We start from the raw sequence: 230,237 nt of genomic DNA, 5'->3' as shown, positions 1-230,237 counted from the left end.
TTCGTGGCACATCTGTGGCCCAAGTGTTTCTCGGAATTTGTACCTGCGCCTAATTGCAAGGCATTGCCGCCCGGGAACTGTGCAGAGGTTCTATTCACTCTAATTCTATTATATTTATTCTATTAACTAAAATTTCTAAAATTCCTAAAATCGCTTCGGCCAATTTAGTGTTACCGAAGCAGGGGCCTCGCCGCAAGGCGAGCGCGTGTTTAAGTCCCGGGGCAGCCCCCCCTGGGCAGTCCGAAGATATGGAGTTCTCTCCAACCAACACACTGCTCGCGGAATTCTTAAGCGAGAAATACGCGGCCCTCGAAGCAGAATTTTTAGCTTACAAAGCTAAACACGCCGTGAACTGTTCTGCCGTGCCCACCGCGCCCGCCGTTTCCGCCACGCCTGCCATTCCCGCGTCCCCTGCAAGCGCGCGCAAAACTCCCGCGCCGTACACCGCAGCCTCCGTCGCGCCCAGCACACCCGTGTCCCCCATACTCCCGCGAAAAACTCCCGCGTCTACCGCGGCAGCTTCCGTTCTACCTCAGCGATCGTCTGCGGCCTCCGTCGCATCCGCCGCTCCCGCGCCTTCCTCCTCGTCCTCCGACTCTGACTCGGATATGGAGGTTGACCTCGTTCCCGCCTCATTGACAGATGGATTCACTCTCGTGCAAAAGGGTAAGAAGCGCGTAGCGGAGTCCCGAGCTTCCGCGGCCGCTAAAATAAGCAAAGCCGCGAACGCGTCGCGCCCCCGCCCTCCGACCCCCGTCGCTCCCTGTCCCCGTGCCACGCCGTCGCCGCGCCCGGTGGCACAAACGAGAAATCAGGCCCCTCCTCCGTTGATTCTTCAAGAGAAGGCTGCTTGGGACCGTGTCTCCCTGGCCCTTAAGGCCAAGAACATAAATTTTGTCAGTGCCCGTAACCTCGCGAACGGGATACAGATAAAAGTAGCAACACCCGACGACCATAGAGCCCTCTCAAGCTACCTCCGAAAGGAGCGTATAAGTTATCATACGTATACGCTCCAGGAGGAGCGTGAGCTCCGTGCAGTCATACGTGGCATCCCCAAGAAGTTAGATGCCGAGCTCGTAAAGGCTAACCTACTCGAACAAGGCCTACCCGTAAACTTCGTGCACCGCATGCATACAGGACGCGGGAGGGAGCCATACAATATGGTTCTCGTCGCCCTCCAGTCTACCCCCGAGGGTAAGCAAATCTTTAACGTCCGAACGGTCTGTAGGCTTTCCGGAATCACCGTGGAAACCCCTCTTATAAAAGGCACTCCGAGCCAGTGCCACAATTGTCAGTTGTACGGGCATTCTTCCCGTAATTGTCACGCGCGCCCTCGATGCGTCAAGTGTTTGGACGATCACTCCACGACTCTTTGCACTCGCGATCAAAAAACCGCGACTGAACCACCTAGCTGCGTCCTGTGCCGAACACAGGGTCACCCCGCGAATTACCGTGGATGCCCCCGAGCCCCTAAAATAAATCGCAGCGTCGCGCGCCAAAACCGCCTCCGAGCTTCCGGCCCTGACATCAAAGCCACGGCACCCTCTGTGCCGAAGGCTAAGCCTACCTTCGTGCCGGCGCCGGTGCCCAGCGGCTCGGCCTGGGCTAAACCGTTGCCGTACACGAACACGGCTGTAGCTCCCTCCCCCGCGACTCGTCCCGCCCCCGCGATACGTCCCTCCCCCGTGATTCGTTCCTCCCCCGCGACCAGCACTCCGAACGCGTCCGACAATCTCGCTATAGCGATCGACTTTTTTCAGTCGATCAACTTTGAGAGTGTTAATGCTTTGGGTGACGCCATTCGCGCCGCCTCCACTGCACAACACTTCATCGCCGCTGTGCAAGAATACGCTGACGTATACGCGTCGTTAAATACGTACGTCCTTCCCTCACTCCGCCGGTAATCAATGGCGTACATAAGTAGAATAAAGCCCCTATCCGTAACGATATAATTTTTTAACGCTTACGGTCTCGCAAATCAACGTGATCAGGTTTGGGATTTTTTTGCGTGACCATCAAATTGACATCTTTTTGGTGCAGGAGACCCTGCTTAAGCCCGCGCGCCGCGACCCTAAAATCGCGAACTATAACATGGTTAGGAACGACAGGCACACTGCTCGTGGTGGTGGTACCGTCATTTACTATAGACGAGCCCTGCACTGCGTCCCACTAAACCCCCCCGCGCTTTCTAACATCGAAGCATCAGTATGCCGAATCTCACTGACTGGACACGCGCCGATCGTTATCGCGTCCGTTTATCTTCCACCGGATAAGATCGTTCTAAGCAGTGATATCGAGGCGCTGCTCGGCATGGGAAGCTCTGTTATTCTGGCGGGCGACCTAAATTGTAAACACGTCAGGTGGAACTCACACACCACAACCCCGAATGGCAGGCGGCTTGACGCGTTAGTCGATGATCTCGCCTTCAATATCGTCGCTCCGCTAACCCCGACTCACTACCCGCTAAATATCGCGCATCGCCCGGATATACTCGACATAGCGTTATTAAAAAACGTAACTCTGCGCTTACACTCGATCGAAGTAGTTTCAGAGTTAGATTCAGACCACCGTCCCGTCGTTATGAAGCTCGGTCGCGCTCCCGATTCCGTTCCCGTCACGAGGACTGTGGTGGATTGGCACACGCTGGGCATCAGCCTGGCTGAATCTGATCCACCATCGCTCCCGTTTAGCCCGGACTCTACCCCGTCTCCTCAGGATACCGCTGAAGCCATAGACATCTTAACGTCACACATCACCTCGACATTAGATAGGTCATCGAAGCAAGTTGTAGCGGAGGACTTCCTTCACCGCTTCAAATTGCCCGACGATATTAGGGAACTCCTTAGAGCTAAGAACGCGTCGATCCGCGCCTACCTCCTCATGTCTCTAGGCAAACTGTATGAGCATCTGCTCTATAAACGCCTCAGAGACTTCGCCTCATCCAAGGGCATTCTCATCGATGAACAATTCGGATTCCGTACAAATCACTCATGCGTTCAACAGGTGCACCGCCTCACGGAGCACATTCTTGTGGGGCTTAATCGACCAAAACCGTTATACACGGGAGCTCTCTTCTTGGACGTCGCAAAAGCGTTCGACAAAGTCTGGCACAATGGTTTGATTTTCAAACTATTCAACATGGGCGTGCCGGATAGTCTCGTGCTCATCATACGGGATTTCTTGTCGAACTGCTCTTTTCGATGTCGAGTCGAGGGAACCCGCTCCTCCCCACGACCTCTCACAGCTGGAGTCCCGCAAGGCTCTGTCCTCTCACCCCTCCTATTTAGCTTATTCGTCAACGATATTCCCCGGTCGCCGCCGACCCATTTAGCTTTATTCGCCGACGACACGACTGTTTACTATTCTAGTAGAAATAAGTCCCTAATCGCGAAGAAGCTTCAGAGCGCAGCCCTAGCCCTAGCTAGAACAGTGGTTCCGAAAATGGCGCATAGACATCAACCCAGCGAAAAGTACTGCGGTGCTATTTCAGAGGGGAAGCTCCTCACGGATTTCCTCCCGGATTAGGAGGAGGAATCTCACACCCCCGATTACTCTCTTTAGACAACCCATACCCTGGGCCAGGAAGGTCAAGTACCTGGGCGTTACCCTGGATGCATCGATGACATTCCGCCCGCATATAAAATCAGTCCGTCACCGTGCCGCGTTTATTTTCGGTAGACTCTACCCTATGATCTGTAAGCGGAGTACAATGTCCCTTCGAAACAGGGTGACACTTTACAAAACTTGCATAAGGCCCGTCATGACTTACGCGAGTGTGGTGTTCACTCACGCGGCCCGCACACACATAGACACCCTCCAATCCCTACAATCCCGCTTTTGCAGGTTAGCTGTCGGGGCTCCGTGGTTCGTGAGGAACGTTGACCTACACGACGACCTGGGCCTCGAATCAATTCGGAAATACATGAAGTCAGCGTCGGAACGATACTTCGATAAGGCTATGCGTCATGATAATCGCCTTATTGTTGCCGCCGCTGACTACTCCCCGAATCCTGATCATGCAGGAGCCAGTCACCGTCGACGCCCTAGACACGTCCTTACGGATCCATCAGATCCAATAACCTTTGCATTAGATGCCTTCAGCTCTAATACTAGGAGCAGGCTTAGGGACCCCGGTAACCGTACTCGTCGAACTCGACAAAGAGGTCAACGTGCAACCTAACCCATGCATCAGCCCGCTGAGTTTCTCACCGGATCTTCTCAGTGGGTCGCGATTCCGATCCGGTAGTAGAGAAGCAGCTACTCTTGAGCTGTTAGGTCTCCTTCGGAGGCGCTCGGGCAGTTGTTAGCAAATCCCGCCCCTCTTGGCTGAGCCTTTGCTCGCCCACCTGTCCTGGTGAAACTGGAAAGGCCTCCGGGCCACCAGTAAACCTTCAATCATAAAAAAGAATACCTGTTTTTATTGCTTAGACAGTGGAACACACTCACCACCCATCTAGTGTTAAGTGGTTACAGGGGTTTTAGATATCAACAACGTTAATGCACCCGCCAACCTCAAGACACGAGTTCTAAGTCTCATTTGTATAGTACGACGGCTGCTCCATACTTCAAACGGGATCACTTTACTGCTTCAGGGCATAAATAAGCAGGGTGGTGCTACCTTCCCGTGCGGGCTCACAAGACACCCTATCATTAGTAATTAAAGCCGGATAGGACGATACGAGTGTACCGGATATCTTATCCTTTAGGTCACGATGACTTCTGTTATATCCGGGTACTGGCATCGTCAAGTCATATATTGGTGGTATAGTGCATTGTGAACCCATATAGTTGAAGAAGGTCCGTCTGTTTGCAATTGTAGATTCCAATTATGCGTCCAAGTATTATAGATTCGCTGTGAGCCCCTTCGTCCATATTAGCCAATAAAAAAAGCATCAGTTATGAAGTGGAGCACAAATTTTTTTTTTTTTATTACTATCAGAGAACAGGATGCGGTCATTGTCTCTAAAACTAAAAAGGAAATCGACTACAAATCACTTCTACAGATCAAGACCGCAGATCAAGTTGTAGTTGGCCTGGAGAAAACAGTGTGTCTCGATACTAGTAAAATTGTTTATTTTTACAGACACCGTTCGCGAATTTCAAGATACATGGGCCGATGTTCAGAGACCTTTAGAGAATGCAATAGTATCTGTGCGTAAAATTTTGCAGAGTATTTATTCGTAACTAGCTGACCCGGCAGACTTCGTAGTGCCTCAATTGATAAATAAAAGACCTAAGCTTTTGTATAAAATAAACTTAAAACAAACAAAAGGAATCCGTCCGACGGGGGACACATCAAAGGGAAAACAAAATTGTTTGTTTTTATTTAATTCCGAGTATTTACATATTTATCTACCTTTTAACCCTTTTTTGGACTTCCACAAATAATTTAACACCAAATTAGCCAAATCGGTCCAGCTGTTCTCTAGTTTTAGCGAGACTAACGAACAGAAATTCATTTTTATATATAGATAAATATTTTCGCATTATAGTATGTATGAACTTGTAATAAAATCTCTTTGGCTATACAATTTGTATCTGGCTGGTTTTGGTATCATTAAAAATTAAAATTTTAAAGAAGATAATTCCAAATTCATTTAATTAAGAAAATGTGTGATTTTTATTTAATTTTCGTACTGTCAAGATGAGTGATAGATTATGATGCCACAAAACTTGGTCAATACTAAATAGTTTATGCTTTTGTTTTCTTTTTCAAGGCCCTGAAAGATAGCTACGGATACCGGGGCATGAACGTTTTCGTTCGCAAGACCAGGGATCCTCATTCGATCGCCACTGGCTACTACCACAATGATATTCAGGTTCGGTTGTAAGTATTTCTGTTGCGCCGTCATCAGTGTGGAGTATCTTTTAATGTTTAACAAAAACAATCATCTAACATTTTGTGTGTTAGTTACATTCCTTTTTAAGAGACTTTAAATGAAGGAGGAGATCTTTATACGCCGACTGACTACGTTGATTGACTCTGGTGCTGTAGTTATCGCCCCTGACTGTTGAGCCGAGGATCGTGGGTTCGATTCCCACATCAAGAAAACATTCGTGTGATGAACAGATTTGTTTGCTCTCTGTCTGATTGCTTATTATCTATATATGTATATATTTAAACGTTTATCTTTTCTATAGTGTAGTCTTGGTGAATTATGTGATTATAAAATTTAATATTCTTTGACAATAGAACCATAATAATGTTCAAACTTATAATTTCAATTAATTATAGTCGAATTTCGACTACTGCGGGACGACTAGTTTAAATAATAATTCGCAATTAATGCTTATAAATTAACATTTTTATTACATTAAGGACTAGATTTTGCCCGCGACTTTGTCCGCGTGGAATAGTTCACAAATAATGCTTGATTTTAGAACAAATTTGGTTAGCATAAAAAACGTTATAGTGAGCCAACCTTAACATATAGACATATGCTGTCGCGGACTTTTTTAGATCTTTTAAAGGGGAAAAATTCTGTGATACATTATTTTAGCGAAACTTTAACCGTTTCTGCAGCGCACGCAGCGGAAGCTCTTAAAAGGGGAAAAAACCCGATTTTGAAACATTCTTTATTGGTGCTCCGCTTGTATTGGTCTTAGCGTGATTTTATATAGCCTTCCTCAATAAATGGGCTATCTAACACTGAAAGAATTTTTCAAATCGGACCAGTAGTTCCTGAGATTAGTGCGTTCAAACAAACAAACTCTTCAGCTTTATAATATTAGTATAGATTTTGAAATTCAACATTTCTAATATTTAATTAATATTATAATCTTAGTTGAGAAGGTCTACTTGTTTATTATTATTCTTTGTTTTCTGTATGCACTGTGGTAATTTAATTTTGATTTAAATGTGTATGTGAACTGATGAATTGTTGTTATCTTTATTGCTTAAAGTCGTCGTTGCCTAAAGGATATGACGTCCGATGCATTTGTATCTTGCAATGCAAGTACCAATTTTTCTAATGAAATACGTACTAAACAAATGCTCACGATTTACTTCCACGGTGAAGGAATAACAGCGTGTAATAAAAATCAAGCCCTTGTGAGTCGCACGGGTAGGTAAATAAATAATAAATAAATAATTATAAATAATAAATAAATATTTACGAACAGTCACGCCACATTAACTGGTCCCGTGATAAGTTCGTAAAGAACTTGTGTTACAGGTACCAGATAACGGAAATAAATATAAGATTTTTATTATACACATACACATATTTAATATACATCCATAACCCTGGAAAATACATTTATATTTATCATACAAATATCTTCCCTTGGCGGGATTCGAACCCGCGACCCCCTTGTGTAGTGACCATGTCACTTACCACTACACCAGACGGCCGTTAGTACCACCAACCTGCCTATTTCTGCTTTTTATTTTCGTTTATAGAGCTAATGTCTCAAAGTAGGTGGTGGCATTTACCTAGTAGATTGCTATGGGCTCTGGTAATCATTTAAAATCTGGGCCGTGAGCTCTTCCACCAAGCTAAGTTATAAAAAAAAATATTGATAGATAAATGAATTGAATTGAATTGCAGATTGCTCTCTAACTTAGATTTGGAAAACCTTCCGTACCTATGGATGCCCCAAGTGACCTTTCTTCTGCCGGACAACGTTCTCAAAATAAACGCATCGTTGAGCAAAATGATCGTGCGTTGTAAATATACAGTGTTTAGGAATACAACAGATATGATTTACGACGCGAACGAGCAAGACTCTAATCTGAACTCCCCGTTTAGATTCCAGCAGGTACAGAACACGGGGGATCTGGCGTAAGTTTCCATTGAAATGTTCACACGTTAAAATCTTCGTATTCCAATTGCGAAATTTGGGAGCCTTTTTTTTTTTTTTCATTTATAGTTATCGATTTTTTTAATTTTGAGTGAAAACTACATGGTTATACTGGGTGTTGTGTTTTTCTTCTTATTTTGATACAAATCTTGTAATATTTTGATATACTTTGTATTAAAATAAGATAAGGACATACCAAATTGACTTGCAATATCTTTTTTAATTGTATAATTTGGTACTGAACTATCCATATGATTTTTTTAACACGAATCAGTCGCAACTGGTTAACATGCAATCCTAGTATCAATTAACAGCGAAATTTAGAGATAAGCGGGCTTCGAGAATGCAAGAAGGACAACCATTTTGGATCTCAATAAAATATATCTAAAGCTAGGAATTTAGATTATCTTCACTTATTGGTCTTGGTTTCAGAATATCAATAGAAGCATGTGTGTTATCCGGTTTCGTTATGACACTGTTGGACGGTCCATCCGTGAACCTCGGGATATCTTCTCTAGAATTATCGAAGTGCCGTTTTTCTTTTGAGGTACTCATAACAATTAAGTTATAATTTTATGGAGTACTTCAAACATGCCTCTGGATTATAGGGTATCTGATTGGAGAATTACGTTTTAATCATATTATTATTATTTTGATGATCTACGCCTATACCAAATAAATGGAATATTTATTGTTTATAGTATTGGAGTTTTAGTAATATTTAATTTAATTCAAATATAGATTCAATCCGTAAATGATATGGGGCTTATAAGAATACATATTATGCTTTTAGAATGTTAAGATTAATTTGCACAGATATTTTTTTTTAGATTTATAAACAAGGCTTAGGAACGCCTCCGGTTCTCGCTAATTATGACCTAACAAACGATGGTAAGTGTCGTTTATTGAAGTGTCTTTTGCTATAATATTGTCAGATGTAATAGAAGAAGATAATATCCCAAATTAACATTCTGTATGTAAGCCCATGTATGTATCTCTATTATCCATGTTCCATATTTGAAACGATAGTTTTTTTTTTATCTAAGGGTACGTGTACACATAATACATGTTCCAGGCTTAAACATTCTGAATTTGCTGACGGTTCCACTACGAGAAGAATTGATGCCAAAGCTACAGGCCGCCATGTTCAGTTATGTTAATACTACGGCGATATTCGGCGATCATTTAGTGAATATTCGGTAAATATGACGACTGACCATCATTTTAACATTTAAGGAATTAAATCAATACCTTAATACCGATAAGAATTTTATAACTTAAATAAGCATTCCATTAATTTCAACAAAGTTACATATAGAAAATCATAATAACTCTTTGGTGCTCATTTCATTTGCCGTCTCGAATAAGAATGGTCGATGGTGTGTGAGTCAAAATGTTGGCTTAAAGGTCTCATTACCGGGCCTAAATAGGCATAAAAAATTCATATATATAGTGAAATATAATAGAATGAATGGTGCGTGTATAACCATAGATGATACACTTAATTTTTAAAATGTTAAACGTAAAATTACAGATATATTGTTGTTTTTTTGCGCTTGTATTAAAAATAGCATCCGATGATTAGCTATTTTTACAAACCCATGTTAGATCTAATATACATTTCAATATGCACGGATTAACAAGTTTAAGTCAATATAATATGATCGATTTCAAACTAGTGTTGAGAGTATAAATAATTTAGTATACATTTATGAGTCTAGACAATAATTAAATAGAACAAATGATCAATTATTAATTACTTATAGTTAGTTTTATTTTTGTATTTAAAATTTAGATCTATTTGAGTGGTTGAACATAAAATGTTTAATTTATTTTTTATAATAAATAAATCGGACAAGTTAAGAACTGTCATACCCGCTGTAGCTATGAATAAAATAAATATTTATTGTTATTTTTACTACATTTGTGTACTATTAAAAATATTCTATTCTGCTCTAGTCGGCTACGTAATTAAATTACGTCGAATTAGGTGAAACGTGTTTATTTCTACTTTGTTGACTGCGTCAGGCACACCGCATATTATACTTTAATGACTGAATGTTAGAAACTTTCACTTTAGTGCTAACAACAATAAACAAAGTTTCATTCGATCAAAATGAACGATACAAGAGTTTTGAGTACGAAAACACAACGATCTATTTATTTATTGCGTAAAATGATCGATGGTCTCCTGGTGTTATCGAAGCCTATAGACATCGGTATGCAGCGGCTTGGCTCTGCCCCTGGCATTGCTGAAGTCCATGGGCGACGGTAACCACTCACCATCAGGTGGCCCGTATGTTCCATTCCTCTTCCTACAATGGCTATAAAACAACAACGTAAATGCTGCTATCCACCTTGAAACGCATTACTGCTTCACGGCAGACATATTTATTGTAAAAAATAATTTATTCTATGTTTAGTCGTAAGCAAGAGGGTTTGTTACGCACAAGCTGGTTATACATGGCTGATGTCGTCAGAAACCTTAATAAGGTCACGCTTCAAGAGAACCTTGGTAATATCGAGATGAACGATTTTGACATAACATGGAAGGAAACTGTAAGTGGTCTTTTTAGTTCAAACTTTTAGAAAACTACAGAGTTCCTAGGAAAATAAATTATTTTACTATTCATTATTGTTACATGAAATAGGAATGCTTTAGTTGATCATTTGCGTTTACGTATTATTTATAAAAATCTATATATTAATACGTGAAGCAAAAACTTTGTATCCCTTTTTACGAAAATTGCGTGAACGGAGGAGTATGAAATTTTCCACACTTATAGAAAATATAGAGAAGAAGTGCACAATGCTAATATTTTTTTTAAATAATGCACTAAAGATACATTAATTCAATAAAGAAAACATTACACACACTACATACCACACGTATTTGACGCACACACGCATGCATACTATTTATCGCCAAACTTTTGTTCTTGACGTCTGTTGTCAGATTGAGAATACATTAAATATTGTTTGTCTTTGTTAATAATTTTTATAGTGTAGTCTTGACAAAATTTGTGATTATAGAAGTATAAAATACAATCATAATAGTGTACAAACTTACAATTCCAATTAATTATAGTCGAATTTCGACTACTGCGGGACCTCTAGTATATATAGAGAGTTGTTAGTAAATATAAATCTCTGTCCTTGTCATGCTGAAAAGTGACAAAGGCATTTATTTTATTACAAAAACCAAACGCGAAGAAAATACGTATCGAACTTGTATTTTTGAACGATTGCAAAGGCGAAGAACTCTCTTCGTAGCTATTCATCCCACATGGTGATGGGTACAGCTTACTTTTCTCATCCATTCCTACCAGTCCCTGTAGTCCTTGAGCACTATATCTTCACACTTTTACTTGGGTCTTCCTCTAGGTCTCCGACCGGGGAGGTCGGGCTGTAACGCCAAATTTCCGATGTAGTCTGGTGGCCTCCTTTTAACGTGACCATACCATCAATTTCATGACGAAGAACGCGTAATAAAAGTCGAACCCGCAAAATTTATTTGCGTATTTAGCAGTTGGCCTTTCTGGGGGCAGGGAGGTACTAATGGTACTAAGTAATCGTAAGCCCGCACTGGTAGGTACTACCCTGCCTATTTCCGGCGCGCAGCATGTCGTATCAAATCGTCTTTGTTTTATTTAGAACACGTACGGGGCTCGCAAAAGCTTTCGTTGTAAAATGTAAACGAAGCTTTTTCGAGTGGAATGATCTGTTCGTTTCCAACTCGACAAAACGCGGGAACAACGTAACAGATGGGATTTCATTTAATTTCTTTAATTCCTCTTCAGTAAATGAGAAATGAGTTAACATTTCATTTTCATTGTATGATTGTGCTTTATGAAATGTAATCTGACTTCACGAAATGTAAGTAACAATACAGTGTGTTCAACATTAATGTTTGATTTTAGCTTAACCAATGTGAATGAATTAAGGTTAGGTTGCCATTATGAATTATGTAAGAAGCCAGTATATTCTAATCTCTAATCCAACGAAAGAACCATAAGATGGAATAGCACCCTAAAAAATATATTGGTGTACTTAATGGTGCCTATTTTTTTTGTTGTAATGTTGTGAAGTAATTATGATGATTTTAAGTTTGTAATGATGTGATTTTAAGTTTGTAATGATGTAAGAAATTTCGTTTGCTTTGTAGAAAACATATCTTCCGCGGTTCTTTCTATGTCTGACAGTGTGTGAGCGCGTCAGGATTTATATATGTCGGCGCGTGTTTTTATAAACCATTAGTTCATGACTAATAAAGATGGGACGACACGTGCAAGCATTCATCGAAAACAACACGTGCAAGATAAGAATCGTAAACAACATCGTCCCACCACGATACTTTGCTATAAAAACGCTCCGTTGTTGTCTCTCGAGCTCAGCCACTTCGATAAAGCGGCACGACACGAGAACCCTCTCATCGTGGCCGCCGGTAACTACATTCCCGATCCTGCGGACAGAATGGAAAGCAGTCGACGTCGCCCAAAACACGTCATCTCGGATCCTCCCGATCCACTAAAGTGCTTTTAGGTACTTCAAGCACCGGTCACCGTTCTCGTCGAACCCGTCGCTTGCGACGAAGGGCTCGACGAGTAAATTAACTCTCAGACACAGCCCACTGAGTTTCTCGCCGGATCTTCTCAGTGGGTCGCGTTTCCGATCCGGTGGTAGATTCTGCGAAGCACGGCTCTTGCTAGGGTTCGTGTTAGCAACATCGTCAGGTTGAGCCCCGTGAGCTCACCTACTAAAGTTAGGGTTACGCTGATATAGCCTCTCAAGGCTATCAGCTTAGGTAGGAAAAAAAAAAAAAAAAAACTCTCGAGCTCAGAAGCGAGCGAGTCGCAGTGTCGGACGGAACGCTCCTGCGTGATATACGCTCTGAGTTCATTTCTGGTTTTATTGACTTACGAAGACCGCCCGCTTACCATGTCGCTACCCGAAAGTGGAAATACTCCAACATCAGCCGTGCGATTCTCTAAAATTCAAACAAGAACTCGCATCTCACTACGAAATTCTCCATCACTTCGCATTCGCAATGGAATGACCTTGATTTGGCATTCTGTAAACACTAATCTTAATTACCCTGCCTCGAGCGAAGTGAAGTGACAACGAAGTTTGTTTACAATACTACTAGGGATAGCCGTATACACGCAAATGTAAATCGAAGCTTACCGGTTTCAGTTTTTCTTTGTATTTAGAAGCATTCTGTAAGAAAATACTATGAATTTAAGCTTTGGTGTCTAAACCACATCTAATATATCTAAAAAGAAAATTAAAAGTCATATATTTATGAAATTAATTGTAATTTCTGGCTGTACGCTAAGTTCCTTTGCGTGCACTGGCGAATACCAGAATTAAAAAACAAAATTTTAATTGTTTTCAAAACAATTTCGAGCGGTCGGAAGTTTTTATTTTGCTTTTTCTAGATTTGTTGTTATTTTGTGAGTGAATTTAACGTTAAATAAAAATTATGAGGTAAGTAAAAGTTAATTTGAGGCTATCAATGTTTCATCCATTCGTTTTTAATGTAAAATTTAAATATATTACCAACAGATTTAAAGAGCGTTCTTCTCATCCGACATTGGCGCAAATAGAGGCATTGATAAACGTTTTGGGTTAAAAGCTAGCGAAACAAAAGGATTAATCGAATCTCAACATGTTCAATAAGAGAACAAGGATATTAAAAAAATATAGGAACTAAATTCTCTTGTCAGTTAAGATCCATTCCCGGTGAGATATTTAGGACATGTTAACATATATTTATGTATGATATATCTATCTACAACGTTTTTATTGATGTTCTATTTTAACAGGGCATGAAGGTAATTTATTTGTATCTCAAATTCACCAACAAAAAAATTATTTTGAATTAAATAAATCAAATCATTAACAATTTAGGTATTGCAAGTTAGATTGATGTTGTTGGAATGTATTTATTGATGCAGAGGTGACTGTATCTATGGTAAAGGGTGTGCATACTGGTACAGGGGTGGCAGGCAGTGCCAGAGTATTGACTAAACTGACATTATGTTGGCTAAAGGCTGCATAGTCAGTTTAAAATAAATGAACAAAATTTAGGCATAACCTATTTTATTATATTTAAGGAACTACAACAGATTGAAAATACCACATCATCAGAATATTGTAAGGAGAATTTATAGCCCACTCAGAAAATGTATCAGTATTGGAACAATCGCAAACATACAGGTATGTATGTTATGCCTAATTATCTGAAATAAATACCTAAACAAAACTTGCATTTTAAAAATTAATATTTATTGCCTTTTTAGCATTGCATCAAGAATCACCTATTTTGCAGTCATCATCCTCTAACTAAATGCAAGTGACTTCTACTTATTGTGATGCTACTACTAGTAGCTCCAGCCACAGTAGGTCTCACATGTTAGTCAAGAGATTGGGTTGATATGTGTTTATTCAGGTCAAAGTACCTATTCATTGAACCACCATATTAGGGACATTGATTTGTGTATAATGCTGTTACTTGTAAATAAAAACATTTTGTTGCATGTATTGTAAACATTGTATTTTACCTAACCTTGTTTTTAAATAAATTTATTATTTTTTTCAGCACCTCAACACCTGACCTGCTATTTCACCACTTTTACAATGAAAAGCAGAGTGTACTCAAATTACTGAGAGAATTTTGTGGATAGAGGAACTGCAGGTGAAGATTCAGGGTGTTCATATGTGTGTCGTCCAAAGCATTTTTGAACACAGTACCATATATAACTTAATGAAACTTACAACCATGGGGGAATGAATAGTCGACAATCTGCAAGAAGGATGAACTGTTGGTGGAATTAGCACATGCAGCTAGCAATTTTAAACCTGTATTTCCACTTAAGTTACTGATGCAAACAAATTTCAAAATTATTGTATATAACTATTGAATAAAACTATAATAAAACTATTTTTATAAATCATTAATTTATATTTGAAGTTACTTCACACTATAAGTTAGCTAATTAGTAAAATTTAACAAAGTAATTCAACATGACCACCATAATGTACATGTAATCTCATCATCTGAAATCATGGGAACTGGCAGCTCTGCACAATTGCAAATGTTGTGCAAAACACAACACGCAACAACTATTTTTGCTATCTTATCAGGGTGGTAAATTGGCACCCTATAGATCAGCAAACACCTGAATCTACTCTTTAACATACCTATTGTTCTTTACACTGAGTTACGGGCAGTGGAATGAAGGCGGTGCTACAAAGCTTCAGGAGTATCTTCCTCCATATTAGCAATAGCTAGCTATTATTAGCAGGTATTAGTTAGCATAGCATAGCGTTATCGCCTATTTCTGCCGTGAAGCAGTAATGCGTTTCGGTTTGAAGGGTGGGGCAGCTGTTGTAACTATACTGAGACCTTAGAATTTATATCTCAAGGTGGGTGGCGCATTTACGTTGTAGATGTCTATGGGCTCCAGTAACCATTTAACACCAGGTGGGCTGGGAGCTCGTCCACCGATCTAAGCAATGAAAAAAAAATTAGCAAAAGGTGTCATAAGGTTGGAACGTTGACAATATACAGAAAGCCCGAAAAGATGTTAAATAATTATAATGGTCATTACTTGCTGTCATTGACTAATCTAGTAGATTTTATTTTGTTTTGATTATAACTGAATAAAGTTTATTTAAGATAAATACTATATTTCACAATAACTTATAGCAATATACCTAGTCAGGTCATAAGTATTGTCACACAGTAAAAACTTTTCTTTTAGAATGCTGGCCACAAAAAAGTTCATTGAACCCGAATTTCGAATTGTTCATGAAAATAAAAATAGTATACATTTAGAATTTTACTCATTTTTAAATATGGAGTGGACGCTTAAAGAAGACCGTGTTGCAGTTATTGCGTTGCATCGTTGCGGCTACGCGCCAATTCAAATTTTTAACATACTGAAAAATTTCAATATAACCAAAAGATTCGTTTATCGTACCATCAAACGATACAATGAAGACTCTAGTGTAGATGACAGGTCAAGAAGTGGTCGCCCTCGGTCTGTTAGGACTCCAGCAGTGATAAAAGCTGTGAAGGCGCGAATTCAAAGAAATCCCAAACGTAAGCAGAAACTGTTGGCCCTTCAGATGGGGTTAAGCAGAACCACGGTGAAAAGGGTGTTAAATGAAGACTTAGGGCTTCGGGCATATCGAAGAAAAACAGGACATCGTTTGAATGCTCGTCTAATGGACCTGAGACGGAAGAGATGCCGCGCTTTGTTGAAGCGGTACGCGGGAAAAAAATATCGGGAAATTCTTTTTTCGGATGAAAAAATTTTTACCGTAGAAGAGAGCTACAACAAACAAAATGATAAGGTGTACGCACACAGTAGTGAAGAAGCGAGCAACTGTATTCCGCGTGTCCAACGAGGTCATTTTCCATCCTCGCTCATGGTATGGTTGGGAGTTTCTTATTGGGGCTTAACTGAGGTACATTTTTGTGAGAAAGGTGTAAAAACGAATGCAGTTGTGTATCAAAATACAGTCCTGACGAACCTTGTGGTACCTGTTTCTCATACCATGTTCAATAACAGGCACTGGGTATTCCAACAAGATTCGGCGCCAGCTCATAGAGCGAAGAGCACACAAGACTGGCTGGCGGCGCGTGAAATCGACTTCATCCGGCACGAAGACTGGCCCTCCTCCAGTCCAGATTTGAATCCGTTAGATTACAAGATATGGCAACACTTGGAGGAAAAGGCGTGCTCAAAGCCTCATCCCAATTTGGAGTCACTCAAGACATCCTTGATTAAGGCAGCCGCCGATATTGACATGGACCTCGTTCGTGCTGCGATAGACGACTGGCCGCGCAGATTGAAGGCCTGTATTCAAAATCACGGAGGTCATTTTGAATAAACTTTAGTGTCATAAGAATCTATGTTTTATTAAGTTCATTTTGGTATATGAATGGTTACATAATGAATAAACTTGTTTCAATTATTTTACATTAAACATGTGACAGAATTTATGACCTGACTATGTACACAATTACAATTTAACTGAAATGAATACAATCTGAATACATAGGTTCTTAATACACATTTCGTTTATGGATTACATATCAGAATTTCGAAAAATATTAATAGCTTTACAAATTGTACATTTCTTGCATGATATTCTTTGCGACAGTAAATCCATTTTTATTGGTAGCAGATCTTTTTAAGGCCACCAACTTCCCATCAATACACCCAATAACCCAAAGGATTCTAAATTTTTCATAAAAACTGCAATATTTAGCATTACATTAATATTGGTAATTTTTTATGAAGAAAACATTTTTTTATTTAGCTTAAACCTCTCCTCCTCCTCCTTGCATCGGTTTCCTCATTACTGAGGGTCGTGGTCATGGCCTTGAAACAGTTTGTTTTTTATAGTGCACCGCCATCTGTTCCTATTTAGCTTAAACCACCTTCTTCTTTTTTCTTTGCTTTTCCTTCAACTTTTGCCATTCTTGAGCATTCTGTGGGAATCTTAAATATTTATATATAGTTGCTGGGTTGTTCAGAGCCTCCACAACCTCAGATATACACTGGGATGTCTGGGACAAATGTGTTCTTATATTTTCTTTTATGATTTTTTTGGTAACTTCAATTGGCCAAAAATAACAAGGTGCACAATAACTGAAACTAAGAAATAATCATTAAACAATACACATAGTTATTAGAGAATCTAATTTGTATTCTTTCAAGATATTTTTGGTAGATTAGTTTAGTGGTATTGTTTTACAATAATGGGAGAGTTGGATATAAACAAATGGGCAAACTTTAATATTATGTTATAAAGTACCTATTTTGTACATAAAGACACAATCTTACCACGTGGAATACCTACCTTTAGAAGAGTTGAAAGTCCTTTTCAATGGCTTTTAGTGGTCTTCATCAAAGGGTGTAATTCACACCCTAACTGGTTCATATGATCCTTCGACAATCTATACACTTTCTTTATACTTTTACATGGTCGTCATCTCAAGTTAAAAGTGATAAATTGTGAATTTCGTAGGCTTGTCGACGCATTTCACGCTGATCCGTAGCGTCAGCCTCTTTCAACAATGTTTTCAATAAAAACATACGCTCCACAAAATATCGATGAAGAATAAAGTTATTTTAAAGTGCAATTTTGTTAATTAATAGTACTTTTTTAATAATTAACAGCGGTTTATAACGTTTTCGTATATTCTCACTCACAACAAACACATAAAACACTAACTTTTGATTTGACAAATAAAATGATTTTGCGATGCGAAGTTCTTGCCGAAATTCGACGTGATTTACACTACAGAATGCCGTTTCAAACGTCAACTCATACATTTTAGTAAAAAAACTCACGCTTGCTAGTTCAATTCACCCGCGAGGGGCGCTAGTGTAGATTCGGCACTACAATGAAATTTACAGAATGCCAATTTGAAAACTCACACCAAATTCACGTGCGAGTTTGTTAAACAACGCTTACAGAATCGCACGGCTGAAGTGGGATCACCACGTGACGAACAACGGCTTAATGACGTAATCCAAGCTATGGCAGACGCATTTAAAACCACGATGAACGATATGATGACTCAACTGTCTTACGATCATCGCGTAACCTTGACTGAAATGATCGGCACCATGAAATCAGAAGAAAATACGCGAGTGCGTATTGCCGACGTTTATTTTCCTACATAATAATATGACCCCGATTCTAGTACCGATGTACACGATTGGGTAGATCTTATTACACGTACTCAAGCAGAATATGGACTTCGAGATCATGAGGTACGATTAAAAGCAGCAAGTGTATTAAAAGGTCGTGTAAAAACATGGGCAGATAGTAGCCTCCTAAGGACAACAACCTGGACGGAAATGCGGGATGACATGTTGCAAACTTTCGAACCCGAATCCAGGAAAACCCGGAAGCGTGCCACCCGAGCTAATTTCAATTATTGATGAAGAAAATGAGAGTTAATCCTAAATTTTCCGTAAAATAGTGTCTGAAAGGATGACCGAACGGGCAGAGAAAACTAAAGCTAAATTTGATAGCACTAAAGCAAAAATGAAAGGAATTGACTAGGGTCAATACGTTTTAACCCTTTCGGTTGGGAACCAAAGGAAGTCAAAAAGTTTGGGGGTTACGAGATAAAGAAGGTCCTTCCTAATGACCGATATGAGGTCAAGAAAATCACAGAACATCGACTCAAAAGTAGCCCATGAAAATTACGAGCAGCTCCAAACTATGGAAAACAGAATTTCCATTCGAAGAGATCAATGAGATACAATTTTTGGAATGAGGCTTCTCTTTGTGTGCCTAACTTTGAACACCAGCGTGGAGGCTTGGTTGTTGCAAAATTATCAATTGTGTTGAGGCCATACTTTGAACCCCAGCGTGCAGGCTTGGTTGTTACAATGTATGGTGTCGATACCCAAGTTAAGTATATCCCAATTTATCTCAATTTAGGTAATATGCAATGCTCGCTTAGACCTGAAATTTGAGTGCCAGCGTCGAGACTTGGTAGCTCTTCTGACATCTTAGGGCCTTGGAGCCTGGAATATAACTGCCAGCGTCGAGGCTTGGTAGCTCTAGATTATTAAGGCTTCCAGGCTTGAAATCTGAACATCAGCGTCGAGGCTTGGTTGTTCTGGTATTCTAGGGTTTTGAGACCTGAAATTTGAGTGCCAGCGTCGAAGCTTGGTATCTCTTCTGACATCTTAGGGCCTTGGAGCCTGGAATCTAACTGCCAGCGTAGAGGCTTGGTAGCTCTAGATTATTAAGGCTTCCAGGCCTGAAATCTGAACACCAGCGTCGAGGCTTGGTTGTTCTGGTATTCTAGGGTTTTGAGACCTGAAATTTGAGTGCCAGCGTCGAGGCTTGGTATCTCAAATAAAGGAGTCGAGACCTGGACACTAAAAGTCGAACTCGATAGTAATTTAGTGTAATAGTTAAGTGAGATGATTTATGTGAAGTATAATCATTTTGACGCAGGGACGCGTCATGAGCAGAATGGCCGTGTCGGCGCGTGTTTTTTTTATAAAACATTAATTCATGACTAATAAAGATGGAACGACAAACAACACGTGCAAGCAGCACGTTTTTTTTTTTTTTTTTTTATTTCTGGTTTTATTGACTTACGAAGACCGCCCGCTTACCATGTCGCTACCCGAAAGTGGAAATACTCCAACATATAGGTATAACTAGCGGACCCGACAGACGTTGTCCTGCATACACAAAATTATGTAATTAATGAATGCATACACAAAAATTCATTCAAATCGGTCCAGCCGTTTAGGAGAAGATCAGCGATATACACACGTACAGGCAAAGACTAATTTGACATCTACGATGCGTGTAGGTAATTGAGAAAAACTTTAGTATTATAAAAAAATTGGAACGTCATTTCTTAGGTAATGAACACCAACCAACCTTGCAATCAGTATGTAGGCACACTCTGTATATATAATTTTTTTACATTTCAGTCTTCAAACTCGCAACAGAATCGGACATTCAATCAAATACGTTTGTCGAAAATGGTTTTAAGCGGACTCGAAACGGCATACTTATCGCAGACAGGAGGACCGTACAGATTTCCGAATTTCGAATTACGAGAACAAATCAGATTAAGCAGTTTACTAGTAAGAGCTACGATGCATTTCTATTCATTTGATTAATCGTCAGAGTCATACATTTCCAAATTTGCACGGAAGGATGGTGGCAATCTCGAGAGGATCATCGTGACTGGTAAGGTAGATGGGAAAAGACATCGGGGGCGCAGCTCAATACGTTGGTCAGACCAGATCCGCACCGCTCTTGATTCCACGTTTCACAACGCCCTCCACACCGCCAGAGACAAGAATAAATGGAGAAAGATCGTGCGTGCGAAGGTGATTCAAAAGGGTGGTCACGACCCTCAGCAATGAGGAATACGACGCAAGGAGGGAGGAGCCCATAGACATCTACGACGTAAATGCGCCACCCACCTTAAGATATAAGTTCTAAGGTCTCAGTATAGTTACAACGCCTGCCCCACCCTTCAAACCGAACGCATTACTGCTTCACGGCAGAAATAAGCAGGGTGGTGGTACCTATCCGCGCGGACTCACAAGAGGTCCTACCACCAGTAATTACGCAAATTATAATTTTGCGGGTTTAATTTTTATTACACGATGTTATTCCTTCACCGTCGAAGTCAATCGTGAACATTTGTTGAGTACGTATTTCATTAGAGAAATTGGTACCCGCCTGAGGGATTCGAACACCGGTGCATCGCTCAACACAATGCACCAATTATTCCGCTTATTACCGTTACAATTTAAATGGTGATGTGAATGCGCCATTTACGTTGTAGATGTCTATGGGCTCCAGTAGCCACTCAAAACCAGGTGGGCTGTGAGTTCGTCCACCCAACAAAGCAATAAAAAATAAAAAATGAATAAACTGGTTTATCCGGATAAACGACATAACCGAAATGTTATAATTGAATTAAACTGAAACCACTTTTCGATCGAGGTCAATGACAGATGTGAATGACGAATTAAAAAAATAGGTTTCCCAGTCTCGACAGCCATTTTGCGTTGATACATCTCGCTTATTTTTTTTTACTGAAGCAATTGTTTTGTACCTGTACTATTGTTTCAATTGATACATCGAACTATTTAATAGAGAGTCGCTATCAGTTTCCTTGACTTTAGTTTTTGCACAACACGAAATTATCTAGTAACTTCTTCTTCTATGACAAAAAAAATAACAAATTTGAATTTAAAGCTATTAAAAAATATGTATAGGTAAATGGCCATATCAGATATACTGGAAGCGACGAAGCTGATTACGATTTTTCCGTCGAGATAACAGATCTATGTGTAGACGTAACTATAGACGTGTCACACACGAAAAAACGAAAGTCTTCCACCAAAGGTGTTCAAAACGTGGTCGTAACAGGATGGAGGTAATTGTCACGTAAAAATTAACACATACCTAATATATGTATCTGGTATCGGTACGTATTGCCGAATCATACATACTCGTAGTAGTATTACGTATTATTATTAGTATTTTTTCATATGTATCTAGATTAATTCGCTGTTATTTTTGAATTTTGTCTTGAAACGGTCAAAGTTTGGACTTTCTTTGACCAATCTTATTCTACAAAGTTTTGTTTGTCCTTATTTGACTTTGTTTGCCTTTTTTACTAGCTCACGTGGTACTAAGTTATTAACAGAATCCACTTATTTTTATCAAAAATAAGCTGTTGTCACCATACTGAGACCTTAGAACTTATATCTCAAGGTGGGTGGCGCATTTACGTTGTAGATGTCTATGGGCTCCAGTAACCACTTAACACCAGGTGGACTGTGAGCTCGTCTACCCATCTAAGCAATAAAAAATAAAAAAAAGGTCAAAGTCACAAAATAGTTATATTGTAAAGGGACTGGTCGACCCTTCATCAGAAACAGGAACTAACGAAAACATATTGTCACCGTAACTGCTATAAATCTATATATTAATACGTGAAGCAAAAACTTTGTATCCCTTTTTACGAAAATTGCGCGGACGGAGGTGTATGAAATTTTCCACACTTATAGAGAATATAGAGAAGAAGTGCACAATGCTATATTTTTTTAAAATAATGCATAAACGATACATTAAATTAATAAAGAAAACATTACACACACTACATACCATGTATTTGACGCACACACGCATGCATACTATTTATTGTCAAACTTTTGTTCTTGACGTCTGTTGTCAGATTGAGATTAAATATTGTTTGCCTTTGTTAATATTTTTTCTAGTTTAGTCTTGGCGAAATTTGTGATTATAGAAGTATAAAATACAATCATAATAGTGTACAAACTTACAAGTCCAATTAATTATAGTCGAATTTCGACTACTGCGGGACCTCTAGTATATTCCTATTCTATCTATATACTGCTGTCGTAATGCTGTCAAAATAAGATTCGAAATATTTGATTGTAAACATTTTATTTGCGCTTTCAGGTCGGCCGTTTTTTCGATTCCCACTATTGTACCTTTCCCTCACACCGAGGCTCTTGTAATTGGATATATGTACAATACGATACCGAAGTACGTGGTCAATGTTTTGGTCAATGGACTAGACAGAGCTTTATATTATACGGAAACAAACAAAGTCCTCAATTTTAGTTTATATGAAAACAAGGAAAACGGCGAACACGATAATGGTGAGAACTCAGGTTTGAGCCTCGTGAGCTCACCTACTAGTTAAGGTTACGCTGAAATAGCCTCTCGGGCCTATCAGCTTAGGTAAGAAAAAAAAAGGTGAGAATTATTTTAATGTTTTTTTTTTACGTAAGTCCGTTTCCTCAGGACTAAGCATGGTTATGTTAATTATATTTACATTGACTATTATCGTAAAATATATATTTTTTTTGTATCGCGTATTTGGATGAGCTCACAGCCCAACTGGTGTTGGCAGGACCTTTTGTGAGTCCGCACGGGTAGGTACCACCGCCATACCTATTTCTGCCGTGAGGCAGTAATGCGTTTCGGTTTGAAAGGCGGGGCAGCCGTTGTAACTATAGTGAGACCTTAAAACTTATATCTCAAGGTTGATAGCGTATTTACGTTGTAGATGTCTATGGGCTCCGGTAACCACTTAACACCAGGTGGGCTGTGAGCTCGTCCACCCAACTAAGCAATAAAAAAAACCTTCGATTTATTGGATATCGTTACTGTTACTAATATTAACTGAAGTACACTGTTAATGATAGACGCATGGTAATTGAAGATATTGCGTGCCTTATGAACAGTTAGAACAAAAAAAAAAACGAAGTAATATATTTTAGTTGTAAAAACGCTGAACAATTAGACAAACACTCATTTCAGAGCATGTTCACACGACGGAGAAAGTTTTATCTGGGGGATTGAATTTCTGGCATGAATACGCTAGTTACTACCAGTGACTTTTCCACCAAATGGCGGCGGGATAACAGAACGTGTTTAAGTAATTTAAAGTCTGAAAGTTAAGATTAAATTGTCAGAGAAAAAAAAAATCTAGTTATGACCACAGACTAGCAATAAAATCATGGAAAATAGAATTTCGGTTTTTTTTTGCTACAATAAATCGACTACTTTTTAGGTATGGAATTCAAGTTCGATGAGATATATAACACTAATTCAAGTTATATGGCCGATGTAAAAAAACCACACCGAAAACAAAGGCAAGGAAAAATTAATGCTTAATAATTCACTAAGTGGACTCTTCGCAAATATTAATTTTGATAATGAAGGTGGCTCTATCATATACCAAGGCCCAATCATGGGTCGAAGTTCTCCAAGCTCTAATCCAAATCGCGCTCCTAGTTTTCCTCCGAATCTCACTCAAAGATCTACCTTTAGTTCCAAGTCTACGTCCAACTTTAGCTTCGAAACTATTTCCAACCTTCGTCCAAAAGGCTGTCCAACCTTAGGTCCATGTTTATGTACGGAAAATACTAATAAGAAAACTAAAAACGAACCACACTGGTAGACATTTTAGAAGCAAACAATGAAAATAGATCGCTAAATGTACAATAAAATTAAATAATAAAAGCACCTTTCATTTTGGAGTATAATTTTTCCATTTATTGTTTTATTGCTAAGATGGGTGGACGAGCTGGCCCGCCTGGTGTGAAGTGGTTATCGGAGCCCATAGACATCTACAACGTAAATGCCGCCACCATATCTTGAGATATAGTTCTAAGGTCTCAATTTTACAGTATAACGGCTGCCTCCCCTTCAAACCGTAATGCATTCATGCTTCACGGCAGAAATAGGCAGGTTGGTGGTGACTACCCGTGCGGACTCGCAAGAGGTCCTACCACCAGTAATTACGCAAATTATAATTGTGCGGGTTTGATTTTTTATTACACGATGTTATTCCTTCACTGCGAAATTCAATCGTGAACATTTTTTAAGTACGTATGATATATCACTAGAAAAATTGGTACCCGCCTGCGGGATTCGAACATCGATGCATCGCTGTGCATCACTAGATACGAATGCACCGGACGTCTTATCCTTTAGGCCACGACGAATTTCTCTTAACTTGATAGGGAGTGACATCGAGTGCGTTGCTCATGGTAGCCAGCATTGTCCTTACTGCCGTCGATTCGCTATGGTGGTAAATCAGAATTTGGTCGATCTCTATTACGCGGCCATAAAAAAAGTGTTACAAACTCAATGGCAATCTTGTTTTTTACGTAACTCCAATTAACGAACGGCTTTTACTTCGAAGGCTTCGCTAAATTATTTTCCATAGTTGTTGGAAGGTATTGTAATTAAACAAAATTGGTAGGAAAGTTTTGTAGTCGATTGTGTAAGCGCCAACTAGGTTTGTCATTGAGATGATCGGTAACTTCGACTTTTTTTGTTTGTTGATAGGCAGACGAAATTCTACGTCCACCTAATGCTAAGGTTGGGGTAGCAGTGGTTGCATAGTGTTTTTTCTTTCTAAGAACGGTGGACGAGCTCATGACACACTTGGGCACCGAAGTCCATAGGTATCAAAAACGTAAATGTCGCCACCCACCTTGAGACATGAGGTCTTATTCTCAGTTTTTACAGAACAGTGGCTGCCCATCCCTTCAAACCGAAACGCATTACTGCTTTACGTTATAAATAGGTATGGTTGCGGTACTTACCCGTGCAGAGTCACAGGACGTCCTACCACCAGTTGTCAAATTACAATTTTCGATTTGTTTACTTAGATAAGAATTTATCAAAAGAAAAACCTCAAGAATCAAGTTTTAATTTAAAAAAATCTGTAGTAAATATTTTGAAATATAAATAAAATGAACACGTGCATCAAAGTATAATTGTCTTAATTATTTTTCGTGTACAAAATTGGCTCATTGGATACGTTTAGATGGCTCGTCTCACAATAAAATGCACGAAGGATCTCGTGGTCTAGACGTAGAGCAGTGATATCGAAAAACAATATTTTTATTGAATATAGTAAAACTTGAAATAGAAAATCATTTGGAACACAATCACACTGGCTTGTATATTATCTTATCTTCTTCGACGTCTTCAGATGGATAGTCCAGAACCGGCGGAGCTTTGTATGTTGAGAAACTCAATGAGTTTAGCGTTGTTAAGTTTTCACTAAAATAATTAAAAAAATATGATAAATTATAATCTAAATCATAATTATTAGTATTTGGTATTTAATTTGTCTTAGGGTCATATGTCAGAGGAAGAGGTGGACCTAAGAAAAAATTGATGATTTGCGTTAAAGACGATATGTGTAGGAGGGAAGTGAGCGAAGAAATGGTATATGATAGAGAAGTGTGGAAGGAGAAAACATGTTGTGCCGACCCCAGGTGACTGGGAGAAGGGTAGGAGAATGATGATAATGATTTAATTTGTCATATTTGAATGCTCTTGGGATGGGTCTTTAAGAGTTCCAGATTACTATTCTATTCCTTTCGTCACTTGTGTCTTTACGACTGTGTTACCAGGTTAACCGACTTCTGAAGTATTCTTGGTCCAATACCTAAGATACCGGGTTGGACCAATACCCTTAATATTGTGACCGAAAATGAAGGGTATCAAGCTAGAAAAACGGTATCTATCATAAATGTGAGAGTTTTAATAACACAGCAATAAAAAAATAACAAATTGAAAATTCTGATGGAGGATAAGTTTTGCAAGAAAGAGGTATCATGTTTCTTTTAGTTTAAGCGGTAAATCTCTCATGTCTTCCGGCTTTTATGTAGCATTTATTCTAATGCAATTGAGTCATCGAGCTCGTGCTTCCAAGTCTGATAGCAGCATCTGATTGTAGTGTGTGGTTTGTACGATTCCATAGCTTCTGAAGACTAGAGGTACATGAGTCTATTGTCTACGTTTTTTGAATTTGAGTGTAGTGCTTTTTGCAGCTTCATTCTGACATAGGCCCATGTTGGTAAAAATCTCTTTACTTTAACATTGAATGCAACACTGCGATTTTTTTTTATTACTTTGATGGGTGGACGAGCTCACAGCCCACCTGGTGTTAAGTGGTTACTGGAGCCCATAGACATCCACAACGTAAATGCGCCACCCACCTTGAGATATGAGTTCTAAGGTCTCAAGTATAGTTACAACGGCTGCCCTACCCTTGAAACCGAAACGCATTACTGCTTCACGGCAGGAATAGGCAGGGTGGTGGTACCCACCCGCGCGGACTCACAATAGGTCCTATCACCAGTAAAAATCACCTTACACCATCTTCATTTTTCTCTTTTGATATATTTGATTCGGAACTGTTATTTGTTCTTTCATTCGAATTAGTATTATTATTTTTATGAAAATTCTCGTCATCATAATCCTTGAGCGATTTGATAGCTGAAGTTATTTCTTCGACGGGAGGAAAATTCCTCATGATTATTTTCGATGAGCCGCTTTTCCATACGGCGGTTGGAATTCCAAAGATCGAAATTTCCGTTAGAACCGGAGACAAGCTTATTTTGGAATAAATATTATTGGGTGCATCGATCTGTAAGATAAGAGAAAGCAAGATTAAAAATTCGATTAAACGAAAATGTAAGAGCAGTGCTACCGTTAACTATTCTGTGTAGTGAGCTTGTAAATATGGATTCTTTGGGTGCTAATAAGTATATAAATAGTGGACGGATACAATTCAAAAGATTAAATGGGCCCAAACGCATATGTGTACAAACACACATACGATGACAAAAACTAAATCAGACATTTCTTATCGTATCAAATGTGATAGTGCGATCGTAATATTTATAATTAACCAAAATGTCGATTGAGATAATTGAGACTAAATAAAAATAAAACGACGCCCTCTAAAATAGAAGTCACTTCGGTAGTAAAAGCATTGTACTTCTGTATCGTAAGACTTCTCAGCAGCGTATTTTGTCAGTTTTTCAGCGTATCTTCTGGTCTCTTCGGCTGCGTTCCACGAGTCAGAAAGTGATCTACTGTCACTCCTACGGCTTTCGTCTTGATAATCGTTTGTTATATTTGTAGAGAATGCTGAAAAATTAAGTTGCTATTAAATATATTGATTACACTTTCCATTGAGAAGTTTCCACGTTCCCATTTGCTCGACTTCTATATATCTGTATATTGTTTGTTCCAAATATTATTTCAAGTATGCTATTCTAAAATATAATTACCATCATCGTGATTTCCCATTCTTCTATTTTTGCCAAAAAGATCAGGTGTATCCAGGAATTGTCCTCGACGCATGAATACTGAGACGTTAGTTCCTAAAAAAACAAAGTTTGAAAACAAAAAGAGATGTAATAAGACTAATTAAGAAACGTCTCCAATTTCGGCATTAAATCTCCCTTCTTATTGCATAAGCATAGTTTTTTTTTTAAATCAGAGTAATCTATTGAATTATGAATAGCGCTAAATTGGAGAATGCGTGCTACTTTATGTGCCCAAATTTTTTGTATAATACCAATATTAAATGTACGGTTTCAACTCGATCGGATAAGCTATGCCTAGACGCATAGAATACAGATAAACTGGAAAAACAAATAAGGCAATGCTCTGAAGAAGTTGAGTTCATTCGTAATCTGTTTTGTTCCATTGCACCAGCTTTTAGTGCATCTGCAGAAATCGGTCTTGTTCGGCCGATTCTGGATCGAAATCCGCTTCCCATCGTTTCAAAGATCGTTTAAATTTTCATATTAATTTAAGTGTATGTTTTTCTTTATTAAAAATGAACTTACTAGTGAATGTTAAGAACTCAGCCATAGAGTAATTGTAGCCATACGCTATACCAGCCACTATCGCAATGGTGAGCCCAAAGCACACGGCGAAAGCCATCAGACATGCTAATGCAAAAGTGATAGCTCTGTGAACGAAAAAAGTGCATCTATTGTAATTAAATGGTATAGCACGCATCGAGTAACAGGGTTGGGATTATACAAGTTGCGATTTGCCAGCTTGTCATGTGAAATAAAATTAAAAAGTGTATTTTCTAATTGTAAATGTAAATCTCATCTCCGATATCCATGGTCGAAGATCATTACGATGACTCAAACCGAGACACCTCAAGTTCGGGTGTTTTCTTCTTCTTTCATACTATAGTCCTCTGTCTTTGAACCTCATTTGTAATTGAATTAAAATACTTAACAAGTTAAAATGCTTAACTGGTTAACAATCTAAGGCAGAGATTTTTAAACTAGCACACACGATAGCTTAATCAAACGCAGAGTTTTTAAATTGGTAAGAATTGTGTACCAATAATTAAAAAAAACTAGAGAGAGGGTTTTAACAAATGTCTTTGTTAAATAAAATATACTTACTCGCTCTTTCTCGTGCTACTTACTTCTCTTCTTGCGCTACTTACTTGGCTTTGCCCCTGGCATTGCTGAAGTCCATGGGGTCCATGGTAACCACTCACCATCAGGTGGGCCGTATGCTCGTTTGCCTACACGGGCAATAAAAACTATTTATAAAATGTGGTTTTTTTTTTGCATTTCCATTCAAAGTGTTAACGTGAATTCCATGAAAAGTATTCATGATATGACCGTTTTTATTGATTCTTCCTCTCGATTATGCTTTTTCTTCTGGAATAATATTATTTTGATCCACTCATCTATGCATCCATCTTTAACATCCATTAACATACCAATTTACTACAACTCACAAAGTCATCCTCGTCTCATCTATTCTAGGAAAAGTTTCGGTATTAACAACCATAGCCACGAAATTTTTCTTCAACAAAAAATATGTATTGAATACACGACAGTAATCCGTAAACATATAGTCTGTTCTACGCCGAAAGAGTCTATTGTTAAATCAGTCGACCGAATACGCTGGCTTTTGATGAAATCTGTCCCGAATTACTATTACGAAAATTTATGGATATAGGGAATGCACAGTGATCAGAAGGATTGGGTGTTCTTTAAATAGCTTTAGTCAAGCAGTAAGAGTTAAGGAATTTTGCTTATCTTATTTAATTTAAAAAAGTTAATATACTGAACCGACCCGAACGTAATTAAAAAAGGTTGTAGATAAAATGTAGTCCATCATCATTATACAAAGATATTGAAATGTTTTGTATTTTTATAAATGTCAGGATGGTTTGTTATACCGAAATGTTAAACGAGTAACATTATCTAGACTTTTGTGAAAACATGATTGTGTGTATATATAATACTAGCTTTTGCACGCGACTCCGTCCGCTTGGAATAGTTACTTTGGCATAACGCTAAATTTTACCTTCCACTTCATTTACGTAGAAAGTGAAGATATTTTTGAATTATAGAATGTTAAGGAGCTATTTTAACCCCTATTTTGAAACATTCTTTATTGGTGCTCCACTTGTATTGGTCTCACCGTGATGTTATATAGCCTTCCTCAATAAATTGTCTATCTAATGCTGAAAGAATTTTTCAAATCGGACTATTAGTTCCTGAGATTAGCGCGTTCAAATAAACAAACTCTTCAGCTTTATAATATTAGCATAAATATTCTTCTTCTTCTTGGCGTTCTCCTTATAATATGTAGGATCAGCGCAGCAGCAGCTCAGCCCACTCAGTTTCTCGCCGGATCTTCTCAGTGGATCGCGTTTCTGATCCGGTGGTAGATTCTGCTAAGCACGGCTCTTGCTAGGGTTCGTGTTAGCAGCATCGTCAGGTTTGAGCCCCGTGAGCTCACCTACTTATTAGGCTACGCTGGCATAGCCTCTTAAGGCTACAAGATTAGATAGGGGGGAAAAATGGAGAATACCGTGATGCCTGATCCCGGCATTAAAGCTAGAAGATTCACACTATAGTTAAAGGAATTGGGTGGATCTGGAAGGAAGTGTCTAGGCTAGGGCTAGCCATTACCTAATTTAGTGTGGGTAAACAAGAAACACACAAAAAGAATAGATAACGATTATGTTACTACTAATAGAAATCAGAGCCCCGTGAGCTGACCTAGCCTAGTGACGCTGACATGGTCTCTCTAGACCATCAGCTTAGGTAGAAAAAAAAAGCAGCAGCGGTCTTCTTATCATACGGCATAGGGATTTGGCATGGATTTTACGACCAGCCTGCCTTACGTCAACCCTACTTGGGTTATATCTCCATAATAATATATCCTTTGCAACGTGTCACAGAGAGGTAAGTTCCGTTTCTTATTTTTGGGTGTTTCTTTTACTTCATCCGTTTTTGGCACTATGATTTGCATCTTATTATTACAAACATTTGCCCTAAGATTTAGATTTTCAACAATATATTATATTATTTATATGTAAGCATACATAATATACATAGCATGTATTTATGTTTACACATTAAAACTAATTTAAACGGGATTCCGATCGAGAGATTTTCTGTATGCTGGGTTTTGTTGTAATCCCGTAATTCTACAATATAAATTCTTTATTTTAATTAATTTTATAATTAAGGCTATTTATTTCATGGCGAATGATCATTAAAAACATAGTTTGCGTAGTGTTTTACAGCGTTTCTGTTAGCATTATAGTATACGATTTTTATAATATGCTCATAATACAGAAAAAAAAAAAATCTTTAAACTGAAATTAAATAGATTTCAATGTAAAATTCAAATCGTATTCGTTTCAAACTCAAAACAATTCATATCGATTGCCCACCAAATAAACCAGACTATCCCACGAAATAATGTTATCAAGGTTAATTGGGACGATATCGTCGAATATAATAAAGTATTTATAAATCGTCGTAAGTCATGCGATGCTGAAACCAAGGCCTCTCGTAATCTATATATGTGTTCGTAAAATTACGATCAATCCGTCACAGTTTATGCTCTTCCTGTCCTATGACGTATTATTGTGATAATATCTCTGAATATTTTGGTAGGTAGCGGCCTGGTTCTGCCTCTGGCATTGCTGAAGTCCATGGGCAATGATAGCCACTCACCATCAGGCGGACCGTATGGAGATCCATACAAGGACAATAAAATATATGTATACACATATATCAATTCATAGAGACGGCGCGGCGGGCGCCGCCCACGTGCATCGATAGCATTATGAATGAAACCACTGTCTATAATAATAGACGATAAAGACACACTGTGGGTCATAAAATAAAATAAAAGACATATTTTAGCAACGTTATCACCCTTAAAGTGTAAAAGGTGCGCGAGAGAGATAGCATTAAATTCAAATAACTCTTCCATTTTTTATATTTTTCACAGAGGCCTATCAAAATAGGCATAAAGCGAAATAAGAAATACATTTCCATATCCCTATTGAGTGGGTAGATTTTTTAAGGCGTACTATTACATCGTCGGACTTCCACATCTCAAAAGCAACAGTATTTTAGTAGTTAAGGAAATATGTAGGCGGGATGCCTAAATATTTTTAGTAATGTCTGTTTGTAGAATAAGATTACGACGACTTCCTTTTTTAGGTTTATTGAATTATGATATCATAAGTAAACATCGCTTTAAATAATACTGTCACAAAGTCGTTCTAACTTTAGTAGTAAATTAAAGGAATTGTAACCTAACCAATTGGCTCAGTCTCAAAACTTTGACCTCTATCTGATTACAGCGTGTCTAAACGAGGCTTATTGATTTCTATTGGTAATAACATAATCGTTATCTATTCTTTTTGTGTGTTTCTTGTTTACCCACATTAAATTAGGTAATTTAGCCCCAGCCTAGATACTTCTTTCCGGATCCACCCGATTCCTTACACTATATTGTGAATCTTCTAGATTTAACGCCGGGATCAGGCATCACGGTACTCTCCATATTTTTTTCCTACCTAATCTTGTAGCCTTGAGAGGCTATGCCAGCGTAGCCTATTGAGTAGGTCAGCTCACGGGGTTCAAACTTGACGACGTTGCTAACAAAAAGAGCAGTGCTTCGTCGAATCTACCACTGGATCGGAAACGCGACCCACTGAGAAAATCGGGCGAGAAATTCAGTGGGCTGTGTCTGTGAGTTAATTTGCTCGCCGGATGTTCTCAGCGGGTCGCGATTCCGATCCGGTGGTAAATGCATTCATGAAGCAGCTGCCCGTGACGGTCAGGTCTCCTTTTTAGGTGCTTGGCAAATCTTAGCAAATCTTAGCAAATCTTCCTCTCTGGCTAAGCTTTTGAGTTCGCCTACCCGTCCCGGCGAAGCTAGAGAGGTCCTCGAGTCAGCTATATTTCCAAACCAAAAAAAGGGTGATGCAGTAGTAGTTAGATGATTTTCTTTCGATTTTCGATTTTTTTTTGTTTTTCAGTTATCCGTGACTATAGAAGTTCTAAAGTATTTGAAACGTCGGAAATAATAAGATGAAAATAATATATGCAAGATTAAACAGTAAAAGTAGATATAATTTTGTGTCTTTTTAGTAATCCGTAAGTACGATAGGCGTATACGTTAGTAAGGTATGATAAGCTTTACTTTAAAAAAATTTGAGTGATAAATGTTTTGATGAATAACTTACATTTAGTGTATAACTGATCTTTTCCCGGTACTTTCTTGACAGAGTACTACTTTGATATGTTTAGTTGGTTATACGATTCTCTGTAACTCATATACACACTCTCATCACTCTAAAATTACATATAATACTTCTCTCACGGGTCAGCTCGAAAAGTTTTGCGTTAAGAAATAAACATTAATGTATTCTTAAGCTATTGCATACTTTTATCGCGGGCTTTGAGCGCTTCGACCGAATCAAAAAATTCCGTAACTAAAATAAAACCTTACACCCCCCCCCCCCACTCCGCCTACCATGTAGCTCGCGTTCAACACATTCACACGTTGCGCTTGTGTAGTGTTTGTGAATAAGTGCGCGGCGTGACGTCACACTGCATGCGCATCATGAAAAGTCTGCCCATCTCTCTCTCGCGCTGTCTAGTTTATGAGTGTGAAGGGGACAGTTAATGTTTTGATTTTGCTAATGTTTAATATTAAATTATTATTGTCTAATTATAATTGCATAAGTTGATTAAAAATGCTATGCATTGCATAAGTTGATTAAAAATGCTATGCAATTGCTTGACCGCGGCAGTCCCCGAGTGCCACACGTGTTTTATATTATCTTTTTGGTTTTCTGTGCTTACATAAATGAAAAATTTTACTCTTTTACACGAACCTTTGTATAAGGTCTAGAGTCCAAGCGAAGCAGTTGCAAATGTAGCACATTGTTTAATATTAGTACTTATTTGAAAGTTATGCCGACAATACACGTAGAACAATCCATCAAGAGACTTCTGTAAGACACAAAAAAATAAATGTTAGTTATATACGGCGCTATTATTCTAGAAAAGACGGGCGATGCAGGAAAAGTTCTTTGTGGCAGTCACATCCAGTAAAGCGTAGCATGGGATGGTTTCCTTATTATGGTCGCGTGATGGACGAACAAACACAGTCTCAATTGTATAGTATAAACGCTGCGTTTAATCTTCGTAGTGATATGTACGTTTACTTGGCTGCAGAAATAGGCTGGACGGTAGTATCTACCCGAACGCATTCACACCACGACTTACTATCGGCTTAATGCACATCCCTAAGTTGCAGGTTTATCTTTTGTTATGTGTGCGACATTTGATTGTGGAATTTTCCGTGAACATGTTTTGCGTAATTATCTTTTCTTCTTCTAATAATTATTTTTTCTTCCTCCTAACTTTTTCCCGGCTTAGTACCAGGGTCCGCTTTCCTATTAAGGTCCTCCACTTTTCCCGGTTTTTGGCACGCTTCTGGATAAGGTTATTCTCTTCCATATCCGCCTTTGGCAATGCCAACCAGCGTTTCTTGGGCCTGCCGCGAGATCTTGGTGTATTTATGTAGAAACAATGGTATCTGCCTCTGGGACTAATTCCGAAGCATATTCGCATTAATTCGAATGCTTCGAACGGACGTTCAACTAGACCAATTGTCAAATGGTGATAAATATTATGCCTAATTATGTTCTGGCTGATTATGGTCCTCTATGTATTGTGTTTTGATTGGACATAATATTGTTCCTCTCGCACGTTTTAGCTGTTTTCCTCCATTTTCATCGATGGTCGGTATTTTGGAAAGACAAGGATATTGGATATTACGTGACAGATTTATTGAGATCAAAGCCATCTTGTTAGCGATCGACCACGTGACCTGCTTTCGATTGCACTTCCGCTTATTAGATTTCTCTCGAAATTGATGCTTACGACCCATATACTTAAGGTTCTTGAGGACTGGATGATGAATGAGCATTTTTATTTATTATTACATTAGATTGAGCGTAATTACAGGCTTTTTCCTGCGATTGTCTTGAAAGCATTTCTGTCTTTATTTTAAGCGAATGTTAGAAGAGGATGAACGATTTCGTGAGTTTTGTGCACTCTTTGTTGGTTTGAAATTTATACCCGGGTTGTTTTTCACGAGTGACAGAAACTAGCCGGACTGGCGTTGATGACGCATGCGGCTCGAGCTTGGTCAGAATCGAAATTGTCAATGCAATTACTAACAGGCCGAAAATCACGAGGTTCTGTGAAACTTCCTATTTTGTAAAGGACGACTTAAGGAAAAACACACAACCCGCTGTCTCACTTAACTGAGAGGAAATTTATGATACAGTCGCCGTAATGGCAGGTTTTATTGGTTTCATTTTTATTCATCATTTTTACTTTTTATGATGTGCAGCTCATCCGAAAAAGGTATGGATACTACTAAATATATCTTGAATGTCGATAGCATTGACGGCTATGAAATAATTGTTTTGTTTTTACGTAAACATAAACTGCGTTTTCACTATGATTAGAACACACAATCAGCTTTATTCTCGTAAATATATAAAATGAAAGACAACATTTTGGCTTAAAAATTTGGTTTACGAGCCTTATATTTATAAGATCTTAAACTTTTTTAAGATCATTGTTTTGAACCGCAGTGGAATTTTTTCGCAATAAATAATCACACATCGGTTTTTTTTTTAAAGGCCGGGTGTCATTCCTCCTACGAAGTCTCCGCGCCTAGGGGGCGCGTGTGGTATGTGGAACCAGTCCGTGACTGCGAACCGCGGGCCCAAGGATGTTTTTAGGACTCTACCCACTAAACGACTCCCCTGCATCCGATCCCCTCCGAGGTCAGAACCCGGATGAGGTAAGGGGATTACCGCGGTCAAACAACAAGACGGCGCAGCTCGCTCCAAGGACGCCCGGCCGACGGAGTCTTCGAAGCGAATGGAAGGCTCCAAAATGTTTCTCGGAACGGCAGCCCGTCAGACCGCCCAGACGGTGCCGCTGGTGTCCTGGAATACCCCGAAGGACCAGGACCAGCCTGCCGGGTCGGGACGCGATACACCGTCAACCGGTTGCTCTTTTTATCTTGAAGATATTTCTTTGCAGCGGAATCCGTTAGCATTATTTTTGTTATTGCTAATGAAATGGACCCAAATGATTTCATACTGTACTTTAACCAAAACAGTGTAAATGTTGTCTTATTCTTAGAATTTCCTTTTAAATATCATGTAAAGGATGTCCGTAGACTTATGATAATGGGGTCAATGTACTTTCGTTAGCCGCTGAGCATAAGCATCATCTGTCCAATAACCATAAATAAATATAAAACCTACAACAATAATACAATTATTGTAGTTCGCAGTGCTCTGAGGAATTGTTCGAGATGATACTGGCATCTCGTTTTTACCATCGCACCGCCCGTCACCGGAGTAGAGTTCATCCATACTACCTGGAGCCACTGCGGTCTTACACAGTGCGTTTCCAGAGATCTTTTTTGCCACGTACCATCCGGCTATGGAATGAGCTCCCCTCCACGGTGTTTCCCGAGCGCTATGACATGTCCTTCTTCAAACGAGGCTTGTGGAGAGTATTAAGCGGTAGGCAGCGGCTTGGCTCTGCCCCTGGCATTGCTGAAGTAAATGGGCGACGGTAACCACTCACTATGGTGGGCCATAGGCTCGTCTGCCTACAAGGGCAATATAAAAAAAAAAAAATATTGAAAATTCGGAGTCGTAGTGAAATCGCGGCTTAATTGCGGCTCATTTTGTATTCGTCCCGCTCTGGGTGGTGATGGAAGGTCCAAATGTGAAATAGTGTTTCGTTTTTATTCGCGCTGAAAACTTCGAATCTATGTGGATATTTTTTATATTGCTTTTACTTAAATACCAAGATTGTTGTTGTTATTTATTTTGTGTTGTTTATTGAAGAGCAGCAAGCACTTTTTTCTAGTTATCACCCAATCTGATTAAGTGATCGATCTTAATTCGATCATAATGACTGTAATCTCCAGATTTTCTTCTCCTTGTTCCGGTTTCTTCAATGCTGAGGTGGGGAGAGGGGAGGGGGGGGTGGCTGCCTACAGGGTTTATAATAAGCATACTCAAAGGCCAAAAGAAAAAATCCGTCATGCCTATATTAGGCTTAATTTTGCCAACCACATCAAATTAACTGAAACTATCTTAGAGTGGGACTCCCACACGTGAAAACAGAACAAATGATGGTCCAGCATTTGTAAAATTGCACAAATGTGGGCAGGAGAAACAAAGGTCCTGGACATAGCTTTTCGGGTTCTTTGAAAGACGCACACCGAAAAAGTCTCATTAAATAACTACTATCTCACTGAGAATTTATTTCTTACAATTTCATCTAGTTTCATTTCATCCCATTTGATTAAAGTCTCAAAATAATCAATTTCATCTCATTTCGCTGTATATCATTTTTCATAAAACAGAATATAAGACTTGGCTTAGAGACCTCGATACCCAACTATATATATTATATTGGTGGGGATGTAGATAGAGGTAAGATTGCTAATGCTATTTTGATTGGCTAACTAATCTCATACGATACTTTCTTGCCTGTTGTTTTCATTAGCTTTGAATTAAATGAATGCACACTTTTTCTCTTGTTTTTTCTTGGTACATAGGTATGCCGCGACAGACGACCCTTGCACACATTACATTATTCTGTTAATTATATACTTAAGTTATATTAAAGAGCAGAATATATTTCTTGTAACAAAGAAAAAATCGCATGAATAATTTTTTTGGTTTATGCCGTTAAATTCTCCTCCTCCTCGCGTCGTTTTCCTCATTACTGAGGGTCGTGACTCCCCCACTGCATCAGTTTCTCTCGTACGATTTCCCTCCATCTTCTACGATCCTTAGCTTTGTGAAGGGCATTGTGGAAGTTGATGTCCAGAGAAGATCGTATTTGGTCCGACCATCTCCTAGGACTGCGTCCTCTGGGGAGTTTGCCATTCCGTTAAATACAATATTCAAAATAGGTAACTTACCAGTAGGTTTGCCGTTGGAATGAAGGGCATTAAACAATAAGATTCAACAATTCTATTACAGTTTAAAACAATTTGTTGTGCCATAAATTGTTGTAGTCGAAAATTATGTCATACAACTGAAGGTTGATCAATGTTTTGACAAAAAAGACATATTCATGGAATGCGTTCAGAAATGACGATTTTTAAAGATTAAAATATACATACTTTGCTACTATTGCTTATTCTTATTTATGTTTTACAAATAAGCAAAATTATTATTACATTGTTCATATTTGTATATTTGCCAATATAATATATGTTCTGTGTGTATGTATTTGTTCATGTAAGTATGCATGTGTTGCATCATGCAAAGGTAGATAAATATGAAAATGCTCGGAATTAAATAAAGTTTAGATCTTTTATTTATCGAATGAGGCACTACGAAGTTTGCCGGGTCAGCTAGTAACAAATAAATTAGGCAGTGGTATCAATTCGTGTGGACTTCTAGTCACTTGTATTATAGGTATGAGTTAGGGGGGAAAATGGGGAGGACTTTTTCTTGCAGAAGTTTTAATCACCCGAGTAGTTTGTACCACATTTAAGCATCTTTTCAAACTATTAGCCAAATATATAATTTGAAACATAATTAGTTATTACCAGCTCTCTGCCTTATGTTTACTTTTTTTTATTGCTAGATGGGTGGACGAGCTCACAGCCCACCTGGTGTTAAGTGGTTACTGGAGCCCATAGACATCTACGACGTAAATGCGCCACCCAACTTGAGATATAAGTTCTAAGGTCTCAAGTATAGTTACAACGGCTGCCCCACCCTTCAAACCGAAACGCATTACTGCTTTACGGCAGAAATAGGCAGGGCGGTGGTACCTACCCGCGCGGACTCACAAGAGGTCCTACCACCAGTAATTACGCAAATTATAATTTTGCGGGTTTCATTTTTATTACACGATGTTATTCCTTCACCGTGGAAGTCAATCGTGAACATTTGTTGAGTACGTATTTCATTAGAAAAAATGGTATCCGCCAGAGATTCGAACATCGGTGCATCGCTCAACACGAATGCACCAGACGTCTTATCCCTTAGGCCACGATGACTTCGCTTAGGCCACGACGACTTCAAACTTACTTGCACTAATACAAAAATATCTAACCGAAAAATGACTAACTTTAGTAAAATTAACAGCTTTTAAACATTAAATTATGTTAGGAATACACGAAACATGTAATAATAACATTCCAGAAAAAAATTGTCAACATTACGACGACTCATTAAGAACTACCGCGAAATTTTAGTCGATGACGTTTCCAAAGCTAAAAATATTAACTAGTTTAACTGCCTTGAACTCATCCGGATAAGCACACGATATTTATTGTTACATATTACGACAAATAATTGAGTTCGAAATGCTAGTACGATGAGGGCATATTGCTGCCTAGTCGCTCAGTCTTTGATAGTTTTTCTTGGTGGGCGGACGTCCCGCCCGCCTTCACGACCGAGCCGCGAATACGCGAGTGAATTCAAACTATACTTTTGTACTACTATTGTGAATAAATTGCGGTGCGCATTTTGTGTTTCGAAGTTCAACTGAAATTCGATTAAAGGTAATTTCTTTAACATTAATAATTCAATTATATTAAAAGAAGTTTAAGAATTATTTATATTAATGTTAAAATATATCCATTTTAATTTTGGTACACGTTTCATATTAATAGCCGTAATGAATGAAATAAAAAAAAACCACACATATTGTTATGTCATGGAATTTGAATATCAGTGTATTATGAGTAATACAACTTTACCGTAGCTTTTTCGAACTACGGTACCTCGAACCTATGTAGATTAAGTTATGGGTTGTATACTAGTAACTACAGCAAGAGAACTATATTTATAACTTAATTTTGAAGATAATTTGAAGTTTCAAGTGCTATATTTATTTTGTTATTCCATTGTTTTATATACATGGTTTTGTTTATATGTATATGTATATTAATTTATGTATATCTATGTGATTTTGTTTACAATTAAATCTGAAAAATGGAACTGGTTAAAATCAGAGAAACTTACACTGCTCAGATATTATTTGATTAGAAGATACGGGTATGTAACCCTTGTAACCCTTGTCACTAACATCATTTTAGCATCGTCCGTACGTGGGTAAAGTATCTGTTTTGTACTGTTTAGTAGAGAGTAGGAACTAATGTTAATAGGAGATATTGTGAGTCCGCATGGATGAGTACTTCATTTTTACTGGTGGTAGGACCTCTTGTGAGTCCGCGCGGGTGGGTACCACCACCCTGCCTATTTCTGCCGTGAAGCAGTAATGCGTTTCGGTTTGAAGGGTGGGGCAGCCGTCGTTACTATACTTGAGACCTTAGAACTTGTATCTCAAGGTGGGTGGCGCATTTACGTTGTGGATGTCTATGGGCTCCAGTAACCACTTAACATCAGATGGGCTGTGAGCTCGTCCACCCATCTAAGCAATAAAAAATAAAAAATAAATCTATAACTGACGGAAATGAACCGCTCGTTTCGTATTGGATAGGCATTACTCTAATTGAGAGTTTGACGGAGGCTGTATGGTGAGCGAGTTCGTGCATCTAGACTGCACTAAATTCATTTAAAGTATAGTTATCTCAAATACTGATTTAATTTGTAAAATTTACTGGTGGTAGGACCACTTGTGAGGCCGCACGGGTAGGTACCACCACCCTGCTGCACACTATTTCAGTCGTGAAGCAGTAATGCATTTCGGTTTGAAAGGGTGGGGTAACCGTTGTAACTATATTTAGTCCTTAGAACTCATATCTCAAGGTGGGTTTGAAGTCGTCGTGGCCTAAAGGATAAGACGTCCGGTGCATTCGTATGTAGCGATGCACCGGTGTTCGAATCCCGCAGGCGGGTACCAATTTTTCTAATGAAATACGTACCTACTCAACAAATGTTCACGATTGACTTCCACGGTGAAGGAATAACATCGTGTAATAAAAACCAAACCCGCAAAATTATAATTTGCGTAATCACTGGTGGTAGGACTTCTTGGGAGTCCGCACGGGTAGGTACCACCACCCCGCCTGTTTCCGCCATGAAGCAGTAATGCGTTTCGGTTCGAAGGGTGGGGTAGCCGTTGTAACTATACTGAGACCTTAGAACTTATATCTTGAGGTGGGTGGCGCATTTACGTTGTAGATGTCTATGGGCTCCAGTAACCACTTAACACCAGGTGGGCTGTGAGCTCGTCGACACATCAATGCAATAAAAAACAAACAAAAATTAATGTCAAAAGATCTTTATGACAATATTCCGGCTGATGCATTTAAGATACGGTTATGAGAAATAGACTTTCTCTAGTTTAATACTTTGTGTTATTTGTATGTAGTATGCTGTTATCTGTTTTTCTGCGTAATTCCCTAATTCGTATTAAAGCTACTGTTAGAAGAATACATTGAGAGGCAAGTACGTGCTGTGAAGCATTTTCACGTGATTACGGATCCTCCCGATCCATTAACGGTGCTTTTAGGTACAACAAACACCGGCCAGCGTCCTCGTCGAACCCGTCGCTTGCGACGAAGAGCTCGACGAGCGAATTAACCCATAGACACGGCTCACTGAGTTTCTCGCTGGATCTTCTCAGTGGGTCGCGTTTCCGATTCGGTGGTAGATTCTGCGAAGCACTGCTCTTGCTAGGTCTAGGGTCAGTGTTAACAACATTCCGGTTTGAGCCCCGTGAGCTCACCTACACGTTAGGGCGAAGCTGAAATAGCCTTTCAAGGCTATCAGCATAGGTAGGGAAAAAAGAAGCATTTTAGCCCAAAGGGAAATAATGACTTTCTTTCAACGCACTTACACTTTAATATTGTCTATAAATACCAATTTGATTTGATCAGAGATGTCATTGGTAGTTCAAATATACGAGTACCTATATTTGCAACGGAAACCAATTCTATTGGAATCTATTTCGAACGATAATTACGAAAAATGAGGGATATAAATATTTGAGATAGTTTTTTAACTTCTTCTTTTTCTTCTCCACCTTATCCCACTAGGTAGGGTTGGCACAGCTAATTTTTCTGTTCCATTCTCTTCTATTCACTCTTTTCTCTCTCATATCATCATTCACACACCCCATGTCTTCTTTGATCGACCTCTTCCCCCTCTACCTTGCACTACCATTTCCATACATATTCTAGTCACATGCATCTTCTCTCTACGCATCACATGTCCATACCACGCTAGTGAGATAGTTTTTTAAGAACGTCGCAAAAATAGACTTTCACTGTTAACGACTCGTTGAAAGTAAACTGCAACAGTTTAGTTATGTTTGCGCCGGTCATTGACCACGCAATGTTTTCTCTAGGCAAACTCGAAAACAATGGTCGCTCCGAATTGTGGAAATTCTTGAATTCTTTATGATCGGCCCTTGTTCGTGTTTGTAGTTGTACTGCCGAAATTTCACTGAATATTTTTGAATCATTGTTCTTGTAATTATTCTAAGAGGCAAAGTGGGTAAGTGACGAAAGCTACATTGGCGGTTGAGGTTGGGTGGCGTCATTTAAGTCACCAATAAGTCGCCAAATGTGAGATTTCCCCCATCTAAGCAATGAAAATAAAATAAAAAACTAGTAAATAAAAACAAATTTGTGTCGCGCATATTTGTATTGTAATGACGCCATATTAATTCTTTGTGCACTGTAACTGTCTTTGTAACTGACAAAGGATTTGACTCTTGGCATTGTCACTTCAATCAGTCCTGAATACTCCGTTAGTAATACCCATTAAAATACAGACACTTCTGTATAATTAGCATTAATCATATTCACCAGTCTTCGTTCAAATATTGTAAGAAGTCAGAGATCTAGTGAAATACTCAACGATAAACCTACGCAAAGACGCATGTACATATGTACGTACGTTTTCCAACGAAAAAAGGTAATCATACGAATGTTACTTTATATTACAGGGTAATTGGTTACACGATTCCCACAATTCCATCCTAATCTTCACCACCAGTAATAAATGTACGCGTAACAATGGTAATTACGACAATTACTTGATTTTAATTGAAACCAACTATCCTTAAGACGTCTTACGTTACATTGATGACAGTAATTTGTTGACAAACTCTCCTGTTATTAATTTAAGTGACAGTGATGATTTTAATAATATTACTGTCTTAAAAGAAACGGACGAAGTAAGCTTTACGTAATGTGAGACAAGATTCTCATTGCGTTTTTTGATTAGCGTCAGAAGTAAATTCAGAGATATAAAAGAAAAATGAGTTTTATTTCAATATACATAGTACATAGCTTACGTGCAACATTGTCTGAGATTTGTAAATTTATTTATCTAGTTTTCTCGAGGCCAGTAAGAGGAGAGAGAGAGAGAGAGAGAGAGAGACCAGAGGCTTGAGGGCGTGGATGTACATCAGTAATATAGGGTTGACATCTCTGAGATACTGCTACTCTGAAATAAGCCGGTCTGTCTACTTTTATAGGTTTATTTTATTAATATAATGCTACTATTATTGATGGTAGGGTCCTTTATAAGTCTGCATGGTTTGGTACCAAAATTTTCTTTTTCCGGCTTACTGGCCGTGCATTCTGCTCCGAAGGGTGGGGCAGCCGTTACATAATACAATTGTCTCCAACCTCATGACTCAAGGTAAATGAAAGAAAGCGGCATGCCCTTTGTGATATCTAAGTGATCAGATACCCACTTAACCTTAACTCAACAAGGCTTAGTCCTATCACCAGTAAGTAACCAAATTATAGCTTCTGCGGGTGAGATATTTACTGCACAATATTATTCCTTCACCGTGGAGGTCATTCGTGAGTGTTAAATACGTATTCCACTGGAAGCTTTCGAGTTTTCGTTTATTAGGAAAGCTACTTTGTGTAACTTTAACACTGAGGCACTACTTATCGTTCCTTGACATCAATATCTAATAGCTTTCCGATGCTGGAAAAATATCTTAGTTGAAACATTGGCTGGGAAACTTCAGACATTTTTCCTTTTTATATAACAAAAAAAAGTCTAGGCTGTCAAGAACACAATATTCGTGGGCGTCTTGCCGTGACACGTAATTAATCGACACTCAATTTACTTTAAGTTTTGTAATTTTATAGCCTTCTTAGAATAAAAAATATCGAACGCTGCCATTGGAAGTGCTCCTGATATTTTCAAGTTCTACAATTTTATTAACTTGAAAGGTTTAAAGGGTACAATCATTTTATCTTATACGTTTTGTAGAAATTTGTAACAATAAGTTTTTTTGTATTTTGATATTGCATTTCTTATCAAACGTGATATAAAGTAAGTGATTTTTTAGCTTCAGACACCTCTTTGCTTAGAGCATCAAAATAGTCCAAATTGTTGTTATTTTCTAAGAAGGGCAAACAAGTTCATCTGAAGCTAAGCGGTTCTTGAAGTTTTTTTTATTTATTGATTTTTCCCTACCCTTTCGTTAGTCTAACAGGCTAGTATTCCAACTACGAATGGACTGACAGGTGTGCTCACGGGGCTCAACCTAGGAGGACTTGCTAATACTAAATAATATTAGTGATTCGCTAAATTTAGCACTGAATTGGAATAGCGTGTAACTCTCTCGGATTCGACGAGAACGATGGCTGGTGCTTGGAGTATTTCTTATTGTCTCTGTAAGCAGACGAGCATATAGCTTAGCTGTAGCTGTAGCTTAGTGTGTTGCTGTAAATGGTTACTGTCTTTCATGAACGTCAACAATGGTGTGGGCACAATCAAGTCGCTACCTGCCCTTCTCTTCATCTCGGGAGGCTAAATTAGTTTTGATTTGTAAATTGTCATTACTCATCTCTATTTCGTCTCACTATTTACTTTTTTACTTATTTTTAATTTATTTATAGATATACCTATCTTATATAGAAATATCTTATAGATTAATAAACGGGTAGATTATATTAATCTAATATATGATTCCATAGACTTACTTAAAACTCAAAGCGTCCCTGAAATTTGCTGAATTTGGAAGTAATAAAATCTGCAAAAATTTACGTCACAAAGCTTGTGGTCTTAAGCTATCTGTCTCTCTGCTGTTTTTAGGTTTTTACTCTATGCTTTCAGTCTCTTTAAACGTCTCAAAATTTAACTGAAGGTGATTCATATTTATTTACAGTTTCGTTCAGATATTATTAACGTTAACGCATTGATTGTTTTATTACTTCCCGCCAAAATATTATGCACTAGCGGCCCGCTCCGGCTTCGCTCGGGTCATTAACAAAAATTTCAAAATTAAAAATTATAATACACCCACATTAACCCTTATGTTTGCGCCAGGTTTCTAAAAATAGAAAATTATAAAGGTAGTTGAATAATAATAATGATTTTAATGAACTTTTATTTTCATTTAAATAATATTTGTTTTTATCCTTTTTTTTATATTATTCTTATTCTAATTTTCGTAACATTATTGGAGTTTTAATAAGGATCCCTAATTTAAAAAAATAATAATAATATAGCCTATGTCACTCGGGGATAGTGTAGCTTCCAAGCAGTGAAAGATTTTTTCAAATCGGTTCAATAGTTTCGGAGCCTATTCAATACAAACAATAAAAAAATCTTCTTTATAATATTAGTATAGATGATACAAGGCTTGAAAAAATAAATGTCGTATTTTTAATGTTTGAAGTAAAACCTTAGATAGTACATAGTATGTGTAAATACAAAATAATAAATAAACTATTGTATTAATACACTTTGTTTATCCACCAGGCTTATATTAAGACAGTAAATCAACTCGATAATTGTGTATATTTTTGTAAAATTTTAATCACGTTTTAACCTTGCGAATTTTAGGAACACTCGTTAATGTAGCGTTGGTCGTAAAGTTCGGCTCGGTGAAATATGTTGCTAATTTTTTCTATCTATAATAACAGCAGCCGAAAAATATTCGCGCTAAATTAAATTGTGTTTTAAGTGTGTGCTGTTTGAAGTGTAATTGGTATATTTAGTAAAACTAGTGGCCCCGCAGTAGTCGAAATTCGGCTATAATTAATTGAAATATAAGTTTAAACATTATTATGGTTCTATTGTCAAACAGTATTATAATTCATTCCGATAGAGGCACCCGTCACGTGCGGACGTGCTCATCGTCCACTCGATCGCCCGGTCTTTGTTCGCCCGGCTTTTGTTAGCCCGGCCATTGTTCGCGCGGCCTGTGTTCGTGATACATCTGCCGACCAAGTGTGTTTCCTGGAAGCTTTTATTTGTTTTGTTTTAGTTATTTTTGTGTTCGTGGAACATTTGCCGACAAAGTGTTTTCCTGCAAGTATTTATTTGTTTTGTTTCTTTTTGTAATTTCTGTTTTGTTGTGCTTTTTCTTTGTCCTGTAGTAATCGCGCCGCATTGCCACCTGTGTTCAATAGAACCGCTCAGGTCCGAGAAGTTGGGGCCTCGCCGCAAGGCGAGTGTTTTCAAGACCCGGGGCCGCCCCACCTGGGTACTCAGCGATCATGGACGCTGTATTCGCGGAATTCCTCCGACTTCGCCACCCACAGCTCGCCTCAGAGTTTCTGGCCTTCAAGGCCAATCACACTGCGAGCCCTCTCGAGGACTCCGCCGCGCTCGCTGCTCCTGCGTCGCCTGTACCTGCGTGCAGAGCTTCTGCATTGAGCACCGCAGCCTCTGTCGTGCCTGCCGCTCCCGTGTCGCCTATACTGGCGAGAAAAGCTGCTGCGTCGTCCGCCGTGACCATCGTTTCAGCTGAGCGATCATCCGCGGCCTCCGTCGCGCCCTCTAAAGCACCTACACTTGCTCGTAGGTCGCCTGCACCCGCCTCCTCGTGCTCCGACTCTGACTCGGACATGGAGGTCGACCTCGCCCCCGCCTCATCGACGGATGGATTCACCCTGGTACAGAAGGGTAAGAAGCGTGCCGCGGAGTCTCGAGCTCCCGCGGCCGCTAAAATTAGCAAAGCCGTGAACGCGTCGCGCCCCCGCCCTCAGACTCCCGTTGCGCCCCCAGCCCGTGCCACTCCGTCGCCGCGTCCGGTGGCTCAAAATAAAACCCAGACCCCTCCCCCGGTTATCCTTCAGGAGAAGGCAGCTTGGGATCGAGTTTGCCTGGCCCTTAAGGCCAAAAATATAAATTTCACGAATGCCCGTAACCTCGCGAACGGCATTCAAATTAAAGTTCAAACACCCGACGACCATAGGGCCCTCTCTTCTTACCTCCGTAAGGAGCGTATAAGTTTCCATACGTATACGCTCCAGGAGGAACGCGAACTCCGTGCCGTCATACGTGGCATCCCTAAAGAGTTGGATGCCGAACTCGTCAAGGCCGACCTTCTGGAACAAGGCCTACCAGTAAATTCAGTGCACCGCATGCACACCGGCCGCGGTAGGGAACCATATAATATGGTTCTAGTCGCCCTCCAGCCTACCCCCGAGGGTAAGCAAATTTTTAACATACGGACCGTCTGTAGGCTCTCCGGTATCGCCGTCGAAGCCCCCCATAAAAAAGGCACTCCTAGCCAGTGCCATAACTGTCAACTGTACGGGCATTCTTCCCGTAACTGTCACGCGCGCCCCCGATGCGTCAAGTGTTTAGGCGATCACGCTACGGCCCTATGCACTCGCGATCAAAAAACCGCGACGGAACCGCCTAGCTGCGTCCTGTGTCGAACACAGGGTCACCCCGCAAATTACCGCGGATGCCCCCGAGCCCCGAAAATAAATCGCCGCGTCGCCCGCCAAAACCGCCTCCGAGCTTCCCATCCAGACATCAAAGCCTCGGCACCCTCTGTGTCGCAGGCTAAGCCAGCGTTCGTTCCGGCGCCGGTGCCCAGTGGCTCGGCCTGGGCGAGACCGCTGCCGTACACGAACACGGCTACAACTCCCTCCTCCGCGATTCGTCCCGCCCCCGCGACTCGTCCCACCCACGCGATACGCCCCTCCCCCGCGAATTTCCCTCCGACAGCGTCCGACAATCTTGCTCTAGCGATCGACTTCTTTCAATCGATTAACTTTGAGCGCGTTAACGCTTTAGGTGACGCCATTCGCGCTGCCTCCACTGCACAACACTTCATCGCCGTTGTGCAAGAATACGCTGACGTATACGCGTCGTTAAATACGTACGTCCTCCCCTCGCTCCGCCGGTAATCAATGGCGTACATAAGTAGAATAAAGCCCCTATCCGTAACGATAGGATTTTTTAACGCTTACGGTCTCGCAAATCAACGTGATCAGGTTTGTGATTTTTTGCGTGACCATCAAATTGACATCTTTTTGGTGCAGGAGACCCTGCTTAAGCCCGCGCGCCGCGACCCTAAAATCGCGAACTATAACATGGTTAGGAACGACAGGCTCACTGCTCGTGGTGGTGGTACCGTCATTTACTATAGACGAGCCCTGCACTGCGTCCCACTCGACCCCCCCGCGCTTTCTAACATCGAAGCATCAGTATGCCGAATCTCACTGACTGGACACGCGCCGATCGTTATCGCGTCCGTTTATCTTCCACCGGATAAGATCGTTCTAAGCAGCGATATCGAGGCGCTGCTCGGCATGGGAAGCTCTGTCATTCTGGCGGGCGACCTTAATTGTAAACACGTCAGGTGGAACTCGCACACCACAACCCCGAATGGCAGGCGGCTTGACGCGTTAGTCGATGATCTCGCCTTCGATATCGTCGCTCCGCTAACCCCGACTCACTACCCGCTAAATATCGCGCATCGCCCGGATATACTCGACATAGCGTTATTAAAAAACGTAACTCTGCGCTTACACTCGATCGAAGTAGTTTCAGAGTTAGATTCAGACCATCGTCCCGTCGTTATGAAGCTCGGTCGCGCTCCCGATTCCGTTCCTGTCACGAGGACTGTGGTGGATTGGCACACGCTGGGCATCAGCCTGGCTGAATCTGATCCACCATCGCTCCCGTTTAGCCCGGACTCTACCCCGTCTCCTCAGGATACCGCTGAAGCCATAGACATCTTAACGTCACACATCACCTCGACATTAAATAGGTCATCGAAGCAAGTTGTAGCGGAGGACTTCCTTCACCGCTTCAAATTGCCGGACGATATTAGGGAACTCCTTAGAGCTAAGAACGCCTCGATCCGCGCCTACGATAGGTATCCTACCGTGGATAATCGTACTCGAATGCGTGCCCTACAACGCGACGTAAAGTCTCGCATCGCCGAAGTCCGAGATGCCAGATGGTCTGATTTCTTAGAAAGACTCGCGCCCTCCCAAAGGTCTTACTACCGCTTAGCTCGTACTCTCAAATCGGATACGGTAGTAACTATGCCCCCCCTCGTAGGCCCCTCAGGCCAACTCGCGGCGTTCGATGATGATGAAAAAGCAGAGCTGCTGGCCGATACACTGCAAACCCAGTGCTCGCCCAGCACTCAATCCATGGACCCTGTTCATGTAGAATTAGTAGACAGTGAGGTAGAACGCAGAGCCTCCTTGCCACCCTCGGATGCGTTACCACCCGTCACCCCGATGGAAGTTAAAGACTTGATCAAATACCTACGTCCTCGCAAGGCTCCCGGTTCCGACGGTATATCTAACCGCGTTATTAAACTTCTACCCGTCCAACTCATCGTGATGTTGGCATCTATTTTCAATGCCGCTATGGCGAACTGTATCTTTCCCGCGGTGTGGAAAGAAGCGGACGTTATCGGCATACATAAACCCGGTAAACCAAAAAATCATCCGACGAGCTACCGCCCGATTAGCCTCCTCATGTCTCTAGGCAAACTGTATGAGCGTCTGCTCTACAAACGCCTCAGAGACTTCGTCTCATCCAAGGGCATTCTCATCGATGAACAATTCGGATTCCGTACAAATCACTCATGCGTTCAACAGGTGCACCGCCTCACGGAGCACATTCTTGTGGGGCTTAATCGACCAAAACCGTTATACACGGGAGCTCTCTTCTTCGACGTCGCAAAAGCGTTCGACAAAGTCTGGCACAATGGTTTGATTTTCAAACTATTCAACATGGGCGTGCCGGATAGTCTCGTGCTCATCATACGGGACTTCTTGTCGAACCGCTCTTTTCGATATCGAGTCGAGGGAACCCGCTCCTCCCCACGACCTCTCACAGCTGGAGTCCCGCAAGGCTCTGTCCTCTCACCCCTCCTATTTAGCTTATTCGTCAACGATATTCCCCGGTCGCCGCCGACCCATTTAGCTTTATTCGCCGACGACACGACTGTTTACTATTCTAGTAGAAATAAGTCCCTAATCGCGAAGAAGCTTCAGAGCGCAGCCCTAGCCCTAGGACAGTGGTTCCGAAAATGGCGCATAGACATCAACCCATCGAAAAGTACTGCGGTGCTATTTCAGAGGGGAAGCTCCACACGGATTTCCTCCCGGATTAGGAGGAGGAATCTCACACCCCCGATTACTCTCTTTAGACAACCCATACCCTGGGCTAGGAAGGTCAAGTACCTGGGCGTTACCCTGGATGCATCGATGACATTCCGCCCGCATATAAAATCAGTCCGTGACCGTGCCGCGTTTATTCTCGGTAGACTCTACCCCATGATCTGTAAGCGGAGTAAAATGTCCCTTCGGAACAAGGTGACACTTTACAAAACTTGCATAAGGCCCGTCATGACTTACGCGAGTGTGGTGTTCGCTCACGCGGCCCGCACACACATAGACACCCTTCAATCCCTACAATCCCGCTTTTGTAGGTTAGCTGTCGGGGCTCCGTGGTTCGTGAGGAACGTTGACCTACACGACGACCTGGGCCTCGAATCAATTCGGAAATACATGAAGTCAGCGTCGGAACGATACTTCGATAAGGCTATGCGTCATGATAATCGCCTTATCGTTGCCGCCGCTGACTACTCCCCGAATCCTGATCATGCAGGAGCCAGTCACCGTCGACGCCCTAGACACGTCCTTACGGATCCATCAGATCCAATAACCGTTGCATTAGATGCCTTCAGCTCTAATACTAGGGGCAGGCTTAGGGACCCCGGTAACCGTACTCGTCGAACTCGACAAAGAGGTCGACGTGCAACCTAACCCATGCATCAGCCCGCTGAGTTTCTCGCCGGATCTTCTCAGCGGGTCGCGATTCCGATCCGGTAGTAGATTCATTCGCGAAACAATTGCTCTTGAGTTGTTAGGTCTCCTTCGGAGGCGCTCGGGCGGTTGTTAGCAAATCCCGCCCCTCTTGGCTGAGCCTTTGCTCGCCCACCTGTCCTGGTGAAACTGGAAAGGCCTTCGGGCCACCAGTAAATTTTCAATCATAAAAAGAAAAAAAAAAAAAAAAAAAAAAAAAAAAAAAAAAAAAAAAAAAAAAAAAAAAAAAAAAAAAAAAAAAAAAAAAAAAGTATTATAATTCGATAATATAATCACAGTATTCGCCAAAACTGCACTATAGATCAATAATATTAAAGACAAATAATATTAATCTGTTTTCATTTCGACCATAGACTAAACAATAACAAAAGTTTCCCAATTGACAGTAAGCAAAGAGTATATTTTAATGTATGCGTTGTGTCAAATACATGGTAGTGTGTGTAATGTTTTCTTTATTGATTTAAAGTATCTTTTATGCATTATTTAAAAAAAATATTAGCATTGTACACTCCTTCTCTATATTCTGTATAAGTGTGATAAATATCATACTCCTCCGTCCGCGCAATTTTCGTAAAAAGGGGTACCTACAAAGTTTTTGCTTCACGTATTAATATATAGATTTTAGGGTTTTTTTTATGATTATATGTATCGTAAATATATATTTTTTTGTAATTTGGTATTTTTATATCACTTTTGTTAAATGAAGTTTTTGTCAATAATTTGCGCAACACTCACACGTTTCTCTACTTCTACACTTAACACTAGATGAGACATGATATCATTAACCTACGTAAAATCATTGACCTAAAATCATGTGGGTGTGGTGGGATTTCACATCATGTCTTAGCTATCATTGACCTACGCATAAAAATCATTAAAAAATTCTGTAATTAAAGCTATAGACAGAGTTGTGCTATAGCTTATCATTATCCACAGTTGGAATTGGTCTGCGTGGGACGTCGCACGATGATCTTTTACATATCTTAACGCCAGCATGTTCGTATGATTTGTGTATATTTGGCTTCCAATACACAATGCGGTAGACGTTAATTTTTTTATGGTAATTATCGATACTGGTTGATTGTTTCTGTCCGTAACTTTTGGTAATTGATGCCTTTTATGTAGTTGTTCTTCTTATATATTGATGCTTCCATTAAGGAACAATTATGGAAAAAATTTCCTCGAAGTAGTAAAAATAAGAGATGAGGGATGAGACTTATTAGAATTAAATGTATAAGTAAATATATTACATCAGTGATATTAAAATCTTAACTCTTAAGAGGGTGAATTACGGGTTGAAAGTTTAATTAAATGAGAGTTCTACATATTTATGTTTTTTTATAATTGAAGACTTACTAGTGGCCCGAAGGCCTTTCCAGTTTCACCAGGTCAGGTGGGCGAGCAATGGCTCAGCCAGAAGGGGTGGGATGTGCTAACAGCTGCTCGAGCGCCTCCGAAGGAGACCTAACAACACAAGAGCAACTGCTTCGCGATTGAATCCACTACCGGATCGGAATCGCGACCCGCTGAGAAGATCCGGCGAGAAACTCAGCGAGCTGATGCACGGGTTAGGTTGCACGTCGACCTCTTTGTCGAGTTCGACGAGTACGGTTACCGGGGCTCCTCAGCCTGCTCCTAGTGTTAGAGCTGAAGGTATCCAATGCAAGAGTTATTGGATCTGATGGATCCGTAAGGACGTGACGGACGTGATATTTCTTTGTATGTTGGTCCTCTATGTATTGCTAATCCATTCATTTGATTGTGATGAAACTTGGTATAATTATGATTGACATTTTAGGAATATCTGCCATAATACCATTAATAGAAGATAATTGGTGTGCTAGTAATTAAAAGATATCTATATTTTTCATACAATTAGTGATAGTTACAGTGGAGTCTAGCCGGATTCCAAAAGTATCTTATAATATGAACTTAACTTTTTATTCGTATGTGAAGTATCGAATGATTTAAGTGTCGCAAGAATTCGCAAACCTAACATTTCCTATACCTAACCGAAGCTTAATAAAAATAAAAACTCTTATTCTGTTCTGAAATAAAACTGTAATTGCTATACATCTATCCACCGGCACACCAAGTAAGGTACGTAATGAAAAATGTACAACGAGACGACCTCGACACTGGCCTGTAACTGTGACCTATTGTTAGGCGATTATTGATTGCTGACGAAGCGGAATAAAAGAGGATCGGTACTAATAACCTTCTAGGGATGTACGAGTAAAATTGTAACTATGATTCAGATATGCGAACATAGAATCAAGGACGTGCGTTTATAGACGATTTCTGTCGCAAAACGAACATACATGTACTGTGAAATATTTTTATTTTTTATTGCTACATGAGTGCACGAGCTCACAGCCCACCTGGTGTTAAGTGGTTACTGGAGCCCATAGACATTTACGACGTAAATGCGCCACCCACCTTGAGATATAAGTTCTAAGGTCTCAAGTATAGTTACAACGACTGCCCCACCCTTCAAACCGAAACGCATTACTGCTTCACGGCAGAAATAGGCAGGGCGGCGGTACCCACCCGCGCGGACTCACAAGAGGTCCTACTACCGGTAATATAAAAATATATCAATGTAAGTACTTTCTTAGTTACGTTATTGAACCAAACAGAATCGAATTAACCTCGGACGAGGTTTGTGTTAAATCATTATTGTATCGGTGTAGCTCGATTCGTTTTGACTGTTCGTAAATACAAAAGTGTTGATTAAATGCGGCTCTCGCCGACAGAGTATGAGAAGTGTTTGTTGAAAATTCAACATCGATTTTCAATCGAATCGAATCAGCGCTTATTATTTATTTAAGGAATCTTTTTCATCCAGGTTTAGTGTGTCTGTTTTCAGACAACATTCTTTTAACATTCTTCTTCTTTTTCCTAGCGTTTCCCTGGTCTAGTTATAGGGACGCTTTCCTACTAAACTCCTCCACTTTGCCCGGTCTTCGACATCCTTCTGAGTGAGGTTATTCTCCTCCATATCCATCTTAACTACATTCAACTAGTGTTTCTTAGGTCTACCGCAGGATCTTGGATCAGATTGCTTAGATGGATGGACGAGCTCACATCCCACCTGGTGTTAAGTGGTTACTAGAGCCCATAGACATCTACAACGTAAATTCGCCATCCACCTTGATATATAAGTTCTAGGGTCTCAGTATAGTTACAACGGCTGCCCCACCCTTCAAACCGAAACGCATTACTGCTTCACGGCAGAAATAGGCGAGGTGGTGGTACCTACCCGTGCGGACTCACAAGAGATCCTACTACCGGTAATATAAAAATATATCAATGTAAGTACTTTGTTAGTTACGTTATTGAACCAAACAGAATCGAATTAACCTCGGACGAGGTTTGTGTTAAATCATTATTGTATCGGTGTAGCTCGATTCGTTTTGACTGTTCGTAAATACAAAAGTGTTGATTAAATGCGGCTCTCGCCGACAGAGTATGAGAAGTGTTTGTTGAAAATTTAGTACACCAGTAAATTTGACTTTAATATTATTAAAAAAAAATTAGCAACAACAATTTTATTAGCTCCAAAATGCGTGATTTTATTAACATAGAGTCTTATGTAACAACAACATTAGCAATGTTGACTTGAAGTTGAACACCAAACAGTTTTGGTTAATTTAGGTTGTTGTGGCTTCAGGATATTGAAAACTAATCTACAATATTAGTTACGTCCTTCTACGTAATTAAATGAGACCTAATGTGAGTGAGTTGATTTTTTACTTATTATCGTAATATAACCCTGGATGAAAGCTTAAAGGTCCTTAAGTCTAGTCTTTCCAGATGATGGTACTGAAGTCGTCGTGGCTTAAATGATAAGACGTCCGGTGCATTCGTATGTAGCGATGCACCGGTGTTCGAATCCCGCCGGCGGGTACCAATTTTTTTAATGAAATACGTACTCAACAAATGTTCACGATTGACTTCCACGGTGAAAGAAATTAACATCGTGTAATAAAAATCAAACCCGCAAAAATATAATTTGCGTAATTACTGGTGGTAGGAGCTCTTGTGAGTCCACACGGGTACCACCACACTGCCTATTTCAGCCCTAAAATAGTTTCATAGCATTTCAGTTTGAAGGGTGGGGCAGCCGTTGTAACTCTACTGAGACCTTAGAACCGACATCCCAAGGTGGGTTGCGCATTTACGTTATAGATGTCTATGGGCTTCAGTAACCACTTAACCAGGTGGGCTCTGAGCTCGTCCATCCATCTAAGCAACAAAAAAAGTACATAAGCTTGGTATCTGAAGGTAGTATGGTATTCTCCAGCGCCTTTCGACACAGTACAATTGAGACTCCAAGGGCATGCCTCAAAGTGGGTGACGGAAAATCCCCATCTTCCAGCAACAGTAGTAGTAGTATTGTATTGGTGCAAACGAACTAGTTGGACACCTGTTGTTAATAGTTACTGTTTAGCCCATAGATTATCACAACGTGCCTTATCTTCTGTTGTGTTTAGTGTTGAGGCTTATTTTATTTCATATTATCCTAATTCATATACTCCCTGTCTAATAATACAAAGGCTAGTAAATTTGGTTGACGTCAGTTGACGATCGACCGTAAAACTATAAGCCAAATCAAATCACGGAATGGTAATAAATGGGGTGCCAGCTTAACGTAGATAGATAAGGATAGCATTATTTTCTTTAAAAGGTTTTCTTTAATCAAATGTTTTGATCAATAGACGAGTTTGGCATCTGTTAAGTGCTCATCGGATATCATAAATTGTACAATATGCTGTCATAAAAGGTGTTTGCATTACTGTTTTACAGCAGAAGTAGGTAGATCAGCAGTGGTTACTTCTGTAGACGCACAATACGCCCTGCGACCACCATTTACTACGAGCTCAAAAAGCCCGAATATATTTGCTTTGGATTGGATTACCTTAGTCTACACTACTAAAATTACCTCACTAACTGCCTATTTAACTATAGAGCTATTGCGCGGTTATACTGGTTGTAGCAAGAAAAATGTTTAATTCGAATATTGGGTTTTCTCCGGTAAATCTTATGTTTTATCATGCCTTTACTAATAATATATTATACAACTGACTGATTGAGTGATAATTCTGGAATATCCTATAGACTTTAGCGGTTGTGTTTCTTGTAAACTTTCTATCGGTTCATGTAATTAATTATTGAAGTACTGTTCGAATGTTTTCACTACGCAATTTTGCGTTTTAGTTTGAAGAGTATTTTTGTGTTGTGTTGTGTGTGGAGTGTTGACATGAGTTTATGTGAAGTTGAGATTCGACTTTTATCTCTCCAAGTGCGCTCCGCGACTCAAGCTGTGCTGTTAATTGGCTAGGGTGAGACCGTTTAACGTCAGATGCTAACTGGTGGTAGGACCTATTGTGAGTCCGCGCGGGTAGGTACCACCGCCCTGCCTATTTCTGCCGTGGAACAGTAATGCGTTTCGGGTTGAAGGGTGGGGCAGCCGTTGTAACTATACTGAGACCTTAGAACTTATATCTCAAGGTGGGTGGCGCATTTACGTTGTAGATGTCCATGGGCTGCAGTAACCACGTAACACCAGGTAGGCTGTGAGCTCGTCCACCCACTTAACAAAAAAAAAAAAAAAAATGTGCCTTTGCTTGTTAATAAAAACGAAACTTTTTACTGCAAATTATGAAAGGAACATCACACTTACAAATTAATTCATAAGCTTTATGAAAAAGTGCGCTTTAAGGTCAAGTTTGACTTGACAAGGAAAACATGGTAGCGTTTGACCTCGGTCACGCACAGCAAGTCTTAACGAATCAGAATCCAATTCGTAATGCTTGTACGGAATCCAAATTAAAAAGTATCTTAGAAACCTCCAAAAACTTTTTTTCGTTTAAATAAGGATATTTTTCAAATCTGATCGAGTAGATTTGATATTTAAGAACGGGGTGTGGAAACATTTGGCTATCTCTCTTACATCGACGGGATGGATGTAATATGCTTTGCGGTCAACCCTGTCCTGCCGTCTCAATAGCCCCGACTGGGCTCCGGCCCGGTTTGGGGTAGGGCGCCGGCTGTGGACAGCGGTTGAGGTAGTGAGGTTCAACTCTCACATACCTGCCGCGCGGGTGGGGATCCGGAGATTTTCTCCTGTGGCAAAAAACCTCTCTTACATGCTTTTTTTATTGTTTATGGTAGTAGAAGATAGTAGATTGTAGAAGACGATAACGTTATGAATGATTTTATACCTTGATCGTTTTTTTTTTCTTCTTAGACTATACACAGTATCGGAGTTATTGACAAACTGATGATGACGAGCTAATAGTGTACTTGTTACGAGAAACCACATATATTTTTGATTTAAGAAAATAAATCTATTTCTACGACAGAACTTGCTGACTTAACAACCATCTAATTTTATAAATTCTACTATCAATACGATAAGATTCGTTCTATCTGAATTTTCTGTTTTTCTTGTATTTTAGTTTGATGTGTTCTAGCAGTAAATTCTAATTTCGGAAAGTTACCGAAAATTCAAGAAAACAATCACTTTACATAATGCTACATATTCAATTAAAACTATAAATCAGATCACAATGAATTTGAGACAAAAAATACCTATGAAACTTTTCACCTCCTACGATCGAAACGCTACGTAGGCTGAATATATTTTCATTCAGGGAAAAGGAACAACTTTTCGAACTTTCATTTTCACTAGCTCGTTTCAAGTCAACATTTTTGTAGGAAATATCTTAAGTGACTGGTTAAGTTATTCTATTAATTGGGATCGTAGGCAGCGATCACGTTATTAATTTATTAATTTATATAATAAGCATTAAAATATTCATTGATCTTTTATTGTTAGAAACACAAAGAAATAGTTATGTATGTAAGATGTTTATAAAAATTAAAGATATCAGATTAGATTCATATGATGTGTGACATCATAATTATGAAATGAAATGGTAAAAATCAACGATAAGACTAACCCAAGGTGAAGAGAATAAATACATCGGTATTTCTTTCTTTCTGAATCTTTATTTTTATAGGAAAGAATTCATAATATTCATATTAAAAAATACGAAAGATATGTTTAGTTTTTAAGTGGGGTTAGGCTAAAAATACATTAGTAGTCTTAAACGGTTTATGTAAACGAGAGTTATTTGCAAGGGCTACAATTATAAAAATCAAAACTCTATTCCTCAATCAACTTCCTTATTTCGTGTAGTGTTTGTTGACAAATTTTAGTGATATCGATTAAAAAAAAATATTAGAACGAGAAAACGTAATTCATAGAATGAATTTACATCTTAAAGCGTTGTAAGCAGTTTCATTTTGTTTGTTATGTGAATGAATACTTATACTTTACTGGTGGTAGGACCTATTGTGAGTCCGCACGGGTAGGTACCACCGCCCCGCCTATTTCTGCCGTGGAGCAGTAATGCGTTTCGGTTTGAAGGGTGGGGCAGCCGTTGTAACTATACTGAGACCTTAGAACTTATATCTCAAGGTGTGTGGCGCATTTACGTTGTAGATGTCTATGGGTTCCAGTAACCACTTCACACCAGGTGGGCTGTGAGCTCGTCCACACATCTAAGCAATAAAAATAAAAAAAGAATGTGGATAAATAATATGAATCAACAAGTGTTTCTGAATTTCAATAATGTAGTGTACATAATCTGTAGCTAATAGAAATTTCTATACTTGTACAACGTGTCTAATGTTTAATTACACTCAGGCGTACAGTATGGAACGGCCTTATTCTAACTTGTATTAGTAATTCATAAAATATAAGCAGATTTTGTTACATAAAATATGCACGAGCGTAGTCCAGAATATTTTGTCGGTAATTAAGCCCGAAGCCAAACCCAGGCCCACGCGTGATAGTCAACTTGTTGAATTAAAAACCTAATCCTACGGTTTCTTTGATCCAACCAAAAGGGCAGGCAAAGGTTTCGACGTTACTAATATAATATACATTTATTCAGAAACAACATTTATACTACGCGCTTTTTTGCTTTTTGACGGGCACACATTTTCCACAATTTGAACAATCTGTATGATTATTTTATCTATATATTAATTAATACGTGAAGCAAAAACTTTGTATCCCTTTTTACGAAAATTGTGCGGACGGAGGAGTATGAAATTTTCCACACTTATAGAGGATATAGAGAAGAAGTGCACAATGGTTATATATTCTTAAAATAATGCAAAAAAGATACATTAAATCAATAAAGAAAACATTACACACACTACATATCATGTACTTGGCGTACACACCCATGCATACCATTTATTGTTCTTGACGTCTGTTGTCAAATTGAGAATAGATTAAATATTGTTTGTCTTTGTTAATATTTTTTATAGTGTAGTCTTGGCGAAATTTGTGATTATAGAAGTATAAAATAGAATCAAAATAGTGTATAAACTTACAATTCCAATTAATTATAGTCGAATTTCGACTACTGCGGGACCTCTAGTAATGTTAGCTAAACAACTAGGCTCAAAACTTTTAGTTACATAATTTTCATTTCTTTTTATATTCCATAAGAATTGACATCGACTATAGTAATAGGACCTCAATAGATTGTGTATCTCCGAATTTATATGTTCTAATAGCTTTTTATACGGGTGAAATGAATTCATGTGTATTTTTCATTAATTTTCTGTGCGATTTTGGAAACACAATGTATTTGTTATTTGGGCAGAAATAAAAAATCTTCGAATCTATATTTTTAGCGTCTATATTTTTTTCTATACGTCACAGAAGGACCGATATATTCATTATCTTTTGACATAGTTTGACGTACGGTGGGTAGTCGTGCAATGATATTGTGCAGCACGAAACTGTGAGACAGTTCCGAGATGTCTTCACTCTTTCTAAGTTTTTTTTTCTTTTTCTTTGATGAATGGACGAGCTCACAGCCCACCTGGTGTTAAGTGGTTACTGGAGGCCATAGACATCTACGACGTAAATGCGCCACCCATCTTGCGAACGCATTAGTGCTTCACGGCAGAAATAGGAAGGGTAGTGGTACTTACCCGCGCGGACTCACAAGACGTCCCTACACTTCGACACTGCCCAAGCACACCGTCCGAAGTCAGCCGAAGTTTGAGGAGTAATTAATGAGAACTTTGAAATAAAAAGACGATCTCTATGTTTTTGTTTTACGATAACTGAGTTGAATTGTATAATGCTTAGGTATGAACTCTGATCAAAATAGGACGGTAGTTTAAATATAATACGAACTGTAAACTGTTAATATCCATTAAACATAGAGTCGATTATCACTAAGATATTAAAGAGCCGCTGTTTACAAAGATATTCTACTGTGTTTAATATGTGAACTATGCCTTACATTAACGTGATCTATTTATTTTCAAGTCTGCTGTATCTATTGTGACTAGAGGTCCCGCAGTAGTCGAAATTCGACTATAATTAATTGGGATTGTAAGTTTGTACACTATTATGATTGTATTTTATACTTCTATAATCACAAATTTTGCCAAGACTACGCTATAAAAAATATTAACAAAGACAAAAAATATTCTCAATTTGACAACAGACGCCAAGAACAAAAGTTTGACAATAAATAGTATGCATGCGTGTGTGCGTCAAATACATGGTATGTAGTGTGTGTAATGTTTTCTTTATTGACTTAAAGTATCTTTTTTGCATTATTTTAAAAAAATATTAGCATTGTGCACTCCTTCTCTATATTCTCTATAAATGTGAGAAATTTCATATTCCTCTGTCCGCGCAATTTTCGTAAAAAGGGGTAAAAAGTTTTTGCTTCACGTATTAATATATAGATAAACTTCGGCGATGACACGGATCATGATGTAAATTGAACGTCTAATAATTTTAGTCTTAGGCATATGTCAGAATTTTATACGAAATGTCCAACGAAATATCACAGTGGGAAAAGTAGGAGATTCTTGTGTAAAGCGTCGATCGTTCTTGCTCATAAATAGTCTATTTTAGCGTTCCCTGACCCGGTTTGTCAATTGTCAACATAACAATCTTCGTATAGATCTGAATTGTGAACGTGTAGTACGTTATTTACCGGTCTATTTGGTGCCCCAAATATTAAATTTAGAATGAAAAAAGTAAACGATCCTTTGTCGAAGTTCACAGTTCGGTTTATAAGACTTTTAAAAACTTCAAGAAAGTTCGACAGATGGTTATAAACGAGATTCAATACGAAGTTACGTAATTAATCGAAATTATGAAAAGGCGAATTTGATAAATGGTTTTATTCTAATTTTAACCGAGTTTTTTTTCTAATGGGTGAAGTATCAATTTTAAAATTTTGGTTTTTGAAAATATTAATTCCCATTATTTTTGTTATTGTTGTTATGATTGAAGGATTACTGGTGGCCCGGAGGCCTTTCCAGTTTCACCAGGACAGGTGGGCGAGCAAAGGCTCAGCCAGGAGCCAGCTACCCGAGCGCCTCCGAAGGAGACCTAACAGCTCAAGAGCAGCTGCTTCGCGAATGAATCTACTACCGGATCGGAATCGCGACCCGCTGAGAAGATCCAGCGAGAAACTCAGCGAGCTGATTCATGGGTTAGGTTGCACGGCGAACTCTTTGTCGAGTTCGACGAGTACGGTTACCGAGGTCCCTAAGCCTGCTCCTAGAGCTGAAGGCGTCTAGTGCAAAGGTTATTGGATCTGAGGGATCCGTAAGGACGTGTCTAGGGCGTCGACGGTGACTGGCTCCTGCATGATCAGGGTTCGGGGAGTAGTCAGCGGCGGCTACGATAAGGCGATTATCATGACGCATAGCCTTATCGAAGTACCGTTCCGACGCTGACTTCATGTATTTCTGGATAGATTCGAGGCCCAGGTCGTCGTGTAGGTCAACGTTCCTCACGAACCACGGAGCTCCGACGGCTAACCTGCAAAAGCGGGATTGTAGAGATTGAAGGGTGTGTATGTGTGTGCGGGCCGCGTGAGCGAACACCACACTCGCGTAAGTCATGACGGGCCTTATGCAAGTTTTGTAAAGTGTCACCTTGTTCCGAAGGGACATTTTACTCCGCTTACAGATCATGGGGTAGAGTCTACCGAGAATAAACGCGGCACGGTCACGGACTGATTTTATATGCGGGCGGAATGTCATCGATGCATCCAGGGTAACGCCCAGGTACTTGACCTTCCTGGCCCAGGGTATGGATTGACTAAAGAGAGTAATCGGTGGTGTGAGATTCCTCCTCCTAATACGGGAGGAAATCCGTGTGGAGCTTCCCCTCTGAAATAGCACCGCAGTACTTTTCGCTGGGTTGATGTCTATGCGCCATTTTCGGAACCACTGTCCTAGGGCTAGGGCTGCGCTCTGAAGCTTCTTCGCGATTAGGGACTTGTTTCTACTGGAATAGTAAACAGTCGTGTCGTCGGCGAATAAAGCTAAATGGGTTGGCGGCGACCGGGGAATATCGTTAACGAATAAGCTAAATAGGAGGGGTGAGAGGACAGAGCCTTGCGGGACTCCAGCTGTGAGAGGTCGTGGGGAGGAGCGGGTTCCCTCGACTCGATATCGAAAAGAGCGGTTCGACAAGAAGTCCCATATGATGAGCACGAGACTATCCGGCACGCCCATGTTGAATAGTTTGAAAATCAAACCGTTGTGCCAGACTTTGTCGAACGCTTTTGCGACGTCGAAGAAGAGCTCCCGTGTATAACGGTTTTGGTCGATTAAGCCCCACAAGAATGTGCTCCGTGAGGCGGTGCACCTGTTGAACGCATGAGTGATTTGTACGGAATCCGAATTGTTCATCGATGAGAATGCCCTTGGATGAGACGAAGTCTCTGAGGCATTTGTAGAGCAGACGCTCATACAGTTTGCCTAGAGACATGAGGAGGCTAATCGGGCGGTAGCTCGTCGGATGATTATTTGGTTTACTGGGTTTATGTATGCCGATAACGTCCGCTTCTTTCCACACCGCGGGAAAGATACAGTTCGCCATAGCGGCATTGAAAATAGATGCCAACATCACGATGAGTTGGACGGGTAGAAGTTTAATAACGCGGTTGGATATACCGTCGGAACCGGGAGCCTTGCGAGGACGTAGGTCTTTGATCAAGTCTTTAACTTCCATCGGGGTGACGGGTGGTAACGCGTCCGAGGGTGGCAAGGAGACTCTGCGTTCTACCTCACTGTCTACAAATTCTACATGAACAGGGTCCACGGATTGAGTGCTGGGCGTGCACTGGGTTTCCAATGTATCGGCCAGCAGCTCTGCTTTTTCATCATCATCGAACGCCGCGAGTCGGCCTGAGGGGCCTACGAGGGGGGGCATAGTTACTACCATATCCGATTTGAGAGTACGAGCTAAGCGGTAGTAAGACCTTTGAGAGGGCGCGAGTCTTTCTAAGAAATCAAACCATCTGGCATCTCGGACTTCGGCGATGCGAGACTTTACGTCGCGTTGTAGGGCACGCATTCGAATACGATTTTCCGCGGTAGGATACCTGTCGTAGGCGCGTATCGAGGCGTTCTTAGCTCTAAGGAGTTCCCTAATATCGTCGGACAATTTGAAGCGGTGAAGGAAGTCCTCCGCTACAACTTGTTTCGATGACCTATCTAATGTCGAGGTGATGTGTGACGTTAAGATGTCTATGGCTTCAGCGGTATCCTGAGGGGACGGGGTAGAGTCTGGGTTAAACGGGAGCGATGGTGGATCAGATTCAGCCAGGCTGATGCCCAGCGTGTGCCAATCCACCACAGTCCTCGTGACGGGAACGGAATCGGGAGCGCGACCGAGCTTCATAACGACGGGACGGTGGTCTGAATCTAACTCTGAAACTACTTCGATCGAGTGTAAGCGTAGAGTTACGTTTTTTAATAACGCTATGTCGAGTATATCCGGGCGATGCGCGATATTTAGCGGGTAGTGAGTCGGGGTTAGCGGAGCGACGATATCGAAGGCGAGATCATCGACTAACGCGTCAAGCCGCCTGCCATTCGGGGTTGTAGTGTGTGAGTTCCACCTGATGTGTTTACAATTTAGGTCGCCCGCCAGAATGACAGAGCTCCCCATGCCGAGCAGCGCCTCGATATCACTGCTTAGAACGATCTTATCCGGTGGAAGATAAACGGACGCGATAACGATCGGCGCGTGTCCCGTCAGTGAGATTCGGCACACTGATGCTTCGATATTAGCGAGCGCGGGAGGATCGAGCGGGACGCAATGCAGGGCTCTTCTATAGTAAATGACGGTACCACCACCACGAGCAGAGAGCCTGTCGTTCCTGACCATGTTATAGTTCGCGATTTTAGGGTCACGGCGCGCGGGCTTAAGTAGGGTCTCCTGCACTAAAAAGATATCAATTTGATGGTCACGCAAAAAGTCAGAAACCTGATCACGTTGATTTGCGAGACCGTAAGCGTTAAAAAATCCTATCGTTACGGATAGGGGCTTTATTCTACTTATATACGCCATTGATTACCGGCGGAGTGAGGGGAGGACGTACGTATTTAATGACGCGTATACGTCGGCGTATTCTTGCACAACGGCGATAAAGTGTTGTGCAGTGGAGGCAGCGCGAATGGCGTCGCCCAAAGCGTTAACGCGCTCAAAGTTGATCGACTGAAAGAAGTCGATTGCTAAAGCGAGATTATCGGACGCGGTCTGAGGGCAAGTCGCGGGAGAGGGACGAGTCGCGGGGGCGGGACGAATCGCGGAGGAGGGAGTTGTAGCCGTGTTTGTGTACGGCAGCGGTTTCGCCCAGGCCGAGACACTGGGCACCGGCGCCGAAACGAACGCTGGCTTAGCCTGCGACACAGAGGGTGCCGAGGCTTTGATGTCTGGGCCGGAAGCTCGGAGGCGGTTTTGGCGGGCGACGCGTCGATTTATTTTAGGGGCTCGGGGGCATCCGCGGTAATTTGCGGGGTGACCCTGTGTTCGACACAGGACGCAGCTAGGCGGTTCCGTCGCGGTTTTTTGATCGCGAGTGCATAGGGCCGTGGCGTGATCGCCTAAGCACTTGACGCATCGGGGGCGCGCGTGACAGTTACGGGAAGAATGCCCGTATAATTGGCAGTTATGGCACTGGCTAGGTGTGCCTTTCTTGTGTGGGGTTTCGACGGCGATTCCGGAAAGGCTACAGACCGTTCGGATGTTGAATATTTGCTTACCCTCGGGGGTAGGCTGGAGGGCGACGAGAACCATATTATATGGCTCCCTTCCGCGGCCTGTATGCATGCGGTGTACGGAGTTAACCGGTAGGCCTTGTTCGAGAAGGTCGGCCTTAACGAGCTCGGCATCCAACTCTTTAGGGATGCCACGTATAACGGCACGGAGTTCGCGCTCCTCCTGGAGCGTATACGTGTGGAAACTTATACGCTCCTTACGGAGGTAAGAAGAGAGGGCCCTATGGTCGTCGGGTGTTCGAACCTTAATTTGAATGCCGTTCGCGAGGTTACGGGCATTCGTGAAATTGATATTTTTGGCCTTAAGGGCCAGGGAAACTCGTTCCCAAGCTGCCTTCTCTTGAAGGATTACCGAGGGAGGGGTCTGGGTTTTATTTTGTGTCACCGGACGCGGCGACGGAGTGGCACGGGCTGGAGGCGCAACGGGAGTCTGAGGGCGGGGGCGCGACGCGTTCGCGGCTTTGCTAATTTTAGCGGCCGCGGGAGCTCGAGACTCCGCGGCACGCTTCTTACCCTTTTGCACCAGGGTGAATCCATCCGTCGATGAGGCGGGGGCGAGGTCGACCTCCATCTCCGAGTCAGAGTCGGAGGACGAGGAGGCGGGCGCAGGTGACCTACGAGTAGGTGTTTTGGAGGGTGCGACGGAGGCCGCGGATGATCGCGCTGCTGGAACGGTGACCACGGCGGACGACGCAGCAGTTTTACTCGCCAGTATAGGCGACGCGGGAACAGCAGGCACGACGGAGGCTGCGGTGCTCGATGCAGAAGCTTTGCACGCAGGTACAGGCGACGCAGGAGCAGCGAGCTCGGCGGAGTCCACGAGAGGGCTCGCGGTGTGATCGGCCTTAAAGGCCTGAAACTCGGAAGTGAGCTTTGGGTAGCGAAGCCGGAGAAATTCCGCAAATACAGCGTCCATGATGGCTACGTGCCCAGGTGGGGCTACCCTGGGTCTTAGAAAACACTCGCCTTGCGGCGAGGCCCCAAATTCTCGGACCTGAGCGGTTCTATTGAACACAGGTGGCGATGCGGCACGATTACTACAGGACAAAGAAAAAAACACAACAAAACGGAAATAACAAAAAGAAACAAAACAATTAAACACTTCCAGGAAGACAGTTTGTCGGCAGATGTACCACGAACACAGAAATAACAAAAGGAAACAAAACAATTAAAAACTTCCAGAAAAAAACACTTGGTCGGCAGATGTACCACGAACACAGGCCGCGCGAACAATGGCCGGGCTAACAAAAGCCGGGCGAACAAAGGCCGGGCAATCGAGTGGTCGATGAGCACGTCCGCACGTGACGGGTGCCTCTATCGGAATGGCCATTATTTTTCCAAAAGACCGTTTGAAACAGTTTTCGCATTTTGATTTGATATGTTCTCTAAAATCTAGTATTCATTTATTTTAAATTAGTTTTATGGTTTGAGCTCGTGGTTTGTAAAGTTATTAAATCGAGGGGCGAGAGGTTATTTAGTTTAAACGACACTTTTGCCACTTTACAGGAGAGCCATTTAATTTTTAAAAATTTGCAAAGATATCGTAACAAAAAAAGCTTCGTCGGCTATTTGAATGGGTTACCCCATTACCACTTAAGTGAAGTTCAATTAAAGAAATCAAATTGTTGATACTAATACCAAATAAAACGGACCTTTAATAACAAAAATAAATGTCGCGTATTAAGCGAAATGTCGCTTAATCCGAATAGCCTTTTAACCCTCGACGTTATATCCGACGTTGCGAATACTTTACAGATTTCGTATCCTTCGCGATTCCGTTGACTTCAAACGTAAGAGGAAACCATAAAAGTAGTTTTAATTATGTACACGTCTCGCGAACACCGAAGCAAATAGAAGGCCTTTAATTAGTCACGACCGTGGTGACATTTGTTGTTTCATATTGATTAGCTGTATGTAGGTTATTTCGGTGCAATGAAAATCCTAATGCAATTAGCTTACGTGATTATTAATTTTGTATTATGTAGGTTTCCCCAATCGGATTTCCTAAACTACATTTTTAAACTATATAACTCAACCAAGAAAGTTAGAAGTATTACAATTGTTTGTTAGAAAATGATTATTTTATAAAAGCAGTGCAAAAAGTTAGTCTCTTAATCTTCAAACCAATGCCTCTTCAAATTTTCATGTCACCACCCTGCCTATTTCTGCCGTGCCGTAATGCGTTTCGGTTTGGAGGATGAGGCAGCCGTTGTACCTATACTTGAGCCTTTAGAACTTATATCTCAAGGTGGGTGGCGCCTTTACGTCGTAGACGTCTATGGGCTCCAGTAACCACATAACACCAGGTGGGCTGTGAGCTCGTCCAACCATTTAAGCAATAATAAATAAATAAATCACACGGAATGTATTGCAAAACATTATTCAAGGCTCTGACTGCTACAGACAAGTTAATGAGATTTCTTACGAATTTTTTAACCATTGAGTCTGGAGTAGTCCGCACTACATGGGACATGAAATTTTTCGCTCTCGTATAGCTCTCTCATTTGTAAAGAGCAACAAATCTTAGGGATCACGCAACATATTACGTACAATCTCCTTCACTATTCAAGAGGCGCACGCAGAAGATATAATACATTGAAATATAATGTCGAGGCGGACGGACGGCAAATGTCATGAAGCGAAAACATCTAGTCCTTACATAAGAAAAGTATGTATTTTGAAATTTGTGGATATACTAATTAGCTTGTTATTTGAGAAAAAAAGTTTTATCAAATTAAATATTTTAACTTTGGTCTTTTTTTATTAACTACGCTATTATTATTAGCTTCAGACGTATGTATGTATGTTTGTAACGGAATATTTGAACATGATTTTGACCCCCTTCAAAACGTCGGATTAACTTGAATTTGGTATACTTATTAAGGAACGATGACAATTCGACATAAAAAAATATTGAAAAAATTGAAATTCAACTAAAAAATGAAAAATAAATAATAGTTTTAAATAACTAACAAAATACGCTTTTATATAAAATCCAACTAAAAAATAGAAAATAAATTTAATAAATTTGAATTAAAAATAGATTAAGAAAAAATGATTTTATTGTAAAAAAAAGCGTGGGGTGCTTTTCAGGATACAGATATGAGTAGAAGGGTTTTGATATTATCCTGAAAAGGGTATTTTGTTAGTTTTTTTAAACTATTATTTATTGGTTGTGTGATCATCAATCAGAATTGAACTATATGCGATTTTAAATTTGTAATCAAAAAGCAATAACATGATGATTAAACGGGGAAATGGCTTTAATTAGGGCATCGATCCGATGCTATAGTGAGCGTGTGCTAATTTTAATAAGTTTCTGAATAAGGCGCATGGAAAGATAAGAAAAAACGTCTAGTGCAGATCGAATCCGTAATGGATTTTATTTCGTGAAACACTGAACGAATGAATGAAGTGGTAGTTTTTTGTTGTCACCTGAAACCACGAAAAGAACAAAGCGAAACAAAATGACAGTGTCGACTAGCACAAGGGCACCTAATGGGTTGGAATCTTGAGCAATTTACCTGAATAGGTAGGGGTCGAGAACGCCTACTTAATGTACACGAAAGTGGACTCGTCGATTTCTAACTTTGTTCTGGTGTTGAATGACGGTATTATTATCATGTCCATAATATTTTTTTTTATTAATAATGGTCACCAATCGCAGCGGTGTTAGTTCTTAGGTTTTATCTATATGTGTTCCCTCCAGGATGAATAAGATGGTATACCTACGACAGTAAGCTCATTGCAGCCGCACAAGTGGTCATTGGAAGTAAGCTCAATGCAACCGTACAAGTGGTCAAAGCATTTATTGGAACAAGTGATTCGGTTACGGCTGGAATAGAACCTTAAGCTAAAGCAGGCAGCGAAAAAAGTAACGTATAGTTTTATAGATATTATAGAGACAGCTATTTTTCGGTTGTCCGTGGGACCACGAAAACCGTAATGTCAAAAAACAAAATGGCGGTAAAAACGCAATATTAAATATACAGTTTATAGTAATTCTGATTATGTCTAGCGAAAACCGGAGACGAATACTTAGACGGTAGTTATAGCAATGTTAGAATGTGGTAAGGGGTCTTGTGAGCCTGAACGGGTAGGTACCACCATCCTGTCTATTTCTGCCGTGAAGCCGCAATTCGTTTCGGTTTGAAGGATCGAGTAGCCGATGTCCTGTAAAAACTGAGACTCATGTATTAAGGTGGGTGGCAGCATTTACGTTGTTGATATCTACGGGTTCTGGTAACTACATAACACCAAGTGAACCGTTACCTCGTTTAGTCATGTAAGCAATACGAAAAGAAATGTGGACGAGTAAAACTTTATTCAGCAGTGACAACGCGAACTTTAAAGCATTCGAAAAATTTAGTTCGAATACTAAAGCGTAAAAAATGACATTAAGTAAAACGTAAAAGTGGTTAAAATTAATACCGCCGATGGTGGGTGAAGAGAGTCTTCGTACTGCAAAAATGTGTTAATACGTTCGCTGCTTACTTAGTGTGCTAATTAACGCTACCACCCATCTTAAGACATAGAGTCATAGTTTTAAGTGTATTTTTTAACGGTTGTTGTACGGTTCATGTGGAACGCGTGACAGAATAGTGCGAGCTTACGGAAAGCGCTACCATCAAAAAATTCCGGTTGGCAACCGCAGTACAGCCAGAATTTTACTATTGCCTTACTATTAGATGTGAGCTTGAGCTAAGCCCTTTTAGATTATTAAACATTTACTCATTGTCATGTGAGTTTTCATACAAGACGTCATCCCAGATTGTCATTAAATGTTTGTGACAGCAAAGTGAAGTAACTGTTTCTGAGCGACACGAGAACCCTCTCATCGTGGCCGCCGGTAACTACATTCCCGATCCTGCGGACAGAAGTCGCTGGAAAGCAGTCGACGTCGCCCAAAACACGTCATCTCGGATCCTCCCGATCCACTAACGGTGCTTTTAGGTACTTCAAGCACCGGTCACCGTTCTCGTCGAACCCGTCGTCACCAATCAATGTTTTTTTTTCTATTGTGTAAAACGAAAGGTTTTAGAACATACCGCCACAGTCTCTGAAGACGTTTGTAAAATAAGATGACTTCAAAATATACCTACGGACTTTATGTAAATCAGTGTCTTGAAACATAACGAATTAAATTCTCTTAATAAACCGTTCGAAGGGAGAAAAGCTTCGTAAGGCGGGTTTATGCGCATCGTCGCGTGAGTAACGGCCGTGCATAATGTAAGGACATTAAACCGAAGCATTACTGTATTAAATTGTAAATTAACTGAATTTACAGCGCTTTTCCATTGACTAAATGGATTTTTCTTTCGATCGTGAACTTGAAAATTTTATTTATTACGAATTCATAAGGAGTGGTTTCTTAAAAATGAAAATCAATTGCATTTGAATTGTTTGTTCGTTGAAAAATTTGAATTCCATTCATTGTTCCATTCAAATAATTGAGTGTTTGCAAACTGATCTAATTTTTTTTTATTTTTTTTTTATTGCTTAGATAGTTGGACGAGCTCACAGCCCACCTGGTGTTAAGTGGTTACTGGAGCCCATAGACATCCATAACGTAAATGCGCCACCCACCTTGAGATATAAGTTCTAAGGTCTCAAGTAGTATAGTTACAGATACAGTAATGAAATAATTATGATCGTTTTGCATTTTTTTACTATGCTATTGTCTATTTTGGAACGAAGTTCCTTATCGCGCGTTGTGAAAGGGGGCTAGACGGAAAAAATTCTTACGAAAAGTTGTCACGACACTTTTTAGATCCGTCATTCTGACCAATCAACGTGTAGGCGCTTATCGCGTGACATTGCTCGTATCCGATTGGTCCGCGTAATGAGTACAGTTTCTCGAGATAGCGTTTCAACAATAGTAATTTAGTTCATAGTATTGTTTTTTTTTTCTTCATAATGCCGTAATTTGTTATTATAACTTAAAAAAAAAATTACAATTCCTTCACTAATTAATCGAAAGGAACTTCGTTCCATCCGGGTGTCCCTTGACACCTCTGAAGTTTTTTTTTTGTATATTTTCCTGCCGGGAACGTGTTATGAGCTTCTTCGGACACATCATGCGGTCTCCCAGACATGAATTAGAGAAGCTCATAATTACGGGTCGCATAGAGGGCGAGCGCGCCGTGGGCAGAACACCAGCCAGATGGTCAGATCTAGCAAGAGAAGCACTCGGTGGTAGTCTGTACCATGCAGTCCATGCCACCCCTGATCGAGCACATTGGAAGTACGTCGCATGTGGTCGTAATCCTCAGTAGTGAGGGAACGATATAGAAGAGAAGAGAAACCTCAATATTGTACTTTGGCAATCTTAGGTAAATTTCCGGGCTTAGCGTTATCATCTATTCATTACATAGATAGATTATTATCATGTATTGCATTAGTATACATACATACATTGCATTAGTATATCCGATATTAGGGATTTTCACTTATCGAATGTAAAGTTTTTGCGGACTGTCAATACAATATTGTTCCAGCAGTGGTGTGAGACCTTCGTAACTGTCGCTATGGGGGCACCGGAGGAGGTGAAGGATAGTGACTAGGTTTCTGAGATGCTTCACATAATGGGGCAACTTCACGTGGCCACAGCCAAAAATTACGCATAGTACATAGCCCCTAGCTCCAATGGAGTGTCGGGATTCCTTCGCCTCTAGTGGCTTGGGGCCGGGCTCTTGAGGCTTTTTCAATTCTTGTCTTTAGTAGGACAGTTTCCGTATTCTATTCGTTCGAAGAACACGAAGTACCTTTCTACCTCCACTGATACATTGGCTCCGACCTGGAAACAGTAGTTGAACCAGCCAGAACCCCGCCGGTTTGGTGTCCAATATAGCGCAGAGACATGCGTTCCGCGCGAATCGTTTCGCCTTTGCTCCAGCTTTCTTCGGGCGAGTTCTGTTTCTGACAAGGGATTTTGTTCGGATCAACTCCAACATGATCGCCTACCGCACCCAAAGCGTAGGCGGAAGTCCAACGATTTCTTCCAACGATAAAAAATATCTGCAAACGTGCAAATTTTGTAGGTCATTCAGAAAATAGCTCTCTTGGCTCGGAAAGTTCCAGAGAGATGTTTTATTATTACTCTAGATGTGCAACCGTCGATAAGCGATGGCTCAATCTGCGAAATACCACGCCAAAAGAACAGATAATTTACCGGTCATATATTACGCTAATTAGCTCCAGCTTGGCTTGGAATCAAAGTCGTCCGACAAAATGCATTATGAATTCATAGCATTAGTTTCATTAAATATCTTCAATAATAAACTTCACGTTTCTCGAATATTCATTCGAGTCGTCGCGTCCGCTGACCTTGCAGTAAAGCTGGTAGCATAGTTTTGACATGTGATCGTTGGAAATTATAGTATTATACTCCTGGAATATCAATAACTATTCCAAACTTGTTGTGGTAATTAACATGAAAAATATAAAAGTTTTAATATATTAGGTAACGGAATTTTTATTTTTAAGATTCTATAGCGACAAGACAAAGGATTCTTTGATATCATCTGGTCTGCTTGTCTGCCTGTCTCTATTTTAGAAGCATTTTTCTCAACCAGACCTATTTAAACTTATATAAAAAGCTATATAAATTTATATAAAAAATAACTTTTGTACCCGATTATCTCGTTCTTTAAATATGAGTCCGCACGGGTAGGTACCACCACATTGCCTATTTCTGCCGTGAAGCAGTAATGCGTTTCGATTTGAAGGGTAGGGCGGACAGCCGTTGTAACTATACTGAGGCCTTAGCACTCATATCTCAAGGTGGGTGATGGTATATACGTTGTAGATGTCTATGGGCTCTAGCAACCACTTAACACCAGGTGGGCTGTGAGCTCCTCCACCCATCTATATAATAAAAAAGAAAGACCGTCAGAAACCACACACCCCGTTTGCCTACTAAGTGCGTAAGCCTCGTATGAGGATGTTTGAAACAGAGAAACAAAATAGTTTCTGCGAATGAGAATAGGCGTAATTGCTTTATAAACAAAACAAAATTGAGGATTGGTTTAACTGTAATTAAATCAATGTTATTGTTTTTAATGTAAAAAATATTATTGTTATCACGCTCCGAACATTCTCATCGCGTTAATTTTGCCATTCAGCGTATAATGGGATTCTGAGTTGATTATAAAAATTATAGGCCTCTTGTGTGAAATACAAACCAATGACAAACATTAATAAAAAAAACCTAGTTTGGAGGTTTATGACGAAGAGAAGAATTTGACTTTGACACCGAGCTGGTGACTTTGGTTTGGACTTTGAGGGTTCGAATGTTGTTGTTGGGAACTTGTATTTATGCTATCTTGAAAGGGTCATTAGTGAGATTCGGACATCTGTCAATATGATGGCTATCACCACAGTAGTGTAGATAAAAACGGCTGTTGCTCGCACAAAATACAAAACTGTCAGGAAAAAAAACGGAGGGGTATTAAAGATAGGAGCGACGATCGTGTTTTCGAATTATTGTACTTTACAAGACCTTTTTTTTTCCCTACCTTAGCTGGTAGCCTTGAGAGGCTATTCCAGCGTAACCTTAACTAGTAGGTGAGCTCACGGGGCTCAAACCTGACGACGTTGCTAACACGAACCCTAGCAAGAGCCGTGCTTCGCAGAATCTACCACCGGATCGGAAATGCGACCCACTGAGAAGATCCGGCGAGAAACTCAGTGGGCTGTATCTGAGGGTTAATTTACTCGTCGAGCCCTTCGTCGCAAGCGACGGGTTCGACGAGAACGGTGACCGGTGCTTGAGGTACCTAAAAGCACCGTTAGTGGATCGGGAGGATCCGAGATGACGTGTTTTGGGCGACGTCGACTGCTTTCCATTCTTTCCGCAGGATCGGGAATGTAGTTACCGGCGGCCACGATGAGAGGGTTCTCGGGTCGTGCCGCTTTATCGAAGTGGTCGAATTATGTACTTTACAAGACCTAAACGTGATGATATATTTAGAAATGTTTTTATTCATCTATCAGATATAAGGTGATCGTTTTCAATTTCAATTATTAACGCCCTATCGCAGTTAATAAAACGATACTCATCGCCTCATATGAAAATCGATTCCTTTTATATATATATATATATTTGCTTAAGTGGGATTCTACAACGTAAATGCGCCACCTTGAGATATAAGTTCTAAGGTCTCAAGTATAGTTAAAACGGCTGCCCCACCCTTCAAACCGAAACGCGTTACTGATTCACCTGGTGGTACCTACCTGCGCGGACTTACAAGAGGTCCTACCACAACTCACAAGCGGTCCTAGCTATTGGAAGTCTTTTAATAATAAGACCTAATAAGACTCATAATGACGTTAAATTAAAGTAAATATTCCTTCAAACAATGGTTACTATCACAAATTAGTTAATAAAACCACACTATTGTAAATGCACATTTTTTTAAAGGGCTTGTGTGTATGTAGAAAAGACCTGTGTTTTATTCATATTTTAGAAAAACTTAACCTTAACATAACCTTAAATTCAAATCGCACGAAACACAATAAATCATATAATGCCGAGCTTAACGGTATCCATCACTACATTGTAATAAAAAGATTACGTAACGCGAGCTTCGTTCAGGCGAAAATAGAAAGACGTATTGACAACAAGCAGCTCCAAAATTGTTATTGAAAACACCAAATAAACGTGACATACAATTCAGTAGAAATGTCTTAGATACGGGGCTCCGTTAAAAATTTGCAATGTATTTTTGTTTTCCCTTACCTTTTCGTTGGTAGCCTAAGGGGTTATTCCAGCTACGCGCGGACGTGTAAGTGAGCTCACGGGTTCAACTAACCCTCGTAAGAAAAATGCAGAATCTACTACGGGATTGGAATCGCGACCCACTGAGAAGACACGACGAGAAACTCAGTGGGTTAATGCATGCTTTGTAGTAATCGCTTCGAGAAAAACTGCCTTGTGTTCTGATATTATACGGAAAAAGAAAAACAAGCTTCTTGAATCGTGTTAAATATGACAGTGGATAGTTTAATAAACTTACGTGCACGAAATTAAATTCTTAAAAATATCCTTAATGAAATAAAATTATTTTAGTTACTACTTATTATATCTGTAGTATATTAGTCTAAGAACACATAATGGTTTAGTAGTTAATACACTGCGGTGTATTTTTTATAAAATTGTTTTTATTTTACTTTTATGCATAAAGATAGACGGAGTTTTTGTAATTATAGTAATCTAACTGAAGTGTAATGTATTTTAAAAAAAATGACTATTTGTTTGTTTAAACGTTTTCCTGTCTAATTAATTTCTGATTTTTTACATCTATTGTTGGGTATTTAAAATTAACATTATTTATTGTCATTATTATTAAGGAGTCCAACACTCATATAAATGTTAGCCTATCCATTAAGTACATGTATTTTCTATATGGATACCAAGTTTAAAGTCAAACTAAGGTAGAACATGTGACGCGTGAGTCGTGTCAAAAAAAACCAAGCGATCGGTTATCTTTCAAATTATTAGGGATAATTGTAGAGAACCGTGCTCCTGATTTAACAAAACATAATATGTTTTACAAAAGGTTTAATTGTATTATTATTTATACATTTTATTTATACCAATTGCATCTAGAGTTTATAAAACGACACATTAAAAAAAAGTTTAAATTTATTTCGCGAAAACCAATTCCGCTCGCATCAAAATCAAGTTTTTAAGTTATGTCCAGACAAGCCTCTGAATGATATAAATTTCGGAATTTCGATAAAAAATCAAGCTATCTTTTTCTTTTTCTACAATTAAAATAAAAACTTGTTAAAACATGCTTTTTTACTAAGTTTTTTTTAATGGTTTTTGATTTTCAAGCCATTATTTTTGCTCATTACATTCTATGCATCATTTCTGCATGATTGTTTGTTAGATATATGTACAGCTTCATTCTTGAATTAGGAGATCTTCTAGCGATTTAACTCAACTGAAGGCTACGTATGATTGGCCGGCAGTGAGGATCTTTTAGCCTCAATAGAGAACGGCATAGTAGAACACGGAGCATATTATGTATCGCGTAGGCCCAGCCTAAAACAAGATCCTTCGTTCAGCTGTATCTCGACCTTATGACAAACTACACAGATAAAAATATCGATCTTTACACATTCGCTTAGAAACGTAAGGGCTAATATGCAACAGCACTTGCCCAGGTGCTTCGAAGACCACCTCAGACGTGCCAACGTCCACGATATTCATCTCCGATACACTCTAATACTACTCAGTCATCGGTCGGCCTAACCTTGACACGGGTTTGGAGGTATGCACCTCTTAAATCAGTTCGAATACTACTTGTGGCTAAAGAAACACAGGTCGGGGTCGATTTTGGAGATTTATTTTGCTTTAGAACAATACTAGTGATGTCCATCTCGGCAAAGTCGTGAATGAGTATGAAGTCAACGAAGGCATACCATTAGTCATGTCAGCCATCAGAACCGACTATCATTATTTAAAATCTAAAAAAGTAGTGGAGTTATTGATCGTTGAACAATCTCTTCGTCACTAGTAGTTAATAAACCACCGTTATTACACATTTAAACCTGAAGAAACACTTAACTTTTTAATAGACAAAATAAAAAAATTAACACTGTTTAACATCTATGCACTTAATTGTGGGAAAATAAAACAAAGCCGCTGCACGTAACTCCTCTGGATCCTGCAAAAGGTCCACTGAAAAAGTCTCAGTAAATAGGATAATAGAAGTAATGGTGGGACTTCTTGTGAGTCCGCACGGGTAGGTACCACCAGCCTGCCTATTTCTGCCGTGAAGCAGTAATGCGTTTCGGTTTGATGGATGAGGCAGCCGTTGTAACTATATTGAGACCTTAGAACTCATATATCAAGGTGGGTGGCGGCATTTACGTTGTAGATGTCTATGGGCTCCAGTAACCACTTCCCATCTAAGCAATAAATAAAAATGAAAAAAAAAACATTTTACTGAGATTATATCTCATCCGATATCATCTCACCTCATTACACTTAATTTCATGCCAATTGATTAATGCTTCAAATTAATCAACTTCATTTCATTTCACTTCATATTACCATTTTTCATTTTATTTTTTTTATAAAATATTAGACTGCATGGTATGATACCTTTGCCTCTCCAGTTGAAAAAATAGAACTACTACTTACTACTCATAAATTTGACAACAAAAGAGCATGCATGTGTGTATGTCAAATACATGGTAGTGTGTGTAATGTTTTCTTTATTGATTTAATGTATCTTTAAGCATTATTTAAGAAAAATATTAGCATTATGCACTTCTGCTCTATATTTTCTATAAGTTTGGAAAAATTCATACTCTTCCGTCCGCGCAATTTTCTTAAAAAGGGATACAAAGTTTTCGCTTCACGTATTAATATATAGATTAATACATAAAAATATATAATACATACATGCAATCATTAAAAGTTAAATAAGAGCTAAATAAAGACAAAACTCACTACAGCACGTACAAAATAGGAGTTAAAAGTACCAAAATTTAGTCAGTTAAATAATTCAATAGATTCTTTTATTGAACATGTTGCTCTTTTAATACCAATTTGCAGAAGAAAACATCACTAAATGTCCAATTAAACTACAGAACCTATCTCACGCACTACCCAATAATCCTTTAGCAAATTACAGTTACAACCCAGCATTTGGCCGAATAGTTATTAACTTATAATGTACATTGGTCAATTAACAAAAAGCAACGCCCTATTTATATTACGCTCACGTACACTCGAGCTAGACCATAGTAATTATATCGAGAAAGAAAAAGTTAATGCTAAAGTGTTCTTGCTCACCAAATTGGATAATTTGTAAGGACGTGCGTTATTTTTAAGAAAAACAAACAGAATCCACTATTTTTGATATCGATTCTTAATTTTAAATTCACTTCGTTGTAAATACAGTAAAATTGTTTAAAGTACAAAGAGGTGTACAAATCAGCGATTAATTAACCACCGGCTTTCTCAATATAATTCGAAAACATCCCTGATGTAATTGCATTTTTATGTACAACTTAACAATGATTGTACGTGTCACCAACATTTCCTGCAGACACGAACAAAAATAATCCGCATACGCAGAACCTATGGAATTCACATTGGATCGTCCTTAGGGAATTTTATTAGCTCCTCGTCAGTCGTAAAGGGGGTGGAACGTTTATTGGGCAGTTACTGTGATTCAATAAGGAATATTGGCTCTCCTTTATTAACACCACTCGCTTTGAGATGTTCTTTTGCTAATTCAAAAACCATCCGATTACAAGGCCCCTTAAAAATTCATTCCTGCCCTTTCGTTTGGCAGCTATTGCCGAATCGGAAACTTCTTAATTGAGCTCCTAATAATTCATTGTTTCCATAATTAAGGGTGCCCGGGGAATGATTTATTTGAAGATTTATTAGAAACGTCCGAAGATTCGCCGTCGTTAGTACAAGGTTTTGTATTTATTAAGTACATGCTAATGTGCATAGCTTTACTACGTTATCTGTTACTAAAATTTTGTTTTATACTTTTGAAAATTATCTCATTTTTATTAACATTAAAAATGTATTTAATATACGGTTCATGTTATTAAATAACAATTAATAACAAATTAATAAAACTAAAACATAGTAAAAGTAACGAGAAAATGATTTTCACCTGAACATTTTCCAACAATTACAATTAAATTTTAAGCTATCAGACATTTTTCGCTTCGTGTTCGCGTTTTAAAATTTAAATTGTGTTTAAAACTTCGACGCTGTGAAACAATAAGTTGTTTGTATTTTTGGTATACATTAAAAGTTTCCGAAGAAGATATTGAAAGTTAACAACGCAGAAGACGCTCTGAGTGAAACTTCGATACTGACCTAGAAAATTCCAATAGTTGCTTTAAACAGCACATGACTCTCGAAGTTAAAGTGAAGCAATATGGTCTACCCGACTTTTATTCGTAAGGGTATTCGATCTTGATTGATCTTGGCACTCTCTTAACTGGACGGACGGCTGCTATGTCCATTTTCAGCCGCTCATAGAAGCAGTATCCTCATCTAACTCCTTAATTGCTAAATTTCTATTTATATTTATTGCCTTTGGGTAGGGCATATTGTAAGCCTGCACGGGAAGATGTCATATTATTATGCATGTATCGTGCCCCTTTCGGCCGCCAAACAATCACCCGTTCCGGTTTTAAGTGTAAGAAAGCCGTGGAACAATGAAATTGTTGTTGAAATTCACGTTGTGATGTCTATAGTTCTCGGCAGCAGCTTAGCACCCATTAGACGGTGAGCTCATTCAGCCATATACGGCTTAAAAAGCTGTCTTTAGGCCCTGGTTATAAATTGAATAAATAAAAGAGTTTTGTTATATTTTTTTACACGTATCTATCTATATTAATTACTTAACTATGAGAGTTTTTTTTTGTAAATAAATAGGCTACAAATCCTTTTTTTGGAATGCTACGATTATTGGTTCCTCGAAGGAGTTTCCAGTTTCGCCAGGACCGCTGGGCGAGCTCGGGCTGAGCCAGGAATGGTGGGATTTTCTAACAGCTGCCCGAGTGCCTTCGAAGGAGACCTGTCAACTCGAGGGTAGCTGCTTCACGAATTCGTCTACTACCGGGTCAGGCTTTCGTGATACTCATTAGGTCACGAGCGCCTAGACCTAGTGTGAAATTCACAAATGCTTTTCTTCGGAATCTGTTAAGAATACATTAACGCTGTTGCTGGAAATAGCGACGGTGGTGCTAAAGTGATTCCCTGAAATACAGGGTGTTAAAAAAGAAATGAACATCATTCAATTATTTTCCGATCACGTCTAGACATTCGAAAATACGAAAAAAATATTCAATTCTTATCTAACAGCGCGCTGAATATTTCTCCGTAAATATTTTCCGTCTTCCGGCATCCTCGCATACACTGAGACTTTGAAAATGAGGTCAGCATATAAGAGGCCCACAGAGCGTTCAGTAATCCAGAAATTTCCGTCTCCATAAGGGTTTTCACTAAATTAAACCGCCAGACAAGACACTCCGTGGCAAGCATAATGTTACTTGTTTTATTGTAACATTGATTTAAATCCGTAACACTATCAAATTTACAGAAATAAAAATGGATATTTTTTGTTTGTCCTGTATAAGTTTCTAAGCCCAACTGTGATGAAATTTGGTACAATTAATACTGGCACAATAGGAAAAGTTTTATCTTAGTGTTGTAAACTTATGACAAGTGGCGCGTGAGCAGTTTCAAGAAATGTGTGTTTTTTATAAAATTATAAATACTATTCACAGCCGAACATAACCAGATTTAACTAGTTAAAAATAAAAACAATCCCGTCAAAGGTCCGTGTTCCTAACATAGCATTGCGAGATTAAAATCCAAAATAATCACACAATGAATGTGAACAACTTTTGTCATACAATTTTAATTGCGTGCGAGTTATATTAATGAATTTCAAACCATTTAGCGATATTTTTGTTTCACTACTATTTCGTACAATCGACCTGACTTTTGAGCTCAGACTGTGTTAAATAATTTAATATATATTGCATTTTACAATTGTAATTGAATTTAAAGTCACAGTGCTATAGTCATTTATATGGAAACTATGTTTATTACTGAGTGGCATTTTTGAAGTGTCATAGTCAAGTGCCCGTTAACCGCAGTTAATTTTTTATGTGCTTTAATTACAATAGAAAGCCGACTTAACCTAATAGGTGTGTGGATCTAATAAAGAAAAAAAAAAAAAATTACAATAGAAGAAATATTTAGCCAAACTTATTATCTAATATACACCTTTAGCTTAGAAATCCTTAGCCATATACAAAATTGTAGTTATAATCAAACTGTATACTTCACGTACACCTTATGTTTACTGCACAAACATTGGACCGCAGCCGCGAGGTCACTGGGGCAATAATGAAAAAGTATTATACTAAAGTGGTTAAAGGGGTGGTTGTACAGAGAAATATTTTTTTTTCAATCAATCACTAAAGGGGATTGCCCACTCTCCATAGTGTGCTAGGCCCAAGTTGGACATCAAATATTACTATAAAAATGTACTGATTCAAATTCTTAAATGTATTGGATATCTAAAAAATATATTGAAATTGACGCCACTATTATAAAAAATATAATAAAAATAAAATCTCGTTTTGAGGTTAATTTTCTATATAAATAAGTGTCGGATTGTGAGATACTTCAAGAACCTTTTCTTTTCTTAATGTTTAAGATGTTCCTAATGTATTTTTATCCAATAGGGTATAAAAACACACTTAATTCTTTAAATATCTATATTTTCTTCATCTTCATACACAATTAGTATCATCTAAAAATAGCAAAGGAGAGCATATACACGGTTTTAAATCTCGGTCAGGGTAAAACCACAATTCACACAATGTTTTTTAGTCGTAGTATGAAACGTTATTGATAAAAGTAAAATAAATCGAAGAAAAATCAAAACACATCCATTTTGTACGCAAGCACAACACCACAAGCAGCAAGCGAAGTGTCAGTCAGTCAGATTAAATTCAGTGTTGTCAGTATAAAGAAAAATAATTACATGAAATTCATATATCGATTATTTTTTTAAATAACCGATTATTGATTTATATCTTAATCTTTTTTTTACGAGTACACATTATTTTTTATGTTTTTGTTTTAGTTGTACATATTTAAATAACAATACTAGTAAAGTTTTTTTTATTGCTTAGATGGGTGGACGCGCTCACAGCCATCCTGGTGTTGCTAAGTGGTTACTCGAGCCCACATATATCTACAACGTAAATGCGCCACCCACCTTGAGATATAAGTTCTAAGGTCTCAAGTATAGTTACAAGTTAAAGTCCAATGGGTATGTCTTCGATGTTATTTTATGTGCATAAAATCCATTAAAATCGTTTGATTAATGATAATACTTAAAATGATTTATTTATATGTTTTATTTATATACTCAAAATATTTACTTCATACGTAAAAGGATTTGAAGCTGGCAATATTTTTCCCGCAAAAATAAAAATCCTTGTTTTTTCAATAGAGTTACTTTTTTTAAACTACTTATTGTAAACTATAGTGGCGCTTATTTGCAAGAAAGTAAATGCATATTTATTTATGACAAAATTAATGCACTAAGTATTTTTTCTATAATCTATTGTCCGCTTTGGGCCGAAAATGGGCCATCCCCTTTCCGATGCATATTTTGTTAAGATCCCAGCATAATTTAGGTTTCAACACATAACACAACATACATATAATACACAACATATTATTCATTAAATTTTAAAATCAGAAAGCCAATATCTTACAAACACTGGTATTCGAGAAAGATAATTAAGATTTTTTTTAAGTTATCGTAAGCACTATGATCACGTGTAGACTGAAAACTTCTGAGGAAATATCGGATAAATATCGGAAATATATATGTATTACGCAACCCTGATATTTAGTTAACTAAGATGTTTAGAGTTAACTGTTTCCTCAATGTTAATATTGTTGGATAACTGTTATAAGTTCTACGCATGTCAACAATTGTTTAAGATGGTATTCAGGAAATTTAATAAACAACACATAACACATTCCGGCTCAAACATCCGAACGAGGCGGAGCTCTCTGTTGTTATCGTTGTACACTTGAAATTTAATAAAAGGAGTTGATTGTAAAAAGTAAGTTTTAATTACTGTCTCTAGGGAAGTCAATAATAATGATGAAGAGAATGGCGGCCACGACGCTGACGTCATCATTTTAAAAACACCATGGAACCAGCCACTCGTCATATAAAACTAAAAATTGTACTAAGAATTAGGTTGTTATCATTGAAATTTAATAAAAGGAATTCTTTGAGAAAGTAAGTTTTAATTACTGTCACTATGGAAGGCAATAATAATGAGGAAGAGAGTGGCGGCAACGACGCTGACGTCATCATTTTAAAAACACCATGGAACCAGCCACTCCGTCATATAAAACTAAAAATTGTACTAAGAATTAGGTTGTTATCATTGAAATTTAATAAAAGGAATTCTTTGAGAAAGTAAGTTTTAATTACTGTCACTATGGAAGGCAATAATAATGATGAAGAGAATGGCGGCCACGACGCTGACGTCATCATTTTAAAAACACCATGGAACCAGCCACTCGTCATATAAAACTAAAAATTGTACTAAGAATTAGGTTGTTATCATTGAAATTTAATAAAAGGAATTCTTTGAGAAAGTAAGTTTTAATTACTGTCACTATGGAAGGCAATAATAATGAGGAAGAGAGTGGCGGCAACGACGCTGACGTCATCATTTTAAAAACACCATGGAACCAGCCACTCCGTCATATAAAACTAAAAATTGTACTAAGAATTAGGTTGTTATCATTGAAATTTAATAAAAGGAATTCTTTGAGAAAGTAAGTTTTAATTACTGTCACTATGGAAGGCAATAATAATGAGGAAGAGAGTGGCGGCAACGACGCTGACGTCATCATTTTAAAAACACCATGGAACCAGCCACTCCGTCATATAAAACTAAAAATTGTACTAAGAATTAGGTTGTTATCATTGAAATTTAATAAAAGGAATTCTTTGAGAAAGTAAGTTTTAATTACTGTCACTATGGAAGGCAATAATAATGATGAAGAGAATGGCGGCCACGACGCTGACGTCATCATTTTAAAAACACCATGGAACCAGCCACTCGTCATATAAAACTAAAAATTGTACTAAGAATTAGGTTGTTATCATTGAAATTTAATAAAAGGAATTCTTTGAGAAAGTAAGTTTTAATTACTGTCACTATGGAAGGCAATAATAATGAGGAAGAGAGTGGCGGCAACGACGCTGACGTCATCATTTTAAAAACACCATGGAACCAGCCACTCCGTCATATAAAACTAAAAATTGTACTAAGAATTAGGTTGTTATCATTGAAATTTAATAAAAGGAATTCTTTGAGAAAGTAAGTTTTAATTACTGTCACTATGGAAGGCAATAATAATGAGGAAGAGAGTGGCGGCAACGACGCTGACGTCATCATTTTAAAAACACCATGGAACCAGCCACTCCGTCATATAAAACTAAAAATTGTACTAAGAATTAGGTTGTTATCATTGAAATTTAATAAAAGGAATTCTTTGAGAAAGTAAGTTTTAATTACTGTCACTATGGAAGGCAATAATAATGATGAAGAGAATGGCGGCCACGACGCTGACGTCATCATTTTAAAAACACCATGGAACCAGCCACTCGTCATATAAAACTAAAAATTGTACTAAGAATTAGGTTGTTATCATTGAAATTTAATAAAAGGAATTCTTTGAGAAAGTAAGTTTTAATTACTGTCACTATGGAAGGCAATAATAATGAGGAAGAGAGTGGCGGCAACGACACTGACGTCATCATTTTAAAAACACCATGGAACCAGCCACTCGTCATATAAAACTAAAAATTGTACTAAGAATTAGGTTGTTATCATTGAAATTTAATAAAAGGAATTCTTTGAGAAAGTAAGTTTTAATTACTGTCACTATGGAAGGCAATAATAATGATGAAGAGAATGGCGGCCACGACGCTGACGTCATCATTTTAAAAACACCATGGAACCAGCCACTCGTCATATAAAACTAAAAATTGTACTAAGAATTAGGTTGTTATCATTGAAATTTAATAAAAGGAATTCTTTGAGAAAGTAAGTTTTAATTACTGTCACTATGGAAGGCAATAATAATGAGGAAGAGAGTGGCGGCAACGACGCTGACGTCATCATTTTAAAAACACCATGGAACCAGCCACTCCGTCATATAAAACTAAAAATTGTACTAAGAATTAGGTTGTTATCATTGAAATTTAATAAAAGGAATTCTTTGAGAAAGTAAGTTTTAATTACTGTCACTATGGAAGGCAATAATAATGATGAAGAGAATGGCGGCCACGACGCTGACGTCATCATTTTAAAAACACCATGGAACCAGCCACTCGTCATATAAAACTAAAAATTGTACTAAGAATTAGGTTGTTATCATTGAAATTTAATAAAAGGAATTCTTTGAGAAAGTAAGTTTTAATTACTGTCACTATGGAAGGCAATAATAATGAGGAAGAGAGTGGCGGCAACGACGCTGACGTCATCATTTTAAAAACACCATGGAACCAGCCACTCCGTCATATAAAACTAAAAATTGTACTAAGAATTAGGTTGTTATCATTGAAATTTAATAAAAGGAATTCTTTGAGAAAGTAAGTTTTAATTACTGTCACTATGGAAGGCAATAATAATGAGGAAGAGAGTGGCGGCAACGACGCTGACGTCATCATTTTAAAAACACCATGGAACCAGCCACTCGTCATATAAAACTAAAAATTGTACTAAGAATTAGGTTGTTATCATTGAAATTTAATAAAAGGAATTCTTTGAGAAAGTAAGTTTTAATTACTGTCACTATGGAAGGCAATAATAATGAGGAAGAGAGTGGCGGCAACGACGCTGACGTCATCATTTTAAAAACACCATGGAACCAGCCACTCCGTCATATAAAACTAAAAATTGTACTAAGAATTAGGTTGTTATCATTGAAATTTAATAAAAGGAATTCTTTGAGAAAGTAAGTTTTAATTACTGTCACTATGGAAGGCAATAATAATGAGGAAGAGAGTGGCGGCAACGACGCTGACGTCATCATTTTAAAAACACCATGGAACCAGCCACTCCGTCATATAAAACTAAAAATTGTACTAAGAATTAGGTTGTTATCATTGAAATTTAATAAAAGGAATTCTTTGAGAAAGTAAGTTTTAATTACTGTCACTATGGAAGGCAATAATAATGAGGAAGAGAGTGGCGGCAACGACGCTGACGTCATCATTTTAAAAACACCATGGAACCAGCCACTCCGTCATATAAAACTAAAAATTGTACTAAGAATTAGGTTGTTATCATTGAAATTTAATAAAAGGAATTCTTTGAGAAAGTAAGTTTTAATTACTGTCACTATGGAAGGCAATAATAATGATGAAGAGAATGGCGGCCACGACGCTGACGTCATCATTTTAAAAACACCATGGAACCAGCCACTCGTCATATAAAACTAAAAATTGTACTAAGAATTAGGTTGTTATCATTGAAATTTAATAAAAGGAATTCTTTGAGAAAGTAAGTTTTAATTACTGTCACTATGGAAGGCAATAATAATGAGGAAGAGAGTGGCGGCAACGACGCTGACGTCATCATTTTAAAAACACCATGGAACCAGCCACTCCGTCATATAAAACTAAAAATTGTACTAAGAATTAGGTTGTTATCATTGAAATTTAATAAAAGGAATTCTTTGAGAAAGTAAGTTTTAATTACTGTCACTATGGAAGGCAATAATAATGAGGAAGAGAGTGGCGGCAACGACGCTGACGTCATCATTTTAAAAACACCATGGAACCAGCCACTCCGTCATATAAAACTAAAAATTGTACTAAGAATTAGGTTGTTATCATTGAAATTTAATAAAAGGAATTCTTTGAGAAAGTAAGTTTTAATTACTGTCACTATGGAAGGCAATAATAATGATGAAGAGAATGGCGGCCACGACGCTGACGTCATCATTTTAAAAACACCATGGAACCAGCCACTCGTCATATAAAACTAAAAATTGTACTAAGAATTAGGTTGTTATCATTGAAATTTAATAAAAGGAATTCTTTGAGAAAGTAAGTTTTAATTACTGTCACTATGGAAGGCAATAATAATGAGGAAGAGAGTGGCGGCAACGACACTGACGTCATCATTTTAAAAACACCATGGAACCAGCCACTCGTCATATAAAACTAAAAATTGTACTAAGAATTAGGTTGTTATCATTGAAATTTAATAAAAGGAATTCTTTGAGAAAGTAAGTTTTAATTACTGTCACTATGGAAGGCAATAATAATGATGAAGAGAATGGCGGCCACGACGCTGACGTCATCATTTTAAAAACACCATGGAACCAGCCACTCGTCATATAAAACTAAAAATTGTACTAAGAATTAGGTTGTTATCATTGAAATTTAATAAAAGGAATTCTTTGAGAAAGTAAGTTTTAATTACTGTCACTATGGAAGGCAATAATAATGAGGAAGAGAGTGGCGGCAACGACGCTGACGTCATCATTTTAAAAACACCATGGAACCAGCCACTCCGTCATATAAAACTAAAAATTGTACTAAGAATTAGGTTGTTATCATTGAAATTTAATAAAAGGAATTCTTTGAGAAAGTAAGTTTTAATTACTGTCACTATGGAAGGCAATAATAATGATGAAGAGAATGGCGGCCACGACGCTGACGTCATCATTTTAAAAACACCATGGAACCAGCCACTCGTCATATAAAACTAAAAATTGTACTAAGAATTAGGTTGTTATCATTGAAATTTAATAAAAGGAATTCTTTGAGAAAGTAAGTTTTAATTACTGTCACTATGGAAGGCAATAATAATGAGGAAGAGAGTGGCGGCAACGACACTGACGTCATCATTTTAAAAACACCATGGAACCAGCCACTCGTCATATAAAACTAAAAATTGTACTAAGAATTAGGTTGTTATCATTGAAATTTAATAAAAGGAATTCTTTGAGAAAGTAAGTTTTAATTACTGTCACTATGGAAGGCAATAATAATGATGAAGAGAATGGCGGCCACGACGCTGACGTCATCATTTTAAAAACACCATGGAACCAGCCACTCGTCATATAAAACTAAAAATTGTACTAAGAATTAGGTTGTTATCATTGAAATTTAATAAAAGGAATTCTTTGAGAAAGTAAGTTTTAATTACTGTCACTATGGAAGGCAATAATAATGATGAAGAGAATGGCGGCCACGACGCTGACGTCATCATTTTAAAAACACCATGGAACCAGCCACTCGTCATATAAAACTAAAAATTGTACTAAGAATTAGGTTGTTATCATTGAAATTTAATAAAAGGAATTCTTTGAGAAAGTAAGTTTTAATTACTGTCACTATGGAAGGCAATAATAATGATGAAGAGAATGGCGGCAACGACGCTGACGTCATCATTTTAAAAACACCATGGAACCAGCCACTCGTCATATAAAACTAAAAATTGTACTAAGAATTAGGTTGTTATCATTGAAATTTAATAAAAGGAATTCTTTGAGAAAGTAAGTTTTAATTACTGTCACTATGGAAGGCAATAATAATGATGAAGAGAATGGCGGCCACGACGCTGACGTCATCATTTTAAAAACACCATGGAACCAGCCACTCGTCATATAAAACTAAAAATTGTACTAAGAATTAGGTTGTTATCATTGAAATTTAATAAAAGGAATTCTTTGAGAAAGTAAGTTTTAATTACTGTCACTATGGAAGGCAATAATAATGATGAAGAGAATGGCGGCCACGACGCTGACGTCATCATTTTAAAAACACCATGGAACCAGCCACTCGTCATATAAAACTAAAAATTGTACTAAGAATTAGGTTGTTATCATTGAAATTTAATAAAAGGAATTCTTTGAGAAAGTAAGTTTTAATTACTGTCACTATGGAAGGCAATAATAATGATGAAGAGAATGGCGGCAACGACGCTGACGTCATCATTTTAAAAACACCATGGAACCAGCCACTCCGTCATATAAAACTAAAAATTGTACTGAGAATTAGGTAAGAAAAATTTTTGGATTGAAAAGGTGTAGGTAACGGCGAAAGCTTAAAACCAAATTGTATCTAATTGCTTATACATTACTCCTAGCATATTTAGCGTTTGGTTTCAATATAATACAAGAGAAAAATTCAAAGTTGAGGTTTTTAAGTGTGGAACGGTAAACTATTTAAAAAAGATAAAAAGTAAAACCCTTGCATGACACGATCTTACTGCTACACGTGTCCCGCGATTTCTTCCTCATTAAATAAATATTGATATTGACGCTTGAAAGGCAAACGTGACTAAGCGACAATAACTGCTTTATACATAAATGATAGGCAATAACCATATTCGATGCGCAAAAAAAATATATTTCTAGGTCTATTAAAATAATTTCAATCCTGCAGCTAGATTCGTTAAAATAGAATTTTTTTTCAGGTATTTCAACTTTAAATTAGTCTACTGTAAATTTCACGCATTGTCGCGTTGCTTGTGTCGTTCAGTGTCAGTTCCATTATTGACAAGACGATTTGTAAATAGATCTGTTGGTACATAAAATTGTGGATCAATAAACATATCTATATATTAATACGTGAAGCAAAAATTTTGTATCCCTTTTTACGAAAATCGCGCGGACGGAGGTGTATGAAATTTTTTACACTTATAGTGAACATAGATAAGAAGTGCACAATGCAATTTTTTTTTTTAAATAATGCACAAAAGATACAATAAATCAATAAAGAAAACATTACACACACTACATACCATGTATTTGACGCACACACGCATGCATACTATTATTGTCAAACTTTTGTTCTTGACGTCTGTTGTCAAATTAAGAATAGAATATTGTTTGTCTTTGTTAATATTTTTTATAGTGTAGTCTTGGCGAAATTTGTGATTATAGAAATATAAAATACAATCATAATAGTGTACAAACTTATAATTCCAATTAATTATAGTCGAATTTCGACTACTGCGGGGCCACTAGTTTATGTTTATTATAGCTGATATACTCGGTATTGCCATGATAAAATGATCTTATTAATTCAAGTAATTTTTGTGCTAAGCCCCAGAAAACCTAAAAATGACATTAGTACAAAGCTTGCATAATACAAAGCCACTGTTAGCCGTGTCCCAAGGTTTCTTTCACGTTAAATAAACATTTATCTATGTATATAAAAATGAATTGCTGTTCGTTTGTCTCGCTAAAATTAGATAACGGCTGGACCGATTTCGCTAATTTCGATCTTGAATTATTAGTAGAAATCCAGATAAGGTTTAAAAGGTAGATAAATATGAAAATGCTCGTAATTAAATAAAAAGATCAATTATCCGGCCGGATTCCTTTTGTTTGTTTTAAGTTTATTTTATACAAAAGCTTAGGTCTTTTATTTATCGATTGAGGCGCTACGAAGTTGGCCGGGTCAGCTAGTATAAAATAAAAAAATAGCTTATCAGGGGCAGATTCATAAAAGACAATTGTCATAAAAGACAATTGTGAATCAAAGAACATATTTATTTTTATTGGAGCTGATATAATCGGTTTGCTATGACAAAATGAATTCAATGACAATTTCATCCAAATCCGCTTAGAATATGAGTATAGATGAATGATTGTGTATAATTAAACCCACAAGGGACATGTAATATTGCGGAAACCACATTTTATTTGTTAACTAAGGATATAGTTTAAGGATATAGTTTAACTAAGGATATATATAGTTACCTTGAAGTAAAACCCATAGGATTGGTAGACAACATCTATGAATTATCGTCTGGGGTACAATTTATATCAATCTCTTTAAAGTAGATTTAATTCGGCGAAGTGCTTTTGACCTGAATTAAAAAATGTACCGGCTACATTGGCTCAGGAAACACATTTAAAACATGTGAACAATGGGTTAGGTGTATTTGTTATTTTAGACTAGCTGACCCGGCAGACTTCATAGTGCCTCAATTGATAAATAAAAGATCTAAACTTTTTTATACAATAAACTTTAAACAAACCAAAGGAATCCGTCCGACGGGGGACGCGTCAAAGAAAAAACAAAATTGTTATTTTAATTTAATTCCGAGCGTTTTCATATTTATCTACCTTTTAAACCTTCTCTGGATTTCCACAAATAGTTCAAGACCCAAAATTAGCGAGACTAACGAACAGCAATTCATTTTTATATATATAGATAAGGTAGTTAATGTTTTAAATATTTTAAATATTAAGATAGTAATATATTTATCCTACCTATCGCGGGTAGCCTAGGGGCTATTCCAGTTACGCCTTGACGGGTAGGTGTGCTTTCCCACATAATCTCACCTTTTTTTCCTACCTAATTTGATGGTCTAGCATCACCGGGATAGTACGTGAGCTCACGGGGCTCAAGCCTGACGATGTTGCTAACACGAACCCTAGCAAGAGCCGTGATTCGCAGAATCTACCACCGGATCGGAAACGCGATCCACTGAGCAGATCCGGCGATAAACTCAGTGGGAAATCCCACCAATAACATTGTCTGGTTGCCGTAAATATGTAAGTGATCGTTAATACGAAAATATCTTTGACACCATTGTGATTAGATGAATAGGATATGAAACAATTCGATAAAACCGAAGTGAAACTCAAACAGCGACACTAAAAAAAAGACATGTCTAGAATTGGCCCTGTGAGAGAATGAGATAGAACATTGAAAGCTTCATTTCAATGACGTGTGAAATGTACGTGCTATTTTTATTGAATACGAGATCAGAACATTGTTATGTTTTCGTTATATTTGCAATGAATAATGCGAAGAGCACTTGCTAAAAGTCATTTAATGAAAAATTCAAAACAAAAACTGCCTGTGTGTTCCGAGGTTAAAGAGCTTTCATTTTAAAATCATTGTCCGCTGAGTTCTCAGCAGTAGGCAGGGGCTTGGCTGGCCTTTGGATAGCGGATGTCCATGAGTTATAATGAACATAACAAAATGAACGATAACATATAGGTATTGCGTACTCATTGTTTTCGCGACTTAATTATATATGTATGTACACACACCTATGTCCTTTATTGAGTATGCAAAAATAAAGACGCGTAAAAAGTACGTAATAATAGAATTTGCGTAATTAGTATATCGTTGAGACATAGGCCTCAAGTCACAAGCTGGGTAGCGGAACTCACGTTGTCTATAAGCACTTATATGCAATTAACAAACCATGACATCATTTAGCTGTTTAAACAAAAAAAAAACATCAGTTTCTTGTTGCTATAATGGCCGCAGCTTGCATCGATCCAGCTGAAAACGAAGACTCATAAATAATGGAACGTTTCATGCAAAATGTATCGGGGGGTTGCAGCAGCGAAGAGAATTGAATACTTTGATATATATTTTATTTGGGTCTTACGTGGATGTGCCTGTTTTGCAAAGACATATCTAAAAATATTCATAAGAAAATCGTGTTCTATGCCGAAGGATGTTATTCAAATAAACTACCGACCGGTGATGGCTTATGGATTCTGACTGCAGCTAAATTACTTGAACGGATAAGTAAACAAGCATTGTTACAGACCCAAGCTCCAAGTTGTGATTTTCTGATGCATTATGGAAGGTGAAACACATATGCAACAATTTCATGAGTAGTCTTTTTTTTTATTGCTTAGATGGGTGGATGAGCTCACAGCCCACCTGGTGTTAAGTGGTTACTGGAGCCCATAGACATCTACAACGTAAATGCGCCACCCACCTTGAGATATAAGTTCTAAGGTCTCAGTATAGTTACAGCGGCTGCCCCACCCTTCAAGCCGAAACGCATTACTGCTTCACGGCAGAAATAGGCCGGGTGGTGGTACCTACCCGTGCGGACTCACAAGAGGTCCTACCACCAGTAATAAGTAGTCAGTATGACTATGAATGAAAATCGAACCCGTTGCGCAGAAGCCAGAGTTACTCACCAACAAACGAGATCAAATTTAAGTTGTTGGATTACGTGACTTATGGATTACATATCTAGGTGTCTTTTTGATTATTTCAGTTTTTTAAAAAAAACCATGCGAAAACAAAGGTCATCTATAAATCTATACTAATATTATAAAGAGGAAAGATTTGTTTGTTTGTTTGTATTAAATAGGCTCCGAAACTACTGAACCGATTTGAAAAATTCTTTCACTGTTTGGAAGCCACACTATTCCCGAGTGACATGGGCTATAATATTTTTTGAAAAAAAAATTAGGGATCCTTACTAAAACCAAATTGTAACCCAAGGTGTAAAAAAATTACCTAAAATATTCTTTACATCGCGTGCCCTGCGAAAACTATTGATGATAGAATAAAATAATGTAATACGACTTTGTAGAAAACATTATTATTTACAGAAAGTGTCGCGACAGCATATGTCTACTATTATAGTTATGTCGCAATAAGTGTTCTTTTATTTCAAAAAATAAAACGTCAAATATCGTTGAAATTTTGTTAAAGATCCTAGCGGAGCCGGAGCGCGCCGCTAGTCATCTATAAAATCATAATCATCTATAAAATCATAAAAAAAAGATATAATATAATCATCAATAAAGTATACATACATATATACTTCATAATAAAATACAATAAACACAATAAAATACATACATACTGAAGTTTTGTTGACTGTCTTACAGTCCGTTTAGTATTAATTATTTACACCATGACGTGCCACAACATGCTTTTCCACTTGTATCGTATTAATGTGCTGATCTTCTAGCTTTATGAATAAAATATGTACAAATCGTGTTAAAAATATTGGAAAGTAAAACTTGCGTTTGTAAGTAAATTGAATTACTCGTAAAAGTATTATCGTTTTTTCGTGTCTTCAATTTTCTAGTCAAAATCGATATTTAAATTAGGCACAGAAACATTAGCTATTTTGTTTGAGCAAGAGTTTTGTTCGTGAAATATTAATCTGTTTTTTTTTTCAAATCTTTTATTATTTATCTGTCTGTGAATACTGGTTTATATTTATTTGTTGATAGAAAAAGTAAATAGCTGAAGGCATTATTCGATTACAAAAGTGAACAAACAACTTATTGGATTACAATTAGTGTTAATCCAATTACCGATAGAAAATACAATATAAGTCTTTCTATATTACATTATATATTTTTTAATGAAATCAAGGAGCGATTGTATAACAGATTATAGTAAAATAAAAATAGTTGAAAACGAATATCCTATGAAGGTGCCGTGTTACAATACTAGCCAATTGAAGCGTAATTTATGTATGGCACTGGCAATAAGTTCTAAATTAAATTGTATTTTATCTTAAAATAATGAAATTTTATTTTCAAATTTAGTTATTTATTTATTGATTCGTCTTTTGTATTTCCTACATTTGTAACTACTTATTAAATATGCAATGCAATGCCTTACGAGAATTAGGCGGGAAGTTTTGCTTCATCCACCATACTCACCAGTTGTTGGGCCGATAGACTTTTTCGTTTTTTTACTTTAAAAAGTTTCCAAATCTTCTTGGCAGGGTAAAAATGTAGTACACGAGAGGCAGTACAAAATGCTTTTAAAGAGATAGTTTGTTCCCTTACATTTGATATGTGTATGTGCATTACTACAATTCTCATGTTGTATTTGTTATTTTAGTTATATGTTATTTGTTCTACACACACTCATCACTTTTAATTATTATTCTCATAATCCTCTCGCAGGTCTGCTGAAAGAGATTTCTTAAAGAAATAAGCAGCGCCTTTGTACATAATTTTCCTATTACTCTGTACTATGTCTTCTTTTCTGTGTGTACATATATAAATAAATGTTTATTGCTGTTAGAAAGCTTTTTGTTTTTTTGTTGTTTTTGTTTTGTTATAAACAAAAGTTAATAAAGGAACTACTTAGCGATCAAGCGATGTGTATATCAACTGCCGTATAATAAGTTAAGTAAGTAGTGTAGTCGTATTTCCTGTTGTATGTACCTTATACGTGTTTCTTATTAGCTTCCATGAGAATGGATTACCATCATGTAATGAAAATAGCGCGTGCTTCCTAATGTACCTCAAAGCAAATATGAGTTTCGTCTTGAAATGATGATGTCTATAGGTATAATCATAAAGATTTTATATCAATACTAGCTTTTGCCCGCGACTTGGTCCGCGTGGAATAGTTCACAAATAATGCTTTATTTTAGAACAAATTTGGTCAGCATAAAAAACGTTATAGTGAGCCAACCTTAACATATAGACATAATATGCTGTCACGGACTTTTTTTTAGATCTTCAAAGGGGAACAATTCTGTCATTCATTATTTTAGCGAAACTTTAATCGTTTCTGCAGCTCACGCAGCGGAAGCTCTCAAAAGGGAAAAAAAGACCCGATTTTGAAACATTATTTATTGGTGCTCCGCTTGTATTGGTATTTGCCTGATGTTGTATAGCCTATAATCTTTCTTAATAAATGGGCTATCTAACAATGAAAGTTTTTTTCTAATCGGACCAGTAGTTCCTGAGATTAGCGCGTTCAAACAAACAAACTCTTCAGCTTTATAATATTAGTATAGATCTCAATTATATCATTTGGGCTGTGTTTTAGTCTGCTCGCCCACAAGAATAATTAGAAAAAAGTTGTTTAATCGAATATACGAATGAGATCATAATAAGTTCCACAACTATACAGACCTGTTTTTGCGGAAATGTCATGAAATTGTTGGCCTGAATCCAATAGTTGTAGTTTTGTTTCTGTGTGATCTTCGACTGTTATGTATAGAATATTTTGCTCTACCTGTTATTCGAAGCTATTGGATTAGTTTTATTTTGAAAACAATTAATTTCAATACAAATTACTCGTACTTTTGTATTTTTAATAATTTGAGATAATTCAAAGAAAAAAATTGTATTTATTGAAAGAAATAAACCAGGGAATAGAATTTAACGCGTATAGATGAACTGTAGAGAAATATTTATATTAAACATTTGTATTATCTATACTAATGCTATAAAGCTAAAAAGTTTGTTTGTTTGAACGCGCTAATCTCAGGAACTACTGGTCTGATTTGAAAAATTCTTTCAGTATCAGATAGCTCATTTATTGAGGAAGGCTATATAATGCTAAGACCAATAGGACCAAGTGGAGCACCAATAAACAATGTTTCAAAATCGGGGTATTTTCCCCTTTTGAGAGCTCATGCTATATGTAGATATACGCCAAAGTAACTATTCCGCGCGGACGAAGTCGCGGGAAAAGGCTTATTAACTATATTTTTACTTCTACATTTATTTAAATAGCAGTCACTAATTTATAAGGCGTCTCATTTATAATACTTTTGACAGTGGGGCGTTTTGACGGTAGTATAGATTTTTTTGTCTCTTTCATCGATTAAACTTATCTGATCGGGAATGTAGCCCATTCAGTTAAATTTTGTAACAAAAGTCGAAGCGTTGTCTGATGATGTGTGTCTGATTTATAAAAAGTGAAGCGGAAATGAAATTGATTCTGGAATAGAATAAAAGGGAATTAGATGTGATCGATATGTGTTATGAAATGTGATTGGATGAGAGGAAATGGAATACTAGGCTGCACTAAAAGTATCGGGAATGGAATATTTAATCTGTTCCTGTCATATTAAAATCTTTTTAATTGAAAACTCTGGTTTTAAAAATCGAATACAATTTATTTATTTAAAAAAAGATTCTCGGTCTTGTCACTAGGTTTTGTCAAACTTGTTTAGTCGTTGAGAAAATGGAATTGACTCGAGAAAATTCAAGAGCGATGATTTATTATGACTTTCGAAGTGGTTTAACACAAAAACAGTGTGTTGACCGGATGATTTCTGCATTTGGTGATGAAGCCCCATCCAAAACCACAATTTATCGCTGGTTTGCTGAGTTTCAACGTGGACGTGTCAAGCTCAGTGATGATCCCCGTCAAGGTCGTCCAAAAACTGCAGTCACCCAAGAAAACGTTGATGCTGTGCGTAAGCTGATTGAGGAAGATCGACATGTGACATACCGCGAAATTCAGGCAACTTTAGACATTGGCATGAGTCAAATACAAATAATCTTGCATGAATAATTAGGTGTAAAAAAGTTGTTTTCCCGATGGAAAAAGCGGCTCGCGTTACTTGGTGCGTCAGAACTCTCGAAAGATTCCACGCAGGATCCTCAAATGCTGTATACAACATTGTATCAGGTGACGAATCCTGGATATACGCGTACGAACCCGAAACAAAAAACCACTCACGAGTTTGGGTGTTCGAAAATGAGTTAAAGCCAACAAAAATTGTTCGTTCACGGAGTGTTGCAAAAAAAATGGTGGCCACGTTTGTCTCCAAAACCGGCCATGTTACGACTATTCTTCTTGAGGGACAAAGAACGGTTAATGCAGAATGGTATGCTAGCATTTGTTTGCCACAGGTCGTTTCTGAACTCCGTAAAGAGAACTGCAACCGCCGCATCATCCTCCATCACGACAATGCGAGTTCTCACACCGCGCACAGAACAAAAGAGTTTTTAGAGCAAGAAAACATAGAATTATTAGACCATCCGCCGTACAGCCCCGACCTAAGCCCTAATGATTTCTATACTTTCCCTAAAATAAAGAATAAATTGCGTGGACAGAGATTTTCATCACCTGAAGAAGCTGTGGACGCCTACAAAACGGCCATTTTGGAGACCCCAACTTCCGAATGGAATGGTTGCTTCAATGATGGGTTCCATCGTATGGAAAAATGTGTCAAATTTCGCGGAGAATACTTAGAAAAGCAATAAATACGTTTTTAAATAGTAATGTTGTGTCACTTCGTTAATTCCCGAAAATTTCAGTGCCGCCCTCGTAATCTCTCTGTGAATTTACTAAACTTTTCGGAAGATTTTAGAAGCCTCGTGATTTGATTTTGAAACAGTAATTTTGTTTCATTTTCTCACACTAGCGAAGTTTCACATGCTTACCGGTTAATAAGCTACTATTACTATACGTTTAAATCTAAAGACGCATGCTAAGAATTCCGTGGACAGCCTTCCGGACTAACGTGTCGATATTGAAGCAACTGGGCATCAAAATCAGACTGTCTACTGTATGTCTGAAGCGGATCCTCGAATATTTTGGTCACATTGCGAGGAAAGACGGCGATAACCTGGAAAAACTTATGATCACAGGGAAAGTTGAAGGCAACAGATCTAGAGGCCGCAGCCATACTCGTTGGTACGATCAGATCCGCACCGCTTTGGACAGTACAGTGTACAGCGCGCTGCATGACGCCGTGGACAGGGGAAAGTGGAAAAAGATCCTAAGATTGAAGCTCATGGGTGATGGTGGTCACGACCCTCAGACATGAGGAGCACGACTCGAGGAGGAAATCTAAAGAAATGTTAATTGAATTATATAATTGAATTGAACTATATAATTTAGGAAAAGACATGCCCGCTGAGTTTATTGCCAGTTCTTCTCAGGACGGAGGCTAGGTTTTTGTGAATTGGCGGTAGTTCTTTTTGACGTTCAACAAGTGTGTACTTTCATTTATGTTGAATAATTTTTTTTTGATTTGATTTGATAAAATATTTGATATAGCTTGACACTACAATTAAATGTTTTCTGGCACACACACGCTTAAGATTTTGAAGCATAATAAATAAAATATGAATGTATCAAATCTAATCAAAGTGTTTTTTAAATAAAGTCAGTTATTAAGAAATCGAATCGGTGACGCATTAGGAATCACAAATTGATTATAGAATTGTACCCGTCAAAAATATAACAAACTATTGGACGGTGTTTAACTGGCTTAGATCTCGTAACAAACAATCTGTCAGTTAATGTACGATAAACTATTTCGTGTAATTCTAAACTTCTGATCTTCGTTGAATAACTATAAACAGGGACGGCTTACATTTTGTACTTAATAAATAATAAAAACATACGCTTCTAAATTAAAGTGGTTTTGCTGAAGAGACATTTATGATTAGATTTAATTATCATTTAAGTAGGCTAAGAAGTTTGATTATTTTTAATGCATCACGTTTTTGGTAGACAGATTAATAGAGATATAACATTTAAAGATTTCTAAAGTCATTCTGGCATAAGAGATAAGACCCCCAGTATATTCGTATCGAGCGATGTGGTTATGATGGTGCTCATCCCACAGTAGATACAAATATTTCTAATTTTTTTTTATTGCTTAGATGTGTGGACGAGCTCACAGCCCACCTGGTGTTAAGTGGTTACTGGAGCCCATAGACATCTACAACGTAAATGCGCCACACACCTTGAGACATAGTTCTAAGGTCTCAGTATAGTCACAACGGCTGCCCCACCCTTCAAACCGAAACGCATTACTGCTTCACGGCAGAAATAGGTGGGGCGGTGGTACCTACCCGTGCGGACTCACAAGAGGTCCTACCACCAGTACAAAAAATTTCTGATGAAATACGTACATAAGAAATATTGTATATTGTTTATTTCATTTTGTAGGCAGCGGCTTGGTTCTACCTCTGGCATTGAAGTTCGTGGTCGACGTTACCACTCATCATCAGTTGGGCCGTATGCTCGTCTGCCTACTAGGGCAATAAAAAAATAAAATACATATATACGAAAGACTTTTACGACGAAGGAATAATGTTCTAGAAAAAAAAATTAAACTCGGACAGTTATAATTTAGCATTATTATTTTGTCCTACCTATTGCTAGTAGGTAATGTCGATGGGTTATGCTAGATTCACGGAACATGTAGGCGTCCTCACGGGGCTCAGTCAGGGGACTTTGCTAACTTCTGCCCTAGGAAGAGCAGAGCTTCGCTGAATGCACCCCCGAATCAGAATCGCGACCCACCGAGAAGATCCGACGAGAAACTCAGTCGGCTATTTAGTATGAGCATGGTGATTAAAATTATATTAAGTGAATTACGTACCATCCGGCTATGGAATGAGCTCCCCTCCACGATGTTTCCCGAGCGCTATGACATGTCTTTCTTCAAACGAGGCTTGTGGAGAGTATTAAGCGGTAGGCAGCGGCTTGGCTCTGCCCCTGGCATTGCTGAAGTCCATGGGCGACGGTAACCACTCACCATCAGGTGGGCCGTATGCTCGTCTGCCTACAAGGGCAATAAAAAAAAAACAATTCCGTTCTTTTTAATAAAATCGAATTGAAAGTCATTTTAAATAACATAATGTCCACGACTAGTGAAAATAGAAGCAAATACTATCAAAGACGTTGAATCATTTTGAGATTACAATTATAATGTTCACCGCGCTGAAGCTGTCTCGAAACATTCTAAAGTAATAATGCAACTTGCTTTACCAAGGAGACACTTCCATAAGACGTATGTCTCCAGGGGGCTTATCCGAGTTTACCTGTTCTACTACTTCGTGCATTTATGAAATAAGTTTCTCTATGAACACTGACATTACATAGTCTATGGTAAAAATACTAAACGCTTCACTTCGCTTCACTTCGCTTCACTTCCCCCCCTCCCCTTTGCCTTTTCATGAGTTCTGTCTCATGCGAGGTTTGGACGTTGGTTGTTGAGCGACAGAAGGTTTTAGTCGCTTTGACTCCGATATGCTCCGCCCGCCATCCCCAGTGGAGGGCGTAGTCCGGCGATTTCCTAATGACCAAAATAAAAAAATGGTAAAAATACTGTTTTTTTTTAATTCTACAATTTCAATGTTTATTATAAAGGAAAATAGTTATTGAAAAATATTCAAATTATAATTTTTAAACAAGGAATAGTAATGAGTGTTTAAAACTTACCTAAACCTGTTTCTCAGAGAGTTAGCAGAGTCATATAATTGACAATATTTGTTTATATATGTTTTTATATGTATATATTTATGATACCTATATGTATATATTCATGTATATGTATTTATTTAAGTAAGAGTATTTGCATCTATAAATATTATGTATGTTATATATACACATATGTTTATGTAATATCACCTTCACTCTACACCTACCAAGATTCATCTCTGCACTCCCCTAAGGTAGACTGTTAGAGAATGCCTATGGCATTAAGTCCGCCTTTACACTTTCTAGTATATGAAGTTATAAATAAAAATAAATAAATAAATTACTTCGATCGGTCATATTTTGTTTGAAATTCAAAGACAACGAACTCACGGCGAATTTATGTGGACAATAATTTAGTTGCCTCAACTCGGATCCCTCAGTTCAGTTCTGCTTTGAAATGCTTTACGACGTGGTAGTACAAAGTTAATTCAAAGTGAAAATTACTTTAGTTCGCCATTTGTTGTTACGATTACTAACTAAAATTAACGTTTGCTTTTCGTGCCGTTCACTTTATTTGATATGTTTACATTCAGTGTTGTTTACATTTCGTGTTGACAATGTAACGGAAAAGTATAATTATTATTTAAAGAGATGCGAGAGACTTGTCCTGGAAAACACACGAAGACTGGTGGTGAGTTCACAAGTATACAAACATTGGAAAAAAAAAAAAAAAAAAAAAAAAAAAAAAAAAAAAAAAAAAAAAAAAAAAAAAAAAAAAAAAAAAAAAAAAAAAAAAAAAAAGGTACTTATTGGTGGTAGGACCTCTTGTCAGTCCGCACAGGTAGGTACAACCACCCTGCCTATTTCTGCCGTGAAGTGTTTCGGTTTGAAGGGCGGGGCAGCCGTTGTAACTTTACCGAGACCTTAGAACTTGTATCTCAAGGTGGATGGCGCATTTACGTTGTAGATGTCTATGGGCTCCAGTTACCACTTAGCACCAGGTGGGCTGTGAACGCATCCAACCATCTAAGCAATACAAAAAAAAAGTTGGTTGAACTTAATATGTTTTTAGTGCCATTAAAGTCATAAGAGCTTATGTCCTATGCGATGATAAGTGGTTACTGTCGTTTGTGGGTATGAGCAGTACCGCTATCTACAGCCGAAGATTATTTTCAAACCACATTGTAGATGAACATGGTACAGAGTTCGGGAAATATCGTTGAAGGACTCATAGCAGGTATGAACTGTGCTTCTGTGGTGAATAGTATGAACACTCACCATGAAATATATGGTATACGTATAGAGCATCAATTCCAAGACCATCATTCTTTTGAGGCTTCGAGAATTGTGGCAAATAGTCAGTCGGGTTTTTAAATTAAAATAATTAGAATATTTTTTTAATTATTTAGTACTTTTATTAGTCTTTAATTTAATGATTTGGTTTGGAACATAATACAAAATAATAATACAAAACAAAAAACAGTGTGGTATTCAATTTGAACAATCTAATGAAACGAAAGTTTTCTAATGGCCTTGAGTTAAAGTTAAATTGCGGTTTCTAGGATCGACTCACGAAGCAATTATTTTTAAAGATAGTGGATTTGTTTGTGTCCGAAATGTGTTTGCGGTGCTCATAAAATGCGACAAAATAGGTCCGGGGTTCTTAGAGGTAAAGCTTTTATTTATTAATTAAAAAAAATTATATATAATAGCATTACATAATTAATGGAATACCTACAAAAAATAAATGCATAAAATGTCAGAGGAAGTCTGAAAGTGGTACCTGTGACAGAGAAACTGAGAAGTGCGCGCTTGGGATGGTATGGACATGTGATGAGACAAAATGAAAATGAGGTTGGTAAGAGAGTGTTAACTATGAATGTGGAAGGAGTCTGAAAGTGGTACCTGTGACAGAGAAACTGAGAAGTGCGCGCTTGGGATGGTATGGATATGTGATGAGACAAAATGAAAATGAGGTTGGTAAGAGAGTGTTAACTATGAATGTGGAAGGAGTCTGAAAGTGGTACCTGTGACAGAGAAACTGAGAAGTGCGCGCTTGGGATGGTATGGACATGTGATGAGACAAAATGAAAATGAGGTTGGTAAGAGAGTGTTAACTATGAATGTGGAAGGAGTCTGAAAGTGGTACCTGTGACAGAGAAACTGAGAAGTGCGCGCTTGGGATGGTATGGACATGTGATGAGACGAAATGAAAATAAGGTTGGTAAGAGAGTGTTAACTATGAATGTGGAAGGATATAGAGGAAGAGGTAGACCTATGAAGAAATGGATGGATTGCCTGAAAGACGATATGGGTAAGAGGGGGAGTGAGCGAAGAAGTTGTATATGATAGAAGGGTCCTCCTCCTCCTTCAGTCGATCGCTCATTGCTGAGCATCGTGATGCGCCCGCCTGTGACCTTTTTTTGTAATCTTTAGCCACTTATGTCGGTCAGTGGCACAGTGAAGTGCGTGGCTCAGTCTCATGTCCAGATACTCAGACACTTGGTCACTCCATCTTTTTCGGCTACGACCTCTGGATCGTCTTCCATCCACTTTACCCCTCACTATGAGTCTCTCCAGGTTGTCATAGAAGATAGAAGGGTATGGAAGGAGAAAACAGGTTGCGCCGACACCAGGTGACTGCGAGAAGGGCAGGAGAATAATGATGTTGGAATGCATAAAAAACAGGACAAAAATGTTGTATAATATTGAAACGGTACAATTCGAAATTCATTTAAACAGTTTTCGCGGGCGGTAATCTTGATTTTTTTTCAAAGATTTAAATGGCTCGTTAAGCTAAGACTGACTCCATTTGAGCCATCACAGAAATCACTCTTAATGTTCGTTCCCCTCGACGATGCTTTTAAGACCTTGAAAATGTCGTCTTCATTTCTGCGGCTTTATATCTCTTATCAAACCGCTACAGCGAGTAATTTTGCATCATCAATAATAAATTTTATAATTGTTGGTCTGTGTTCAAGATGTTTTGAATTGCCTATTTTGGTGACTGGTCACACTTTTGCGGCGATAAGCATTCATTATTCTGGCAATTATTTTACTATTTTTCATGCTTTTCACGTTTTTTAAAAGGAAGTGTTATGATTTTTTATTTGTATTATAAATAAAACCCGTATTAGAATTATTGTTTTTAATAAATAATGTAATCGTTCGATTGTGTTAATTATTTTAATGTACATAAAATAAAGAAATAAATAAATAAAGCATTCTGTTGTTATTATCTTCATTCAAATACTGTAATACAATATGTTTTGTTAGAGAACAAACTCACCTAAGGCTCCGTAAGAGGTCATTGCTCTCACATATAAAACTAACCTGTACTGAAGAACCCACACAACATACAATTAACAGCTAACTGAATTAGCAGTAGAAAATACAATCAATGTTTCTCAAAGTTTTTTACACATCATTTGATTTTTACTTAATTAGTTAGAGACAGCCAATGACTTTTATCGATACCGTTCATCGAAAAGTTAAAGAACCGTTATTTTGATTACAATAATATAATTGATTCAGTCACAAGTTAATTGAAACTTTAAAGTATTTTTATTGTCACAAGTTTTTCAGTTTCTTAAATAAATCTCAAAAACTTACGTCGTTTACAAGGTTAACTGCCCCATGGGTATTGTTATATGAACAACGTAGAAAGAGGTATCTCATTTTGTTGAGAAATGGATGAAGTTATCCCCCGATCCTATTTTTATTATAATTCAGATAAGTTAAGTTAACGTAGAAGTTTTTGGGGGCACAATTCGCAGCAGTTTTAACAAAATCGGGTTTTCAGTAAGATACTCAAATCGCAATCGCGGCTTGGTCGACATAGTTATAGAACAGCTTAATAATTATGGTATTATTGCTAGTTGGGCTAGTGGTTAGATTCGATAAGCGGTTAGAATTTGGTAACCACATTTAGTGTTTGAGTTTACCTACTAGTTTTTCTCGTATATTATGTTGTTTCGATACACACTAAAATATGGCGATGTTATGTTTAAGCAGTTTTTTTTAATAGTTTTTATTTTATTTTTTATTGCTTATATGGGTGGACGAGCTCACAGTAAACCTGGTGTTAAGTGGTTACTGGAGCCCATAGAAGTCTACAACATAAATGCGCCACCCGCCTTGAGATGTAAGTTCTAAAGTCTCAGTATAGTTATAACGGCTGCCCCACCCTTCATACAGAAACGCATTACTGCTTCACCGCAGAAATAGGCAGGGTGGTGGTATCTACCCGTGCGGACTCACAAGAGGTCCTACCACCAGTAAAGTAGTGCTCATGTTTTAGTTCCAAGTTGTGTGTATTGAAAACAATGGTTTATAACTGGTGAAATACGGTCATGCTTCGCTGCTACTATCGTGTAAGTTAACAATTGAAATAAAAACATTTTATAGAACGCCTCACATGTCACGTTAAGCACGTTACAAATAAGGTATGTCCAAAAATATCACGAAAGCTGCCAACTGTACAAAGTTTCGAATCAACAGCGATAATTAAATAAGCTAATAATTAAATTTTAACAAATTAAGGTGTCTGGCAACTCTGGAAACAAAAACGTTAATGTTATCTTTGAAGAATCAAAATCTCATTTGATATTTACAAAAAAAATAAGTTGATTGAACTGAACTGAACTGAAGATTGACTGTCAATCAACATTATTGTGTTTTATCTATACTAATATATTAATCTACAGTGATTTTTACGGATGTTCCGTTATAACTACTGAAACATGCATCCGATTGACTAGAAACTTGGTATCCATGTAGAAAATACATTTACTTAATGGATAGGCTAATATTTATATGAGTGTTGGACTCCCTACACCAGTTGTGGGGGCGTCAATGATGAGAATCTTTGTGGGGGTGAGAAATAATAGTGTTAATTTTAAATGCCCAGCGAAGCGGACAGGTACAGCTAGTTGTATTATAAAAAGAAACTACTAATTTAATCACAGTAGAATTTGAGAAGCGATGCCTTGAACAGTCCGTGGAAGAGTTGTAAAACGCAGGCGCCCGACTTCTCACACACTCAAGGTAAATGGTCAATCTAATTTCGATTTACGTCCTAAACTTTAGCATGACAAACAAACAGATAACAACCTAACTTTGAGTTATTATGTTTTGGACTGAACTACTTTAGCTCTGAATAAAAAGTTAAGCTTGTTCCGTTTTGTTTTATTATTTGTTATTTGCCATTATATTAGAATAAAAATCAAACTGTTTTTATCCTTGTTTGTATAGTCTATGATTTTTATTGTTATGAGTAGACAATGTCCTTTCCTTCATGTATCGTAATGGCCTAATGAACTAAAATGATATGTTCAAATCGAGCGATGTGATAGTGCGGATTGGTTCATATCCAACATTAGAGGGATTTTCTTAAGAAAATTCAAACAAAATTCAAACATGTGCTCACTTCGACGACGAGTTCCCCGCTGAAATCGTAATGTTTAAATTAGTATAATGTCTTTTGGTTTAGTGTTAAGGAGCTATTTCGTATAGGAACCATCATCTTGCCTATATTTCTCGCGAAGCAATTATATACAGCGATTTCAAGGTGAAGAAAACCGTTAGCCCGATGGAATTGTTATTTAGACCTCATGTCTCAAAGTGACTGACGGTGTACACGCTGATTGATATATGTGGGCTCGAGATAAGTTTGAACAATAGGTGTTTCGTAAGATTGTCTACATTCAAACTAATCAAAAATATGAAACGCTACGCCCTTGGAATTCCCAAATAGCCTTCTCAATATAATTATATTTCTTAAAATTCTTATAATTCTTAAAATAGTTTAGGGATTTTAGGCAATGTAAAAATAACTAATCAATTAATATCCCCACCACAACCACATGATGTTCTAACGTGAATAATAATATCGTTTATCAAAACCAAAAAAATATTTCCGCTTTGAAGAAACAGATGCGTGTAACAAGGGAAGAAACGGAAAGATAATATAAATATTTATTTCTATATTATTGTATTGAACATAATATATAAATCTTCATTTTATCCATTTCTTTTAAGAGTGTTTTAGTACGATTCGTCAGTCAACCGTGGTTGTGGAATCGGAAATAATGTAATGACAATAAAAACGCGAGATTAAACTATAGTATATATAAAAGTAGTTTGAGCTATTTCTACGACCAGCGAGAACCGAAGGAAATACTATTCTTTAATTACGAATTTAATTGTTTTTGAAAGTCCAGAAGAAAGCATATTTTGCGGACGTAGAAAGTATTTCAAGAAAATACGAAATAATAATAACACAATAACTGGGAACAAATCAGGTACGTCACCCGACCCCAATTTAGTATTCCCTGTGATATGGGTACCAGAGACTGACAAACATAATTATATACCTTAAATACATAGGTAATAAACACCAAAATAATGAACAAACAAACCTGTTTATCACACGAATGTTTGTTCGACGTGGAAATCGAACCCACGACCCTTGGAGCAACAGTCAAAGCCGCTAACTACTGCTCCACCGAGTCACTAGAATAATAATTAAAAAAAAGTTTCGAATTACCAGCGTGAGTATATTTAGCGGACTTATTCAAGGTCGAAAACCGAGATCATCGTATTGTTCAGATTTTAAACTAAAGCGAGTGTCAATGTCGACAGTTGTCTTAAAATTATTTTTAGAATATAACGACTATATCGAATATACGTATGTCATGTAACGTACAAAGTTCTTGAGCTTTAGTTCCGTGATTTTAATTAAATCTGCCTTATAAGATCTCCACTCTCAATGTAAATATGAAAACAGATGCTGCAATATGTCAAGTCATATAAGCATACAATGGAGTGACTCGCGTCTTAAGTCTATTGTGAATTTAATTTGTGCTTCTTAATTTTGTAAACGGCAGTTGTCTTATACTGTATAATTTATATAAATTAGTTTTATTGTCTCTGGTGTGCGCGTGCTTTGTAATAAATCGTTCTAATTAGAGAGCTTTAAGAGAGCTAGCTATCTCTCTCTCGATTGAATTAATTCGACATGGTTAGATTTTTTAGTGTGTTTTAGTTAATATCTACATAATTTTCAAACAGTGAAATAGAAAATTAAGGGCATTTATTTTTGGAGATTAGCACTACCACCGGTGAAATAAGTGATAATTTGTGAATGGAAAAATATTTGACTTTCTTTTATTTTAATCGTTATTTTTACTGGAAAGTAGCAAGTAGCAAGCTTAGCTTCCGAGTGGCCCTTAGAATGAATATGGACGAGCAGAAAGGCACGTAGTGGCTACTTCAATATACTCGTATCTCGAAGATGCTACACTCAATGTTCACGTAATATTTTCGCGTGCCTGAAATAGGTAGGTAGGTTCAGTTAGGTAGGTTCACCTTTAAGAAATTGGTGGTTTGTTAAGACTAAAGAACAGCCGGGAAGCGGTCTAGAAGATTCTACGCTTGATAAGATTATCAACCGAAATATTACAGTGTTAACGTGAAGTTCTAGACTAGATTGCTAGTGCCGAACTTAGGCCCTTGGGCGCTGTGACAAAAACGAATAACTTGATGTACGTCTTGGGAGTTCTCTAAATTTTTATAATACACGATCTCTCGCTGAACCAAACCTTGGCGAGAACTACGTCCAGCTGTGGCGTCTTTTCTGCTTATGACGTGCAAAGGTTGCAGAGCAAAATAGAAACCTATGCCAATCAATGCTATTATTAACTGTAATGCGATAAAAAAATCAAATTAATTTTCCCATTTCTGTTGAAGAAGTGGAATTCCATTTAATATATCTAATTTGTACAGAATTTAAAGACGCAATATTGTAAATATGTACAACCATTTTATGACATTTGTAAGGCATCAATTTTATATTGGCATTTATTCCAATAACACACAAACTTGTTTAGATAGTTCCATCTACCTACATTTTATTCTCAAGAGTATTTATTTGCTTGTTATTGATTTCATTTGACCCATTTGATAATTAAATTTAGATCAATATAGTTAGGACCTAATGAAATCTCAGTGGAGTTTGGAATGTTTGGAAAGCCATAAACTGAAAATTAAAGCTTAGTTTAATTTTTTTATGATAGAACTATTCCAAATATATTATAAATATACTTACATTCCAAAATAAATTTTATAACATATATATTGTAATTTTACATTGAAAACTATTTTGAAGATCCTAATAAACATTTAGAAAGTATTTGTGATACTAATACTGTATACTAATACCCAGAAACTTTGTTACTATTGAATTTAACTTCAATAGTAACAAGGCTTCTTCAAATAGTAATACATTAGCTAGTAGAAAAAGCTATTTTTTCCTATTAATCAATTTAGTTAATTTATTAATCAATTTCCTAATAAACAATTCGGCATTTTAACTACATCACCTCAAAGTTTTCATAGACAGATTTTGTAACACTACTAATGTATATGTGGATTGCGAATTAAAATTCAGTACATTGTAAGATTTCACAATCACAATTTTAATACGAAAGGAATATAATGGCAATTTCTACATCAGGTTCGCACAAAGATTCGTTCGAGAATGGGTCTCTTACACGTATGAGAGCTGACGGTTGACCGCGTGTTGACAATTACTGAAATTTTAATAGCACTGTAAAGACATTTGAAATGCTATGCTAGCGCGGTAGTCAAATAAAGAAATACTACTGGTGGTAGGACTTACTGGTGGTAGGACCTCTTCTGAGTCTGCGCGGGTAAGCATCACCACCCTGCCTATTTCTGCCGTGAAGCAATAATGCGTTTCGGTTTGAAGGGTGGGGTAGCCGTTGTAACTATACTTGAGACCTTAGAACTTATATCTCAAGGTGGATGGCGGCATTTATGTTATAGATGTCTATGGGCTCCAGTAACCACTTAACACCAGGTGGGCTGTGAGCTCGTCCACCCATCTAAGCAAAAAAAAAACTATTTCAATTATCGTTCAAAGTATTTTAAACTATCGTGTTTTTGAAATTGAAGTTAATCTCGCGGTGCTAATGAGATTGTAAATAGTTACTAGGGTCCACAGCCCGCCGCTATGTTGTTGTCATTTAATCTTAGAAAGGAGGTTGAAGTCTAATTTTACTATTATTATTGTATGTCCGTTGTCCTATCAAAGCGGAAACCACCAGTCCTTATATAGATATTCGAGACCTTAATTTTACCACGGGATGTCATTTTATCTTTAATTCTTCATGTTAGGGATAGAAAAAGTGATATTTACCTGCGGAATTCCGAACGTTGTCACGGAAAATTCCATATAATAATAAACAAACTAGAACAATATTGCGGATTCCCTTTTGAGAAGGAGCCAAACAAGAATATTCCCCAAATCATTATGCCCTTAGGCTTTGTAATTTTCCGATACTTCGGCAAGGTTTATAAGGAAAAGATTAAAGGATCAACTTCAGAACCTAGTTAGGAATAAGTTTCTGTATAAAACATAAAGTTCAAACGCAATGGACTTTATTTCGTAAACAATAAGGCTTATTAGAGCAGTTTTTTTTTAAATTAATTAATGCGGGTAGATGCTTGTTAATTTTCCAGGTTTTGTTTAAGGCATTATTTAGCTTACCAGATTTACAGTATTTGTTCTAGTTCGTGTACAAATTATCCATATCTCAATCTAGCTTATTTCTGCGCCCCTAGTAATGAAATTGTACAATGTAGACGATGTAGATGTGATCTTACCTTATGAGAATTTATACCCAAAAGTGAGTTTCCAGAAAAAGGGTGTACAGAGCAAAAAAAAACATTTGGCATCATTTGAAATACAGATACAAATAAATATCAGTTGACGCCAGGAGTTCATTCTCTTGTGAGGGGAATTGTATTCAATATTGATTGCGGCATTACGAAAAATCTTTCTAAAACACGAAATATTAATACAATTTATATTTCACAAACGAAAGTTTTTATTTTGTTAGTCCTAGTCCGCGCAACGCAGTTTTAATTGCAAACTCCTTTTACAGTGTAATTTCGCATTTATAAATTTTAAGCTTACATTTTCTGACCTTACGATTACTCTTTTGGGGAAACGAAAAACTGAGCAGTATCTGGTAATATTTTGTATTATATCAGCGTGAGAGCTCAGAAGCTCACTGATGAATGTGGCTTAGATGATTTTGGGTACTAGTAATTGTATAAGATGCGACAATGATGATGGAATGATAAACAAATCCTCGCAGTTTATTTGGTAAGTAAAATTGTCGTAAGCGAGGAAGCTTCTTTGAGTTGGGTGATTTATATCACGAACAATTCGTTTGTGAATCATTTCTATAAACACAAACATATCTTTAGCAGAAATGAGCAAAAGTAGAACTAATGTAGAAATATATGGACATCATAATCGATATCCACATTTACTAGTATCGAGCAGTCGCTTGTGAAATTACTTATTTGCGTGTGTGCTTTTTCCGTGTCGGTTTTATTCATAAGTGCTCGTTCTGAGAAGGTCGTGTTCACGTCCTTGTACGAGATATTTTGTTATGTAATTTATATATATAAAAATGAATTGCTATTCGTTAGTCTCGCTAAAACTCGAGAACGGCTGGACCGATTAGGCTAATTTTGGTCTTGAATTATTTGTGGAAGTCCAGAGAAGGTTTAAAAGGTAGATAAATATGAAAATGCTCGGAATTGAATAAAAATAACAATTTTGTTTTTCCTTTGATGTGTCCCCCGTCGGACGGATTCCTTTTGTTTGTTTCATGTTTATTTTATACAAAAGTTAAGGTATTTTAGTTCTCGATAGAGGCCCTACAAAGTCTGCCGAGTCAGCTAGTTATTAATATATATTGTATTTTTAATATAACATTTGAATAGATAGCATGTAGAGCCTAATTTTTATAAGAACTTTACATGACACTAATTGTAAGTAGCGCTGTCGTACTATTTCATGCAACTTTTCTTTCAAATTACCTGTAGAGAAACATTAAAAATTTCCTAAGAATCTAGTAAACATATCGGAATACATTTTTTTATTTTTTTTATTGATCTTGTAGGCAGCCAAGCATACGGCTCACCTGATGATGAGTGGTTACCGTCGCCCATGGACTTCAGCAATGCCAGGGGCAGAGTCAAACCGCTGCCTACCGTAAAGTACTCTCCACAAGCCTCGTTTGAAGAAAGGTCTGTCATAGCGCTCGGAAAACACCGTGGAGAGGAGCTCATTCCAAAGCCGGATGGTACGTGGCAAAAAAGATCTCTGGAAACGCACTGTGGATGAACACAGCGGCTCCAGGTAGTATGGATGAACTCTACTCCGGTGGCGGGCGGTGCGATGGTAAAACGTAATGATGGTATCAGCTCAAACAATTCCACAGAGCACCCCCTATGGAACATACAGTATAAAATAAACAGGGAACCGAAGTCCTTCCGCAGACCCAGAGGTTCCAAACGATCCGTGAGATGATGCATGATTGATTAGGGCCAGTAATAACTAGGGCGGCGGTAAAGTAAAAGTAAAGCTCTCACATATTTTAAGCCAGATAATAAATTATGGGCATGTATTTAACGGAAATTTTACGGAAATAAAATGGATGACCAAACAATTCAAAGAGAATATTCTGGAACACCTTGCGACATAAGATCGAAATACATTCGAATTACAGTTACCCCTTACACGTTAGCGTTAAAATTTATAAAAATATACACGAATAATAAACATTCTTACACGTAAGTGTCATACAATACCAAGAGATTTCTTTCTATCTAATAAAAGCGAAGTTACGACAGCGCTGACCTCATAATTGATTCAATAAAAGGTCCCTTCTATTGTTATTCTATTTGACTTCTGGTTAATATTACGTATTGCGGCAAAAGTGAAACGTCTGTGATGTGATCATTTCATTTACCATGAGCTAATCTTCTGAAAACAAAAATAAGCATATACATACATATATACTTTCAGGATTCTATGAGGTATTTTACGATACATATATTTTTCTTTTATTTGAGTTACAGTGCGTTCGATGAACAACAAAGAAAATTTAAATAAAATTTGAACATGATTTCCTTGAATTATGGCCTCTATTACTCTCTAGAGTACTCACTCAATTAAACACTTATCTACTCCTTCTAAACGATTATATTAGCCATACAATCAAAAGTAAAACATTTAATAAATAGTAGTTTAAAAAAATACGCTTTCATAGAAAATTCAACAAAAAAATAGAAATTAAATTTTAATCAATTTGAATTAAAAATAGTGTAAGAATAAATGATTTTATTGTAAAAAAAATTTCAAAAATTTCCTTTTTTTTATTGCTTAGATGGGTAGACGAGCTCACAGCCAACCTGGTGTGAAGTGGTTACTGGAGCCCATAGACATCTACGACGTAAATGCGCCACCCACCTTGAGATATAAGTTTTAAGGTCTGAAGTATAGTTACAACGGCTGCCCCACCCTTCAAACCGAAACGCATTACTGCTTCACGGCAGAAATAGGCGGGGTGGTGGAACCTACCCGCGCGGACTCGTCCTATCACCAGTTTCTCTGAATCAGTCGGTAACTTATCCGAGAAATAGGTGATCGCCAGATAGTTTTCCCTTCTTAGTCTTGACGCAGACACTCCGGGTCTCAGGAAAACAAAAAATCGCTGATCCTGATGATCCTAGTAAAGATTGTCATTGGTCTTTAATAAGTATGCCAAATTTCGAGTTAATCCGACGTTTTGAAGATGGTCAAAATCATGTTCAAAAATTCTGCTACTTACTAACATACGTATGAAGCTAATAAAAGCGTATTAAAAAGTAATGAAACCGTTAAAACAACATTCATTCGGTCCTCGTTCAATCATCTAACACCAACAAGTACAGGAATACAAGGAAAACATCAAAAACAGAAATCACAGCTGCTGCTACGCCCCCAGCGCGCGTCGAGCTAACGAAGTGACGGGTCTTGAGAATAAGAATTTCTATACAAATTATACTGCTTTACGAAGAAATATCAAGCCTGTGATAATTTGATGATAAAGTATGTTTTGTGTGAAAACACGCGATTTTACGAATTTCATTATAACGGCGCTCATTTTTTTTCCTATAGAAAATACATATTTAATTCTGGAGTTTTCGTAGACTCAATAACTTTATTGAGTCTACGAACTGCAAGACTTGAAAATTATTAAAGACAAGCCGTACTCGCCCGCTTCGCTGGGCATTTAAAATTAACATTATTGTTGTCATTATTATTAGGGAGTCCAACACTCATATAAATATTAGCCTATCCATTAAGTACATGTATTTTCACATGGATACCAAGTTTCAAGTCAATCGGATGCATGGTTCAGTAGTTATAACGGAACATCCGTAAAAACCACTGTAGATTTATATATTAGTATAGATTTAGCGGTATGCCGCGACTTATCATTGCCTCTAGTTTTATTGGAATTCATAAGCAACTGCAGTCATTTGACATAACTAATTAATTTATCCAAAGAAGTCTTCCGTCATTAGTTAAAAATGTAATGTATCAAAAGCGCATTACTTTGAAAGTAAAAGTTATTCGAAATATCAAAGCTTTTAGTATTTCGTAAGTTAATATTAATGTTTTGTTTTTGTCAATGTCTATTATGATTTACGAGAATTATACAAAATATTGCGTTATATCTATATATTAATACATGAAGCAAAAACTTTGTATCCCTTTTTACGAAAATTGCGCGAACGGAGGAGTATGAAATTTTCCACACTTATAGAGAATATAGAGAAGTAGTGCACAATGCTAATATTTTTTTAAATAATGCATAAAAGATACATTAAATCAATAAACAAAACATTACACACACTACATACCATGTATTTGACGCACACACGCATGCATACTATTTATTGTCAAACTTTTGTTCTTGACGTCTGTTGTCAAATTGAGAATAGATTAAATATTGTTTGTCTTTGTTAATATTTTTTATAGTGTAGTCTTGGCGAAATTTGTGATTATAGAAGTATAAAATACAATCATAATAGTGTACACTTTACAATTCCAATGAATTATAGTCGAATTTCGACTACTGCGGGACCTCTAGTTTATATTAAAACATAAGTTTGATCCTCATTTTAGGACATGACAAGAATGTTGTTTGTGAACTTCTGACAGAAACGAATTACCTAATCCAGCTATCTTATATATTATATCTTAGGTTTTATTTAGTCGCTTAGATGAGAAGGTCACCGCCCTTTGTGTGTGTAATTAATTCCTCTCCGTAAAGGGCTGCCGAAAAAAACTACTCTAAGTGACAAAGCTACTAGTTGTCACACTTTTGAACTGCTATTTTAAGATTTATGCTCATTTATAAACTTCATGCTTTATAAAGAATTATCTATAATGCGTTCAGCTTTGAAAATAACTGTGCTCCTTAGCGCTTTTATGATACAGTTTTACTAGCCTTTCCCCCAAAGCCTTTCGCGTCAGTAAGTACCGTAGTTTATGTGACATTTGATGTTAGAGGTGCTTCCGAAATTCTTGAATTTGAAATTTGAGATTTTATAATATGATAGATATTTGTCTGGACAGTCTGAAGGGCAAGGATTCTTTTAATAATTAACCGTGAAACGAATGAACGTATAAAATAATAATAGTAATAGTATCGTAAAAATTTGAATGTTGTCTTTTTTTCTATAGTGACTTCAGAATAAATAGCATTCGTGGTGGATCAGTTATTTTCTGATAATTTGCTCAGGCCCAATTTTTTTTTCTATGGGGTTCTATGAAATCTACCACATCAATAATTTAAATTTTTTTGTAAAATTATTATTAATTTATTAAAAAGTATTATTGATTAATAAAGGGGCTCTCTAAAAGGCGGACCGATGACGTATTGAGGTACGCGGGAACCCTCTGGATGCAGGTAGCGTATAATCGGTCGTTGTGGCGTGGCATGGGGGAGGCTAAGTCCCGCATTGGACGTCTGTGGGCTGAAAAATAGATAGAAGAAGATAGGTAAATTGATTAATGATACTGCATTTACGTTTTTTTTATTGCTTAAATGGGTGGACGAGCTCACAGCCCACCTGGTGTTAAGTGGTTACTGGAGCCCATAGACATCTACAACGTAAATGCGCCACCCACCTTGAGATATAAGTTCTAAGGTCTCAAGTATAGTTACAGCGACTGACCCACCATTCAAACCGAAACGCATTACTGCTTCACGGCAGAAATAGGCAGGGCGGTGGTACCTACCCATGCGGACTCACAAGAGGTCCTACCACCAGTAATAGATTTAATCTCGTGTTTATTATTTCCATACAATATAGTTATTTAGACGGTATAGTAGTTCTCATAATATTCAAATGTCGACGAATACTATACTTTGGTCGTTTGTGACCACTAAAGCTATAAAACATTTAAAACGTAGGAAATAATAAATTGAAAATAATAAGCCCGGGATTAAGCCATCAAGGTAGTTTGAATAATGTAAGTGACTCGCGAAAGCCGATCAAAATACTATATTATTGATTTGACGTAGTACGAAGTTCACAGATAGTCGCTACTAGTGGATAATAGAGGCTATTTATAGCCAATATAGGCTCCTAATAGCCACTACCCACACAGATCTGCGTAAAAACATTTGTTGCAAAAATTCCAAAAGATATACGTAGGTATGTAATTATTTATTGCATCATCATTTATGCGGGAAGAATACCATATCCATTCTTAGGATAAGTATCGATTTTGCTTTATTTCCTCCTGCATAAATAACGATGCAATAAATAGATATATCTAATATATATACCGCATAAATAATGATGCAATAAATAAATATATCGTATATCTAATATATATAAATTCGTTTGAAACATTAGTAATACCTTACCCATTCTTGAGATAAGTATCGATTTTGCTTTAATAAATAAATGTTAACGTAAATCACAACACTACCTCCTTAATTATTAAAAATGAAAATTTATGTGTTTTTTCTTGTTTGCTTGTGATCAATACGTTATTAACACATTGCTCCGATTAATTCACCACTCGCCTGGTATACAGTAGCTCAGCTTTGTTACATTGTTCTCCCGTGCCTCCTGTGGTGGTCTGTTTTATCTAACGTAATACTAGCTGTCTCAAGTTCCACACTCAAATGACTTCGCGGGTGAAACGGTGGTGGAATTAATGCTGGTTTCATAATTCGTTCATCCACCAGTAATTAGAGATTGCCTTTGAAACTAAATAGGTTCCGCAGTTTTATTGTTGTCATTCCTACAGCTTGGAATTTGTCCTGGCTTAAAGCACACGTATCGAGTGTTTCGACTAAGTTGGTGTTTATTTAGTGAGCTGTGAGTTTTCCTACATATTTAGTGCAGTAAAAAAAGCTTCCATAAAGGAACTTGGAAGGACAGGTCTTCACACACTGAACATTTGGCTCTGGTAATGTCCGTCTTAGTCAAACTATGATGATGTCTGATTGTCAATGACAATATCTTCCTACCATGGAATTGTGATGATTTAAGAAACAATCAAGTTCGTGATAAATGGCCTATGCGTTTTTTTATGTCCAGCAGTGGACGAGTGTGGGCTGATGATGAATAAAGGCGTTTATTCTATATATATGCTCTTAAATGACTTCATAAAAATGTCATAAAAGTGGACTATCTTTAGGGCTCGGGGTCCTATTAGTGATTCGGCCCCCTAAGAGCTTCGGGCTCCACCCGATTTGTGCGGGGAGGGCCAGGCATGGGGAGGCTTGCTCGGTACGCACGCCTGTGATAGGAAGCCGGATAATGGCACGGCGCCATCATGGTGGGCTCCCGGTCCACCGACCGAGGGAACCGGTAGTCGTGTAGCCGGCGTCCGTCGGTCCGACGTCTAGGGGACTTTAGGATGGATGTAATATGCTCTGCGTCAACCCTGTCCCGCCGTCTCAATGGCCCCGACTGGGCTTCGGCTGTGAGCGGCAGGAGTATTTGGTCAGGTTCAACTCCCACATACTCTACATAACACCATCAGGTGAGCCGTATGATCGTCTGCTCATACGGCAATAAACAAAAAAAAAATAACACATAAATCCTCTACAAAAAAAAAGTTTAGGGCTGCTTAAGTGAGAGCTGTTCCAAATGCAATAAAAACACTCATAAGATACCTCAAAATTAAAAAAAGTCTAAATTAATTAACAAAAGAGCCAGTCAGCTCTTCGAAACATAACATTTCTAATTTGATTCAAAGAGTACAAACAAATTGAAAGTAACGCGTCCTCTCGGGGTTCAGATCCAATTTCAAAAGTAAACACAGTACCACAATGTCTGCTTCGTCGGGATATATTTACTGTATTCAGGGATGCGAACGTACATATTTTGTTGCATTAGCGCTCATACGAAAAAACACTCGATGTAAATGCATTATTTAGATTTATGATGACTGGTACTGGTAGTTATGATATGAATACGTTAATTTATCTTATGTATCCATACTAATATATAAATCTACAGTGGTTTTTACGGATGTTCCGGATCCGTTATAACTACTGAACCATGCATCCGATTGACTTGAAACTTGGTATCCATGTAGAAAATGGATAGGCTATTTATATGAGGGATATTTATATGAGTGTTGGACTCCCTAATAATAATGACAATAAATAGTCCAGCGAAGCGGACTGGTACAGCTAGTTTTAATATAAAATTGTATATATAACTGTAAATTTTAATTTTTTTAACATAAAACGAGTTTGGTGATTTAAAAACAACATGATTTTTTGAACAGGCTGTATAGATAACATAATTAGATATTCAATAATGATGTTTTGGTGGTATTGAAGTAGAAATAAATGATTTTAATTTGAATTTGAATAACCTGGTGTATGAAGTTATGTGACTTTATTGGTTGTTTTCGATTTTCAAAGCGATTTGTGTGAGAGAAATTGTTTTTTTTAATGAAGCTCTTCCAATCCGGTAGTAGATTCATTCGCGAAGCAATTGCTCTTGAGTTGTTAGGTCTCCTTCGGAGGCGCTCGGGCAGTTGTTAGCAAACCCCACTCCTCCTGGCTGAGCCTTTGCTCGCCTACTTGTCCTGGTGAAATTGGAAAGGCCTTCGGGCCACCAGTAATCTTTCAATCATAAAAAAAAATGTAGCACATAAAACTTCTGTTTGAAATTTGTGGTAGTAAAAAATCAGAAAGAGCCCTGTTGCTAATACAATTAGGCATATACTCGTAGTATGCATATTTTGTTGTCAAAATATCATTGCCTTTATGAGTTTTTATTAAACTGAAATTTTTATACTTTTTGTTCTACTTTTTATTTATTTTATTAATTCTTAATTAAATGAAAACTTTTAGAACGACACTCAGTTTCAACTTTTCAATTGAAATTCTTTCATACGACTCGTCACAAAGAAATTTACTTTGCGCAAATAAAAATTTTAAGTATAAGTACAAAAGTATAAGTTTTATTATATTTATATTAAAATATAAATTATAATATAAATTACAAAACAAATATAATAAAATTATAATATTTTATTATATATAGTATTAAGTATAAGTAAAAATTTTTAAGTATAAGTAGTAAAATTTTTTAAGTATAAGTACTTAAAATTTTTAAATAACGTTTATATTAAAAAGCCTTTTATTGCTATTTCTAGTGAATAAAATTGAAAACGTTTGAAACGCACGTAGCTTTGTGCATTCGTGCGTTTTGTTCATGCTATAACAAAGTGACATTTTCTCACTAGCAAAATTGTTTCTGTGAAAAAATTTTTTTTATGTTGTGGTACCAACTATGGTTTTGTCGCAGTGAAATGATACCACTAATTACAATTTTATATTTAATTAAATAGCGATCAAATAATACAAATGTTAATAGCGGAACACCAGCGTATGTTTTGTCTCGAACTCAACCGAATGAAAACATTTTACGACTATCGTCGAATAATATACCTATATTACTAGAGGTCCCACAGTAATCGAAATTTGACTATAATTAATTGGAATTGTAAGTTTGTGCACTATTATGATTGTATTTTATACTTCTATAATCACAAATTTCGCCAAGAATACACTATAAAAAATATTAACAAAGACAAACAATATTTAATCTATTCTCAATTTGACAACACACGTCAAGAACAAAAGTTTGACAATAAATAGAATGCAGGCGTGTGTGCGTCAAATACATGGTATGTAGTGTGTGTAATGTTTTCTTTATTGATTTAATGTATCTTTTATGCATTATTTTTAAAAAAATATTAGCATTGTGCACTTCTTCTCTATATTCTCTATAAGTGTGGAAAATTTCATACTCCTCCGTCCGCGCAATTTTCGTAAAAAGGGATACAAAGTTTTTGCTTCACATATTAATATATAGATATAGTGCGATGCTCCAGCGCAGGGCCGTACTCAGCGCAGGGCCGCACTCAGACTCGCTACAATGTGTATCATTAATGTTTTCTAGAATTTACTCACCAATCATAAGTCGGTCAAAAAACTGCGTTTCAAATTGAATGAATAATACAAGGGCTCTAGGTGGGTACTTTTTTGGTTGGGGCTTGAATCACCGGATCAGCCAATAGTGTGGTTGTGGTAGTTGAACCCTAATCAGCACCATCTCTATCCAACCGTGAACCCCGACGAGACCAAACACGGAAACGTTATAAGGGTAGCGTATGGTCTTGTTCCTGAAGCCAATTCGATTTCATAAGTCGTTGCACCATAATCTACGACGCCCCGCCACATTTCCCTGAAGATTGTCCGCGTCTGGAGTCTCCTCACTTTTTGTCGAACTTAGGGACAGTAAATCTAAATGAGATTCAGTGGAACCTCTAGCTAACATAACATACTACTCAACGGTAATATCTAATTAAACTGAAAGTGATTAACGTGTTGCATCTATTTCTTAGATGTATCTTGAGGTGGCCAAGAAAATGAATAAATGCGTTACTTCTCCAAATACTCATTATATTATTTTTAATTATTTTACAAATATAGCATTGAAATGCGCGTCCATCTTTTTTTTCTTCGTGTTATATTTTTTTTTAATTTTGACAATTGGTGCCACTATTGCGTTTCCTGTTTTGTTATTGGTTCGTGCGATATGACGTCATTGTTTGCCAATCACAGCCATTAATGTATGACGCGACGTTGATTCGTTAACATGATGTTTATTTATGAAAACGTATTTTAATTAATATATATATTTTTTGGTTCATTCACACTAGAACATAATCGATACATACAGCACAGCAGGAATACAAACATACAAGAAACGATTAAATCTTTTCATGAAATTCACTGGGACAAAATGTGGTATTATAAAATTTACTTCAATCTTCATGTATTATAGACTGGCTGGATCCCAATTTTTACGTTCGTTAGATTTTGAAGTTATACTTCTTTAGGCGTGTTATGAAAAATTGATGAGAGTGAAATTTTACGATGCGCGCGCACCGTGACACAAAATTAACTGAATGAAGTTGCCCACTAAATCGCTCATTACAATACGATCGACGTAACTTGGCGAGTCTGAATATAGCCGCAGGTGAACTTTACGAACCGTACCTAGAATTACCGAATTTATACGATGTCAAGAAAAGGGATGTCCAATATGCGTGTTTGAGTATGTTGTTTAATCGATTTTTTTCAAATTGATTGAAATTTAAATAAAAAAAAAACAGAATAAATTTATTAAAAATAAAGTATAACTTCTTACGCGCGTACATAAGTATACGCACCCTTTTTTAATTCAAAAACGATATCACATGTTTTTCCCGGGATAAAAAGCTTCTTGTGTCACTCTTTCATCCATAAACTAATAGCCGATATGTAGATCCGTTAATATGTAAAATCACAAACCAGCCAACATACTGTCTTAATTATAATAGAAAGTTCTATTATGAACTATTATGACGGCGTCATGGCCTAAAGGATAAAGACGTCCGGTGCATTCATATTGAGCGATGCACCGGTGTTAGAATCCCAGGTGGGTACCAATTTTTCTAATGAAATACGTACTCAACAAATGTTCACGATTGACTTCTTGCTCTTCTTAACATCATGTAATAAAAATCAAACCCGCAAAATTATAATTTGCGTAATTACTGGTAGTAGGACGGACCTCTTGTGAGTCCGCGCGGGTAGGTACCACCACCCTGCCTATTTCTGCCGTGAAGCAGTAATGCGTTTCGGTTTGAAGGGCGGGGCAGCCGTTGTAACTATACTGAGACCTTAGAACTGATATGTCAAGATGGGTGGCGCATTTACGTCGTAGATGTCTATGGGCTCCGATAACCACTTAACACCAGGTGGGCTGTGAGCTCATCCACATATCTAAGCAATAAAAAAAAATTAGGGTTATCTCATTTAAAATAAAATAACATCCTACATGTAGATTAAGGTTTTAAAAATTCAATGTGCTAAATTTCATCGCAGTTTGTTCAGTCATTTTTGAATGATATATATTAAAAATCCAAACATATATAACAAATATAATATTAATATAGAAAATAGATGAGCCGGTGTCGCTCAAAAGGTTACAGTGGTGATCAAAGTCCATAAACATGATAACTTCTAACCAAGAAATATTGAGAAAAGTGTGCTCAGATGTTTATGCCAGATACAATTCCAGCCGTAGCTTACTGTTTATCATTTTATTAATCTTAATTTTCTCTTACACAATACAAGTAACATAAAAAGTGCTAGCTTGAACACGGAAAAAAAGGAAAACCTGTGAAGCAATTAGAATTGAGTGATTTACATTTAAAGTTAAGTGAGCACAGTGTTGGCGGTAGCCATCATAGAACACAAAATATTTGACAGATGCCTGAATCTCGCTTACGACATTTTCAAGATAAGCTTGCATATATACAAGTTCCCATCGACAAGTTCCAAACAACAGCATTTGGACGGTCGGTCTACTGAGCCAATATGATCCGCTCGGTGGAAGATCTTTCTTTCGTCGTTACAAACAGTCTTCCCTAAGAATACTTCCTCGAATCTACAGGAGCTATACAGGTAAAAAACACCAACAAAATTTGGTAACAATATTGGTAACGGTACCTACCAGTGTCCAAAGTCGATGAAACGAAAAAGCGACAGTAAAAAGAGACAGACACATAAATTCATAGGATTAAAAACTGGGAGTAAATGAGATAGAAAGCATTATACAGTGTTTCTTATATTCATGGTTCTCTTTGTACTCTGCTTCGTACCTAATATTCGTACTAAATACATTCTGAATTACTATATACGAATAAAATGTAAAATAATTATCAAACTTTGTATCACTATGATTATTACCAAAACCTATAATTATCCTCTTCCCGAAGTTTCACTTCTACCACGTGTGAATTGCATACATGTTTTCTTTTCTATACAGTACAATGAGAAATTGAAAGGATTTTTACATTTACGAACTCTTAGTCAGCTCACTCAGCGGCTTAGATGGAATTAAGATTATATCGCACGTGACGCAGCTGATATAAAATGATACCGAAGCGTGAATGTTGAATTTCATTTGAAGTTTTATCTCCGTCGTTAAAATCAAAAGTCGTTTTACAGTTTTAAACTCCAACTTCATCTCTTCAGGCGAGTGGCGGCATTTACGCTGTGATGTCTATGCGCTCCGGTGAGCATTAAAGAGGAAGTGGGCTCAGGTGAGCCCGTGAGCCTTCAAAAAAAATTTCGACCCCGAGCACTTATAAATTCCTTAGTTTAAATAAAAAACAAAACTATTTGTTACCTATCTTGATGTCTTTAACCCTTTGACTACCATGTAGGTCACCGGTGCCCTACGCGGCGCACTGAAGTAATTATGTCGATTTCTGTTACTAAGCGTCTGGATTGCCTAACTTTGCCTTCTTTTGTTTGTTAATGTACGTTTCAACCTCTTAGGTGTCTTAGAAATATATTCATTCTCAGTATCTACGGATTCGTTTTTCCTACAGTCTACTAGATATTCCGGCGCCTTAGTAAGAAGATCGAAAATAGAGAAATCGACATAATTACTTCAGTGCACCTCGTAGGTCACCGGTGGCCTACATGACAATCAACGTGTTAAAGGATCTATAAATCCAGATTCTATACTTAATCTATAAAAATAAAAACACGTGTGGCACTCGGGGACTGCCGCGGTAAAGCTATTGTATAGCATTTTTTATCCACTTATGCAATTATAATTAGACAATAATAATGTAATATTAAAACAATCAAAAATAAGACCAGACATTAATAAAAGCAAAACATTAACTGTCCCCATTACACTCATAAGCTAAACCGCGCGAGAGAGAGATAGGCAGACTTCATGATGCGCATGCAGTACGACGTCACGCCGCGCTCAAAGCCCGCGATAAAAGCTATGCAATAGCTTAATAAAGTTTTGGTACTTATTTTTATCTAAGCTCCACATGCTGTAATAATAAGTTTACAGAGTCATGGAAGAACGGTGAAGTTACAACACAATGCAGCTGAAACTTCAACCTAAAGTTTTAATTCATTATGTAACCATTCATATACCAAAATGAACTTAACAAAACATAGATTCTTATGACACTAAAGTTTATTCAAAATGACCTCCGTGATTTTGAATACAGCCCTTCAATCAGCGCGGCCAGTCGTCTATCGCAGCACGAACGAGGTCCATGTCAATATCGGCGGCTGCCTTAATCAAGGATGTCTTGAGTGACTCCAAATTGGGATGAGGCTTTGAGCACGCCTTTTCCTCCAAGTGTTGCCATATCTTGTAATCTAACGGATTCAAATCTGGACTGGAGGAGGGCCAGTCTTCGTGCCGGATGAAGTCGATTTCACGCGCCGCCAGCCAGTCTTGTGTGCTCTTCGCTCTATGAGCAGGCGCCGAATCTTGTTGGAATACCCAGTGCCTGTTATTGAACATGGTATGAGAAACAGGTTCCACAAGGTTCGTCAGGACTGTATTTTGATACATAACTGCATTCGTTTTTACACCTTTCTCACAAAAATCTACCTCTGTTAAGCCCCAATAAGAAACTCCCAACCATACCATTAGCGAGGATGGAAAATGACCTCGTTGGACACGCGGAATACGGTTGCTCGCTTCTTCACTACTGTGTGCGTACACCTTATCATTTTGTTTGTTGTAGCTCTCTTCTACGGTAAAAATTTTTTCATCCGAAAAAAGAATTTCCCGATATTTTTTTCCCGCGTTCCACTTCAACAAAGCGCGGCATCTCTTCAGTCTCAGGTCCATTAGACGAGCATTCAAACGATGTCCTGTTTTTCTTCGATATGCCCGAAGCCCTAAGTCTTCATTTAACACCCTTTTCACCGTGGTTCTGCTTAACCCCATCTGAAGGGCCAACAGTTTCTGCTTACGTTTGGGATTTCTTTGAATTCGCGCCTTCACAGCTTTTATCACTGCTGGAGTCCTAACAGACCGAGGGCGACCACTTCTTGACCTGTCATCTACACTAGAGTCTTCATTGTATCGTTTGATGGTACGATAAACGAATCTTTTGGTTATATTCAAATTTTTCAGTATGTTAAAAATTTTAATTGGCGCGTAACCGCAACGATGCAACGCAATAACTGCAACACGGTCTTCTTTAAGCGTCCACTCCATATTGTAAAAATGAGTAAAATTCTAAAAGTATACATTTTTATTTTCATAAACAATTCGTAATTCGAATTCAATAAACTTTTTTGTGGCGAGCATTCTAAAAGAAAAGTTTTTACTATGTGACAGTACTTATGACCTGACTAGTTATATATTTTTACTGGTGATAGGACCTCTTGTGAGTCCGCACGGGTAGGTACCATCGCCCTGCCTATTTCTGCTGTGAAGCAGTAATGCGTTTCGGTTTGAAGGGTAGGGTAGCCGCTGTAACTATACTGAGACCTTAGAACTTATATCTCAAGATGGATGACGCATTTACGTTGTAGATGTTTATGGTCTCCACTTAACACCAGGTGGGCTGTGAGCTCGTTCACGCATCGAAGCAATAAAAAAAAACATATTTCAATATGTGATGTTTTAGTCAGATGTCCGAGCGATATATCGATCTTTAAGATATTTTGTGATATCCCTCTATTGTTTACCTCCCAACACCGTTCGTATGAGTTTCGTAATAGCAGAGACGAGTTTCTTTAAACTACATTTCCGGATAAACATGATACATATATGGTGGTTTGTTATCTGTGCTAGGCTAACGTATTCATAAAATCTATACTAATAAAAATGAATTGCTGTTTTTTTTTTTATTGCTTAGATGGGTGGACGAGCTCACAGCCCACCTGGTGTTAAGTGGTTACTGGAGCCCATAGACATCTACAACGTAAATGCGCCACCCACCTTGAGATATAAGTTGTAAGGTCTCAGTATAGTTACAACGGCTGCCCCACCCTTCAAACCGAAACGCATTACTGCTTCACGGCAGAAATAGGCAGGGCGGTGGTACCTACCCGCGCGGACTCACAACAGGTCCTACCACCAGTAATTACGCAAATTATAATTTTGCGGGTTTCACTTTTATTACACGATGTTATTCCTTCACCGTGGAAGTCAATCGTGAACATTTATTTTGTTGAGTACGTATTTCATTAGAAAAATTGGTACCCGCCTGCGGGATTCGACACCGGTGCATCGCTTCAACACGAATGCACTGGACGTCTTATCTTTTAGGCCACGACGACTTCAAAACTGCTGTTCGTTAGTCTCGCTAAAACTCGAGAACTGCTAGATCGATTTGGCTAATTTTGGTCTTGAATTATTTGTGGAAGTCCAGAGAAGGTTTAAAAGGTAAATAAATATGAAAATGCTCGGAATTCGTTGGACGGAATCCTTTTGTTTCTTTTAAGTTTATTTTATACAAAAGTTTGTGTCTTTTATTTATCGGTTGAGGCACTACGAAGTCTGCCGGGTCAGCTAGTATGTAATAAATTTTGTAAAACGCAGAGGTTCAAGTGAACACTCGATCATGACATCACGTGTACCTACTTTTTTTTTTATACTGTTAGCCTTGAGAGGTTATTTCAGCTTCTCCTTGACGTGTAGGTGAGCTCACGGGGCTCAAACCGGGAGTGTTGCTAACACTGGCCCTAGCAAGAGCAGTGCTTCGCAGAATCTACCACCGGATCGGAAACGCGACCCACTGAGAAGATCCGGCGAGGTGTCCATGAACATCGTTAATAAAAACGAAAATAAAAAAGTAAGCAACAGTGGAATTAAAACACTTAAGTCTTCAGAGAACTCTTGGTAAAAGAACCAAGTTAACTCAATTTTAAACCAATTTGTCGTAATGGAATCATAACAAAGATAGCTAGCTGTTTTTATTCTATTTCTTTAGAACGAAGTGAATAGTGGTGGTAGTTAATTAAGTTCTATTTCTTGTTAAGTCCAAAATAACGTATTTTAGTTCAAGTAGGCCTTCATAAGCGCTTTCAAATCATGGTGACTTTAGCACCGATTGGCATTTGATTTTCCCAGCTGAGAGACTGGAAAGAAACTCATTGTTCGTTCCAAAATAAATGTACCAAACTGTTTTTTTTATAGATATTTAAATAGCTCACACAATGTCACGGATACCTATTACGGCAATTTTATTTTAATTCTACGTTTTAGAGTTGATATCCTATAAAATATGACGTCGACATTCTAAACAGAATACGTAGAATATTCCATTTTGGAAGTAAAAGTTATAGTTCGCAGAATACTAAATTGTTCTATGAAATTATCACTCGTAGCTGTTAACTCCTTGATCATGACATGATTGACTAACACACAGGATCTAACTGATATATCTTGCGATTCTGAATCAGTTAATGAGCTCATAATGATTAATGAACTTAGATTTTTCAACTCTGGTATTTTCTCAAATTTACATATACATACTATACTATAGCGTATACATACTATATTAAATTCTCGATTCTAAATAATTGATAGATCCCCTTGTTAGAATAGTGGCTAGCGGCCTGACCCTATCACGGGGTCCGATTTCATCGATCGAATTCAGTTCCTTTTCTAAGTTCACCAGCATTTGGAGTCTAGTTCCAATTTTTCTTCTATGTAATGTGCATTTGTGGTATCTACAACGCAAGATATATTTTGAATACAGGACCGTTCACTGTATAAATTTTAACCTTAATAATAAATACCTTGAGGAAATTTAACTATTTTTGAAATTCAAATATTGCATGATCGTTGTTAAAGTCGAGAGCATCAGGCCGTGCCGTTTTCATGAAATTTACATACCGTGTACAAGTTTCTATAATAAATTGGTATGGTATTGACCTTGTCGATATCGACTGGTACACAAATAACGGAACGACGCAGATTGTTATAGGGAGGGGCGAAGGACAGTACCTGATGGGTTTTCTAGGGCCATCACCGGTACAATATTTTTATGTGAAAGCCTATAATTGATAATTGCTGATGTAAAGATTGTTGGGAATTGTTGTTCTGCTAACAATAGTGGATAATGATTGCTCACCGAAGTGACTACGGTCGCGTGTGATATTAGTAAAGCTTTTTCCCAAAATGTTGGTATGCGTAGATATGAGATTATTGTTTAGGTTTAGTTCGGTATTAGTGTCTTAAATGATAACATGTAGTTTTCCCTTTTCAATACTGCAAAGTAATTTGACCGAATAATAAAAAAACAGTTTTAATTGGAAAATAAACGAAAGAACATCCATGGGTAACATAGTCATAGAACTTCATTACAAAAGGGAATGGAATTCCAACGGTGTTCATTTTAGAAACGGGTCAGCAACAACAGCAAAAGAATAAAATCCAAACATTATAATCCTACATCTAAGCTATGGATATGGGAAAGTTTGTTTATGTATTTACGAACATCGTTTGAAATAAACTTTACTACTAAATACTAAAAATAACATTATTTGAAGTTAAACCTAAAATAATATTAATTTGCTTTATATATGCATAAATTCTTATTAGGGAATTTAATGAAGACGTAACTAACCTAAAGCTAAGGCAACTGGTACACCAGCCTATTGAACCCATGTCATTGTAATGTCGTTTGCAATGATAAAAATAAATTAGAAAAAGATGGAAAAATTTAATATCTCAACAGAAATTTAAGGTATCACTCCAATTTTGCTATCGGATTTTTTGCGTTTGGGGTATTAAAACATTTCAAAATTACAGTATTAGTTCGATTTTGAGTTTTAAGTCGCCCGGTTATTATCTATCTTCTATGACATATCTTAACCACTCCCTAGTGTCATATCAAATGTCATTTAACAGTTTCGTTGATAGCATATACCTTTATAATAGTTTAAATAATACGTTTACTTGGTCAATTTGAAGAACAAACTTTTCTTAGTTTTTACATATTTAAATCAAAGTATCTTTGCACATAACAATATACTTACTTTCTATTAAAGTATCAATTCTACAAATAATTAATATTCAATAATATTTAAAATAGAATGAGCCAAGAACGTTTATCGATAAAACCTAATAACATTAAAATCTTCTGGGCAGCACTAAAACCGCCATGTTTAGCGGCCAGATGACGTCATAGTGGCACGCATTTTTTTGTTGACGTTTCATTTCCATAGGTTTCATACTTCAGTGGTTGATACTTCAGTGGTTGATAGGCCCCTCCTGGCTGAGCCTTTGCTCGCCCACCTATCCTGGTGAAATTGGTAAGGCCTACGGGCCACCAGTAATCCTTCAATCATAAAAAAAAGGTTGATAGGCAATATGAAATACATAATTTACATTTATCTTTTGAGTCAATAAATGAAACGAAACACGAATAGTGTCTCCGATAAATCAGTGCGGAATTTCAAAAATGCAAACAACCCGAACACAGCGTAAAAGGAAATGCGAATTGAATTTTAAAAAGGCGATCCCGAGGCGTTTATAAAATGCGGGCGGGGTACTCGTTGAAGGCCGGATACTACAATATTCGAATTTAGCAGTGAACATATTGTGAAGTGCCCTAGTTTGAAGTATGCTATACTTGGATACCTCCATTTTTATAGCAAACTAGCGGATCCGGCAGACTTCGTAATGCATAATACATCAAAGGAAAACAAAATTGTTATTTTTGTTTAGTTCCGGGCATTTTCATATTTATTTACCTTTTAAACCTTCTCTGGACTTCCACAAATAATTTAAGACCAAAATTAGCCAAATCGGTGCAGCCGTTCTCGAGTTTTAGCGAGACTAACGAACAGCAATTCATCTATACATATAAATAAAATTGGTGTGTCTGTTTGTAATATTGAAATAGCCGCTTTTTACTACATGCATATGAATATATAGGTATATACGGTACATACACCAAAATAATATTTTTTACAATTTTTGTCTGTCTGTCTGTCTGTCTGTCTATCTATCTGTCTGTCTGTCTGTTTGTTCCGGCTAATCTCTGGAACGGCTGGATCGATTTTGACGAGACTTTCACTTATAGGTAGCTAATGGTATAAGGAGTAATTTAGGCTTTTTTTAGACTAGCTTCACCGCACGGCGTCATCCGCGGTACGACAATAACCGCGGGTTACATCGCGGGACTCAGCTATTAATAGTAAATTTTATTTTTATTACACGATGTTATTCCTTCGCCGAGGAAGTCAGTAGCGAAAATTTTTTAAGTACGCTATTTATTAGAAAAATTGGTGCTTGCCAGCAGGATTCGAACACCCTTGCATCGTTGGCTACGAATGCACTGGACGTCTTATCCTTTAAGCCACGGCTTTATACAGTGATGCACAGAAAGTCATGAAAGGTGTATTTGATTATATAAAGCATGTTGCTTTTTAAACACATTTTACCTTGGCGCTTATATTACAAATATCTCAATCTTTAAACACAGCAACGTACTCTTTTGACATTGAATAAGCACGATGTAAGTCCCGAGAGAAATTTGAATATTCGTCTCTTAACTTTTTCCAGTATCTTTATTCAAACGTTTACTATACTGTTTACTTTCTGTATTGAAATGATGATAATAAAGAAATATTTTTAATTTTTATTTATTGCTTAGATGGGTGGACGAGCTCACAGCTCACCTGGTGTTAAGTGGTTACTGGAGCCCATAGAGATCTACAACGTAAATGCGCCACCCACCTTGAGATATAAGTTCTAAGGTCTCAGTATAATTAGTTACAACGGCTGACTGAGATTTCTAGATGATGAATATATAAGTACCTAGTCAGGTCATAAATTCTGTCACATGTTTAATGTAAAATAATTGAAACAAGTTTATTCATTATGTAACCATTCATATACCAAAATGAACTTAACAAAACATAGATTCTTATGACACTAAAGTTTATTCAAAATGACCTCCGTGATTTTGAATACAGGCCTTCAATCTGCGCGGCCAGTCGTCTATCGCAGCACGAACGAGGTCCATGTCAATATCGGCGGCTGCCTTAATCAAGGATATCTTGAGTGACTCCAAATTGGGATGAGGTTTTGAGCACGCCTTTTCCTACAAGTGTTGCCATATCTTGTAATCTAACGGATTCAAATCTGGACTGGAGGAGGGCCAGTCTTCGTGCCGGATGAAGTCGATTTCACGCGCCGCCAGCCAGTCTTGTGTGCTCTTCGCTCTATGAGCTGGCGCCGAATCTTGTTGGAATACCCAGTGCCTGTTATTGAACATGGTATGAGAAACAGGTTCCACAAGGTTCGTCAGGACTGTATTTTGATACACAACTGCATTCATTTTTACACCTTTCTCACAAAAATGTACCTCTGTTAAGCCCCAATAAGTAACTCCCAACCATACCATGAGCGAGGATGGAAAATGACCTCGTTGGACACGCGGAATACGGTTGCTCGCTTCTTCACTACTGTGTGCGTACACCTTATCATTTTGTTTGTTGTACCTCTCTACTACGGTAAAAATTTTTTCATCCGAAAAAAGAATTTCCCGATATTTTTTTCCCGCGTACCGCTTCAACAAAGCGCGGCATCTCTTCAGTCTCAGGTCCATTAGACGAGCATTCAAACGATGTCCTGTTTTTCTTCGATATGCCCGATGCTCTAAGTCTTCATTTAACACCCTTTTCACCGTGGTTCTGCTTAACCCCATCTGAAGGGCCAACAGTTTCTGCTTACGTTTGGGATTTCTTTGAATTCGCGCCTTCACAGCTTTTATCACTGCTGGAGTCCTAACAGACCGAGGGCGACCACTTCTTGACCTGTCATCTACACTAGAGTCTTCATTGTATCGTTTGATGGTACTATAAACGAATCTTTTGGTTATATTCAAATTTTTCAGTATGTTAAAAATTTGAATTGGCGCGTAACCGCAACGATGCAACGCAATAACTGCAACACGGTCTTCTTTAAGCGTCCACTCCATTATTTAAAAATGAGTAAAATTCTAAAAGTATACATTTTTATTTTCATGAACAATTCGAAATTCGAATTCAATAAACTTTTTTGTGGCCAGCATTCTAAAAGAAAAGTTTTTACTGTGTGACAATACTTATGACCTGACTAGTTATATATGTATTCAGATAGAGATATAGAGAGAGTCAGGCAGCGACTTTGTAGGCAGCGGCTTGTTTGTGAATCAGGCTTTTCACCATCAATGACGGTAACCAATCATCATCAGATGAGCCGTAGAGTCGTATGCTTAAAAGAGCATTAAATGTTTCAAAAAATCTCCGTTAGGCCGCTACCAGAGAGAGCCCGTCGCTTGCGACGAAGGGTTCGGCGAGCAAATTAATCCTCAGACACAGCCTACTGAGTTTCTCGCCGGATCTTCTCAGTGGGTCGTGGTTCCGATTCGGTGGTAGATTCTGCGAAGCACTACTCTAAATAGGGCTAGTGTTACCAACGTTTCCAGGTTAGAGCCCCGTAAGCTCACCTACATGTTTGGTGCAGTGTGATCCCTCGAGGTCACTAGAATAGGTAGGGAAAAAAATGTTACTCAAGATATGGAGATATAATCCAAAGTTAAGACTTTAGGCAGGCGGCTGGTCGGCGAAGTTTTTTTTTTTTTTATTGCTTAGATGGGTGGACGAGCTCACAGCCCACCTGGTGTTAAGTGGTTACTGGAGCCCATAGACATTTACTACGCAAATGCGCCACCCACCTTGAGATATAAGTTCTAAGGTCTCAGTATAGTTACAACGGCTGCCCCACCCTTCAAGCCGAAACACATTACTGCTTCACGGCAGAAATAGGCGGGGCGGTGGTGCCTACCCGTGCGGACTCACAAGAGGTCCTACCACCAGTAAAATATTATACCGTATTGCTATGCAGCATGATAAGAGGACATGTTGCGCTGACTCCAAATAATGTGGGATAAAGGGAAGAATAAGTATCTTATAAAATAATTAAAATTAAATAAGTACACGGGTGACATTTAAAAAAAACATGTAACGTACGTACACTGTAACGGACGTGACGTCAGCTGCCATGCCCTGCCGCCAGCCATGCCACCAAGCCACGTTAACACGCCCCCTTCCGCCACTGCAACTAGCCAAAACCAACGAAGGAGGGACAGTGTTAATAAAACAAGCCTAGCCAGCCATTTCGACCCGCTTTCTGCTTTCTCGCACAAATTAAAGAACTTGTCGTTACGCTGCTGGTTTTTTTTGTCGTACCATTTACTACAAGACAATAAACACTATTACCGCTAAATATAGTTAAATATCGCACGTCACAGGCTAAGAACGACGTAAATTACAAAGAAAATTAAGATAACTAAGTAAAGAAAGTGATTCGGTAGAGTTATAATTAATCATTTATATGATATCACTGAATAGCCTGATGAAATACTCTGAGGTCATTGACTTTTAACTTTGACCGAAACCTTTGCTTTCAGTAGCTCAAATTTCACAGTTGAAGTTAGAATTCGTTCTCTATTTATTTACCCGTTTTATTGGAAGAGCAAGTTTAAGCTAGTTTTGTGTCCGACATTTACTTTAGAAGTATCAGGCCTTTTTTTTCGGGGTATGTGGGACTTGACGATCTGCAGGTGTTGGGAGCAGACCGTAGGCCCAAGAAACTTTACGGGCCTACCGCACTAAACGACTGCACTCTTACATCCGACGTCCGATCTCCGTCCGGGGCCAGAATCTGGTCAGAGTAGGGGGTTTCCCGCAGTCAATACTACAACCAGACACGCGGCGCCATCCCGAGGATGCCGGACCGACGGGTCGTCGAGGCTATAGCCGACGACCAACGACGCCGGTCTCTGCGGTACGGCAAGAGCTATCAAGCTGGGTTATCAATAAAGCGCTTTTCTATAAAATTAGTGCGTAGGCGACACGAACGCTCGCCTAGACGTTCAGTCTCAGAGTGAGAAAGAGCCTCCGATTGTACCATAGACTGTGAAGTCTATAGCACAGACTATACATGCAGTTTATGGTATACTGCATTTATAAATACAGTAGAGACTGCAACGAGTAGGAAGTCTGCTAAATACTTATCATTTACTAGCTAACCCGGCAAACTTCGTAGTGCCTCAATCGATAAATAAAAGACCTAAACTTTTGTATAAAATAAACTTAAAACAAACAAAAGGAATCCGTCCGACGGGGGACGAAATTTGTTTTCAAAGGGAAAACAAAATTGTTATTTTTATTTATTTTCGAGCATTTTCATATTTATCTACCTTTTAAACCTTCTCTGGACTTCCACAAATAATTCAAGACCAAAATTAGCCAAATCGGTCCAGCCGTTCTCAAGTTTGAGCTAGACTAAAGAACAGCAATTCATTTTTATATAGATTAATTCATTTATTGAATTTATACAACACAACTGGTATTTTGATGCTCTGTTGTTTATTTTCCAGACAAGGAAGAGTGCAATGCTATGGATTCCAGCCGCGGCAGTGAGGTGACGAAGACAAAGACGATGCAGCTCCGGTCACACACGGGGATCAGCTAATGTGAGCTGCGACTAGGACTAGGAGAGAGCTCGTACGAATGGAGATGAACGGGACGGAGCCTCGTGGCGAGGAAGCGGCCGTGACGCTGGCGCTAAACGTGGCCGTCACCGTCATCTCCGCCATCGGAATGCTCCTCAACGCCTATATACTGTTCGTAATCATTATCACTAAGCAGGTACGTGGCGATATCTGTTAAGGAACCTGTGAAACGCCTTCTTTGCTGCCAATTAACATTTCGTACTAATGAATTTGTATTTTTTTTTTCCTAATAAGAATATTCTAAATAAGTTTTTACTGGTTTCTTTTTTTTTTACTGTTATTTGGACCTCTTGTGAGTCTGCGCGGCTGGGTACCACAACCCTGCCTATTTCTGCCGTGAAGCAGTAATGCGTTCAGTTTAAAGGGTGGGGCAGCCGTTGTAACTATACTTGAGACCTTAGAACTGATATCTCAAGGTGGGTGGCGCATTTACGTTGTAGATGTCTATGGGCTCTAGTAACCACTTAACACCAGGTGGGCTGTGAGCTCGTCCACCTATCTAAGCAATAAAAAAATAAAAAAGGTACGTGGCGATATCTAATATGGAACCTGTCAAAGGCCTCCTTTGCTGCCAATTAACATTTCGTACTAATTAATTTTTATTAAATAATGTTCCTAATCGGAATATTTCTAAATAAGTAGCTACATTTAGGTTTCCTATTTGTTATTCTATTATGTTTATTTAAGATGTCGAAAATATAAGTATAAATGAAATAAATAAATAACAACATGACTATCTCACCCTTATAATCGGAACGTATGCCTACTTTGCGGTAAAAATGGGCAGGAACCAATAAATAACCAAATTAACATTTGTGGCCGCACAACAAAACAAATAAATGTGTGTTATTCAATATTCAATTAACTTAAACTCGGCACCCCTAACGAAGTATTGTTCGAGCACAGAAATTCATTCTAGTTGTTAATTATTTAGAAATCCATTACAATTGCCGTAAATGGTTGGTTCATGAATATAATATCATTGCCACGTCGAGATGCGTGTTTCGAATACTGATTACAGTTTTGAATAAGAAATGTAACGTAAAATTAGTGTTGATTTGTTTGAACGCGAAACAGTTCCTGGTACCTCTTTCTTTTTTTTTTAACGCTGTGGAATCCATTTACGGATACCCGGTCGAGGGGGGTAAGAGACCGGGTTATGTCGGACTCCGGCGCCTCCAGAGAAGAACAGGGAGAAGAAGAAGACAGGGGTCCTCCTCTTCTCACAATTCCTGCCGGGAGACTACGCCTTGAGAAAGGCGCGCGAGGCACTGCGCGGCGTCAGTCACCAAGAGCTACCCCGCAAAACCGACTACCGACTAAACCCCATCGAGCCCCACCACTACGACTCCACGAAACCCACGGTACCGCACAGTGCGCGAAACAGTTCCTGGTACCTACCCGTGCGGGTTCACAAGGCACCGTACCAACAATGCAAGTTCCTATTTTCTTAGAAAAATTGGTGCCTGCTTGCGGGATTCGAACACCCGCCCACTCGCATCGCTAGATACGAGTACTCCTGGCGTCTTAACATTTAGGCCATGACCACTTCGCCTTTGAGCCATGAAGCTTTTGACAACAGAATAGAACGGACATAGCCTAATATATTGTTATTATCGATTTATTTGTGAGGTTTAAAAAAAAAACTTTCTCTAATATAAGTCTTGCCCTGAAAGTAAAATAAAAAAAATTACATAAAGTAAATCAATGAAATCTGTCCAGTCGTTATTGAGTGATGCTCCATCAAACATGTGGTCATTGATTTTTCTTTAAACACACCTTCTATAAATTTAAGATTCTGACCATATTTCAAGCAGACATCAACTTTATAACTAATGGTCACAATGGACATCGTGTGCTCCGGAAATTATTGTATGAACGCAGCGATAAATAAACTCTATCGCCTTTATGGACAAGTAAGCTCCAAAACTGAATTGCATCGTAATAACAATTTTTCTCGTCTCCAAACTGAGCCGCGTGGTTGATTTGCGGCTCTCAGAGCGGAACTTAATGCGGAACACAAGCGTAAGAGCTGAGATTAAGACCCACCAAAATAAATCGTTGGGTCATAGCCATCGTAGCCACCGTGCTACGAGAAGCTACAACGTAGCATAAATATTATGAACAAAGACTTAAATTGATTTAAGTATATAGCCTCTCAAGACTATCAGTATAGGTAGAAAAAAAATTAAGTATGATCTGAGAAAGTGATACAGAAGGGTGGTCACAGCCCTCATCATTAAGGAATACGATGCAAGAAGGACGAAGAATATTTGGAAAAAATATTAAAACGTTTACTCAAAAATACGATTAAATTACTGACGTAGAAATGAAACATAGCAATCAGCTTCACTAATGTGCATTTTTTAAATTTTTTTTTATTGGTTAGATTAGTGGACGAGCTCACAGCCCACCTGGCGTGAAGTGGTTACTGGAGCCCATAGACATCTACAAGGTAAATGCGCCACCCACCTCGAGGTAAAAGTTCTAAGGTCTCAAGTATAGTTACAACGGCTGCTCCACCCTTCAAACCAAAACGCATTACTGCTTCACGGCAGAAATAGGCAGGGTGGTGGTACCTACCCGCACGGACTTATAAGAGGTCTTACCACCAGTAATCTCAGAACAGGTCCTATCACCACTTATAAATGTAATGCAATGCAATGCAATCTGTTATACCTTGTGTCAATACCTTACGATTATTATGGTACGGCATTAATGCCAACCATAAAATACCGAGCTGTTTACCTTTTGACCGCTGGAACGTAATTGTACCTTCAAAGCCGCGCTATAAAGCAGAAAAATTGAGGTCATTAAATATTCTAAAGGATCTCTGGGCTCATAGTAGCCATAAAACAAACGGCAACATCGCTTAGACGGGCACAAGTTTGAAATACTTGGCATATTATGACAAAACACGTCCTTGTTTAATTTAGGGCTGTCCAATTTCCGTTGTTTAAGGGTTTTGCAAATTTTAACCATTATTATTGGTAGATATCCACTTCCTGGCCCACTTCATGCTATAAAACGTAAATGCCATCACATTGATTTGTGAAAATCGAATCGTCAATAGATTTAGAACTGTGGCTTCTTTGGTCGTCTAATCCAAAGGAATGATATCTTTGAATTGTACAAATTAACGTATTCTCAGTTGATTAACTTTGATAAACTTTTGATCGACGTCACCCACTAATGAAGAATAATGTAATCTAGTTAATAGAATCGAAACCTTACCGTTAAAAAAATTGTTAAGATTCGCGACTGAATCCCAACAATTTTTCTACATACATATTTAGGGCGTTTCAAAAAAAAATTTTTTTTTTGCCAAAATACCAAAATAGGCCTCTGAAAATAGGAGCCCTTAATATGAATATTAAGAATGTCCGCATCTCACTTTTCGATTTCCCATAAGAATAACACAGGAAAATAGTTTTTTTTTTGTTCTGGTGTTTGTAACTAATGAACCACAAATTGCTCTGCAATTTCTATCAACTATTTTTGTAGAGAATTGAACGCTCTACAAAAAAGTTCTGATTTCATTTTTCGATTAATCAACTCATTCAAAAGTTATTCAAGGTCAAAGTTAAATTCATTATCAATTCAGCGGTTTTCTTCATAATTCTCCGAAATTTATATAATATGTAAATATGTACATATATACGTACTTAAGAAATGTTTACGAATGATTTCCACTGTGAAGAAGTAATATTGTTTAATAAAAATCAAACCTACAAAGATTATAATAGACGTAATTACTGATAATAGGGTGTCTTGTGAGACCGCATGGGTAGGGTTACCGCCCTGCCAATTTCAGCCGTAAAGCAGTAATGGGTTTCGGTTTGAAGGGCGGGGCAGCCATTTTACCGGGTGAGCCGTGAACTTGTCCGCTCATCTAAGAAATAAAAAAGGTTCATTATGCAAGTTTGTTTGAAACTTTGATCAAATAACATTGCTTCGAATTTTTATCTGAATATTTTCTTTTTTATTAAATTTTCAAATAAGTAAACGTAGCTCTGAGCCTAAAGTGCTAAATGATACTAGACTTGTCGAACAAAAAGCCAGCGAGTTGATTATATTGGTGGCGCGACAAGCACAAAAATCGATTTTAATCGTTAATTGTTTTAACGATGTTTGATTTTCAAAAAGCCTTATATTGAGTACTTCAGTTTGACCAAAAATTATATTGTAACAACAATACTTTTTTTTTTTTTTTTGTAAGCCTTTATTGCTGATACTAAACAACGATATTTACACATAGTAGCAAATTGTTTTAACTTAAATCTAATCTAATACATCGGGTTTCCCGGTTCAGTGATCAGCGTGTCCTGTGACACATAGGCCTCTTCCAGCTGCTTCCATTCTTCTCTATTGCTAGCTTTTCTGGACCAAATTGTCCCTCCAATCATCTTTATATCATCTGTCCATGTTCTAGCTTGCCTACCTCTTTTTATTTTGCCATCACGTGGCTGCCATTCTGTTATAATTTTAGTCCATTTCATTCTGCTTTCCCCTGTCATATGTCCTGTCCATCGCCATTGTTACACACAACACCACACACGCCACAACAACAATACTTTAATGATAAGAAAATGCCGAAAACCTCAAAAACAAATCGAAACTGCTAAGTTTTTCCCTGAATCGTAATTCAATTCTATTGAAACTTTTGTGATGATGGTAAGCAAGGCATTAATAAATTAAATAAAGAAATGGGTCATTGACCTTTGGTTACGGTAAGAAAAAACGTGTGATATTAGTTTTGCTTGCCAACAAAAAAATGAAAGGAAAAGCCGATGTTTGCGGAAACGAATTATTTTTTGACAGTTCTCGGAACTCTGAACCGCTGTACTCAACATACACCAAATCACGTCTTCTGTGATAAAGGAATAATTACATGGAGATAAAATTAAAACCGCGAAACATTTGTAGCAGGACTTATTTGTACTGTGTAGCGCTAGGGTTTTTTTCTGCCTATAATAACAAAATAAAAGATAATTTGATATAAATCTAAATCTTGTAGTGTCAATGATTTAGGTCGAATTTCCATTCGTTCGCTAGCTTTACAAACGAACATAATATCTTTTTTCTACACGCTAGTTATGTCTCTTTGACTTTGGAAATTGTCTTTCTTAAACGTTGCAAACGGGTAGGCATTGTTACTAGCCGAATTAGGTATACTGTTGATTACGACCTTCGTGCGACACATATGATAAACATCACGCTTTTGATAACCTAATTGCAGAACTGAGTATTCCATTTCGGCTTCATCTTGGAACTTGTTTAATTACATCTCCGAGTTAATTAAACGAGACACACAAACGTCTTGTACAGCGCCTGACTAAATATAATACGGAACTCATGTAATATGGACTTCATTTTGTTTTCCAAAGCTCCTTGGGAATTTATATGCGTCACAAATACTCATTTGAACTAAATTTATGAATTTTAAAAGTATATTTATTCGTTTTTATTACTCTACATGGGAAGATGACGTTAATGCCCGCTTAGTATTATTTTTTTAAATTAATTAATAGAGGTCGTACCACGTCATTACAGATTCTCCCGATCCATTAACGGTGCTTTTAAGTACCTCAGGCACCGGTCACCGTCGTCGTTGAACCCGTCGCTTGCGACCAAGGGCTCGACGAGTAAATTAACCCATAGACACAGCCCACTGAGTTTCTCGCCGGATCTTCTCAGTGGGTCACGATTCCGATCCGGTGGTATATTCTGCGAAGCACTGCTCTTGCTAGGGTCAGTGTTTGTAACACTCCGGTTTGGGCCCCGTGAGCTCACCTACTAGCTCGGTGAATCTAGAATAGCCCCGAGGTTACTAGAACAGGTAGGAAAAAATAAATAATGAGGGCGTAGATATCACAACATGAGTTGAATAAGTTGTTAGGTGTACCTTCTAAATTTATCGAAGCCCAAAGAAATCACAAAATGAATTCCGGAATCCGGCCACCAACCTCGAAGTCTTAATTGTTTTGTTTAAGAGCTTTCATACCCTTCGCACCGGAACACATGATCAATAATAATATTCGCACTCAATTCATCACAAAAAAGTAAATTGGTAATAATGCAATTAAAATGGTTATTTGTTTATGCTGAAATTATATGTCGCGTTATTTATCTTTAAGCATTTACTGTTACAAACTGCTATATACAAGATTATAACAATAGTATGACTTAAGATTATAATGAAAATTTACCTCTAATCCTGTTAAGAAATGTAAAAGTTTGTATTATGTAACTAAATCACGCAAAAAATGGATAGAAAAGAATTTAGGTGAAAGATTGCTTAAAGAAGTTTATAACTTGGTTACGACTTAGCGTTCTTTTGATTATGGTAATGATATTGCTACATAACAGCGCGAATTTCAATGTTACAAAAACAATAGGATAACGTGTTCGCCGTTTCGTCATTTTACTTATAAAGCAATCCAAACAAATCGACTACTAGTTCATTGGTCGGATATTGTTAAAATGCAACATGATTAATTCTTCATGAATCACAAATTTAATACAAATGCAACCGCGGGACAGTTCTGGTAATAAATATAATATGGTAATGTAAAAACAATATCACGCAGGAATTTCATGTTATGCAATCAAATGAAGCCCGCATTTGTTAAGTTTTAATTAGGTCGATCAAACATCCGAAATAGGACCGACAATTAAACTTTGAAGGGTAATTTATTTTTTTCTTTCAAAGGTTGCCTTTCCAATGTCATTGTGGATTCATCATTATTTCATAAGTATCTGAATCCGATACTACCGATTACAACCTATGATAATAAAGTGGTAACGTTATTAACTGGTAGAGTCACATAAGTTTTCTGCCTCATATTGTGTTCCAACTTGAAGGGTAGGAAGGCACAGCATTTTTAAAATTCCCAAGTCATTTCTCAAGAACGTCGTGGCATTTATTTTATACTAGCTGACCCGGCAGACTTCGTAGTGCCTCAATCGATAAATAAAAGACCTAAACTTTTGTATAAAATAAACTTAAAACAAACAAAAGGAATCCGTCCGACGGGGGACACATCAAAGGAAAAACAAAATTGTTATTTCTATTTCGTTCCGAGCATTTTCATATTTATCTACATTTTAAAACTTCTCTGGACCTCCACAAATAATTCAAGATCAAAATTAGCCAAATCGGTCCAGCCGTTCTCGAGTTTTTACGAGACTAACGAACAGCAATTCATTTTTACATAATATATAGACGTGAGCTCGGAGATAATCACGTAAGCAATGCGCTCGACTTTCTTTCAATAGTAATACTGGAAATCCGAATAAAGCCCACTTTATGATCCTATCTTTAAAAGCCAGTTCAGTTCAATTCGAATACAGTTATATGGACGAGGATAGCTAATAATCGAACGGATCAAAGGCGTATTTGACAGACGACACGTTGACACCTAAAACCGATCTTATTATTTAATCGTGAAGGTTGTTTTTAAATTGTGTATCTGTGTTTTTGAGTCAGCAATAGAGTTGCAGTCGGCAATTAGAGTTGTAATCATTATGTTTAGTTATGTTTGAAGTTAAAGGTCTCTCATATAAGAATCAGATTTATTCTCTGAACATAATCAAGATTTTTTTCAATTTTTTTTATTGGTTAGGTGCGTGAACGAGCTCACAGCCAAAGTAAATGCGCCACCCACCTTGAGATATAAGTTCTAAGGTCTCGGTATAGTTATAGCGGCTGCCCCACCCTTCAAACCGAAATGCATTACTGCTTCACGGCAGAAATAGGCGGATGGTGGTACCTACCCGTTTGGACTCACAAGGGGTCCTACCACCAGTACAGTATACAATAGTTGTATGAAACATATATTTTAACTTTCTTCTTTATATTATTCTTTAAGCGCTCACATCTAGAAATACATTTTAAAATATTTTTCCGTTTGTTTTCAAATGAAAAAAAGATTTTCCGTCGTGCCATTTCGTTTATGAATACAAAAGTTTCCCGTCGTATTTTTCTTTGTTTAACATTCCCGAAGTACCTACTGTTTTACAATTCAAAAAGATTTTTCAAATGAACTTAGATGAATGGAAATGAATGGAATGGAAACATGACAAAGACCGATTACAGATTAACAACAGTAACTGTTACGTCACGAAAAATTAAGTTACGATTCGCGCGGAATACGTTGCAACTTTAGATAAAGCATTTACGTGCCTAATCTGTGTGATCGCGGCCCACTCCACAGCACCTGCGAGACACGCCGGTGACGCTCGAGTGAGATTACAGCCCATTAACCTGGATTGTCTCACAGGAAGTCAAGTTTAAAGTAGGTTGGAGCGTCAAATCTTTAAATTCGGAAATAACTGCATACCGTGTAGAGTTGTAGTCGAAATAGAAGATTGGTGATTAAAATGGCACATCACATGATGAACCTAAAAATATAGTGCGTTTTTTTTTATATTGCATGTAATATAATACTCCAAAAAACCTGTGGGGTTGGAAAATCTACATAACTCGTATGTCGTATCACTCTTGTCAGAGCGGTCGTGGTCGTCATCCAGCATCATTGGTGTGGGCAGATGTTATGCGCCTCACGAGCAATCGCCACTCCTCCCGGTTTGTGGTGAGCCAGGTACACTCATGCAAACAGCCGCCAACTGCCGACTTGATCTGGTCGGTCCATCGCATGGGCATCCTTCCACGCGGTCTGGTGCCTTCTACTTTGCCCTGAACCTGAAATTTTTGTATATAACGAAGAACCTAATTATAAACAATGGTATTATTAGCAAAAAGTTTCATTTTATAAATTAGTTAAAAATATTATATATTTATTACACTGAGTTTTTTTTTTATTCTTGCTTAGATGGGTGGACGAGCTCACAGCCCACCTTGTGTTAAGTGGTTACTGGAGCCCATAGACATCTACAACGTAAATGCGCCACCCACCTTGAGGTATAAGTCAATTACCTTTTCACTAGAAATTAATGATTTCATTCTAAAAATCTAAATTGATATTTTTCCCTGTAACATCAGAGTTACAACTTTACTGTCGTATCGGAATTCGGAATATCGTATATTCAGAAACGGTCCCTTTACAAAGTGAATTAGGATTTTTTTGAAGTCGTCGTGGCCTAACGGGTATCTACCAATTTTTCTAATGAAATACGTACGAATAAAAAAAAACAAAAAAAAATTACGAATTTATTTAGTGGATTGAATTCTATTTTTCGGAAAATGCAAGATAAGGATAAAAAATATTTTTTTAGTTTATAAAAAATCATCTTAATATTCAAAAATCTGACCTAAGCAGCAAAATAAAATTAGTTAGTATCATTTCCGGCTGTCACGTAGAAAGAAGAAAAAAGAATAGAGGTATTTCAGATAATATACGTAGCACTATCAAAAATATATTTTGTAATCGTCTAATGAATAAATGAATCAAAACACGTACGCACGTACGGATTCTCGAAAACAAACTAAATTCTGACATTGTTTGGGAAAGTACTTAAATTGAATTTACATATAAATTTTATTTTCATAGATTTTACATTTATAGACTATTTTCAAATGTTTCTTTAGAATTGAATTGAAAATTTTGAAATCTTTTTTTATTGCATAGATCGGATAAAGAGTTCGAGGTCCACCTGGTCTTTAATGTTTACCCGGAGCCCACAGAAATCATAACGTAAACTCTGCTTCCTATGTTGAAATAAGAGATTTAATTTTCATATAGTACAACCGCTGTGCCACCTAGCAAACTGAACACATCATTGGGGAAGGGCGAAAGGATCCACCAGTACGGGTGTTGAGGTGATAAGGTTGTGTTTTAAGTGGCTTTTTTTATCTACCTATCCTAATAACCTTGAGAGGCTATTTCAGCTTCTCCTTGATGTGTAAGTGAGCTCACGGGGCTCAAACCGGGAGTGTTGCTAACCCTGGCCCTAGCAAGAGCAGTTCTTCGCAGAGTCTACCACCGGATCGGAAACGCTGCGGCCGTCCATCGTCGTCAGTCACCCAAGAAAATGTTGCGAAAGTTGAGAAAATTGTGTTGAGCGATCGAACAGTTACCATCCGATACTTAATACAAGAAACGGGCATTTCATATGGAAGTATTCAATCCATATTAAAATAATCTTTGAATATGAGAAAAGTCTCCGCAAGATGGGTGCCGAGAATGTCAACCGACAGTCTTGACATTTCGAAGATATTGTTGGACAAGTTTCAAGAAGATTCTGAAAACTTTTTGTCTCGTTTCGTAACAATGGACGCAACATGGGTCCAGCATTTTGATCCCGAGACAATCACCAACCTTCGCAATGGAAACGGCCATTATTACCGACCCCGAAGAAGTTTCGTGTCGTGGCTGGCTAGGTTATGGCCTCAATATTTTGGGACTCGGAAGAGATATTATTGATTGAGTACCTGGAGCGTAGAACCACTATTACAGGCCAATATTATGTAGCTTTAATTTGCAAGTTGATGAATGACATCAAAGAGAAAAGAAGAAGCAAACTTCGATGGGGCGTGCTGTATCATCACGAAAATGCACCCGCGCACAGGTCGGCTGTTGCAATGGCTGCCATTCAGCAAGCTGGCTGCTTCAAATTAGTTGACCACCCTTATTTACCAGATCTAGCGCCTAGCGATTTTTGTGTGTTCCCCAAATTGAAAGAATACTTAAGGGGAAAGAGGTACTAAGACGATAACGAGGCGATGGAGAGTTTTTTGCAGGACCAAGACAAAACTTTTTTTTCGAAAGGGATTCAAGCCTTGGAAAAGCGCTGGACTCGGTGTGTAGAGAGACTCGGAGACCATGTAGAAAAATAAACTATTAGGCTATCAATGGTCATTATATTCTATCTCACTACTTTTTCATTAATGTAAATGAAGCTCTTTTGTCCCTTCATTACATTTAAATTTCCAGCGCATTGGCTTCGACTATCATTATACTTATATATTAGTTATTATCTATAATGAAAGCTATGTTCATTCTATTATTGGAAAAATTGCTTTCTGGCTTTATACATTCAAAAAGGTAACGTGCTTTCTTAAAAAATTTAAAATTTAAAAAAAGGTTTAAATATTGAAGCAATAACTTTTAAATTTTTTTGCAGATTCGAAAATAATTATAATAAATTTAAGTGTAGAAATAAGTTAATAAAATAATAATATATTAAATAATTCTTTGCAGAGCAAGAACTTGGTTATTTTGTTTCAATAAACAACACATTACATTAATTTCAGCCATTAGTCAGTTAGAGCGATCGCTTTCTGGAAACATTTTTCTCAGTCTGTCTTACTATCTACAAGTATATTATACTGATATCGAGTGATCGTCAATTCTATAAGCAGTTTTATACCGAGTAAGTGCTACTAAAGCTAGCTTATTTTAAATTTAGTTTTCTGAAATAATTGCAATATACTTGTAGTATATGCTAATAACCTTGAAAACTAATACGCTTCGAAAATAAATTTCCATATAAATTAGGTTTGAGTAAATATTCTTTAAAAATCACCAAAAATCGAAATATACAGGATTAGAACACACAGAGAAAAATTACACGGACTTATTCCTTCGTCTTTCACACTTCATCTATTTTCATCCAATTCAGAAATTGCTTAAATTTAATCAGAGCATCCCAAGTATGACTCAGCGTATGAAACAACTAGGATTACCCCATCAACAGGGTGATTGTCGTAAAGATAGGTGAAATAACAAGCACGCTAAACAATAAAGGCAGCTTGCTGAGTTTGGAAATGCTTATGTCTCGACCGTAACTCGGTCATAAACTATTGTGCAGACTGACTGTGTGCTCCACTTCACATGTCACAGATAATCTCATATTAAAGCACTAGGTAAGGAATCAGTAATCAAAAATAATGTTTTAATGCTGGTGTTTGGTTGGTTAAGGAATACATTTGATTGCAGTCTTAAATGATTCGAGAACAGCTGTGATTCTAAGCTGATAGTTTAATGAGTGGACTATTTTATGACTTTTACCGCGTGTATAACATACGAATTATTCAGACTAAACACTATTATTTGTATGGAAATAGCACCATGAAAGCTCACCAATAGAAGTAATTTTAATTTTTTAAATTTTAGTTGCTTAGATCTGTGTACGAGCTAACAGCCCACCTGTTGTTAAGTGGTTACTGGAGCCCATAGACATCTACAACGTAAATGCGCCATCCACCTTGAGATATAAGTTCTAAGATCTCTATAGTTACAACGGCTGCCCCATTCTTCAAACCGAAATGCATTATAGCTTCCCGGCAGAAATAGGCAGGGCGGTGGTATCTACCCGCGCGGGCTCACAAGAGGTCCTCAACCAGTAATTACGCAAATTATAATTTTGCGGGTTCGATTTTTATTACACGATGTTATTCCTTCACCGTGGAAGTCAATCGTGAACATTTGTTAAGTACGTATTTCATTAGAAAAATTGGTACCCGCCTGCGGGATTCGAACACCGGTGCATCGCTACATACGAATGTACCGGAGCTCTTATTCTTTAGGCCACGACGACTTGTTAGACATGCTTACATCTATGCCCCCCCTCGTAGGCCCCTCAGGCCGACTCGCGGCGTTTGATGATGACGAAAAAGCAGATTTGCTGGCCGATACATTGCAAACCCAGTGCACGCCCAGCACTCAATCCGTGGACCCTGTTCATGTAGAATTAGTAGACAGTGAGGTAGAACGCAGAGTCTCCTTGCCACCCTCGGATGCGTTACCACCCGTCACCCCGATGGAAGTTAAAGACTTGATCAAAGACCTACGTCCTCGCAAGGCTCCCGGTTCCGACGGTATATCCAACCGCGTTATTAAACTTCTACCCGTCCAACTCATCGTGATGTTGGCATCTATTTTCAATGCCGCTATGGCGAACTGTATCTTTCCCGCGGTGTGGAAAGAAGCGGACGTTATCGGCATACATAAACCCGGTAAACCAAAAAATCATCCGACGAGCTATCGCCCGATTAGCCTCCTCATGTCTCTAGGCAAACTGTATGAGCGTCTGCTCTACAAACGCCTCAGAGACTTCGTCTCATCCAAGGGCATTCTCATCGATGAACAATTCGGATTCCGTACAAATCACTCATGCGTTCAACAGGTGCACCGCCTCACGGAGCACATTCTTGTGGGGCTTAATCGACCAAAACCGTTATACACGGGAGCTCTCTTCTTCGACGTCGCAAAAGCGTTCGACAAAGTCTGGCACAACGGTTTGATTTTCAAACTATTCAACATGGGTGTGCCGGATAGACTCGTGCTCATCATACGGGAACCGCTCTTGTCGAACCGCTCTTTTCGATATCGAGTCGAGGGAACCCGCTCCTCCCCACGACCTCTCACAGCTGGAGTCCCGCAAGGCTCTGTCCTTTCACCCCTCCTATTTAGCTTATTCGTTAACGATATTCCCCGGTCGCCGCCGATCTATTTAGCTTTATTCGCCGACGACACGACTGTTTACTATTCCAGTAGAAACAAGTCCCTAATCGCGAAGAAGCTTCAGAGCGCAGCCCTAGCCCTAGGACAGTGGTTCCGAAAATGGCGCATAGACATCAACCCAGCGAAAAGTACTGCGGTGCTATTTCAGAGGGGAAGCTCCACACGGATTTCCTCCCGTATTAGGAGGAGGAATCTCACACCCCCGATTACTCTCTTTAGTCAATCCATACCCTGGGCCAGGAAGGTCAAGTACCTGGGCGTTACCCTGGATGCATCGATGACATTCCGCCCGCATATAAAATCAGTCCGTGACCGTGCCGCGTTTATTCTCGGTAGACTCTACCCCATGATCTGTAAGCGGAGTAAAATGTCCCTTCGGAACAAGGTGACACTTTACAAAACTTGCATAAGGCCCGTCATGACTTACGCGAGTGTGGTGTTCGCTCACGCGGCCCGCACACACATAGACACCCTCCAATCCCTACAATCCCGCTTTTGCAGGTTAGCTGTCGGGGCTCCGTGGTTCGTGAGGAACGTTGACCTACACGACGACCTGGGCCTCGAATCAATTCGGAAATACATGAAGTCAGCGTCGGAACGATACTTCGATAAGGCTATGCGTCATGATAATCGCCTTATCATAGCCGCCGCTGACTACTCCCCGAATCCTGATCATGCAGGAGCCAGTCACCGTCGACGCCCTAGACACGTCCTTACGGATCCATCAGATCCAATAACCTTTGCACTAGACGCCTTCAGCTCTAGGAGCAGGCTTAGGGACCTCGGTAACCGTACTCGTCGAACTCGACAAAGAGTTCGCCGTGCAACCTAACCCATGAATCAGCTCGCTGAGTTTCTCGCCGGATCTTCTCAGCGGATCGCGATTCCGATCCGGTAGTAGATTCATTCGCGAAGCAGCTACTCTTGAGTTGTTAGGTCTCCTTCGGAGGCGCTCGGGCAGCTGTTAGCAAATCCCACCCCTCCTGGCTGAGCCTTTGCTCGCCCACCTGTCCTGGTGAAACTGGAAAGGCCACCGGGCCACCAGTAATCCTTCAATCATAAAACAAAAAAAAAACATGCTTACATTATATTTTAAACACATCATCAGTACGAAGTGTGCGTTTCTAGTTATCAGAATAGAGGATCGAATGAACTATTCAAAATCGAAACAAACATTTTAAAATTAGCACTACCAATTCTAAAATTCAATTTATAAAATTCAAACAACACTCGTACACTATACTAGTTTTGTTTACACTGCATTAAACACTCTTGCATAACATTATCCAACGGCGTATCTGTTAAAACAGAAATGTGCAACGTTTATTTGTTCAATCTCGAGCGTTTGCACCCACAGCCAAATCGCGTGATGAACTCACTCGATCTACGTGTAGTAATTCACACACTACATACAATGTATTTGACGCACACACGCATGCATACTATTTATGGTCAAACTTTTGTTCTTGACGTCTGTGGTCAAATTGAGAATAGATTAAATATTATTTGTCTTTGTTAATATTTTTTATAGTGCAGTCTTGGCGAAATTTGTGATTATAGAAGTATAAAATACAATCATAATAGTGTACAAACTTACAATTCCCATTAATTATTATAGTCGAATTTCGACTACTGCGGGACCTCTAATTAATTATTAAAAAGGGAGCGCTACACAAAATAACTGTAAGGTAACAATGTGAAATTGCAAATATGGATTGAATGAAAGTTATGCTGAGACTGATCTCAAGCTTTGCGTAATTTATTACAGGGACATATTAATGAAGTTCTTGTGGCCTCAACTGTATAACGTTATCCATTTTTGACTTTAACAGAAAGACGCCACATGCTTAACACAGAATGTATTAATCGAATTATTGCAGTAACGATTTTCAGAAAAAATTATATCACGTAACTCCGATGTCAACTGGCCACTAAGATCACTAACATTTTAACGCGGTAAAATTTCTTTCATCGGGGTTTTGTGCAATCTCAAATTTTTCAATCTCAGTCTCAATTTCAAATTTGTGCGAACAAATAAATTCCCAAGCTCAAAGCCGATATCCAACGCGTCTTCGATCAGATACAGTCGTATTTTGTGGAAAAGCCCTCGAAAGTTTCATGAAAAGAGCAATGACCCGTCATTGGAGCCGCTCTGGCTGGCCATTTTCCGGATGTTTTATTCCACACTTTAATCGGAACGTGTCTACTCTACAGTGGAATAGAAACATCACAATTCACTCAAAAAATACGTGGTTCAATTTTTAAATGAAATAATGGGCTGTTTGTGAAATGGCCTATATTAGAATTGTGATGTGTTTTCCGCACAAAACGTTTCGATTTACTATCAAATCTATATATATATATAGGTATATAAAAAAATTAATTGCTGTTCGTTAGTCTCGCTAAAACTCGAGAACGGCTGGACCGATTTGGCTAATTTTGGCCTTGAATTATTCGTGGAAGTCCAGAGAAGGTTTAAAAGGTAGATAAACATGAATATGCTCGGAATTAAATAAAAATAACAATTTTGTTTTCCCTCTGATGTGTCCCTCATCGGAAGGATTCCTTTTCTTTGTTTTAAGTTTATTTTATACAAAAGTTTAGATCTTTTATTTATCGATTGAGGTACTACGAAGTCTGCCAGGTCAGCTATACGAATACAGACGTTAAAATTTTAAAATAAAGCGGAAAAAGGAAATCAGAAGAAAGAGTAACGGTATCTAAAACAATATACATTCCTTGAATTAATTAAATAAATCGGTTTCTTCCTATAGTACCACTATCTATCTAGCTTTTTGTCTTGAATATTGGAAAACCATAACATTAGCATGGAAATGAACGGGTTCGTTTCATACTGTACCTGAATTCTTAGTCTATGTTTAGGAATTTCAGTTTATTTAGGGTTATTGTGAATTCAATTTCAACATAATTAGATGGACTTTCTACGATTTTCAATTAATTTTGTTTACCCGGGAAAACGCTTCTGAAATGTAAAATGTATTTTCGTACCACGGGAGAAGCTATAGTCAACGCTAGAATGAGCAAATTAATAATTATTAATAGTGAAATTTTACTAAAATGAACTTCTAACGAATATCTCGAACAGCAAAAGGAAAGACTATAGTAGATTTCACAATGATGCTATTTGAAACTGATTTTCTCAACTACCCTGTGATTAAGTTGTATGCATGAGTATTCTAGTAAAAGATCACTCTCGGCCCTTTGTTTTAAAGGATCTTTTAAAAAAAAAGGTATATAAGCCGGCGAAAACTTTTATTTTACCTAACAGTCCTAGTTGTTTGTTTGCTATTATGTTCAAATTCTTTATAGATCCTTTACCTCTTCCTTTACCTCTTTCCTCTAGAGCCTTCTTCATTCTTCCATCTTTTTCTCTCTCTTTCTCTTAATGAAAACATGTAAAGTCTGTTTCCATAGTCTACTTAACATTTAAAAAACTAGTACACTAGACCCGGACCGCTGTATAGCCGGGTAAACGCAATGAAACCGCATGGTGGTAGAACCTCTTGTGAGTCCGCACAGGTAGGTACCACCATCCTGCCTATTTCTGCCGTGAAGCAGTAATGCGTTTCGGTTTGAAGGGTGGGGCAGCCGTTGTAACTATACTGAGACCTTAGAACTTATATCTCAAGGTGGGTGGCGCAGGTGGACTGTAAGCTCGTCCGCCCAACTAAGCAAAAAAAAAAATTAAGTCAGTCACATTCACCTGCTTTTGCAACCTGCTTGCTTCGTGGATTTTACATTCTTGGCTGATGGCTTGGCTGAGAGCCGAATGGCTGATACAAGTGAATCAGCAGCAGCAGGGTACAAAAAACAAGCAGATTTCTTTAGAACAATAAAACACTCATCAGGAATAGCATCTCCACGGATGCAATGGGACTCTAGAAAATCAACATTGAAATAAATTAAAACATTGAATCTCTGCCTTAATTCTAGGTTTGTTTTAGCTAACGAACACTTTTCTCAATTGAATGAGCCAACGGTATTTCAAAGCAAATTTAAATGGATATAGACAGTTTCAATGCTACATTATCGGTGTTAGTGGAAAATTCAATTTTATTGAAACATAAGATTCAACTATAACGGACATAATGCGAAAATGTTTCACATTAAATAGAAGATTTTAAGTCTATTTAATAAAGTGTTTTAGTTATGTCTATTTATAATTGTATTTCATTCCGATTGCGAGCTAATTATGAACTTGCTTATTTTTCATGATAAGATGAAGAAATTGGGGTTTATGCCCATAAATGAAACTTCGTTATCAGTCTATAGCAGTCGACTGCTATAGGCCTATGGCCTAGGATATAGGCCTCTCCAATTACACACCACTGAGCATGATTCTCAGCTTCTATCATCCAGTTCTTGCCAGTCACCCTGCATAGATCGTCACTCCACCGAGCCTACGTTTGCCAATTCGAGGTCTCTACTCAAGAACACGTTTACCTTAACAGTTATCGACTCTCCGGCTAATATGGTCAGCCCATTGCCACTTCAGTTTACTAATCCGCTGTGCTATGTCGATAACTTTGGTTCTCTGTGAGATCACCTCGTTCCAGATTCAATCCTTCAGAGAAACTCCAAGAAATTAATACTAAAAACCTTGAAAAAGCAATATGCTTAATATTGACATTTTTCTATCTAAAAAGACAAACACATTAGACTTTTAAAAATTTAATAACATAATACAGTTCACATAACTTAATAAACATTGAAACATACATATATCACGTAATTGTTGGTTTTAGCGAACAATAATTACACCATTTTGTTAAATATTATAAACGGATCTCCATTTATTCTTACTTTGTTATTCTTGTAATAATTGTGTCAGTCTTTTTAAAACTGTTCTGTTTTTCAATGCTATGATTGTAGTTTTAATAGAAGTTTACTTTTGGTACGAGCATTCTGTGTTTTCATTTGTGCTGTTGCACTTTTCTCAGCAATCCTCGATGCTAAATTAAATATATTATTATTATTGATGATTGAAAATGCGATATTTTTATCTTTCTTCACAACATTCGATTCGCACGATGCTGGTTCGATGTATTTCTTAACTTCGCTAACATTCCTCTTTTTTCTGACTGGAAGACCTTTTATATCAGCTTCATAGTCATCTTCAGCTTTGATAAATTCTTCTTTAGGCATTTTCAAAACATCGCTTTTTAAACTGTAATGCAATTTTTGATTATATGCCAAAATTCCATATTTTAATCTGTGGTATTTTGTAGCTTTATATAATTTTTTTCTGAGTTAATAATAAATATTGAATATTTTACGAATATATGTTACTAAGATAACGAGAACCTTTTTACTAATGGTAGGGGGCATGCTATGGACTGCACAGGTCTTTTTGTTTATTTAAGTTCGGCATTTAGTAGTGCAGATTTTATAACAATACTCAATTTTTAAATACGTTTTCTGTTACATGAAAAATTATATGGAACGAAATGAGATGAAGTTGATTTATTTGAGACTGTAATCAATTGGGCTGATTTTTTTTCGATAGGTGGTGTTACTGTCAACCCGGAGACCTTTCCAGCTTCCCCATTACAGCTGGGTGAGCACGGGCTCAGTCAGGAGGGTGGTATTTGCTATGAAATTAAATGCAAAAAGATGAGTTGGGATGAAATAAAAGCACATATAAACTATAGGCTTAATAGTATTAATGTACTAACTTGGGATTTTCAAATTTGTCCAACATTAGCTTTTCTTTGAATTCTTCAAGATCACGGTCAACTTCTTTCGAAATCGCATAATCCATTTTTGGTGATGATTCTACTACTTTTTGCGTGTGGGTTGGCCGAAATATAGCGGATGAAGCTCTTAATTTTGTCGGTCTCACTGGGCCTGGTTTAGGGGTCACTGGAGGTGGATATTTAGGGCTCTTATCTAAATAATCATAGGCCACATCGTTGATGGCGCCAGGGAATGCCTTACGTCTACCCCATTTATCGGGTTCATTAATACTCGCTTCTGGTACTGCTTTTCGTAAAGAGCTATCGGCTTTATCCACGTTGATGTTGATATTCGAGGGCATTATTCTCCTACCTGACATCATTGGGTCAGGAAATGCTGGAAAGTGTGGTAGGTATCTTTCGTCGTATCCAAATGTTGACTATAACAAAGATTAGCACATTTAGAAAAGTTTCATGCAAAAGACACGGTCAGACGTTTTTTGTGGTGGTAGGACCTTTTGTGAGTCCGCGAGGGTAGTTACCACCCTACGTATTTCTGCCATGAAGCAGTAATGCGTTTCCGCTTGAAGGGTGGGGCAGCCGCTGTAACTATACTTGAGACCTTAGAACTTATATCTCAAGGTGGGTGGCGTATTTACGTCGTAGATGTCAATGGGCTCCAGTAACCACTTAACACTAGGCGGGCTGTGAGCTCGTCCACCCAATTAAGCAATAAAAAAAAAGACGAGGTTCGAATGCGTGCGCTATTAATAAATATTCATGTATATTGTTAGTGATACGCTACAGAACTAGGCTATAGAAAGAACATTAGAATCAATTATAAAAAAGACAAATACTATAGGTAATATTATCACTGGTGGCAAAGGTAGTTTGTTCTCTGGCCAAAACAAAATGCATTCACTCCGATATCACTAAGTTATAAATTGTTACTTAAAATATAATATTTTACATTTTTGGCATTTTATCGTCTATTTTATAGAAATATCGCGATTTATATTTCATTTAGTTATCAATGATATTAAATATTTACATAAAAACTTCCAATTTTTGTAATATGAATTGATTCTCTTAAATATTGATAGTATTTATTATCTATGATTGATTCTAATCAATTTGACCACGTTATTAATAGATTGACGTTTTGCGCGTATGAATTCTTCTCGAAATTTCGATTTAAGGTTTAAATTCCGAAGTAAACGTTTTAGTACCGTCAGAAGATCAAATACTAATGTCAATTTATAATAAAGTTTATTAACAAAATTATTATTACCTTCACCGCTCCTTTAGCAGTTGTATCACGTGCATCCCCCGACTTTCTCATGTTAATGAGGCCTTGAATAGCCTTGAGTTGATCGACCGAGCCTAGTTGGTATTTCGACATTATCTGAACGGGTTGCATAAATAATGAATTTAAAGATCATATCGAAGAATTTGTAGATTCAGCATAAGCGAATCTAATGTAAAAACGAATATTGCATATAAGATTTCGCGTTTCAAAATTCAATTTAAATGGAAAATGAAAGTTTCCCACATCGAGACTGCATTTCGCATTCATGTATTTAAATAATACAATGTCTCAAATAAACGGATTTATTCGCACATATCATTTTCGAATACTTCTTTCAGTATATTGTCTATTATTCATAGAAACTAATAGAAATTTTATCAGAACTGTACCTAATAGTTCCCGTAAGAGCTACATTCTATCTTAAGTTTTTCATTTATATAGTTGTTATTATTATCTGGTTTTAAGTAGTTACCAGAGATAAGCGGAGTCCATAAACATAAGAACATCAATACCCACATCCACTTTGAGACATGAGGTCGAAGTCACAATTCCATTGCACAACGGATGATCCTGGACCCTTTCAAAATGGAGCGCACGATTACTTGTCTACTTTACTACTGTTGACTATCGCGATACTAAAAAAACAATGCTGCCAATCTTCCGGAAAATCTCTTAGTAGCCTCTTACAACACTATCGGTTAGAAAAGGGTTGGTGGTACCTTAGGCCGAAAAAAAAACAACAGTTATTGTATTATTTAAACTGTTACCTCTGCCATTTCCAAGTCGCTCGTGGCCGGTTTGGTTGTCGTGCTAAAGGCCGGGGCCTTGGCGGTTAACCTCATCAGTGAGCCTTCGAACTTGTTCTGATCATCGGATTCGAAAATGGAATCGTCCAATCTCCGTCCAGACTTCGATGCTTGAGGATTTTCTTCTTCTGGTGCTCCAGTCATTACTGCGAACATCGTTTTATAAGAATCAAATTATACGTGCTTGGAAAAAGACCTTTCAGCCAATGCATGTGTATGTAGGCTTACAAATATTTTCTACTATGGTCTTTATATATTTAACAGATTTCCGGGATGGGTATTTTTTTGCGGAATAAAAAATGTATGTTATCATCATGTCTACTTTCTGCTTTAAGTACTCTATAATTATACACAACAACAGAAAGATTTTTAACAAATGCGTATTATCTTATAGTAATATGCCTTATGTTATTTATTTATTGCAAGAACACTCAGAACTGTTTTAAATGTTTTATCATTGTGTTTTAAAAAACCAAAGGAATGTTTATATTTGTAGAAAACTTAAGTATGATGGTTAATTTTCGAACTATAAGTATTACTAGATGATGATCGAGCTTTACTCGGTTTTTTTTTGATAACGCCATCTTATTGTGTCTTTAAAGCGGTTAGTTGCCCTCAATTAAGAAAAATAGTATTATTATTCGCCAATAGATGTCGGGAAGAGTTAATTATTAAAAGACGAATAAAACAACATTTTCTGAAAATAAATCGTAGCTAGATCGATTTATCGCCCCCGAAATCTCCTGTATAATATATTTTATGAAAATCGTTGGAGCCGTTTCCGAAATTCAGATTATATATATACAAGAATTGCACGTTTAAAGGTATAACATTATTAAAATATTAAAGAGAAGTCATGACGATTCAAAATCTAGATTACTAGTTATTCTGATATGTGCAAAGTTGGAATACAACTCATCAAACTTGGTACCCTACGGATTTTATATTCTAGACCACGTGTTATTAAAATATAGCAGTATATTAGTTTTTATCATTTCATTTTGCTCAATAAGTTACAAATGCTTTCCTTGTTTAACTGGTGATGTTTTGAAAATTCCAAGAAGGATTTAAATTTAAAATTGATTGTTAATTCCTTTGACGAATCAGTTCTGAAGACAAGAATCGTTTATTTATTTATTAGTCTAAGGTGGATAGAAGTTGAAACGGTTCGATACTGAGCGACTAATTACAACTCGAAGTCTCAGATGCATTCCAATAAAGGATATTCCGTTCTTCGTTCCGGAGCGAATAATTAGGTTGAGGTTTGTCGTAGGACGAAGTTTTTTTATGTTTGAGGAATTACTGGTGGCCCGGAGGTCTTTCCAGTTTCAACAGGACAGATGGGCGAGCAAGGGCTCAGCCAGTAGTGGTGGGTTTTGCTAACGGCTACCCGAGCGCCTCAGGATCAGATTCATTCGATCAGGATTCGGGAAGTAGTTAATGGCGGCAACGATAAAGCGAATATCATGACGAGAAAGAAGTATGATGGCGATATCTGTATGTATGGCCTTAAAATACGTCTTACCCTATTAGTATTAAGACAGAATAATGATTTAAATATTGAGTCTCGAGACCAGGGAGTATGTCTACGGATGGATATGGGAAAAGTAGTAGCAGGCAGTGCAAGAAGCCAGGGTTTTTTTTCCTACCTATGCTGATAACCTTGAGAGGTTATTTCAGCTTCTCCTTGACGTGTAGGTGAGCTCACGGGGCTCAAGCCGGAGTGTTGCTCACACTGGCCATAGCAAGAGCAGTGCTTCGCCACTATCCCCACCACTGAAAGGATCCGGCGAGAAACTCAGTGGGCTGTGTCTATGGGTTAATTTACTCATCGAGCCCTTCGTCGCAAGCGACGGGTTCGGCGAGGACGGTGACCGGTGCTTGAGGTACCTAAAAGTACCGTTAATGGATCGGGAGGATCCGTAATGACGTGTCAGAAAGCCAGGGTCGCGTACCCGTACAATGAAAAATCTTTTAAATTTCATTGTTCATATCCCTGTGTTATAAGTAAATTTGAGAAAACGTAACATTCTATTTCATATCATGTGGAAATAAATTGTTTATTATACAAACGCCGACAAAATCGATACAAGTCCCATAACAATGTACCTGCTTGATCGATGAGGATTGAACGTTATATGTATAAGGGGTTTGTTTGATCATTGTACAGAAATTTGCATTGTAGAGAATTCGAAACGATATTATGCAAGGATATTATTGCTGGTGGTAGGACCTCTTAAGTCCGCGCGGGTGGGTATCACCGCCTTGACTATTTCTGGCGTGAAGCAATAATGCGTTTCGGTTTGAAAGGCGGGGCAGCCGTTGTAACCATACTGAGACCTTAGAACTTATATCTCAAGGTGGGTGGCGCATTTACATTGTAGATGTCTATGGGATCCACTAACCACTTCACACCAGGTGGGCTGTGAGCTCATCCACCCATCTAAGCAATAAAAAAAATCCCATCATTGTTTCACGTCATTTCATTTATCGTACAGAGCCTTAGATATATATCTTGTACATAACAAAAAAAGTGCGCACTCCAATTACATAATTAGAACCAATGTTTTTTTTTGTCTTATTAAAAATTTCAATGTATCAATTAGAAGGTGTTACAGTTTTATATTAATTTTGAACTATACATTGCGCTTTGTTACTTTCTCTTTTAACTTTATGAGCACTAAAGTAAATTTAAAAAGCTTTTAAAGCTTGTGTACTGGATGGAACCAATTTCGCATGCAAACAAATACAAAGTTTACCTCATTGAAAATGTTTACATGTTTGTCTTTACGCTCGGTTACAAAGTATTGTATTTAGAAAATTATTTGAGTACAAGCTATGTATGTAATTTTTATTGTTCTTATAAATTAAGTGGAGTAGTGTTTTCTAATGTAGCTCTTATGAAGCTTTACCGAAAGGTCACCGTTAAAATAACTCTTTGACGGCTCGCCAATCCAAATATATCTTCCATTGGTTCTTGGGTGGTAAGAAATCCTATTCATGGAAAGAAACAGCAAGTACGTAGAAGTGGCTGGTGCAAAAATAACTAGTTACTGTCACCAGAGTACCCTGGGCATATTATAAATAGATTATACAAGATAGTTGATAGGGCTTAATTTAGTTGAAGAACAGGTAACGAGCAGAAATATGAATGAATATCCGGAGAAGTTTAAAATAAAATCAACCTTGAACTAAGCATAAAACGGTTAATTTTAAAACGGCTAATACTGATTGAAGGACGGTTATCGCATCGGATGTGTCCGGCGATCGACATATATTATGTTCGCTTCGACGCCATTCCATGGTTAAAGATCAGGTAACGAGCAGAAATATGAATGATTATCCGGAGACGTTTAAAATAAAATCAACCTTGAACTAAGCATAAAACGGTTAATTTTAAAATGGCTAATACTGATCGACGTACGGTTATCCTCTCGGATGTATATATGGGCGCAAACGCCACTGTTGGCAATAATTAACATAATAATATATAGATTAGTTTATTATATGTTAATATTTATTTATTATTAGCAACAAAACTGTTATTCTACCATATTTAATAATTAGCAGACACTGTTTTGATGTGAAAATGTTCAGAATATGTTTAATGTTTATATTATTGTTTAAAAACACAAATGACTGTATAAATGATTAAATATGAATAAAGCATAAATATTAATAATAATTTATATTATAATTAACAGTACTAATAATTTAATTAAGTATTGTAATTGTTATGCAATGATGTTGTTGGGGCCATCTATTATTAGGCTGGATAATAACAATGTTAGTTAATATTACTTAAAAGTAATTCATGTAAAATAAATTAAATGTGAGTCATGTAAAATCACTAAAATATGTATTTTGAATATTAAGCTATGTTTTGTGAATTGTTTCGCAGTAATTACATTTGTTTGTTTAAAAGAAGTTGTAGTTGCTATAACCAACACAAAATGGCTAATTGTGTAAAAACCACTGAATAACTCAGGCGTGGCTTTTTGTTGTAAACAAGTAATGTTAAAGTTTTATAGAATTGTATTGTATTTTCATTGTAAAAGAACTTATGTGTGTAAATCCTGGCTTAACGCCGACATCAGAAGTGGGATCACAGCCCCAAAATTAATCGTAAGCCTCCGAATGAAGTAGCCCACTGTTGAACAAGTGATGGGTCTCTCAACCTGTATTAAAAAGGCGAAAAGTGATGATAGCTGCAAATGCTGTACCCTTGTAGTGGCATTATAACTTTTATTTGCCGCCGTTCAACTCCGATGAGGGCGTGACATCAAGACCGATGCGGAAATGTGGACGAAACTATCATGAAGCTAATTGTTTCATCGCATGAACATCGAGTTCAAAAGAGCAAGCAAGACATAAGCCGATATCTGGTCTTTGTATTGAACCGCATTGGAGCAAGTGAGGGACGAACTGATCCATGCATTCAGTAAAGTTGTGGATATTTAAAATGAGTTCTAGACCGTGGATGTTTTGGAAAAGCTACTGACGCTGAGATGGTAAAAATACTGATTTCAGGTATTTATCTTAAATTTATTCGATCCAAGTTATTGAGAAATACGCTGTGGTATGTATTTCGCTTCCTAAATAATATCGATTCTAAAAACGTTCCGAAAGCGTCAAATTGAAAATGTACTGTAAATATAATGTCTAAACATAACTCAGTTTTATCACAATCACATAATGATTCCTTCAGTTTTCGTGGCACTTTTAGTAACACTAAGGTTTTAAATGTGGTTACTGGATCACTTGCGTAATTTCGAGAAAACTTGTTACCGCCGTCAAGATGACAAACGTATCACCACAATTAAGACTTAAATCATTGCAGATCTAATTTAGTAAGCTAAACAACTTCATGTAAAGTTTTTGAGCATAAGGGGTCAACTGATTTCAAAACAAAGCATTGTGACTTTTAATGGAGAAAAATACTAGAACTATTATAGAATTTCATATGGTAATCATAATCATATGGTAATACTGACAGTCTTGCTGACATCCTAATAGGTTTTAATCTTTTAAAAATAACTTCTCAGTGTTGCACTCTTTGAGGAGAACATATCTATTTTTATAAGTTTCTATCCAGTGAACGCTCAAGTTTGGAGTCATTATTCAATCATCATGTAACTTTTGCAAATCATGTCTCATAGATGGTGATCAGGCAGATAAAAGTTGGATTTGAAATAATTAATTTGGATAGGATAGTACAACGCTGTACATACTGTATGTCTCCTGTTTATTGTGAGGAGTTCAAGCATATTACAATAAAAATAAAAATAAACTTTTAATAATATGCCATAATAAGAGACAGCTCATCCCTGTTCAGCAGCTCCATATTATTACTTTTCCTTTCATAATTATTTATTTTTGGATGAGTGATTAACTCTCTGCACCCTAGGTTTCTAGTGGGGGTGCTGCTTTATTATTAGTCAAGAAAAAGGATGGCACAGATCTCTATGTGATTTCTGTTTTTAAAATCTTAGTTCCATTTTTGGAAACCTGTCACTTTTAAAAATTCACCAAGATAAAAGATAATTCAGGAGTTTCAAAAACTTGTGAACAATATGAAATTCAGTACCACATTATTGCAAAGAGAGCGAGCATGGTCAACAGGCATGCTGAACTATTGATGGGTCATAAATGTCACATGTTTGTAAAATATCAATTAATAAGATCTGACAGGCAGCTTTAAGAATTACAGTTGATTAAAAGCTGCAGCACAACAATAAAACAAAAATGCAGAGGCATTAGAAGGATGATGTTCCCTACCAGTCATTAAAATAAAGCAAATTGAAAATGGTCCGCTGAATGATGAATTAGGGGAAGTTGAATCAGCTGGTAAAAAATGGATGGACGAGCGGTCTCTGTCATCTAATGTGTTTTGGTAAAGGTAAAGGTTTGGTAATGGTAACGGTTTGATATAGGTAAATCTATCCTCTTAATGTCAGAGGATTCTGATAACTGACAAATTGACCGTATGGGCAGAGAGATTTGTTCTGCTGTAAAATGATTTATAATTTGTTATGGTATCTACTTTTATTTTCCTATCCAATTATCCTTCCTAAAACGCTGGCGGGCCACCATGCGAATCCTTAAACCTGGTCTTGTTGGCTAGATCCCGTATGGGTGATGCCTTATGAGTTGGCTAGATCCCGTATGGGTGATGCCTTATGAGTTGGCTAGATCCCGAATGGGTGATGCCTTATGAGTTGGCTAGATCCCGAATGGGTGATGCCTTTTGGGTTGGCTAGATCCCGAGAGGGTGATGCCTTGTGGGTTGGCTAGATCCCAAGTGGGTGATGCCTTGTGAGTTGGCTAGATCCCGAATGGGTGATGCCGAGTGTGTTGGCTAGATCCCGTAAGGGTGATGCCTGGTAAGTTGGCTAGATCCTGTAAGGGTGATGGCTTGCGAGTTAACTAGACCCGTATGGGTGATGCTTTGTGTGTTTGGTAAATCCCGTTGGGTAATCCTCTTGTGTGTTAGCTAGATCTCGTAAGGGTGAATGGTGCCTTGTGTGTTGGGCAGATCCCAGTAGGGGATATGCCTTGTTTACTGTTATGTGAAATGCTAAAACAGCGCAAGGGACGCGCTGGAATCAGTATGGCCGTATGGGCGCAAACGCCACTGTTGGCAATAATTAACATAATAATATATAGATTAGTTTATTATATGTTAATATTTATTTATTATTAGCAACAAAACTGTTATTCTACCATATTTAATAATTAGCAGACACTGTTTTGATGTGAAAATGTTCAGAATATGTTTAATGTTTATATTATTGTTTAAAAACACAAATGACTGTATAAATGATTAAATATGAATAAAGCATAAATATTAATAATAATTTATATTATAATTAACAGTACTAATAATTTAATTAAGTATTGTAATTGTTATGCAATGATGTTGTTGGGGCCATCTATTATTAGGCTGGATAATAACAATGTTAGTTAATATTACTTAAAAGTAATTCATGTAAAATAAATTAAATGTGAGTCATGTAAAATCACTAAAATATGTATTTTGAATATTAAGCTATGTTTTGTGAATTGTTTCGCAGTAATTACATTTGTTTGTTTAAAAGAAGTTGTAGTTGCTATAACCAACACAAAATGGCTAATTGTGTAAAAACCACTGAATAACTCAGGCGTGGCTTTTTGTTGTAAACAAGTAATGTTAAAGTTTTATAGAATTGTATTGTATTTTCATTGTAAAAGAACTTATGTGTGTAAATCCTGGCTTAACGCCGACATATACGGCGATCGGCATATGTCCGCTTCGACGCCATTCCATGGTTGAAGGTCAGGTAACGAGCAGAAATATGAATAATTATTGGGAGACGTTTAAAATAAAATCGACTTTGAATTAAGCACGAGACGGTTAATTTTAAAATGGCTAATACTGATTGACGTACGGTTATCCTCTCGGATGTATCCGGCGATCGGCATATGTCCGCTTCGACGCCATTTTATGGTTGAAGGTCAGGTAACGAGCAGAAATATGAATGATTATCCGGAGACGTTTAAAATAAAATCGACTTTGAATTAAGCACGAGACGGCTAATTTTCAAGTGGCTAATACTGATTGACATACGGTTATCCTCTCGGATGTGTCCGGCGATCGGCATATGTCCGCTTCGACGCCATTCCATGTCATCCGCGATCTCATCGTCGAAAACACCTCGCTTTATGTAAACGGAGACGTTGGTTTCTGGAAAGAGCAAAATGCGTTTTAAAAGGATAACTTGATCGCGATCGAAAAAACGGCGCGCGTGCAACTTGGTGCACGTGAATGAAGTGCAACTTCTTTTTCGATGTGTAGTATTGTGATTTTCTTCATTTTTCATCCTTAAATCAGACATCTTCAACCTTTATATTATATATTTTAAATTATAGATAGAAAAATAATTTTTTTTTTTTTTAAATACTTCATTAAAATATTGAACGCTACTCGATGCTAACGCTCGCGCAGGTTTACTACGCGCATGCGTTCGAGTGCCACGCATTCACTCTCGCTCTGTCTCTTTCTAGTATGGTAGCGTTAAACGTTTAACGCAACCTTGTTGGAAGTCGCATTAGAAGTTTCACTTCTAAATGTGTTCAAGCGTTATTAACGCCTACCGTAACTATCACACTACCCACTCAAATAACTGACAATAACTACATCGATACAACATCGATAGAGACGTCAGCAGCGTTCTTTGAGTATCATGTCGAAAGCCCGCATCAGTGGGTACGACCATCCTGCCCATATCTGCCGTGAAGTAATTATCCATTCCGGCTAGAAAGGTGATACAGCCCCTATACAATATAATAGTGATTTGGACCCCGTGTCCCAAAATAGGCGGGGGTATTAATGTTGTGATGTCAATAGACTCCGGAAACAACTTAGCACCGTAGGAGGGTCGTGAGCCCATTGAGTTATCTATATAATAAACATATAAAATAAATGCAGACTATCTGTTTTCAAATAGACAAACTTGAATTGAACAATTTTAGCAAAATGTATAAATGTAACAATAAGATTTTTTGTTTAACTCAATCAGGCTAGACAAAACCAATTGAATTATAGTATAGATAATACGTTTAAATACTTTAAAAATAGTTCTATGTGAACTTCATTATAAAATGCAAAAACGAAAGCATAACGATAGTAGGTACAAAAGTATTCAGGGGTGCGTCTTAATTCTTTTGTGGCGTTTTTACCTTTTAAATCGATATACTCTGCTAATGAATAATTATATCCGAGGGCTATCCCTGACACTGAGGCTGTGAGAAACGCGCAGCCAACAGCGGAACTAATGCAGCAGGACATCGTGAACGTCCACAGTCTGAAATGCAGTAAACAATTTAATGCTGAAAAAAATTATCTCCACTATCTTTATCTCGAGCAAGTCCATCAGTGAGAGCATTTTTTTTTCTTACCTAAGCTGATAGCCTTGAGAGGCTATTTCAACATAACCTTCACTAGTAGATGAGCTCAACCGGAGTGATGCTAACGCTGACCCTAGCAAGAGCAGTGCTTCGCAGAATCTACCACCGGATCGGAAATGCGACTCACTGAGAAGATCCGGCGAGAAACTCAGTGGGCTAAGAAAGAGCATAAGTAAAGCTAGCTACATACGGGAAGCAAATTTTCTTCACACCAATTACGGGAACAAATACCACTGTTTTTCTACTGCTGTTTGTAATTTTTTTTAATAAATGTCATGGTGCTGTAATGGCGTGCTGCGAGTCCACACGGGTAGGTACCACCACCCTGCTTGTTTCTGCCGTGAAGCAGTAATGCGTTTCGGTTTTGAGGGTGGGGGCAGCCATTGCACTGTAAATCTGAGACTTAGAACTCATGTCTTGAAGTGTTAATTTACTTAAACAGTAAAATAAACAAAAATTGCCAATACTTACAATGGAAACTTCGCTAATTACATTAGGGACTACTCTGTGTTAGAACTAAGCACAAAATGTATTTTTGGTATAATAAAAAAAAAGGGGCTTTCATCCAAACGAAAGAAAAAGAATGGTTGTCTGATAACGTCATAAAAAATATTGACGAAAAATTGCAAACTGTTTTGAATTGAGTTACTACCCTTGAATTATCATTATTTTGTGTATAATACAAAGATGGAGTTAATTTGAAATTTACAATATTTTCGTAAAATTAATGCTTGGGCCGATCATGCCTCTCTATCGCTTGCTCCGCGCTCTCTCAGACACGCTCAGGCTCAGGCGGAACGTGAGACTTTTTCGTGAGGGCAGCCGGTGTTCGTTGATTTATAAGATTTTTAAAGAATGCTTATTTAATAAATTAGAAATACCTTTGGAACAGATCAATCATCCAACCGCAGCAGGTGAAGATGCAACACATCCTTATATAATTTTGATCCCATTTATTACTTTAAAGCTTGAACCTGCGAAACGTAGTTTCACTAAAAGCTTAATAAGCTAGTAATTTTAATGACGATGCTCGTTTCAACTAAAGTTTGACTACCACATACGTGTAGAAAATTGTTTTTGTTTTTACTCTACATCCCACCATTCTTATCTAAAAACAATTGAAAAACAATTATCTGCTGTTTTGATACTTATGAAATCATGAAAAAAAAAAAAACCACAAAATAGCCATTTCGATCGAAGTTTTGTTACATTTATCATTACTGTGTCTATTAGTGCGCATACGATGGCCACTTCGTTCATACATCGTGCGGAATTCTTGTTAGCTATAAATACAATGCAAGGTCCTTTTTATTGGTGGTAGGACATCTTGTGAGTCCGCGCGGGTAGGTACCACCACCCCACCTATTTATGCCGTAAAGCAGTAATGCGTTTCGGTTTGGAGGGTGGTGCAGCCGTCGTAACTACACTTGAGACCTTAGAACTTATATCTCAAGGTGGGTGGCGCATTTACGTCGTAGATGTCTATGAGCTCCAGTAACCACTTAACACCAGGTGGGCTGTGAGCTCGTCACCCATCTAAGCAATAAAAAAAGTGTAATCTGTCAATATCATTGTCATTAACTCTGAGTTGAAATTCAGAATTATCTACATTGCCTGTTACCTTATTTTCGACAGCTATAAGCGAGGAGTGTCCACAGCTAATTTCGATGCGAACAGAAAATTTAAATTTACATTATCAACATTTCCAGTAGACATCAAACAGCTTACACTCGAATGCTATAAATAAAGACAATAGAAATGTAACGTAACATTGAAGACAAAGCATTTCCGATCTAAAATTAAACGGCGGTACTACGTATTTATCATAAAATCCATTTGAAAGCAGAGTACTTCCTTGCGACCGAATCCTTTGAGATCTCAATCAGAAAGCAAGCAAATTACACTTGCGATCGTAAGCTTGTTCACTTGCCTCCGACATTTTGCCTAACCGACTAAGTAATGTTTCAAGCACACCTTAAGCAAGAAGTGCTGAACAAATAATTTGTCCAAATAGAAGTGAGTATCTGAGATTTTCATCACATATATTCGTATCTCGTATGACGAGACTGTAACGCAAAATTTACTCTTACATAACACCACAATTTCTGACAGATTCTTTCAAAATGATCAGAAATAGACGCTTGAAAGCAAATGTCAGTCTGTTGAAAATAATTGTCGAGCTAAAGAGATTTATTATTCGAGAAAAATCAATAGAGTAGTATTTAATTAGTATGGCATATACCATATTCTATTATTTCATACAGCGCGGACCGTCCAAAATTCGAAAACTAGAAACATCAAAGATCGTTATGAAATGAATAGGCTAATCTCAATTAAATATTAAAATTAATTAATGTAAAATGTAATGTGTGTGTGTGTTTTTGTATGTATATATATATATTGTTTTGTATCTTGTAATATGTATATATTATTATATGTAATGTTTACTGTATGCACTAGGTTTGTGTCCCTAATTCTTCTTTCCTTTTGCGGGCCTACTGGAAGAGATTTCAACATGAAATAAGTTAAAGAATAAGTAAAAGAATATTAAATAAATAAATAATTCTAGTGCCCCTGCGAAAGAACTATAACTATAGCTAGTGTCACTGAAATAAGGTGTTTAAACAGTCAGTGCTCTGAATTTTTTCGGGCAGTCGCGTCATAATTACTGCCTGACGTTTATTAGCAATGATTATCAACGGTACTATTTCCTGACCGCTAATGACATGTTCTTCTTCAAAAGGATTATCAGCGGTTACCATGTCCGCAATCGTGGAAATCACTCACCTTCACTAACCATGTCACCATTCGATGGCCAGAAAAAAATTCATTTCTTAAAATCAAATTTTTTTTTTTAATTTTTTTTATTGCTTTTATGCGTGGACGAGCTCACAGCCCACCTGATGTTAAGTGGTTAGTGGAGCCCATAGACATCTACAACGTAAATGCGCCACCCACCTCGAGATATAAGTTCTAAGGTCTCAGTATAGTTACAACGTACAGTAAGTATTAAGCCTTTATCTAGTTTTATAGTTTTCTAATTTGATACACACGGACCAATATTGTTTTAATGCTAACGTTGAAAGCTGCTGCTAGCTCAGCGGTAAATTGAGTTTCGCTAGCTTCCACTTTCACCTTTAAGTCGTCGTTGTTGGCTTTAGTTTTTGGACCGCCACGGGGTTCTTTTAGGTCAAAATTTTCATATCGGAAACGTTCAATAGTGAGTTATGCATTCGTTTGTTCGCTTCTGACGTTATAAATGTTGTGGGCTCGTTTTGTGGCATTGCTATCGCGACGGAAGTCTTATTTCATAATCAATCTTATTTTTATCGTGTCCATATTGATGAAAAATATACAAATGTAATGAAAACAAAACACTAATCAACAAATAAATGACTGAATTTGAAAATATTTTAAAAATAGATTTCATTTGAATTTAGAACTTAATGCCAGACATACATAAGTTACGTTGCAAATGGCCAGTGCTGTAAAACGACAACTTCATACGTAAAGATCTATGTATTAATTAAAATTTAAAATGTCCAAACGGGCTATTACGAAATTACTCGAAATAGTCGACTTTGAACTTACTTCAAACAAGTTCACGGACCAACTAGAGGTTTCTGTAATTTAAACCAAGTTCCGAAGTATAGAAAACATTTTCTATTAGATTTGATGTTGAAAAAAAAAAACCAAATATTTTCGTCACATTTTCTTTTAAGCGACTCTGAAGACACTGAATAACATCTTTAAAAAATGATGAAACATTCCACATTCTTAGACATGCAATAAAAGTTTCAATTTTGTTCTTAAAGAAAATAGAATTTTGAGTCATGCGTACACTGTTCTTTTAAAAGCCATACATTGAAATTGCTTGAAATATGTACATAGATAATTGTTTAAAAATTACCTTAAGAAATAAGCACATTACGGGTGCGTTTTTTTAGCAAAGTTTATCAAATTCTTAACACAGCGTTTGGTGTTCAAAACAGATATAAATAAAAAACTTCTACTATGAAACTATACTGTGACCTTAGAACTCATATCTCAAGGTGGGTGGCGGCATTTACGCTGTAGATGTCTATGGGCTCCAGTGGCCACTTAACACCAGGTGGGCTGTGAGCTCGTCCACCAATCTAGCAAAAAAAAACTTCTAAACGTTTCTTAATAATGTTTTCCAATACTTTCTTCGTTTTATTGTATACCCATTGTCATATTTGTACGGAAAACGTGACAAGAATTGAGTTCGAAAAATGTATATCGACTACGTAATGACTGAAATGCCTTTAAGCATCTCTCTCTCTCTCTCTCTTCGATCAGTCCCTCACTGCTGAGGATCGTGACTCCGTCCGACTCCGTCAAAGAGCTGTCTTCATCGATTCCGCCTTGCAGCCCGGTGGAGTGCGTCGCTGACAGGTATCCCCAGTTCCTCCGCTATTTGGTCCGATCATCGTTTGGGACCTCTACCCCTAGGCCTTTTTCCCTCTATTTTACCGGTCACCACAAGGCGTTCCAAATTGCTGGTATCCCTGCGTGCAACATGACCAAAATACCGCAATATTCTTTGTAGGCAGGTTGTGGATAGACGTGGAATCTTTTCTATTTTTAACTGCCTGAGAATAGATATGTTGGTGCGGCGGGCCATATTTAAGCATAATACACAAGAAATTTGGTTATTAATCAATAAGCTACAGATATATGTCTCAATTTTATTTGTAATGAAATTTCACAAAATAATATTAGGGAATTTATACAATTAAACAAAGCGAAATAATTTAACATAAATCAATTCATACATACCCCACACGTTTTTTTTACAATAAAATGATTTTTTCTTCATTCTTCTATTTTTAATTCAAATTTATTAAAATTTATTTTCTGTTTTTAGTTGGATTTTCTATAAAAGCGTGTTTTTTTTGGTTTTTTAAACTATTATATATTTTTAATTTTTTAGTTAAATTTCAATTTTTTTAATATATATTTTCAATTTTTCAATAATTTCATCCGAGTCAGTCTGTAACTTATCCGTGAAATAGGTGATCGGCGCGCCTGGTTGTTTCCCTTCTTGGCCTTGACATAGAGACTCCGGGTCTCAGGAAAACAAAAAATCGATAATCCTAGCAATTCTAGTAAGGATAACGGATCAAACTGCTTAAAATATTGAATTGTCATCGGTCCTTAATAAGTATGCCAAATTTCGAGTTAATCCGACGTTTTGAAAGGGGATCAAAATCATATTGAAAGATTCCGTTACATACTAACATACGTATGAAGTTGATAAAAGCGTATTAAAAAAAAAACTTTCTTACAAAAAAATAAGTTATTCTCCAAGCCGAGTTTTTTTACTGGTGGTAGGATCTCTTGTGAGTCCGCGCGGGTGGATACCACAACCCTGCCAATTTCTGCCGTGAAGCAGTAATGTGTTTCGGTTTGAAGGGTAGGGCAGCCGTTTTAACTATACTTGAGACCTTCGAACTTATATCTCGAGGTGGGTGGCGCATTTACGTCGTAAATGTCTATGGGCTCCAGTAACCACTTAACACCAGGTGGGCTGCGAGCTCGTCTACCCATGTAGCAATAAAAAAAAAAGCTGAGAATAGTACCGTAGTAGTAGAAATTTTATTCTGCTAACGTGAATAATATTGTATGGTAACTTCGTGGATTTCCACGATCCAAGAAACAGTACATGCTCGATTAAAGATTCAATTAGGCGAATCACTGCACAAAGATATCACATTATATTGAATTCGGATTATTCGGATACCGTCTCTTCAGGTTGTTATATAAAATGTGTGCGAGTATAATAAAAAAAATGGGTATTTTTAGACTAGTCAAAATGAAAATCATAGTCCTTTATTTCGTATTTCTTGGTGGATTGTAGGCCGACACGGGTAGGCACCATCGTTCTATCTACTTCTGCCACAGAGCCTTTAGACACTTTAATAGTTTTAGACAAGCATCATTATTTCCAAGAATACATTAGTGATGACTATTTTATGTAATCTTGGTTGTGTAGTGCAAGTTTTAAAATTATAATACGAATCATAATTAATTATATCAATAGAGTTAGTGGATTATATAACATGCGAGAAGTCGACAACTTTTCCTTAGACTACTTGTTGCAGTTCCGATCGGAAGTGGTACGTGCGGGCTAAATGCCGCCGGAAACCGCGGAAACCGCACCCGCCGCTATTTCCGGTCGACGTCTGCTCTATTCTTTTTAATAATATAATGTTAACAATCCGAGTTCGTACTGTTGGATGTATGAATCATTTATGTGTATTATATAAGGTGCATTCTAATTTAAGTATGAGTAAGGACGGCTCATTTAAAGCTTGTACGATGATTTTATGACAGACTAGCTGACCCGGCAGACTTCGTAGTGCCTCAATCGATAAATAAAAGACCTAAACTTTTGTATAAAATAAACTTAAAACAAACAAAAGAATCCGTGCAATGAGGGACAAATCAAAGGAAAAACAAATTGTTATTTTTATTTAATTCCGAGCATTTTTATATTAATCTACCTTTTAAACCTTCTCTGGACATCCACAAATAATTCAAGACCAAAATTAGCCAAATCGGTCCAGCCGTTCTCGAGTTTTAAGCGAGACTAACGAACAGTAATTCATTTATATATATATAGATGATAGACGATAGATGATTACGTACACATGCTTAAGTAACAAACGTGTTTTCACCCATGTAGCTGCATCAGAATTTCACGTTTTCAATTAAAATTAGCATTTTCAAACCAATAACCGTTCGAATCATACACAATATGAACATCGACAAACAGAATTTAATATGAAAGTCAACGATACCACAATCGAATGATCCAGAACAATTCGATACACAAAAATTCTCGTTCATACAGTAGCAATTTGTATCCTCACAAACTTCCGCACAAAGGCTGGATTAATTCTTTATTCTGTGTGTTTTCTTTTATTATTTTCACTCGGCCCGTATTAATTTTGCAGAGGTTTCAGTCCCCCTGTGCAAAGATACTGACTTTTAATATTTCATGTAGCGTAATACCTTTCGCGAGCTTTTGAAATCGTAAAAATAAAGTTCTTCGACTAAGCTCAAGTCCTAAATATTAATATTATCGACTCCGGAGGACGGAAAACGACCGATAGGATTGCATTCGGCAAATGAAATTTCGAACGTATTTTTTATTTTTGTATTTGGAGAGAGAATTTTATTTAAAAATGTTAGAAATTTTATAAGTATTTAGATTTAGATGACATAGGAAACATTAGGAGATTTAGGATTTAGATAGCCGAAGACAGTCCTAGTGGCGTAAATCGGGTAATGCCTATGTCTGGCAGTAGACAACTGTGGGTTGATCATGATTATATTATTGTGATTCACTGATATCGATCATCAAAAAAAGTTCAACACAGATTCTCATACTTCAAATTTGCAACGGCAATGTTAAGAGAAAAAAAACCGAGTACTATGCTACGGATAGACAAAAGACTTCATCTTTATCCATTGAGAAGAGCTTGTAAAATTGATTCAATGGGAATCATGCGAAATGGGTTTCCTCATTAATTCTTGAACAAAAGGAGGTTACTCCAATAGGTCCTATTGTTTTCTTCAAGTTTCAGAAACTAGCTTTAAGTTAAGTTGTTAATTAACAAGCTAAGCTCAAGGTGTCTATCCAAAATGTCAGTTTGAAGAAGGTATATGTATTAATCACCAAAGCCTTGGGCTTTCTCTATTATTTTTGATTTTCTTAAGTCGAATGTGACGTCATGCGTTATCCTTAGGGATTCGTGAACAAGACGAGGGTCTGGAATCGGGCATGTTAACAAATTTATGAAAAAACTAATAATATACATTACTTGTTAGTGGGAGAAATATTGGCACACATCGGTTTCATTAAAAAACCGTTAAGGATTTTGTTCGTCGTTCTTGTCAGAGCACTCCTAGTGGGACATTTAAGCAGAATGGTGGTAGGACCTCTTCTGAGTACTGGTGGTAGGACCTCTTGTGAGTCCGCGCGGGTAGGTACTACCACCCCGCCTATTTCTGCCGTGAAGCAGTTATGCATTTCGGTTTGAAGGGTGAGGCAGCCGTTGTAACTATACTGAGACCTTAGAACTTATATCTCAAGGTGGGTGGCGCATTTACGTTGTAGATATCTATGGGCTCCAGTAACCACTTAACACTAGGTGGGCTGCGGTAAACAATAAAAAAAATCTACAATAAAACTATAATTTTTCAGCCGGCGTCCGCATCTTCGGTGCTCCTTGTCCACCTCGGTGCGGTGGGAGCTCTTGCGAGTGGTGCGGCTCTGTGTGGGGGCAGTGGGATGTGTGCGTGCGGTGCTTTGCTTCACGCGCTCCATCCGTTGCAGCTGTGGACTGTGTGCGGTCTGCATGCTGACCGAGCTGCCGCTATCGCTGCGCCTTTACACTACGCCGCCATGGTGTCTGCTAAGAAGGTACCGATAAATCATCACTATACGTACAAAGCAGTTGAGTCATTGATCTCGTATCTCAAGGTGGGCTAGCGTGGAGTATTAAAAAATCCATCATAAAATTTAGACTTTTTTTATTGCTTAGATAGAGTGGACGAGCTCACAGCCCACCTGGTGTTAAGTGTTTACTGGAGCTCATAGACATCTACAACGTAATGCGCCACCCACCTTGAGATATAAGTTCTAAGGTCTCAGTATAGTTACAACGGCTGCCCCCCGTTCAAACCGAAACGCATTACTGCTTCACGGCAGAAATAGGCAGAGCGGTGGTACCTACCCATGCGGACTCACAAGAGGGGTACCACCAGTAATTACGCAAATTATATTTATGCGGGTTTGATTTTTATTACACGATGTTGTTGTTCCTTCACCGTGGAAATAAATCGTGAACATTTGTTAAGTACGTATTTCATTAGAAAAATTGGTACTTGCCTGCGAGATTCGAAAACCGTAGTAGCATCGCTAAATACGAATGCACCGGACGTCTTATCCGTAAGGCCACGACGACATCAAAACGCTTTTTAGAAATAGGTATTATCAATGGTCAAAATGATGAAATAGATTCTTATTTGATATGTGATGGATTTTACATCTTACATTTCGTTGGGGATGTGAAAAAGTACGTTTTATTACTGTATGTCGAAGCTGTCCAGAATTACGCACGTCTGTTTTGTTAAGCGAGTGAAAAATCATTAGCACCTTTCTCCGGCTCGTGCATTTAAAAATGCATGATCACTGGCGTTCCGACCCTTTCCCTAGAATATTTCTTTAACCGGTGTGCGTGTTTGTACGTGTCTCGCGTGCGCTTTGATGTCAAATATAAATATTCTGTCGTTTTGAACATACAGACGGAATACACAAGCAATGAATTGTTTGTAAAAAAGCTCATATATTAAACAACGACTGGAATGGCGTCGCCTACAGCGTATTTTCGTATAGTATGTTCCCACACCCAAAGAGCTACGTGCCACATTGCTTCCGGCCTGCCTCGGGTGACTCGGACAAAGGTTGTTGAGTGACAGGGGATCTTAGTTGTTCCGTACGCCGTCTACTACCCAAGAAGCGTAGGAAGAAGTCCAGCGATTACCTTCTGACCAAAAATAAACTTAATTTGGTTGAAGTACAAATGTTCACAATTATAAGCGTACTAGCTGTACCCGTCCGCTTCGCTGGCCATTTCAAATTAATATTATTATTTCTCACCCCCACAAAGATTCTCATTATTAAACCCCTCCGCAACTGGTGTAGGGAGTCCAACACTCATATAAACATTAGCCTATCCATTAAGTACATGTATTTTCTACATGGATACCAAGTTTCAAGTCAATCAGATGCATTGTTCAGTAGTTATAACGGAAAATCCGTAAAAACCACTGTAGATTTATATATTAGTATAGATTTACAATTTGTGGCGTATCGTCGTGTACAAGGCGTGTCGGTTTCAGTTCTAATTTTATGTTTTTTTTGTGTAGGTGATGATTTGCGTCGCAGGTGGATGGGTAGCAACGGCAGCACTACTGGCTCCATTGGCTGCCGCTCAGCCACCATTAACCTATAGTTCTGGATTAGGAAGTTGCGCTCCAGACTGCGGGGCTGGGCCAGCAGGCCTGGGTTTCTGTCTTCTTTACGCATTGGTGACATTACTGATACCAGTTACTCTAGTGCTTATGTGCAGCTTGAAAATCCTTCGTATAGCGCGCTACCATCGACATAGGATTGCTGCGGCAATTTACGAAGTCACAATATCTGCGCAAGTGACGGTTACACATCAAAGGAATCCATTCTCACCTCCACCACCACCACGTCACCGAGCATTATCCGCAGTGCTACAACCGCTCGGGTCACTGGCAATATTATATTTCCCTTATTATTGCATTTTAATATGGCCCGCTGTGTCTGCTCCGCCACAAATGCTGGCCGCACTATCGGCAACCCTACTGGCGGCTGCCCCTCCCGTTAACGGCATTTTGTACGGTATTCGAAGCAGAGCTCTCCGCGATTCTCTTCGAAATTACAGACGAAAGCGGATGACGAAAAGTGAAGTAACCCAAGAAATTCAGGCCCGAACCCCAAGTGCGTGTGGATCTCGAAGACCATCGCTATCAGCTGGCTCCGGCTGTATACGTCCACCGACAACAAGAAGGCTGTCTGATGCCGCGGCGATGGGATCTCGGGGTTCGGAGCGTCCGGCGCAACGTGCCGCTTCCTGTAACATGTTGCAAGATTCTCAAGAAGAAGAAATATCAAGACGTACTTGTGCTATTCCGATAATTCGGGCGCCGCCGCACGTGGTGCTCGGTCGGGCTCTGGGCCTTGAAGAAGGTGGGACTAGAGACCGACGGAGACGTCAGTCGCCACGTATCACCGTCACTCGCGCTATGTCCGACGAGAGCGAGTCTCCCACTCGGCGTCCGCTGTGTCGGCAACAATCACGCTCCAGTGGCGCTCTTCTCGGTGGCTTAACATACTCTCCAGTCATCTCTGAAAACATGCAATCAGATCAATCGGCAGACGAGCAGCTCCTTCTCTCCTGGCCCAATAAAAACAACACGAAACAAGAGGCTTTATAAAACGGGTAATTGTGTAGTGCTTTAATTTAGTGCGTGTTAAGACAGTAATGAAAGCGCGGTTTGACCACGGATCAACATTGTTATTTGTGAATGTTTATATTAAGTTGCTCTATGTAATACTCAACTAGACCTTCCTTTCTGAATGTTGACCAAATATGAAGTTTCCTATGAATATTGAGTGTAACGTAGGTGTTACGAGTTCTCCAACAGGGTTCCTCCATATCGTTAGCATGTACTTTTTTCTTCAGTGTATCGTAGAGATTTACGAAATATTCCATAGGCTTAGATTGAATAATTTAATTATTTCTCAAATTATTATTGTTATAGTGTTGTAAAAGTTTATTCCGCATCACAAAAAAAAAACTTCAAACATGTTCTACGTTAATTTTACTGCTTGACTGTCGATAGACCTATAAAAAAATCTAGCTTCATTTTTAATGTATTATTTTGAGAGCTCTGCTAAAAGTCTTTGTTGTGACGAAAAAAATAATTTTAAATTACCATTAATAAAAATTAAGGTGTTAAATAAAATTATTATGAATTTAACGTGTGACTCGCAATGAAGTGATGCACATTATTGTAGTTTAATAAAATTATATTCAAAGCTTTCACATTCAAAACATTATAATATGTATTTAATGCGAGAACATAGTATTTATGTGGTGATTTGTTGATAATGTTAGTAAACAGTGTGTAAATAGCATATAATGTGGATAATATTATAATAGGAAAATAGTATTTTAAAAATATATAGTGAAAACGTTATGTTTGAAAAAGTTTATTCAACGACTTATATAGTATTATTATGAATATTGAATGCTAAGCATCACCGTGGTTAATGAATTCTTCAGACATTCTTATAATATTATAAAGTATTTTCATTATTATTTTTTTGCAACCGTCCAATGCATGCTTTTGATTATTTTATTTGCTATTTTCAGTTAAGTTTTTGTTCATATTCCGAGTATTCTAGAAGGAAGATAACTATTTATTTCAGGAGAATATTGATCCCAATCTCAGATTCCCTACTGTCATGTGTTTAATATTCCTCAGTTAGTAACTGTTAAGTAAACGAATGCTCTTGAATATGTGATTAGTAAGTACAATTAATTTTATTGTTGTATTTCTGCAGTCGGGTTTTATTTTACTATAACATTTTGAATTACTATCTTCAATAGTTTCAAAGCATTAAATATCATAATCTATTCATAGATTTATGAAAGCGCATTTAATATCATTAAATAATCTAGTCATAAACGCTTTTAGTTAAATAGGTTTTAGATTTTAGAGTAAAATAAATGTTTGTTTAACTTTATTTAAGATGGTAAATATGTTTTCAAAAAAAAAAAAATATATATATATATATATGGTATATATCTAGTGCGCCGACAAATACGTAATCGAACTTAGGAAATTGGTGAAATAAAAACTAAGGGGACTGCTTGTTACTTATTACGTGCACAGAGTTGTAACTTCTTTTTTATTATTGAAAGATTACTGGTGGCCCGAAGGCCTTTCCAGTTTCTCCAGGACAGGTGGGCGAGAAAATGCTCAGCTAGGAGGAGTGGGATTCGCTAACAACTGCCCGAGTGCCTCCGAAGGAGACCTAACAACTCAAGAGCAATTGCTTCGCGAATGAATCTACTACCGGATCGGAATCGCGACCCGCTGAGAAGATCCGACGAGAAACTCAGCGGGCTGATGCATGGGTTAGGAGTTATAACTACTTTGCTGTACGAACGATAATTTGCAGATTTTATTCAAAAATCGTCAGTTAACCCCGTGTTTGTTACATGACGGCGAAAAGTATTCGAAATAAAACTCTATTTGCTGTAATTATTTATGTAAAACTTCTGTACCAGAAATAATATATTTTATGAGATAAATACTGTTTAGAACGTTAATGAAAATTATTTACACAAAATATATGTATACTCACATACATTTGTTGACATTTTGTTAGTTAAATTGAGACGAGGACTTTAAAAGTCGTTTACGGCCATCTGGTGTAGTGGTAAGTGACATGGTCACTACACAAGGGGGTCGCGGGTTCGAATCCCGCCAAGGGAAGATATTTGTATGATAAATATAAATGTCTTTTCCAGGGTTATGGATGTATATTAAATATGTGTATGTGTATAATAAAAAATCTTACATTTATTTCCGTTATCTGGTTACCTGTAACACAAGCTCTTTACGAACTTATCACGGGACCAGTTAACGTGGCGTGATTGTTAGTAAATATTTATTTATTTATTTATTTATTACAAATTTTGTCAATGTAAATTTACAATGGACATTTCTAATAAAACGGATGGATGTGGATTATTTTTTAAGATGTAACTATTATATATTTGGACAATGCTTCACAAATATCTAAAAATAAGTGTCTTTAAATCCTCTGTGTTAGGATTATTTTGTTTTTTTTTTTTGGAATTTTTTCAAATATGACATGTGTTTCGAAAATAGTTGCCTGAATTAGAAGGATAATAATACAAATACCGCTAAATTAATAATGCTATTTTGTCTATAGACTCGACCTTTTCCCGCCAAGTGTACAAGTCTGCAAATATTTTCGTTTCGTTGAAGGCAAAAGTTTCTCTACAAAGCGCTTAAATATATTATTTAAATATAATATTTTATATATCTAAACGATATGAATGTATGGTATAAGATAAACAAACGAAAGAATTCTAGTCAGAGAGCTGTTGTTTTAATGCCTGTGTTAATTAAATTAAATGAATTATATGTAAGTGTTTCAGAGAATACACGACTTGAATCTAATTGTTGTTTCATTATGGACCGTTACTAACCCAAGAAAATACAAAATTGATTTCAAAGAACAATATCCTTTTTGAGCTAGACGAGCATGTGGTAAGCTTGATGTTAATTGATGACAGCACTTGGGACACAGAGTTGAAATTATAAATTTTTTTTTATTGCTTAGATGGATGGACGAGCTCACAGCTCACCTGGTGTTAAGTGGTTACTGGAGCAAATAAACATCTACAACGTAAATGCGCCACCCACCTCGAGATATAAGTTCTAAGGTCTCAAGTAAAGTTACAACGGCTACCCCACCCTTCAAACCGAAACACATTATTGCTTCATGGCAGAAATAGGCAGGGTGGTGGTACCTACCCGTACGGACTCACAAGAGGTCCTACCACCAGTAATTGTATTAAAAAAAGGCTGTTTCGTCATTCAAGACATACCACGACTGAAATAGACATAATGGTGTCTGCAAGTTCACAATAGACACCAACAGCACCGTAAATCTAAAAATAAATAATAGTTTAAAAAAACTAACAAAATACGCTTTTATAGAAATTACAACTAAAAAATAGAAAATAAAATTTGAATAAATTTGAATTATAAATTGTGTAAAAAAAAATTATTTGATTGCAAAAAAAAGCGTGGGGTGCTTTTCAGGATATTATCAAAATAACCCTTCTACTCAAATCTGTTCATAAAATATTTATATCTACTGATACCATGCACCCCACGATTTTTCTATAAAATTTACTATAAAAGCGTATTTTATTAGTTTCTTTAAACTATCATTTATTTTTCATTTTTTAGTTGAATTTCAATTTTTTCAATTATTTTTTTAAATATTGAATTTTCATCGGCCCTTAATAAGTATACCAAATTTCGACTTAATCCGACGTTTTGAAGGGGGTCAAAATCATGTTCAAAGATTCCGTATACTAACATACATACGTCTGAAGCTAATAAAAGCGTGTTAAAAATAAGTTTTTCATTTATTTTTAATACATAATTGCGTATTGATAAGCATTTCTGGCTTTGCGTTACAATACGGGTTCAACTGAGGACTGCGTGTAGGGTGTTAGTGGCAAACGAACCTGTCTACCACGTTTCCAGTTCTTTTTTCGCTCTTACCTGTGAAACTCGATCGGAAAATAGCATTTCGTGTTCAAAAATTCAGTGTAGGTATACTCAAAACAAAACACAATATAGATATGGTTAGCGGCGCGGACAAGCGATAACATTCGCACAGTGGGAGCGATTCATGAATTTTACATGTAGCCCTCGAGGTATGTATACGGACGGAGCGTTTTGTTACGAACAAACAAAACGTACGTAGGTACCTGAAGCCTTTTTATAACGAAACGGGTTTGTTTTTTAAACATGTACAACCGATCGAAAATATGATTTTGATTTAATTTTATCAGCGGCCTAAGCGAGAACCTTTTTAAAGTGTGCCAAATATTATACACGGATGGTATTTTAAATGTTCTTCCTGATTCTATAGACCGAAAGTTTATATAAACATAATTTGAATTCATTCGCTTCTTTCTAATAAGTGCTACGAAGTCTTATGGTTTCTGGACACTTCGACGTCCATTCTTATTCTTGATAGGTCACCGTTACGACAGAGCTTGTGATGCATAGTCCCTACTACTTCGATAAAGAATTTGCAAGTTGAATTAACGCCAATTTCATTTTACAAAGGCATTTTTTCTCCTACCTAGGCCGAAGTTCGGTTTTCGTCCCGCTGTACAGGGAAGAAAGTGTAACTTTTCCTCCCACTGTACAGGGAAGAAAGTGTAACTTTTTCTCCCTGGGTACAAGTGCGCATGCGCGTTAGTGTCTACGTCTGCTCTCACGCACCTAAAATTCTCCGCCATTGTTGTGCTCGGGTAATTTGCAATATTGTGTTTAGTGTAAAAGTGAAATAAATAAAAGGCAATAAAATGCAATTTAGGTAAGACTAATGCAACTAGATAGCCACTTGAAACTCCCACATTATATCCTTTGTGGTGGGAGGATACAAAACATTTTGGTTCATAATCAGACCGTTTGGTCATTTAAACATTAAGAATTGTATAATTTTAAATTGATAATTTAAATGTCGAGATAATTGTTAACAATACAAACTGTCCATTCTCGTTTAATGCCAATTCAGTTCAGACTTGAATAACAAACACAATTTAAACACACGATCCCTTATAAAAGCTTAAATTGACGTTTAAAAAACACATCAGCAGTCGGAAAACCATTAAAAACTCGCCCTTTATAATTGAAGGCTCCTTTTCCGTGCCACTTTTGTAAGTCCAACAGAAAACAGTCCCGAAAAATTTCATTTGAAAACCCACAAGCGCGCGCCCTAAATTTATCTCATTCCAAAACCTGAAACCGTTTTGTAACTGGCTCTGTTACGAAATTTTCACGTAAGTATTCCAAACTTAAATGACGAGTTCCGTACGGTAGACTATAATCATGATCACTTAGATCATGTTCACTGCCTAAATTCTTTGTAATAAATATGTAATAAATAACGTCTTCTCCCTAGTCGATAACCTCAGGAGTTCAGGTTGTGGTTTCTATCTATAATCTTATCACTCAATCTGTTTTATTTTTATTTTTGTTTGCTACTTCCGTCACAGCGTTTAAGACAGCGTCCACATATGCTAGAGTTGAACGTCGCTCAGCTGCGATTGATTTTAGCGCTATGCAGAGTTTTTTGTGGCATTATCTTTCCGTAATTACGTCCGGAGTACTCAATGGATAGGCAGTCGATGGATCGTCGCGTTTTAATTTTTGAAGTCCTTAACTGTAGAAACGTTGGTACAATATGCTGTCTCCATCATGAGCATTTTTCACTAGTAGCACATTTCAAATTCAAATCGCTGACAATTCCCTTTCCGTTTAGACCCTTCCATACCAAAATTTTACCAAGCTTCACAAAGTATATTGAGTCTATTCTCAGTCTATCATCAATGAAGATAGAAAATTCAATAAGATCAATAATAAATTACAGTTCCCGAAGCGAAGCGTGGGCGGGTCGCTAGTATTAATCTAAATATCAAAATGTTTACTGTCTGTCCTGTCTTATCTGTCCGTTAATATTAAGTTCGGATTTCGTGTTGCTGAATATCTTCTTCTACTGTCTGTTTTGTGTGCAATTTAGAAAGAATTAAGGACTTTCTAGCATTTTATAATAAATAATCGGTATTGCGGTTATTATTTTTGCAACAGATGACGAGTTTAAATCGCAATATTCTAAAACGCAAATCAAGAACGTCATATAATAATTTTTCATCGCTTCTTTAAGAGCTAGTTTTAATATCACCGAACTTTCTAGTTCGTAAATAACAGTATCATGGTGTTAAAAATATTCTTCTGAAACATGCACACTTCAATTAAAATAATAAACGCCGATGTTGTAGTTTGAGAACAAAACGCCCGACCCAGTGACATTTCCAATTGTAGGTGATACGATTTTGTGTGGCCGTTTCAGGGTTGCCAGCTTTTAAGAGTTGTTTCAACTTTTTAGTATTAGCTCAGAGCACTTTCAGAGTCTACAGATTCCTTAACTTTTATGCCGTGTCTCGCCTTGGATGGCTCTTGAAATCACTATTACTTTTTTTTAAATCTTCGTGAGTATAGTGGTTAAGGACACTAATTATTCACAGTGTTTCAATTTCTGGTTGAGGTCAAAAACTTTTCTGACAACATTCGACAATTGTATGGAATAATAGGAGACGAAAAATGTGTTTTTTTTAATTATAACATCTACATTCTAGATTTCTAGCTTTCAATACCGGAATATTAATATGAAGTTCTTCGATCAACTTCAGGTATAGAGTATTCATTTTCAAGTTAATTTATTGGTAGATAATTCAGTAGATGTTTGATTATAATTTGAGTACAAATAGCTTTCAGATTTTGATTATATCGAGCTAGGGATAAGAGAGTCAGCAGTCTCAGTGATGGTCATGGGCAACCTGAAAGAGTCCAGGCTGCGCCCCACGCTAACGTTACTCTAGTACGCTGGCACCAGGAGGATGGGACAATGCGACGGCGACTGCGGTACACGTTACCGTCGTCGCCAGACGTACTCTGGAAGAGCAGCTCGGTCAGCGGTGTATAGCGTTCCGACCCGACAGGCTGGTTCTGACTTTCTTCTTCGATTTCGAGACCTCTGTTCTTCGCATTAACCTATTTAGTATTAAGCCGTTCTTCGAAGCTGCGATCGTATTAGGCGAATCGAAATATTAGTGAGTTTTTTAAGTTTATAAACTTTTAAACTTAAGAAAACTTTTAACTGTTAACATTTTTGCCGTAAATTCAATGCAACTTGCCAAAGCCCTGGCGAATGTTCATTTTAGTTTTCGCAGTCTGACAACTCCGTCACACTGACAATTTCCTGACCTCGAAACTGAGACGAAATGAAATTTTCAGTGTGATGAGCACGGCACTGGAATACTTTTAATACCTGCACACCTATTAAATGCATCGCTTGTGGCCGTGTCACTTAAAATGCATACTTAAAAATACCGCATCTTTAATGATTCATTAAAGACGCGGTATTTTTCAAGTATGCATTGCGTCTTTAATGATTCATTAAAGACGCGGTGTTTTTCAAGTATGCATTTTATAGATTGAATTAAATAGGTTTTTCATTTCTAATAGCTTAGTGTGCCTGTGAGATTTTTTTTTCAATTACTATAAATCATTAATACGATATGACCTTCACATAATTTATATTTCTTCTAGATCTTTAACAATGCTCAAGAACAAAATCGAATCTCGGAAATTCCATGAAAGAAAATCGGGCATAATTCCGGACACTGCCTCTAAGTACCTATAATCAGGATATCATTCATTATATTGTATGGTGTGGAAACACGCTCTTCAAACAGAATTCTTAAAAAAAGATGTGTGGTGTCGTGGGACACCGGATAGGAATGAAGTTCCTTATTATAAAAATATTAATTTTAAGTTCTATTCGAGGTAGAAAGAAAATAAAACTGGAGATTTCGCAACAACCCACGGTCATTCGGTAAAGTGCGAACTTATTGTAGTACACTTCATTCACAGTTGTTTGCATAAAAGAGTTAGTGTATTGCGCAAACGAACGCTCTGAGATCGTGGTCAATGAATGATAAAAAAATATGTAACTTTTTGTACGTTATTACAAAGTTAAGTCGTACACTGTGTGCATTACTAATAAAAATCTTACGTTACGGACGTTTTTTCCCGGTTAGGGTACCCCCCCGCATCGTCCCATAAGGAACTTCGATCCAATAAAATAAAAAAGCACTGTTATGTTCTGAATCAATACAATACCTTATAAAGTGGATTAAACACATTCCCCACAATCGAACTCTGTACATTGTAAGAAATCAATTTGAAATCAAAGAGCGTGATTGCCCCCGGCCGTTAAACCTGAGACGTGTGGATTGTGTTTGTACAGAAAAGAAAACTTGTTAAATAAATACTTGCTTTGATTTTATTGGACTACGAGATGTGAGTCGCGTATTAAGCCCGTGCTTTGTAAGCAAACGGGTCTGTGCCGGCTTCGTTTTTTTTTTTGAATCGGAATAGTCTATCGCGAAAATATCGACTCACATATTGAAGTCGCGAGGGGACGTGCGCGATTTGATCCCAATAAACTGTATCGCATCGCCTTTGCGCCATAGCATTCGATATCCGTACGGAGGATTCGACAAATTAAAGACCTTCCGTCCTATTTCTGCCGCAAACCAATCACGGATTCTAATTTAAGGGGAAAATATAGCTGTTGTTAAAAATATCTAACGGAATGCAAGGGATACCTATTGGCAACGTTTTTTATTTATTTATCCGTTAGATAAACAACGTAGCCCATACATTTTAAACACGACACGAGGTTGAAGTCTCAATTGTATTATTAAACAACCATCTAGAGCTTTAGGCAGGAGTGGATAAGTAACGCCTTTGGGGAGAAATGGGCAAAATGTATTTTTTTGGGCAGGGCGCTAAACTTCCTATGAGGTGTCCGCGCTTAGAAGGCACGCGGGGAACTTGACGATCTGCAGATGTTGGGAGCAGACTGCGGGCCCAAGGATGTTTTTAGGACCCTACCGCACCAAACGACTCCCCTTGTGCTCTCTAACCCGACGTCCAATCTCCACCTTAGGTCAGAACCTGATCAGAGTAGGCGGGTTCCCGCGGTCAACATTACAACCGAACTCGCGAGCCACCCCTAGGACATACGACCGTCGGGTCGTTGAGGCAATCGTTGACGACCAACGACGCTGGTCTCCGTAGTACAGCGGCCCGTCAGGACGCCCGAGCGTTGCCGCTAAAGCAAAATGGTGAGCCAACGCGAGCGAGCCTCAAAACAAACTCAATAATTACGCATAAAATTTGTGAATTAGATTTTTATTACAAGATGCTTTTATGGATAGTAAGTATTTTCTTTGAAAAATGAATAGTTTAGTGATTTCCCTTTAATTATCATGTCAGATGGTCTTCTTTTTCACAAATAAATTTGAAAGCATCCCGACGTAATGTCACCCGCCCTCCACATCACGGTTTCGGCTTATTTAACTCCACAAAAGCTTCTAACAAGGAAACTTTTAAAACTCCGTTCCCATTTTAGGAAAGGTTTAATAATGATCAAGTATTCTTCGAACGGAGTTTTCGTGAAACTTCTCCTTTCATGCGTACGTTTGTATCTTGTGTTATTACCGATCCATTTAGGGTTCCAAATTTTATCATATATTTGTACGTATTCCGTGTGTACGTCCATTTTTATGATAATGTCATTTCGCTTAGACTATTCTTATCATATGTATTATCGTAATATGTACGTTAGACGTATTAACTAAATCACAATACCATTCCAAAAAATACTTGGACGGACTGTGTGAAAAAAAGACGTGTGGCACTCGGGGACTGCCGCGGTAAAGCTATTCCAAAGCATTTTTTTATCAACTTATGCAATTACAATTAGACACTAATAATTTAATATTAAAACAATAATAAAAATAAGACCACGCCATATTTATAAACATTAACAAAAGCAAAACATTAACTGTCCCCTTCACACTTATAAGCTAGACCGCGTCAGAGAGAGATGGGCAGACTTTTCATGATGCTCATGCAGTGCGACGTCACGCCGCGCGCTTATTCACAAACACTACACCAGCGCAACGTGTGAATGTGTTGAACGCGAGCTACATAGTAGGCGTAGGGGGGGTGTCAGGTTATTTTCGTTACGGAATTTCTTGATTCAGTCGCCGCGCTCAAGGCCCGCGATAGAAGCTATGCAATAGCTTAAAATCCTCTTATCCGCATATCCATGTGAGAGAAGGGTGTTAGTCCAAAGATGATTTATGATAGACTTGAACGGAGAAATTTAATACGGCACAAAGGCATAGTGGGATAAGGGCAAGTAGAAGAAGACAAAAGACAGTACAAGGTTGTATCAAAATTACTAATTAGAGAAAAACTATATGAACAACAATGGGCCTTACCAGAAGGCTCAAAGAGCAATAGGCTATATTCGAAGTTTCCCTCCTCCGAAATCGAATCAGGAATGAAGAGATTTGTAAAATAACTAAACTAACTGACATAGGCTGAAGAATTGCAAGTGCAGTAGCAGTAAGCAGGACAGGACTCATAGAACAGATGGTCACTGGGTTCTATGAGCTCGTGAGTGGCGACCGGAAGTCCTAGCGTAAGTAGGCCTCCCACAAGATGGTCTGACGATCGGTTGAAGGTCACGGGAATCGGCTGGATGTACCTTGGGCGAGGCCTATGTCCAGCAGTGGACGTTTGTGGTGGGCTAAATATTTTGTTTTAAAAAGAATTTGGCGAATTGCAGACTCAATTAAAACTACCTTCACCGCTTAACCTCCTTTATCATTTCTCTGGTGGTGACTCTCAAACACTTTGCAGCGTACGTGGTCACGGCCAATCGAGCGCGAATAGTTTTAGAACTCATCCATAATATCTGAGTTTTAAACCAAAACATATTCGAATAACAAGCTGTTCTAATTACAAATGAAGATTTCATGTAAAGTAAACAATATACAAATGATTTAGTAACATAAAGGAAATAAGTATCTTATATAGTAACAATGATTTAGAACTTAAGAACTAAGAGTTTGAGTACATTATCTGTACTAATGTATAAATCTACAGTGGTTTTTACGGATGTTCCGTTATAACTACTGAACCATGCATTCGATTGACTTGAAACTTGGTATCCATGTAGAAAATACATGTACATAATGGATAGGCTAATATTTGTATGAGTGTTGGACTCCCTAATAATAATGACAGTAAATAATAATGTTAATTTTAAATGCCCAGCGAAGCGGGCGAGTACGGCTAGTGTGTTTATAAGAATTGATATATTGACTTAGGTACGAGTGTGAGGGGCATAACATAACAAAATCAAATTTTGTTTCGAAAGCTGAGTTAATGAAACTTACAGAGAAGACAGTTTCAGAATTTACACGCTCGAGATATCGTCACAAGCTATTCCAGTAAGCGAGGCAACATTAACATTTCCGTTTTCGAGTCTTTAACTTTTCATAAACGAGGTTCTCTAATTATGTTTCCGTTTAAAACTAAGATATTAGAGTGAGTTTGCGTAATTAGTATTTTATACGGTTTTTTTTTTATACAGGACGTAAAAAAAAAACAAAGCCGAATCAGGAATAATGTGCAAGTCTTAAAGTAAACGAAAAACAAATTCAGCTTACGAAACTAAGTATAGGTAGTTAATTAAAACTACTTTGAAGGTATAATCTCGAATTTAATATTTTTATTATACATATTATTATATACTATTTCTTACATTTTGAATCCTATACAGTTTTCGATGACTGTAAAATTTTTTTTTTTTTTTTTTTTTTCTTCAATATGGCGATCAAACTTCATTCGGAAGCTTATTTTAGCCAGAGTCGAGTCAGCCAAAGGCGACATAGTAACTTCATCTTGAAATGTCAAGTTGCCATGATATTCCAGTGTAGAGGGATAGGAGCAGGGACTTTAGAAATAGGCGGTATAGGAGGAACTAGGGCAATATATACATATAGTAAAATATAGTAATGTAAAGAAGAAAAGATATTATAATAAAATATTATGGAAGGTTAGAAAAGAAATAAGAGCTTTAGTATATTTGAAATCAACAAAGGAAAGTATAGTGTAGGAGTCACAAGGGAGAGGAGCACGAAATTTTATAAGGAATTCATAAAGTGGTTTGGATTTGTATTTGACACATTCAAATAATGTATGTTCGATGTTTCCATTGGTATTGCAATGTTCACAAGCATCTGAGTCAACGACACCAATTCTCGATAAATGACTGGGTAAACTACAATGGCCAAATCTTAATCTCGATATGGTAGATGTTACTTTTTTTGGGAAATTAAACTTAGAAAACCAAGGTTTTAAATTAATTTTGATATGAAGACGACGATATCGTCCACCTTTTGATAAACAAGACTTTTCCCACTCGGAGTTCCAATCTTTTAAAAGATACTCCCGAGGCTTTTCTAGTAGGTCTTGAGTATACACTTTGTCAATATATGTATTACCCTGCCTTGCGGCCATAGCAGCTAAATAATCTACCAATTCATTTCCTTGGATGCCCGAATGGCCAGGAATCCATGCTAATGTGACTCGTAAATTTGAATCATGACATTCTTTTAATTTAAGTTTTACCTCAAGAGAAAGCGGACAAGGAGGTTTCTTTTTAAATGGATTTGATAAAAGAGACTGAAGAAAGCTCAATGAATCAGAAAATATATATGAATTCTCTATTTTATTGCAAATTATATATTTGACACATTCAAGGACAGCCATGCCTTCTCCAACAAAGTTTGAAGAAAGATGTGGATATTTATAAAGACGAAAATGACCTGACGAGAGTCTTAAGAAAGCAGCTCCTACGCTTTTTTCATCCGAGGAAACGGATTTAGACGCGTCAGTATAGAAATCCTCCGATTTAGGTTCTAAGTTTTTAATAAAGGAGGCTAATTTTGAGTTTGCCGAGCTTGATCCTTTTTGGATATCTATTGATAACTTGATATCGGGTACAAACATTAAAGTCTCGTAATCATATGAAAAAGTTGAGTGGCATTGAAATTTATGAATTGAACAACGTAGTTCTAAAAATCTTCTATAGCTAGAAACTAAGTAAGGGATTTTCCGGTTACGCCAGAAAGCATTTCGTCCATTAATAACTTCACAAAGATTTTGTAGTTTCAAAATTAAGGGGTGTCCATGATATTGTTGAATTTTAAATATAAATCTATCAGAAAGGTATTGTCTACGCAAAGATAGCGGCGGTTCAGAGCATTCTATTTGTAAAGCATTTATTGGAGTACTATTCATGGCTCCAATAACGATCCTGAGACTTTTATGTTGTAATAAATCTAATTTATGTAGAGGTTGTTTGTTTTCAAGACAAAAAGTTATGGAGCCAAAGTCTAATATACTACGTACCAAAGCATTATACATTAATCTAAGTACACCAGGATGAGACCCCCACCAAACGCCACTTACAGCTCTCATAATATTTATGTTTTTCTCACATTTTCTTACAATGTCGTTGATATGAGCGTTACCGTTCATACTAGAATCAAAAATGCGACCAAGAAATTTCGCCTCTTTAACCACTGGTATTCGTTCTCCATCAACAAAAATATTTACGGTGGGAACTTTTCTTTTCCGCGTAAAAACAACTATGAGACTTTTAGATTTAGATAACGAAAGATTTTGGGCAGAGAGCCAGGATGATAACTTGTTTAATGAATCGTTAAGAGTTTCCGCTGCTATTTTAATATCACGGTTAGCAGAGTAAACTAAGACATCATCTGCATATTGTAAGATGGAACAGGAAGGATCAACACTTAAATGGAGATCGAAAGTATAAATGTCATATAATAGAGGACTTAGAACAGAACCCTGAGGGATACCTTTCCAAACTTTTCTTATTTTATCCTCAAAACCAGGTATATGTAAAGAAATAGTCCTTCCAGTATATAAATTAAAAATGAAATCAATAAATTTTAATGGTAATTTTAAATCCGACATTTTTTCTTTTAATTTAATTAAGTTTACATTATCATACGCGCTTTGAATATCTAAAAAGGCTCCTACAACCGATTCAGATTTCGAAAAAGACAAAAAAATGTCTGTTGCAAAAATGGCATGGCTATCGGACACACCTTTACCTCTTCTGAACCCATATTGAGAGCAAGGCAAAAGATTGTTATGTTCTACGTACCACTCAAATCTTTGTTTAATTAAATGTTCTGCTAATTTTACCAAAACAGATGATAACGCTACAGGTCTATAAGATAAAGGATTATTTGAATCTTTGTTAGGCTTTAATATAGGTATTATAATTTGATGTTTCCAGGAAGAAGGTATTATACCAGTGTCTATTATAGAATTAATTAAATTCAGTAAATATGATAGGGTTATAGGTTTTGAATTAATTAAGAAAGAGTAAGGAATACCATCACATCCTGGAGTGGAGTCTGATAACCGGTTCAAAACTAATTGAAGTTCCGGCAAAGAAAATGAACACGCTAAGTTATTATTAATATTAGAGTTATCTGATATATAAGAGTATGTATAAGGCAATTGGTCAAACTTAGGAACCATAGTGGGTGCGATATTGTCCAAAAAAGGATTAATCCATTCTTGCGATGTATAATTTCTAGATGAGGCTATAAAAGAAGATCTAAACATTCTTATATTTTTCCAGATTAGGGAGGATGGCGAATCAGGCGAAAGCTTGGAACAAAATCTTTTCCATCCCTCTTTTTTCTTTTTCCGAAGAAGCCTTTTAGTGGCCGCTTCAACATTTTTATAAAATAAATAACTATGCATGGTCAAACATTGCTTATTAAGTTTTTCTGCATCATTTCTTTTATTGACAGCTTCTGTACATTCTTTGTCCCACCATGGGGGAGAAGATATTTTCTTATGGGCAACATTCTTTTTGGGGATATGTTTATCTGCAGCTGCTAAGTATGCCGTAATAAGGTTATCATACGCCTTGTTTATGTTGTTATAATCGTTATAATCATCAAGAGTAGATAAACTTGGAAAAGACATAATTTTCGATTCAACTTCTTGACTAAACAGTTCCCAATCATAGTTATTTAATCTGAACTTAAATAACGGCGGTAGTGGATTAAAAGTGCCTGTTTTACCAGAGGGCAAGGAAATTAATAAGGGATAATGATCACTGCCACAGGACAGCGTTAAACATTCCCAGTTTAACAGTGAAGACAAACTGGCTGAACTAAGTGTTATATCAACATAACTTGGGGCTTGACCCGGAACTGGGCGACGAGTGGGGGACCCATCATTCAGAACACAAAGATTATGATCATTTATTATCTCCATTAAGCCATTTCCCATGGCATCATCATTGGGTGCTCCCCATAAGAAGTGGTGAGCGTTGAAATCCCCTAGAACTACTATTGGTTTGGGTAATGATTGAATGATTTTGTCTAGTATAGGCAGAACAGATAAATCCTTTTCTGAAATGTACACAGATAGATATGTTACCTCACCTACTCGGGCAGCCACTGCTTGTAAAATATCCGAGTTAAAAGCTGGGATTGGCAAAGAAGAAAATCTGTGATTATTACGAATTAAAAGGGCTGTGCCACCATACCCATCATGTCTATCATGTCTGAGAATATTAAAACCGGCCATACGGAAATTGGAACCTGGAACTAACCAAGTTTCTGATATGGCTAGTAAAAAAATATTATGTGAATTAATTAAAGATATAATTTCATGTTTTTTAGGAACTATGCTTTTACAGTTCCACTGGAGGACTCTGTCCATATTTAAAAATATTGAAAATTGATAGTGAAATATTATTTATAAGTGAAAGAGCAACGTGTTCTGGTAGTTCTGAATTAGCAATAATATTTATAAGTGTGGATAACAATTTATTTAGTGTGTCAGAAGATGGCAACTGTGTATCCTTTTCTTTGTTGGATTGCAAAGCGGAACCTACTTTACCTTGAGACTCATCAAATGAAATGCTGCGGATCAATGATTTATATTCTGATTTGTCATAACCCTTATTTAAAATAGATGCCTGTTTAGGCTTCTTTATAACAGTTTTTTTGTAAGAGACAGAATTTGAACTATCTACATCATTTAAACTTTGGGCAGATAGTGGAATAGATGATGTTATTTGCGAATATGATTTCTTTACAATAGGAAACAATTTAGAGGCTTCTTGGTATGAAATGGGGTTTTGAGACATATGTTTTTTAATATTTGTTTGTCTACTAAACTCAGGGCAAGATTTGTTTGTAGCCATATGTTCACCTCTACAGTTAACACAAGAAAAAGTCTCAGTATTACAAGCCAGTCCGCTGTGCTCTCCAGCACATTTATTACATCTAGGTTTGCTCCTGCATTGAACACGAGTGTGTCCAAAGCGACAACAATTGAAACATTGTACCGTTGGATAAATATACTGTTCAACTGGAATACTTGAAAAAAAGGAATACACTCTAGAGGGAAGAGACTGTCCGTCAAAAGTCAAGACCACAGTTTGAGTAGGAATCCATGAAGTTCCATCTGAGTTGACAGACTTCCTGTTTAATCTACGGGATTTGATAATTTGTCCATAGCCTTCTGGGATTTGCAGATTGTCTACAATGTCCTCATGAGTCCACTCCTGAGGGATACCCTTTATCAAACCCATTTTACATATATTATATGTAGGAATCACTACATTATACAATGGATTCATAGACATGTTGGATATGAAAATATTGGCATCACTATGTGTTTTAAAAGTTATTGCCAGGCGATTACGACCTACTCGTTTAATTCCATCCTGTAAGATATTACCAAGATTGCTTTTCTTTAGAAAATTTCCAAATTTAAGTGGGTGCAGTGATGTAGTACTATTAGAATCTGAAATTAAAGTAACATGGACCATATATGGACCAGGATCCTGTTCAGTGTATTTTTTTCTGTAAACAGAGTCAGCCATTGGGGTCTCAGATGGTGTCATAGAAGGACTCGCTGAAGTAGGCTCTGGTGAGGTCTGTACAATTTGGCGAGGAGGCACTATAAGCTTATTTACGTTATTTGCAAGATTTCCCGCCAAAGCCTGCTGCAGCGGGCGCAACGAAAGTTGTTTGTCCGAGATCTTTGGTTTAAAAGAATTAACAAGTTGTTTCTTTTTTTGGGATTTCTTCGATTTAACGTTGACAAATTCAGATACGTTGGAAAGGTCGAACTCATCACAGAAAAATATTGGTTGGCTAAACCTTGAGTTAGTCGTATCAGTTGTCTCCTCAGTAATATTCGGATCCGGGGGATCCGTTCCCGCCTCCAACTCCATACTATCTACGCTAAAGTACTAAAATATACAATTATAAACTAAACATATATACAGTTATAAACTAAAATATGCTACAATATCTACAGAATATCAAATTAAATTAATTAAAAAGGATATGAATTTTTTAATTGGCCCTCTTCTCAAGTTCCGTCCCAAATTTTTTGAAGGTTCCCGCCCTCCCTACACTTAATAATCTCGACTGTAAAATTAATATCGCATTATAATCCAAAGACTAGTAAGCAAGCGAAGGTACTAATCGATTGCTAAAATTTACTAAATATATTCCCCCAAAATATTCAAAAATCCATCTGAAATTTTTGTTTTTCGTGCAGAATTAAATATAAGCTTGGTACTGATCACAAAGGAATTTTAAGACCACAACAACCCCATTGAAATCATAGCAGCAGCATTTAAGTGTAGTTTGTTTTTGTTTTGTTCCAACATGAAACAGGGGGTAGTTTAAAACCCAATTTATAATTATAGCATTATTATTGCAAACAATATGTTTAATACTCATTAGAATTTAATACAGCATAAATGCAAGAGATTGCATCATTCAATAAAGGGCGTAATTCAATTTCTTGTATGATTAGTTACAATAAAAATGATAGCTCCATTCCCGATCATGCGGACCATTCCCGATCCTGCGGTCAGAATGGAAAGCAGTCGACGTCGCCCAAAACACGGATCCTCCCGATCCACTAACGGTGCTTTTAGGTACCTCAAGCACCGGTCATCGTTCTCGTCGAGCTCGTCGCTTGCAAGGGCTCGGCGAGTAAATTAACCCACAGACACAGCCCACTGAGTTTCTAGCCGGATCTTCTCAGTGGGTCGCGTTTCCGATCCGGTGGTAGATTCTGCGAAGCACGGCTCTTGCTAGGGTTCGTGTTAGCAACGTCGTCAGGTTTGAGCCCTGTGAGCTCACCTACTAGTTAAGGTTACGCTGAAATAGCCTCTCAAGGCTATCAGCATAGGTAGGAAAAAAACTGATGGCTCTTATGATGTAGTTGGCATTTTGTGTATTTCCATCTTGAATTCAAGGACACTTCTCCATTCAATAATCATTGATTATAGCCGGCTTCTAGGACGAGCTTTCAAAGTGTTCGCATATTAAAATAAATTTCATACGCATATCTAATAGATATGATTTTACTGACTCAGGCACATTTAACTAGAAAAACACAGCAGTCGGTCATTGTTGATATACGTCATTTCGGATCCTCCCGATCCATTAACGGTACTTCTAGGTACCTCAAGTAACGGTCACCGTTCTCGTCAAACCCGTCGCTTGCCATGAAGGACTCGGCGAGTAAATTAACCTACAGACACAGCCCACAGAGTTTCTCGCCGGATCTTCTCATTGGGTCGCGTTTCCGATCCGGTGGTAGATTCTGCGAAGCACTGCTCTTGCTAGAGTGTGTTATTAGCGTTAGCAACGACGTCAGGTTTGAGCCCCGTGAGTTCACCTACTAGTTCGGTGAATTTACAATATTCCATCGAGGTTACTAAAATAGTTAAAAATAAAGTTGACACCTTAACTACTACGTCAATTTTAAAAGTTGCAGTCACGTGTATTTTCAATGTGCTTAGTGCGAGCTGTTTAACGTTCTCGATAGCGTAAAAGTGAACTCAAATTTGTGTGGAGTTGGATCGTTTGCCTACGTTTGCCGCTAGGGGCGCTGTTCCAACTGCATACAAATTTTAGTTAACTTTCACGCTATCGAGAGCGTTAAAAACACGCACTAATCACACTGAATGTCTCCAAGAGGTCACCCGCGAAACCTTCTGAATTAACAAATAAAAATAAAATTCAAAGTACATCGAGAACTTTGTTTGCAAAATAAAATTTATTCTTCTATAGAACAGTCCATACATAATTAAAATATAATTATAATAAAACAGTGTCCAATAAAAAACACAAGCTTCACAAATAGTCGATTGTGGAAAAGCTACGTTGTCCGAATTCGTTTCTCGCTGAGTTTCTTTAATACCCAAGAGTTTCTTTGGCCAATGCATGCTCTACAAAGAAAATATATATTTGAAAATTAACACAATAATAATAAGCAAACACTCAATTGACTTACTTTTTTTAACACAAATATTACTTTATTTAACACAAATATTAATTTTTTTTAATTTAAATAGTAATTGAGAGTGAAGTTACAGGCGCGGTGGAACTGCGGAGTATCAACGTGCCATGGACGGGTTTAGACGGATATTGTAATACAGGTAAACCTCCTATAACGCGGTAGGTATGTTCCTACGAAGTACCGTGTTGTGTGAAACCGTGTTATATGAGACAAGAAACCAGTACAAAAATAATAGTTTAAAAAAAACTAAAAAAATACGCTTTCATAGAAAATCCAACTAAAAAATAAAAAAATAAATTTTAATAAATTTGAATTAAAAATAGTGTAAGAAAAAATGATTTTATTGTAAAAAAAAACCGTGGGGTGAATGGTAATTAGATAAAGCATACAGCGCGGCCACGGCGCCACTTCGTCTAGTACGCTTAGAAACATATCAAGAATTGCTACCCCAAAACATATATAATTGATATAAACATATATAATTTTTACTGGTGGTAGGACCTCTTGTGAGTCCGCGCGGGTAGGTACCACCACCCTGCCTATTTCTGCCGTGAAGCAGTAATGCGTTTCAGTTTGAAGGGTAGGGCAGCCGTTGTAACTATACTGAGATCTTAGAACATATATCTCAAGGTGGGTGGCGCATTTACGTTGTAGATGTCCATGGGCTCCAGTAACCACTTTACACCAGGTGGGCTGGGAGCTGGACCACCGATCTAAGCAACAAAAAAAAAAATACATTGAAAACCAGTCAAATATGATCTGTACGATACACGATACACCATAGCATAGTTACACGTCAGCCCATACACATCGTGAAGCGCTCTATAACTACTATCGTATCGTATGTCGTATCACTCTTGTCAGAGTGTAACTACTAGTATTTTACAATTCCAATACTGTATTAGATGACATACGTGATGCATATTAAATCTATAATTTGGATTTCAAAAAAATTATTAACATTTTCCACGTATTGATATTATTGTGGCCAGCCAAACTGGTTGTCCAACAATCAAAATCATACAGTTACTTACATATTACGCCGGCGGCAAACAAAAATAGTAAAGCAAAAATGCCTACTACTAAAACAAGTACACAAATAGCCAGCTGGGCCCCAACGTTCAATGCTTGCGAACTCACAAACACGTTGCGCCAACTGAAAAAGAAACGTTATTATGTATATCAATTCCTAATATTGCGATAATTCGTAAATTTTGAAAGGTAATTTTTCACATCATCGTCATCGGCATTTAAACGGCCGTCTGGTGTAGTGGTAAGTGACATGGTCACTACACAAGGGGGTCGCGGGTTCGAATCCCGCCAAGGGAAGATATTTGTATGATAAATATAAATGTATTTTCCAAGGTTATGGATGTCTATTAAATATATGTATGTGTATAATAAAAATCTTACATTTATATCCGTTATCTGGTACCTGTAACACAAGTTCATTACGAACTTATCACGGGACCAGTTAACGTGGCGTGATTGTTAGTAAACATTTATTTAATTATTTATTTATTTATCTAATTTTGGAATCAACTCCTCTACGCAGTGTTTTCCGAGTACTACTTTCCGCTTTTAAGCTAAAAAATAATTCATTATGTTAGATAGAGCGCGCTTTGGCTATAGATCTCATTAGTCGCTTGCACATCTGTGCAAACAAAAGTGTGTGTGTTTGTGCAAGTCACACACGGTAGAAGTGAAACCTATAAATAAGATATGACTATCCCACTACACAGGAGCATACATATGGACAATGTTTAGTAGACGATAGTGGGGATGCTACGAAGAGTCGCACAAAGAGGAGTCCGAGAACGTCTAATGTGTTCTATCTCATTCTCTCGCCGGCTGAATCCTATACATTTATGTGTTTGTGTCTCTATGGACTTATTTTTTCGTTTCATCGAGTTTGAAACACAACACGATTCTAAAGAAGTTTCACTTGAATAAAAATTATCTCAGTTGCTAAATTGGCTTTAAGTACTCCACGAAATGACATATAGAACGCAAACAGACACGAAACACCGTTTTTACTGCCAACTCTTAAAAATGTACACTAAAAATACTTTAAAAAATACATCTAGTGTTTACATACCACATTAGAAATTGAATAATATCATTTTCTCTGTTTAAAAATAATTCTTGCAGTAAACATCTTTGAATGTATTCTGGCAACTACTGTCTAAATTGAAAAGTGTCTACTTCACCGTAAATTACATACCTCTCATTTTCGAAATGTCAAGGTTTCTTTTCATCCTGCTCGGGGCCTATGGAAACATCGCGAGTATGTAAATATAATAATAACTACCTACTACGAAAATAAGAAAATTAGATTTTTCATATGAGATTCCTACCAAATTTTAAAGTTTTGCTGGAGATTTAAGGTAATTTTGCAATTTTGGATTTTTTAACACTCTATTAAGTTTCGTTTGATGGTTAATAAAATGGGCGATCGAACCGCAAACTACAGCAATGCCAGGGGCAGAGCCAAGCCGCGGCCTACCGTTAAGTATATATCTATCTATACTAATAATATAAAGCTGAAGAGTTTGTTTGTTTGAACGCGCTAATCTCAGGAACTACTGGTCCAATTTGAATTCTTTCAGTGTTAGATTGCCCATTTATTCAGGAAGGCTATAGACTATTTAACATCACGCTAAGACCAATACAAGCGGAGCACCAATAAAGAATGTTTCAAAGTCGGGTTTTTTCCCTTTTGAGAGCTTCCGCTGCGTGCGCTGTAGAAACGGTTAAAGTTTCGCTAAAATAATGTATGACAGAATTCTTCCTTTTTAAAAGATCTAAAAAAAAGTCCGCGACAGCATATGTCTATATGTTAAGGTTGGCTCACTATAACGTTTTTATGCTAACCACATTTGTTCTGAAATAAAGCATTATTTGTGAACCACGCGGACGAAGTCGCGGGCAAAAGGCCGTAGTACAAGTATAAATTTTACTCACAGATCAAGGCTTCGGCAAGCAAATAAAGAGCGCCTAGTATTAAAGCGACAATCAAAACACAACAACAAATCTTGCAGAGGACTTGCACGCAGCACTGGCAACAACAGCGGCAGCAATACTCGCAGGGCGCACAACAATTTCCACCACCGCCGCCTGGTCCGCCAATTATGATGTTGCGAAAGCTGTCGTAAACAGAAATTAATTACGTACCCAATACAAAAGTGCGGAAATCCAATAAAATATTACGAGCCGTCTGAATAGAGAATTCATTTGGTTTCTTCCAAATAAGTTCGATTGAATAATATAACCAAATTAATGAAATACCGACCGGAAATAGGAAAAAAAAGCTCGATTTTTTGTTTATTGCTAAAAATTATTAATTTTACATTTAATCTTTAAAACTATAACCTTTCTAATATTGATAGTTTAAAAGGGGGTTTTAAATTTTATTATACTTTTATTGATATCACTGGTCTCAGTTTTTTGAGACCAATTGGTTGTTTGTTTGATCGTTTTGAAGTGAGATAAAATATGATGTCAATAACAAAATCTGAAGACCGACATACGATAATAATTGAACTTTACTAATGTACAGAGACTGTGACAACGGAAATCGTTTTGTTGTAACTTCAATCCTCTGTAATTAATCAGTTTTTGGCAAAAATACACGTGTATCATAAAATAACTTTTAATACATTTAATTTTGAATTAAAAATAGTTTAAGAAAAATGATTTTATTAAAAAACGCTTTCCCTTCTTGGTCTTCACGCAGATACTCCTGGTCTCAGGAAAACAAAACATCGCTAATCCTGATTATCCTAGTGAGGATAACGGATCAAACTGCTTAAAATATTGAATTGACATCGGTCCTTAATAAGTATGCCAAATTTCGAATCAATCCGACCTTTTGAAGGGGATCAAAATCATGTTCAGATTTCGTTACATACGTATGAAGATAATAAAAGCGTATTAAAAAATATGACAAAAATAAAATTATTTTATAGGTGATCAGTATCAAATTTACAAGCGCTAAAAGCTAACTTAATACACCTAACATCTAAACGTTATTATAATAGCCTCTAGAACTTTAAGAATAAGCGAATATAACACTTAATTCCGATGAGTGCTATATTCGCCTCGCAACATTATGTTTTTAGGACTCAACAAGTTTAATACACTGCTATAAACACTCGTACGTGTAAACTATGTACATCTCTATAACCTTTGTGCATTTCAAACTTGTAAATAAATAAACATGTGAACCTCTTTAATGAGTTTTACACTCAAAATTTACAGTAAGCTGTTTTTGTTGACATTGTTCTAATTAGCATACCAACTACCATATAGTTTAAAACATAAAATATCGTATTGTTTTAAAGATTTACTAACTATCTGTACTTAAAATTGTACTGAGATGGAGTATAAACTTGGTCTGTTCTTTGTAAGCTCTAAAAGTATTTTAAATGATGCAAATGAAGCCCCGTGACAAAGAGTTTCATTAAAGATTACATGAACGAAATTTTATATAGATCTATCTATATATAAATTAATTGCTGTTCGTTAGTCTCGCTAAAACTCGAGAACGGCTGGACCGATTTGGCTAACTTTGGTCTTGAATTATTTGTGGAAGTCCAGAGAAGGTTTAAAAGGTAGATAAATATGAAAATGCTCGGAATTAGATACAAATAACTATTTTGTTTTTCCTTTGATGTGTCCCCCGTCGGACGGATTCCTTTTGTTTGTTTTAAGTTTATTTTATACAAAAGTTTAGGTCTTTTATTTATCGATTGGGGCACTACGAAGTCTGCCGGGTCCACTAGTTAATAAATAAACAACGGCGTGTACGGAGTGCTAATTATTGTAGATAATTCTAAGTTTATAATAAGCATTTACCACATAATATATTATTCTCTGGCAGCATAACGATAGTTCACTATCATTTATTATTCACGCATAAGGTTTAAAAGAGTTTGAATCTATTGTTTAAATAACTAATAATATGACTATTGTCAATTGACATTATTTAGTTGAAAGCATTGAAGTAATGGTTGAAAGCAATATAATCAAACTTCTATGACGTTTAGATCTAACTAGAAAAAGAAACCATATGTCCTATTTAATAGTTTATGGTTATTATTATTTTTTGTTCGTTTCCGGTATTTAATATATTTTTGATATGTGCTTTGATAAGTGCTTACTGCCTATCAGGTATTAGCGATTACTAGAGCGTACGTTTAGATATGTAACGATAACCGTTGAGGTAAACGTGTTCTTGAGTGGAGACACCTCAAATTGGCAAACGTGGTGCAGGACGTTCTCAAGCTCGATGGAGTTGACGGTCCATGTAGGGTGGTTGGCAAGAGGTGGATGAGAGGAGCCAGGGATCATGCTCAGGAGTGTGTAACTGGAGAAGCCTATGTCCATCAGCGGACTGCTATAAGCTGAAGATGATGATAGTGATGACGTTTTGATTTCATAGCTTGTATGCTCACCATCGAACTTTGAATGTGAGATTTCAATTGTATTTAGAAAAAATGTTGAAATCGAAACGCCTGACTGGTTTCCGGCCGAAATACACATTTTTTTTTTAATTGCCATTGTAGGCAGACGAGCATACGGCCCACCTGATGGTAAGTGGTCACCGTCGCTCATGGACGTCAGCAATGCCAGGGGCAGAGCCGAGCCGCTGCCTACCTATATATGTACAAGCTTCCATTTCGTTTATATGTAAAAAGCAAATTAATTTAATCAATCATGAGTTGTATTACTGTTAGCAGCTCCATCATTTTAGTATGGAAAATAAAATTATATGACTGGCAACATTCTTGATGTCACCCCTTCTTTTTTTACTTTTACTTTTTTCACTTTTTTACCGCAAGCGGACGTGTTTATTATATTCATAAAATATCAAGTGTATAAACATAGAAATGAACCGTATTGCAGCACAAAGCACAAGTTTTATCATCAGCAACCGGCCCATACAGTCCGCATCAAAACAATTACAGTAAAATGACTGACTCGGTGGTCGGTGGTCATGTGTTGAACAGGTTTGTTTGCTTTTTGTCTGGGTGTTTATTATCTATATATATTTAAACATATATAAGTATGTATGTATGTCAGTCTCTGGTATTCATAACATAGGCAATCCTAAATTGGGGCCGGATGACCGAGGGCGATTTGTTCCCAGTTATTTATTATTATCTTTATATATTTAATTCTACTTTACATGCGTATGTCGCTGAACTCCTCCTAAACGGCTGGACAGATTTTAATGAAATTTGGTGTGTTCCAGTGGGTTCGAGAATGGTTTAGATTCACAATTGAGTATTTTAATATATTTATATATTTTTTAATTCATTACAGCAGTCTATGATCTTTACAATTTATTCAAAAAAGTTTGAAATTTTTGCATTTTGTTTTGCATATTATCAATGTTTCACTGAAAATTATTTGTTAAATGAAATACTGTTATGATTATAAGACATTAAATAAAATATATTGTATAGTGTATTTTACAGGTACATAAAATAAAAAAAATACTTAAAAACAATCTAAAATAGAAGAAGAACAAGACTAATGGCCACATGAAGCGTGCTACTAATTCGGACGTCACAGAAATAATCAAGACGTAACTATCTGTAATGAGTAATTTCGATTTTCCGTTCTCAACTTTGACAACAAAGCAATAAGGTCTAAACCACTGATCGGTATAACCATTTTCGGAGGACTTATTGATTCAGGAACTGTTGATGTGCTCGTTATCGTTGTTGAAGATCCAACTGTTACATTGTTAGATGCTGCTTTAGTGGTATTGGGTAGCATAGTTGTTGTAGATGTTTCTGACATCGTTTCAGATTCGGACGATGTTCCAAACTCATCGTCTTCAAAATTCAGGACTTCTTTGATTGGTATTTGACGTTTAGGCTCGACACGATTGAAGAGACCTTTTGGCCCATGACGGCGAAATCCCTCTGAATCACCTGAGACTGAAATTCAATATTATTTTCTTATAACTTAAGTTCGTATCTATCTACCGGTTCACAGATGCTCACTGCTGGTCATCAGCCTCACCCAAAGCTCGCCATAAGGACCTACGCTGCCTGCATCTACGTCTTCCGGTGCGCGGTCGCCACTCGAGAAATTTTATGGTTACAATGGTCACCCGTTCTTCAAGAAATGTATAGCGCATTGCTGTTAGATTAGGCGATGTCTATACATATTAATTTCAACGGTATGAGTGTCAATAATGTCTAAAAACCGCCTTTGCGTGTATAGGCCGAAACCACGAAAATAGCATTTTCATCGGATAATTTCAAAGGAATAAAGGAATAAAACTAGCTCTAGATTATAGAGAAGTTTTTTTTTACTAGCCTAAGTAAGCGGACAAGCTAAAAACCTATTAGTTGTTAAGTGATGGTTAAGACCCAAGAATATAATAATGATTACCTTGAGACATATTGTGGTAATATCTTACAACTGTTCTATCATTGGTCTTATTTCATATTTGGCAGACAATGGCAGTGACCTTGGCATTGCTGTTATCATTAATTATAGTGTGGCAAAATGAAATTTCACAATTAACATTTTTCGCAAGGGAAATTGTATAGCACGTATTTCAGTACAAATTTTAGGATATTAAACAATAGTACGTTGTGCTTATAATGCTTTGTGCTTACTAACTAAAACATTAAACTTTCACTTTGACAGCCAACCTCGTCGTTTTGAGAAAGCTTACAAGCTTTTCATGTTAAATTTACCAGGATTTACGTAGCTACTAAATTTACATTGACCCTTACTTTTGAAATGAAAAGAGCGAAAGCTTGTCCGAAACTACAATGAAAATTAAACTGGAAAATGTTCAAAGAAGATTCGAGATGTCATAGGAAGACAGTATTACCCACCATATCTGAATCTGGTCTTCATATCCACAAAGCAGTAGTTGTAACCAAGACCGATGCCCAGACACAGAGTAGCGACCAAAGTAATCATTTTACAGTACAATAAAACGGTACAAGTGAAGCAAAGCGATATTCTGCAAAAGATAAATTAAATCTAATTTTACTATTATAAATTATTACCGGTAGTACCGGTAAGTACACGAAACAGTTTTTTTAATACTATCATTATATAATCAGCGACGTTTGAATTGAGCCATCTTTTCGGTGGATCTCTCGGAGCGGATACTCAATGAACCGAGTCTTGAACTGGAGTGAGCCTCAAAAATAAGATTACCTTATTATCAAGAAAAACCCACAACTTCCACGGTGAAGGAATAACATCACGTTATAAAAATCAAACCCGCAAAATTATAATTTGCGTAATTACTGGTGGTAGGTCCTCTTGTGAGCCTGCACGGTTAGGTACCACCACCTTGTCTATTTCTGCCGAGAAGCAGTAATGCGTTTCGGTTTGAAGGGTGGGGTAGCCGTTGTAACTATACTGAGAGCTTAGAAGTTGTATCTCAGGGACATAATAAAAAATCAAAAGGTCAATCTAATGTACGTTACGATAAAATATATTAACAAATTTATACTTACTTTTCAGAAACATACAAAACATTCGATATTGCGCTTACGACAATGCCCATTTCTGAGCAAATGTTAGAATTGTTCGCTATAAAAAGTAACAAAAAAAAACACTAAAAGTAAATAAAAACAATAAATGACGTGTCTTATGTCTATAAATGTTTTAAAACTTTTACATTTTTTGCCTCGTTTGAGAAAAAAGTATGTATGTATATTGTGCTCTTTTTGGTTTTCAAATAGCTATACCAGTGTACATTGGTTAAAAGTCAAATGTATTGAAAATTTTCCCGAATAAATTTTAATCTACAGACATCGACTGCAGAGCATAGTGTTCCCCCAAGCATATTAAAACGTCTCTTTTCAAAGGTTTCCCACAAATTCATGAAATAGCGATACGTGTGTAGGAATAATCATCCATATTTTAATTTATTTTTAGGTGGGCAACTGAACTCATGGATCACCTGGTAATAATAAGCATCCGGAACCCGTAAACGCCTAAATTTTACCATGCCTTTTGAGACAGGAAATCTATATCTGAATTAATCGTAATTACTATTTTACTAGATTTCTCAGACTGACGCCAGGTACATTCACAGATCAATTTTAGATTAAGTTTGTATTTAGTAGAAGCTAGGATACATTTGTTGTATTAGTGTAAATTTTTGACTGAAAAATAATGATGTCGAATGTATAAAATGTTTATTCAAAAATGTAAAAGTCTCAATGATTAATTGTATATAACAAATAAATATCTCAAAAAATACATTTTCGATCTTCGTATTCACAAAATCAAACTGTACAATCGAAACAAAAATCACGTTAGTAATTCTAAAGTAAAATTTTTCCTTCGATTCTTTAACTTTGAAATCAATGACGGTAAGCTATCCCAATGCCTTCGAGATAAAACAATGGTAGATTGTATCTTTATCGACCTCGTTGGACGTTCTGGTTTCTGTGTTCTCTCCACTTCTACTAACTCTGAATTATAATGTGCGTTTTCAGAGAAAACTCTTCGTCGTGGAGCCAATGTGGATGTGGAAGTTGTTGGTTTGACTTCTGCGAAAATTAGAAAAAAAGAAACCCTCAAAATTTATTAAACATCAAAAATAAAACCTACATTTTCGTTTCATTACTGCACTCGACGCGAACTTGTAATTCACCATTAATCTTGATTCGCTATTTTCTAATAGTATTTTGCGTTTTTAGAGATCTGATTCACGACTGACTTCCACGGTGAAGGAATAGCATCGTGTAATAAAAATCAAACCCGCAAAATTATAATTTGCGTCATTCTCGTTATTTTCTATTGTGTAATCACCCTACAACAGTTCAGTTCAGTCGATATATCGTCTGATTACAGATTACAAATGGAGTATTTCAACATCTGACATGAAATAGATATCTATGTGACTATTATTTATATATTTCAGTAAACGAGTGCCCTAAAAATTTTAGTCTAGGACGCGAGAAACTAAAATCAAAATAACAAGAAATACTTTTAGCTACAAGAAGCTGTTGTTTTATATAATTTACCATTAAGTTTCATGTCCACAAAGCAATAGTTATAGCCGAGACCAACACCGACTCCTAACATTATCGTTAGTGTTGCCACTATACAGGAAACAACGGCGGTTAGGGCACAACATGAAGCTAGTCTGTAAAAAAAAACAAAGAAATTTAAACAAGAAATTTTGAAACAATATTTTTTTTATATTATATAAATTCATTATTTTTTACAATTCACCACAATTTCATTCTATTAGATCTATTTCTATGTTTACTCGTAATAATAGTTGGGAGGCGTACTTTTGAGTCTTAAATTATTCCAAGTGAAGTTTGTGATAGTGGACAAGAGTGCTATCTATATTTCAATCGGTTATTACATATATTAAGACCATTCCTATCAATTCTCATCAATATCTTCTAGCAAAAATCTAGACTTTTTACGTAAAAAGCACCTTCTTTATCACCATTGTTTTTTTTTTTTTTATTGCTTAGGTGGGTGGACGAGCTCACAGCCCACCTGGTATAAAGTGGTTACTGGAGCCCATGGACATCTACAACGTAAATGCGCCACCCACCTTGAGATATAAGTTCTAAGATCTCAGTATAGTTACAACGGCTGCCCCACCCTTCAAACCGAAACGCATTACTGCTTCACGGCAGAAATAGGCAGGGTGGTGGTACCTACCCGCGCGGACTCACAAGAGGTCCTACCACCAGTAAAAAGTAATAATGAAACTCAATGAAATGAAAAAGCGACACTAAAAAGAGTCGAACGTATCTAACTATCGGATTTAGCTTATGACGGAATGAGATAGAATACTTGACAACATATGAACAGACCTCAGTGACCTCACGGCATACCTGGTGTTAAGTGATACCCGAAGCCCACAGACCTGAATGACGCCATCATAAGACACAAGGTCAAACTCGTTATTTTATTGTAAAGGATTTATCCCATCTCACAGATATAATACAAGAAAAAAGCACGCTGGTTGCTCACAACATGACCGATGATAGTTTAAAGTAAATAAATTTCTGACAAATAAATCACAACATCAAAACAAAATCCACTGAAATCATAATACATCTAAATTTGAACCACCAAACAAAATTTCACAACTTTAAACATTACACCAAAACAACATTCCGGTAGTGGGATAGTTCGCATTATCACACATAGCTGACTATTTTAACTTTAAATTGCTTATAAGCCACTAAGTTTAGAGGCAACACTCCTCTAAATTCCACATATAATATAAAACATATATGCGTTTTCCTAAACAGCTCGATATCGCTTCGTTGTGCCTATCAAAGAATGGGATGCATTTGGAGAGACCTACACTCAGCATTGGGTGGACACCGGTTTAAGAATAATGACATAGCTCTTTTTCATCTAATGCGGCCTACACACATACAAAATCAGTGGCGATATCAGAACCGCAGTGGTGGGGATAATCATCCCAAAATCGTGAGCTCGCCCGAAGCGATTTTAGACTTTAGGGTAAACAATAAAAATCCGGTTACGAGGTGATTTAGGGTACGATTTAGGGTCCTCCTCACCACTGTCCCGATATCGCAACTGATTTTAGGGTCGTGTGTAGACTGCATAAGCATACCATCGATAATGCATCGTAAAAAGTACTTCATATGAATTGATCCTTCAGCCACATCTCTCTGGGAAGCCGGCGACAATCACATAAAGTTGATGGTCTCTGAGATCGGTGGAAAAGTCCGATGAGACTCACGCCACTACAACTTCAGTGTGTATGCGCATAATAAAGCTAAATAAAGTTCCTAGAATGTGATAGTCCTCTCCAACTTGCATTATACTTGAGACGGACCTCAAATATATTAAATTGAGGATATAAAACGTACTTTGCCTAAATTTTCAGGATTTCAATTTTTTTATGAATGAAGGAATCAAAATATTTTCTCCTACTTTCTAACGTAGTCATTTAAGGTTAGTTCATTTAAGTTAGTTTTACTCATACTTCGTACATAAGATTGGGATCCTATTATTTTTAACAAGAAATGAAATGTAAATAATTATTTCGAATTAAATTACCGTTCCAATATGTATGTTACGTTGGATATTGTGTACCCACATTCCGAAAAAATATTACACATTATAATCTGTAGGTAAAATATGTATAAATAAAAATAAACATGTAAAGTATTGTATAAAAAATCTGTTAAATGAACTTGATGGGTGATTGGTCAAGCTTGTCAAAATTGGTGGAATTTTCGAACGAATTTATCATTTGCGATTCTTTTGTTCATAAACTTATATTGTATTTATTTAAATTTTTATGATGATTAAAATTTTAATGAATTCAAACTCGATTTCGCGGTTGGGTCATTTAATGAATAAAATAAAAAAATAAATAAAAAAACAATTATATGAAAGTGGCTTCATTTTGTAAACCAATTATCAAATTATCTTTGGTCAGTTTTTATTTGACATTTACAAACACATGTATTGTATTTTATACTTGTTTTTACATATTTATACAAAAAATGGCCTTCACAATGGAATTACAAACAAATCCCGAAATAACTAAAACGTAAGGAATATTTGATCGTGTAATAAAATCTAACCCGCAAAATTATAATTTGCGTAATTACTGGTGGTAGGACCTCTTGTGAGTCCGCACGGGTAGGTACCACCACCCTGCGTATTTCTGCCGTGAAGCAGTAATGCGTTTCGGTTTGAAGGGTGGGGCAGCCGTTGTAACTATGCTTGGGACCTTGGAACTTGTATCTCAGGCTGGGTGGCGCATTTGCGTTGTAGATGTCTATGGTCTCCAGTAACCACTTAGCATCAGGTGGGCTGTGAGCTCGTCCACTCATATAAGCAATAAAAAAAAGATCCATCGTAAGCTAAACATATTGTTGTTCACTGACTTGCATTGTGAAAACGCTCAGAAAGCTTGTTGTCCTGTTTTCCAGGTCACGTTGATGACAAGGCTTTTAAATGTAAGATTAGTATGTTGTTGTTGTAGCCCTAGAGTACCCCGCTGGTACAAAGGGCCCTCACGAGTTGTCTCCATCCACTTCATCCTATATTGCGCTTTTCCGCTGGTTCATAGGGTCCTCACAAGTTGTCTCCACTTCAACCAGTCTTGCGCTTAATCATTAACATCGCTCCCAGTCAAGCCGGCAATAATGAGATTAGTATGTAATGCCAATTAATTTTTCAGCAGGCCCCGTTGGTTTGCCTGCATCATTTTCACAACAGGCATAATCATGATAACAGTGTCAGCTGTCGGAATCGGATCGTTTATTGGCTACACATATTGTTATATAGAAAATCGAAACGCTTATGCAACAGGTAACAGAATATTAATAATTTACGCGGTTGAAAGAACGACTTTTTAAATTAAGCTACGTATAGGGTGTGATTTTTCACGGCCGCAAATTTAAATTGCACTCGATAATATAGTACCGGCCAGATATTTACAATCACTTTTTAGGCATGGTGTTTGGTAGACCTAAAATCGCACCACCGATTCTTTCCCATGTGTTTCCTAAAATACGGTTAAAGGTATCACCGGAGAATGAGCAGCAACGTTTTATGATATTTTACCAGTCTACTGCCCATAGCTACTGGTGGAAATTTAAAGATTCCTGCCAGTTTTAGACGCGAAGCAGTTGTGCTTTTCAATCTGAACGGAGTACAGCCAAACAAAATGCCTATTGATATATTGGAGGTGGTAGAGCACAAAGTAACACACTAGTAAGTTCCATCATCCTATTTCTGACGTGAAGCTGTCATGGGTTCTCGGTTGATAAAGCGAATATTGTATCGGAACAGTTCTGTGGGCATTATTGAAAAAAAATCTTCTTAATGATCGATTCTTTCTCTAAAAGAAATTTTGGATACGATTCAATCGATATTTTCTCTAATTTGTACACTTTTTGTGTATAGATAACAGAGAATTTATGTTTTTTTGTTTTATCTTATTTCAAACCTTATCCTCTACTATGCCCAGAGGTAATAAAATACATACATCAAAAGCTAAAACCCTGTTTTTCACATGGGCAATATTAATACAATACGTACTATAATTTCTACGCTTCTTGCTCTATTATTCTATGAAGCATTATTTCGGCCCTTTGCCTAAATAATGTAGCTGGAACATGAGATTGCTTTTAAAAAAAGATATGAAGTACATTTTTAATGAACTTTACGAACTTCTTTATTACAATTAGGTAACTGTTAGCGTATTACGAATGGCTGATTGTGCGATCAGCATTGGCACATTTCAACCTGAACGGTAGGGGGTCGAAATCATTTTTACGTTGGGGATTCCAGTTTACCGATGCCCGGTCAATTGGGCATCAAACCGGTCTGTATCGGACTCCAGTGCCTCCGGAGGCGGTTGGTTAGGGCGGTACAAACCAAAAACCTTAGACTGTAGTAGAATTATTTTGTCCGTGCAGTTTGGGTCATAAAACATAGTTAACTTGCTGCGGCGATATGTGGTGTAAGTGTTTGATTACTGATTTTTACTTTCATTTTTATCACTAACCCACAAAATGACAAAACTAAATACACTATCGATAACGCTTATCGATAACAATAATGCGCATCACTATGCCCGTCTATAAGGCTCGTGAGTGGAAGAGAGAGCGAAATATTCGCTTCACCGCTCCGATTTTTTATGACCCAAACTGCACGGACAAAATAATTCTAATATAGGTCATTACAAAAGGCAAGCATATAAGTTGGAATTGAGAGGTGGAAGTCATATAGTATCCTTTAGCCATACGATTTATTTATTCACTATCCATTTTTCTTTTCAAGGCAACGTGACCCAATCAACAAACTTACAGATCATTCAGGTGCCGTACGCGTCGAGAGCGAATAACAGGACAATCAACAAAGCTCTTATGTCTAACGTGGTAGTATCGAGAATCCTACAAATCGGACATTTCATTTGGGACGATAGAGCATCTCTCCCACGATCGCAAGTGTCAAAAGAAGAGGATACAATTAAAGTTGTTAAAATTAATTAAAAAATGTTCGATTGTGTTTATATTTTATTTATTTACTATTCAACATCTTAGAACGGGCTTATAAACCTACGATAACTCATTAAGAATAAAGAGTGTATGTAGGTAATGATCATGTTAAATCTCCTATTAAAAAAATACTAATTTTATGCTAATTTTATCTATTTTTTTATACTATTTAATGCTACTACACATTTTAAATTCAAAACATTAACTTTAAGAACTGTGGCTGTTTAGTGAGATAGCAGTTGGCATTGAACGGGTTTCTGCTACTGACGTGCTATTTAAGAACCAACTTTATCCGACAAATCTTTATTTGTTGTACAAGCTTTTTGCAAAGGATAAACGAATTAGGAAGACGAATAGAAGCTGGCTGGAATAACAAAATGAAGTTAGCAGTATTGACGATGTAAGGAAGTAATAATATTAACTTGATAATAAAGAAAATTTTTGACAGAAAGGAAAACCGACTTGAATAAAATAAAATAGAAATATCATCGATGTAGTTGAAGCAAATTAAAGAATTATAATAAAAGATAACTCAAAAACTTGATCTTGGTCAGATCTTGATAATATTTAACCTATTTATATAAATTTAACTACAAGAGAAGGATCAACTTCATAAATATCATCAAAATCGATTTTCCTCGAAAAAAGTTCTCAGACAGATATACAAAATACAGTCATAGGATAACCTCTTCCTTTTTTGAAATCGGTTTATAAACGCTCGTGCTTACAGAAGCTTTCTTTAAAACGCCTGTCTGTTATACATGAGCAAAAACTCAACCATAAGAGAAGAATCAACTTCAAAAAAACATCAAAATCGAATTCTCTAGGAAAAAGTTTTCAGACAGATAGAAAAAACAGTGAAATTGATGACCTCCTCCTTTTTTGAAATCGGTTTAAAAACGCTCGTGCTTACAGAAGCTTCCTTTAAAACGCCTGTCAGTTATATATATGAGTAAAAACTCAACTCAAATCTTTATGAATGATTTTAATATTAATTAAGATTAATATCCAATATTTTGTTACCATTTCCGAGCACGTCTAATTGATTTTCATTTTTTTATACTGATTTATTTTCTATTTTTTTTATTTAACTTCGTAAACTAAATACATAATTAGACGTCTAAATACTTGGTAGTTGACATAAAAAATGTCATTCCGATAGAGGCACCCGTCACGTGCGGACGTGCTCATCGACCACTCGATCGCCCGGCCTTTGTTCGCCTGGCTTTCGTTAGCCCGGCCATTGTTCGCGCGGCCTGTGTTCGTAGTACATCTGCCGACCAAGTGTTTTTCCTGGAAGTTTTTATTTGTTTTGTTTCCTTTTGTTATTTCTATGTTCGTGGTACATTTGCCGACAACCTGTTTTCCTGTTTTGTTTCTTTTTGTTATTTCCGTTTTGTTGTGTTTTTTCTTTGTCCTGTAGTAATCGCGCCGCATCGCCACCTGTGTTCAATAGAACCGCTCAGGTCCGAGAAGTTGGGGCCTCGCCGCAAGGCGAGTGTTTTCAAGACCCGGGGCCGCCCCACCTGGGCACTCAGCGATCATGGACGCTGTATTCGCGGAATTCCTCCGACTTCGTCACCCACAGCTCGCCTCAGAGTTTCTGGCTTTCAAGGCCAATCACACTGCCAGCTCTCTCGAAGACTCCGCCGTGCTCGCTGCTCCTGCGTCGCCTGTAACTGCGTGCAAAGCTTTTACATCGAGCACCGCAGCCTCCGTCGTGCCTGCCGTTCCCGCGTCGCCTATACTAGCGAGTAAAACTGCTGCGTCGTCCGCCGTCGCCACCGTTCCAACAGCGCGATCATCCGCGGCCTCAGTCGCGGCCTCCAAAATACCTGCTCGTAGGTCACCTGCGCCCGCCTCCTCGTCCTCCGACTCTGACTCGGAGATGGAGGTCGACCTCGCCCCCGCCTCATCGACGGATGGATTCACCCTGGTACAAAAGGGTAAGAAGCGTGCCGCGGAGTCTAGAGCTCCCGCGGCCGCTAAAATTAGCAAAGCCGCGAACGCGTCGCGCCCCCGCCCTCAAACTCCCGTTACGCCTCCAGCCCATGCCACTCCGTCGCCGCGTCCGGTGGCACAAAATAAAACCCAGACCCCTCCCCCGGTAATCCTCCAAGAGAAGGCAGCTTGGGATCGAGTTTCCTTGGCCCTTAAGGCCAAAAATATCAATTTCACGAATGCCCGTAACCTCGCGAACGGCATTCAAATTAAGGTTCGAACACCCGACGACCATAGGGCCCTCTCTTCTTACCTCCGTAAGGATCGTATAAGTTTCCACACGTATACGCTCCAGGAGGAGCGCGAACTCCGTGCCATCATACGTGGCATCCCTAAAGAGTTGGATGCCGAGCTCGTCAAGGCCGACCTTCTCGAACAAGGCCTACCGGTCAACTCCGTACACCGCATGCACACAGGCCGCGGAAGGGAGCCATATAACATGGTTCTCGTCGCCCTCCAGCCTACCCCCGAGTGTAAGCAAATATTCAATATCCGAACGGTCTGTAGCCTTTCCGGAATCGCCGTCAAAACCCCACACAAGAAAGGCACACCTAGCCAGTGCCATAACTGCCAATTATACGGGCATTCTTCCCGTAACTGTCACGCGCGCCCCCGATGCGTCAAGTGCTTAGGCGATCACGCCACGGCCCTATGCACTCGCGATCAAAAAAGCGCGACGGAACCACCTAGCTGCGTCCTGTGTCAAACACAGGGTCACCCCGCTAATTACCGCGGATGCCCCCGAGCCCCGAAAATAAATCGCCGCGTCGCCCGCCAAAACCGCCTCCGAGCTTTCGACCCAGACATCAAAGCCTCGGCACCCTCTGTGTCGCAGGCTAAGCCAGCGTTCGTTTCGGCGCCGGTGCCCAGTGTTTCGGTTTGGGCGAAACCGCTGTCGTACACGAACACGGCTACAACTCCCTCCTCCGCGATTCGTCCCGCCCCCGCAACTCGTCCCTCTCCCGCGACTTGCCCTCCGACCGCGTCCGACAATCTCGCTTTAGCGATCGACTTCTTTCAGTCGATCAACTTTGAACGCGTTAACGCTTTGGGCGACGCCATTCGTGCTGCCTCCACTGCACAACACTTTATCGCCGTTGTGCAAGAATACGCCGACGTATACGCGTCATTAAATACGTACGTCCTCCCCTCACTCCGCCGGTAATCAATGGCGTATATAAGTAGAATAAAGCCCCTATCCGTAACGATAGGATTTTTTAACGCTTACGGTCTCGCAAATCAACGTGATCAGGTTTCTGACTTTTTGCGTGACCATCAAATTGATATTTTTTTAGTGCAGGAGACCCTACTTAAGCCCGCGCGCCGTGACCCTAAAATCGCGAACTATATATATACATATAACATGGTCAGAAACGACAGGCTCTCTGCTCGTGGTGGTGGTACCGTCATTTACTATAGAAGAGCCCTGCATTGCGTCCCGCTCGTTCCTCCCGCGCTCGCTAATATCGAAGCATCAGTGTGCCGAATCTCACTGACGGGACACGCGCCGATCGTTATGGCGTCCGTTTATCTTCCACCGGATAAGATCGTTCTAAGCAGTGATATCGAGGCGCTGCTCGGTATGGGGAGCTCTGTCATTCTGGCGGGCGACCTAAATTGTAAACACATCAGGTGGAACTCACACACCACAACCCCGAATGGCAGGCGGCTTGACGCGTTAGTCGATGATCTCGCCTTCGATATCGTCGCTCCGCTAACCCCGACTCACTACCCGCTAAATATCGCGCATCGCCCGGATATACTCGACATAGCGTTATTAAAAAACGTAACTCTGCGCTTACACTCGATCGAAGTAGTTTCAGAGTTAGATTCAGACCACCGTCCCGTCGTTATGAAACTCGGTCGCGCTCCCGATTCCGTTCCCGTCACGAGGACTGTGGTGGATTGGCACACGCTGGGCATCAGCCTGGCTGAATCTGATCCACCATCGCTCCCGTTTAACCCGGACTCTACCCCGTTTCCTCAGGATACCGCTGGAGCCATAGACATCTTAACGTCACACATCACCTCGACATTAGATAGGTCATCGAAACAAGTTGTAGCGGAGGACTTCCTTCACCGCTTCAAATTGTCCGACGATATTAGGGAACTCCTTAGAGCTAAGAACGCCTCGATACGCGCCTACGACAAGTATCCTACCGCGGAAAATCGTATTCGAATGCGTGCCCTACAACGCGACGTAAAGTCTCGCATCGCCAAAGTCCGAGATGCCAGATGGTCTGATTTCTTAGAAGGACTCGCGCCCTCCCAAAGGTCTTACTACCGCTTAGCTCGTACTCTCAAATCGGATACGGTAGTAACTATGCCCCCCCTCGTAGGCCCCTCAGGCCGACTCGCGGCGTTTGATGATGACGAAAAAGCAGAGCTGCTGGCCGATACATTGCAAACCCAGTGCACGCCCAGCACTCAATCCGTGGACCCTGTTCATGTAGAATTAGTAGACAGTGAGGTAGAACGCAGAGTCTCCTTGCCATCCTCGGATGCGTTACCACCCGTCACCCCGATGGAAGTTAAAGACTTGATCAAAGACCTACATCCGCGCAAGGCTCCCGGTTCCGACGGTATATCCAACCGCGTTATTAAACTTCTACCCGTCCAACTCATCGTGATGTTGGCATCTATTTTCAATGCCGCTATGGCGAACTGTATCTTTCCCGCGGTGTGGAAAGAAGCGGACGTTATCGGCATACATAAACCCGGTAAACCAAAATATCATCCGACGAGCTACCGCCCGATTAGCCTCCTCATGTCTCTAGGCAAACTGTATGAGCGTCTGCTCTACAAACGCCTCAGAGACTTCGTCTCATCCAAGGGCATTCTCATCGATGAACAATTCGGATTCCGTACAAATCACTCATGCGTTCAACAGGTGCACCGCCTCACGGAGCACATTCTTGTGGGGCTTAATCGACCAAAACCGTTATACACGGGAGCTCTCTTCTTCGACGTCGCAAAAGCGTTCGACAAAGTCTGGCACAACGGTTTGATTTTCAAACTATTCAACATGGGCGTGCCGGACAGTCTCGTGCTCATCATACGGGACTTCTTGTCGAGCCGCTCTTTTCGATATCGAGTCGAGGGAACCCGCTCCTCCCCACGACCTCTCACAGCTGGAGTCCCGCAAGGCTCTGTCCTCTCACCCCTCCTATTTAGCTTATTTGTTAACGATATTCCCCGGTCGCCGCCGACCCATTTAGCTTTATTCGCCGACGACACGACTGTTTACTATTCCAGTAGAAACAAGTCCCTAATCGCGAAGAAGCTTCAGAGCGCAGCCCTAGCCCTAGGACAGTGGTTCCGAAAATGGCGCATAGACATCAACCCAGCGAAAAGTACTGCGGTGCTAGTGCTTCAGAGGGGAAGCTCCACACGGATTTCCTCCCGGATTAGGAGGAGGAATCTCACACCCCCGATTACTCTCTTTAGACAACCCATACCCTGGGCCAGGAAGGTCAAGTACCTGGGCGTTACCCTGGATGCATCGATGACATTCCGCCCGCATATAAAATCAGTCTGCCGCGTTTATTCTCGGTAGACTCTACCCCATGATCTGTAAGCGGAGTAAAATGTCCCTTCGGAACAAGGTGACACTTTACAAAACTTGCATAAGGCCCGTCATGACTTACGCGAGTGTGGTGTTCGCTCACGCGGCCCGCACACACATAGATACCCTCCAATCTCTACAATCCCGCTTTTGCAGGTTAGCCGTCGGAGCTCCGTGGTTCGTGAGAAACGTTGACCTACACGACGACCTGGGCCTCGAATCTATACAGAAATACATGAAATCAGCGTCGGAACGGTACTTCGATAAGGCTATGCGTCATGATAATCGCCTTATCGTAGCCGCCGCTGACTACTCCCCGAATCCTGATCATGCAGGAGCCAGTCACCGTCGACGCCCTAGACACGTCCTTACGGATCCATCAGATCCAATAACCTTTACACTAGACGCCTTCAGCTCTAGGAGCAGGCTTAGGGACCTCGGTAACCGTACTCGTCGAACTCGACAAAGAGTTCGCCGTGCAACCTAACCCATGAATCAGCTCGCTGAGTTTCTCGCCGGATCTTCTCAGCGGGTCGCGATTCCGATCCGGTAGTAGATTCATTCGCGAAGCAGCTACTCTTGAGCTGTTAGGTCTCCGTCGGAGGCGCTCGGGTAGCTGTTAGCAAATCCCACCCCTCTTGGTAGAGCCTTTGCTTGCCCACCTGTCCTGGTGAAACTGGAAAGGCCTCCGGGCCACCAGTAATACATCAAGCACAAAAAAAAAAGTGCAACGTAACTGGTAGACTGTAGGTGTACCTACAGTACAGCCACTGGTACTTATTTCTACACATAATGATATAGTCTGTGACAGAGTGAGCAATAAAACGTAAAACTAAATATGTATGTACAATTATACTCCTACTATTCTAATTGTAAATATTATATTATTTTAATAAACTTTCATTTCACATTAAGTACAACGTTCCACTATTACGTTGTTTTACATACCCGATCCTGTGGACCGAATGGTAAACAGTCGACGTCGCCCTAAACACGTCATTAGGGATCCTCCCGATCCATTAACGGTGCTTTTAAGTACCTCAAGCACTGGTCACTATCCTTGCCAAGCCCGTCGCTTGGCGAATACCGGCGACGGGCTCGACGGGTAACATAACCCATAGACACAGCCCACTGAGTTTCTCACCGAATCTTCTCAGTGGGTGTGGACGGTTAAATTTGAGGGGACTGGGTTCTGGAGGTGAGGGGCTATTTAAAAACACTGCTTCATGATCAATATAATTATATTGCAAATACTTTGTACACTATTACACCATTATAATTATTATTTTTTTATAAAATTCTTAGATGTTGCTCTGACCGTGTCTGGATGAGAAGTCATTGTCTTCACTGAAGAGAAGACAATTATTTGTTTTAAACATTTAAATAAGAATTCTAATATTCTAAATCTGTAACCTTACATGTGTCAAGTGTTGCCTGCCATTACTTTCATATTCAAACTCCAACAGTGGGGCGCGTCCGGTGTAAATTCTGCGAAGCACTGCTCTATCTAGGGTTAATGTTTGCAACACTTCCGGTTTGAGCCCTGAGAGCTCATCTACACGCTAGGGTGAGGCTGAAATAGCTTCTCAAGGCTATCAGCATAAGGAGGAACAAAAAAAACGTTGTTTAACTAAATATTTCGATACATTGAAATATAAATTGAACCCACTGACTTTCTCGCCGGATCTTCTTAGTTGTAGCGATTTCAGCCCGGTGGTAGTTTCGGCGAAGCACTGCTCTTCCTAGGGCTGATGCTGGGCTGGGATACTGAGCTCCGTGTGCTGACATACACGTCCGCGCGTAGTTGCTATATAATAGCCTCTTAAGCTACCAACGATTAGGTGGGGACTAAATGCTAATTAAATTAAATGAACAATTTATAATGTAGACGGGCAACATGGATTCATCCATATTAAATCTGTAATTCTGCAAGAAAGACTTACGCTGCATTTTCCCGATAAAAAGAGATGCTTGTGTCATCTTCTGGACCATAAACTACTCGTATTACACTATCGTATTTATTTTAGCAAATATACCCGACGTTGCCGGGATTATATACCGTTGTGTTCTATTATGAAAAAAAAAGTGTCCAGTTTGTTAATCCAGGTTATTAGTTGACGATTTGGCTGTGCAATTGGCATTGTTAGTGTCACGATTGATTAATGGCATGTGCGCCTTATGCTCGTCTGTATACACGGCAATAAAAAAAAACTATGCGCGAAAATTTATAAAATATACCCTGAATTTTTTGCGTGAATAACTAACAATACTACTTTCGCATTTATAATACCTATCAGTATACTCATATTGAATATTTTATTTGTATTTATATTGTTAGTTTCTTACGTTTCTAAAAATATAAATTGCTTTTACTTAATTTTTACTTTTACTCCGTTACGAAAACAAATAACCTAAATATTCTCTCGTCTTGCCATTTTCGTTAGGAATTTGGTTGTAATACGTCTTTATTGACTAACGAGCTCATCATTACAATACGAAAACAAACTAAAAGTAAGATATTAACAAAGAATAAACAGTAGATTGTACAAGAAAACAACAAACTTGAACCATTGAAATCATTGACACAATACCTATTGTGGGCTCCGAGCGCGGACGCATTGCTGCTTCAAGATTGTCCTATGCACTTCTGTTTTTGACAAGGAGACAAAATATCTCACAAGCATTCCTGTACGAAACATGTTGTTTACAAAAATAGAGTAAAAGTCAAGCGATATTTTATACTATTACATGAAACTTTATTTATTCCATGGACAGGTAAACAAACTCTCGGTCCAACATTTTTTTATTTTTTTATTGCTTAGTTGGGTGGACGAGCTCACAGCCCACCTGGTGTTAAGTGGTTACTGGAGCCCATAGACATCTACAACGTAAATGCGCCATCCAGCTTGAGACATAAGTTCTAAACGGTAGAAATAGGCAGGGTGTTACTACCCGTACTACCCGGTACTACCACCAGTAATTACGTAAATTATAATTTTACGGGTTTGATTATGTTATTCTTTCATCGTGGAAGTCAATCGTGAGTATTTGTTAAGTACGTATTTCATTAGAAAAATTGGTACCCGCCTGCGGGTTTCAAGCACCGTTGCATTGCTAGATACGAATGCACCGGACGTCTTATCCTTTAGGCCACGACGACTTCACTACCGGTGCTAGTGCTACCCGTGCAGGTTCACAAGACACCCTACCACCAATATACCACCACCAGTATATTACCACCAGTAAATACCTAAAAAAATAATATTTGTGGCCTTAATTTTTAATACACGATGTTATTAATTATTCATTGTTGAAGTCATTCGTTAACACGTATTTATAAGGTTGCTACCTGCCTGCGAGATTTGAACAGTCATATCGTTCCATACGAGTAGTCTTGGCGACATATCTATCCTTTAAGCCACAACGACTTCAAAGATCTGATACTACTTGATATTATGTTCGCCTGAGCTATCGGTTAAATATATTTGGTATTCGAGATATATGTAGATGTATTAATCTTGTATGTGTTTTCGCCGCCTTTACATAAAATAACATCATAGCTTAGGCCCGTTAGATGTGTACAGTTTGATTGTTTACGTAAAACATACTTAGTCTGGTCATATAAATTGTATAGAAATATTTATTATTATAGGTGCGCTCGTTTATACATCAATATTTTTTTATTATTTGATGTTCTTAAAACCATGTCTCCATCATCGGTCTTGATGTGATCCTTTAAGCATTGGTGATCAGTTTTAATTAAACACGTACTTCTTCGATTAGAGAATTCGCCAATATTTTAGAGTATTTTAGTGTCTTCAAATAATCATAATATTTTATTTATATAAAGCGTAATAAAGCGAATTAAGATCAGAAGATGGTCCGTCGCCAATTTTGATGTTCCTTTCCAGCCAACTTCGGGTGAATAGAGCTTTAAGACTCGGTCTTGTAGGACTATATTTGCTTAAAACCATATGGCTTCATTATCCCCTCAAAGTGTTGGTGGATGGTATTATTGAATAATCTTAACCTTTGTATTTCTTTTAAATAAAATAAATAATTTTATACTTGCAATCGTAAAACGATAAGATTGTTGATACCTAGATCAAGCGTGTCGTATTTGCAGTCCGCGATCTACACTCGTGCCGCAGTCCGACACAACCGTTATAAATTATAATTATATTCATTGAGTTAAGTGCCCATTACTTCTTCTTCTTTTTCTCCACCTTATCCCACTAGGTGGGGTCGGCACAGTGAATTTTTCTATTCCATTCTCTTCTATCAGCCGTCATCTGAACACTCACTCCTCTCTTTCTCTCTCTCTCATATCGTCATTTCACACACTCTATCCATGTCTTCTTCGATCGACCTCTTCCCCCTTTAAAATCCTATTACAAATTACGAAATTAAGAAACAAACGGAAAAAGAAAAATTTCGTAATATTGATTTAGAGTATTAAGATAGGTTTTAGTGTGAAAAAACATTAACTAATAGTTTAAAAAAATCTTGGTTAAATGTTGCATGCATTCAATAATGCATTCCAGTAGATCAACTCAGAGATATTGCATTCTATCATTCTCAATTAACCAATTGACCTAATAGAAACATTAGACACAATATTTCGGCACACGGCGATCGAATGACAGAATATTCCTTTCGTGCTCTCTGACAATTGAGCTGGCCAAGCACTGGACCGATGTTGATTATGAATTGTACGGCTCTATATTGAGGTTCACTGGACTCAGTGTTTGAACAATGCCGATGACAGATTGTGTTTCGTAATCATTAAGTGTTTAGACAATACAATACCTTTATCGCGTAGATAAACATATACAGTATCCGGCGATAATTTTTACACATCGACCTTTAGAAAGAGGCAATCGGGCAATTCGGCTTCGTCTCAAGAAACACTAACCCCCGTATCTTTAGTCGTTTACACGAGCTTAACTCGACTCGACTCCAACGCGCGTTTTGGTATGCTTACACCCGTATCTTTAGTCGTTTACACGAACTTGACTCGACTCGACTCAACCTCAAACGCGCGTTTTGGTATGATTAGTCGTAAAAATAAACTCCACTCAAACGTCCTTGGAAAAATTTCCTAACCGGAGTGAAGTGACCGAACTGTCAAGTTAAGGTACGTCGCGACGTACCTTGAACGTTCCTCAAGGCTGGTTTTCTATCGATGTCCAAATAGTATGTGGACCGCAAATGGAAATATATGATATTGTTGTGCAATGGCCTGGATCTGTGCATGATTCCCGCATATTTTGATAATTTAATTTTGATAATATTTGTTAATAAAGTAAATAGTTCGAAGTTAGACATTTGAAACTCTTTATTTTATTTACCTACATAAGATTCATATTTTGCTTACTACCTGATAAATAAAGTCAATGCGATTATAAGTTTTATTTATATAATAATAAACTGGTGGTTATTATTATATAACCACCAGTTAATGTCAGAAACAGCAATGCTGAATTAACTTTAAAAATCAATAATCGAATAATAACTTCTCATCAAGAAGTGGCCAGTGCCTTTGAGCACTACTTTGCTGATATCCCAGCTTCTACCACAAAATCTTTAATTTCATCTCCTACCGTCGCCGAATCATTACTGCAAAATCATGTTGATAAATGCAGTGTTAACTTTAAGTTCACAAATATTGATATAAAGGACATAATTGATAATTTCAAGCTCATTAATATTAAGAAAACTGGTGATTTATGGGGAATTTCAATTAATGTTATAAAATCCATTATTGATATAATTGCACCTTACCTTGCTACAATATTTAATGACTGTATTGATGGTGGTGTGTTTCCTGATCTAATGAAATATAGTAAAATAATACCGTTATTTAAATCTGGTAGTACTTTTGACCCCTCTAACTTTAGGCCCATTTCAGTACTACCAACATTGAGTAAAATTTTTGAAAAAATTATTCTGGAACAACTTTTGAACCACTTCAATTCCAATAACCTGCTTCATAACAAACAATATGGATTCACTAGAGGTCGTTCAACTATTGATGCAGGTGTAGATCTCATTAAAAATATTTTTCAGGCTTGGGAAGAGTCGCATAATGCCCTTGGGGTTTTCTGCGACTTATCTAAAGCTTTTGATTGTGTTGAGCATAATACATTGTTGAGGAAATTACACCATTATGGTATTAGGGGCGTTTCATTAGAACTTATTAAATCTTATTTATCCGGAAGAATCCAAAAGGTAGACGTTAAAGGAACGAGATCTTCCGGTGTCTTACTTAATATGGGTGTTCCTCAGGGTTCCATATTGGGTCCCTTCCTATTTCTTGTATATATCAATGATTTACCTAAGTTTATTGAAACCCGTCACGAGGTCGTATTATTCGCTGATGATACATCATTAATGTTTAAAATTAAAAGACATTTGGAAGATTATGACGATATGAATGATGCTATCTCGCGCGTGGTACATTGGTTTAGTGTTAATAATCTGTTATTAAATAACAAAAAAACAAAATGTATAAAATTTACCACACCTAATGTTAGACAAGTTGACACTAATATTACTGTAAGTGGAGAGACACTGGAGCTTGTGGATTCGACAGTTTTTATTGGTATAACAGTTGATTCTAAGCTGCAGTGGGGTCCTCACATATGCAAGTTAGCGAGTAGGCTTAGTTCTGCAGCGTTTGCGGTAAAAAAAATACGAATGTATATTAATGAAGGTACGGCACGCTTGGTTTATTTTAGTTATTTTCATAGTGTTATGTCCTATGGCATTTTGCTATGGGGCAATGCTGCCGATGTCGAAACGATTTTCATCCTGCAGAAGAGGGCTATTCGTGCTATTTATAATATGCACCCGAGGGAATCCTTGAGGGACAAGTTTAAGGAAATCAAAATTCTAACTTTAGCGTCCCAATACATTTTTGAAAATTTATTGTACGTGCGTAAAAACATTGAAGAATTCCCCAGAGTCTGCGATTTGCACAATGTGAACACTAGGAACAAACATAGGCTTGCGTTGCCGGCGGCTCGAATTAAGAAAATAAGCAACTCTTTTAGGGGGCTGGGTGTACAGCTTTTCAACAAGATCCCACTAAACGTTCAACTACTACCTGTTCATAGATTTAAGAAAACTGTTAAGGAACGTTTGTGCAACAAGGCATATTATAAAGTTAAGGATTATTTACTAGATGGCACTACGTGGGAATGAGGCGCTCGCTCCTGGCCTTTTCATTTTTCATTATTATTATTATTTTTTTAGACTTGTTTTTTCTTTTATTGTGAATATTTCTATTTATTTCAAAAAAAGAAAATATTTGAGAAAAAACAAAAAGAAAAAAAAAAGCCCGCTGAGTTTGTTTCGCCGGTTCTTCTCAGGACTGTGGCTTTTTTTGGAACCGGTGGTAGAGTTAACATTGTTATTTGTATTTTGACATTCAACAAGTGTGTCATACTGACATCTAAGTTGAAATAAATGATTTTGAATTTTGAATTTGAATTTGAGTTGTGGAAAAGCACTTCAACAACACGATGCAACCAAAATCACACAAAAGCGGCGAATAAAAATACAAAGCCGGATCCGAAATCTAAAATAATAATAGGTTAGAAAATAAATAATACACTTTCAGATTTACCGCACGCACAGATATTTACGAATAACTCAGCAACCAAAACATCAAACAAGTTCATCTAGTGTCAAACAGACAGCGGCAGCTTGACTTTGACATTAAACAATGACCATAGACTACAGAACTCTATGGGTTTGATGCTAGCTTGATCAAATTTTCATCATTATTACCTCACTCGAGGACAGTTGAGGATTATTGTAATGGTCGACTAAAAATACCAAACTCGAGTAAGTTTGGAGGGAATTCTCAAGCATCATCGGATGAGTTAAGAGTGGAGGACTATTTTACGAAACGTCTAAAGATACGGGCATTAGTCGTAAAAATAAACTCCACTCAAACGTCCTTGGAAATTTTTCCTAACCGGAGTGAAGTAAGCGAACTGTCAAGTCAAGGTACGTCGCGACGTACCGACATACGGATACCGAGATACGGGCATAAGTGTCCGGCCTGTATTAGGACCGCACACTATCGCACTTGTAAACTAATCAACATGACCTAGGTAGTGTGCGACAGAGATAACGCTCTACGAAGTTGAATTTAGCGCATTGTCTCTTTCCGAAAGTCGAAGTGCAGTATATATTGCCGGGTACTGTAATTATCTTATTCAATGTGTAAAAGTCCAAGGAATTTCATAGTAATTGGGAGCATCTAGATATGTTCTTATATATTAGTGTATCTCGTTGTTTAAGGTCGCCTAGCAACTAATCCTCAGCCTACGTGTAATTGCTTCAATCATTGCGATAACTCAATTATTAAGTTTTAACAATAGAAAATAGAAAAAATCTGTAAGGCTACTTCATATAGTAAATTATGATTTGGACTATTTTAGTGTTATTTTTAAATTTATTGAGCAACTAAAAAATTTTTTCCTCGAAAGCTGCATGGGCATTTAATTTAAAGAAACTATTTTTTACATCGCAATTTTTTTCTAAAAGTATGACTCTAATCGGTATTTCGACGTCACCTTTGGTATTTCAAGAGGAATTATGATGTAAATTCAGACATAATATTTAATGGCTAGAGTCCTCAAAAAGCAACAAACAAAAAAACGCGGTTCTTTCCATAGGAACAATAACTTCTAAGTTCACCTGATAAGCCTCTAAGGCCGCCTCGCTCCTACAAGACGATAATATTTCAGAAGTCTGGTCAATTAAGCACTCAAGGATTCTCAGCAAAATAATGAATGACCTATTTATTACTGAAATAAAATTAATATCGCTTGTGTGTCGGGTTCTATGTTGTTAATGCGATTGAGTTCAAAACTTTGTAATTGTTTTTATTTTTTATTTACATTCGAAGGCAGACGAGCAAACGCGGCAACGGTCAAATTTTTTTTTAAGGGAATTTATGACCTGGTAACAAATACCTTTAGGTTACGTCTTGTTTTAATTTATATTCTTATTTTTATGAAAAATAATAATATGGAGTGAAATGAAATGAGACATTAATCAACTGGGATGAAATTAAATGAAATGAGATGAGATGAGATGATATGGGATGAAATATAATCTCAGTAAAATGGTGATCATTTACTGAGATTTTTTCAGTGGACTTTTTGGAGGATCCCGAGAAGTTACGTCCAGCGGCTTTGTTTCATTTTCGCACATTTGTGCACTTTCATAGATATTAAACAATTAATAAACCACCGTTATTACACATTTAAACCTGAAGAAACACTAAATAGACAAACAAATCACACAACTTCACTCCTTGCGTTCCCGCCAAAAAGTCCGCGGCAACGGTCGAGGTCCACCAAATAGTAAGCAGATAGTAAAGATTAACTAGTTATAAATATTAAGTGATCTATAATAGTGAGCGGTTACCGTAATTGCTGCTACCACTGAAGATTCTTTTCAAATTATATCTGTTGGATCTTCGGGGGTTTCTAACATAGACCCGTCATCGTACTACCTAATATAGTTACATTTAGTTAGATATACTTACAGAAAATCGTGACCATACGTAGAACGTAATTTGAAAAATATTCTTATCTCTAATAATATACTTACTTACCTTTGTAATTACTAGTAAAAAATATGGTCACTGATGACGTCATCCTCGAATCAACGTCGGATTCTCAATCATCGAACAATACGTTGTGTTAAAAAATGAACAAACTTAATGTTTTAAGCGTAAACTGCCGAAGGTGCCTTCGAATTCCGTACGTTAAACAGGACATTAACCATTTCTTTGATAATAATGCAGTTTGTTAATTTCAGAACAAAGAAAATATATCAGAAGGCCGCTAATAGACAGGATTTCCTTTGGCGGCGTTTTATTCAATCTTATCAAACGACTAGCTGTACCCGTCCGCTTTGCTGGGCATTTAAAATTAACATTATTTCTCAACCTCACAAAGATTCTCATCATTAATGCACCCGCAACAACCGCAACCGGTGTAGGTAGTCCAAGACTCATATAAATATTATATATTATATAATATTATATAAATAGCCTATCCATTAAGTACATGTATTTTCTACATGGATACCAAGTTTCAAGTCAATCGGATGCATGGTTCAGTAGTTATAACGGAACATCCGTAAAAACCACTGTAGATTTATATTTATATTAGTATAGATTCAAATGAGAATAATTTCTTTAAAATAGGAATTAAAATCAAGTTGTTTCGTTCCACAGTTATTTAAGCACAACCTATTTTACTACAAAATAATGATTGAAAGACAACGTGTTCGTTATTTTAGTATTCGACTTCATGTCTCCAGGTAGCAGTGACCTTGTTTTTAATGCGGGTATTTTTCGTAAATTCTTTGAATGCACATTACGGACTTTTTGGCGGGTACGCGAGGAGTGAAGTTGTGTGATTTGTTTTATTTTGTCTATTTAGTGCTTCTTCAGGTTTAAATGTGTAATAACGGAGGTTTATTAACTTTTTAATATCTGTGAAAGTGCACAAATGTGGGAAAATGAAACAAAGCCGCTGAACGTAACTTCTCGGGATCCTCCAAAAAGTCCACTGAAAAAATCTTAGTAAATGGCCACCATTTTACTGAGATTATATTTATTTCATCTCATCTCATTTCATTCAATTTCATCCCAATTGATTAATGTCTAATCATCTTCATTTCATTTCACTCCATATTATCATTTTTCATAAAAATAAGTATATAAATTTAAATAAGACATGACTTAATGGTCTTAGTTACTAGATCATAAAATCCCTTAAAAAATATTTATGAAAGTACTTATCGAATGTAAAACTACATCGACAACGGGTATATCCTCACCTCCGAATTCTCTATTCAAACGCATTATTGCTATGAAGTAGAAATTAGCAAGATGCACCCATGCGTCCTGCCATCAGGAATAACAAGTCTCTTATCCAAATTCGTATTTTTTTTTTCATATGTCGTATCACTCTTGTCAGAGCGGTCGTGGTCGTCATCCACCATCATTGCTGTGGGCAGATGTTATGCGCCTCACGAGCAATCGCCACTCCTCCCGGTTTGTGGTGAGTCTGGTACACTCATGCAAACAGCCGCCTACTGCCGACTTGATCTGGTCAGTCCATCGCATGGGCACCCTTCCAGTCTGGTGCCTTCTACTTTGTCCGAACGACAAAGCGCTCTATCTCCACATTCAATCTATATAAAAAATGAATTGCTGTTCCTTAGTCTCGCTAAAACTCGAGAACGGCTGGACCGATTCGGCTAATTTTGGTCTTGAATTATTTGTGGAAGTTCAGAGAAGGTTTAAAAGGTTTAAAATAATAACAATTTTGTTTTCCCATTGATGTGTTCCGTGTCGGACGGATTCCTTTTGTTTGTTTTAAGTTTATTTTATACAAAAGTTTAGGTCTTTTATTTATCGATTGAGGCACCACGAAGTCTGCCGGGTCAGCTAGTTATCAATAAAATCTTTTGCTCATACTTTAGCAAAATATAGGGTGTGTGAGAATCGTATGAGTATTTACGTAAATGTATAATTTTATTAGTAGTTACGGCTTTTCCTCGAAACGCATAAAACCACCTATTGAAGAGGGTCTTTTGTTGATAGGCATCATAAAGGTTTGGAATACTTTCGTAATAATTCTTGATGATCAGTTTAATGTGTACTTTAAGTTTTATGTCGTCTGGTGATTGAGGTTTTTTTTGCGTTTCTTGATCTATATGCGAATATATTTTTTTATTTTTTTTATTGCCTTTGTAGGCAGACGAGCATACGGCCCACCTGATGGTAAGTGGTCACCGTCGCTCATGGACGTCAGCAATGCCAGGGGCAGAGCCAAGCCGCTGCCTACCATAAAGAACTCTCCGCAAGCCTCGTTTGAAGAAGGACATGTCATAGCGCTCGGAAAACACCGTGGAGGGGAGTTCATTCCAAAGCCGGATGGTACGTGGCAAAAAAGATCTTTAGAAACGCACTGTCGATGAACGCAGCGGTTCCAGATAATATGGATGAACTCTGCTCCGATGGCGGGAGGTGCGATGATAAAAAGGAGATGAGGGAATCATCTCAAATAATTCCTCAGAGCATTCCCCATGGACCATGCGGTATAAAACACAGAGAGAACCGAAGTCCCTCCGTAGACCCAGAGGTTCCAAGCGATCCGCGAGAGCAGGACTATCGACCATCCGAACAGCCCGTTTCTGTATGGAGTCAAATGGAAGTAGCTGGTATTTGGGAGCCCCGGCCCAGAGGTGAGAGCAGTACTCCACGCGAGGTCGGACCTGCGCTTTATAAAGCGCAAGTCTCTGTCCAGGCGTGAAATACCGCTTCGCTCTGTTGAGAACTCCCAACATTTTAGAGGCCAATTTGGCTTTACCTTCCAAATGACTCCGAAACTGGACATCGCTCGAAATATCGACCCCCAGAGTCCCGATACTCGCGGAAAGCTGCAGGGATACTCCTTGAAATTCCGGCGCCATGAATATATTTGAACTCAATAACGAAGGAAGATGTTATCACGTTTTTTTTCATGTTACTCAACTATTGATAGTCTCGTGTTATGGCTAGTTATCTATAGATCTTCTTGGTCTGGAATAATATTAAGTGTTTGATCTTAATTTCCCATACACCATAGGGATTTTTACACATTCCTTTTTTATATGGGATGTCGTGCGAGTAGTGCCATTTCTCGTAGACACTTCAAGGCTCACAAGAAACACAGAAGACGGGAATTCATTCCGGGATCAGATAGGTAAAAAAATTGATTTCTTGAAACGTAATGCGAATAAAGAAAAGAGATTTTATTTAGTGAGAACGAACTCTGTTAAGTTGGCTTTTTTTATCGCTTAGGTGGGTGGGCGATCTCACGGCCCACCTGCTGTTAAGTGGTTACCGGAGCCCATAGACACCTACGACGTAAATGCTGCCACCTACCTCGAAGCATAAGATCTAAGTCTCAGTTTTAACAGTACAACAGCTGCCCTACCCTTCAAACCGAAACGCATTACTGCTTCACGGTAGAAATAGGCAGGGTGGTGGTGCGGACTCAAAATGTCCTTCAACCAGTAATTACGCAAATTATAATTTTGCGGGTTTTGATTTTTATTATTACACGATGTTATTCCTTCACCGTGGAAGTCAATCGTGAACAATTGTTAAGTAGATATTTCATTAGAAAAATTGGTGCCTGCCTACGGGATTCGAACACCAATGCATCGCTTGATACGATTGCACCGAGTGTATCCTTTATCCTTTAGTATCCTTTAGGGCACGACGACTTCAAACTACGCTACTAACTACTAAATACTAGCTACGCGATTCTCTTCTTGAACAGACTATTATACAGTCTATCATGTTAAAATAAAAAGTAATATTTACAGAAAGTGTGTCTTCAATGTATAAAACTCTTTTTTACCAAATAATTACCACTAGCCTCGACCGGCTATTCTGGTTTCACCGCATGTACTTAGTCCGGCCATAAATGCTGTTACAATTAAAAATAAACAAAATATTACATTTGAATTTGGAATCTGTCATTTTTATATGATTGCTTGAGTTTTCTCATTTTGGCGCCAATACATTGTACAATATTTTGCGATATTAAAATGGAGTGGGGTGATAAAGAGAACCGAATCGCTGTGATTGCATTACACAAAGTAGGTATGGAGCCAAATGCAATTTTTAAAACTCTCCATACGCTTGGTATTAGTAAAATGTTTGTGTACCGGGCTATTAATAGGTGCAATGAGACCTCCTCTGTTTGTGACAGAAAAAGATCTGGACGTCCACGTAATGTTCGTACGAAAAAGGTGGTCAAAGCAGTAAGGGAAAGAATTCGAAGAAATCCTATCCGAAAGCAAAAGATTTTATCTCGGGAGATGAAGGTAGCACCTAGAACCATGTCACGTATTTTATAAGAGACGTACTGGCCATTTCTTAACTGATAATTTAAAAGAGAATAGAGTGGTAAAATCGAAACAACTACTGAAGCGGTACGCAAAGGGAGGTCATAGAAAAAAAATGTTTACGGATGAGAAAATTTTTACAATTGAGCAACTTTTTAACAAACAAAATGACCGTATTTATGCTCAAAGCTCTAAGGAAGCTTCCCAATTAGTCGACAGAGTGCAACGTGGGCACTATCCGACTTCAGTGATGGTTTGGTGGGGTATTAGCTATGAAGGAGTGACTGGGCCATTTTTTTGTGAAAAAGGTATCAAAACATCGGCACAAGTGTATCAAGATACCATTCTTGAGAAGGTAGTGAAGCCCCTTAACAACACCATGTTCAATAATCAAGAATGGTCCTTCCAGCAAGACTCGGCGCCAGGTCATAAAGCTCGGTCTACGCAGTCTTGGTTGGAAACGAACGTTTCGGACTTCATCAGAGCTGAAGACTGGCCGTCGTCTAGTCCCGATCTTAATCCGCTGGATTTATGGTCAGTTTTAGAGAGTACGGCTTGCTCTAAACGCCATGATAATTTGGAGTCCCTAAAACAATCCGTACGATTGGCAGTGAAAATTATTCCCCTGGAAAGAGTGCGTGCTTCTATTGACAACTGACCTCAACGTTTAAAGGACTGTATTGCAGCCAATGGAGACCACTTCGAATAATCTTTTTATACTTTAAATTGTTTTATATTTATGTATTAAACTAACACACTGTAAAAGTAATAAATGTTATTTGCAATAGCATTTTTATTTTATTTTTAATTGTAAACAGTATTTATGGCCAGACTAAGTATAGGTGAACACGCGGGGCTTCTTCACAAGATTTCGTAAACGTCTGCCTTAGCAAGAGCAGTG

General features: G+C 37.8%; 8 protein-coding genes and 2 long non-coding RNA genes across 11 annotated transcripts; 4 read left to right on the top strand and 6 right to left on the bottom strand.

Moving 5' to 3' along the window:
* Positions 1-4,712: 4,712 nt before the first annotated feature.
* On the top strand, positions 4,713-23,891 carry LOC114251323 (uncharacterized). The gene is made up of 12 exons (XM_089729374.1): positions 4,713-4,732; positions 4,940-5,045; positions 5,718-5,827; positions 7,551-7,784; positions 8,236-8,350; positions 8,634-8,694; positions 8,879-9,002; positions 10,227-10,362; positions 20,295-20,450; positions 21,600-21,760; positions 22,813-23,112; positions 23,680-23,891. The coding sequence occupies exons 1-11, from the start codon at positions 4,713-4,715 to the stop codon at positions 23,057-23,059; spliced, it is 1,470 nt and encodes a 489-aa protein (XP_089585500.1). The 3' UTR covers positions 23,060-23,112; positions 23,680-23,891.
* Positions 12,746-14,763, top strand: LOC149502564 (uncharacterized). The gene is made up of 4 exons (XR_016323429.1): positions 12,746-13,290; positions 13,369-13,545; positions 13,920-14,022; positions 14,106-14,763. It is a non-coding gene; the product is annotated as an uncharacterized LOC149502564 (long non-coding RNA).
* A 1,887-nt stretch (positions 23,892-25,778) lies between the features above and the next one.
* LOC114251325 (uncharacterized) lies at positions 25,779-30,978 on the bottom strand. The gene is made up of 6 exons (XM_089729373.1): positions 30,851-30,978; positions 28,527-28,651; positions 27,963-28,055; positions 27,668-27,819; positions 27,036-27,313; positions 25,779-25,938 (listed from the first exon to the last, which is right to left on the bottom strand). The coding sequence occupies exons 1-6, from the start codon at positions 30,976-30,978 to the stop codon at positions 25,824-25,826; spliced, it is 891 nt and encodes a 296-aa protein (XP_089585499.1). The 3' UTR covers positions 25,779-25,823.
* An 8,447-nt stretch (positions 30,979-39,425) lies between these two features.
* LOC114251314 (uncharacterized) lies at positions 39,426-178,360 on the top strand. Of its 2 annotated transcripts, none has more exons than XM_028185528.2 (4): positions 39,426-39,612; positions 134,200-134,470; positions 172,752-172,970; positions 174,479-178,360. In XM_028185528.2, exons 2-4 carry the CDS (start codon positions 134,333-134,335, stop codon positions 175,574-175,576), a joined length of 1,455 nt encoding a protein of 484 aa, XP_028041329.2. In that variant the 5' UTR covers positions 39,426-39,612; positions 134,200-134,332; the 3' UTR covers positions 175,577-178,360. The 2 variants fall into 2 exon arrangements, with proteins under 2 accessions (XP_028041329.2, XP_089585658.1); XM_089729532.1 differs by lacking the exon at positions 39,426-39,612 and adding an exon at positions 100,948-101,199.
* LOC114251315 (uncharacterized) lies at positions 152,538-164,736 on the bottom strand. Its single transcript, XM_028185529.2, has 6 exons — positions 164,291-164,736; positions 163,179-163,295; positions 155,534-155,718; positions 154,749-154,862; positions 153,458-153,897; positions 152,538-152,949 (listed from the first exon to the last, which is right to left on the bottom strand). The coding sequence occupies exons 1-6, from the start codon at positions 164,397-164,399 to the stop codon at positions 152,643-152,645; spliced, it is 1,272 nt and encodes a 423-aa protein (XP_028041330.2). The 5' UTR covers positions 164,400-164,736; the 3' UTR covers positions 152,538-152,642.
* A 9,422-nt stretch (positions 178,361-187,782) lies between the features above and the next one.
* Positions 187,783-192,897, bottom strand: LOC149502563 (uncharacterized). Its single transcript, XM_089729223.1, has one exon. The coding sequence runs from the start codon at positions 192,720-192,722 to the stop codon at positions 191,169-191,171; it is 1,554 nt and encodes a 517-aa protein (XP_089585349.1). The 5' UTR covers positions 192,723-192,897; the 3' UTR covers positions 187,783-191,168.
* A 1,653-nt stretch (positions 192,898-194,550) lies between these two features.
* LOC149502562 (uncharacterized) lies at positions 194,551-195,970 on the bottom strand. The gene is made up of 2 exons (XR_016323455.1): positions 195,847-195,970; positions 194,551-194,741 (listed from the first exon to the last, which is right to left on the bottom strand). It is a non-coding gene; the product is annotated as an uncharacterized LOC149502562 (long non-coding RNA).
* A 5,427-nt stretch (positions 195,971-201,397) lies between these two features.
* On the bottom strand, positions 201,398-203,363 carry LOC114251308 (uncharacterized). The gene is made up of 3 exons (XM_028185523.2): positions 203,314-203,363; positions 202,678-202,808; positions 201,398-201,762 (listed from the first exon to the last, which is right to left on the bottom strand). Exons 1-3 carry the CDS (start codon positions 203,361-203,363, stop codon positions 201,398-201,400), a joined length of 546 nt encoding a protein of 181 aa, XP_028041324.2.
* Positions 203,364-203,654: 291 nt separating this feature from the next.
* On the bottom strand, positions 203,655-204,991 carry LOC114251309 (uncharacterized; the record flags this gene model as incomplete). Its single annotated transcript, XM_028185524.2, has 2 exons — positions 203,655-204,357; positions 204,835-204,991. Coding segments are annotated over 2 exons (399 nt in total), but the record flags the coding sequence as incomplete, so codon positions are not given.
* Positions 204,992-207,324: 2,333 nt separating this feature from the next.
* Positions 207,325-209,840, top strand: LOC114251307 (uncharacterized). Its single transcript, XM_028185522.2, has 3 exons — positions 207,325-207,371; positions 208,008-208,138; positions 209,615-209,840. The coding sequence occupies exons 1-3, from the start codon at positions 207,325-207,327 to the stop codon at positions 209,824-209,826; spliced, it is 390 nt and encodes a 129-aa protein (XP_028041323.2). The 3' UTR covers positions 209,827-209,840.
* The last annotated feature ends 20,397 nt before the right edge of the window (positions 209,841-230,237 follow it).

This window comes from Bombyx mandarina, chromosome 08 (assembly GCF_030267445.1).
Source record: "Bombyx mandarina strain Sakado chromosome 08, ASM3026744v2".
NCBI lineage: Eukaryota > Metazoa > Arthropoda > Insecta > Lepidoptera > Bombycidae > Bombyx > Bombyx mandarina.
This window is presented reverse-complemented; position numbering and strand designations above follow the sequence as displayed.

Coding starts and splice junctions, on each gene's coding strand:
- LOC114251323 (XM_089729374.1), top strand. CDS start 4,713: ATGACTTCTGTTATATCCGG. Junction 5,046..5,717: donor TAGTTGGCCTGGAGAAAACA/GTGTGTCTCGAT, acceptor TTCTTTTTCAAG/GCCCTGAAAGATAGCTACGG. Junction 8,695..8,878: donor TTATGACCTAACAAACGATG/GTAAGTGTCGTT, acceptor TACATGTTCCAG/GCTTAAACATTCTGAATTTG.
- LOC114251325 (XM_089729373.1), bottom strand. CDS start 30,978: ATGCAAATCATAGTGCCAAAAACGGATGAAGTAAAAGAAACACCCAAA. Junction 27,820..27,962: donor AATGGGAAATCACGATGATG/GTAATTATATTT, acceptor TTAATTTTTCAG/CATTCTCTACAAATATAACA. Junction 25,939..27,035: donor AAAAATGAAGATGGTGTAAG/GTGATTTTTACT, acceptor TAATTATTTTAG/TGAAAACTTAACAACGCTAA.
- LOC114251314 (XM_028185528.2), top strand. CDS start 134,333: ATGGAGATGAACGGGACGGAGCCTCGTGGCGAGGAAGCGGCCGTGACG. Junction 134,471..172,751: donor TAATCATTATCACTAAGCAG/GTACGTGGCGAT, acceptor ATAATTTTTCAG/CCGGCGTCCGCATCTTCGGT. Junction 172,971..174,478: donor CCATGGTGTCTGCTAAGAAG/GTACCGATAAAT, acceptor TTTTTTGTGTAG/GTGATGATTTGCGTCGCAGG.
- LOC114251315 (XM_028185529.2), bottom strand. CDS start 164,399: ATGTCCTGCTGCATTAGTTCCGCTGTTGGCTGCGCGTTTCTCACAGCC. Junction 155,719..163,178: donor ACACATCCGAGAGGATAACC/GTATGTCAATCA, acceptor CGATGTTCGCAG/TAATGACTGGAGCACCAGAA. Junction 152,950..153,457: donor GACAAATTTGAAAATCCCAA/GTTAGTACATTA, acceptor ATTGCATTACAG/TTTAAAAAGCGATGTTTTGA.
- LOC149502563 (XM_089729223.1), bottom strand. CDS start 192,722: ATGGAGTTGGAGGCGGGAACGGATCCCCCGGATCCGAATATTACTGAG.
- LOC114251308 (XM_028185523.2), bottom strand. CDS start 203,363: ATGGGCATTGTCGTAAGCGCAATATCGAATGTTTTGTATGTTTCTGAA. Junction 202,809..203,313: donor GTTTTGTATGTTTCTGAAAA/GTAAGTATAAAT, acceptor TATCTTTTGCAG/AATATCGCTTTGCTTCACTT. Junction 201,763..202,677: donor GAAGACCAGATTCAGATATG/GTGGGTAATACT, acceptor ATTGAATTTCAG/TCTCAGGTGATTCAGAGGGA.
- LOC114251307 (XM_028185522.2), top strand. CDS start 207,325: ATGGCCTTCACAATGGAATTACAAACAAATCCCGAAATAACTAAAAC. Junction 207,372..208,007: donor AATCCCGAAATAACTAAAAC/GTAAGGAATATT, acceptor TTAATTTTTCAG/CAGGCCCCGTTGGTTTGCCT. Junction 208,139..209,614: donor TCGAAACGCTTATGCAACAG/GTAACAGAATAT, acceptor TTTCTTTTCAAG/GCAACGTGACCCAATCAACA.